Source organism: Phoxinus phoxinus (genome assembly GCF_949152265.1).
Source record: "Phoxinus phoxinus genome assembly, chromosome: 5".
Taxonomy (NCBI): domain Eukaryota; kingdom Metazoa; phylum Chordata; class Actinopteri; order Cypriniformes; family Leuciscidae; genus Phoxinus; species Phoxinus phoxinus.
Genome location: NC_136880.1, coordinates 27,638,870 through 27,857,440, shown reverse-complemented (window position 1 = coordinate 27,857,440; position 218,571 = coordinate 27,638,870). Strand labels below are relative to the sequence as shown.

The 218,571-nt window shown below is 37.0% G+C and overlaps 15 protein-coding genes across 43 annotated transcripts; 8 read left to right on the top strand and 7 right to left on the bottom strand.

Moving 5' to 3' along the window:
• The first annotated feature begins 330 nt into the window (after positions 1 to 330).
• Positions 331 to 19,848, top strand: jph1b (junctophilin 1b). Of its 3 annotated transcripts, none has more exons than XM_079614056.1 (6): positions 331 to 985; positions 4,086 to 4,848; positions 13,092 to 13,210; positions 16,281 to 16,942; positions 17,665 to 17,762; positions 19,678 to 19,848. In XM_079614056.1, exons 1-5 carry the CDS (start codon positions 607 to 609, stop codon positions 17,743 to 17,745), a joined length of 2,004 nt encoding a protein of 667 aa, XP_079470182.1. In that variant the 5' UTR covers positions 331 to 606; the 3' UTR covers positions 17,746 to 17,762; positions 19,678 to 19,848. The 3 variants fall into 3 exon arrangements, with proteins under 3 accessions (XP_079470182.1, XP_079470181.1, XP_079470180.1); XM_079614055.1 differs by having other exon boundaries at positions 19,527 to 19,848; XM_079614054.1 differs by having other exon boundaries at positions 17,935 to 19,848.
• A 1,745-nt stretch (positions 19,849 to 21,593) lies between these two features.
• On the bottom strand, positions 21,594 to 38,464 carry ly96 (lymphocyte antigen 96). Of its 6 annotated transcripts, XM_079613564.1 has the most exons (11): positions 38,204 to 38,464; positions 37,022 to 37,105; positions 36,753 to 36,875; positions 36,610 to 36,668; positions 36,271 to 36,361; positions 30,964 to 31,874; positions 30,699 to 30,752; positions 23,139 to 23,222; positions 22,885 to 23,007; positions 22,745 to 22,797; positions 21,594 to 22,564 (listed from the first exon to the last, which is right to left on the bottom strand). In XM_079613564.1, exons 1-6 carry the CDS (start codon positions 38,325 to 38,327, stop codon positions 31,867 to 31,869), a joined length of 489 nt encoding a protein of 162 aa, XP_079469690.1. In that variant the 5' UTR covers positions 38,328 to 38,464; the 3' UTR covers positions 21,594 to 22,564; positions 22,745 to 22,797; positions 22,885 to 23,007; positions 23,139 to 23,222; positions 30,699 to 30,752; positions 30,964 to 31,866. The 6 variants fall into 6 exon arrangements, 3 of the variants coding, with proteins under 3 accessions (XP_079469690.1, XP_079469691.1, XP_079469689.1); XR_013797723.1 differs by lacking the exons at positions 30,699 to 30,752; positions 30,964 to 31,874; positions 36,271 to 36,361; ... (2 more) ...; positions 37,022 to 37,105; positions 38,204 to 38,464 and adding exons at positions 23,836 to 24,415; positions 24,730 to 24,857; XR_013797724.1 differs by lacking the exons at positions 30,699 to 30,752; positions 30,964 to 31,874; positions 36,271 to 36,361; ... (2 more) ...; positions 37,022 to 37,105; positions 38,204 to 38,464 and adding exons at positions 23,836 to 24,415; positions 24,730 to 24,857 and having other exon boundaries at positions 23,139 to 23,177.
• On the top strand, positions 25,046 to 29,919 carry LOC306999100 (uncharacterized protein). 2 transcript variants are annotated; one of them, XM_079613566.1, is made up of 8 exons: positions 25,046 to 25,130; positions 25,273 to 25,395; positions 25,483 to 25,535; positions 25,697 to 25,839; positions 28,733 to 28,936; positions 29,196 to 29,279; positions 29,538 to 29,660; positions 29,759 to 29,919. In XM_079613566.1, the coding sequence occupies exons 5-8, from the start codon at positions 28,816 to 28,818 to the stop codon at positions 29,827 to 29,829; spliced, it is 399 nt and encodes a 132-aa protein (XP_079469692.1). In that variant the 5' UTR covers positions 25,046 to 25,130; positions 25,273 to 25,395; positions 25,483 to 25,535; positions 25,697 to 25,839; positions 28,733 to 28,815; the 3' UTR covers positions 29,830 to 29,919. The 2 variants fall into 2 exon arrangements, with proteins under 2 accessions (XP_079469692.1, XP_079469693.1); XM_079613567.1 differs by having other exon boundaries at positions 25,697 to 28,936; positions 29,586 to 29,660.
• Positions 38,465 to 38,576: 112 nt separating the features above from the next.
• tmem70 (transmembrane protein 70) lies at positions 38,577 to 40,450 on the bottom strand (the record flags this gene model as incomplete). The annotated part of the gene is made up of 3 exons (XM_079613557.1): positions 38,577 to 39,188; positions 39,341 to 39,440; positions 40,250 to 40,450. 3 exons carry the CDS (start codon positions 40,448 to 40,450, stop codon positions 38,743 to 38,745), a joined length of 747 nt encoding a protein of 248 aa, XP_079469683.1. The 3' UTR covers positions 38,577 to 38,742.
• Positions 40,340 to 42,143, top strand: elocb (elongin C paralog b). Of its 5 annotated transcripts, none has more exons than XM_079613562.1 (5): positions 40,340 to 40,593; positions 40,766 to 40,841; positions 41,211 to 41,241; positions 41,385 to 41,528; positions 41,734 to 42,143. In XM_079613562.1, exons 1-5 carry the CDS (start codon positions 40,427 to 40,429, stop codon positions 41,922 to 41,924), a joined length of 609 nt encoding a protein of 202 aa, XP_079469688.1. In that variant the 5' UTR covers positions 40,340 to 40,426; the 3' UTR covers positions 41,925 to 42,143. The 5 variants fall into 5 exon arrangements, with proteins under 5 accessions (XP_079469688.1, XP_079469684.1, XP_079469687.1 ...); XM_079613558.1 differs by having other exon boundaries at positions 40,342 to 40,593; positions 41,205 to 41,241; XM_079613561.1 differs by lacking the exon at positions 40,340 to 40,593 and having other exon boundaries at positions 40,734 to 40,841.
• Positions 42,144 to 42,856: 713 nt separating this feature from the next.
• On the top strand, positions 42,857 to 47,815 carry ube2wa (ubiquitin conjugating enzyme E2 Wa). Of its 2 annotated transcripts, XM_079613555.1 has the most exons (7): positions 42,857 to 42,867; positions 43,144 to 43,199; positions 43,747 to 43,838; positions 44,832 to 44,934; positions 45,043 to 45,198; positions 45,293 to 45,368; positions 45,498 to 47,815. In XM_079613555.1, the coding sequence occupies exons 2-7, from the start codon at positions 43,185 to 43,187 to the stop codon at positions 45,509 to 45,511; spliced, it is 456 nt and encodes a 151-aa protein (XP_079469681.1). In that variant the 5' UTR covers positions 42,857 to 42,867; positions 43,144 to 43,184; the 3' UTR covers positions 45,512 to 47,815. The 2 variants fall into 2 exon arrangements, with proteins under 2 accessions (XP_079469681.1, XP_079469682.1); XM_079613556.1 differs by lacking the exons at positions 42,857 to 42,867; positions 43,144 to 43,199 and adding an exon at positions 43,243 to 43,500.
• Positions 47,816 to 56,113: 8,298 nt separating this feature from the next.
• On the bottom strand, positions 56,114 to 59,291 carry rdh10b (retinol dehydrogenase 10b). Its single transcript, XM_079614496.1, has 6 exons — positions 58,549 to 59,291; positions 57,689 to 57,924; positions 57,484 to 57,582; positions 57,250 to 57,395; positions 57,030 to 57,161; positions 56,114 to 56,945 (listed from the first exon to the last, which is right to left on the bottom strand). Exons 1-6 carry the CDS (start codon positions 58,847 to 58,849, stop codon positions 56,822 to 56,824), a joined length of 1,038 nt encoding a protein of 345 aa, XP_079470622.1. The 5' UTR covers positions 58,850 to 59,291; the 3' UTR covers positions 56,114 to 56,821.
• On the top strand, positions 59,274 to 62,801 carry rpl7 (ribosomal protein L7). Its single transcript, XM_079614497.1, has 7 exons — positions 59,274 to 59,346; positions 59,918 to 60,020; positions 60,149 to 60,315; positions 60,510 to 60,647; positions 61,862 to 61,971; positions 62,062 to 62,279; positions 62,747 to 62,801. Exons 1-6 carry the CDS (start codon positions 59,333 to 59,335, stop codon positions 62,268 to 62,270), a joined length of 741 nt encoding a protein of 246 aa, XP_079470623.1. The 5' UTR covers positions 59,274 to 59,332; the 3' UTR covers positions 62,271 to 62,279; positions 62,747 to 62,801.
• A 1-nt stretch (position 62,802) lies between these two features.
• On the bottom strand, positions 62,803 to 82,432 carry kcnb2a (potassium voltage-gated channel subfamily B member 2a). The gene is made up of 3 exons (XM_079614495.1): positions 81,938 to 82,432; positions 79,201 to 79,867; positions 62,803 to 66,690 (listed from the first exon to the last, which is right to left on the bottom strand). The coding sequence occupies exons 2-3, from the start codon at positions 79,774 to 79,776 to the stop codon at positions 64,792 to 64,794; spliced, it is 2,475 nt and encodes an 824-aa protein (XP_079470621.1). The 5' UTR covers positions 79,777 to 79,867; positions 81,938 to 82,432; the 3' UTR covers positions 62,803 to 64,791.
• Positions 82,433 to 83,634: 1,202 nt separating this feature from the next.
• On the top strand, positions 83,635 to 97,043 carry trpa1a (transient receptor potential cation channel, subfamily A, member 1a). The gene is made up of 29 exons (XM_079611972.1): positions 83,635 to 83,692; positions 87,089 to 87,204; positions 88,204 to 88,354; positions 88,432 to 88,607; positions 88,729 to 88,836; positions 89,177 to 89,285; positions 89,370 to 89,515; positions 89,602 to 89,738; positions 89,821 to 89,869; positions 89,952 to 90,051; positions 91,031 to 91,131; positions 91,289 to 91,458; positions 91,631 to 91,706; positions 92,191 to 92,279; positions 92,415 to 92,529; positions 93,021 to 93,187; positions 93,266 to 93,356; positions 93,440 to 93,499; positions 93,569 to 93,667; positions 93,757 to 93,827; positions 93,905 to 94,058; positions 94,148 to 94,237; positions 95,334 to 95,503; positions 95,611 to 95,740; positions 95,836 to 96,018; positions 96,110 to 96,178; positions 96,255 to 96,359; positions 96,495 to 96,604; positions 96,697 to 97,043. The coding sequence occupies exons 2-29, from the start codon at positions 87,112 to 87,114 to the stop codon at positions 96,911 to 96,913; spliced, it is 3,336 nt and encodes a 1,111-aa protein (XP_079468098.1). The 5' UTR covers positions 83,635 to 83,692; positions 87,089 to 87,111; the 3' UTR covers positions 96,914 to 97,043.
• Positions 97,044 to 97,185: 142 nt separating this feature from the next.
• On the bottom strand, positions 97,186 to 166,460 carry LOC306998146 (dnaJ homolog subfamily B member 6-like). Of its 16 annotated transcripts, none has more exons than XM_079611985.1 (17): positions 166,246 to 166,460; positions 166,090 to 166,143; positions 165,717 to 165,765; positions 162,164 to 162,237; positions 161,623 to 161,803; positions 152,169 to 152,286; positions 151,288 to 151,550; positions 149,341 to 149,592; positions 148,146 to 148,742; positions 144,517 to 144,672; positions 139,950 to 139,984; positions 139,768 to 139,828; positions 138,043 to 138,092; positions 129,832 to 129,991; positions 118,385 to 118,489; positions 111,506 to 111,627; positions 107,480 to 107,695 (listed from the first exon to the last, which is right to left on the bottom strand). In XM_079611985.1, exons 2-14 carry the CDS (start codon positions 166,095 to 166,097, stop codon positions 129,874 to 129,876), a joined length of 1,962 nt encoding a protein of 653 aa, XP_079468111.1. In that variant the 5' UTR covers positions 166,098 to 166,143; positions 166,246 to 166,460; the 3' UTR covers positions 107,480 to 107,695; positions 111,506 to 111,627; positions 118,385 to 118,489; positions 129,832 to 129,873. The 16 variants fall into 16 exon arrangements, with proteins under 16 accessions (XP_079468105.1, XP_079468106.1, XP_079468111.1 ...); XM_079611982.1 differs by having other exon boundaries at positions 111,506 to 111,630; positions 151,288 to 151,556; positions 166,246 to 166,459; XM_079611973.1 differs by having other exon boundaries at positions 151,288 to 151,556; positions 166,246 to 166,459.
• On the top strand, positions 130,580 to 136,815 carry shhb (sonic hedgehog signaling molecule b). The gene is made up of 3 exons (XM_079611989.1): positions 130,580 to 131,905; positions 133,500 to 133,761; positions 134,563 to 136,815. Exons 1-3 carry the CDS (start codon positions 131,597 to 131,599, stop codon positions 135,240 to 135,242), a joined length of 1,251 nt encoding a protein of 416 aa, XP_079468115.1. The 5' UTR covers positions 130,580 to 131,596; the 3' UTR covers positions 135,243 to 136,815.
• Positions 166,461 to 168,052: 1,592 nt separating the features above from the next.
• On the top strand, positions 168,053 to 178,150 carry cnpy1 (canopy FGF signaling regulator 1). The gene is made up of 6 exons (XM_079611991.1): positions 168,053 to 168,317; positions 169,469 to 169,577; positions 171,944 to 172,059; positions 175,550 to 175,759; positions 176,394 to 176,490; positions 177,613 to 178,150. Exons 2-6 carry the CDS (start codon positions 169,478 to 169,480, stop codon positions 177,651 to 177,653), a joined length of 564 nt encoding a protein of 187 aa, XP_079468117.1. The 5' UTR covers positions 168,053 to 168,317; positions 169,469 to 169,477; the 3' UTR covers positions 177,654 to 178,150.
• Positions 178,151 to 182,724: 4,574 nt separating this feature from the next.
• en2b (engrailed homeobox 2b) lies at positions 182,725 to 186,222 on the bottom strand. Its single transcript, XM_079611990.1, has 2 exons — positions 185,382 to 186,222; positions 182,725 to 183,563 (listed from the first exon to the last, which is right to left on the bottom strand). The coding sequence occupies exons 1-2, from the start codon at positions 185,848 to 185,850 to the stop codon at positions 183,247 to 183,249; spliced, it is 786 nt and encodes a 261-aa protein (XP_079468116.1). The 5' UTR covers positions 185,851 to 186,222; the 3' UTR covers positions 182,725 to 183,246.
• Positions 186,223 to 205,698: 19,476 nt separating this feature from the next.
• On the bottom strand, positions 205,699 to 208,404 carry htr5aa (5-hydroxytryptamine (serotonin) receptor 5A-a). Its single transcript, XM_079613812.1, has 3 exons — positions 208,372 to 208,404; positions 207,377 to 208,149; positions 205,699 to 206,087 (listed from the first exon to the last, which is right to left on the bottom strand). Exons 2-3 carry the CDS (start codon positions 208,097 to 208,099, stop codon positions 205,752 to 205,754), a joined length of 1,059 nt encoding a protein of 352 aa, XP_079469938.1. The 5' UTR covers positions 208,100 to 208,149; positions 208,372 to 208,404; the 3' UTR covers positions 205,699 to 205,751.
• Positions 208,405 to 218,571: the final 10,167 nt, after the last annotated feature.

Here is a 218,571-nt window from a genome sequence, read left to right as displayed (position 1 = left end):
ATATATCATATACATATATATATATATTATTAATATATTAATAATAGGCTAATATATCTATTATTATTATATAGAATATATATTATATTATAGCCTATATATTAGGCTATATAAAATATATAAATAATGTAGATATTTACTAAATATGGTTAAACATTCGATTCTAAATCTGTCTTTCTCTCTATCTGGTCCTATTTCTGATCAAAAACTAAAACTTACAGACAGTTCACCCACCCATAATGTGAAACAATGTACAACGTGAGGGCGGGCTTGTAGTACTGACGTCATCAGCTGGGTGTCTCTCGCCCGACTTTGGGCTCCTGTCTCCTCGCTCTCTCCCTCCCTGTGATGCGAACAGGGGGGAGAGGATCATTAAAAAAAGCCAGGAACGGCGACAGTGACAGCGCCTCCGGCTCCGGCGCCTGTGCGCGATCCTCCAACACTCGCACCAATGCGCGCGCTCACCCATCTCCACCAGACACCACCGCATCACACCACTGCGCCCGCAGTCTGATATTTACCCCCCATTTTATTGTTGTTGAGCATCCGACATACAACCAACCAACCATCGAGACGCAAACACTTTCATTTCAACCCTTCATCTGAATGACGGGCGGACGGTTCGACTTCGACGATGGCGGCACTTTCTGCGGTGGATGGGATGACGGAAAAGCCCACGGACACGGCATCTGCACCGGCCCCAAGGGCCAGGGCGAATACTCCGGGTCCTGGTCCAACGGGTTTGAGGTAGTCGGGGTGTACACCTGGCCCAGTGGAAATACATACAAGGGCTACTGGGCTCAGGGGAAGCGGCACGGGCTCGGCGTGGAGTCCAAGGGGAGGTGGCTGTACCGCGGGGAGTGGAGTCACGGATTTAAGGGTCGGTATGGGGTTCGCCAGAGTCTCAATACACCTGCCAGGTATGAAGGCACATGGAGTAATGGACTGCAAGATGGATATGGGGTCGAGACATACGGGGACGGGGGTGAGTTCAGCTAAACATCACTTGACCTATTTAATGTTCTTTAAAGTCTTGCGTATAGCCTATATGATGATGATGATGATGATGATGATGCTGCTGCTACTGAGTGAAATCAGGTCTCTGTTTTGTAATATAGGCTATCATTATAAAACTAAGGCCTCTTATGTATAATATAAGGATTGTTTTTTTCTTTTTCTTCTTGTTTTGTGAAAGATCAAAGCAAGATTGTGCCTTGAGTTATTTCCAATGCCTGACTGTTAGATTTTGCCCATAAATCATGGTCTACAGATTTATGAAGCAGTTTGCCCATGCAGTTGAGTTGATGAATGGCGTATAACTGGACTGGTCAGCAGAAGTTGCTCACAGAGGTCATGGCTAATAATAGTTACATCTGCAACATGTCAAATGAAAGTTCTCCTGACTAGTAGACCAGCAGACAAACTCCTGTCTCAACTTATTTATTTTTTGCAAAACATATTGTAACATGAAAATTCTGTGCCCTCATTTCAGTCGCTGGAAGTTAAATATAGGGAAATGGGCTTTTATTTAAAAAGAAGTTTAAAGTGTGGAATTGTCCACCTGTTAATTTATTTCACTTGTTCGTACACTTAAAAATACAGTGACAATGTTTCACACATTACAAGTGGCATTTTGGTGGCTGTATATTTTACAGTTCATAAGCATAGGCTATACTGTATTGTTAACTATCATGTTAATCTACAAATGTACTTGAATGTGCTTTGTATCGTAAAATAAACAGACAGTGGTAAAATAGAAGGTCACACGATGAACTGACATTTATTAAATAACATTAACCAAGCAACATATGAATTATAAAACACAACAAAAACATAATTTTAGCATTAATTTGTGGTAAATATATGTGTATTGTAAAATATAATATTTTTTACACTGTATATTTTTCAACTTTTTATTCTCAGAATTTTACTCTATAATTATTGTCCTGTTAAATTGTATATATATATATATATATATATATATCCATTCTATATATATATATATATATATATATAGTTAACATGTTATAATTAATAACATTACTTACAGTGTATGTTACCTGAATAAAATTAATACCTGATATTGCAACATCTTTAAAATAACTAAATCAAAATGTATTTGCTTACGTTAAGAAATTGGTTTATTGATTATAACTAAGCTACAAAGTGCATAAACAACATTACTATTCAAATAACTTAAATAACATAGCACAGTACATTATTAAGTCTTTAAAAAATTAATTTGAGGTCATTTGATATTTAGACAAGACTTTGGCAAGAGTCATTAAGTTTTCTTGAAATGTGGTGGCGTCAGAGAGTTAGCCTACTGTCGAATTTATTAGGCAGGGTCGCACATTACACTTACTCATAACTCACTTTCATCTTCTGCAAAAAGTCCTGAAAGAACTGATAGCTCAGCTAGGCTGATGAGACAGAGTGCTGCTGTGCACTGTATATATAAGTCACTTCCATTCTGCCATTTTTACCTGTTATTTGAATATTAGCTTCTCAGCATTGCTTCTGTAGAGGCACTGACATACGCAGAATGGAAAAAGGAAGTGTGATGTCCACACTGAAAGTAACAGCTCCAAACAACTTTTTATTGAAAGTGCGACATTTCGACTATCAGGACTTCATCAGACACAATGACATTCTTGACAATGACATCCTGCTTTTTTTTCATTATTGTTATTTTGTTGTCCTGCAGGGTGGGTGGGCTGTGCACACCTTTGTATTTTTAATTCTTCAAAGACATACGCAGAATCATAAGGAATGAATGGATAAATAAGAGTTATGGTTGGCTGGAGCCACAAACTTCACAACAGCTCAGATTACCCCCATGTTTTAAAATAGTGTTGAAGCTGTTAGGTCTGACAGGCCGGCATATGAGATATAGGAGGGAGCTGTTCACTTCGTCAATTCGCCGTCATAACGTGGATAAGATTACACCTGTATATTACTTGCCTGGCGATAATTTATTCAGTTATAATCTCATGTTTTTTTTATTTAGCACTTTGCATGTTTGCTGAAGATAAAAACAAAAAACAAAACTCATTCCTAGACATGGTGGCAATAGAGAAAAATGGCTAATGTTTATATTGAATAGTGAGTACATGTATGAACTGTTCAAAAGTTTGCTTTGGGGTCAGCAAGGTTTTTCAAGGGCACATTAAATTGATTAAAAGTAACAGTTGAGATTTTTATAATACTTCAAAAGATTTATATTTCAAATAATTGCTGTTCCTGTGAACTTTCTTTTCACCAAAGAATCCTTAAAAAAAGTTAATTATTAAGCAGCACAACTGTTTTCAACTTTAATAATAATAAAATGTTCTTAGCACTTGTAAATTAGCATATAAGAATGATTTCTGAAAGATCATGTCACACTGAAAATGCTGAAAATGTAGCTTTGCCATAAGGAATAAAGTACCTATTAAAATATATAGAAAACAGACATTTTAAATTGTAATAATATTTGTAATAAAATAGATTACTGTTTTACTGTATTTTTTATCAAATAAATGCACCCTTGGTGAGCAAAAGAGCCTTCTTTCAAAAACATTCAAAAGTCTTACCGACCCCAAACTTTTAAACATTAGTAGTGTGTTTTAAAAGATTCTATTCATGGTTTCTTATGGCAAATTGTTCTTAAAACGATTTATTAATGAGTGGACGCTTCCCTCCAGCAAGCTGTCTTTATTCTTGAATTCAGTCTTTTAATAGATTTTTAAAAAAGATTTTAGGAAATAATAAAAGAAGGTCTATTATTAATACCTGCAGTTTATAACTCCTTAAAATAGGAAATGGAAATACCATTCACTAATACTGTTTTCAGTATTTATGGAATGCAAAAAAAAAAAAAAAAAAACTAGTTATTTAAATTATTGAAATGTATTTAATTCATTATTCAATCTAATTAGCTTGGAAATATTATTTATGATGCTCAATAAAAAAAATCTAAACATTCCTTAAAAACATCAATGCACCTAGACATGTTAGTTTCTCTAGTGTTTTCTTTTGTATGTAATCCCTGTATTATGTGTTATGCAATATATAGTCTAAAGTCTCTCTAATCCCTTTGCCAGGTACATACCAGGGCCAGTGGATGGGTGGCATGCGACACGGCTATGGCGTACGTCAGAGCGTGCCTTACGGCATGGCCACTGTCATCCGCTCCCCGCTGCGCACCTCACTGGCCTCCCTCCGCAGCGAGCAGAGCAACGGCTCTGTCCTGCACGACCACATGTCCGACAGCCCGGCTGGCACCCGCGGGGGCTTTGTCCTGAACTTCCACAGCGACAGCGAAGTTAGCTCCGGCAAAAAAAAGGGCCTCTTCAGACGGGGTTCGCTGTTCGGGAGCCTCAAGCAGCTTAGGAAGTCCGACTCCCGCTCCTCCATATCCAGCAAGCGCAGTTCGGCACGAAGTGACGCCACTATGAGCCGCATAAGCTCTAGCGACGCAAACTCCACCATTAGTTTTGGTGATGGAGAAGTGGCAGACGAGTACTTGCCGACTGAGGACAACGTGGATGCCACCACAACCGAGTCGTACATGGGCGAGTGGAAGAATGACAAGCGGAATGGTTTCGGTGTCAGCGAACGCTCCAATGGGATGAAATACGAAGGGGAGTGGATAAACAACAAGCGGCATGGCTATGGGTGCACACTGTTCCCTGATGGGACGAAAGAAGAGGGGAAGTACAAAAATAACGTTTTGGTGCGTGGTATCAAGAAGCAGCTTATTCCCCTCAAAAACACCAAGACGAAGCAGAAAGTGGACCGTGCCGTTGAGGGAGCCATTAGATCGTCTGCCATTTCCCGAACAAAAGTAGAAATCGCCACCTCAAGGTTAATACTTCCTCCAGATTAATCCTACACCCCACTTTCAATTGCATCTATTTACGAAAACATCTCGGCTCTTTATCTCACTCTCTTTCTGATTCTCTCTCTTTCCTTTATCTTGCACATTAGACACAAGTTTCTACATCTAACTAACAGTATTGCTCACAATAATTACATTCCTCCAACCAACATAGCACATGCATGCTCTATCCCAAACTGTAAAGGAGCTAAATGCTGCTCATTCGCCCTCATGTGAATGAGCGAAACGCAGCAGGGAAGTGACCAGGCAAACAGGCGGGCAGCTATTGTGCAGAAGAGCCCCAATGAATAGTCTGTTTGCATGAGTGCCATCACATGCCCCCCCGGCCATAGCTCTCATGCTGATCACATAATCAATGCAGAGCCAACAGGATGTACTGAGTGAAGTCACAGAGGAACCAGGGGTGCCAGTCGTAACATTTATAATCATTTAAAAAATGTTTAGAGGAGTAATTGCATGGTTCTGCTCATTACGCCGATTAAGCATATACGTTCCTAAGAGAAGTTAAGCACAGATGTATCAAGCTCAGAGGAGATACTTATGTAACTTCATGGTGGGATGTGTAAATCAAACTGCAAATGCGTTTTCAAAGGCGACGCTGCTTCATACCTCTGGGATTGAATTACCATCAGGTCTTTTTATATATATCATACATAACACGTAATTATCAATTAAGTCAAACATGGAATGATTAAGGGAATATCCATTATTGTTTTATAAATGCCATTTTCCCACTTTAGAAAACCAGTAAAGGTTCATTTTTTCTCTTGTAACTCATTGACAAAGCTTGCTAAAGGCACACATCGATTTTTGCAAGTTGAAGCAGGTTGTGAAGATCAGACTGTGTTAAACAGGAACTCAATAATGTTGTGTGAGCTGAGTGGTACCTCTCCTTTATGTTAGGACATGTGAGCCTTTGTGCTAGTGCTGGCATGGTGTTGATTCTGAAGTTTAGGAACAATTTGTCACTTGTGATCTCCTTTTAATTTGAGACACACATTTAGTCATTCATTTTTGTTATTTTCCTCTGACAGATTTTTCTCTCTCATGAAACGCACCAGAAAGTAGTAAGAAAGAATGACAACATTATGCTTGAAGTGATAACTCAAAGCTCATAACCAAAAATGGACCTTCTGGCATTATTTACTCACCCTCATGTTGTTAAAAACTTGTATTGTATTAGGAATAATTTTTTAAGAATATCCTGGGCTCTCTTTTTAATATGAGTGAATGAGGGCTGGGGCTGTCAAGCTCTAAAATGGTTAAAAAAACACCATAAATATCCTAAAAGTGATCCATATGACTTAAATGCTGGAAAACATGACTCACCCCACCTTTCCTTGCTGTGTTCAAAGGAGTTCAGTAGTGATGTCAGATTTGTGAATGAATTATTCTTTTGAGTCAGAGCTTTTCTGTGAATCAGTTGATTCAGTTCACAAAACAGTTTAATGAATCAGACCGATCTGGTTCTCGATTTCAGCTCACTTTCATTGATCTGGTCTTAGTGGTTAACAACTCACAGACAATTATCAGTGCATAACATAAATTTGAATCTGTTCATCAGACAAATTTTGTCTAACTCAATATGAATATTTTAATTTCATTATTTCTCCTTTTTTGATTCATGAAGGAAAGAAAGTAATGACACAATATTATTTTTTGTACTTCTTTAACAGTATTTAGTGTTACTCTATTGTATTTTTCGTTGTTTTCTAGCTTGAACGTTCTGCTTAGCTCTATTAATGCAGTTATTTACTTCTTTCTGTCATCACAAAAAACGTGTCCATGTCCTGCTCATTCATTACCATAGGCTTTTTTCTTATAGCTGAACGAGTATGAATTTTAATGAAATCTGCTGTAATGAGGCTTGCACAGTCCATGTAGCTAATGAAATAGTAATATGTCCCAGAGCTGCTGGATGAATAAAATATCTCAGTGCCTTTGAAGATTGTTAGGGAGAGAAGTGATAAGCACTGTGAGGGTTCAGGGAATGTGCGCAGAGTCTAAGGCTTCAGATTGCCTTGAAGGAGTCTAGAAAGAGAGAGAGAGAGAGAGAGAGAGAGAGAGAGAGGGTTCTCCGGCCTGTGCTCTCTCACACATGTGCACACTGTGTCAGCACTGAGCCTGACTAAATAAGGCAAGGCAGGAGTTGGCTTCTCAATCGCTGACAAGAATATAGTCTTGCAGCCGTCACTGATACAGTAGTCAGTCTGCGTCCTGTTATCATCTGTTAGAGCACTCAGGTTTAGAGCCGTGTGTGTGTGTGTGTGTGTTTATCCTGTCATCACGGACTTTCTTTTTAACCTGGAAATCATAATTCCTGAATCCTGCCAAAAATATAGTAGTTGTTTTTGTATACTGTATTATTTAGTTTCATTTCATTCAATACTTTTTGTTAATGACAGTGGTGAGTAGACTGTGTAAAACTATGATATTTTGGTGAAAACTATTAATTTAAAAAAAAATTTTAGGTGATTTTGTAAAAAAAAAAAGTTGATTTTATGAAAGATTTATGTTCCTGCATATTTGCAGATTTGGTCAAGGCTTTAACAGGCGGGATAACCTGAACAGATTAACCATCTTTCTTAATCTTCTGTTTGTCCTCCACAACAGCTTATGTAGATAAATGTTTTATTCTATGGTAATCTGCTTTATATGCTCCGTTTGTAGTGGTTTGTTGACTGCAAAATTAATTTTATGTTGTAAAGTGTCCATATAGGCACATTTACGCTTTTTTGATGTCTGTCCAAGGCAAACATTTTGCATATGCGATTAATTAAATATACTTCCATTCCAAAGTTTAAGGAAGGAATTTTTCAAATGTTTTTGAAAGAATTCTCCTATGCTCACCAAGGCCACATTTATTTAAACAAAAATACAGTAAAAAGAGTATATATAATATACTATATAATATAATAATATATGACATCACTTTTGACCAATACAAATTATATATATCCCCCATAGGGATATATATAATATATATGTATAATGTAATTCTTCTTCAGTTAACACATTCAGTTCATTATAATGAATAACTGATTGTGTTAACTGAAGAAGAATTATGAGATTAATCACAATAATTTTTTTTTTTGTGATTTGCAGCCCTCTAATGTGAAAATTACTTATCAATGTATTCCGGCACATCAATGGGAATATCATATAAACTAGCACTATAAGAATATGTACAGAAATGTACGTTTGCAAAGGCTAACTGGACAGATCAGAATCGAGACACGTGTTGAGTTGATGTGAGCTCAAGCTGGGAGGATGTGCTCCTTTTCACATCTTTATCTGAGCTCTTGTGTGTGATAGAGTGGGCGAATGTGAGGAGACACTGCCAAATTAAAACCCTCAGAATTTCTGCTAGTGCTCCATCTGTCGCCTAGGAGATGTTCTCTGGCTCAGACTCCAAAGAATATTACGTTAGGTCCATTAACGCCTAGAGAAGATACTGCTTATTACTTGGCTGACAAATAGAATGTAGATGCTCTCTTAATATTATATTAATATTATACATGTCTTGTGTGTTTAAAGGAGCCATGCTTGTTTATTTTAAATAGTTTGGAATTCAAATCAGTAGTAAGTAGCCTACTGGTAGTCATATTTAAAGGGACAGTTCAGTTTCACTCACCCTTATGTAATTTCAAACCCCTATGCTGTCATTCATTTTGGTGTATTCTCAAGTATTCCCAAGCCATATAATAGTATTATACGGAGTCCCTAAGGGACATAATGATGGAAAAATATGAAAGGGAAAAAGATATAAATGATTTTGCGTTCTCTCACAAATGTTTTGCTTTCCCCATAGAAACGTTACGTTGGCTTGCAAAAAGTTTGCGTTCCCCCAAGAAACTTTGCGTTTTTAGGCGAACTCGGTGGAACGCAAACATTTTGTAGAGAATGCAAAAACATTGGGCCTCATTCAACCGTTCTTACGAAGAAATGTGTTCATAAGCCCCACTTACGCACTTTTTATGAAGATTCTGACATTCAGTTTTCTTATCTTGGATATGTTCATAGCTAAGAACAAAATCTACACACACTCAAGAGCACTCTTACGCACATTTGAATGATGACAGTTTGCTCCAAATAATTGGTTACTCCATTTTATTTAATTCTACAGTAGTTTACACTGAAAGTATTTTACTGTAATGTATTTCTGATCATTTGTTGAAAAAAAAACTCGTAGCATGCAAAGAAACACTAACACTGCAATTTACGTGGGATTCATCAATCCTAAGAACACAAGTGCGAACAATTCTGTTGTTTAAGAACATGTCATGAATCTGACGTAGACTTTTCTTAGGAAGTTTATTAAGTACAAAGTTGAGACAATTCTTAGGAAGATATTGGTGAATGAGGCCCATTGACTTATTATTTTTCCTCCCATCTCATACTTTTTTCCACCCGCAGATCATTTTAGGGGCTCCGTAGCATTGTTATACCAAAAATTAAGTACATTTTCACTGATAATCTTTACCATTAAATGTTATTGATGTCTTTCCAAATGCATAAATGTAAATACTGCAACATAAGTAAATAATGACTTTTGAATATTTCATATTTTGGTAAACTATTCCTTTTACATGTTTCATTTCACAATATATACACTACTGTATAGAGTCTGTAAGATTTTGTTTTTGAAAGAAGTCTCTTGTGCTCACCAAAGATGCATTTATTTGATCAAAAACTGTAATATTGTGAAATATTACAATTTAAAATAACTGTTTTCTCTTTTAATATATTTTAAAATTGTATTTATTCTTGTGATGGCAAAGCTGAATTTTCAGCATCACTTTAGTCTTCAGGGTCACATGATTCTTCAGAAAATCATTCTAATATGATGATTTAGTGCTCGAGAAACATTTTTTATTATTATCAACATTGAAAGCTGTTTTGTGGCTTTAAAGTTTAAAGGAACACTCCACTTTTTTTGGAAATAGGCACATTTTCCAACTCAACTAGAGTTAAACAGTTGAGTTTTACCATTTTCAAATCCATTCAGCTGATCTCTGCGTCTGGCGGTAGCACTTTTAGCATAGCAAAAAAAAGTGGAGTGTTACTTTAACCGTAATACATTTTCCTCAGTATTCTTTGAATAATAGAAAGTTGAATAGAACATATTGGAATTAGTTTTTTCTTTACTGTTACTTTTGATCAATTTAATGCATCCTTGATTATTGTACATTTCTTTTTAAAAAAACTGACCCCAAACCTTTGAATGTTGTGTTCAGCAATGTTGTTCAAGCTAAGGCTGTCTCTCAAGACCCAGTAACAAGTTTTACTTTAGGCCTTAGGTTGTTACAGAAATACAAAGGCCCAGTGAGCTATTAGGATCTCCTCAGGAGCTGATCTGTGCTAGGAAGGTCCATAATAAAGCATTAATCTCGCTCTCACAGAGTATTAGAACTGCTTTTGCTCTATACAAGCGCCAGACCATCAGTATATTTGTTTTAGCGCTACCACACCATGACATGACTCTCTAAATCAAGCTTACATTATATCTTCCTCCTATTTAATGTTTCATTTATCACCATTATTGCAATTCTCAGCAGAGGACCAGTGTTATATGTCTCAATTATACTGTACCATGTATATACAGTGCAGACCTTATTACTCAAGCTTTGTTTTTTTTAGAAGGAAAAGAGAAGGCTGGCTAGTTTAATTCATTCAGCCAGAGCTTTAGATTCAATTTAATTTACTCGCACTGCACAGCTCTTCTTAGAATGTGTCCCGAAAGCTCCTCGCCACCGTTAAAGACTATGATCCCTTAAAAGCAAGCTTAGCATGACAGTTCAAAAGATACTTTGTCTGGAATGTTTCATGACAACTCAAGTAACACTTTATGACTTCATTCATATTAAGACTACATGGCCTGGTAAAATATTGGTGCAAAGAATACAAAAAACAATAATGGTTAATGCAATCTTTAACAATGAGAGAGAAGATGGTATAATATTAATATTTTACTCTGTGTGATGGGAATTTTTGAGTAGGACACTGCCAATAAGAAGAACAGACCAGTTTGACTGATATGACTAACCCTACAAAATGTGTTCACTCTAGATGAAATGTTTAAACCAACTAAAAATAGGTTTGATGTCATGAGGCCTTTCAGTGCTCATGGCACTGCATATACCGGTATGTATATATGAGGGCATTATACAGTAACATACATCTGTATACAAAACTGTCTTCACTGACTCACTCATGCATTTTTGGGCTGATACAACATATTAAGTTATATTTAAACGTCTTGTGGATTAAATATGGAGTAGTTTGCTGTATATTAAATATTGACAATATATTTACAATGGCTTTGGAGGCACCATAAAACTTTGTGCATATTACATTGATTTTAATGCTCTTATAGTGTCCTAAAAAGTTATTTTTTCCCTCTACAAGTCTTATGTACTAAAGGGGGGGGGGTAAAATACTTAGTTTCAGTCAATCTCATGTTAATCTTGAGTACCTATAGAGTAATAGTGCATCCTTAATATCTCCAAAAAGTCTTTAGTTTCATCATATTTATAAAATAAAAATACAGCTTTCCGATTCTAACCGGAAAAAGCCGAGGTCCTTGATTCTGGGCGTGGGCGGAGCTATAGAGTCAAGCGGGAGCGCGCGGGAAGGTTTGCTTATTATCGATCGTGGTGCGGTATGCCATATTACTGTCTATATATATATAGTATTTGGTTTGCAAATCCAGCGACGACCTGGGTCTTGTTAATAAAACATTCGTCACTGAAATGACCAGAACACAAAACCGCACTTGCCACACTCCTTTGCTGTCCCGGAAATACAAACTGCATCCACTGTTCCAGTAACACTGGGTTCTTTGGGAAGCTGAACAAGGTAAACTTTCCCTCACATCCCAAAACACACTTTTTTGGAGACATTCTTGACATCAACCATTCCTATTTAGCGCTGCTGATGATGATTTCCGGTAGTAGCGCGTCGATGCATAGATATTATATAGAGATATATGATGTCTATGCGTCGATGAGCGCGGTCTTTCTCTCCTCTGGTCGACGTGTGCGTGAACGCGCTTTTCCGAGAGCAATGCTCATATAAGGAGTTCCACTCTGGTCTACGTCATTAGATCTACGATAGAAAAAAACCAGCCGAAACGTGTTGCAATCCGGAAGTATGATTTTCAGCACAGAAATTCTCTGTTATTCGTTCAAAATAACTGTTCAAACTTTGGCCATTATTAGCATGAGAATCCATCTCTTTAACACTGTAAACAACTCTGAATACATGAAACACCATTGTACCCCCCCTTTAAGACAGAGACGGTTTGATCATTTATTTCAAAACCAGTGTTTAGAGTTGTTTGAGAGGTTAGAGAGTGTTCGATTCGTTAGATTGATGGACTCTTGATTTAAAAATATATTAAGATACAAAAGTTTGGGGTCAGTAAGATTTTTAATGTTTTTGACATCTTCTGTGATGGCAATATTCAGCATCATTTCAGTCTTCAGTGTCACTTCATCCATTAGAAATGATTATAATATGCTGCTTTAGTGCTCAATATTATTTTCAGTGTTGAAAACAGTTGTGCTGCTAAATATTTTTGTGGAAACGGTAATAACTTTTTTTCAGGATTCTTTGATGAATAGAAAGTTCAATAGCATTTATTTGGAATATAAATATTTTGTAACATCACATTATGTATGTACTGACACTTTTGATCAATTCAATGGTCCTTGAAATATATAAATATATATATATATATATATATATTTATTATTTTTCAATCTTATTGTTCCCAAACTTTTAAATGGTAATGTATGTTGAACACTGTCTAATAGTGTTTATCAAATATTATCAAAAGACTGAAAAAGCTTAAGATGTTTTAAAATAAATACTTATATATTGCTCAGCCCTAGATATTTGTATACTGACAGAGGACAGTCTTGTACTCTTTCCAAAGTTTAATGTCAACAATTAGCTCAATTTGTAGCATCATTCGCTTTTTATGAATAGGAAAATGAAAGCAGTACACATAGTAACTTGTTTCTTAGCTTGTTAGTGAATGCATCTTTGTGTGCTTGTTGTGAGCAGCTCTGTGGACTCTGGCCATGCAGCCACTACAGTGGTGGTGACTGACAGTGCCAGGGGCAGTGTTAAAATGATGCACTCTTCTCCCATATCTTATCTTCCAAGCTGTCTGACTCCAGCGCTGTGTCTTTGCTTTACCCAGAACCGCACACGCCAGGGCCAAAGCAGAGGCAGCTGACCAGGCCGGTCTGTCTGCCAGCCAGGACGCTGATATCGCCAGAGCAGTGGCCAGAGATCTGTCCCCCAACTTCCATCAACCAGGTATCCTACCATCCATGCACACATTCGCTTTCTCTCGTGCATACACACACGTTTTATGTGCCCTTTCACCCCTCCCTAATTACTCCCTTTGTGTCCTTGTCTTTGTGTCTGGGTCAAGTGTCTCTTTTTTATCTCCCTGTCAAGCAAAGAAAAAGAGAGCAGATGCAATTGCAAATGAGTTGTGAAGGGGAGGAATATCATTTGCATAATTATCTACTGCTTCTCTGAGCCCAGCTCCAACTGCTTTTAATGCCTGCAAATTATTGAAGAAAACATTAGGGTCAAGAGGTGTATGCGTGACATTGTCTGTATATTTAACATATTATATAACATGTCAATTTTATCCTAACCACTGGGTACGAAGTGGTGGACAACGTACACATCAAGTGCCTGAGTAAAAGTACAGATACCCTAATAAAATATTTTATAGTAAAAGTACACACTTTCAATTTCACTTGAGTAAAATGTAGAATTAAAAGTAAAAAGTACTGATCCATGAATGTTTATTATTTATTCTAGCCAGCACTAGTCAGAATAGTCATTAGTCAACAAAGATCTCCAGAGTATAAAATATGTATTGATTTGCAAATAAACATACTTTTTATCATTTTGCCCAAACCAAATACACTAGCAAAACATTAAACTTCAGTATACTAAATTAAGTTACTGATAATTTGAGTATGCAAGCAAGTGAAATAATGTACCATAGAGTAATTTAAAAACTAAATTTGTGTAACTGAACATGTGGCTACAAATACAATACAATGTACAGACGACACACGTGGCAAACTATGTTAACATTTAAAGATGAACACTATTGCAAACATACTAGTTTATATAATTTAAAACTTGTACAGCAGCGGGAAAGATGCTTGGACATACATTTTCGTTATTTGACCAAAAATCATCATACAGACGGTGACATACGTACATATTGAAGAATTTCAAAGGCTTCAAAAGCTTTTTTAGTAGATTTAGTTCACAGATAACTGACAGTCATGACCTTAATATGATTTCATTTATTGTAATCAATTTAAATTCGGCATTATAATTTACTTTTCACGCCATCAGTCGCGTGCATAGATTCAAGCTTTGAAGATATCCCGGTGCTTGGCTCATTTTGACTGGATCATTAAATCAGTGAGTTGTTGATTAAAGAACAGCTGCAAGCAGATCAGTCCGGTTCACAAAGGAATTGTTCTGTGTGATTTGTGAACCAATTCATCAGGTTCATTGGAAAGAAACGGCTTGGTTATGAATCGGGCATCGCTTTCATGTCTCAGAGGGGGTGTCAATTTTTTTCAGTTCGAAATGAGGAATATGTTTTTATGAAATATAGTAAAAAGCACAATAATATGCTTTAGTGTGAAGTAAAAGTTTTCTGAAAAAACTAGAGATACTAGAAAAATATACTTAAGTCCAGCAACACAGTAAAAATGCTTTTTTACTGTCCATTGTCCACCACTGTACGTTAGCATTTGACAAATGTAACATGGCCCATACATGTATGATTCATATCATTAATACAATAATCAACCTCAGTTCAGTGAGGCCAGAGTTTCTTCAACCACTTTCTGCTCATAAAGCCTTTTTAAAGCCAAAAAGCCTTTGGCATTTGTCCATACATTACCAAATGGTTTCGGGATAATTCCCAAATACTCCAAGTGGACTTCTTAAATCCCCACCCCCCAACTCAATTGCAGGTCTGCATGGCTGGCCAGTGACATCTTTCTTATGAAGTTAAATGTATTTTACATATTGTGGATCACTACGGCTTGTTCAAAACTATTCTTGCTTCCTGAAATACTTTGCATCTCTACTTCCAGGATTCAAAAATATTACAATTTTAATATTTAAAAAACAAATTAGCCGTTGCAGTCAAACATTGTTTATTACAGCAGTCAGTTATTTGCACAATAGCCAGTTTTGAAAAAACAATCGCAGTGGGATTGAATCTGCTGTTTAGGGGAAACAATTCTCTATGAAGAGTTTTCCCCCATCACCATGTCCCTTTATATGCTCCGTCATTTTCAGTCTAAATTCCAACTCATGAATTGAAATGGAGACGATTCTTCGAACTTGCGTTGCCTACACATGTTTTAGGTACATATTGTCCAGGTCTAGTCAGGCTCATTCATTTTTCTTCAATATAATCTTGCTGCAGAAATCACGTCTTTTTGGGAAAATTGGGATAAAAATGGCAAATATTTATATTAGTAAGACACACTCATTTTAGTTTACAATACATGTTTTATTTCACAATAGGCTGCTGCAAGTACATTTGAAAGTCACATTATGATATACAATCTTACAGACTTGATAAAAATCACCTTAATTCAATGCAGTGAGGCTGATGCATTCTCATGTGACCTGCAGGCTCTCCCAGAAATATTCAAATGAATTTTTTCCCCCTCATCACAGCATCAACATAATGTTCTCAGGGGAAAAACATGGACTGAAAGGGTCCTGAAATGTACTTACAGTTTTTTTTTGAGAGTGCTTGTTGTCAAGGCTCTCCGCAGATGAGCTGTTCCACACTTCAGCTTTGTAAAAAGGCTGATAAACAGTGTGATTTATTCACAGTCTTAGCCTGGCCTCGGACACGATCCAGTGCAAGTTCTAGAAAGCCCATCTGTGTCAGCTGTGAGGCCACTCTGGCCATACCCGTGGTCTAGAGAATCTGGAGAATGACTGGAAGCTCAGACTTGAATCATAAAAGCAAGTGGCAAAGTTCTTAATGTCCATCCCTGCATAAACACTAACAGACTGAGACTTTGAAAATGTGAAATTGCATCTGTGCTAGCAGTTTATTCTGAGCTTGATATTCACAAGCAGCACTCTTGAGTATTGAGCATTTGAGCCGCATTTAGATCTATCAAGGTCTTTTTGTCAGACAGTAATAATTTGATCTTATTACATTTGTTTTTTTTTAAGATTCAGATGTTGAGTCTATATAAAATGTAATAAAAATAAAACAAAATATGAAATACACACACTAAATAAAACATTTATATATATAAAATATAATAAAATATAAAACTAATTCTGACTTTCTTTCTACATTTTTAAGGCCCTGACTATATCAAGCAGAGGTTCTCGAGTGAGCCCATTGAGATTAAAGAAGCACCAGAAGAAAAGAAAGAGAAATCACCTTCAGGAAGTCCGCACTTTTATCGCAAAGGCACAACCCCAAACCAGTCCCCTTCCCAAAGCCCCGGTCCTACACCACCTCCCTCACCCCCTCTCAGCAAGAAAAAGCCCTTCTTTAACAGAAGTGCCCCTAAAGCCATCAAAGAAAACAAGCCCCCTGCTGCCGAAAACCTGGCAGCGGGCGTCACCAAGGCTGCTTCCAGGATATCAGAAAAACAGGAAGTAAAACAGGAGGTAGTACCTGTAGCCAAACCCTCCAAGCCACCGGCGCCGGTCGCCAATGCCTCCAGCCCTGGGAACGGTGAGCTGCACTCCCAGTATCATGGATACTTTGTGAAGGCTGAGGTGATGATTCCACCTGATGATCTGGAGGATGAAGAACACCATGTAATGCCGACTGCTCTTGCCAGGATGCCCCCACCTGCAAAGCAGTACCGTGCTCCGACACCCAAACCAGTAATGGCCAAAGAGAGCAAACCCGAGCCCAAACTGAAGAAACAAGAATCATTGAAGCCAAAGAGCCTAGCAGAAACTAAGAAAGCCAGCATGGAAATTACTACTGACATTGTTGAGGAGGAATCAGTAAGTAGCTGCAATATGCATGACATTTATTGCTTAAATGACCATTCTTGACTGCATACTGAATAACATAACTGTGCTCTTTGCGCAGTATGTTGAAAATGTTATTTTTCACAGATGCACGATATCTATATAATAAATATTAAAATGCTATATTATTTATTTTTAAAAAGTGAATTTAAGCATCACAAAATTATAATGTACAGTATGCAAATGGTTATTTATATTTGAGATTTCCTAAAGATTATATTTAGCTGTGTTATTAATGTTTTAAAGAGTTAGTGTTTCAAATTAGTTACATGACGGCAAGGGTATGAATAGTAATATAATACTGCAATTAAATATACAATATTGGCTAATACCAATACATTTGAAAATATCTAATATCGGCCAATAAATCAATATGGTACTGATATATCATTCATCCCTACACTATTTACACCTAAAGGGTGCATATTAGTAAAGTACAAAAGGGTACCTTTTGAAAGGGTAGCTCCCCAGTGACAGCTTTTGTACCTGTTTTTTTTTTCTGAGATTGTATATAAAATGATTTTAGTTGTTTGTATGTATTTTGCATTTATTTAAACACAATATAATTGAAATATTGGCCATTTATCGACCATAACTTGAAAATGATTATCGGCTTTTCGGTATTGGCCAGACTATTTTGAATTTCTCTACATTCGATTGCTAATCTACAGCTTTGTCTCTTGTTGGTTCTTCAGGGTCCCAACTCAATATTGGTCCTTCTAGTGATGCTGATAAATATTGGACTGGCAATTATTTTTGTCCATTTTCTCACTTGACGGAACATTAAACTCAGGTAAGACTCTCGCACTCAAATGGAGGATTTTGCAGGTTGCCATAGAACCTGATCTTTGCCCCATGTCAGTCACCAACTAATGTAGTCTACCTTACTCTTGCCATGTAATTGCAGCTGTGCCTGAATGTTATTCAACATAATTACTTACCCTCTAACTGTTTCGACCCTTCAGTGAGCTCATGAAAACTAGCGGCATAGGCCCCTAATTCTCCGCAGTTGCGTCAATGGCCTTTAAAACAAAATGACGCCAGTCAGACTCAGACACAGGCAAAGGACTGGACGACTGGAATTAGAGCAAATCACGGGAGAAAGACGAAACCCGGACCATTCGGCCTGAGCCAACCAACCCAGTTCCTCTGGCGATGATTTGTTACTCGCTTGGGCTCTGAAAGCTGAAGCAAGCAGTCGTTGGGAAAGAAAAAGAATCTGCTGATCCAAGCCGTACCCAGTCAAGTGCATGTCCACCCCCGCTGCTATGGGGAGGGGTGGAATGGGGGGACTTAACTGGATATGTTCGGAGATGCACTTTTAGTTGACAGAAGCAAACAGCTGCCTTACTATTTTACCAACTGACGTTTTAAAGGGGAGATGTGCAGTGGGTTGCCAGTGTGTTTGGGCAGCAGGAGTGTGTACCAGTGTCCGCTTTCCACTTGGTTCAAAGCACCATGCACATTTTGAAAGGGTCACTTGCCAGTCTTATTCCATTACCCATCTCTACAGCCTTGTCTAACATCTGCTCCTGTTTTAGGAGATTCATCCATGACATGCCTGTGCATGGTACTGGTTTAACGACTTTGTCTTGACGTTTTTCTTTCTGTCGTGTTCTTTTTTCTGCACCTGTAGCTGAAGATGATGAAAATATCTCTAGCCTGTTGTATTCTCATTCTCAGAAATCAAACTTGAAAATAACAGCACGTTACAGTTGTAACTTTAAGATGACCTTACTGAGAAAACAAAATCAAATATTATTTATTTAAATATTGGCTTTTGAGTACAGTGCGTGGTTTGATTAAAAAATATATTTATTTGAAGTATTATTGTAAAATTGTGTGTATTTTTCTTTAAAAAAAAAGAATGGTATGTTTGACATTGTACTTACTGTAGGGTAAAATGCATGGCTTTTATTTTTTGAGAAATGACTAAATGTTACATTTTGCACCTTTAATCTTCATGGCCTGATATACTGTGCCCTGTAACCCCCCAACCCACCCCTAAACCCACCCACCCCTAAACCCCCTCGCTCTACCCCTTAACTTGACATGTGCAGAGCGGTACCTGCCTCAATATTATGCCTGCAAAATTGTGTTGAATACATTCAGGTCGACCCACTGGTTATAAATGCGAATGTAGAGATGGCTGCCTTTAAAGAATTTATAACAGTGTTATAGTTTACCTCAGACAATATGTGATTTTTGAAATGCTGTCTTAATTAGGAATTTTGTGGAAATCTGCTGTTATTCTCCATTATTTTAGTCTGGTGGTGCATGAGGATGTGGTTGCAATTAATGTGCACATGGTGCGTTTGCACCAGTATTTAAATGACAAATGTATACATATAAATAGATATATTTTATATACAAAGTCAGAATATATTTAGTCAACAGTTGGACACTTAATGGCCTTGACTAAAATTACAGCACAGCATCTTTTGCTGATTGATTCGAACATCCTGCATGCGCGTTGTATTTGGTGGCCACGGATGTGAGGCTGTATGTGTCGTGTGAAGAATGAATTTCAGCAGTAACAGGCTGACTATTTTTACAGAGGTTTTGTCAGACTGCGAGAGTATGTGAGAGGGAAGGAGGAGGGAAGAGAAGAGCATCAGAATGGATGATGGCTTGTCATTTGACAAGAGAGATTAATCTTCAAATGTAGAACAGACTTATTTTTCAAGTTTTTTTTTTTTTTGTGGCAGGGGGAAACACCATTGATTTACACTCATCGGCTATGTACGTGGCTATTTTTAATTTGTTTTGTTTTCTATTTCTGTTTATATTCCATCCTGACCTGATGCATATTAGATGTAATTAAAAGTTCCCCATGAAATTTGGCATTTGTTAAACAAATAAAGATTTTTGTCATTTTGTTTCCAAGCATCTCTTTACCAAGCAAAGTTACAATTTCTGTATTTAAAACAAAAAACAGCAAGTATTTAAGATGTTTTGGTGTAAAACAGCATTTAACTCTTTTGTGCTGTGACGATTGAAGATCCAGCGTAGCTCTTATGGGTCAAATTGACCCTACAAATCTTCACAGCGCAAGAATCCAGGCTGCATTGAAGTTTTAGGCTAAAAAGTTGCAGGAAATCTGTGTTAAAGAATAAACCGGGTTAAAAAAAAAATTACCTGCAACAGCACGGAAGGGTTAAATACGGCATTTGAAATGGCTTTAATATGTAAATGTAATATCTTCACATTTTCAAACTCATTTGAATGTATTGTTCATTTTAAAGGTTGATGAAAGTTTTGATATGAACTGTCTACACACCTTAATGACACTGAAACGTATATATAAAGAAATGTTTATTTTGGGGGGATATTATTGATATAAATTATAATTAAAAAGGTCTTGACGCATGTCCTGACATTATTTTATCCCATTTCATTGACCAGCACCCAGTCCAAATCATATAATAACCTATTATAAGTCAAAGAAGAGTTTTAATATACAAATAAATACAGAAAATTATTAGAAAGAGTACAGCTCAGACAGGGGGCTCCCATTACTGCCTTTCTAAGCGCAGGTATGCTTTATTTTAGAGCGGTCCTTCCCCCTTGAGTGTGAAAATTGTTCCTTGTCTAGAGGATTGCTTTGGTGATCCTAAGACCAAAATAGTGCGAAGCAGCTGCTGTTGGCTGGTAGAGGGTCGTATTTGAGCACCATGAGAGTTGCGCCAGCCTATGTCGTCTCTCTCCTCCTCTGAGCTCACTGGAGCGAGTGGAAGGTCACCCACCAGCTGCTTTGTTCTTCTCTTTTAGTATATGAACATAACCCCATAGTGGACTACATTTAATATAGAAAGAGCCTGAAATAGAGACTCGACCAACAGACATAACACTCAAAAGTTCTGTTGCTCATCAGCCACAGCCATTAGCGCCTAATCTCACGTGACATTTTACCTCAAAAACCTCCTGCTGACGCACGAACAGGAAGAGGATCACGCAGAGGTACTGTATGCCACGTAGTCACATGACATCAGAGTCAGCCGTGCTGGTATTTCCAGTACGTCGTGTCGTTGTTTGCATCATTTCTTTTCAAAAGTTATCTCGCACAAATGGTTTAGACAAACTTAGAACCTGTGTAGTTTGAGAAATATTTTGGTGGGAATTGCCAAGGTTAAACATTTGTGGCATGTGAATGGGAGACAGTGAGAAACCTCAACCATCTCAAGCTACATACACCGGCTCATATTTCACAGGTCATCACTTCTAAAGAAAAGGCTTGCGGGAAAGAGCCATTTATGAATGGAGTGGATTTTTTTTCTTCTTCAGTTTTTCAGTGGTCTTCTAATTGTTTTAGATTTATATATGCTCCAACATGTCCGTCCCCCCACCACCCCCCAATTATTAAAGTAATTAACTTAAAGTCCTATCACAAACGCTCAAGGGCACAGACGATGATCATTCCTTAGTTCAAAATGACATGTAGTATGTGACAAATAAAACATTTTTTGCACCTCAACTTCCCTTTTGAAACACACAGTGGGCAAACTGGAGTTCCCTGATTAACCCTGTACTCTTAACCCTCCTTGCCCCCTCCCTGCCATTAGATCTAGATTGATAGGTCCCAAGGGTCAAAGCTGCGAGGTCAGCCCGTCCTGAGACACCTGCTCTCTCTTGTCAGGCCTGCAACACCCACACTCCCACTGTGAGTATGCCACCTCACACCCAACCCTCTTGACAAGAGTGTTTCCAGCACACATACTGTATATTACACTGACAAATACAGCATCTGTCTGCTATGTGGTGATTTCACTAGTATATGCTTTTATAATTATTAAAGTACTGTATTATTATGGAATGTTTGTTTTAGAATATTGGACAATCAATCAATACACATAAACACTTTCAAAAAGATGAACTAAAAAAGTATTCCCATTTACATTCATTAACATAACCATGACTTTTAACTCAATATATTGTGGTGACTCGTGTTTCTGTGATAAAGTACCATAAGGTAATGCCTCACATATTTAGAATAAATGAGTAAGAAGAGCAACTCTTGGTTGATGGCAGACACAGTGAATGAAGCTGCCCAGGGCTCTTATTTTAACCTCCTTTATTAACTTCAAATAGGACGGCGATTCTGAATGAATGATAATACTCAGCAGCTGATAATGCGCCATTCAGGAAGGAGAATCAAGTTCCTAATTGACAGACTGCTGGGCGGGCTGAAGGGGTGCAGTCTTTCCTATTTGGCGGAATCTAAATGTTATTTAGAATTCAAATGTTTACCTGGTATCAAAACAGTGAGCATGCCAAAATTTTTTATTGAATTAGAATGACAACACTTCTAAGAACTCCAGAGCAATCATCAGTGCATTAACCACTGACGATCACTTGATCTGCTCAGAAAACAAAGTCGGTAATGCAGAATAAATAATGACATTACCTCAAAAAAAAAAAAGAAGAAGCTGTATACTCCACGTATTTTGCCCTATAGTCCTCCCAGCTGTGGGACAAAATAATTCTTCATATTGACATCATTTTTTGCTTCTATAGAGGCATTGAATTGTAATGTCACTTTGTTTCCAAGGTCATCAACAATGTTTACAGTCAGATAGTTGAAATCTGATACTCTCCCTGGAAAGGAAAACAGGGCAATCTGTTTAACTATAGCTTTTAATCGTATTTATATTTTGTATTATTATTATTTATATATTAATATAGTGAATATTTTAATATACTTCATTTCTGAGGAATCAAATTAAAATAATACATCACATTTAAATTGGAGTGGATAAAGCTATATTGATTGCTCACCTCAGGGCCATTAAACTTTTTCATGTACAATGGAAAGGTTGCATGAAGTGTTTCTGAAACAAGGAAGCAATCTCATTGATATCCCATCTGCATCTCTACAGTATACAAGATAATGCAGTAAACATTCTAACATGTTGTACCTCCTTTGATGATGTAACATATTTTGACATCCTCACATGGAACATCTGGCTGCTCATGATCTAACCACAGCTGACCTTTGTAGTAAACACTGGCATGATAGCCAATACGGTGGATTGTGAACACTGAAACACAAAACCAGTCAAATGTCATCAGCTCACATCAAAGTTAGTTAAGCTCAATTTAATTAATTAAATTAAACAGGGGCTGTTCCATATTATGTAGTATAATCATCATAAATCTTTCATAAACTTACTTGGGATTACTGTATAAGTTATAGAGAACAAATTCACTCCTAGAGAGCAAGGAGAAGCAGTCAATGACAGGTAATACAACGGTCCTGGTGAAAGAGAGTTTTAATGAAGACACATCTCAAATACTGAATGTTGCAGAGTCAGACTATATATATATATATATATATTTGTGGATTAATAATATGTAGGTTTCCAATTATATTTTTTAACTATACTGTTCAAAACTTTGGGGTCAGTAATTTTTTTTTAATTGATTTATTTTATTCAGACAGGACACATTAAATTGACCATAGGTGACATTAAAGGCATTTCAAATGTTACAAAATATTTATATTTCTTTTTAACTTTCTATGCATCAAATAATACATCTATCATGGTTTCCACAAAAATATTAAGCACTGTTTTCAACACTGATAATAATAATAAAGCTTTCTTGAACACTAAATCAGCACATTAGAATGATTTCTGAAGGAACATGTAAAATGGAAGATTAAATGAAAATTCAGCTTTGTCATCACAGGAATACATTTCATATTAAAATATACTAAAAAAAGAAAACCGTTATTTTAAATAGCAATAATATGTCACAATATCGCTGTTTTTACTGTACTTGTGATAGGTGCATACTATATGTGCGTGTGTGTGTGTGTGTGAGAGAGAATGTGTGATTTAAAAAAAAATATTTGATATTCCACTTACCATCCAATGTGTACCAGATAGTAAGATGTTCTGAGGAACATAATCATCTTCTCTCTGCAATCACAGATGACACACAAGATAATGCAATAAAACAGAGAAAAGTTGAGGCCCAAAAGCACCACATCTGTTATCCTTCATGAACAACACCAGTGGCCAAAGCTCCCATGGTCAGAATGGTTATGTACAAGTTGAGAGGCTGGGATTTAAACAGAACAACTATTCTGTAAAAAAAAGTTCTTGCTTTTAACAATACACTGTAGTGTACTTTTGTAAAACACGTTTGGTTTGAAACCCACAGCAGGTGTTTTGTTAAGTGCCAGTGGTTGTTTTTTGTGTGAACAGGGAACTGTTGAAAAAAGGAAGTCTATTCATGAGATGAAATCACGAAACAATGTAGTGGGTACTGTATATGCATGACTTTATTCAGTTTTCTACTTCAGCATCACAAACATGTTGACATACAATTTCTGCAATATTGAATGTATTAGAATAGTCCACTGAAACAACAAATTGGTATTTCCTGTCTACTTGTTCACATGTGGAAGTGCATCACACTGCTGGACTAGTCAAAACTTCTCACCTATAGGAAAAAAAAAGTGTATTAATGCCATTAGGTTTATATCAAACACAAAGACATTAGAACCATTGACCGGTGTATAATGTGCTTTTACAAGTCTTATCAAAAGCCAGTGCTCAGGTCAATTTTACTGCCTTTAAAATGCCATTAAAACATTACCAATACTTTCAGATGGCTTTGCTTTAATGAGATATGAATATGAATGAACAACTGACAATCACTTGATCTTATCAGAAAACACATAGTGGAATATCTGCTCCAAAAAAAGAGAGAAAAAGAAACAGCATATCATATTTAGCTTGTCCTACATCACTCACATCTGTTGAAAACTTTTGCTCATAACATCATTATTTTTTCACCTGCCCAGTGATATTGAAATGGACTGTTTGCATGTTTTCAAGGTCATCAACAAATGTCATATTCCCATAAACCTGATATTCGCCCTAGAAGGCAAAACACATAAAATATATATTTTTAATCTTGACTTGATCATAAAGATATAGGCTAACGCATTGTTTATTTTTGAAAGAGTCAATGGTTGTAACCTCTAGCAGAAATTTTTTTTCCTGTAGTGAAAATAGGGTATAACATTCAGTATTCGAGATGTGTTTTCATTAAAACTCTCTTTCACCAGGACCGTTGTATTACCTGTCATTGACTGCTTCTCCCTGCTCTCTAGGAGTGAATTTGTTCTCTATAACTTATACAGTAATCCCAAGTAAGTTTATGAAAGATTTTTTTTTTTGATGATTATACTACATAATATGGAACAGCCCCTGTTTAATTTAATCTTTATAATTAAATTGATATAGCTTAACTTTGATGTGAGCTGATGACATTTGACTGGTTTTGTGTTTCAGTGTTCACAATCCACCGTATTGGCTATCATGCCAGTGTTTACTACAAAGGTCAGCTGTGGTTAGATCATGAGCAGCCAGATGTTCCTTGTGAGGATGTCAAAATATGTTACATCATCAAAGGAGGTACAACATGTTAGAATGTTTACTGCATTATCTTGTATACTGCAGTTATGCAGATGGGATACCAATGAGATTGCTTCCTTGTTTCAGAAACACTTCATGAAACCACTCCTTTTTACTTGAAAGAGTTTAATGGCCCTGAGGTGAGCAATCAATATAGCTTTATCCACTCCAATTTAAATGCAATGTATTTTAATATGATACGTAAGAAATTAAAAATATATACTATATATTATAATACACAAAAATTAGATTAAAAGCTGTAATCTTACTGTTAAATCGATTTTGCTATTTTACTTTCCAGGGAGAGTATCAGATTTATCTGACTGTAAACATTGTTGATGACCTTGGAAACAAAGTGACATTACAATTCAATGCCTATATAGAAGCAAAAAAATGATGTCAATAAGAAGAACAAATTTGACCCACAGCTTGGAGGACTACAGGGTAAAATAAATGTAGTATACAGCTTCTTCTTTTTAAAGGGAGATGTCATTACTCATTCCATATTTTTGGTTATTTTTTCTGGGCAGATCAAGTGATCGTCAATGTAATGATTGCTCAGTTCTTGTATTAGACATAGAAAATGACTTACTTACAGTAAGAGAAAACACAAGATAAACTTAGACAGCCATTCAAAATCTTGGGGTCAGTAAGATTTAAAAAAAAGAAATTAATACTTTTATTAAGAAAGGATGCACCATAAATCATTTATAAGGGTTTATATATCAAGGTTTCCACACAAAAAAAAATGCATCACAACTGTTTTCAAATTTGATAATGATTAGAAATGTGTCTTGAGCACCAAATCGAGCATATTAAAATGATTTATGAAGGATCATGTGACATTGAAGACCGGAATAATGGCTGCTGAAAATGCAGCTTTCCCATCACAGGAATAAATTACATAAATTAAATATATTCAAATAGAAAACAGTTATTTTTTATTTTTTAATAATAATATTATAAAAAAAAACAATTTTAATAAGTTCAAAAAATAAAATTCCCTTTCGATAACAGTTCACTTGACATTGTGTCATTAGCTGACGATATTAGGAAACTTCCATTCTCTGAAATGCTGAAGCCTGATTGAATTGCATCTGTGTAACTTCACAGAAAAATGGCGTCTTCTTCTTCTTAGTCAGTAAAGAGATGATCTTTGCACTGACAGAGAAGTATTTGAAAAACCCAGGACTTGGTAGCACTGAAGAAATGAACTCGGCAGAGCCGACGCCTCTCCCCTGCAGCTGTCCGGCGAGTTATCCAGCAAGGAAACTCGCGATTGAAAGATCAAATTTCAACAGCGTTTGTTGCAAAATGTCGCTCCAAGACTGTGGCACTTGCAGGGTACCCCCCAGATGAGCACTCAATCTGAGTGTGTTGCCTGCCTGGGTCGTTCGTGGTTCACTTTCTTTAGAGGAATCTCGCACTCCCCCGTTCTCATGGCACTCCTTCACAAGCCTAGGAGGTAGAAGTACCAGAGTCGGGGGGCTTAGCAAACGGGACAGAGTGAGCTTAAGGTGGCCAAGACCCCTTAAATCACTTACCCAACAGTGAGAGGATTCTACGGAGCTCTTCACCCGCGAAAGCCAGCTCCCCATGTCCCTGGCCACCTCAGATGCAGAAGAGTGGAGTGGTCGAACCCAGATGAGGATTCCGCCAACCAGCCACATAACAAGCCAGATGATTCCCGGCCCGGGCTTGACTCCCAGCTCAGTCAGGTCCTCTCCAAGACCGTAGTGGAGCTGGGTCTGAGTCCTCCCGCAGCTGCCTCGATGAGTGGTTCCTGCAGCCGGGGCGCTGCCAGTGAGCTCCCCACCAGAGGCCAGACCTGTTTTTTCCAGAGGTGCATGAAGAGCTGACTAAGTCGTCAAATCTGTTGATGATTCATCCCTCATCCCACATCAGCCCTGGCAGCTTGGGCTTACATAGCAGCCTGCCAAGCAGGATCCGCCCTCCATACGATCGCGGGCCAGCAGGTTTTACAGGCTAAACTCCTTCCAGTCTATGGACGAGTCAGGCCTGGATCCATCTGCCTTTAAGATGCTGTGGAGCGTGACCGACCTCAACCTGTGTGCCAAGATGATGGCCCAAGCAATTGGCCGCTCAATAAGCAGCCTGGTGATCCTTGAGCGCCACCTTTGGCTGAACTTGACAGAGATCAATGTTTCGCCGACAAGACAGCCCTCCTTGACTTCCTGGTCTCTCCAACGTGCCTTTTTCAGCTTGATAGTGGACGGCTTCGCCCCAGGTTGACCTAGCAGCCCGTCAGTCTGACGCCAGCATCTGCTCAAGCCCAGTAAAGCAGGGCCTGAAGTCAGGCACTTCCTTCCGGAGCGTTAAGCGATATCCATTCCTCAAATGTCAGGGCCCTCGCCCCCGGGTACTGTTGGACCCTGAGCAACAGCCCTAGCAGTCCTCCTCACTGTTAATGTCCTGGGAACAGAGCTTTATCCCTGGACCAGGCTTGCAGGACCTTTTCTCTGCCTTTTCTCTGACAGTCTGTGCGCTAAAAACACACTCAGCACTCAGCAACTGACACAATGTCGAGTGAACCATTATTGAAAGGATGTTTTGGTTACTAACGTAACCTCAGTTCCCTGAGATGAACGGGAATGAGACATTGCATTCTCTTGCCGTGTTATTATGCTTGCACTGTTAGCGGCCGCTTCTCTGCTTTCCTCAGTCAAAAAATTAAAATTAAAAAGGGCCTACCCATTTGGGTGCGCTAAAACGCCATTTGTCTGTGTTGTTTCACAGACGTGATTTAATCAGGCTTCAGTATTTTGGAGAAAGAGACTTTCCCCATAGCGTCAGCTACTGCCCAATGTCTCGTTCCTGTCTATCTCAGGGAACCAAGGTTATGTTAGTAACCAAAACGTTTTTACTGTATATTTGATCAAATACAGTAAATGCTGCTAAAAACATTTTAAAAAATGTACTGACCCCAAAATTTTGAGTGGTATTGAACAAGATTTATTAAGACAGTTAATGTGTTTTAAGCATACACCTTAATAAATATATTTTATTTTATTTATTATGTTATAACCTGTTCTGTGGTGTGTTTTTAATAATAAAGTAATTGTCTAAGTCTGGACTGTTGAGGAGAGTCATTAAATGGTTTTATGTTTGTGAAGCTGAAACTGTAAATAAATTAAATTAATTTTAAAGGACATACCCTCTGCATTCATACTTTCTGTTTACCAGCACTTCTTTGTTCACATAATTACAGGTTACAAGGAGAAAAAAAAAAAAAAACTGAAAAACAAAAATGCATTGTTCAATCCAAAAGAGAAGTTGTACAATAATGCAGTGCATTGTTATGTCCTGCTGTTATTAGATCATGATTTGAAGACTGATGCACAAACGAAACCATTAAGGAGAGGTTTTGCCACTGGTTTGTTTCATTAAAGGAGATCAGCAATGGTGCTTCTGTACCTTTTAGTTTTTCTTTGTCATATTGTGTCGTTGTCTTACACGTCCTCAGCAGTGACACAATTGATTTGCTCCTCAGAAAGTGTCAACATTTGGTCCAGCTACGATGGTAAGATCTTTTTCAATGATTTACTTATTTACTCAGTTTGACCTCTGATCCTTAGCTACCAGCAAAAGATAAGTAATACTTATTAAAAACTCAATAGATGTTTAAAAAAAAAGAGTAATTTTACGCATTTATTACTGTTTATTTTTTACAAATGATGTTTATGAATCATGAGTTCATGAATGACCTCTTGTGGGATTTGAGCCTCTTTTCATGATTCGGTTTGATGTCATTTAAAACAGTCAATGCTCTCTTCAATCAGGGCCACTGTATTACCTGTCAGTGACTGCATCCCCCTGCTCTACAGGAATGACCGCATACAATGTAACATATACAGTTATTCCAAGTAAGTTGAAAAGATGGAAAATGAATGCTTTATATTGGTTACATTATGCATACAGTAATAATGTTTACTTTATGGAACTACCCTTCACAATTCAAAACTTATCCTGTTTTATATTTATAACAATAAGTACATTTAATAATAATAATAAAGTTATTAACCATTATTATTATCAATAATTATATATATATATATATATATATATATAATATATATATATATTTTTTTTATCATTTTTTTGCTTTGTTTGTGTGCCTTCAGTGTTCACAACCACACGTATCGGGTTTCATGCTCTTGTTTACTACAAAGGTCAGCTGTGGATCGATCACATGCAGCCAGATGTTATTTGTGAAGATTTAAAAATATGTGACATCATCAAAGGAGGTACTGCATATTAGACTGTTTTATACATCCCTTACAGTCACTAGCGTTTCAGCAGTGCATTAATACATCTCACTAATGAGACCACATTCTTGTTTTAGAAACACTTCATGAAATAATTCCAATTTATGTGAGGACATTTTATCCCCCTGAGGTGAGCAATCAACAGTAATGCTTTATCTTTTCCAATACAAATTACTTTTATGATCCGGATGTATAAACATATACAGCAAAATTATATAATTATATATGTCATATAACAAATTTTGTGGCTTAGTTAAGTGGGTTTCCAAATATATTTTTTGTACACACACAATACCTTTCAAAAGTTTGGAGTCAGTAAGAGTTTTCTTTTTAAAGAAATAAACAAATTCAAGAACTCATTGAACTGATCAAAAGTTAGAGTAAAGACATTTATAAAGTTACAAAATATTTCCATTTCAAATACAGTAAATGCTGTTCTTTTACATTTTCTAGACCTCAAAGAATCCTGCAAAAAATCTATCACTGTTTTCACAAAGATATTTATTTTTTAATTAATTAATTAATTTATTTATTCGAAACACTGCACATTAATGAACAATCTAACATTTCTGTACAGACTGTAAATGAGCCAGGTTATAGCATAAATGATAATTTAATTATTAAAATAATTTTCACCTGTCGTCCCGAGGCAGGAAGACAACAATATTAGGCAGCACAACTTTTCAATATTGTTAATGATAAGAAATGTTCCTTGAGGATCAAATCAGCATAATGATATCTGAAGGATCATGTGACACTGACGACTGGAGTAATATTGCTGAAAATGCAGTCTTTCCATCACAGGAATAAATTACATTTGAAAATATAATACAACAGGAACAGATTTGTAATAATGTGTCACAATACTGTTTTTACTATATTTTTGATCAACGCAATGAAGTCTTGGTCACAAGAGGCTTTAAAAAACATAAAAAGTTTGTGTTAATATATAATATATATTTGTGTGTATGCGAGTGTTGTGTGTGATTAAAAAAAAAAAAATTATATTCCACTTACCATCAAATGTGTACCAGATAGTAAGATGTTCTGAGGAACATAATAATCTTCTCTCTGCAATCACAGATGACACACAAGATAATGCAATAAAACAGAGAAAACTTGACGGGCACAAAAGCACCATATCTGTTATCCTTCATGAACAACAAGATTGGTTATGGAAGTTGGGAAGCTGTGATTTAAACAGAACAACTATTCTGTAAAAACAGTTTTGCTTTTAGTAATTCACTGCACATTTGTAAAACACATTTGGTTTGAAACTCACCGCAGGCTTTTTGTTAAGTGCCAGTGGTTTTGTGAACAGGGAACTGTTGAAAAAAAGCAGAAATTACTGACTCTCTGCGTCTCACACAGGCTGCGTCCAAAATCACATGCTCTCTTGAGTAGGGTACTTATTTTGAAAAAGTTTTTACTTCAAAACAGCTAAAAAAGTATGTTCTATTTAGTATGAGTGTGTGTAGTATGAATGTAACCTGGACGTACTACATTCCATGTTGTCATTATCACGTGACCTACAACATCAGTTGCATCACTTCACTGCCATTCATAAATCCTTTCCCGTGGTCTCATGGGATAGTAAAGTGTCAAGTCAAGTTTATTTATATAGCCTATGCTTTTTACAATACAGATTGTTTCAAAGCAGCTTTACAGAGATAACAGAAAAATGCAACAAAGGTTTTTTTTTCAGTAGAATAGCGTCACAGTCCTGCTTAAGTAAGGTAAGTAATGTTTCATTTTGTTGTAAAAAAAAGTTATTATAATTTTTTTTTGCAAAGATCTAACCTTTCATTGAAGTAAAATAATTGAAAGTGGGGGGGAAATCACATTATGAAATAAATGTTTTTCTCCAAAACACGTTGGGAACAATTATTTGCCCCCTTTTATTAAATATGTTTGGAACCTCCTTTTCCCAAGATAACAGCTCTGAGTTTTCTCATATAATGCCTGATGAGTTTGGAGAACACCTGACAAGAAATCAGAGACCATTCCTCCATACAGAATCTCTCCACATCCTTCAGATTCCCAGATCCATGTTCGCGCTGCTTCTCTTCAGTTCAGTCCACTCATTTTCTATAGGGTTCAGGTCAGGGACTGGGATGGCCATTGCAGATCTTGGTTTTGTGCTCAGTGACCCATTTTTGTTTTGATTTTGATATTTGTTTTTGGATCACTGTCCTGTTGGAAGATCCAAACATGGCCGTTATGAGATTTCTAGCACAGTCTGTTACAGTAGGTTTCGATTTCTTATCTGTTGGTATTTTGATCCAATCCATGATTCCATGTATCTGAACAAGATCTGAACAAGAACCTCTGGCAGAAAATTAGGCCCACGAATTAAAGATACAGCAGAGTATTTCATTTTACACATGGGGTACTTTTTTATCGCTGTGTGCACCAAACCCATCTGCTGGATTTTCTGTCCAAAAGCTCTTTTTTGTTTTGTTTCATCTGTCCATAGAACGTTTGAAAACCTGACACTACTGGAATTTCAAACGGGACGGGTTCTATGGTCAGATGAAACAAAAACAAAAAAGCTTTTTTGGCAGCAAACACGTTAGATGGGTTTGGTGCACACAGGAATAAAAAAGTACCCCATGTGTAAAATGAAATACTCTGCTGTATCTTTAATGCTGTGGGCCTAATTTTCTGCCAGAGGTCCTGGACATCTTGTTCAGATGTAGAGGTCTGTAACTTTTATCATAGGTACAGTTCAACTGTGAGAGATGGAATCTAAAACAAAAATTCAGAATATCACATTGTATGATTTTTAAATAATTAATTTGCATTTTATTGCATGACATAAGTATTTGATCACCTACCAACCAGTAAGAATCCCGGCTCTCACAAACCTTAGGCCACATTTACACATAGCCGGGTATTTAGAGAAACGAATATTTCCCCCCCTCCGTTTTCAATAATAACATCGTGCACACAACCCGCATAAATACGCCGTTGAGCGCCTTTATAACTATGCCAAACCTATGGGCGGCAGTGTAGGGAGAAGGATAAAGCCATGCAAGCCAATCAGAATCCTCAGAATCGACAAGAGAGAACCTAAAACCCCGTTTCTCCCAGTTGACACGACAACACATAACCGGCGTTTTCAGAAATCTCCACTTTGGCCGGAGTTTTTAGAAATAATCGTTTTCTGGGATAAAAACGGCGTTTTCGTGTAAATGACAGGCCAAAACGCAGAGAAATATCTGCGTTTTCCCATCGTGTAAACGGGGCCTTAGTTAGTTTTTCTTTAAGAAGCCCTCCTGTTCTCCACTCATTACCTGTATTAACTGCACCTGTTTGAACTTGTTACCTGTATAAAAGACACCTGTCCACACACTCAATCAAACAGACTCCAACCTCTCCACAATGGCCAAGAGCTGTGTAAGGACATCAGTGATAAAATTGTAGACCTGCACAAGGCTGGGATGTGCTACAGGACAATAGGCAAGCAGCTTGGTGAGAAGGCAACCACTGTTGGCGCAATTATTAGAAAATGGAAGAAGTTCAAGATGATGATCAATCTCCCTCAGTCTGGGGCACCATGCAAGATCTCACCTCGTGGGGCATCAATGATCATGGGGAAGGTGAGGGATCAGCCCAGAACTACATGGCAGGACCTGGTCAATGACCTGAGCTGGGACCACAGTCTCAAAGAAAACCATTAGTAACACATTACGCCGTCATGGATTAAAATCCTGCAGCGCACGCAAGGTCCCCCTGCTCAAGCCAGCGCATGTCCAGGCCTGTCTGAAGTTTTCCAATGACCATCTGGATGATCCAGAGGAGGAATGGGAGAAGGTCATGTAGTCTGATGAGACAAAAATAGAGCTTTTTGGTCTAAACTCCACTCGCCGTGATTGGAGGAAGAATAAGGATGAGTACAACCCCAAGAAAACCATCCCAACCGTGAAGCATGGAGGTGGAAACATCATTCTTTGGGGATGCTTTTCTGCAAAGGGGACAGGACGACTGCACCGTATTGAGTGGAGGATGGATGGGGCCATGTATCGTAAGATCTTGGCCAACAACCTCCTTCCCTCAGTAAGAGCATTGTAGATGGGTCGTGGCTGGGTCTTCCAGCATGACAACGACCCCAAAACACACAGCCAGGGCAACTAACGAGTGGCTCCGTAAGAAGCATCTCAAGATCCTGGAGTGGCCCAGCTGAAAAGCTGTATTGCCCAGCGACAGCCCCGAAACCTGAAGGATCTGGAGAAGGTCTGTATGGACGAGTGGGCCAAAATCCCTGCTGCAGTGTGTGCAAACCTGGTCAAGAACTACGGGAAACGTATGATCTCTGTATTGCAAACAAAGGTTTCTGTACCAAATATTAAGTTCTGCTTTTATGATGTATCAAATATTATGTCATGTAATAAAATTTTCTAATTAATTAATCATACAATGTGATTTTCTGGATTTTTGTTTTAGATTCCATCACTCACAGTTGAAGAGTACCTATGATAAAAATTACAGACTTCTACATGCTTTGTAAGTGGGAAAACCTGCAAAATCGGCAGTGTATCAAATACTTGTTCTCCCCACTGTATATTGACATCATGACACCTCTCTGGAGATTTTTAGCATGGTAATGGATATGACAACATTAATGTATTTGGTCTTGGTGGAATAAATATGCTACACTGCTGCTGAATTGCTGCTGCTGATGATTATTGCTGCTGCAGAGCAAGTACAATAACTTAATACAGCCAAAAAAACACAGATATGCTGCTGTGAGTATACAAGACATACTGCTGCTGCACAAATAGCATTTATAAATTACCCATAGCAGATCTATACAGGTGGAGCTGGGGAAGGAGGATTTTAGAGAAACTCTGAAACCGTGCTGCAAACTGGTATAGTGAATGGTAACCAGCCATTTAAATGTTGAGCAGCAAGCTCATTAGCTGTAGATGCAACATGAACCATTTAGTAGTTAAAGCTGCAGTCCGTCGTTTTTCCTCTTTGTCGCCATCTCTGTTAGAAATCTGCAATTGCAGTTATTCGCGGAATTATTAACTGTGCGTGGGTAGTAAATTGGCATGAAACAGCGCGGATGAACACAATGTATTGAGGCTGCCGCGTCGCTGTGGATACTGTAACGTTACTGTCATCAGCAATCTCAGAGTATACTTTTTGAAAGTGTCAACATTAGAATTTTCATCGGAAAATGTCATCTGAACAAGTAAGTAACATTCACTTTTGTTCTGACCAAATTCGGGGGGTGGGGGGAAGCATTGCAGTAGGCTATCATGCTGATTAAATCTAACGATTGCTTATATCACGTCAAAACGTGAAAAAATATATATTTTTTAAGTCTTTGGGTTTTACAAGTGGTGAATCTCCAGTTGTCACTGGTGATTGTCGCTTTAAACTTTCGGGATCCGCCATACCAAGTGCTAAGCTAAATCTCCACCTCCATCATCCACACACGCTAGCCGGGGACTCCTTCTCTATGTGTACAGAAGTGACGTAATGACGCAAAGACATGCTCGAAATTCCCGCGGAAATCCACCAGTACCACTGGAATTAAAATCATTATTACAAGCTTACCGTTTTGAATCGAGGTAAGGCAAGCAGATCGTTTTGAACACTGGCTGGTTACGTTTTTTTTTTCAAAAATGTCTTTTTTGATATTTTTAAACCCAAAAAAGTGCCGGACTGCAGCTTTAACACTGTAAATATCATCAGCTTGCGTTAAGGACCCATCAGCCTGCGCCATCTAGAGTTTCATGACAGAACTGAGTTTAAGTATCCCTTGTCTTTTGCTGGTGTAAGGTTCTGACGTAACACATTAAACTGAATAAATAAGTAAATTGAAAAAAAAAAAAAATTTCTCATTTAATTAAAAAAGCCACAAAATTGTTCTGTCTTAAGGGTTTTGTATAAATGTATCAATCTTCTTCCTGAAAGCTGGGACATGAAAAATATCACAAAATTATAACATCAGGACACAACAATGCACTGCATTATTGTAAAACTTCTCTTTTATATTGAACCATGGATCAGTTTTTTTCTCTCTCTCATGTAAGTACCTGTAATTATGTGAACAAAGAAGTGCTGGTAAACAGAAAGTAGTGAATGCAGAGGGTATGTCATTTCAATGGCATTTATTTACAGTTTAATTTTCACAAACATACTAAAACCATTTCACGACTCTCCTCAACAGTCCAGACTAAGAAAGTAACTTGATATTATTAAAAAACAAATTGAATAGAAAATATAACATTTTTTCACACACACACACACACACACACACACACACACACACACATATATATATATATATATATATATATATATATATATATATATATATATATATATAATGAGGTTTCTATTTATACTGTCTTAACAAAATATGTTAACGTTGCTGTCAGTTACAATCATAATTTTTCTGAAATCTTTGTAATTTCTGAATAAAAGTTTTCCTTCCAAAGAAAAAGTTTTACTAACCCCAAACCTTTGAACGGTAGTAAATTGATCTTATCTTTGCTGTTATACTGCACGTTTAACAATTGGATGTTCTGGTTCTACAACCCTCCTCAAAAAAATCCATTCTTACTACCAATACCTTTTATTTCTATAGTGATGTTGAAATGTATTGTCAGCCTTCTTTCAACATCATCAACAATGTTGACATCCATGTAAATCTGATATTCTCCCTGGGAAGGAAAACAAAATAAATAAAACTTTTTCATAGCTTTCAAAAAATCATATTTTCAATTGTCATGTGCTTGCATCAAAAGCAACAGTGCATGTCATTTTTATATATATACATGTTCACTTAGAATCGAACACAAGACCTTGGTGTTGCCATGCTATACCAGTTCAGCTACAGGAACAACTTTTAAAATCTAATTTTATAACTCATTACAATAGAATGGGTACAACATTAGTCATGCAATCTCACCTGAGGAGTAAGTAATTTGCTTCTTTTAAAAAGAAATGGACATGTTTCCTGCAGTGTTTCTGAAACAAGGAAGCACTCAAATCAATATCCACAACTGCATTACTATGAAAGATAAAGTGCAGTGAACATATTTTAACATGTACCTCCTTTGATGATGTAACAGACTTTAACATCCTCACAAGGAATATCTGGTTGTGTGTACTCTAACATTAGCTGACCTTTGAAGTAAACTTGAGCATGATATCCAGCACGAGCAACTGTGAACACTGAATGACAATAAAGTTAATTTCAAATTTAAAAAGAAAAAAATTACAGCTTTAATAGCAAGCTTAAACATTATTCCAAGTTTAATTACACATAGATTTTATACATAATGTAATGATTCAGAAGCATAACATTTTAATAAACTTACTTGGGATTACTCTATAAGTTAAAATGTGCCAGGCCACTTTTGGAGAGCAGGGGGAAATGGTCAGTGACAGGTAATACAACGGCCCTGGTTAAAGAGAGACGGAGCATTGGCTAATGACAGAATAATGACATCTCAAAAATATTAATATAAAGAAAATACCTTCTATCTTTTTGCAAAAATTAGTACACATGGGTAGTGTTGCTAAAGGTTTGATATCTGAGCAGGTAACCAAAGTGATGCAGGTTTAAACTCCACAAGAGGTGATCCATGAACTTTAGCCATTGTGTCATTGAGCAAGATACTTCACCATGGGTTGCTCTAATATGGTGCCCCCACATTGTGATGGGGGAGAAATTAAACTTGAGAAAAAAATTATATAACAATGATTTTGCGTTTTCTCGCAGAATGTTTGCATTCCCCCAAGGAATTGCATTTGCTCGCAAAACTTTTGTGTTGTAAAAAAGGTTGGAGGAAAAACTCTCTCAATGTTATCCCACTTTATATTCAGTATCCTTAACTATTATGTTCTAACATTTGAATTAATTATTTGATTCATTAAGTAATGATTTAATACTCATCGTTTACATACATGTTTTACATTGTACTGATATATTTTTTAAATATCTGCATGGAATTACAGCTTAATTTCATACACTGTTTGACTCTTATCTTACCCCTTAAACCTACCCATATACCACCAAACCAGTCCCCTTACCCACATCACACCTCAATAGCAATACAACATTAACACAATAAGTACACTTTTGTGTGATGCAAGTACATAGTGGTTAAAGACACCTAATATAAAGTGGCCCAATGATTGTGAATGGACACAATGATTCATGGGAGAATGCAATTCTTTTGTGAGAGAATGCAAAACCATTGAAACTAAATATAATTTATCTTCCCATCTCATATATTTCCTATATTATTTCCATTTAGGTGCTCCATATTCCAATGATACATTTTCCATAAGCTAAATGACCAGATTAGTGGTTTAAAACTGTTCTTTATGTAAACATCTGTGGAAATGTTTCTGTCTTCTCTTTTTCTGATAATGATTTGAACCACGAGTCATTACGTTTAAAAAGTAATATATTAATACAGGCTTTGAACTGACCAAACAGAATCATTTAGCATCATATAACAGCACATTGTTTAAGAAAAAAATATTCAACTCACCTTCGTAGCTGTACCAAATGTTCCAATACTCTGAGGAGCAGAGTAATCTTCTTTCTGCAGAGGCAGAGGACACACAAGGCAAAGCTATAAAAAAAATAAAAACTGAAGCATACAAAAACACCATAACTGTTGTTTTCCTGAATAAAACTAGGCAGATATCTCTCCGTCTTAAATAGTAACAACGTTTTTTGTTTTAATTATTAAAATCATCATAGAGCGTCACACTCATAACTACTTCTGTAAAACATCCTCTTTCAATATAGGTCACTGGTTGTTCCCCCTATAAATGGCAATGGTTGTGAGAATAAGGAAGAATACACAAGTTGAGCCACAAGATAACATCATGATGCAGGAAGGGAATTGAGATAGGGTGTGCAGATGGTAAATATCCATTTATTTACACTTTTATACAAGTTTCTACATCACAAATAAACTGGATGACATATCATTCCTGCTAATATTTAATACACAACAACAGTCCATTGAAATATAGACATCTTGGTTTCCCAAGCTAAATCGATCCAATGTTGGTGGACAAGTTAACTTTTATCTGGTTTGTTCAAGTCATCTGTATCAAAGGAAAAGGGCCGGTCGTAACCCATGAGGTGGTTGTAGTCGTTGGGCAGAGCAAAAAGCATTGGGTTGACCAGCATCGAGTGTTTCTTGGCGTAAAAACTAGTGAACATCCTGCTCACAGCAGGGATATTGACATCACTCTGATGGAAAACAGTCCGTTTCTCCAATAGAAGGGCACTGTAAGAGATGGCTGTGTACATGTCGGTCTCCTTGTTGTGGTACAGGCGTACTACATAGCCTTTGGTGATCAAGTGGAGCAGAATAGGAGTCATAAATGTGAAGAAACCTATAAAGCCACAGAAAGCCACTTGCAGGACCAAGCTGTTCACACCAATGCCTGTTTTCATGAGGACATATGGCATCACACAGAGACTGAACATACTGCTGGAGTAGGAGAAAAACTTCACACCTACAACAAAAGAGCAGACTTAGATCATTAGGTTAGGTTTTAGAAGCTAATATAAATGGCATTGCAACAGCTGATAGCTATATCAGTTTGTAGTTCACATTGTGTTTTACAAGTGTAAATTATGTGTGTGCTATATATGGCAGGCATTTTACCGAGGACAGCTTTTCCCAGACTCCCTGTGTAGATTAATTCTCCATCTTCAGGCTGAACTGGTGAGGATGTATACCATCTAACAGCAAAGTATGGTTGAACCTAAAGTACAAACAAACAAAGCAATTAAAGGGTTAGTTCACCCCAAAAAAAAGTTCATAAAGAGATTGTAAAACGAATAGTCCAAATTTTCCGAAGAGACTCGATAGCTGTATATGATGAACAGATTAAATGTAGGCTTTTATTTAAACAACTTTTTGAAGCATCAAAGTGATAGTTATGCGGTGGAGGGACAGAAAGATCTCTGATTTCATTCAAATATCTCATATTTGCGTTTCCAAGATGAAGTAAAGCCTTGCGATTTTGGAACGGCATAAGGGTGAGCAAATGATGACCGGATTTTTATTTTGGGGTTAACTAACCCTTTAAGTGTAACACTGAAATACTGTAACCGCTTCTCAATTAAGTGTAGACATTCACATTTTTAGATTTAAGATTAAAATTAAACATTTTTTTTTTTACATTAAAATAAATGTATTTGTACTTTAATCATAGTTCTTTTAGATGTCGCAACACATGTTGTTCAGGAACACAACAGATGTTCAGGAACACATCATTATAATAAATTAATTTATGAAAAAAGCCCATGCTTTTCTTAAAAGCACATGCAGGAAAATTTCCGCATTTTCTGAAAAAATAGAAAATAAATAATTGCTCAAAACAAAATAAACAAATATTTAAATAAAACATTTTATGTTTATGCACAGGATCCATGTTCTTCTGTGCTAAGCCAAATTAATGATGAAAGCTGTCCAGGTATAAACAATAAACAATGTACAGAAACAATCGTACCATTTACAGAAAGGTAAACAGCAAGCAAATGGCATATTTAAACGCAATCTACTATGTACCTTTTTTGCATGGGCTTTTAGAAATGACCTTCGGTTCACATGCAGCAAATTATCCTGCCCCTTTAAAACTACAGCATGAGTGTGGCAAAAACTCCCACTGCTGTGTGATACCGGACGAACACCGACTTGGATTTTTCTGATGATCTGTTCTTGGTTTTTTGACAGACGCCGCAACCCATGCAAAATCCCAATCTGATACATTTTATCATGTGGAGTTTTCCCACTTCCTTAGATAGCAAAATGACAACGCACCGGAAGCAATTTGATGCGCGCGCGCACACACGTGCGAGTGAAAGATTCGTAATCGATGATGAACTGTACAAAAACCTCACAGATGTGAAGAAGTATAAATCTTACACATCACACTTTAATGTCAATTCAACCAAAGCATGCAATTCTGATGTGATATTAATTATTAAAGCATATTGAGGAGGACTCTAAGTTTGTAATATCTGTAACGGAAGTGCATGGATTCTCTGCCTGACAATTGTTTCCTGTTGTCCGCACTGACAACAGAAGAAGCAGTTGCCAGAAGCCCATCGGAGAAAAAAACCGAAAAAGAAACTGCTCTGACCAGCTCAATCTTAGCGAGGTGAGACAATGTATCTTGTATTTAATTATGATTATTTAATCTTGATTCGTGCGAATTCTGTCTCCTGAAATATTTTTGGGAAAAATACGATTTGTACATAGTGCTGCTTGAGCTAACTGGGAAGGAAACCCATTGCCTATGATTTACTGCTCTAACATTACATGCCTGACCCAGACTGCATCAGGACTCGTGGATCGGTTATATTCTTGTGCCAAATATCAATAAAAATATCCGATTTTTCAATATAAATCTGATAATATATTTGGTTCTTGTTTGGTCTCTGCAGCCCTTTTCATTAACATTATGTTCGTTGTTACTATCTACATTACGTGGTAACTGATCATTTCTCTCTTAATATTTCAGAGAGAGAGAGAGAGAGAAGAGAAGGCAGTAAAAATGGGTAAGGTTTTTTTTTTAAACCAATGAATTAACTCCTTCTAGACCTAGTAATGTTGTTTTATTGTGAGAATAAACATACATTACTTAGATTAAGGGATATCTGTATAATGTATTTCTGTGTATGATCAAATTAATACATTTTAGATGGAGAAGAAAAGACCTATGGTGGCTGTGAAGGGCCAGATGCCATGTATGTGAAATTAATCTCCTCTGATGGCCATGAGTTTATTGTGAAGAGAGAACATGCTCTGACATCTGGAACAATCAAAGCTATGCTTAGTGGTCCTGGTGAGTGTTAGTTACCAAATGAAATGAATAAAATTTGAATTGCATATAAGAATAGGATCTTCCTGAATTTTGTCCAACAGTAGTTATTCCACATACTCTTTAAATGTGTTTTCATGTTGTGTGTATTGTATTGGTTCTTTTATTTTTGTTTTATCTAATTTAAGCTTTAAGGTGATAGTAACATTGCGTTATCTCTGTTTTTCAGGCCAGTTTGCGGAGAATGAAACGAATGAAGTCAACTTTCGAGAGATCCCATCTCACGTTCTTTCTAAAGTGTGCATGTACTTTACATACAAAGTCCGCTATACTAATAGTTCAACAGAAATCCCAGAATTTCCAATTGCCCCAGAGATAGCGCTGGAGCTTCTGATGGCTGCCAACTTCTTAGATTGTTAAACATAAAAAAAGAAACACTCATATACACGTCTGGCTGCAGAATAAATATGAAAAGCAAATTATTATTGGTTTATTTTATTGCTTTTAAATACTTTTAAGTTTGCAAACAGAGGTATGCTGTGCTGAATAAGGGGTATAACAGTTTTGTTCACTTGTTCTATTTAACATGTAATTGCTTTAAAAAATAAAGTTATTTTACTTTATTGTTTTAAGCTTTGACCCAGTATTAACTTACATAATTTCTGTATTGCAAAATAAAGTTGGCCGGAGTGATGGATTCCTAAATGACTAGAGTCATGGAATTTATTTTACATGACTAGAGTCAGACAGACATGTAGTTTTACAATGTATATATTTGTGTTAACAAGTTCAAAATTCAGTTCTTTTGGTTTTATGGTGGGTTGCGAACCAACTTCAAAGGTGCATACCTAAAAGATAGATTTTGTAGATTTGTCATACATTTTCTGCATGTGGATTCATCAGACAAGTCTTGTAATTGTCCGCAGTATTCATTCATCAGTTGTTTAATGAATAAATTCAGTTGTTCTTGAAAATATTTTGTTCATTCATTTAATTCTAATTTGTGAAGATTATGTGCACTTCAACTTTTATATTTTTAAATAGTAATTATCCAAAATAAGGGTTTAAATTGAACATTGGTTTTCTGTTTTCTGTGGATGACTGCATTTACAAATATTTTTGAAGGTTAACAACACCAAGGGATAAGTCTAGATAGGTTTAACTATACTAGCAGTCATCAAACTTTAATAAAACATACAATTATAGGCCTATATTAAATATTATTTTGAACATTTTGCTTTTTTCTAGTTTACATTTAGCTAAAATGGCTAGCTGAACATGTTTAATGGCACCATGCTACTACCCCATATACACACCCTTTTTTTTCTTTTTTTTCCTGCGCTAATCTGAAGGAAGGTTCGAGGTATGTACATAATAAGAAACTGACATTCAAAAATAACCCCACCTGAGTAATTTTCGCTGGAGTAAAGTATAGCAACACGCTTCTTTCTCCCCATTTAAATGATGCATCCGTAGTTTGTATGTTAGAATACAATTGTTTTGTAGTTTCTTATTAAAAATAAGTATTTTATACTATTTTAGCCTGTAAAATAGGATTTTATTTTCACCAGTAGTGCCTCCCACTGTTACAAACAAACTGAATGTTGTTGCATTGCGGTTCCGTGAAAACCCTGATTAGACGTCATTCGGCCAATCGCCTCACTACAGGGGCTTTCCATCATGGCGTCTATGCAGGTGAATATCTCCCTACATACACAAGCAACTATTTTCAAATAACAATGTAAACCATTTTTCGCATTTAGCTGTGACACGTACCGGGTTTCGTCCTATGTCCCTGTCTGTGGCAATCTGAACATAGGACAGTCCGCTGTTTCATTCGTACGCACATTTGTTTACTTTGTAAGCTAACGTTGTATGACAGCCCAACAAACTATGCACTGTCACATCACAGTTGTAGCGGTGGAAGACGATACTTAAACGGGATGTGAAACGGGAATGATTATGTAGCAGAGTTCTTGCGGAGCTGTAAACAATTGTAATGTTGCTTAATCGCTAGTTTCTATAGCACTGCAAATCGTTTGTTTGACTAGCTCGTTGTGTTAGCGGTCTGCTTGCTAGTTGTATTTTTCAGACATTTCGAATTTAATTTAGGCGAATGGTTTAAAACCACGCACACTGAATTAAAATTATGTATTAATAGTTTAGAATGTTAATAGCGTAAGAAGGCTGTCATGTTTTTACTTTCAGTTGTGCCTTAACCCAAGTTATTTTCACTTCCCAGAAGCGATTACAAAAGGAGTTGATGGCATTACAAAGTGATCCACCACCTGGAATGACACTAAATGAGAGAAGTGTACAGAACACAATCACTGAGTAAGTTGTGAGATGTGTAAATGTGCTAGATCAAGCAGTTAGTTTAGTTGGATTATATTTTGACAGTTTGCAACCTTTCCCTAAAGTTGTTGACATGAAAATTAATCTATTTTCTAAATGCATGCTATAGATCTTATTGTGAACAATTAAACTGTGCATGTTTCTTTTTTAATTTGACCTTGTAATGTTTAATCCAAATGTCATAACTGGATCTTCCGGTGAAAACAACAGACTGGTGACGTTTATCAGCTTCTCCAATCATTTAGTCCACTTAAACCCCACCCCTGCAAACTCACTTTTATCTTCCTCCACTTGTTTTGAGCAATGGCCACTCTCAAAACCTATATAATTTTTTCAATTTTACGATGTACAAAAATATGTAATTAATAATCTGTCAATTCTTTTGTTTCATTTACGACTTTAACTTCTCACAAAAATGTAAATGCTGTAGTTTACTCACCCTCATGTTGTTCCAAACCCATAAGACACCATCATTTCGAAAAACAAATGAGAATATTTTTAATAAAGCCTGAAAGATTTCTGTCCCTCCTTTGAAAGTCTTTGTTACCAAATCTTTTCATAAAGAGGACATTTCTAAAGAGTAACGATTGCTTCATAAACATATTTAATTTAGGCTTTTATTCACTTATAAACATTGACCTGCATGCATACATTGAGCACATCAAATACTTGCATGACCAAACCTTATTTATTGTTGCTTGTGTTTTTATGATCTTTTTAAATAACCAAAGTTTTGGTGGAAAGGACTTTCAATAGAAGGACAGAAATCTCAAAGGTTTTATTAAAAAAATATATCTTAATTTGTGTTTTATTAGTTTGAAACAATGACATGAGGGTGAATAAATTATGACAGAATTTCCTTTCTGGGTGAACTAACCCTTTAACTGGTTTAATTTCTGTATTGAAAGGGTTCATTTATGTTTATTTCAGTCAAAGCAATGAATCAATGATTTTATTCTTGTATTTGTCCAGGTGGTTTATAGATATGGATGGTGCTCCAGGTACTCTTTATGAAGGAGAGAAGTTTCAACTCCTGTTCAAATTCAGTGGTCGATATCCTTTTGATTCACCTCAGGTAAATTGTGAATCTCCTTATATATGGTGGTGTTTTTGTTTAGTTTTTTTGTTTGGTCTTTTTGTATCAAAGCTGAATGCTTGTTGCTAATACATATTGTTTCTATAGGTAATGTTCACCGGAGAGAATATACCTATCCATCCGCACGTCTATAGCAACGGTCACATCTGTTTATCTATTTTAACGGAAGACTGGTCACCAGCTCTGTCTGTGCAATCTGTTTGTTTAAGCATTATTAGCATGCTGTCAAGCTGCAAAGAAAAGGTAAACTTAACCTTTTAGTTAACCAAATTGAGAAAGGTATAAGTGAAATTCATTATGGTTGTCTAATGAGCTGTTTTTGTTGTCGTTGTTTCAGCGACGTCCTCCAGATAACTCATTTTATGTAAAGACATGTAATAAGAATCCAAAGAAAACTAAGTGGTGGTATCATGGTGAGTGTATCCCATTATCTTCTCAATAACTCCTATTCATGTGAGTTTGTATTAAAACAGATATGATCAAATAGCTTAGTTTTCTTTGCTGTCTCTGTATACTTATTTCTTTTTTTGTTTGTTTTACAGATGACACATGCTAGTATCAACACCATTTTGATAAATAAACAAACTTTTCCAAGTGCATCAAGTACTTTATGACAGTCTTTGGGTTAAGACTGAACCAGCAGACCCTGGGATGGTGATTTATGTATGGATTAGGCATACACTTCTGCTGACTGCAAGAAGTGCATAAAACTGCAGGAATGTAACCCACCCGGCAAGTATATTTTGATGGAATCGAGATGTGGAGCTTTTTCTTTTCTTTTTCATTTTGGTTATTTGATTTACGTTGTAATGTTTTCTTTCATACGCTTCTAAGGGTTTTTACCGTTTTTGCAATAATATCTTCATGTGGGTTTGGAATTAAAGGGATCATGACATGAGAAATCAAATTTGCATTGATATTTTGACATAGAGGTTTTTGTACCATTAAAACATCTTTAAAAAGTTGTATAGCTTGAAATGTCCTCCATTATAAACAAATCAAGCTCAAAAAAATGGCTTGTTCTGATATTGGGTGACCTGTGATGTCAGGTGGTCAAATATATTTGCATATGACTGCCTACAAAGCAAGACATTGATGAATAGTTATACATCACAGCACCATAGGCCCCGCCTACTGGCATTCAGTCGCTTAACGGCTAACATTTGCTTACACTGGATGTGAGCGTCATGTCGCATCAAAGCAAATAGAACCCATTATAATAACTGATGCTGTCTACACTGGATACAGAACACAGATGCCCGTTCACTTTCTGACATGGGCCTACTCTACGCGCTTGTGCTGTTGACAACAGGACAAATGAAAGTGTGAAAGAAGGTTCGCTCTGAGGCGTCCAGTAAACAGCTCATTTGTGTCTCTGTACAGATTTCAGAAGGATCTCCGCATCAGACACAAGGGGGTGCTTTATTTTAATGGTGTCCTGGATCATGTCAGAGGGTTATATTTTTGTTTGGAACATTTTCTTTTGTAGACGAGGCACAGTGTAATGAATAATGTTTTCAAACCATTACAGTTTCCTATGCAATGACGTTAACCAATCAAAACAGTGACCATTTATTGACAAGTTTTAAAGGAGCCGCCCCTTAAAAACTTGTCATTTCAGAAGGAGTGTCAGAATGAAGGATGAAAATAATAGTTTTTCCACATTGTTCTTTTTTTTAGTTTTTTATTAACATTACAAGTGAACCTCAAGGAACATATTAAAATAATTGAAAAACATCCATGTCATGACCCCTTTAAAGGAAAACGACTGTAATGTAATGAATCAATAATCAAAAGCAGAGACAGATGTCTATCTTTTCCTTGCTTGGTTATGCACTGTGAAATTCGAACAGGGCAAATTTGTACATGAAGATTTTATCGGTATACTTAACTATAGTTTATTTTAAAACAAAACTATGCCCTGCACCTTTGGTCCTTGTCCCCTAATAAGCCATTTTAAGTTTAATTTTGTAGCTGGGTGTGGTGTATAGGACTATTCTGATAAATGTCATATTTACGAATATGTACAGATTATATGCAGTGTGTTTATCATATAACATGATCTTAAAGGTAATTTGGAATTACACAAAGAAATGCTTTATGGGTTAAGGTTTAAGCACTGGTTTTATAGATAGACCCACATTTTGTGTAGTTAAAACAAGAAATAACTTTAAACATAATCACTTTATCTTTTATGTGAAGCTCTATCTAGTTCTATTAAAATTGTATATTTGATTTATTGGTTGTATCCTGCTGTGCTGGGTAAGATTCTTTTAAAAAGACAACTTTTTCATGCAGTTAGCTTTAGAAAACGTAAAGTTTGTCTTCATTGTTTTGTTAACTTTATTTAACTTTATTTAAAAAAAATGTTCTTATTAAAGTAATATATTTTGAAATGCTGTCATGTATTTTAATTATACTACTTTGTAAATGTATATTGTTTGACTTCAGATATTGTTTGAATAATGAAGTTCTCTTCAAAATTGTCAACAGACTGTGTTTGGTATAAGAAAAGTATGTAAATGACACACTTTACCATTTATGGTAATGCTTGTTGAATGCTGATCTGTCCACTAGAGGGAAGTACAGTAATAGCATGTAAGCAGTTACATTGCATTCACAGTCATGTTTGTTGCTGACACTTTCTCAGCAAAGCAGTAATCTACACAGTTTGGGGTCAGTAAGATTATTTTAATACAAAGCTGCATTTATTTGATCAAAAATTAATAACATTTAAAAGAAATGTTTTCTATTTTAATATATATTTTAAAATGTATTCCTGTGATGACAAAACAAAATTCTCAACACCATTACAACCGTTTTTAGTGTCACATGATCCTTCATAAATTATTCAAATATGATTATTTGCTGCTCATGAATAATTTCTTAATGTTATCTGTGTTGAAAACAGTTGTGCTGCTTAATTATTATGATCAATATTTTCTGATAGATGAATAGAAAGTTTATATATATATATAATATATATATATATATATATATATATATATATACAGTAGTCAACATTTGAAGTGGATCAAAACCTTTTATCAAAGTTGAATCCCCTTTCATACATGAATTTTGAACAATACTTTTATTCATGAATTACCCGTTCTTGTCTTAGGACAACTTTGATGAACTTGAACTTGATCCACTTCAGATGTTGACTACTGTATATACAATATATAACATTATAAGTCTTCACTGACACTAATGGAGTCTTGCTTTAAAAAAAATCTTTAAAAATTGTAATGGTAGTGTATGCCTTGATACTAAGTCAAGTTCTGTAAGAACAATAATATGTAAAAATGGTATCAGAACAATTAACGTATTGAAGCACGTTAAACAGTAAGAGAATACAAATAGAATAGTAGTGCACTTTACTATGTATTTTTGTTTATTATATTGCTTTGACTGAGGCCAGCGAAGAGCAAAATGGAGCCTATAGAATGAAGTCACATGGAACCAACAGTATACCGTGTGATTAGTAGTTTACAAGTCATCAGGAATGATTCTTAGTATTTTTACTTATTTGGTTGTGTTTTCTGTTATTCTGTTCTTGATGTGCAATTTATTTTAGCGAATCATCGATTCAAACTGAATAATGATAGTGAGCCATTTCATTTAAAGTCTGGAATGTTTTTTTTCTGAACTGTTTATACAGATGTGATTCTAAAGTCCTCTGTCTGATGAACAATACAGTCATCGGATTTTCTCTTCCGTCAGACGGAACTGGTGTACGAATGCTTAGGATTTTCCTCATAGGATATCTGCTCTTTTGAAATATCTCTGTGACATCATCACATTGGCAATGTAATGGTATCATCCAAATGAGCATGGTGGGAGTGAGTGTCATTTCCTGGTAAAGGGAACGGGATTGATTGTGGATCTGGGATCTCTCATGCTTGTTCATTTTCAGGGGAGTTAACAGAGCAGGTCTGAGCCTATTATAGTCAGAGGGCCTACATTTGGGGGAGCCCCACAGGGAAGCGGTCTGCTTTTCGTGTGTCATTGTAATGAGTTGCCAAACCAACATTACTGAGATAACAGGGCACTGATGCAAATACTATGATATAAACTGGAATATTTTTTTCCATTTGATAAAAAAATCTGAGAAAAAAATAGGTCATCCAAAAATATTACATTGTTTTTTTATGATAACAAAACTTAGATTGTTCTTAAGGTTTTTGCTGCAAACCCCAAGAGCTAAATAAGGTAGAGATTGCTCAAAGCAATTCATAAAGAATCAAAATAATCGTCAGTGCATAATTAATAACTGATACAACAGATTCCAGTGAGAGCACATCACGAACACCTTACAATGAGCTGCTTCACATTGACCAATCAACCAATGCTGTCATCTCTAATTAGGGATATGCTGCATACTTTTTGAGTTTGTACAAGGGGCTCATTATTGCTTTGTGGTATTTAGGCTGAAAGTGGAGTTATCTAACAGACAAGCGTCACTTGTTGGCTTTTATTCACTGAACTGTCAGTGCATGTTCCAGGTTTTTGTTAGGCTGTGACAGTTTAGTTTAGTAACACTGGTATCTCTGTCTGAAGTACGATTACGTAAATGTCATTTTGATCATTTCATCACTTTCAGAAAATTAAAGTGAAAAAAACATCATGATCTTTTTGAACTATTTTGGTTACCACTATGTAGTCATGACATGATATTCTGATAATAAACATTAAAATGGATATCCATGGTCAAAAACACTTCCTACAGTAAATGTCCAAATGTATTTCTGCAACCGATGTGAAAAGACCTGAACTCATTCCTGATTTGACTATCACTGACAATTGAGAGAATCCCTTTTTCCCTCTGGCCAGGAACAAGTGAATCAGTCTGATGACATTTGAATGTGATTCCCTGCTTCTCTCATTCCATTGATAAGGATGTTTCTCTCTGATGGTCACTGGTATTTCCGCATGTGAGTGGGCAGGGAAATACTCATTTATCAGGCTTTTCATTATGCAGTTACATCCATACAGGGGTGTTGGTGATAGGACTGATAGGGTGGATGAGGATAATTTACTTGTACATATAATTAATGAGCTAAAATAAACTGTATTTTTTTTATAAATGTTAACAACGATTAATAAATACATAATACGCATGTTCTTGTTCATTGCAAGATTCAATTTCACATTTTTACTGACTTATATTAAACTCCTTTCAATTGCTTTTTTCACATCAATCTACACTCCATACACCATAATGACAAAGCAAAAAAAAAAAAAAAAAAACGGATTTTGATAATTTGCTAAATGTATTAATCTCTATACCTTTTTGGGAAAATACATTATTTCTTATAGGAAAAAATATTATTAGTCCAATAAAACAATGAATAAAAAAATGTCAATTCGCCCCTTTTGATTATTATCTTAATCACTCACAAATATAATACATTTTTCCTACATATCACACATCAGACATGTTAGTCCTTTCGGTTTCAAAACATATCTTCACCCTGCAGGAAGAAGAAATGCATTTTGCTGGGTTTTTTTCAAGACATCTCTGGTTGGTTCAGCAAGTTATAAAAATACAAAGAATAAAAAGTAAAATAAAATCCCACATTGTACACCATCTCGTAACACGGATGACTGCTGCTTGCAACACTCTTTACATATCATCGTCCTCAGAAAGACCACTGTCAAAATTATTGATTTCTTTGTCATGTGGTCCCTTATTAGGCATCCAAGGATATAAGTCTGGAAATGCGAAACTTTTAACATTTACAACAAAATATCTGAGTTACTTTTTCAAATAAGTAACGCAAGTTACTTTGTTCTCCCATTTATTGACTGACAGCTCTCCTGTCCTCATGTTGAGACAAATCAAAGTGCAGAGGCGTGTGTGTGTGTGTGTGTGTGTGTGTGTGTGTGTGTGTGTGTGTGTGTGTGTGTGTGTGTGTGTGTGTGTGTGTGTGTGTGTGTGTGTGTGTGTGTGTGTGTGTGTGTGAACATGATGTTTATTGTAGTTCTAGACTAAATATGAGCTTTTACTCATCTCACTTGCACAAAAAAATATTCAATATTCCTCAAAATGTATAAAATCAGTGAAATGCAGAATCAGAATACTATGCAAACCTCCAATAACTAAATATGTTAAATAAAACATGATTTTTTTATGCATTTAATTTAACTTTATTGACCAATGTACTTGCTTCTGACCTTCGATGATTCAGTTAAATAAGCAAAATGACTTTAGATAGATAGAAAGGTTTGCTTTCCTCTACTGTACACGTTTCCTTCAGCCTGAGGATTTTTTTTTTTTTTTTTTTTTTTTTTGCAAGTTAAAACATTGTAGCTTATACAAGGTAAAATATCAATGTCATATACACACATACAGAAGAGAGAGGAACATACAGAACACAAAAAATAAACAAATAAATAAATAGACAAAAAAGACAAAAAAAAAGAAAAGAAAACAACTAAATATAAACATCAATATAGTGATGTATGCAGGTACATTGGTAAGTTTAAGCAATGAGGTATTTTAGTGATATAGATAGAGACAATTTAAGAAAATCATAATTGTGATAGAGTTGTAGTAAAAGTAGTATTCATACTATTAATAAAAATAACTAGAACAAAAATAATAATAGTAGTAGCAATAGTAGTGGTAGTAGTGTAACACTAATATTCATGATGATAATAGTAGTGGTAGTAGTAGTGGCAGTACTGTAATTATAATACTAACACCATATTTTAGGACATTATTCTCTAGGCCTGGGGGCCACTCCACCACTGTCAGTGAGCACAACCAAAGACACCTCCCTCAGATTCACTGATCCAGCCTGAGGATTATTATTTCACTTTTGGTGTGAAAGGGTCTTTACATTTGCCCAAAAATATAACTTTTGTGTTATAAAAAAACAAGCCCAGCCCAGGTGGGAAAAAAAGTAATGCAAAAGTAACGTAACGCATTACTTTTCTAAAAAAGTAACTAAGTAATGCAATTAGTTACTTTTTAAGGGAGTAACGCAATATTGTAATAATGCATTACTTTTAAAAGTAACTTTCCCCAACACTGGCAAGAGTGTGTGACATAACCAGTAACCTTTTTTATCATTAATTGATAACTAATACAGCAAATGTAAGTTACTTCATCACATTTACTCTTCATCTCCAATTTTCATATAAATGATCACTCTTAAATTTGTGAAAGAAGAAATTCATTGGCTGTTTTTTTTAATAAACAAATAAATAAAATTAAACAAATTCACATCATCATTCAATCATTATTTCCACTAAATCTTAACAACTCTTTTGTTAAGCCTTATTTTCAACACGGAACCCTTTACAGTAATTATAGGCTAAATAAGGGGAAAAAACATAAATGAATATAAACCTGAACTTTGTAAAATGTTAAAATCTATTTAATCAAAATTACATCAAATCATACATATAAATTGGCTGCCACTGGCATCTGTGGTCTCTTCGATTCCTTTTCTCGCTCTTTGGGTGAAAACTGTCTACAGTGCCTGGTGTGGACCCAACCACCTCTTTGCTTTCCAGCTCTTTCTCCTTAGATCCCTCATCACCATGAAATCTCCCCTGAGCTGCTTTCACCTCCACACAAATGTTAGACAGGAGAGAAGACATTTCTTTACAACATGTCATGTTCACACAATTCGGTTGATGGAACTCGTTGTTAAGCCCCTTCCATTCCCATAAATGTGGATCTTCCAAACAATATTTCTGGGTCTCTTCCTCATTAATGCATGGTCCAACCTGTTCATCAATTTAGCATAATGGTGTTCGGGTAAACAAGGTTTGCCATCAACACTAAACCAAACGCTGTCTTGATACTACAGCCAGATTTCATCCAGACATCCTTCTCTGCCTCTAAAGCGAAATATTTCATTCTCTGTGGGGGAGTAAGAAGAGTCAAGGTTATTTTCAGATAACAGAGTACATACAACATCTTTTGTTTGCGTGGCAGCAGCTTTTGCTGCATTTGCTCTGGCATTTCTATAGAAAATGACTTTTTAGTGTGTTAGTGTGAGCTGTACACTTACACACAGAGATGCAATTAGGCAACAAAAATAGCATCCGGTAAATTTGACACTAATGCTGCATGAATGATAGGTCGACCATCTGACTTAAAAATATCAACATTTTCAATATGTGACCCTGGACCACAAATCCAGTCACATGGGTCAATTTATTGAAATGTATATTTGTATATCATATAAATGCTGAATAAAGAAACTTTCCATTGATGTATACGTTTTTTTAGGACAATATTTGGCCGAGATACAACTATTTGAAAATCTGGAATCTGAGGGTACAAAAAAATCTAAACATTGGAAAAATCGCCTTTAAAGTTCCCCATTTATGTTCGAACATGATCTTTACTTAATATCCTAATTATTTTTGGCATAAAAGAAAAATCAATCATTTTGACCCATAGAATGTATTGTTGGCTATTGCCACAAATATACCTGTGTGACTTGTGACTGGTTTTGTGATCCAGGGTCACATATTTCCACAGCGCCCCAAAATCATATACCCCAAAAGAATAACGGGAGTCTGTGTAAATTGTCACACATTTTTCCAGTCATCAGTTTACACACTTCAGTGAGGCCCACAAGCTCTAATGCTTGTGCCGAATAATTGGAGGGCAACGACCCTGAGGTTAACACTTCAAATTCAGTGGTTACAGCTTATCCTGCGTGATTCAGGCATCCTGTTTGGTGTCTGAAGCCATCTACAAACAACACATTCTCACAGTTATCGAGTGGTGTGTAGCAGGTCAGGTCGTGGTGTACAGACTTGGTCAAGGACAGTCAAACAACAGTGATGTTCCTCCCCAACCTCCTTCTTTCATAAAATGTGAGGGGCTCTCTGGATAATTTTTATGGTGACTTAGCCAATTTGTCACTTTGTCACTCTGCCGTCAAGTCTATTATTTTGACGTTTGCCATTATGATCACACATAGTTGACAGTGTTTAAATTTAGACCCTCGGTTGAATTTAGATAAGAGTCTAACCCATATTAAGCGGCAATCTTCAACTTCACAATTCCAATTTACATAAATATCCAGAGAGTAATTCAAATCAACAGAGATAAATGACAGAAGTAGTCATAATTACCAGTAGCAGACATAAAAATATAAAAACTTTTAAAAACTCAGGTTTTACCTTTTTACATGGTCTCTTTAAAATAATTTATGTTCATTATTCATCAAGGTGTCAAGGTTCAGAAATAGTTCCATAAGATCTACCAGAAATGTTATTTTCATAACATTAGTTTTTGCTGCTTTATAACTACTTGTTCAACATGTCTGCAGATGCAACACAATAATATCCGTATTGTCTCAGTCCCACTTATCTCTACTCACAGACAGCCTTATATGCTTGCTCCTTCAATCCTTATTATATAAATTCTCAAGACATCCAATGTCATGCATCCAAGATGAAAAAGTAAAATACCTTTTTTTTTCTACTTTCCTGCTGCATCAACTTTCTTTCACTACTTTCAGCCTGTAGTGACACTTAACGTTCATAAGTGTCCAATAGACGTATCCAATAGACCCTAAATTTCCCCCTAAAATCGGACAGGAGGAGTTGACTGACTCATTGGGTAACCTCGGGTTCACTTCCCCACCAGTCTGCACCCCAAAGATTAGTTCGGAGGCGAATGGAATCGATCCAGTCCGCACCCCACATGAACAGATTTGGTCCCCGACCTCAAGTTTAATTACACGTTAAACTACTACTCTACTACAGACTCAGTCATCAACATGGTTTAATATCTCAATTTCCCCAATTCATTTTTAGAATAATTTATGTTTGTCTCTTACCCAGTTCTCAGTGCCACTTGAGTTCTTTTTCCGATCCCAGTGGTGTTTCTCCTGGACTCTCAATCTATTCGGGGTAGGGCTGAATCTCTCGATTTCAGGATGATCAGTCACCATACGCTCTCGGATCCAAAAGGCACATTCAAGGAATCCCACTTCTGACACCCCGTTGTTGTGTCAAATAAACAATAAATAATTCAGAATAAGAGACAAATGTTCAATTAGTGATTATAGTGGTTTATTTCTTGCAAAAAAAGGCACAGTCACACAGTCCGTCAGCAGAATGTGAGAGTGCGCACGCGGATGGGAGGCTCCCTCTCTCTTTTATATCTCTACTCATAACAGATAACATAGGGCCATAGCCTCATAGCCAATTGAACCTTTCTCTATACCTTATTGGGGAAATACATTATTTCTTATAGAAAAATATCATTAATCTAATAAAACAATGAATAAAAAGAATTTGACAGTACCCTTAGTTTTTTGACTTCACAGCCTTAAGTCCACACGCCATCCTCCCCCATCAGATCCTCTCAAGCTCTGTCAGGTTGGATGGGGACCTTCGGTGGACAGCCATTTTCAGGTTTCTTAAGAGATGTTCGAATGGGTTCAAGTCTAGGCTCTGGCTGGGCCACTTAAGGACATTCACAGAGTTGTCCATATACAACACTCTTGCGTTGTCTTAGCTGTGTGCTTAGGGTCAATGTCCTGTTAGAAGGTGAACCTTCTGCCCAGTCTGAGGTTCTGCTCCAGACTTCATTAAGGCCATCTCTATATTTTGCTGCGTTAAGCTTTCCAAATATGATCATGGAGCTCAATAGAGGGACCATAAACTTCTTGGTCACTACTCTAACCAAGGCCCTTCTCCATCGATTGCTCAGTCTGGACAGAAGGCCAGCTAGTCCCTCCTGGTTGTTTCAAACTTCTTCCATGAAGGATTATAAAGTCTAGTCTTCTGCAGCAGCATTTTTTTTGTAGTCTTCCCCAGATTTGTGTCTTGACACACTCCTGTCTCTGAGCTCTGCAGGCAGTTCTTTTGACTTTGTGGCTTGATTTTTGCATTTTCAGCTGTTAGACCTTTTATTGAAAAGTGTGTGCCTTTCCAAATCATACCCATTCAATTGAATTTGCAGAGGTTAACTGCAAAAAAGTAATTTAAAGTGGTTTAACATTTAACAAAATGTGAAAAATGAAGGGGTACGAATACTTTCGCAAGGCACTGTATTGCAAAGTAAATGCAATATATAAAAACCTAATATATTATATATATATTGCCTCAAATACAGGGTACATTTTACCGATATTATAATTGTTAAAGGCTTTGAAATGTTTCCTGCAGTTAAATTCATTAAGAACTGAAAATATACCATTCAAAGTGGAGACGTAGATCACGGAAACAAGAAATGTACTCCTATGAAATGGGTTTCTTTTCCCCCCACATGGGTGGCCATTTTTTCCTTCCTTATTTTAATTTCTTATCAAACTTTGATAATCCATGACCGCATTTTAAGCACGGATTGAACCTCCTCAACTAATTTTTGGTTTGCTCACCAAAAAAAACTAAGTACCTTTATCACTTAGACCCTAAATACTTTAATCAGGAAAAAAGGCCAATGTACATGATAATAGGAAAACGGTTTATTTAACAATAAGCACTTATGGCATTCTCTGATAATCTTTTGTCATAATCATTGGTGTTATCCAAATCAAAACCACAACAAGAAGAAATACTTTCAAAACATGTAGTGCATTTTGTAGAGTTATTAGGAGGATAAAACCTCTAAAGTGACAAAGTCATGGAATGTTGAGAAAAACAACCGTACACAACAAATAAAGTGTGAATACATATAAATAGGTGACAGGCCTTCTTATGCAATCTTACAGTAACACAGCATTTAATAATTAAGGCTAATCGCTAAATGTGTTATACATTTGTAATTCTTGCATTCTCAAATTTGACAGCAAAATGTCATCAGAAAAAACTTGTAATGTACAGCTTTCATCGTTCCAGAGGAACTACACAGATTTTAGCAGCACTGCTCAGTCAGAACCAGTTAGATTCCAGTCTTTGATTCATTGTTGTTCGTGGACTCCTTCCGTTGAGCCAGAAAGGGGTACATGCACTTATCAGCACCAATAAATCTGTACATGCACACAATGGCATCAAACGGCAAAATGCTGCAAGATATGAGAGATTATAGACCATTATACGTGCACAGATTAAATAAAACAAGAATATTATGACATATTACACTAACTTACGTTTTCATGAAGGAGACCATGTACATGATTCGTGGTGTGCAGATCATTGCTTGGTCTGTTAGTATGGCTCTCATGGCCTGTTTTACACAGTACTCTGGCTTTAGCGGTGGGAAAAGTGGAGCCATTTCTTTCCTGTTTAAAAAGATTGTAAGGGAACAATTATAATTAGAACATGTCTTGTCATCAGAAGTAAATTAAAGATATTTAGTAAAACACAAACCTAATTTTGCAGCCTTTGAACATGCCAGTGTCAACTAAAAAAGGACAGACAAGCGTCATCTTTATTCCATCCTTATCAGCTGCTTTCAGTTCATGACTCAAAGACTCATGGAAGCCTATGGCTCCAAACTTGCTTGCACAATAGTCCTACAACAAAGAGGAGAAACGAGTGGGTCACTGAACCTCAAAAGCATCTTTGCAACACAGAACATTACACTACATATATTTTTTTTACCTCCACACCAGCAGTAGAGAACAAGCCCAATGAACTAGCAACAGTTACTATATGTCCGTGATTCCGCTCCAGCATCTTGGGAAGAAAAGCTTTCGTAGTCTGTGAATATAAACATACAGAATCAAAAGATGAACACAAATTATCAAGTGTGAACAAAGACTGCAAAACTTGACATTAATGGTACTGATCAAAGCCTCATACTGACCCAGAAGTGAGCATGGCAGTTGACCATCATAGTCCTTTCGATAAGCTCATCTGGACACTCGAGAAGATGACGTCCTGAGACAACTCCAGCATTATTGATCAACAGGTCGATGTTACCCACCTCTTTGCGCACCTTCTCTGCAGTCGAATACACACTCTCGCGTTTACTAACGTCACAAAAATATGTGTAAACTTTCAGCTGGAACAGAGGCAACTCTTGAACACTATCCGAAGACCCTATAAATAAATAAAAATAGAGAATAGATTTGATAACAGAACCGTATTGCAAACATTTAACCCCTTTAAATTATCCCATTTAACCCCACCAGTAACAATTAACATTTTAGTCTAAAAGTCTGTTGTTGCATTCACCATAAGTGTACATTTTACAAAATGACTCTTTATATTGGGTATTAACCACTTGACTAACTGAGCAAAACGCTGTAAATTCCCATCAGCTAACTTACTAGTAATAAAACACACTTTAATAAAGTCTAAAACTTTTTAGAAAAGTAATTTGGTTTGTTTTAGTTGGTTATACTTTTCCTGGGAATAAAGTTGTTAAGAAAAAAAAAAACTGGCATAACATGAACTAACACTTCTAAAGCACTTATTCAGCTTTATTAATTATTTTCAAATACATTATTAAAATCAAAAGTTCTATCGGTTAATTAATGAACTTGAGCTAACACAAACTAATACAAAACTAGCTAACATCATCTAATACTTATAAACACGGTAACAAATGTATCGCATTAACTAATGTCAACTATAATATGAATGGATTGTACCGTATTACAATAAAGATTCTAGTGAAAGACTAAAAAAAATTGGGAAGAAAGGGTCGTTTACTAAACTCACCAGCGGAGGCGTTCATTTCTCGGTAAATTTCACGCACTATCTCAGCGGTCTCTTCGTTAGCCTGTCGATTAATGTCCCACAAAACAAGGATCGCTCGTCTCCGGGCAAACTCCAATGCAAAGAACCGCCCGAGACCGCTTCCCGCACCGGTAATAACACACACCTGGCCCTCCACACTCTTCTCCCGTGGACGAATAAACCATTTACCACCGGCCAGCACAAACGACCAGATTATTTTAAAAGTGACCACGAATAATTCAGTGACTATATTCATGATGTGCGCGTGCCGCTGAGCTTCCATTCGCCGAACTAAACTAACAAATTACAGAGACATTCAGTTCCAACAGCAAAGATAGAAATCAAACTGCAGATGTGCTCAAAGAAAAACCCCGTCGAGCAGTAAACAAAATCCGGACCCCTCAGCTTCCACGACGGGATGAAATCTGCCCATACCAGTATGTTTTCGTGGCTCTTTATATATGATCGAACTCACTTGACTTCATAACTTTCCACGCGTGTGTCCGCCTGCTATGCAAAGTAGTCATAACTTTTGCGTCATATCTATATGCATTGTTACCAGCCTATCTACCTCTCAACATAATTAATTTGAAGAATAAAATAACAATTCAACCAGAACGTCTCTTCAACGTAAAATAAATAGGGTATTATTTGTTTTAAATGCAGGCAGTATATCTAGAGACCTAGTACTTAACCGGAAGTATGAAGGACCAATGTTATAAGACCTCACCGCGCATGCGTAGAAGCCTCTTTTACTGTGGGGATAATGGCGGGTGAAGCGTAAGTTGGAAACCGTGCTATTTGAATCTTTTTCCATCGGTTTAAATATAGCTCATACGATATTGTTCGGGGTCGAAATGAGCAATATGTGTAGGTTTAAATGCTATGAAGGGGAAATTGGGAGTATCGGGGATGATGAATCAATAAAATTTCATATGAATGTCGTGTAGTCTGCCGGGTGGAATCGGTTGAGCAACGTGTGAAAAAGCAGTTAATATAGTAACGTTAAAACGTGCCCGAATACGTATTTCTTTACGTAAATGTCCAAATGTGCTCTGGAGTTATGGAATAGTCTTCTTTGATCTAATATTAATTTATTGTCATTAACGTTAGCTGCTAACTTGAGGTAACGACATGATGCTAAGTTACTCTACTAAGTTAACGTTAGTATTTTTATGAATACAAGTTTTAGTCTAAGGTTATGATTTCATATATGATGTGTATAACGTTATATACATAAATATTTATTGATTGATTTAACGTAAATTAACTGTCATGATAACCTGGTCTGCAGGCCTAATGTTGTTACCAGGGTAAATAACGTTACCAATGTGCTACCATTTCTCATCAGAAAGAAAAAGGTTCCCTCCGTCCCCGAAAGCCTCTTGAAGAGGCGACAGCGATTTGCTGCCATCAGGGCCGTGCGTCTGAAGAAGGCGATGGCTGACAAGAAGGTTGGTTGGTTGTTTAGACTACCTGTTTAGCTAGCTTTGTTGTTTATAAACGGTGGTCAAGATAATCTGATGATAAAGCATCAACATAGAGCCCAAATTGAGAATGTGTTTCTTCTCTCACCTATTAGGCACACAAAGTCACCAGGAAGCTCATCTTCAAGAGAGCTGAAGCTTACCACAAGGAATACAGGGAGATGTACAGGCGTGAAATCCGTATGAGTAGGATGGCTCGCAAGGCAGGCAACTACTATGTGCCAGCTGAGCCCAAACTGGCTTTTGTGGTCCGAATCAGAGGGTAAATTTTCCACTTTCAAATGATCAGACTTCACAGATTGTGGTTAATGATGTTGCTCTTTTTTCCCCGTCTTATCGACTATGGTGATTCCTCTTGAAAATAAGCCAAATCTTCTGAAACCACCACTACATAGTATTACTTTTAGTGAAACTGTCTTTTGAAAGATGTTGATGAGATACCTTGTGTACCCTCAGTATCAATGGTGTCAGCCCCAAAGTCCGCAAGGTGCTTCAGCTGCTCCGTCTCCGCCAGATCTTCAACGGTGTCTTTGTCAAACTGAACAAGGCCTCCATCAACATGCTCCGAATTGCAGAGCCCTACATTGCCTGGGGGTACGTAAAACTGTTTTTTGGGTCAAACCTAAAAATTGTGAATGTCCACGGTGTATTTATAGCCGTCTTATAGTTCAAGGTACAATACTATTTGAAAGCTTAGGGTCAGTAAATTAGTTTGCTTTGTTTGATGTCTTGGTGAGCATAAAAGTCTTCTAAAAACAATCTTACCGACCCCAACATTTTGAACATTAGTGTATACTTGGCTCAAAAATTTAAGTTTCTCATGTTGTTCCAAACCAATAGGACTTTTTTATTTTTATATATAATCCATAGAACAGAAAATGAGAATAGTTGTAGAATGTACTGGCTTCCCTTTTATATAATTAAAGTGAATGGGGGGGGCTTCCAGACTCTAAATATTAGAGCTTTGATTTGTCTTTACATCATTACAGTTGGCTTTGACATCAGATGTAACATTGACCCGTTAAAGGTGTCATAATTTGAATGCATTTTCTGTTTCTTGCTCAAAGCTATTGTTGGCTTCAGATGATTTTAAATATAGTGCATATGAAAATCAATCATATGGGCAACTTTTTTGGTGGTGCTTTGTTCCTGTCATTCCCCATTTACTTTAATTATATGGAAAAGTTATCTCAATACTTTTTGTTTTGTGTTCAGTGGAAGACAACAGTTAAACTAAACATAAAAAAATTCCCCTTGATGTCCTTCCAAACCCATAAGAAATTTGTTAGTCTTTGGAACATAAATTAAAATATTTTTTTATGTTTATATATAAATATAAGCCCCGTTTAATCCAAGTCTTCTGCAGAGAGGATCGTCATTAAACAATCATGTGTCTTCAGAGGACTTGGATTTAAACCACTTGATTCGTATAGTTTTATTTTATGATCTCTTTATAAACATTTGAAGTGTCAAGTGTTCTGGGTGAATGGACTATTAATGGAAGGACAGAAAAAAATATCTTCATTTTGTGTTTTGAAGAAGAACGAAAGTCTTATACGTTTGGAATATGTAATTGACCGTTTTAACTTTTGGCTGAACTATCCTTAAAGGTTTTGGCAAATCCTATGTGAAATGTAATGTGTGCCACGATACAATAGCTGAATTTGGAACCGCTTATCACTCTCACTCTTACCATTTTTGTCATAGAAAGATATTGTGAAATTAAAAGAGTGGTTCTGAATACAGCAACGGTCTCAAATGTATTATGAACTTTACCTGCTTGCTGAAGTCCCATATTGCCTTTTCAGCTACCCCAACCTTAAATCTGTGCGTGAGCTCATCTACAAGCGTGGATTCGGCAAGATCAAAAAGCAGCGCATTGGACTGACAGACAACTCTCTTATCGAGAAGACCCTTGGTAAGACCAGGCACTGCACACCCTGATTGAACACTAGGTATTGTAGTAGTGGCGTTTTAGGATTCGGTAACATGGTTTGCATATATCCAGGTCAGTGTGGAATCATCTGTGTTGAGGACCTCATTCATGAGATCTACACTGTTGGAAAGAACTTCAAGGCTGCAAACAACTTCCTCTGGCCGTTCAAACTGTCCTCTCCTCGTGGTGGCATGAACAAGAAGACCACCCACTTTGTCGAGGGAGGTGATGCAGGAAATAGGGAGGACCAGATCAACAGACTCATCAGGAGAATGAACTAAGAACATAAGGTGAGCACCTGACTGAAACACATGTCCAGTTCTTTTTAAGTTTGACAATTATTTATCTGCATTTAACTTGTCTTTGCATATCATACCAACAATGTGTGTTATTCAGGTTATTAGTAGATAGAAGAAAAAAGTGTTAGTGATGTTTGTGTTATGGAATAGCTGTTACATTCGGTATAATGCATCAACCAACCTCATGGTAGTGTTGGTAGTACTTCGTTTGTTGTTAATTTGTGTACTATGTGGGCTGTTTATTGTATTTATTAATCTCAAAAACATGTCCTTTGGGCATTATTTTCTTGATACTGATGCTATTTGTAATTGTACTGGTTAACCTGATAGTAGGGTACAGGTTAGAATATATCCTCTAAAGGCCTGTTGGGAATGAGACCCATTTAAAGTAATGTCAGGGGGGACTAACTGCCTTTCAAGTCAAATTTCTAATCTTAAAACTTTATTTGTCTCTACAGGTCGTTGGAACATTTCTGCTGTTGGTCTGTGTGAAAATAAAATCATTTACACAAACACTGATTTAGAGATTTATTTCTTGGCATCCCTTTATTGTGACACTTAAGTCTGCTCATGATATACTGTAAAAGCATGTATCTCTGAGTTCTCAATTGCATCAAAAAGATGCTACAGCTGTGTCCTTTCATCACATCTAAAGAAGCGTCTCGCTATTAAACCACTTAAAGATGAGGTTGAAGGTCTACTGATGTTTTAACTTAAAGAACACGCTCATAAGTGTCCTTAACAAACATTTATTTGTTTAATGGTCGTTCTAGGTATCTGGGACAATGCAGTCACTATTTAAAAGAAAAGATGTACAACTATAAACATCACATTGATATACAAACTAGGATCCAAACTTAATGAGAAAAAAAAAAGTTTGATATATGCAGAAATGAAAGTGTTTTGGAATGTACATACAATAGTCAAGTTGTATTAAAGATAAATTGCTCAAATCTTGTGCAAGTAGATGATCATGCAGCTTATTGTTCCTTTTGATTTGACATCGGCAAAAACATTTTTCACATACAGAAACATTAGGGCTTTCAAGATTACATTAAAAAAAACCTGAGAACTTAATTGTATTGCATATTTTACTCTATAAAAAGTAGGACTTTCTGTACAGACTTGTCTGAACCAAACCATAGATCTTAACACCTTCTCATAAATGACTGTTTATGAAAAGGCACCGATTTGAATACTTAAAGCAGGATTTGTTCCTGCCTAGTTTGTTTTAAAAATGACTTGAGTACGATTAACATGACACAACTTGTACCTGTGTTTCTACACTAAATGGATGTAGCAGATCATTTCTTGAATGTACAGTTAATATACAAATCATACACATTTGAGATTCTACTTTAAACTGTTGACATCCATTGACCTCTTTGTTCCCTGTGCAACTGTATTGCACCTCAGGGAGAGGAATGTTAAAATAATCTTTAAATGTACAATATTCCCATCCAGTCAAACTGGCATCATACAGAAATAAAGTGCCATTTCCTTCATCCAGCAGAGGGCATTGTTGATTTACTATATCATAGGTTTCCCTCAACTGATTCTGAATTGAAGGCAACTTGACCATCTTTCTATACAGTTTCACTGATGTGGAGAGTTTCCCACAGCAGTAAACATCCTGAACTATTTAATCTAATAATTAATGTATTTCTAGGTTGGCTATGGCTCAACTATAGAGTGATGCAAATGGAAACACTTGAACTTGTGTTTCACTGAAACAGACATGCTCATATAGATATCAGAATATTTAGTACTGATATTTTATTTTTGTTAAAAGTAATGTAGGTTTTCCTCATGTATTACTTGTTTGAATGGATAGTTGGGGGGGGGGGGGGGGGGGGGGAAGGGAATTTGATTTGATCCACATTTGCAGTGAGAACTGAAAACTTTGTTGCTTCACATATGACCACTGAGGAATGATTTCACTCAGCAAGAAAACATCAAATGAAGGCATATTTTGGTCAAAAATATTATTTCAAGTCAAATGCTGACTGCCAATTTACACTGGTAGCACTTTGGTCAGAACTATTAAACAAACCCAGCACAAATGTTACAGTGGTTAGTCTTTTTAAAAAATGTGTATGCTTACAACATCTGCTCAGGGCTGTTAATCTACAATGAAGAATTTGTGGTATCTTATCACAGTTGCCTGAATCAGTCTCTGATCCAAAAGATATATGATTCAACTAACTAATCCTTCACATGGAGGGTCAAACTGTTTCAAAATAATAATGCTAGAATAGTAATAGTATGATTTGTTCTTTAATGTCCTCCCTCTGAATGAATATCACTAAGCTCCTGAATTGAGAGCAGACCTTGTCTCTCAGGGTCTTTAAGTCAATCTCTGCGGCTATGCAGTCCAATAGTGTCGAAGAAAGACAAAAGAAAGTCCCCTTCACTACATCAGTTACTCTTTCTGTCCACATGCTCAGATGCATTCATTCTGTGAACATGTTGCACAGATAACATGTTAATGCATCTCGGCACATCACATGCTAGTTTCACATGGTGGTGAGCGACCTCCCTCCCCTGAAGACTTCAGAATATCAGGGGAAAGGAGGTGGTTGTCCACCTTCTGTCCACTTTGAATGCCGTCTTCCACTCCAACGACACCAACCGTTGCAGAAGCACAGTTTTGTGCACTTTTAGGGGACGTGGGAGTAACAGCGGCTCTATCGACGTGGTTTCTCCCTCTTTGGCTTTCAGAAGACGACAGGCTGAACCCTGGAGAGCTTGTGGCTCCATCTGCTTCGAAGCCTTTCCCCGGGGACCTGGGACTCTGCCGAGGAGAACCCACCAGCAGTAATGGGTCAGATACCGGTAGCTTCGGTGTCAGTTTGGCCGCGTCATCCGCCACCACTAAGTGCAAGTTGGAAGCCCCTTCGTCTGCAGATTCGGTGAAGTTCACTTTGAGTCCCTTGACTTTGACTTGGTTTCCTTGTGGAGGGCTCCTCACGTTTTCACCGCTCGGATCGAAGCTTTGGTTCTCCTCGCCCTGTGACGTGGTGCAGCTGTCTGACTTGCACTGGACAAACTCGTAGAGGCCTTCTTTAATGATTGTGGCCTGCTTTGCTCTCTCAGGTGCTCGTTTCTCCAGGGAGGTGATCTGGCTTAGGTCGAGTGGCGGAGGAGCGCGTGGGTGTCTGGGCAGTAGCGCGCTTCTTTCGACCTCACTGATGTCTGTGGCACAGCTGGCGAAACTGTCCACGCTGGACACGCTTCGGATCTCAGTGATGGGTCTCTCTTTGATCCGTGGTTCACACTGCACAACCTTCATCTCCATCTCTTCTTCTTTAACAACAGTGCTCGCTTTTGAAGGAGAAGGTCCACTGCTGCTCATGGATGAGGCGGCCGTCATCTGGTTGTACATTTGCTCAAGGGATTTTGCGTTTAGCCTCTGAGGGCTTGAATTAGGTTTGAATAACCGATCTGGGGAAGCCAACTGTCCTACTTCTTGATATTTTGCGACACAGCCTTTGGAACTCAAGTCTGGGCTCTTCTGATAGTTCCAGCGACTGGGTGAAAGATGATTGTCTGAGCCCTTATCCTCATTCTTTTCGATCACAACGTCCAGTAGTTCCATATTGCGAGTGAAGGCATCTTTCAGGTTCATCGACACGATGCTCCCGTTTCTCTTGGCCCTCTCAAGTGCTTCTCTTCGTTTGATGGCCTTCTCTTGTCGCTTCTGTTCTTTGTAGAACTCAGAGAAGTTGTTCACAATAATAGGAATGGGCAGAGCAATTACTAACACACCAGCGATACAACAGAGGCCACCCACTATTTTGCCCAGGAGGGTTTGGGGATAGATATCCCCATAACCCACAGTTGTCATGGTAATTGTTGCCCACCAGAATGAAGCGGGAATACTGGTGAATTTCGTAGCATCTTCATCTTTTTCAGCAAAGAACACCAGACTGGAGAAGATCATGATGCCCATGGCTAAAAACAATATCAACAGCCCGAGTTCATTATAACTTCTTCTCAGAGTGAACCCAAGAGACTGAAGACCAGTCGAGTGTCTCGCGAGTTTCAGAATTCTCAGGATTCTCATGATCCGGAAGATCTGAACTACCCTGCGCACATTCTGGAACTGGAGGACACTCTTGTTGGATTCTGTGAGAAATATTGTGACATAATAAGGGAGGATAGCCAACAGATCAATGACATTCAGAGGCCCTTTGAAGAACTTCCACTTGTTTGGAGAAGATAAAAAGCGGAGAATGTACTCCATAGTGAACCAGGCGATGCAAATGGCTTCAACATGGGCCAGGTTTGGGTTGTCGTTGGACCCTCCGAATTCATCAATCACTTGTAATTCAGGCAGGGTGTTCAGTGACAGTGCAATGGTTGAGAGTATGATGAACAGAATTGATATTATGGCCAGAACCTGCAAAAAGAAAAAAGAAAAAAAGCGGTTTAGTGATGTGACATTAAAAGTATATAAATATATATATAGATATATATCGATATATATATAAAAGCTCTTGGATTTTAAGTTAATAAGTTAGGTCAATAATAAAATGTCAATAATAAATAGTTTAAAAAAAAGTTCATGTTTTTTCAGATGTTGGGTAATGGTCACATGACAGGTAAACAAATATTTTTTTAATATCTTTTAGAAAATGTAAAATTTCCAAGACTGTCCAAATAATTGGGACCACTTTGTGCTCACAAAGAATATATAAAACACAGCATATCAAAATTTACAATACTTAAGCTTACATTTGAAGAGTTGCAGATATTCAAAACATTAAGCTAAGGATGAGTGACATTTCTTGGAATTAATGCAAATGCTAATGGCACTGAGTGGGAACAGAAATGAAAGTGAAAAAGAGATTGTTCCCTCATCCTTATCAGGATAAAGTGATCTGCATCGCCTGTTCTCTCATTCTCCTACTGCACATCAGTTCACAAATGGCTTTGACAAGCACTTATTCATCAGCTGTTTTGTTAGAATATGGAGGTTGTCCAGTGAGGTTATCTAAATCATCTTGCAAAGTAATCAAATAATCCTGATCAGACTAAGTTACTTGTCTGGTGGCTATTATATTGCATTTCATTAGATCAATGTCCCTGTTTGCTGCATTACAGATGGAGAAAACCTCACATTCTTTAAAAAACATATCTATGACAATGTCAGTCTGTGAACATTGTCAGGAGACATTATTGCAGGTTTTCGTAATATTTTGAGTTTGCATTTCACTGTTTTTATTCATTTTGAAGAATACTGATTCTGTTTTGTGCAAGTGAGATGAGTAAATGCATGCTCACTTTTAGTCTAGAATTACAACAACATAAAGTTCACAGCGCACTCAACGCCTCTGCACCTCATGATGTCTCACAACAAGGGGAAAGGTGTCAGTCAATAAATAAGAAAACAAAGTAACTTGTTTGAAAAAGTAACTCAGAAATGTTGTTATAAATTTAAAAGTAATGCGTTACTTTAGTTACTTTGAAAAGTAATCTGATTACGTAACTCGCATTACTTATAATCCATTACCCCAACCCGATCTCATTAAATGCGTCTCTATAGCACGCATTGTGTTTATCGTGCAATTTATACGTGAACATTTGTTTTTACGTACATATGATATGCACTGTAAACCCCTTTGGTAGGATTAGGGTACGTGTGTATTATACGTTTGCGTAGGATCAGTGGTGTGGGGTACGTGGATATTACACGCAATAAAGTGCGTATCAAAACCCAACATTGTACTTGAGTTCCCAAATTAAAACTGAAAAATAGTCATTGATCATGAGATGTTTGTTAATTGAGCCAATTGAAAGTTTTTCCAAAAAGGCATTTACTTGAAGAGCTGTTTTTATTTTACAGATGTCTGTAGCCTCTTTACACTGTCTTCAGGCATTCATTTTTATATAGCTTGTAAAAGAAAAAAAATTGCTGCATCAATTTTAGGCCTCTTCAAACGCCTTAAATGATACAATATGGATTTTGTTATTATGATGGCATCAGCCTCAGGCTACTTACTTTTACTTACTATTTTGAGTTTAAACTAAGATTTTTTTGGGGAAAACTTTAGATTATTGCACTGACATTATGTCTGTATAAATTACAATCTCATCCACAAAGATATAACAAACTATGATGTACTACAAAAGACACTGAGCACTCCTTCACTGGAACTGCATTAAGAGGGGATTAATAATGATCCAGGGAGGAGAATAAAACAGCTGACCTTGACAGTGTCCTGTCATTGTGGATGGCGCACATACCGTTATGAAAGAGATGTCATAACACTCTTTTACACAATCAGCACATTTTATCAACTTTTTCACGATATTACACCAGAATTGTTTGACAAATATGAAGTCGTATTAAGTCATTAGAATTGTTCAAATCTCTTAAAATGATATGATCCACAGAGGAATGGATGATTTAGCTAATTTCACACGATCAGCACTATGACGCAATTTGCCAGCCCACTGTCCTTTACTAGAGTGCTTAATATTACAATGTTTAAGGAAGACTAAAGAGATTACAGGTTGATTCTTCCCTTGTGGGGGGGGAGGGGTGGGGGAAAGACTGAGTAACTGCTCCTAACCTTTCCATATCCTTACTATAGATAGAAACTCAATCCTATTACAATTATCCTGAAATGTCCTCTCACACAGACGACAATGTGAACACCTTTCGCAAGGTTCATACAGTTCTCAAACAAGAGTGAAAAATGTCACCATGTTCCGATTACAACAATACCATTACATTACAATGGATGCTCTTTAAGTATGAGTTTTTAGACAAGGTTAATTCAAAAGTCTTGTTGAGGGCTTGAATAATGCAGTGTGTGGAACTATTTCTACACTTGCTACACCAATGTCATTTGTATAACCGAGTGCTTAGTTGTCATTGATTACCCAAGTATTGAGTGTTGCTAGAGCGTGTTAAACAACTGGTGAGGCAGGCTAAACAAATGTCGGGGTCAACGGGTAGGCACAAATAAAAGCACATGCTTGCTGATAGAGGAGGTTGACATTGTGTAATGAAGTCGAAGTATAAGGATACTGAATAGCCCCCAGGGAGGCTGCAATTGCCATGGCTTGACGCAGGGATTGTCCCTGCCAGGTAGGGTTGAGTAGTGTCTGGCTGTGACCAAGAGACCCAAAGTCCAGTCAGAGGTTGGCGCACCCACGAAGATGAGAGTAAAAAAAGAGCTGATTTTAATCCCTAGGGAGAGGGTCACTGAGGTAACTCTACAGGACACGCTATATTCCATCCACTGAGATCCAATTCAGTTCACGTGATTTTTTAGTTCTTCTTTTTTTTACATTCCAAACTCATTCGGAAAATAAAAAACGAACACGACAATACTTCTAAATGCCACCCAATCAGAGAACGCACTTCGTCGCTAAGGAACAAACGTAAACAAAAGTTTTGTGACATCAGCAAGGTAGTGCCCTTTCTCTAAGACCGAGTTAAATTAGGGTTAGGTGACTTGAAGGATCTCTTGGTGCTTCCTGTGCTTCCCTATACGCATAAGCCCTGGCCTAATGCCAGAAATCTCCCTGTGTTGAGATCATTGCCCATGTAATCACGTTTATACAGATCCACAGATGAGGACAGTTAACTAATCCTCCTGCCTTTCTCCTTCAGTGCTTATCGCTCCTGTCTCTCTTGTGTTGAGAACAAATACATGTGTCAGCAGAGGCATTACACTGAGGCCTGTATGACGTACCGATATAAATGTTTTTTTTCCCAGAACCTCAAACTGATTAATGAGCTGACCACGGCAACACATTGGGCTGGGAATTCATGTCCTTCAAACTTAAAGGCACCATGCATAAAGTCAGAACATTGCTTGGATTTTAGTGCCGTTACACTATCCTGACACAGCTGATGATAGCAGGGGGATTGGGATGTTTTCAGATAATTTAAAAGTAGCTCTTTTTGACGGCTGTATGTAGGCTACATTGTAAAAATGTAAGTAATTTTAATAGAAAAAGAATGTAAAAAAAATATATATATATATATATATATATATATATATATACAATTATGATAGATTCATTTGAATATTTATTTGGTTAATTGTAAGTTACTTTAATATTTATGGGGGACTAAAATTATAACTTAAAAGACACGTTGTAGGCTACTGTAAAAAGTATAGGCCTACTTATGACATTAATGATACATTAATGATATCATACAATGATAAATTACATTGTATTGTCTTCTAAATTACAATTTTAGTCCCCCATAAACATTGAAGAAATTTACAATTAACCAAATAAATAATAAAATTAACCTATGTTATATATTTTTTTAACATTCGTTTTCTATTAAAATTACTTATGTAATTTTATGAAATACCTCTTGTTGTGGCACTAAGTTAAAAGAAAAAAATTAAGTATTGCCAAAATCTTTGTATTTTTAAATCTCGCCTTAAGACCCATCTTTTTAGGCAAGCTTTCATGTGAGTACTTTTATACTTGTATGTATCCAGGCTGTAATAATGAGTATTTGTTTAATGTTGATTGTTTTATAGTGTTTGTAAGGTGTCAGTGTCATGTATGGCGCCTATAAATAAAATGTATAATAATAATAATAGTTGGTAAATTGGCAGTTGAAACCAACATTATTGCAAAATATACCAAATGCATACTTGCCAAATAAATAAATATGTGGACATGAAATATTGATGTTATTATTTCACAGTCTTACCTGTAGCCTATTATTATTGAACTACGCTAAGAAAGAAAATCAATCCATTACTATGTACAAAATAACAAGAAGAAACCTGCAACAATATTATGGTAGCTAATGTTAATACTAAAGTAATTTTTTGACAATCGCAAACTGAGATGCAAGACGGTGTTGCATTTGCATGAAAGAAGAGAGCGTATGTGCGAGGGCATGACATGGACAACGGCTAATATAATGAAACATCTGACCACTAGATGGCGCTATTAAACAGATTCGAAAATTCCAGAAAAGTGTAAAAACGAAAATACATAAAATACACAAAATTAGTAATTTTACGTCATATTTAAACTTCCTTTTATGGAGCTGCACTGCAGCATCCCACCGTTGAATATATACAATTTCAAAAGACCGCTAAACCAGAACCCCAATGTAGCTACATGAGCAGAGTGTTTTTAAAACACTTTGTTTTTTAAGGTTTTTAAATCTTATGTAAACAGAGGGCAAAATGGGTCAAGTGAAATGTGTTGTAAGGCTGGTTTAGGTTTCTACTAGCGCTGCTTTGGTCCTTGAAACATCTGGCCCTTATGATGAGCTTGTACAAAAATATCTGGACGATTTTTCTCATTCAAATACACTGCCCACGGAATTATTGTCTCGGCACTGAACTGAGGATCTGAAAATAATCACAAATAATACATATGGGGGAAAACTGAAGGCAATCTGGCCGAACATGAGGATTTGCCTTTTAATCTGCCTGGTGAGGTGGATTTACCTGTAGGCCTATTGCAAAAAGTCTAAGGTTCACATGTGAGTCAAAGTCCAGGAAAACAGAAAAATTAAGAATTTTTCAACTGAAAATTTGGTAAAGCTGATTCATTTTTTCAGCACCAGCACCATGGACAGCTCCTTCACCGTACGAACCACTTATCCAGCAAACGCCCAGTGCTTCAGGAATTAGAGTGTTAAATCCATCTTCTTTCATCTGCAAACCTGGCTGGAATGCTCCAATGGCTCAGTAATGTGTTCTCTCACAAACAATTACAACAGACCAAGCTTTCAGCTCTTCTTTCACAAGCATCATGCACAAACAATATTGACATCTTGACAGACCCTTGTTCCTGTTTTCTATCTGCTGAACTAGTCGAGAAACACCTTTCTGATGTAAGTGAGCAAACTTATAAAAAAAACACCCTATTCTTTTATCAAACAAATTGAGGATTGAGAAGTGCATTTTGATACTGTCAATTAAACTGTTATGCGGTGTAAAACTCTAAATGAAGCGTCCTATACAGCTCCTCAGAAGACACTTCTCTTCCTGCTGAGACGAATTGAAGGTTAAATTATTTCTGGAGAACATTGTTTTTATTACAGCCATGAGAGGAAGAAGAAACTCTGTCTGGAAACCCAAGAATGTCTTGATCGATACTGAAGGGTTATTTATAAAGGAGTGTCATGGGATCTGTTTGATTGTGTTTTTTTATAGTACAGGTTAATTTGGAGCTCTCCCACATTTCGTCAAGCAGCTTTTGCTGAGTAAGAGACACACTATATGATATCCAGTTCGTCTATAATGCGCAGTGTTGTGTCCAACACGCATGAAAGCAGCTGAGCTGAGCTACAAGATGACTACTCTGTTTTTGACAGTGTCTTTTGCGTGCGCGGGGGTGGGAGGAAGCAGGGGGTCGTGATTATAGTGATTAGTCAATAATATGACCCTGATGATTGCTTGTGGTTTACAGGCTAGCCCTCGGCCTACCACTTACTCGCATGCAAAATCTTCAGCCTCACAAGTGGGGTAGGCAGGCAACCTCTACTTAAGCACAGTGTAAAGCCTGCTATTCAGTCTGTCTAACTGTCACTGTCTATTTTTAACACATCTGCCCTCATACCATGATCCACGAGAATTTGCCAGACATTCGTCCCCCAAAACGGAAATCACAACTGGGTTCAAGGTGAGGTAGAGCTTCAGAGGATAAAACTCTAAGTCTTATCCTTTCAAGACTGGCAGTACTCCTGCCCGTGGCAGGGTTTTAGCTCTTGTGGGTTGGGAAGGTGAAGCTAATAGCATGTATTTTGTTGTCAAAATATTGGAAATAGTCAAGTCACATTTATTTATATAGCGCTTTTTACAATACAGATTGTTTCAAAGCAGCTTTACAGCGTTAACAGGAAAATAATGCAAAAAAGTTTGTTTCCAGAAGAAAATAGTGTCACAGTCCTGCTTAAGTCAGTAGAGTGATGTTTCATTTTTGTTTTTTTAAAAGTTATTAATTTAGTTCATTTATATATATATATATAGCCGCTCTGGAGTAAACCGTGATGTCATCGTCCTGCTCAGTTCTCAAATAATAGTGTCGATGCAGGCAGATCAATAATATTGTTGAATATTAAATTAAATTTTAAATCGAATGTCCCCAACTAAGCAAGTCAAGCCAATGGCAACAAAGGTGGAAAAAAGCAACAGTGGCAAGGAACCAAAACTCTATCAGGTGACAGAATGGAGAAAAAAAAACCTTGGGAGAACTCAGGGTCAGTCGGAGGGGCAGTTCTCCTCTGGCCAATGAACGAACATATCATATGATTATGATTCAGGCATTACAGGTCAGAAATCAGAACAATCTGAATATTATCCAGTTCCCGGTTGAAGATCGGAGCACAAATATGGCCTAAGAATGAGCATCAATAATACAAGAGAATGGGATCTATTTTTACACACAAAAAAACTGTGCCTTTCTACTTTCAGTTCTATAAATGTATGTACAGTATATGTATACACTGACACAAGAGTCACATAACAATGAAAAGGAATCCAATTGCATTATCAGTGACCCAGTCCAGTCTCAGAAGAGAAAGAAGAAATCACCCATGCATGACATTTATCACTGTATTTTTTTTTATCAGATTAGAACATTTAGTATTTTAAATAAATCATGCAACGTGATTTACCATGGTATTTACTGCATTTGCGCCATTATTTAATGTGGGGAAAAAGCATGTCTTATCCCATTTTGCTTTTGAAATGGCTTTGTCTGTATTCTTTAATTTGCACATTGTCAGTTAGGTCACCCTCATAACTTTCCACTTTCCATTGCGGTCTCACGGTAATGAGTAAATCTGGCCTGTAGTCTTCATATTCCCATTGACTGTTATTAATGCATATTCTCTATATTGATCTACGACATGTCATGTGATGCATCATTTTAGTAAGGATTCTTTCACCGCTCAAAACTGAGTCTGACTGGCAGGTTCATTGTCCCCTTGTACACCTCTGAGTTTGGCTTTACATGTTGCCAAATACCACAAAGGGAGTTTTGTTTCACCACAGCAGATAAGAAAAAAAGTTGTCTAAAAAAGTTTTCCAAGCGCTTGTGTGTAGCACAAAGCTACACTTTTTGCCTTGTTCATAATTGTATCTGCATTTGAACATCCCTCGGTATGCAATGTCTTTTGTCTCAAAATGAATTGCTTTTTCGGAAGTTTAACCTCCAGGTTATGAAATATCCTGAATATGAAAATGTGACAAGGTCATACATGCTAAAAGAATACTAGACACACTACTGTTGGACTCAATTCTTATTGATTGTAGGTCACGCTACATTAATAATTGGCTTTAGCCCTCAATGAGGCTTCAATTACAGGATCAGATCTTGTATATAACTTCCACATCCACTAAGTGGGATTTTATCCATCAGAGTGGAATGAAAGGTGGAACTGTAGCTATTTTGTTTGTTCATTACTCAGATTAAAGATAAATCCCTTTAGGTTTCCCAGGCTTAACTACATAATTGTGTGACATTATGGGGGATGGAAACTCTGAGTCGGCAGAGAGGCTAAAGGACTTGTTCCACCGTTCAACGCCCACGTTGGGTCTATGTACGGTTTGCTCCCTCTGGGTCACAAGCTCAGCACTTCCTTTTTGAAAGCACTGGATTACATAACATGACAATTACTTTCAATGTCTATACCCATCTGAGGATACATCAACTTTGAATTTCATAGTTTTAACCTTAGTCTGAACCCTCCATGGATTTGATAACTGAACTGGAAAAACACTTTGCTATTTCTTTCTTGATTAGTTTTTTCTCTAAATCTGTGCAGTGATAAACATATAGACAGTAAGTTCTGAAAAAACTCACACTTTTAATGGTCTTTTTTAAGATGAAATGCACCATTGATTACAACAAATCAGTTGTAATTGTTTTCAACACCATTTACTCATGTTTGAAATATAATTCAATTGAGCTGAAAGTATAAATGCCACATTAAACAATCACCTGTCACCTTACAGCACATTATTCTCATAAACATAGCTCTGCTCAGTCCATTGTAAGATGAGATCAATTTACCAACCTCACTGTAAAAGTACATTGAGACATAACATCTTTTCTTAAGTGGACAAGGGGTGAATTGTTTTGAAATGATTAATGCAATCTCACTGTAGTTAAAAAAGCACTGGATGGAACCTTTACTCATCTTCACATTCACTTTGTCTGTTGACCTCCATGGCTCTTGGAGTGATGGCTGAGAGGGGAATTCACCAGGTATCTCCTTGCACCCAGAGTCCCAGCCAAAACCCAAACCTCTTTATTTAGTAACAGAACCTCCACTGACAAAGAGCTTTTCTTTCTTTTTCCTTTTCTCCCCCACCCCCCTTTCCCATCCCTGGGCTTTATGCAGAGGATTTCTGCTCTGTCCACAGAGCTGAGAGCATAGAGTATCATGTCATGATCAATTACAGTAAATACACATAAATTATTCACACCACCGACATTTCAGAGGAACAGTGATCTCATCAAAACAATCTGCAGTGAACACCTCTTTATAGATTATGTATCTGATTAGATGTCTCTCATTGTCAAGTATGAATCCTGCAGTTGTTTGACATTCATAAAAATGCAATAAAATGCAATAAAAACAAAAAAACAAAATATTCAATATTTTGTATTGCATTTGAAATAAATCTACAATATAAATTGCTGTGTGTGTGTGTGTGTGTGTGTGTGTGTGCGTGCGTGCGTGCGTGCGTGCGTGCGTGCGTGCGTGCGTGCGTGCGTGTGTGTGTGTGTGTGTGTGTGTGTGTGTGTGTGTGTGTGTGTGTGTGTGTGTGTGTGTGTGTGTGTGTGTGTGCGTGCGTGTGTGTGCGTGTGTGTGTGTGTCAAAATATCCCGTTCAAAAGAGATACTCTACATGATGATTCACTAATGATGTGGGCCACATGGAGAGGAACATACATTAATATTTCCAATTGTAAGGCACTTCAGTTTGTATGAATTTCATTTTGAATGAATTTCACTTCATTTAATTTTCATTTCATCACTTCATTAGCAGAAATGGAATGGTTTGACTATAAGAAGATATGTTAACAGCAAATTCAACCTCCTGAAATATTACACCTTCATGTATTGTTACACTGTATTTTATGTTTCTTTGCGTTTCTTACTGAAAGCTCAGGATGTTTATGCATGCAACACAAATCAAGGTGATGTGACTGAGCTCTTTAAATTAGCTCGGCCTGACCATACGATGACCTTTTGAGAGGACACACACAACGCAAGTCCTCTGAGATAAGAAGAGAAACAAGATGGTTAAACAGGAAGGAAAACCCCAGATACACCAGATACCTCACTCCTCCTCATTAAACTATGGATGTCACAAAGTTTTTGATCTAAGACAAGAAAATAGCTGGTTTTAATGGATAAATCATCTTCCCAGGCCATTCACAATGTTCGCCTTGGCATTCTGAAACAGCGGAAACAATGTAGAAAAGTGCTAATGCTCCTAATAACTTCCGCACGGTGGAAAACTGCCTTCACTAATTGATTAACTGCTAAACACGTGACCACATTACACACTGTAGCCATAAGCCAGACAGAATGCCAGCGGTCTATTTGTAGGAGCAGACTAGGTAAATCACCAAAGGAGATTAAGTGTCCATTGCCTCCCAGAGAGCAGTGCTGACCACTGAACTAGCTACTGTTAGCTTTAGCTTTACTACCTATTATCTTTTGTATATAAAAAAAACAATAAAATGTAGGCTAACAGCTTATTTATAACAGCTTATTTAGGCTCTGCAAAGCACGGTCCTGCTGAGAATTCCTGCTGCATTTCAACCCATAAAGCAAAAATATATATTTTCAGATGTTAAATATATATATTTTTTTAAAGAACAGGAATGTACTGAAACTGACATTGCAACAAAGTAACGTATTATTGGCGATATTCTGCCTGCAATATGCTATCAACATGCATTGGGGAAATACCTCCTCAGTAACACACCAGTCATTATTACCTGCTCAAAATCCAGTGTCCAATAACAAAACCCACTGAAGCCACAGAAGTGAAGGTCGAGGTCAAGGTTAGGAACCACTTGCCATTAATCTTATAGCTCACATGCAATTAATTATGACTGGACCCCTGTAATGTAAACGGGTTCACTCTGTTTTCCCCAAAACCCAGATCCAAGAATGCAGAAACTCGGAGTTGCATTTATTATCAGACAGTAAAGTGGGGTTTATTGAAGGGAACTGCTTTGTAATTTAATATACTGCTATACATTGTGAGCACAAGTCTGCCATAGCATCTAAATGGGGTTGTTGCAATCCTGAGAGTTGTTTCCCATCTTCCAGTGATCACAGTAGTGATATGATAAGCTGAACTAAGCTGAAGGTGATTTCGGTCAATACAAAGCTGCTTTTTGCCTGTCAGAGCAGACATTATAGCCGATTGGTGTAGGCTGAATAGATGCTGACTCACTCAAACGATTGACTGGCTACAAATCATAGAGGCAGTGACTCAACCTTCATCTTCCTCTCTAAGAGCAGACCGTGCAACTCCAGCCCAGTCCCGATCCCGCATATAATGCTAAAGTAAATCTGTCAAACACAATGAATCAGAGCGAGATGATAGCTTTTCCTTTCTGGTCAGGTAACAGTTGTTGACAATATGCTCAAGCGAACACATGGATGCAGTTTAAATTGAAACTTAGAGTTTACTGAGCTGGCTAGTGGGAATGTTTATAAGGATTACCATTTGTCCTTTCTCTCCTCACTTGTCCCCCCCAATTTTTTCCCTTTGTTTCTTTCCACTGTGTTTTTAGACCTATTGCATCAGCCTTCACTTTCAGTTACACTGAGTTCAGTAACAGTTCTGAACCAAATGTTTAACATTAAATGTTTAAAATACAGATCTAACATCTAGTTTTGTGTGGCATAAAAAAACACAAAAGGTAGTTAAAATAAAATCTAAAATGAATTTACGATGAATTTAATGAGAATGTTAGTTGTCATGATTGCAATGCTAACGTCTTTACTATTAAGATGATAGCTATTACGGTGCAAAATGCCCTTTTTCATTTATTTAAAATGCTTTTTTTATTCACTCCTTGGAAAGACACTTTTCTTAAGAGCCAAAGGGTAAGAAAAAAAAATCCTGTACATTAAAGCATTTCACTAATGGCTCATCTGACTGCTTTCCCTGTCTGTATTCTGGGAAGTAGATGATCTGTGTATTGGGACTGGGCAGTGAGTGGAGACAAAGCATCTGAACAGCTGTGAAAAAGCCTTTCAATACTCTCAGCAACCTTCTACGGGGACAATCTACTAATGCGTGAGAAAATATAATTAGTCAAAATGTACTTGAAATTATATTTAAAGCCCCATTTTTTTTTATTTAACGGCCTTGTTGTTTTAATGATTGATTCGTAATCATTCTTATTTAAGATGTGTGCATATTACTCATCCATGCAGCATCTCCCCACATCAGCAACAGCAACAATCTCGGATGGAAAATGCTGCCAAAAAGTTTCACATACTGACATGCCGTTCCATAAATCTTCCCTCTAGCAAGCTATATACCACAAAAATATGCCTCTACTTTTGTGGCATAAAAGCCTGGGCTAATATGTCAATCATGACAGCTGGGAAATGCATATGGGATGTGTGTATTTATAAATTCATCTTTGGGTTTCATATTTCATCATATCACTGCTAGCATCAGTCTCAGAGTTTTGCAGCCCAAACTTTACCCTTGAATTTGCCCCCAAGTCATTGTAAGGCAAATTAATAATTCATTTCAAATTGAATATTTGGATTATTATTCTTCAGTGTTTTTTTTAAGTGCTAGTTTGTTGATGCTCAAAAAGAACGTCCTAAGTGGAAATGTCAGAATGTGATCAATTTATGTGGCTGTACTCTGATATTTGGTACTGTGCGTGTGTGGTCCGTGTGCTTGCCCTACCTTGGCCGCCAAAGAAGAGCTCGGTTTCTCCAGCAAATCCCAGAGCTTCTGCCTTTTGTCTGGACAGCAGCCCGTTTCCACCTGATCTCCATCCTTCTCCCTGAGAGTTTCAGCCTCTCTTCTTAGCTCTTCATTCATCTGCTCCTTCTTCTGATGGTACCGTGCCTGGCAGCACGACTCCAGATAGATCTCATCGATGCCCCAATAGTCAAGCTCCTGGCCAAAAGACAGAGCGCACATCTCTTCCATCATGTGTAGCTTGCCAGTCCGGTAAAAGTTTAAAATGGAGGAAAAGGCACCGGGGTGCCTGTCGAAGAAATACTCATTGTCATTTAGACTGTAGTCATCGCAGATCTCCATTAAGGTTTCATGGGTGTTGCAGTCTCTGAGTTTCCCCAGACGCGTTCGCGGCAGTCGGTCCAGGGTTCTCCATAGCACCTCATGGACCAGCCCACCCACATTGATCCGGACTCTTCTGGATCTGGCTTTCGTCCGGATAATGTCGATGGGTTCTGGCGGGAGTGAGCCTTGTGGCCGTGAGACCCTCTGAGCCCCAAAGTTTGCCCTTTCAGCCATGACTGCTGCTACTCAAATGTTATGCTAATTCGGATGTCAATTAGGAGTACTATGATGAATCCACCTCAGACAAGGCCCTCCATGGTTGCACCTGAAAATAAAAGACATTTCAGGAAGACTCATCATGGAACAGAAGAATTACTCAAATTACTGAATATTTTTTTTAATAATTCACAGGAATATGAATAGGCAAAGTAAAAGTGGACAATATATAAATAAAATATATTATAAATAATATGATATAAAAAAAAAAAATATATATATATATAATCATTCATAGATGAATAATACATAAGACCATTAAAAATATAATTTTATGGAATTTCAGTGCTCAGAACTCCAACACTATTATGACCTTATTTTATGCTCCAAAAAAAATAATGAACCAATAAACTTTGCCGGCTAAAACCATTCTCCAAAAGCACACAGTTTTTAGAAAGGAGATGATTATAAAAGGAGGAATCTTAACAAGGGCCCTGCACTTCATTAGTTTGCAATGGGGTCAACATATGTATATAACTGTATATATATATTTTTTTTTTTTTGTCTAGATTTTTTAAAGTAATAAAAAATTTTATTCATACAGAATATGACTTAAATACTGCTCTGATATGACTTCTGAATAAAAAGTTTGACAATAATTGTGGGGCTTAAAGAGAGAAAAAAACGTTTAGGTGCTGTGAATAAAGAGTGTGTATGAAGTACTAAAACAACAATTAAATGTTTGAAAGTTTTATCCACTAAATCAAAGTTTTTGGAGCATTACCAACATGTAGGAGGCCATCTTGTTGTCATGTGACAAGAAAACCTGTGCGTGTCAAGGTCATTAAGATTTTTGTTTGTTTGTTTATTGCATATTCTGGCATTTTTATGTATAGGCATGTTTTGGAGTAGCCTAACATTAAGAAAACTTGATATTCAAAAAATGTGCAATAATAATATTTGTTAAAAATCATTATCTTAAAAACATGCTTAAAAATTATTTTGATGCAACCTAACATGATTATTACACATTTTGACATTCCCAGAGATACGAAATAATTTCCCTCCTAAATATATAGGCTAAACGTTCGAAAAATTGTTCCAACCAAAATGGACACAAATAATTAGCTACTTTTCTAAGAACTTAGAACACAATTTGTGTGTGTGTGTTGTTGTTGTTTTAAATCATCTCGAACATGCAAATTCAACATAATGACAATTGCCATGTTCTCCTATAGCATTTGGATGTCAAGTAAGCTATACTTTTGGCTCTGAGGACAGACGCTAATGCGATTGAGTATTTAAGAATGTCTTGATGATAAATCCCGGTAGGACTATTTAGCGGGCTTCTATTTCCTGCCCCTAAAAGACGTCGAAACAGCCGGCTATTTAAAACTCCCTTCCAGAGTGCAAACTATATAGGCCAGCATTTCATAATGCTGCAGCTCTGGGATGCATCAAAAACTATAATGTCCCGTTGTGTTATTTGCATTGCGTTAACACCCTCCCACATAATATCCGCAGCTTTACGCTTTATCCCCACAAGGTTAAGTTGGTGTGTGCCCTAATATTACCGATATCACTCTGTAAACTCCGGAAAAATCAACTCAACGGTGCACAAGATCCACGGTCAGGAGAGAAACAAAAATACTATCGCGAGACACAGTTAAAAATAAAGATAATTCTCTTAAATTAAATAGGCATACTTATACAGTATAGCCTAATAGCCAACATGCTTTTACATGCATTTCCCCCTTATCAACTTTGCATTTCAAGCTGTAAAGTACAATCATTACAGACTAATCCTTAATCAGGGAGGTCGAGTCTGTACTTTCCAGTGCACCTGTTTCAGGACAGCTGACAAACACTCGTTCACACAATTCCTTCGGTTCTTATCAAGAACCACTTGTGCTGTATAAAAAGCTCTTGAGTTGAGACTAAGTTCATGTAAAACCAATTGCATCAAGTTGCAAAGCCCTTTCCCGTTGCTGTCAGGGACCTTTATTTGCGAGAGTGAACACTAATAGCTGGGATACGCTGAGAGCAGCAGAACTGTAGTGTTCTGGCATCCCTGTCCGCGGAGTTTATGTGCCCAATGAAAACAGTGCTATACGCACAACGTAGCCTATCCAAACGACCTCCGGTTCTTTTAAAGCGGATAAAAGCAACGAAATCTTACCTTCCCGCTGTTCACCTATTCTTCCTTTAACTCTACAACCAAAACGAGTCAATTAGCCTCTTAATTCCCCCTCCATCTGCTCAAGGGATAGAGGTATCAGTGGTACCCCTGCTGAAAGGGCAGTCGTTCCTCTTCATTCTGTGTGGACTCAATCTCACAAGTAACTCGTGCAAATTAAGCAGAAAGACAAAGGTGGGGCAGGGAAACCCCGAAACTGTTGATTATTCTCGCCACGAAGCCATGCCCTATGTTTAAAGTGAAAAGCAGCGCGTATAAGGACTGTCACACTTAGCGCTCAGTGGAGCTTCGACTGAGCAGGAGCGCGCGCTGCATCACAGCCCGGAGGTGAAGCCTAATTGGATTGAGCTGTACATCACCAAGGATAGCAGCAGCATCAGATCCCTCCGTCCCATACAGGAGTCAGTGTCACTGATCTCTAGCTCTCTGTCATAGCAAGTTCAAACGAGGTGGGGACATGACACAATGGAACACGATGATCCACATTTGGGAAAGGCGGAATATATAGCATGACAAGGAACTTGATTTAGTTTACGTGATGTATAAGATGATATTCAAGATTCTCTTATAGAACTTAATCAGGGATCACACAACTGAAAAGATTAAAAGATTTAGATCGTGAGAGACTTATTGTCTTAGATATAACATACATTCTTTGTGTATTGTATAGGCTATATAGTCTTAGCTTGAAGTCCCAAAGAGATTATAGATAGATAGATAGATAGATAGATAGATAGATAGATAGATAGATAGATAGATAGATAGATAGATAGATAGATAGATAGATAGATAGATAGATAGATAGATAGATAGATAGATAGATAGATAGATAGATAGATAGATAGATAGATAGATAGACAGATAGATAGATAGATCGATAGATAGATCGATATATATTTTTTAAGTGGTTAAACACAATACTATTATGGCCATTAGTTGTAATAAGACAGATTGGGGCAAAGTGCTGTATTTCAATTGGCCACTGGATGGAGATATGATCCTTCTCTCTCTCTCTCTCTCTCTCTCTCTCTCTCTCTCTCTCTCTCTCTCTCTCTCTCTCTCTCTCTCTCTCTCTCTCTCTCTCTCTCTCTCTCTCTCTCTCTCTCTCTCTCTCTCTCTCTCTCTCTCTCTCACCCCTTCACCCTCCCTCCACTACAATATACTCAATACTTCCTGTCAGCATTCTTCTTGACAACTTTAACTGAGTGGGACAATAGTTCCTTTGGGATCCATGTCAACAGAGAAACTGGCTCTTTCTACCCCTCCTTATTGTGCTTTCTGATCATGAACCAGCTCAGATGCAAATTCATAAAAAATACAGAGGATAAAACCCAACCTGTTCTCGCGTAAATGCGTCTCTATAGCACGCAGTGTGTTTATCGTAAACACTAGCTTGCATTTGATACGCACTTCTTTGCGTGTAATACACACGCACCCCACAATTCTACCCAAACGTATAATACAAACGCACCCCACACTACTAAACCTACCCTAACCAACCCATATGCGGGCAATAGAGACGCATTAACACTCCCAGCTAAATGAAGGTCACGTGCACACTTTTGAGAAGTCATACTCAGAGAGAAGCAGAGAGTCAAATAACATAATTCAAAGTGTGAAATGTTTCTCTCAAGTTAATAACTTTCTTGTAGATCTGTACATTTTACAGAATAATGTGAGTGGCGACTGGCGAGCAGGACGCGGTCAAGGGACGTGTGAGAGAACGGCGCGAGACCGGTGCGTGATTAAGGATGAACTGACATCACATAGATTTAGTTAGACGCCCCATCGAACGCGTCATTCACATCGTCATTTTACTGTAAAATGCAGTATAAACATGATTTTTGGAAGTAAAAAATAATGAATTACCGTATGATGTAGCCTACCTACATTGTAAAATGTACACTGTAAAATGCAGTGTACATGATTTTGGAAGTAAAAAATAATGAATTACCGTATGATGTACATTTCGAATTAGGCTAGCCTACTTTTACTGTAATTATTGTTAAAATTATGTCTTTAAAGTACTGTAAATGACACCTTATAATTTACAATGAAATACAGCAATATAATATTTCTATAGCAGCCCCCGAGTGATTATATTTTAGATAAATGGTTTTGTTTCTTATTTTTGTTATAGGCCTAATATATGTAGGCCCACATTAGGGTGTGTCACAATTCATGGTTAAATTTAACAAAACACTTTTTACAGTGATATGAGATTGTTGACCATCTGTTTTATTTATTTTTTCCTGTAAAAAAAAATTGGTCATTCTTGTGTGTGTCTCAAACTACCAAGCTAGACGAGAAAGAGTTTAAAGCTTTCTACATTGTGCCATTAATGCCATTGGAACACAACCGTGAGGCAGATGGTCACCGTCTGTCTGGTCTGAGAGGTCTCAGTCACTCCCACTCTCAAACTGTATACATCACTGGTGCACCAATGGAATAAAAAAAGATGCAAGGACACCGCGATGTCTTGGGTGTTGATTTTGACAAAATAGAAAGACAAACCTATTGTACCTGTAAAAATAGAACCAACTGAGGAGGTAAAGGTTCACCCAAATCTCTCACAACGCAGAGATTATGGAGAGTAGCTTAACTCATGTGGTAGAATTTTCCCTAAACCTAACCGTCTCCAATCGACGTCCCCTAACATATTCCGTCGACATATAGTCTATACTCCAGCGAGTCTACAGTCGACTTCAGCTGAGTTCCCTAACTCTAACTTATTCCATAACTTGCTTCCCTAAACTAGCCTGCTGCGCAGTAATAAGACGGACCTCAGCAAATGTCCTCCAAATGCTTTAATCACGGCCGGGAGATCTTTCCGAGCAGTTCTCAGAGGATCTCAGACAAATTCCATTGAGAATCCCACCGAAAAACACAACAGTTTTATAGAATAAGGAGGTATGGCAAAATTACATGAGTTTGATTGGCTCTTCATATGCAAACCCTTTTGTTATTAGGTAAAGCAAACATTGTTTTAATGATTACTTAATTGTTAATCATGAGGTTCTAACATAGTCATCTGTCTAGTTTCATTTCCCATATGTTATTTACACACACACACACACACACACACACACACACACACACACACACACACACACACACACACACACACACACACACACACACACACACACACACACACACACACACACACACACACACACACACACACACACAAGCAATATGAGATGGCATGAAACACATGATGTAAATATAAATAAATAACTACAAAGTATATAAATACATTTAAATATGAATAATACGTTATAAATGATTATGTCAGGGTATTAGCTTCAGGTTATGACTTGGGACTTCTGATGCTTGCATGTAAAGTCCTGGTGTGCCAGAAGCGCACGCTGTTCCTGTCTGCATGATGCATCCTGCTATTAGGTGCTGGATTGTCTCAAGAGGACCGGCCCTATTGATTTAGGGCTGAGTGCTCGTTCTTGTCCTGCTATGATTAGAGCCTCTGTGCTTTCCATCGGTCCTGCTATTTTAAACCAATTTCCCAAAGTCAGCCATACCAGCTACAGTATCTGGCAATGGTATATCCCAATGAGAGGTTTGTCTTCCGATGGCGCTTCCTAAATTATTCTGAAAATCTCCCTTAGATTTGAGTTAGTCCCTTGGACCTGTGGGCCATGTGTTCTCTGTTTCAATCAGGATGCTTAAATATAACAAATATGCCTTTCATTCTTGTCAACTGAATATATTTTTGAAGGAAATTGAATGGCTGTGAATCAAAAGCATAGTTCACGATATTTTTCAGACAATGAATAGGTAAATGTGATAAACAATATGATGAAGTTCAGAATCCTATTGCTTGTCCTAAGTGTGATGATAATAGACAAATGTCTGTTTTATTCTTTTTAGTTTTTATGGATCACAGGTATTTTACCTTTAGATCAGTAGATCAAAACAAGTCTATTCCATTTCTTATCACACATCTGCAAATGTGTAATAAAGATAAGATTCAATCATAAAACTGCCAATTCTCAAGTTATAGCTATTGAAAAGTTTTACAATAATTTTAAACCTTGAGTAGCTATAGTAAAAGAACTGGACTATTGTGCAATCATGATTAGGAAATTCTGCAATCCAAAACTGTTTCTTAAGTAAATATGCAATGTTTATTATGTTTAAAATGTATTCAAATCATTATAGATATTAGAAACCTCCAATATTGGTTTTAAAATTCAAAAACATTTTATGTCTCTGTTAAAGCAAACATCTACATGTTACTATTTACTATTACTCAATTCATTTGTTAGTTCTGCTCGAAATGAAATGTTTGAAATGATGAAAACAAGATTTTGTCATATTTTATATGGAGACAGAGACACTACAATAGTGTATAGCTGGAGATGCTTTAGTTTTACTGCTCACAAATGATGCTTTTGATGAGGTCATGAGCAATAATGGCCCATGAACACAATCAGGGGGTTTATGCCTCTGCAGTCCACAGGAAATGATCTTAGACCACTCTGATGCTAATATGTAACCCTTTAACTCCGAAATCCTTGATTGATATTTACAAATCTCACAAGTAATGCTTCAGTTATTGAATTAGGTGAAAAAAAGAAGGTTGATGTAAATAAAATATAATTATAACATGTATTATACAGAATCACAATTATATCATCTCATACATAAACCTTCATAATTTAATGTATCTAGTGGAACTTGATTCTCAGCCTCCACGAGCGTACATTTTTGCTCTTTTCTAAGTGCCCGCAAGTCTCATTAGGAGCCGGCTGGTTGCATCAGAAAAATAGTAAAGGCTCTATCCCTCTCTCTCGCTCAGTGAAACGGTGTAATCTGATAACCAGGACACATCTAACCACACTATAAAAACCCTCTCGCTAATAGCAAAGAAGCCACATACAAGCCAATATAGAGGAGAATCCAAATGGGTAAGAATGGGCCTCATCAAAAGCCTCTTTTTCATCTCGTGTTGTTTATGTCTGATGTTATGATCTGTTTCATGTAATTACTCTTTTGTTTGTGTTTGAAAGGAAACCAGGCAATGTTTTGTTTTCTTCTTAGAAAGGCAAAAATCATAAGAAATAATAATAATAAAGGGCAAACTTTCTCTTGTTTTTCATGGTCCACTTACAGGATGACTACAAAAAGGGGCAGAAATGACATACATCTCCAAAACATCTAGACAGCAGTCATTTGACAGTGTCATGGATGGGGACGAGAGCAACCAGATATCTTCAAATGTTTTTGAGGTACTCTGCTTATCTAAATTCACTCATTTATTCAGAAAGTTTGGAGTCAGCAAGATTTTGCAAAGTATATAAATGAAGTCTAATTTTGCTCAACATGGCTGAAATTATTTGATACTATCTAGGCTATATAGTCTTCTATTTTAAAATACACTGACCGGCCACAAAAAAAGTCGCTGTTTGGATTTAAATAGGCAAATGCTTAAGAGTCTATGATTGGATAATAATTGCAGTGATTATTTCTATTTGTTTGGCAACAGTTCTTCTAACCCTAACCCTGGAGTGTGTAGCTTTTCATTTCTTAAACCACCATGTAGGAAGACACATCATGGCCACATTCCAGGATGACAATGTCTAACACAGTCTCACCCCAAAACGTCACATACTGACGGGTCTTGACCATACGGCAACATACAACGAAAAGGGTACCCTTTAACGTCCATGTGTGACGATTCGGGTATAGTTGGGTTTAGGTATGCGTTAGGGTACCGCTAGGAAGCGCTGCTGGTGCGCTTATGTCTGCGTCTCATATTGACGTTATAGGGGTACCCTTTTCGTCGTATGTTGACGTATGGTCAAGACCCGTCAGTATATGACGTTTTGGGGTTCATCAGGCTCAAATTGTGAAAGAAGGGTTGGGATGGAGTTGCAATTCATGTTTCACACATGAATTGGCACTTCTGAGCCGAGACCTTAAATTTATATGGGGATGTGCTGAAGTAGACTTTACAGAGTGCTTGAATCTTTCATTGTCAATACAAGATCTTGACCAAACATGTATGCACCTCTTGATGAAAATAAAAGTTGTGATGTAATTTCTATCATGAGGCACATAAGTATTTGGTCGAGATCTTCAGCAAGTCTACTTCCGCACATCCCAAAGATTCTGTGCCATTCATTTGAGGTGTGTTTAGCTTCCCCTGTCTGATAGTATTGTGAGGACAGCTTGTGCAGGTGGTCTAATGTTCCTCATGACTGAATTTTAAACTCGGTTGGTTTCAGTGGGCAAAGCAAGGAAACGCAGTGGCTCTGGAGAAGCACCCCAAGTACTTGGACATACGCGACCACATCGGTGCCAGCCCACTGCACTACGCCTCATCCAAGGGACACTTTCGCATCATCAGACTTATTGTGCAGGTCATTGGACAACAAGGTAATAGACTTGAATTCATGACAAAATATCTGTTGCTGTAAATAAACTAAAACAATAAGTCATTGTTGACACTGCAGAGCTCAATGCCAGGGATGAGGAGGGGAACACACCTCTTCACTGGGCCGTGCAGAAGGACCAGCCAGGGGTCTGCTCTGTGCTGCTGACTCTGGGAGCAGATCCTAACATCCTAAATAACAGCCAGCAGTCTCCGCTACATACGGCTGTCAGCCTGGGCAAAAATCTGGTGGTAGAGGTGGGTCGTTCTGCTCATAAGCTCTTCAAACACTAAAGCTCATGTGTTTCATTGGAAGAAACATACTCTAGCTATTTCATATTCATGTAGCTAACATGATTATTCTTTTGGGTTTACTTAGCAACTTGTCTCACATAAACAAACTGATGTGAACCTGGAAGGGGACATGGGAAACACCCCTGTCATTTTAGCTGCTTCTTTGGATAACCATGAGGCTCTGGTTATATTGGTAAGTTGATTTTGATTTTAAATCAGTGGTGGGTGAATGTTTAAGTTCTATTAATTGAATTGAATAGTTGAATAGAAACATTCATTATATTCAAGTATGTATACATCTTGCATGCATCCAATCCATGTTCACCCACCATTGTTTTAAATTTAATTTAATAATAATATAAATAATCATATAATCTTATTGTACCACGCACACACGCACGCACGCACGCACGCACGCACGCACACACACACACACACACACACACACACACACACACACACACACACACACACACACACACACACACACACAAACGCACGCACACAATATCATTGTAACCTCTCTCCTCCAGTACAAACATGGTGCAAAGTTCTGTCGTCAGAACAAACTTGGACATTTTCCAATTCATGCTGCTGCTTTTTCTGGAGCTAAGAAATCCATGGAGGTCATTCTTCTGAAAGGTGAGATGTTGTATCACTGAACCTGAAACATTATATTACATAGTACCTTAAAATCCAGTGTCTTGTATTCCTCATTTTTCACAGGAGAAGAAGTTGGTCTGTCCATTGACAGTCATATAAACTATGTGGATAAATCTTGCAGCAGTCCTCTCCACCTGGCCGTGCGTGGAGGGAATCTGGACATCATTAAACTCTGCATTGCATATGGAGCAAAAATTGATCAGCAGCAGGTAAAAGAGGATCTTGTCATGAGAATGAATACCAAGAAAGAATCAATTCTATTCTATTTTCATTTGTAATACTTTTCTCTTTACAGTGTGATAAATCCACTGCTCTCCACTTTGCATGTAGTCAAGGTGCCATTGAGGTTGTTAAAGTCATGCTCTCGTCTTACCATAAAGTGTGTGACCTTATCAACATCACTGATGGGGCCAACCAGACACCTCTACATAAGTACTTCAGCTTTACACACTAAACAAGACTAAACAAGGCTAAACAAAATAACATAACTAACATATTTATTTTCCATTGGCAGAGCAGCGATTTTTGATCACTTTGAACTCTCTGAGTACCTTATATCACAGGTATGGCAAGTGCAGTTGTTGAATGAATAAACTATATTTGATAAACTGACAGTTTCTGTAAACCCGGACATTATTGTTCCAGGGTGCTGACATTGACTTTGTCGACTGCAAAGGCCATTCTCCACTCCTTCTGGCAACAAGTTGTGGAGCATGGAAAACTGTTAGTCTACTCCTCTCCCATGGTAGGTAACCTTAATAAATTATTATTATTATCATTTATTTTAATAATAATAATAATAATAATGGCTGGGTATTGACACACGTTTCACAATTCAATTAAATTTCTCAGGGAGAAAATATCCCTCAACTAATGCTGTAAACTCCACAGGAACCCCAGTTGGTACATTATAATGTGAAAGGTTATTATAGGCATTTAAATGACACATAAGGACATTTGTATAATAACAATGTAACAGTAAGAACTTTTTAATGACATAATTGCGTTTCTACTTGTTTTTTGTAATATAAACATTTAACTGGGGGCTGTCATAAAAATATTACAGATTTATCATACATACGTTAAGAACAGGTTAAGTAAAAATACATTCCTTCTGATGTTTATTTTGTGCTGTAACTTGTAGTAAAGCGGAAGAGATGATCAGTTCAGGTGCCGCTTGAGGCAACAGCGATCTGTCACTCAACATTAAAGAGCGCCAAACAGTATTAACAAAAGTAACAAAGCAGAAGGGAGGCGTGCTACAAAGTTTTGTTCATTCATCATCTGAAAACAGCATAGAATAAAATATCGATTCTTGGGATTTAAGATTCGATATCGGTTCATAAAAATGAGAATTGATTAAAATGTAGAAATCTGTCTTTTTTTAACCCAGCCCTAAAAAGTTATTATTTGTATTATTTCTTATCTCATAACAGTGGTTCTCACCTTTCCCTTTTTGACTCCATGTAGGAAAAAAATAAATTTTAAGGCCCTGCTCTTTTTATTTATTTACATTTGTTTCAGCTTATTTTAAAAGCTTGTTTTGTCTTATTTTAAAACATTGTAAAAAAAATTTTTTTTAATTTTAGGCACCATTGGATGTTTGCTGAGATCCCCTATGGGACCCGGCTTCTGGTTTAGAACCACTGTCTTACAATATTATTTATTATAATAATCTAAATAAGAATAACACTTACAAGCTGATAAATCTGTTTGGTTTATAGGAGCTGATCTGAAGAAAAAAGACACATCTGGATGCAACTTCCTGCATCTGGCCATCCTGCAGCCCAGGGGTCTGAAAAACCTGCCAACAGAGGTACTGCAGGTAAAACGTACAGGGCTTTAAGAGACTGTGCCCATCTTTCACGTAGTTCTCATTCCCACAGGGATCCCAAAGGAAAAGTCACTGCTGCCCTCTACTGTTAGTGTCATGTAGAATACTGTGCGAAGTTCACCGTGAGGCTCTTTTGGTTTATCCACAGCACAAGAGTGTGAGAGAGCTCCTCAATGATGAGGATATTGAGGGCTGTACTCCTCTCCATTACGCCTGTAGACTGGGAATACCAGAGTCTGTGAAGAACATGCTGGGATTAGAGGTCTCGCTGGACCAAAAGTGCAAACAGAAGAAATCTGCACTTCATTTTGCGGCCGAGTAAGTCTGTTGTCATTGTGAAGATTCAGAAATGGCAATAAGAAAACAGTAAAGAGCATTTGTATTTGCCCGGAAATTTATGGAAAGCTACAGTTATATAGACAGCTACAGACAGTAGGCCTAGCTAATAGCCTACCTGTAGTTATGAGCATCATTTTCTGTGTCTGTTGAGATTTGGGAGGATCAACACATGCCACAGGATTCTGGAGATGGTGACAGACACCAGACTGCTGAATGAGGGGGATGAGCAGTGTTGCCAGATTGGAAATATCCAAGTATCGTACCAGAAGCTCAAAATTATCGTATTTGGAAGAAAATGATCGTACATGATGAAAACATGCGCAGAATTCTCCATTTCTGGGGGGGGGGGGGGGGGGGGGGTGTTGCTGAATAATTTGCTTGGTTGGGTCCTTACCATAGACTGTAAAAAAAAAAAATAGGTCCTTACATGCGCTTCGTGAGGCACACACGCACACTAGCCATAGACAGTATATGACACTAGCACACACACGCAAGGTCTCTCGCACCCTTTCTCTGCTGTGCACGCGCTACACATGCGCGCTCTTGCTTGCTCGATCTAGATTCCGGGAGATTTTTTAACTAATTTGCGGGCAATTCTGAAATTATCGTACATTATGGGATTTTTTTCATTATTGATCGTACATCGTACAGAGGTCAAAATTATCGTACAAATACGATAATTATCGTACGTCTGGCAACACTGGGGATGAGAAAGGACTGACCCCTTTGCATCTGGCGTCGCGTGAAGGTCACGTTAAAGTAGTTGAGCTTCTCCTACGCAAGGGGGCGCTGTTTCACAGGTACGAGTGCTTGTACAATTCACTTTTTGTCAGGAGTAAAAGAAACAACACTGCTTTACACAGTTTAAACATGATCCCAATGAGCAACGTAAAACTCCTAAAATCTTTTTATTTTTTAAATATATTTTTGTTTAGTGACTATAGAGGATGGTCATGCCTGCATCATGCTGCATCTGAAGGATACACACAGACCATGGACACTTTGCTGACGTCTAACATCAAACTTCTAAACAAAACCGATGGAGAAGGAGTAGTCTGTCTAATTTGCTAAAACACTTATGACACAACTTGGTCATAGCTACTGATTTACATTGGGGTCCAAACGTCTGAGACCAGCTTTAATTTAGCATTTTTAAAATCGAATTGAATATTTTTCTTGATTTTTTTTTTTTTTTTTTTTTTAGTAGCAGTGAATGAGGATGAATAAAACTTTTTTAAAATGAATTTCAGAATATTGTAGTACCATGTGACACTGAAGACTAAAGTAAAAATGTTGAAAATTCAGCTTGGTCATCACAGGAATAAATTACATTTTAAAATATAAAACTTATTTTAAATTGTAATAATATTTCACAATATTAGGCCTACTGTTTTTCTGATTTTTTTTTTTTTTTTTCACAATGGGGAGCAAAAGTGACTTCAAAAACATTTTGAACTTACGGACCCTAAACATGATTATTTTGGGAACACTTGCATTGAGCGTGTTACTGATGATGTTGCTCTGAATACTGTCTCTTATAGAACACAGCACTGCATCTGGCTGCTAGAGCAGGTCATGTGGCAGCAGTGCGACTTCTGTTATACAGAGGGGCCAAGATCGTCCTCAATAAGAATGATGCCTCTTTCTTGCACGAGGCTGTACAAAATGGCAGGAAGGAGCTCACTAACACTGTGATTGAGAGTGACAGGTCAGTAGCCATTATTTGTAAAAATGTTAAAAATGTATTTTCCAGTTTCTTCATTCATCTTATCTTTGATGAATACAGATGTGAAGAGGCGATGACGACATACAAACCAAACTCAGCAAAACGCTGCATTGTCATGGACATGATTGAGTTTCTTCCGGAGTCTTTTAAAGTGAGTTTTAACTGTTGCTTATGCCCGGCCCTTAAATTGAAGGTTTAACACTCTAACCAGCAAAAGCAATGCAATTTCCCCAGCATCTTCTAGACACTTGCATAAAGGAATCAGATGAAGATGTGAACAGCTCCAATTACTATGTAAGTTTCCTTTCGTATTGAATGTTTAAAGTAACAGCCTCTTCAACTAACACCTTGTACGTTCACCAGATTGAGTACAACTTCCGGTGGCTTCAACATCCACTGCAGAATCTTAAAAAAGCAGGCATGAAAAAAGACACCACCTACAAACCTCTTAGTGCATTAAATGTAGGTATATGTAGGCTATAATAATAATAATATATACTGTATATAATTTCATTGTGAATGGGCATGTTGAGATAAAGTCTCCCCTACAGGCTATGGTGAAATTTAATCATGTCAGCTTGCTGACCCATCCAGTCTGCAAGAAATATTTGGAGATGAAATGGTGAGTATTTGCCATTGTGTTTGCCATTTTTGATGATGTCTCAACATCCTGAGTTTTTGGAACCTATTTTTCTACAGGAATGCCTATGGGGTCAAAGCACATCTGCTCAATATGACCGTCTATGCGCTGGGGGTGTTTCCTTTAACTTATCTCATTGTGAACCTGAAGCCCACCTTGGTCATGGCAAGAAATGTCACATCAGTCAACATGGTCTGCACTTCCATGTACAAGGTACAATAGTACTAAGGAAATTCATGAAAAAAAGACGTTGTGACACCGTATACATACAAACTGATGCAAATTCTCTTTAATTTACACAGCAAACCTATATAATAACAACATGCATGCTCTTGGTTCTTGTTATGAACATGTATGCCGTTGGGAAAGAGATCCTGCAAATTTTTCAACAGGTTTGTATACGCTGCACTCACTATTGTCAGTCTTACAATTTTGACACAAAAAAAGCCTGTGAGGGAATCAGTCAGAGAGGCTCATATAAATACTGATCAAACCAATAAATGCTTGCAACCAACTTGATTTATGTATAGCTATTTATGATAATTATTATCCTGTGCACAGGTGATCTTGATAATTAATAACGTGTTACAGCCTCATATACTGTATACAGACACTTGGCATTAATACGCATTTAAACATGATATGAGTGGAGAGCTCTATTCCATCTAACATTTACTCACCATTGTTGTGTAGATTAGAAGAACTCCATCCTCCTTATCATTATGGTAAATTAATATATAGCTCTCAAGTTTAGTCATGTGTTTACTCAACTTTAACATGTCATTTTATTTTTTTGGCAAGATGTGAAAGTTTCTTTTCACCTGCTGTCGCAATAAAGTGATACTTAAAGCGGATATGCTTGAATGGTTCAAGAATGTTTGGTTATATTATGCGAAAAGAGGAACATTTCATTTAGCTCCCTTTCCGCCCCTATTTTGGACAGAAGCATTATGATACTGCATCATTTGAATATTAATTCTAATTGGTCAGTGGCTTAGTTACACTCAAAAAAAAGATGTAATCCTTAATTCAAGATTTACATTTCAAAATTCCATCAAATTGAATATATGAATAAATTGTAAGGATTACATTTTTTAAATAAAGAGTAAAGAAGAAGAAGAGCTTAAAACATTTTGTGTAAATGGTAATGGAACAAGGGAATGGACCTTTAAGTTTGTGATTTGTATTTATAAAAAAAATAAAAATAATAATGTTTGAATTTAAGTTTAAGACTTATACCAAATATTAATTGAAATGCTTAAATCTTGAAAAAAAACGTACACTTCTTTTTTTGTGTAATAAGAAGCAGGACTCGACTACATCGTTAAAAATAAATAAAACAAAAATATCATATACCACTGTGAGGCGGCTCATCTTCCCTAGACTCCTCTGACAACTTAAATCTCTCCATTTGATCAGTTTGAAAACATTTGCATCCTGAAAGTTCAAGTATGCGCAATCATTTTGACCATGGCTTGTTTTTGGAAGCGGTTGAATTATTTGCGAGATCCGTCAAACTACATGGACTGGTCCGCTGCGATCTGTGCTCTGGTGTTCGTGGTGCCGTTGCTGATGAACGCGAAGAGTTCCTGGCACTGGCAGGCAGGAGCACTGGCAGCTCTGGCCTCCTGGATAAATCTCCTCCTCTATCTCCAGCGGTATTGGACTAGATGACAGTTAATACACCCACAGAACAGAATTATGTAACAGAAGCATTGCATAACATTTGTAAGGACTTACCATCTGTATTCTCTCATGGCTGTAGGTTTGAACGGATTGGTATATATGTGGTCATGTTTCGGGAGATCTCACGGACACTGCTGAGCATTATATTGTTGTTCTTCTACTTGATATTGGGATTTGCTTTGTCCTTCTATGCCTTGATGATCGAACAGGTGAGCATATGAGTTTTCATAAATCATCGTTAAACGTAAAAACGATTAGCTTTAATGCTTTAAACCCCAATTTAAAATGTGAATTTACTTTACAGCAACATTTTGGAAGGGTGTTCCTGTCACTGCTGCAGACCTTTGTCATGATGGTTGGAGAAATCAACTACCAGGACAATTTCCTGAAACCCTACCTGCAAGGAGACCTTCCTTTCCCAAACTTGACATTGGCCATCTTTATTTGGTTTGTGTTACTCGTGCCTATTCTTCTCATGAACCTTCTGGTAAGTCCAAAAGAAAACACTGTCTGAATTGAATATAAAACAACAGTCCAGTGTGTCTTTTAACAGTCAAACTCGTGTATTTTGAGTTTAGATTGGTTTGGCTGTTGGTGACATAGCAGAGGTTCAGACAAACGCATGTTTGAAGAGGATTGCAATGCAGGTGATTCCACTCAAACTCTCTAATATTGTGTCATTTCTCCTTAAAAACAATGGTTTACTGTCAATCTACTCCACAGATTGATCTTCACACTAATCTGGAGGAGAGGCTTCCCTATTGGTTTATGAAGCGGGTGGACCAGGTCTCCATCAGAGAATTCCCAAATGGATCCTTCAGAGGAAAGGTCTGACAACACGATAATGATAAGAATATGTTGATGTTTCAAAAGGCAATCCAACTGATAATTGTGCAGTAAGTTCACCTTGGTGAATGCGATTTCCACCAGCTATTAAAGCTGATTTAATGTGCCTGTGCACAGAAAAGATGGTTTTTCAGTGGGAACGAGGTGAGGAAGTCCAGGACCCGTCTCAGTCCTACCAGCCACCAGTTATCTCCACTGGAACGGGAGCTAACCAAACAGAAATATAGGTAACACCAATCTGAACCAAGTCATTCAATTCAAGTCCTAAATTAAACCCAATAGCCCTTCATGTCAGACCATGTGCTGTGCAATTTCTCAGGCTGAAGGAGATATCAGAGACCATGGAAAAGCAACACAACCTGCTAAAGCTCATAGTGCAGAAGATGGAGATCAGCTCAGAGGCCGACGAACACGACGGACCCCCGGTCTTTCAGGAGCTGAAAGAGAAACTCCTCAGCAAGAGCAAATGGGGTCCGTTGCTCAGGGCAGTGACCGCCAGAAAGAAGGGAGTCTGCAGTTTCATAAAAACGTCATGAACACAACATCGTTTCAACGGAATTGTTGTATTTACTCATAAACTGTGATGACATGGCTAATTTCTCAGTATGACCTAACGTGTGTACAACAATCAAGGCTAAAACCAAATACCAAGCATTTAGCATTTATTGTGTCTACATTGGGTTATTATTACTATTAATTCAACCAAAGGTAAAACTGGTTTTGTTACTGGAAAAGCAATGTAAACTGGTTGTTCATTCATTAATAAATTGTGTGAATCATGCGAATAAGAAATGCTCGCTTGCACAGATTTTCATTAAAACTATTCATCCTTTTTTTTTATTTGGGTATCAGTCACAGTTCTTCAGAGCAGTGATCATTAACTGTTTGTAATACTTATTGATTAATAGCGGCAGAAATGAAATTTAAAAAAACAAAATTATAAATTGTAACTTTGCATCCAAAAAACAACAAATAAAAAAACAAACAAGAAAACGCTAGAGTGTTTTTCCGACCTCAACACAGAATATCCACAGCTACAGTATGTCAGACTATCAGTACTACGAGTTCAGGAGATGCAGCAACAAATTTAGGACTCTTTGGCCTTTTTGGTCTCTCCCTTCACCGTCATTCTCTTCCTCTTGACTCCAGTTTGCTCTGTTGGGATACAGAACTTTTAAGTATCACAAGCATCATGCTTGAGCTCCAGGAATCTGACACGATATATGAAATGGGCTTCTGACCTTTGCCTGCAGTTTTATTTTGCTCCTCTCTCTGAGCTGACTGCCTTGCAGAGTGTGAGGAGGAGGAGGAGGAAGAGGAGTCAGGGAGCTCCTTCCTCTGTCTGTGACCCTCCAGCATGCCCATCTCCTGGGCTCTTCCTAGAGAGAGGGGTGCGGTTTAGTTTAGAAACTAATTAAATAAGTGTAATAATATCTGCCTTTAATTTAACCTATTACACTATCTATTACCAGTCAGTTTCCCCCAAACTGTTTTGACGGTGATATTAATTCTGCACTATGCATACTATACCTCTGACATCCAGAGGTAGAGATGCATTTAGAGAGCATAAAACAAAATCACAAAACTTGTTAGTTTTGTTAGCCATGCATTCTGGTAGCACTGCAGCCAGCTTCATTTGGCAGGCGAACGGCATCGATGAAAGGCAGTATAAACGGCTAAGAACTGTTGTTCCACGTAATCGAGAATTCAAGACAACTTTAACTGATAATAATCCCTAATTTGACTAAATAGTTTGAGACATTATCAAAATTATAATCATTATTTAATAAAAGTTATCTATACACTCTTTACAACACTAAGAAATTACACTTCTACTGATCACTTTTAATTTCTTTGATTAATAATATTAAGAGTGTTGCATTATAGCACAGTGTATTAATGTACATTCAAATAGTTAGAAAGTTGATTTCGGAATGTACATTACGTAACTCTGTACCATCACTTGATATTTGTTAATGGCTTAAGAAAGTTACTATTTAAGGAAGATAAATTGCCCCCTGTCCGCATTGTTTCTTGTTGGAATATACTTGATCGATTATGATCTGCTTGAAGTATTAATGATCATAAATTTAAGTCTCATAACAATATCACTCACTCTAAACTCCAGACAACGCAGAAGAATCGAATCATATTGTGTTATAAAGAGTGTTAGTTTAAGCAAACAAGCTGCAACACACTCCCTTAATGATTGGTTTTGGAAGAAAATCAAAGATCACTCTCAGTTAAAGCAAAACTACATAGACTGCAGAGCTGCCACATCCCCAAAAAGGATGAAACTCATTTATTTAGGTTCAAATTATTTTACAAAGTACACAAAGTTCCTTGAATAGTCATAAATCAGTTATATTATTAACTCCGGTTCTCATCAGGTTATTTAGTAATAACATTACAACTATAAACAACATTTGTTGTCTTACATGCAAACAATGAGGGAAAAAAAAACATTTTCATTAATTAAAAATAATAAAAATTGCATATCAGTACAATGGATCTAGCACTCTACCAGCATTTACAAATGTTAAACAAACGAATCAGACAAGTTGCCATAAGGTTTGAACAGCAAGTTACACACTCCAAATCCACACTCAGTTGGTAAAGTCATGCACAAAGCACAATTCTCTTTTCCTTTTAGCCCAAAGCACTATTCAAAATGTGGCAATGTGCAATCATGAGGACACAGCAACACAAAGTGCTAGCGGAAAGAAAACTCACATTATGGTCCCAAATAAAAGTAAAATTACACGCATCCTGCGCAAAATACTGACAGTCCTCATTTATAAATATATAAACCAAAAAACTGTTCAGAAACAACAGTCTAAAAATGAAAAAAAAGGAGAGGGGGGAAAACAACAAACAAGCAACAACCAAAAGAAAACGCAATGTACAGACATCTGAACGACAGTACTAACATTGTTTGAGCTCAAGTTTGTGCTGAAAGGGCTCCATTATCTTACTTGTGTTCCAATCGCAGGAGCTGTTCCTTACCATTTATGGTTAGAGATTTTAACTGTCCATCTTCTTCCACTTCTACCCGTTCCTGTCCATTCTCGACGATTCTACAGAAACAAATTAATACCACATCTATGAATAACAAAAAAGTTTACTAGATTAATCCTAGTGCTGGGCGGTATGAACAAAAATCCATATCACGGTATTTTCCAAAATTATACCGGTTTCACGGTGGGATTTAATTTTTTCAAGCATGACTGGGTGTTAACCACATTTTCAAAGTGTTTACAAAGAGGTGCCAGCAGGAGGCGCTGTAGGAGAGTTAGAAACAGCGGTTTCCCCGGTAATGGCTGTACACAAAGCAGCGCTGCGCTCATAAATGCTGCTTTATCAGGAAAGATTAAATGAAAATAACTTCGAAACTTTTCTAAAGACAGTCAGTTCCCTTCAAAGATACATTCATATAAAAACACCCACGACACGTTTTGACTTTGAAACTTGCAGTACTCATGTTTATTCAACGATGTCAATGAAAACCACAAACCAGGCGTACTAGTAACACATACAGCTGTGCCCTGCAGCAGTGAAAAAAGACCCTCTGAAATAGTGTCGCGCCACAGAAGCGACATACACCGGTATTACGGTATATTAAAAAGTTATATCATAACAAAAATAAAAATGACAAAAGTCATTCAGTCAAGATTAGTGAGTGATTTTTTCTCTTTTTCTTTGATTTAACATTAATGACACCTATGGCAGCAGTATTTTGCCAGATAGGGTTGTAGGCTAGTTTCAGGCTGTGTCGTTGGTATAATGTTTTTTTTTTTTACATCTTAAAAGTATAAAAACAATTGGGTGTGTACCTTTTTGTAGTTATTTTCCTCCCATTGATGAATTTAGTGGAGGTTGAAACAGAGCGGAAGCTGCCCATGCCTCCGCCTCCACCTCCACCTCCGCCTCCGCCTCCGCCTCCGCCTCCCCCTCCACCAAATGAAGTTGAAGAAAATGAAGAGAAGCCACCTCCTCCTCCTCCCATATGCCCAAAAGGCGTGAAACCTACAGTTAAAATAAAATAATATATATATATATTAGGGGTGTAACGATACACGTATTCGTATTGAACCGTTCAGTACGAGGCTTTCGGTTTTCGGTACGTATTTTCAAACTGAACCATTGTTGGACCATTTTTCCTGCTGACCAAAATTTTGTTATTTCAAATGTAGGCGCGTTGCGCATGGCAAGCGCCCTCATAATGTAAGAGACGCTGGCGCGACTACAACATTGCACAACATCAAATGGCTAATGTAAGTGGAACGAAACTGAGCTACTCGTTATTGTGTGGTTGACAGACCGTTTATCAGTTTGGACCAATGCAGCGCGAGCCGATCTTGATCAAGCAGCACTGTTACTACACAGCGAGATCCAGTAAAGAAAGCATTTGAATTTGCCACTGAAGTAATAACATCGCTGCGAGATCTAGTGAGAAACATTCACATTTCTCCATTTATTAATGGATCAAACAGCGCTGACGTGGAAAACACTAGGGCTGCAACTAACGATTATTTTAATAATCGATTAATCTGTCGATTATTTTTTCAATTAATCGGATAAAATAATAATAAAAAAGGCATTCATTCCCAACCCTTTATTCAAAAACAGAACTGACAGTGCAAATTCACAGTGCAAAAAAATATTCCGAAAGTGCACAAACAGGTCGCTCCTTGATAGGGATGCACCGATACCATTTTTCAGAACCGATCCGATCCGATACCAAAAATTCTGAGTATCGACCGATACCAATCCGATACCAGGGCAGTTTTTTTTTTTAAATCAAGTAGAATTTCTATAACTATGTGTGTTGAACTGATAATCACTATTTTGTGTGTTAAACACAATCTACTTAATACAGACAACTTCATAAAAAATAAAAATAAAAAAAAGACCATAAATGCTATTATAAACTAGAAAAGTGGATAATTAAGCATACAATTTAGTCTAGAAAAATCACAAGTGCACAATAATTGTATTAAATCTGAACATGAAAAAACATTTAGTGAGGAACAAATATTAGAATAAGTGTAACACTAAATTTGGTAAAACGTTACACATTGCTCTTTGTATTGTTGCAAAATACATTCATGAAAAACAAGATAACAAAAATCAAAAAGATTAATTATTTTATAGCCTACTATAAAATTGAGACATGTTTTAAATGTATAGCACATCGGTTTAATGAGGCAGCAACATGATGGATAGTACAGAACTAAAGGCTATTAATAATCGTTCATTGCGTCGCTGTATTATGATATGAAAGGCCCCAGTACAGTGCGGCTAACACAGTCTCACCCCAAAACGTCACATACTGACGGGTCTTGACCATACGGCAACATACGACGAAAAGGGTACCCTTTAACGTCCATGTGTGACGATTCGGGTATGGTTGGGTTTAGGTATGCGTTAGGGTACCGCTAGGAGGCGCTGCTGGTGCGCTTATGTCTGCGTCTCATATTGACGTTATAGGGGTACCCTTTTCGTCGTATGTGTGCGGCACACAGCGCTTATGCGCATCCCGAGCGCAGAATGATGCGCTTGAAGCAACACGAGTCACAGCGCGCGGTGCTTCGAGTCCGGATTGAAAAGTTCAAATCACAAAGGAAAGACATATTGATGCGTAGTGTATTATACAGTATCTATCTATTTATGCAATAGTTTATTGAGCATTTTCTTTTAACAGTTTTAAATGTCAGTTACTGTGCGCGTGAAGAACAGTTAGTGCTCTGACTCTACTCCAGTGTTGAGAGAAACACGGTAGAAAGTAACACGATGCAGCAATAAAGTCCAGCAAGATAAAGTTGTTTAATGCAAAACCATAGACCTTTATCTACAGATCAAGTATAATTATAGTAACATTGAATCATCTTGGAGAGAGTTTTTCATCGTGTTGACTCGTAACCGAACGCGACGCGCTGTTTGATGCTGAATGGAGAATGACTGACTGCCGCAGCGGAGGGAAAAGTGAACGTGATCTTGAATTTTGACTTCAATATTAATTTCTATCTCACATTATACTATATAATGGCTTCCGAACACTTATAATATAGTGCAGGACAACTTTATGGTGCTTTATAATGATTTTGTCCCTTTTGTGGGGCTTAACAATAGCACAGAATATAGCCTACGCACAATTATTTTTCTCCGTGTCGCGCGACACAACGAATCGATAATGAAATTCGTTGCCAACTATTTTAATAATCGATTTTTATCGATTTTATCGATTCGTTGTTGCAGCCCTAGAAAACACAAAAATACAATTTCAGTTTCAATTGTTGTACAGTTGTCTTGAACAACTAGTCTTGAAGCCTGTGAAAGATATCATAAACCCTGATGTTTGACTTAGTACAAGTTTCCGGATTTTTAGACAGGATTTGGCTTTCATTTTCAGCAGTTTTACGTTTGCCCTTTTGCATCAATTGAAAAGATTTTGAAATGAAAAAGTGGACACATTTGCAACATCTGACCTGCATCAAAAGATGAAAACCCTGCCCCAAAAGGTGGGAATCCTCCAAAGCCTCCAAAGAAGGACCCTCCTGTCCGGCTCCTGCTCATGCCCCGCTGGTGGGGGTGCCGCCGACCACCACCAAAAAAGTCATTGCCAAATGGATCTCCACCTAAAAGATAAAAAAAACACAACAACAACAGATTTGCATTACATTTAAAGAACTGCCTAAAAAAAACTGCTTCAAACTGCCATTGAATGCTCACAAAAAACAGCGAGGTAAATACAAACTCACCAAAGAAGTCTGCAAATGGATCTTGTCCACCAAAGAATTCCCTGAAGACATCCTCTGGATTGCGGAATGTGAATCCAAAGTGGTCGCCATTATAGTGCCCTCTTCCTCCTCCTCCTCCTCCTGTCCAGATGATAAAGTTACATGTTTAAACATGGTACACTGACATCATATTGGCATATTATTTATAAACATTTATTTAATCCAAAATAAGAATTTGACCAAACCACATATTAAAAAAATATAGAAAAGTATTACCTCCACCTGGTGTTAAGCCTTCTTTTCCAAACCGATCGTATAAGTTCCTCTTGTTTGCTGAAGGAGAGTAAAGCAAGAGTTAAGCAACTACGTTTTATTCACCAACAAAATAATACCAACATAAAATGTGAGAGACCAAACAGATTTATTGCACAGCAGTTGTCCATAATCTAGTAATTATATTACTCAAGCACCAGACCTGAATCACACCTGTAAAGCACCAGGCACACAAAGTGGGACACACCTCACAGTGGGTGCAATATCATGACTCATCGCTCATTTTTTGGAATTTGAGGAAAATCTGCCATTAAGAGTGGCAGCGCTAACCTCTGAACACAACCCCTCCTTCTGAAGGAGTGTCTCGAAAGTGCAGAGTCTGTGCAAGGCTGATAAGGCTGGGAGGTCCATAATTGCGCAGGGAATGTTATACATGTTTGTTTAGCATACGATTTTCTACTATTTGTGTAATCAGCTGTCAATGTTTGGCATCAGAAAACCACTGCTAGCACAAAGAGTAGGGGTGATCAATTTATACCGGACGTGAGGAAAAATGAAAAAAAATGCAGCTATTTTAAAGCTAAATATTTGAAATAAAATGCCATATCCAAAGCATACTTATTGTTATTACAGTTTTCATTTTATTACATTCTCTTTTGCAAATTTGTTTCAAATATATATTAAATTAAGATATCTTTTTGTAATATATATATATATATATATATATATATTTTACAATTTATAGCAGGGCTCTTCAACCTCTTGCAGGACCAGTTTTCTGCAGACTTTAGTACCAATCCCAATTTAACCCACCAGTCTGTAATTTGCTGAACACCTTAATTGGCTTGTTCGGGTGAGTTTGGTTAGGGTTAGAGCTAAACGCAGCTGGACACTGGATTTGAAGAGTGTTATATTATACAGTTTTAACATGGCACCCTAAAGGATAATTTAAAAACATGTCATTTATACAGAAAACAAGATGCTGAGTTTCACGAGAACAGCAAAGTATACAGGGTTGTACACACAGGATGCATTCCTGTGTTATTTTTGGGCCTGTTTACACCTGGTAACCATGCGTTTTTAGTGATCGGATAGCTATTTGATCTTTAAAAATTTTTCCATTTACACTCGACCACATAAGTGCGTCTCCGCAAAACGGATATAAATTCGATCTTGAATTCCCGTGCTATACGCAAATTTAGTTAACTTCAACAGAACCAACAGATATGAGGCATTTTATCATCTAATTTCAAGATCAAAGACCACAAAAGGAGAGAGAGCACTGGTAAGATCATTAAGTCGCACTACTTTTAATGAAGATTATGCAGTGTTGAGAGTCTGCACCTGTGGCAGTTTGCGCATTGGCTTGCTCAGCTACTATTGGCTTGCTCAGCAGTAGCACTGTCATATCGGATTATGGCGTTCACGCTCTGACACATTTATATTTTAAACGTTTTGGGAGGAGTAAAATGTACACATGTGGCTTCAACAACCAGATGCATTTACACTTGTCCGGTTTTGTGGTTTGAGTGAGGGCGTTTCGGAGGGCCTTTACACCTGGTCCATTCACGATCCAATAGCTATGAGTAGATGCGTCAGTTATGGCCGTCGACTGACCTGGACCTCTCACATGCCCTGGGCCACCCTTATTGTTGAACCCTATTTTAGTCTGGTGATTGTTAAGACTTACCATCAGACAGGACTTCATACGCCTCTGAAAGCTCCTTAAACTTCTTCTCTGCATCATCCTTATTATCTGGGTTCTTATCTGGATGCCACCTCAGAGCTAGTTTCCTGTAACTGTAAGGGAAATACAGCATGACAAATGAGCCTAGACAGGCAAATGATCATATTTAACACCACTGCTACTATTTTCTACAGCTTTATTACTGTTTAATTCTGAATAACAAGCATTGTTGAGGACGTAAAGAGAACTAAATTAAACCAAAGATGAAGCTTACGCTTTTTTGATGTCATCTGGAGATGCATTTTTCTGCACTCCTAGAACCTGGTAATAGTCATCATCCATGGCCACAAACTACAATGGCTGGGAAACAAATGGGGGATAAATAACAACAACAAAATAACAATTAGCACATACCAGCAGGCACTTTAACCACTGTATCATATCAGATGCATTTCTACAGCCCCTAAATTATCTACAAGATTAAATCTTTACTGAAATCCTGACGTACACATTCTTCCACATGCCCTTTGCCCTCTGATTGACAGCTCAGTTTTAGTATGAACTATCAATTTGAGTACTTTGCCATTTGCCATTAAAAATGTCCACCTTCAGGGTATGGTACATGTGACTTTGCTGTAAAATCTTTAATGAATCGTATAAAGTAAATATAAGAATAACTTTTATATTGTTATTAATGTTTCAAGAGGAACATTTACTACAATTAAAGCACTGTACTGTATTGCATGGCGTTGTATTGAATTGCATTATACGTTTTGCCCCCTCCCCCATGAATATATAAATGCCTCATTCATTCATTAATTCATTCATTCATTGCCTGATGTATCATCATGATACAGAACAAAACACATATCATATGCAAACCTTTTTTTTAAGTATTTGATCTAAAGGTTCGATCAACTTTAAAAAATTATTTCACAGACTATTATTTCTTGTCAGCATTTACAGCTTAAGACATTTTCCACGTCCTACGTGGAAGAGCTAAACATTAAGGCTCAAGAAGAACAAAGAAATAATTAATAAAATGAATACACAAATCACAGGACAACAAATGTAATCAAGTTGTCTAAAACCTTAATTAATTTAAAATAAGGAATGAATAAAAAAGATTTTTTTAAAAAGCACAAAGAAGCTTAAAAAAATAGCCCACGGCTGACTGTAGAGCCCAAAACAGGTGTTTTCAGAATATCAACCAGGGTTAGCCTACTCGCCTCATTACGATTTAAATTTACACATAACATGATGACATAAGGAAAATCAATGTTAACTACAATTTGACAACCTGCCTGTTACAGGAAATACAACAAATTTATTTCAAGTTGTATCTCTTAGTAATATATGAAAAATATTAATCAATAATTTAATATATGTTTGGTGAAAAAAAATCTGGTGTTTGCATGGGTCCATGCAAATAATAAAGTAGTTCTCGATCTGATTTTGATGTGCACCAAACTGAAATCACCCTGTGAGCAGGTCACATTTCCCCACAGCACTGCTACTACCAGGCTGTTTTCATTTCAAATCCATGATAGCAGTATGTGATGACCCAGAATCAAGCTCAGATCTCATTCATGCATGACAAATATCTTGGGGCATTAACTGGATGTTAGATGGGTTTGTTTTCTCACAGCTAAACCATCAGGGAAACTGTGTTGAGTGTTGTTAAGGATGTAAGTGCAAAGTAAGAGACAGTGAGCTGGTAACAAACTAATAAAACATACATTTATGAAAATAAGCAATGTATTTTGGTGCAGTACAAATAGACAGCCACTACAATATACTGAATAAATGTAGTGATTGGATAGTTCACATTAAAAAATAAATAGTAAATCAAATGTATTGGCTTTAATGTTGTTCCAAACCTGCACTTTCTAAAGTGGAACACAAAAGGTGACCATTCACTTCCATTGCATGGACAAAAGATGCAATGCAAGTGAACAATGACTGAGGCTGTCATTATGAAAAGCATCATTTTGCGTTTCACAGAAGATAGAACATCAATGTCATCAACCAGATTCGGAACAAAATAAGGTGAGAAAATGAACAAAGACTGTTCATGTTTGGGTGAACTATCTCTTTAAATCTACGCTATGTCAACAAGCTAGCCAACCACGGACAATACTATTAACACGTCCCATTAATGTTCTATTTATGAATAATTAAAACCGTTATTTTTTTTTACCCACAGCAGACCAAAACATCAAAACAACGACATGCCTTGCTTTTATTCATGTTTCCACCTGGAAACCTTGTCATCTTTTAGATGAGCTAATCAGCTAGCAACAATGCTATGATCTGGCGAGCAGGAATTATTCATATTTATCTCATAAAGAAAAGCTCTCACGTAAGCCTGGAAAACATACTGAACGCTTAACATACCTTGTGTTTTAACTGCCAGAGGCAGCTGCTCTGTTTTTGGTCGACTAACCTCAGCCTGTGGGACGCTGTATTGAGCTGATGTGACAAGCAACGAAGCGTCCGGAAACAACACGAATCCTCTGGTTTTTGCGAGGATTTGACGTCACGTCCTGTTTGAGGTATTCAAAGCATTGGCACCTTTGGCTCCAGCTATTCGGACGGTGCTTTTTCGTTTTCGACTGCTGTATGAAAAATACTGGCGATTATTGTCGCTGTAGAGTTATTCTGCAATAATCTCTCTCTCTCTCTCTCTCTCTCTCTCTCTCTCTCTCTCTCTCTCTCTCACACACACACACACACACACACACACACACACACACACACACACACACACACAATGAAAATGTATAACAGCAAATAATAATTACTATGTCTGAAACCTCTATAACAGAAAAAGTGAATTAAGTAAATTAAATAAGCATTTATTCTACTTAAACAACAAACCAGTTTATTTTCCGAGAGTCCACAGAGCTGTTGCAGCTTGCAACAGACCCATGCACGATAAATTACTTGAACTCATAGAGAGCGATATAAAATTATTTTGATGACAAAACTCGATCACATAATTCTTTATTTATTAATTTTTCCAGCGATCCTTGGCGAGAGGCGTAGCATACTGGGTCCCTCTGCTGGCTTGTTTTTGCATTGAGCTCCGCAGGTGCACAGAGTTCAATTAGGATAATAGACATATAAAATAATAAATATTCCTTCATATCCACCCCAATAATTATTGTTAAAGTTTAAGGCTGGTCTCAGCGGTCTAAGACAGGCAATGCTCTCGTCAGTGTCGCAATGATCGAGATGACCAATCAAATCAAAGAAGGCACTATAGGACCAACTGTTCACAGAAGAGAGAAGATGAGTGCAAAAAATTCCAAAGCAATGCTTTATTTTTAACAGCGAACGAGGGCATGGTAAGATGTAAGTAGCTAAACAAACATTTAATATTGAACAACTTTTTTTTTACATATATAAATGTTCAACAACCGACAGTAATATCCAGTGAGTGATGCAAACTACTCAACTTAGAAATGTCTATTTTGAATTGCTATCACCTATTTTTTACAGTCTGGTATAAACCCATACATGGGTTGATGGGACCCATGATGGGACATTTTGCGGTCTCGGCTTATATATAGGAATAAGAGTGAATGTGTGCATGTAAAAAAAAGTATTATATATATATATATTACATTGATTAGCCTACTTCATAACTAAGCCCATAGACCTATAATGTTTCCCCCTATTTTAATCCCTTAAATTATTAATTATTTTACATAAAATTAGGCGTACAATTGACCATTAGTCTCCCCCAATGTTACAGCCTTGGAAGCAGGTGCTGGTCTTAAGCCTGGTCACTGACATTCACCTGTTTCTTATTAAGCTAAGCCTGTTAGTAGTTCAACAGCAAGTGCCCTGTCCAGACCCATCAACAGAGTCCAGATGCAGCTATAGCGTCAGTGGCAAATGATGAAGTTCCTCTTGGCATTGATCCCATGCCAGAGAGATAGGCCTATTAGGATACTATCAGAAAATACTTTGGCAGTTAAATCATCCCATTCCGTGTTTCAATATAATGGATTGCCATTTTGCATTGATGGCTTAAAGGAAAACAAACTGGCTAGGTGACAATGCAGTTGTTATTTTGGCATTGAGAATTGATTTTATAGTCTACTTTTATGCTGATGCAGCAAGCTTAACTCATTTTTTATGTCCGTCTGTTTTTCTTGTAGCTGTTTCTGCAATGAGGGGGTGAAATAAAGGAAGTGCTGCTTCATGTTAGCTACACATTCAGGCATGGGGTAAATGATGGTGCCCTGCTGTGCACTTTAAGTTTGTGAAGTTCAGCCTGTTGAGACAACCCAAGAAACCATGACCTGCTAAATCACAGCCATACATTCTACCATCTCTCTCTCTCTCCCCCACCCTACCCTTCTCTTTCTGTCCCATTTGTCCCTTCAGGATTGTGATGTCTAATTTTATCCATGGTTATTGAATAACAGTTCATGAGAAGGCAGAATCAGAGTCAGGTTGAATAATCGATCGTGCCACTCTGGACGCTATAAATAGCAGTGGGCTAAGTGCTTCATCAGAGGGATGGAGAGGCCTGTGAAAAGACTTCACTGTGAACAAGGCTCAATGCCTTCAAGAGCAGAATCAGGAGATAAGGGTCAGAAGTCAAATTTGTTGATTGATGAGTGATATAGTGGCACTAAAGATTATTTGGAGGAATATCATCACACATAGATTCAATGGCTCTAAAGCAGCGAAGTCTATTTCATCTTAAGTGTTTATTGCACGACGGAGGTGAGGTGAGTTTCACTGGCTTTAAAGTCATTTGCAACTTAACACCTGAACTACCTCACCTCACCACTTGAGGGCTTCACAACACCTCAGACATAGTCTGGCAGACAACCATGGTTATAAATCACTGCACACCCAAGCTTGGCTGCTCTTTTTCCAGCACATTCTGATGTACAATACTACCAGAGAGGACTATGCATCTGTGGATTCATCACTAATTGTTACAAGTTTTATTAAAGTAAAATGTTTTTTATTTATTTACTATGATCAATGACAACATATGTTTTTAGGTTGCTTTAACTCATCAAAATACCCTTGTAAAAGTACAAATGCCCCTGAAAATCAATTACAAATGGCAATCTGAACAAATTAAATGGATGAAGATCGGCATCTTCGATTGTCAGTAATCTCTAATCTTGTTTCTCTAATGTGTGTTTAAAGAGGTATCAAAGGTTGCATTTATTTGAACAGGAATACAGTAAAAACAGTAATACTGTGAAATATTATTAGAATTTAAAATAACTGTTTTCTATTTTAATATATTCTAAAATGTTATTTATTGCTGTGAAGCCAAAGCTGAATTTTCAGCATCATTACTCCAGTCTTCGGTGTCACATGACCCTTCAGAATCATTTAAAATGCTGATTTTCCTTAAGAAACATTTCCGAAAACAGCCGTGCTGCTTAATATTTTTGTGCAAACATAAGAATTCTTTGATGAATAGAAAGTTAAAATAGCTGCATTTATTTAGAGTAAAAACATTTTGATCAATTTAATGCATCCCTGCCGAACAAAAAAGTATTAATTTCCTTCAAAATAATTTTTTACTGACCCTGAACTTCTGAACGATTGTTATTTTTCAAGTTCATGACATTTTTTTTTATTTTCATTTGAAGTGTTGACAATCCAATTTTATGCTAAGGCTGTATTATCATGAACTTGCTTTATGAATGATTCTCTTAGTCCTTATTCATGATGTTGTGCTCATTCACTCAGGCTGAAGCAGTCGAGCTGAAGGAGGAAATGATAAGAGAAGTCCTGCTGTTAATAGACAGCCTCAGATACATGCATTAAATTAACTGTAGTCACGTTCAAATCCAGCTCTGCTCTGCGAAGGACTAATGGGGAATGGTTGCTTTTATTCCAGAGAGGAAATGGAAGGAACTGGATTCAATTTAAACAATACCTCAAAACATATCTTTACTTTTCAGGTTTACACAAAGAAGCTGAGGACTAATTCCTGTTTTGTGACCCGACACAACATTTTACCAAGTAGGACAAGGATAATACAGTGTATGTGCATAAACCATGTGTATTTTATCAGTTAATCACACAGCACCCATACATCAACATACTAATGCGTGAACTTTGAGCACAGAATGAGATCGAATTCATGAAAAGGCTGCAGCTGGGACTGAATGAAATGGATTAATCAACTATACACAAGATCTTGTGGTGTTCCACAGGAATCCCCTTTTATCTTCACTTGACAAGTCACTACAAGCATGTTCCTTGCAGAGAGCTTACAAGACTCCGCTCACAGTTTTCCATTAGTCATTTAGAGTCAAGAATCAAGTAATCTATGTGATTTCAATGTGAATCTGTAAAAAGGTTTAGTGTAAACCTGTAAGCAGAGGGACAGTTAAAATATACCTTGCCTGTAAAATCATCAAAGAGTGCAAAGTTACCTGGATCATGTACACAATAGGGATCTCCAAACTTTGACAATCTTCTCTCTGGACTTTGGTGCCGCTCACTGTAGGCCTCCTCTTTTGGAGGTGCATTATTGATGGCTCGCTCGGTGTTGCTGCTGCTTAGAGAGGGATACAGAGGCACTTAGGAAATTGAACTAGATGCAAACTTCATTGCACCAAACCTTTTAGTGATGTCATTAATTAAACTGCATTGTGAATATAGAGTGTGTTTGGCAGGAGAGCGTGACAGCCATCGGCTGCTGGACTGACTGACTTCAACTGAAGCACTTAGACAAACACGCAGAGTGATGTCATCCAAGCAACGCACTGCTGAGAGTTTTGGGAAAAGTAGTTTTTAGTCGGCCATGAATTTACTATTGATTTGAAGCCAAAAATTAAATGATCCTACATTTAAAATGAAAGTTAAACCAAAAGCTACAGATAGATAAATAGATTAAGATATCTGATTTAATATTAGATAAATTAATAATTTAATAATTATTAAAACCAAAAATATTGAGAACATATATAATCAAAATGTATAGATGTATATAGATGTAAATATGACGCAAAATAGAAAGAAAGGGGCAGGCATGCATACATAACCTACATACATACAGACAGATAGACAGACAGACAGATAGACAGACAGACAGACAGACAGACAGACAGATAGACAGACAGACAGACAGACAGACAGATAGACAGACAGATAGACAGACAGATAGACAGATAGATAGATAGATAGATAGATAGATAGATAGATAGATAGATAGATAGATAGATAGATAGATAGATAGATAGATAGATAGATAGATAGATAGATAGATAGATAGATAGATAGAAATTCTTGTTTTGCCATAATTTTGACTTTTGTCATGACTTTTTAAATCATTGCAAGATTGGAAATAATCCAAGATATGACTTTTTAAATCATAATTTAGACTAGACTATATATCTCAAAATTATCTTGATTTAGACTATTTTATCTCATAATACTGATTTACCAAATTTTACCATGATTTTTATTTTATTATTTTTCCCCAAATTTGAATTTTAAATTTTAGTTAATTGTATATAGCCATAATAACCAGAAGGAAATGTTCTGAACATTTAATGCTTGTTTGAAGAACTTTCGGTTATCTGAAGGGCTTTTATTGGCTTCTCTTTGAAGAAACTCTCTGTTTGTCATAAAAAGCTTTCCAGTATCCCTGCCACTCGTGGTTTCATGGGAAAGGTGATTTCGCTGCGGCCTCGGCTCTCACTAAAGGTGTTGGTTAGTTTATAGTCACATTGCAGGTACCTGTGGAAGGTGTGCTGTCCTCCGCCCTCACATTGACTTGTTTCTCTACATCGTCAGTCTGACAACAGAACTGACACCCTCATAAAAGCCCTGAGCTTGTGAATTGGCACTGCTAGAGCTCCATTCTGTACCTCCTTCAATCCCTCCTCTATCTCTCCCTCCCCTTTCTCTCCGACCTTTCTTCAGGCTCTGAATGCCTCATTTGATCTGACCGATGTTTGTTTATGGTCTGCGCAAATACAAATTGAGTCCCCCCCCCCCCCCCCCCCCCACCACCCCACCTTTTCACCAAAGATGTGAAAGAGCAGGAAAAGGATGTGCTCTGTTTGGTTTGCATGGTGCCCCATTCATTTGTAAATGGCTGTGGATTGGAGAGGCTTGTCCAGGAGCTGTGACAGTTCAGTGAAAGGACTTATCCACAAAGAAGAGATCCAACTAATAAGCAACTTCAGAAGGACTAATTGCATAAGGAATGCATTCGGCCAGATGAGGTGTGAGGAGGTACGTGTGTGCGCTCCATCCATCAAAAAGAGGGGGGGGGGGAAGCTATTCTCTGTGGGGAATTGCAGTCTTTCAACGTTATAATTTTCAAATGTGCACATCTGAAACATTGGTGTAAAAACACTACACCTTTTTCTTAAAGAATAGCTTAGGGCAAGTGATTTTCAGTGGAATAATGCTGAATGAAGATCACCTACACCAGCTCATACGGACCATCTCTGAAAGCTGGAGAACCACAATCAACTCAGTACCAAGCCTCCGCCCAAAAAACTGTCTAGACGTCTGTTCTATGAACAATTTTTGGTTGGTTTGTCAAGAGCTTTCCGAACAAGGAGGAAAAGCGCAGGATGGCAGGACGACAATGGGCCTGATAAAAGTGTGGAGTGGAGATGCAGCTGTTCAAATAACAAGCATGTTGCATCTAGGCTACGATGAGTCATATAAGCCCCTTATGGGATATCAACAGGTTCTGCCTCCCAGGATTTGCCTGCTGCAGTTGAATAGATGAAAAAAGGGCAAATACCTTAAACAGTTTCCTAAAGCCTCTGTGAAAAGCCTACTTGAGAGAGGAGAGGGTGGTCGGCTGCGTTTTAAGTGTGATGGGAAAGATCCACAAGCCTTTACCGCTGGTCCACATGCATGTGAATTAACTTGTCAAAGGATAAACAGAGAGATATAATTGGTGACAGACAAGCCACCAAGGAAGGAATTCTAGGTAAATGAGCAGAGTGTTTTTGACAGGGCTGAATCAGACAAAATGTTCGATAACAACACAAACAGTCCTTTCACATGCCTTATTTGTCCAGATTTGAGCTTAAACGACATACATATTTCAACAAACACTACGCTGAAAACAATTAGGAAACAATGTTCAGTAACACTTTAGTTTAGGGTCCAATTCTCACTATATACAAGTTGTTTATTAGCATGCATTTTACTAGGATATTGGCGGTTTATTAGTACTTAATAAAGCACATATTAAAGCCTTATTCTGCGTGACGATATTCTACATCCCTTAATCCTACCAAATTCCTACCTTACTAACTATTAATAAGCAGTTATTAGGAGTACATTGAGGCAAAAGTCGTAGTTAATACTGAGAATTGGACCCTAATCTAAAGTGTGACCCAATTTTCATTCAGAAATTGCAAATACATTTCACAAATACTTACAAAGAAACTGCAAGTAGTACATTGAATTAAAATTGGCATTTAGAAAGACTGAAATAGTATTTTCTTGTAAAACGTGCTCTAATAATCTGTTTGATTTACAACTACAAACAATTTAAAATAAAAAAGCAAGATCAATGTATTTATGACTAAGCAAATTATGTTCTTAATCTGAATAACACAATGCTTTGTTAGACTGTTAAAACAGGGATCTTTCTTTAAAAAGAAAGAAAGAAAGTTACAAATTAGTTAATTCTGTAATAGTACATACTCTAAAAGCCCAACCACAATGGAAAAAGCTTATCCATCACGGTCAAATCAAATCCCCCAGTGACTCCAATAAACATCTTTGGCTGGTAAAACAATTCAATCAACATCAACTGAAACATTTGTAACTCATTAGAAGAGAAGGTTTCCATGGTGCCTGATTGAACTTTTGACTGAATAGGAGAGCTAGACGAGTTTGTTTGAATCCGGCTGGGTGACCCTCTGTTTGCTGTGCAGCTTTACATTCCCACAATCCTTCCCATGCGCCATCCTCCACTTTGATACAGCGGCATAGCAACCGTGAAGACTGGCATTTTAGTGACAGAGACACAAGAGAGGCAAACACAAGATACAAGAATCTGCTACAGACAATTCTCAGTTCTCTTGCTCCCTCTTTCTCTCTTATACCAGGGTCATTTTTGTTTCTTACGACGTTAACTTTCCAAATCTTAATTTTTTTTAAAAACGGCATTACAACCTTTTTCACATTTGAGTCAGTAATCACTCAGGCAAGTCTGAACCACAATAATCCATCTCTGAAAGTGCTGTTAATAGTTGCACAAGCTTATTTCATTGAAGATCTATTGATTTTTGCTCTGTGCATAAAATACTGTGGCCATAAATGTTTTATTTGCTATTAATAGTTGTTTCAAAATCTATTAACACTCATTCCTGAGAGGTTAACTTGTCGTAAAAGCCAGATCAATGCTTTCTTGTCTTGCGTGAGGCCGAGGAACCATTAAAACAGGACTGACTGTTACTTTGTCATAAATCATCTTTACTACGGCTTGTGACCTGGTTTCTTCTGCTTCATCGATGACAAATAGTTATTGGCATGACAGAGAGAAAAAAACATATTGTCAAATATTTATGAATCTGTCATGCTCAATGCTATGCTAGCATTGGTGGGAATTTGGATGAATTTAGACGTCCAAACGCAGGCCGCATTGTGACACCTGCTATTTGCTTAGATGTTTCTGTTGGCTAATAGATATTCCAAAAAACGCAAAGTAATGAAAATGACCTCGTTAACACAGCAAAAGGTTCATTTAAAAAGCGGTACAAGCTTAAATATACATGCTCTCCTCTCTGCTCTGAAAACAGCCCGGGGAGACTGATTCATAAAGACGTTAACCTGGCGATGACAGATAGCAGATCTAAGAGAGAGACACCTAATCCTTACATTCTTTTTTCTGTCTGTTCACATTACCAAGTATATCAAAGAAACACTATGAAGATCAAATTTAGAGCAACACGTGCAATTAAAATCACATAATTTAAAGGTTAATACTGACTAAATGAACAGGTTTACACTGCCATTCAAAAGTTTGGGGTCAGTAAGATTGTTCATATGTTTTTGAAAGAAAACTCGTGCTCACCAAGGTTGCATTTATTTGATAAAAAATACAGTAAAAAAAGTAATATTGTGAAATATTATAAAAATTTAAAATAACTAATATATTTGAATATATAATTTATTCTTGTGATGGCAAAGCTGAATTTTCAGCAACATTCCTCCAGTCTTCAGTGTCACATGATCCTCCAGAAATCATTCTAATACGCTGATTTGCTGCTCAAAAAAAAACTCTTATCGGTGTTGCTGCTTAATTTTTTTTATTCTTTATTTGATGAATAGAAAGTTTGAAAGACAACCATTTATTTGAAGTAGAACTTGGTTCTACTTCAAGTTCTTATAATGTCCTTGGTAACATTATAAACATTATAAAAGTATTTACTGTTCATTTTGATCAATTTGATGCATTCTGGCTGAATGAAAGTATTAATTTCTCTCTTTCTTTCAATAAACATAAACAAACAAAACATCATACCGACCCCAAACCTTTGAACAGTAGTGTATCACAACTTACACTGCTTTTGAAGGTAACACCACCCTTGCTATAAAACTCTTATCCTTCATAGGCTGTTATTTTTTATTACATGTACTGATCCAAATTGATTCCCATCCACAAGGTGACCCTAAAAAAAAGCCTGACACCTGAATGGCCCTGTGATACGGGTGTAGATGAACTACGAGCGAGTGTTATTATGAGACACTTCAAATGACTGATGGATCAAGTCAAGTGACAGAGACTGGAGCAGGATATTGTGGGTAATTATCAAGATCCATAAAAAGTTAAATCGTACATCTGTCTAGAGATATTAATCAGGTTCAGTGACTTTCTTTTACTTGAGGACAAAATAGAGTAAAATAAAATCAACACTGATGTATCAATCTCTTGTGAAATACTACAATAACAGGTAAGACGAATAAAATCACAGATTATGCTTAAAATAAACTAAAAACGGGTCCAAATTCTAAGACATATATACTGTATTTAATATTGATAAAATATTAGCATCAGTACTATTGTGATATTCATAAGCTATATAATGGACAGCGAGACCAGGCTCTGTGCCAAAGTTAAGCCTCCATTTCTGTTCCATATGATATGGCATATGACACTAATGGACAGAAAATGACATAAATGCATTCACAGTTTGTTTCATGATGACAGGACCGAGAGTGAAACACACCGCAAGTGAATAAAACATGCGCAATCAGATAGATGCCAGCGACCGAACGGAGGTAAGCAGACCAGGTTGAAAGAGTTCAAATGAACAGACGTGATGCGACTTCTGTGGATTAAATACAAATCATAAATTTTAATAGTAGACTTTGGTTTTACTTCATTTACTAAGTGCAGCATTACCTCATGCTCTCGTCCTCACAATGGATTTTCGATAAATCTCGGCACGCTCTAAATGATGGAGGGCTCTACATATCACAAAAATATGACAGCACTTATTAGCCTTTGAGAAGTTATTGATCGGACAGTTTTGATTAATATTTTACGGCCTTCTGTAGCTTTGGTGCCCAGAGACAGTGGTGAGGATTGGGCAAAGTTGCCAGTCCTTAAGCACAGATGGTCCACAGCTTTTAAAACTACTTTTCTGAAACAATAAATAATACACCCCTCTTAAACTCACTCAAGATGACAACTTCTTCAGACAGTACTTTTGATAATACACTTTCAGTAACTTATGAATAGAGAATTATTGATTTTGATTTCTCCCTAAAAGAATCAACACAGACCTGAAGAACAAAGCTGATGTTGTCTTAGCAAAGTAGTGTACTTTAAAAGTAAGTACATTAAATGAAAATAGTTGTATTTTTAAATATCCACAACTGATCAAAAGTAAAATTTGTAAAGAAAATAATAATTTTATCCAGCATTGATTAATTAAATTGATCAAAAGTGACAGAGGACTTTTATGTTACAAAAGATTTGTAATAAAGATTTGATTTTTTATTTGTCAAATAATCCTTGAAAAAAACCTGTATCACAATTTCCACAAAAATATTAAGCAGCACAACTGTTTTCAATATGGATAATAATAAGAAATGTGTCTTGAGCATCAAATCAGCATATTAAAATGATTTCTGAAAAATCATGCGACACATGTGGAGTAATGATGCTGAAAATTCAGCTTTGCCATCACAGGAATAAATGACATTTTAAAATATATTGAAATAAAAAAACAGTTATTCTAAAAGGGAATAATATATCACAATATTAATGTTTTTTGCTGTATTTATCAAATAAATGCAGTCTTGCGAGACTAGTAGTGTACCTGATGTTCTTCAGCTGTTAGTGCTTAACATCCATTCTTCTGTGGAGGTGAGAGGTCATCCAGTTTAGAGTATTTTGTCCTGCACTCTGATCCATGGGAATATGGCTAGAAAAAAGATTATGAAATAGAAACAAATCTTATTAGTGATCAGTAAGCAAGAATTAGGACTAATTCTTGTACACATTTCCCCTAAAATCCTCTTTTGTCAGTCGTTTTGTTCATGGGCTTCGCGCTGCTCCTTTTCACAAGTTCTTTTAATGACTTCAAATTCCTGCTGATGTCAGAGCGCGTATTTTAACGTTGTGCCTCACTGAGCCGTTCACACGGTCAAAACCACAAGGATCAAAATGAGTAGCCATAATGCATTATATATTTCTGATAACAAGATCAAAAAGTCACATCAAGATCATAAAGTCCAGCTGAAAATTAAGCTAATTAGCCCTAGTGTGCTCAAAACACAATGTTTTTAAAGCACGCTACTCAGCACAGCTATTGTGAGCATGTTGCAATTATAACTGCGTCTGTGAATGAGGCCGCCTTGTCTAATCACGTTTTAAGTAGCTTTGTGCAAAATGTGATCCCAACTAAGCAATTCCCTTTAACAATTCGCCATTGTAACATATTTTAATGTCATGCATAGTCCCTTTTCTAACAGGCTGAGACAAATCATGCAAATATTACAAAACATTAAGGAGGTTCTATCCAAATCATGTTGCTCGGATTGCTTTATCACTTCTCTTTGGCATCCTTTTTAAGACGTGCATTCAAACAATAAATAGGGGGCATGGTCGTGATTCTGACTAATTCAGCAATCATTTTGGAGGCAGGCTCATTTATGTAGCTAAGAAGACAGAAGCTTTTAACTGCATTCTTTATCGTTTATTACATTTGTATTTTGTAGCCCTGAGGTCACGTCTGAAAACCGCAACCATCGATCCCCTGAGATTCCCTCTTGAACATTGAAAACATCCTTTCTGTAACACATTTTGTTCAGCAGTCTAAACATTAGACACCCTTTAGGAACTATATTGTTTGATCCTAAATGATTTTTCACCATTGTTCCATATTATTACCATTATTACTAGACCACAATACAATATATCAAGGAAATGTTTCACACTGTGAAGATGGTTATCGGGAGTGTTTGGGAATGAATCATCCCTGACAGATCTTTAAACATGCACACTCAGTTTTTCCTTATGAACCCATAAAATAATTATATTAACTGCAAATTTTGCTTTGCTGTTGTTTTTGTTGGCTTGACTCTGCAAAACAGTAGCTCACTACCACATGAAATTATTCCAAGGAAAAGTGATCTCGAGGCAGACATCTCACCATGCAAATATTATACCTTACATAACCTAAGTCAGATTCTCAACCTTCTTGACCCAAAGATCACCCATTGTCCGACACAAGCAACCCAAATTATAGGATATAAAAGATACTTTCACTATTTCTGTTACATTGGAGTTCTCTTTCATAGGTTCACTCAACGCTGCGTAGCGATGACGCCATGGGAAACGCATTTGGGGCGGTGCTGATTGTCTGAACCGTATAGAATCACCAATTTATTGGCTGAGGACGCATGCGCCACCTCAGCAGCACTACGTCACTCAGTCTTGATATAGTGAACGCGCCATCTGCTCCCCAGATTTTCTTCTTTAGAAGCGGTTTAGCTGGCCGGTGCTAGTTAAGCGATTTAGTTTGGGATATTCTCTCTTTGAGCTTCGGCGACCGCATATAGTGTACAAACCTTCTGTCTGCAGGTTTGGTGAGGCACTTCATGAAATCGAGGCTTGGGATCGGATGTTGAGCACGAGGCTATGAACAGTGAGCACCACCTCCGATCTCTTGGTCTCAGGCTGAATGCACAGAAGAATGTTTTAACACCTTCTCAGCAGACCGTTTTCTTTGGTGTCCTGGTCGATTCTCTCTCAATGCAGGCCTGCTTGGCCCCTGCTCGAGTTTCCGTCTGCTGAGAGTGTCGCACAGTTGTCTTCGTGCTCTCTGGAGGGGGAAAGACCCTTTCTTTTTGCTTCAAGAAGTCAAGATGGGCGCGGTCTGCCGCCGTCAGGTTATCACGACAGACACCTCCCTGACTGGTTTGGGTGCTGTCTTCGAGGGCAGACCGGCTTAAAACGGTGTTTGGACGGGCGAGCTTCTCTCGTGCACACAAACTGCCTAGAGTTGTGAGCCATCTCTCTGGCTCTGGATCACTTCCTTCCCTGCCGGGCTGTCATTTTATTGTCAGGATGGACAACATGACAGTGGTGTCCCACATAAATCAACAGAGGTTCGCGGTCGTGTACCCTGAACAAGCATGCACACCGCCTCCTCCTTGGGGCTCAAGACAGGTTCCTTTCGTTGACAGCAGTTCACGTTCCAGGAGCCTTAAACCTTACAGGAGAACTTCCTGTCGAGACGAGTGGATGCTGCAGATTTGGAGCCTTTTCGGCAAGGCGGTAGGTGGACCTCTTTGTGTTGCAAGACTCGACTCCGCGCCCCCTGTGGTTCTCCCTGTCTCATCCAGTGCCTCTGGGTATAGATGCCTTTACTCATCCATGGCCAGATTTTTAATGTTTGGGAGACCATTGATAACGCTCATGCACCTAATATTAGATGGCTGTTTTTTCTAAGTGATCGTCTATGGTGATAGTGATAAGTCTTTGAGTCTTGGTGTACGGCTCGTGCAGTGGATCCAGTCAGCTGCCCAGTTGGTTCAGTGCTGGAATTCCTGCGTGATAAGTTTGCAGCCAGAGCAGCTGCGATAGGGTTTACTGCGTGGCTATCGCTGCATGTCGGAAGTCAGACAAGGTCCCCTTAGGTAGACTCCGTCTGGTCTCTTCGTTTATGCGTGGAGTTAGACGATTGAAGCCTGCGCGTCCTGCTAGTTCCCCCACCTGGAATTTGTCAGTTGTTTTGGAGGGGTTATGTTATTGGAACGTCCTTTGAACCTTTGAAGTCAGTTCCTAACTGGATTCTCACAGTCAAGTTGGCGCTTTGGTTAGCATTAGCTTCTCTCAAGCGTGTGGGGGATCTGCAGGCTTTTTCTGTGAGTGGGACTTGCATGGAGTTTGCCCCGGGTCTTGTGAAGGTGTTTCTGCGACCCTGGCCTGGTTATGCCCCCAAAGTTTTGTTCACGTCATTTAGCCATTTGCTTTGCCCTGTTTGGGCTTTAAAGGACAAGTTTGGTATTTTACACTTAAAGCCCTGTTTACAGATCGTATCTGATGAAATAGAACGGTTAAGATTAAAATTTGGACACATGCTGCTGTCGCGAGAATTTTAGGTTTATTTAGCTTTTGTGGACCTATTTTGCCAAACGTGTCACACCCGTGATTCTTCCGTTGAGAGCTTGAATAATAGACACTCCAGCGGCGGAATAATACCGCACCTCACACAGCACATTCAATACAAGTCATGGAGTTGGACAAAAACTACGATAAAACCTGTTGGAATGCATCTTTTTCAGCGATTTTTTTTGGAACCGTATCAGTGAACACCCCTGACCACTCGGTGAGTTTCACGTCTTTGTAAACGAAAGTTTAATGTGTTTTAGGAAGGAATCTTCCAGTGCACATAGACAACCATTGTGGGGGTGAGGGGGGAAAGCGATATAAACCTAAAATTCTCGCGACAGCAGCATCTGTCCAAAGTTTAATCTTAACCGTTCTATTTCATCAGATACGATCTGTAAACAGGGCTTTAAGTGTAAAATACCGAACTTGTCCTTTAAAGGATTAGTTCACTTTTAAAATGAAAATTATACTCACCCTTAAGTTGTTTCAAACCTGTATGAATTTCTTTCCTCTGCTGAACACAAAGGAAGATATTTAGAAGAATGTCAGTAACCAAACAGTTTTTGGTTCCCATTGACTTCCATAGTAGGAAAAAAATATACTATGGAAGTCAATGGGAACCAAAAACTGTCTGGTTACTGACATTCTTCTAAATATCTTCCTTTGTGTTCAGCAGAGGAAAGAAATTCATACAGGTTTGAAACAACTTAAGGGTGAGTATATGATGACAGAATTTTCATTTTAAAAGTGAACTAATCCTTTAAGGTGTATGTGGACCGCTTTGGCCAGTGGCGCAAGTCCTCTCAGTTGTTTGTATGCTTATTCACATTTAAACATTGATCAGCAAACATAATCAGAAGCCTAACCGAACCTGCTTGACGCAAGAGAACAAATCTCATTGGTTCTTGTGGAAGCTCAAACGTGCTGGGTAACACATGAGAATGAACCTCATTGGTCCTCGTGGAAGCTCAAACATGCGGCATAAACATTAACCTAATTAACCTAATTGGCTCTCGCAAATTTAAGCGAACATGCTTGAGCTTCCATTTACCACAACTGATGTGTGAGTTGATGGATGTTTATAAGTGAATCAAAGCCTTAATTCAATAATTTAATCATACAAAGCGAGCGTGTCCCTTCAGAAGATTTGGACTAAACTGCTTAATTTATATGGATTAGTTTTTTTTATCTCTTTTCGAACTGATCGAACTTTTTGAAGATTCAAATTGACAGTTGCATAGCTGTCTCTGGACAGTACAGAAAGCTCTCAGACTTCATCAAAAAGATCTTCATTTGTGTTCCGAAGATGAACGAAAGTCTTACGGGTTTAGAAGGAAATGATGGTGAGTAATTAATGACAGGTAATATTTAATGATCTTTGGATGATCTATCCTTTTAAGGATAATCAAAGGACAAAAGAAGAAAAAAGCTTCATAAAAAGATGCCATTAAACAAATATTTAAAATATAGGCTACTGTCTTAATGTTCTTTCTACATTAATCCGGAGATTAAATGTGAAATTATTACAATATAAAAATATTAAAAACCTAATGTTAGGTGCGATTAATTACAGAAAATGTGAGATTAATTAGTAAAAAAAAATTAATCGACTGACAGCACTAGTTAATTTATTTACAGTATTAGCATGTGGTGAAAACCTAAACTGTAGGTTTGTGATATATAGTAACCATACAAGTAGGCAGGCACTGTTCAATCAAACTGCACAGGACTAAAATGCATGACATCTTTGGTACCAAACCTCTACTGAATTCACTATTGGTGTAAAAAAGCAAAAGCATCACACCGCAAAGGCTTAACGCATTGGTTTAACCTCAAACGGGAGAATTTCTAGCATTCCTCCTCCAGTTGTAATCTTCTTTCATAGTTGCTTGTAATTAGACTGAAAACACAGTATTAATCTGGAGAGGTCAGGAGATCTGTAGCTAATTTTCTTTGCCAGAAGTAAAAGCATACACCGAAAAAAAAAAAAAAAGTGTTTCAACCCAAAACATATACATTAGGGATTAATCAATACCAACTCACAACACACTTTGTATTAGGGCCTCAATTTCAAATACTGTTCTTTTAACTTTCTATTCATCAAATAATTGTGAACAGAATGCATCACGGAATGTATCACATCTGTTTTCAACAATGATAATAATGTTTCTTAAGCATCAAATCAACCATTTAGAATTATTTCTGAAGGATCATCAATATCAGAATATACATACTTAAATGTTTTTAAAAAACAACAACATTAGATAATTTGCGTTTATTTGTCTGTCACAATTTGAAGCAGCTACCCTAAGAGAGACAGGATTCAGGGCTGGCAGGATTGAGCATTCACACTCATTATCTTGGGCCTTATCGATCCTGTCTGTCTTTGCCACCTCACAGGATCCTTCCCCTCACCTTGTGGAATTACCCATCACTTTGTGCCAGTTGCCATAGCGACAGACCATTGATCCACTCCACACCCGAGGTACTGATTGATAAAAATGGCAGCTAATGGAAAGTCTACTCTTTTATAAACGAAACCGACCACCGTATTTTGCTCATCCATCCTTCTGCTCTGTGAATTATTAGAATACCATGGAAGTTTAGGTAAAAAAAAGAAAAGAAAAAAACACACAAAATTAACAAGATTGTCAAATTTAATGGAGGTAAAGGAACAAGAGCAAGTGTCAATTCAATTAAACTTCTCTGTGCCTTGACCACAGACCGAATCTACACTGTAAAAAATGATATGATCAGTAAGGTACAACATGTTTTTCACATTGCTTTAAATAAATCAAAATAAGTTTGTCAACTGTTTTTATGGTATAGAAGATTCAGCCCATTTTTAAGTCAGTTTAATGTAATTTAATTTGAATCGAGCTCACCTCTGTCTCCATTTAATTTAGCAAAGGAAGGTCTGAAAGCAAGTGCTGTACAATACGCACTGAATGTGAAGGACACTGTGGTCAAGTTTATTTATCAAAAGGTCCTTTTAATTATTGCAGGAAGGGAGCGACAGAATATCCAGTGGAACAAAACCTCTGTTCATTGTTGAGCGTAAAAAAAAGACAAAATTTGCGGCAAAGAGGCCTACTGTTTCTTGAGGTTTTCATTCGGTTCACATTCTAAGTATAGATTGCCCGTTGTCTCACCAACTAATTAGGGAGTATTGGACACATTTGTCTAAAAGTCCACTATGGGCTGCCAAGCAGTGTTCTCAATTACTGAGACATGTGAATATGGTAACTGCTTTCCTGTACAAACCTCAACTCCAGGAACCTCATGCCTGAGAGGAAATTCTCAGATAGCACCTCAATAGTATTTGATTGTATTCTTCATTTAATAAACCATGAAAGGATGGAAACGGGAGGCGGCGTAGAATATATATTTTTTTCTTCAAGAAGGAACATTTCTTTATGTAAAAATCCTGACATAGATAAAGACAGCCTCATAATTTTGTTTTGTATCGTCAATCGTATATGATCACATACCAACATGTAACTCGTATTTCACCATTATTCTTGTGTTCTTATGAAAACATGCAAATAAAGTGACAAAGCAAATCTAATTTAGGACTAAGAAAATGGTAGGATAATGCAGTAGTTCCGGGTCATCTCTGCCCATAATTTATGTTACTGAGTCACCCGAGCGATCCTGGTAGGAAGATGAGTGAATTAGAGGGCTTTATTGGCATTAGAGCATTCATTATTGGTAAGATCCGCTTTGGCAGAGAGAACAGTGAGTCTGTGTGCCAGGTGAATAAATTAATTGATATTATGTTGATTCACCAACAGAAATTCAGTTTCAGTGCTTCCATTTCACAAACATACTGCAACTCTAGAGGAAATCACTTATTAGGAACTCATTAGTTAATGGTTTTTAATGCTAGTTAGGTCAGTATTTCAGATTTTTACATACCGTGCCAATTTTTTCACTGGCTTCATGACAAAATATAGTTGTAATCAAAATTATTCAACCCCCATTGCAATTTATTGGCAAAATATACAGACTTTCAGTTTTCCCCAAATTCAACTAAATGCAACTTTTGATGTCTTCTGGAGTCTGAAAATTATTCAACCCCTTCATGGCAAGCATATTCAGTACTTAGTAGAACACCCTTTTGCTGTTATGACCTGTTGCAAACGAGATGTATAACCAGCATTTCTGAGGAATTTGAGCCTATTCCTCATAAGCAATGGCCTCCAGCTCAGTAATATTCTTGGGTTTGCGTGCTGCAACCTCCTTCTTCAAATCCCACCAAAGATTTTCTATGGGGTTCAAGTCAGGACTGTGATACTACTGTAGAATCTTCCAGGACTTCTTCTGAAACCAAGCCTTGGTGGAATTTGAGGCATGCTTGGGATCATTGTCCTGTTGGAAGGTCCAATGATGCCCAAGCTTCAGCTTCCTCACTGATGGCCTGACAATTTATCCTAGGATTTGCTGATACTTCAATGAATCCATCTTGCCTTCCACACGCTGCATATCATTATCACTGGCATGAGTTTACGCACCTTACTGTGCAAGCTGAAACCTCAGTGCCTGTTTCCACCAAGTCTTGCTGCAGGTCTTCTGCCGTCACTCGAGGGTTTTTCTGAACATGCCTTCTCAGAAATCTGGTTGCAGCCTTTAATGGCTTCCTTTTTCTACCTTGGCCAGGTAGTGTAACCACTGTTCCTTTAACTTTGAACTTGTGAACAATGCTTCCAACGGTGTCTCTAGGAACATTTTGTACCTTCACTATCTTTTTGTATCTTTTGTTTGTGAAGGGTGATAATATCTTCTTTTTGGACCATACTTTTGACCATATTTCTAACATGCAGTCAATCATGACACTCAACAAACCTAGCCAGTTCAAATATTTAATGTGTTCTGGTGCAACTAATGAAGCCCTTGATTAGTTGCATCAGGTGTTTGAGACAACACCTTTTTTGCAGATTTGTGCTGTTGTGAGGGATTCTATTCAGAGGGTTGAATAATTTTGAGACTGCAGAAGTCTTTAAAAGTTGCATTTTCAGTTACATTTGGGGAAACCACTTGAAACATTTGTTGTGTTGTTGAGCTATTTCAATCACTTTGATTTGTTCATTACAAACAGCTGAAAGTCTGTAAATTTGGCAAATAAACCAGATTTGCAATGGGGGTTGTCTGTCTGAAATAAATTTATATTTTCCATTAAAATTACTTTAATTTATTTATTTATACACCTAACAGCTGAAAATGATACTGCTTTGTAACTTCTAGAAATTCATACACATTTTTTGCTGGAATACAATGCTATACAATGCAAACCATTACTGAATGTTTATACAATTTCAAACTTATTATGATGATTCCAATACAAAACCTTCTCTATGTTAACCGATAATGGGACTATAATGGGATAATATACTGTAGACTAAATTGATCCAATAGTAAAGCATTTAAACTAAAACAAATAATTTTAAATGCTAAACGTAAATAGGCAACACTTAGGCAAATAGGCAACTATTTAACCAAATTAATATACAATTTTATTGCACAGTATATGGATATTCACTTTAAGATTTGCTAAAGATTACATTTAATAGTCTTATTACATTATTAGTCTTTTTAAAATATTAACTTTAAGTGTGTGTTAGATGACAGCAAAGGTAATCTAAAAGCAGAACTAGCTGTAATGAGCATGCACAAATAAATATCCAAAATGTATCAGTCACTCTGTCAGTCAACACTGGCCAATAATTGATATGGTACAGATATATGCCTACTGTTAACTGTCCCAAAACTCTTTCACAGTGGCCCCTCCTTATCCATACCTAACACAGATAGAGGACTGTTCATTAAAATGTGGTTGGTACTGAATGTTTGTAGATGATGGAATAAAAAGAAAGCAACTCAAAACTTCATATAGTTAAGAAAGAAATCATCCATGGGTTCAAGTCACGCAACCTTGCAAAATGAGGATGAAAATCTCAGAGCATTACTATGAGAATGACATTGCTTTGTCGCTTTGCTCTGCAACATTCAAGAGATCCCAGTATAACTCTGTAACCATTGTCAGAAACCACTACAAGTCTCACAACCAGATATTGGAAGGCCATAACATTTACAAGGGTCCGTCAAAACTTAAAAAGGAGGCCTCCCATTAGTAAAGCCAGGTATTTCCTGTGGATGTGAATGGCCTTTTGGCCGACAAGAATAAACCATACCTATCTGAAACAGCTTAACTGGTCCAGTGACCCATCTGTCCACAGGTATTTTAAAGGACTAAAAAGACTGGTTCAAGTATGTCTTTCAGACCTGACCAGATGGATGGTCGGCACTGAGAATTTACAAAAAAACATGAAACAACTAAAACTGAGGCACGGCTAAAAAATCCAGTATTTTCAAAGGCTATAAGGTTGAATACTCCACTTACTGATTTCAACAGTTATTATAGCAAACTTCCAATCCTTGTTCGTGTTTAAGCATTATGTGATGCAGAAAAATGTAAATACTATACAGCGCAATGCAATTTGGTTTCAGAAACAGGTAACAACATAGCATATATATCCAGTATAGTCAACATTTGAAGTGGATCAAAACCTTTAATCAAAGTTGTACATGAATTTTGAACAACACCCATTCTTGTCTAAGGACAACTTTGATTAACTTTTTTTGATCCACTTCAATTGTTGACTACTGTATATACACATTATTTGCAGAAAATAAGAGGGATCATAAAAAGTGCATGTTATTTATTATTTCGTACTGTCCTGAATAAGCTGTTTAACATAACAGATGTTGACATATAGTCCACATAACAAAAAAATCACTGAATTTACACAAATTAATAATTCAAAAGTTGGCATACCCTTGAATCTTAATACTCTGAATTGTTAACTGGATGATCAACGACTTTATGTTTTGTTTTGTGGTTGTTCATGAGTTCATTGTTTGACCTGAACAGTTAAACTGGCAAATGTTCTTCAGAAAAATCCTCCATGCAGGTACCGCAAATTTTTCAGTTTTCCAGCATCTTTTGCATATTTGAACCCTTTCCAGCAGTGAATGTAATGACTTTGAGATACATTTTTCCCACTGACGACAACTGAGGGACTATATACAAATTACAATATACTACTAAAAAGGGTGAAAACATTCACTGATGCTCCAGAAGGAAACACGTTGCATTTAGAACCAGGGTGTAAAAAACATTTTGAATTTGAAGATCAGGGTAAATTGTACTTTTTTTTGTCTTTTGGGAAACATGTATCTTCTGTAGCTTATGAAGGGCAGTACTAAATGAAACAAAAAAAATATCTTTAAACAAAATAAGAAAATTGTACACATCTTCATCCTGTTCAAAAGTTTTCACCCCCAGCTCTTAATGCATCATGTTTCCTTCTGGAGCATCAGTGATCGCTTTCACCTTCAGTAATAGTCATGTATGAGTCCCTCAGTTGTCCTCAGTATGAAAATATGGATCTCAAAATCATAGTCACTGCTGGAAAGGGTGAACCACCATCAAAAAAAAAAAAGTGGTGGAACATCCAGTTAACGAGACAGTATCAAGAATCAAATGTAAACTTTGGAATGGGGTAATTTTTATAAAAGCAACTTTTATTTTGTATTGTGGACTATATGTAAATGTATTCTATGTAAAATATCTTATTCAGGACAATACTAAATAAAATATTACATGCATCTTATATTATCCCTCTTATATTGTTACAATAGTTCACATTTTGGAGATTCTGCAAGGTGTATGTAAACGTTTGGCCATACAGTATATATATATATATGTATATACACACATATATTATACACACACAGGTCTGTTCATAGGTTTGCATATATATTAAATTAAATGAATTTACTCCAGTATTTATTCCATTCTGACACAAGGGACTAAGGATGTACTCACACTAGGCGATCTGAACCGTGCCCGAGCACGTTTGACCCCAAAAGTCTGTTTCGTTTGACTAGTGTGATCTCGCCATCCCATGCCCTGCTTGAAGAGGTAGGCTCGGGTGCAGTACGCATGTACTGGCAACAATGCCTAGTGTGAGTACGCCCTAACTAACAGAACTGATTGGCCAAACAGGCAACATGTAACAAAATATTGTCTGATTTAATGGACTGGCCTACTTAGCCTCACTTGTTAATGTGAATGTCTGTACTGACTGCAATGTGTTGTCTTTATCAGAGGGAGCTGAGAATTTAGTCCTAACATTGAAGAGTCTGTTCATTAAAGCGTGTCTCACTGAGAGCTTTCAGGATTGACAGCGCTTGTTGCCAGAACAGCCAAATGATGCAAGGACGTCCTGTTCCACCATCATCCCATCTAAATCAAAAACAAGAATGGTTTCATCTCACAAATTGAACTTTTTTTGAGTTAAGGTCACCTCAGCCTTTTAAGAGTGATTGCAGGACTATATATTTTGTGCAAAGAGGTCACTGAAGAGTATAAATGTGTCTGGCTGTGTATGATTCTAAACAAATATGTTGGTTTATCTTAAGCTTTACATCTAAACCTCATAAAATATAAAAAAATATTTATTAGTATATATATTTACATATTTCTGATTGAAGAGATGAAATGGCCACATTACTATCATGGGACACCTGTTGCAGAACGGATCTCATAGTCTGAGATATACTGTTAACAAATCTTTATTTTGTATACAAAATTGTGTAGCTATATTCATGTCACATAAATAAATTTGTTTTAGCAAATGAAGGTTTAGCTTTTTCAAGTGTAGCTGAGTCATCTGTGGGTCAAACCACACAGAGTGGCAAGAGGGTGAGTTTTTGCTCACTCATATGCCAATTTTCAGAAGCTCTTGAAAGGCCAACCCAGGTAGGTGTTATAAATTCAGAGATGCACCATCATATTCATCTTGCCTATACAGAGAAAACAAACCCCCTCCACAAAACAAAACCCCTTCAATAAGAGTCACAAAAATATAAGATGCTGATATTTTTACTAAAGCAGCACAAACGCATATTAACAATCAAACTCAACACACAAGAAACTTTTCAGCAGTCAAAAGTGCTTTATGATCATCTTGATGATGGCAACTTTTACTTTATTACAAGATGTTCTATTAGCATTATGAGGCAGACATAGTTTATAAAGGCAAAATAGTAAATGGGAGTGGGTAATTTACTTTAGGACAGGAATGAATGATTAGACTGATTATTCCTACCAAAGACAAAAAGAAAACGGATGAATGAGTGAATAGAAGTAATTTAATATTTTAAATATTTACTAAAAAATTCTTCTTTAAATCATGACCATGTCAAAGTATGTCAACTTTTGTACATAGCAATCAAACAATAATAATAATCTGTTAAGAAGCAGGATGCTGTGACCTTGATTTATGACACATTGTTTTGAAAAGAGGGGTAAAGGGAATTTTAAAGGGTTGGTTTAAAATAATGCAATTCTGATTATATATATATTTTTTAAATGTCCTTTTTATTACCATTTGTTATTTCTGCTGATTTGAAGCCGCTTCTAATAACATAATTTTATTGACATTAAACCTAGAGTTTACCATGGCAACGTGAGAATACGTTTGTGTCATTTCTGCAGAAATGAGGGAGGTATGGAGACAGTCTTTGCTCGGATGGCATCATAGTTGGACGGCACTCCGTCAAGTCAATAGACTCCCTCCCCCTGCCATAGATTTGCTCTGTAATTCATATGGGTAGACTGCCTCTCATAAGCGTCTGACCCTACCTCCCGTCAAACTAAGTCGCTCTTTCGTCTCCCACTTAGCAGTGACAGCCAACCTCCAATGCGCTCAGTCAGTGGCTATCGCGAGCGGTCGTTATTGCACCTGCTTCGGTAGTGGTCGTTGGGTAGCATCCATCCGGCACGCGCGAGGAGACCCTGCAGTGTGAGTGACTAAACTTTAGAGATCCGAAGAGATCATTTAACGTCATGGACGTAAGGCTGCATCTGAAGCAAATTGCTTGTCTGTGTTTTATCAGCCTGCTTCTGACGCCTTGCGGATTAGCCTGTGGTCCTGGTAGAGGGTATGGAAACCGAAGACACCCCAAGAAATTAACCCCGTTGGCTTACAAGCAATTCATTCCCAACGTCGCCGAGAAAACGCTTGGGGCCAGCGGCAAATACGAAGGCAAAATCACAAAGGATTCAGAGAGATTTAATGAGCTGATTCCGAATTATAATCCCGATATCATCTTTAAAGACGAGGAAAACACAAACGCTGACAGACTGATGACCAAGGTATGGACTCATGCGTGCGTAATTACCCAGACGCACACTCTCATAAATAATGGATCTCAATTTTTGGCTGTTCATTTTTTCTTAAATTTCCGATATGGCTTTTTGGAGATTGTTTTAAAAAATCATTGATGTTGCATTATGGGTTCTGTAGATCAGTAAATTAGTTTTTGTGTTCTTTAACGCACCAGAACAGAGCAGTGATGTTTTATTGCATAACTAGAATAAAAAGTTATTGGTGTACCTTCTTATATTGCAACAGGCTGTACAAATTTGTAACAGAACCTTTATTTAGGTTTCCAGACACTTTGACAGCGCGCGGTAAAACTACAACTTTAACTGTTGACAATCCGACACAGCAGTGTAGGCAATAACATTTTCACCCGGCAGCTGGGCTTAAGTGTTTTTCTCAATATGGAATATTTACATGGAACGCGTGAGCTTTATGTTTTGTTTATTTTTTTTTGTATTTTGACTTAAATATCCATATTAAATTAAATTTAAATCAAAATGACTTTTCGTTGCCCTGGAAATAAGCACGAGTCTATCGTTGACATTAGTGCAAAATAAGCACCATTAGGATAATTTAGTGTTAGTGGTCAAAAGCATTTGCTGAGCACAAGTTTTTTCTCACCAAGCAAGGCTTCTGACAGTTAATAGGCTAACAATTAAATGCACGAAACACCCCGCCTCCACACATCGTAAGCATTGCGTAATATTTTTTTTTCCTCTGGTCTGCCCGATCAATTAATTCGTTCCCTCAAGATCACTTCTGCGTGTCTGTTTATGAATAAATCCCATGACCTGCTTTTATTGTCTACTTAATAGAAAATGTGGGTCAGACGTGATCTTTAATGTTGCGCGTATTGGATAATACCGGCTCCCGTGGCGAGTGCGTTTTGTTGCATTCTACTCAACTGCTCGACTGCTTTGTGTGATTAAAATGTTTTAGGATAATTACTTGAAGCCAATTACAAAACGTTTTCTCTCACAATCTCCAGCATCAAAGTAAGCAACTTGCCCCAGTACAAAAGTGCACATGTCCACAGTGCCATAGAAGATACTAGCATTTCATTAAAGCAACATCAGCAGTTAAGCGATTCATTGGTGGCAACGTCTCTGTAATTGATTACTGCTGCACATGCTGAGAGAAAGAACTTGAATTTTCAGCTCTATTTACTCCTCTCGGTTATCGATCGGTCGGTCTGGAGTCTGCGCTCTTGACCTATGGCAATAAACGATCTCTCCATCGCACAAACTGATGTTAACTGCGGCTGACTGGCGGTTATTTAAAATCAACCTAATTCTGAAATGATTACCTACATCAATTGACCAGTACTTGCTTTTTAGATGTATATGTAGCATTTTGCATGAACATTTGTTTTAAACACACAGAAACTACATAAAGGTCACTGTATAGTCGACTCGTAGGCTATGCATAGCGAACAAACATTTTTGTTGTACAATTGCAGTGATGATTTGGAGAGGACCACCCCATTAATTTATATTTTTACCTCTAAACATTCAGTAAATCTTCTGACACTTTAAAAGGGTATGTATTGTGAGTATTGACAACCTTCCTCTCTCACTCATTCAGCGCTGTAAGGACAAGTTAAATTCGTTGGCGATATCCGTTATGAACCAGTGGCCGGGTGTGAAACTGCGCGTCACTGAAGGCTGGGATGAGGATGGTCACCATTCCGAAGAATCTTTGCACTACGAGGGACGCGCAGTGGACATTACTACCTCAGACAGGGATAAAAGCAAGTATGGGATGCTATCTAGGCTTGCAGTGGAGGCAGGATTCGACTGGGTCTATTACGAATCTAAAGCCCACATACACTGCTCCGTCAAAGCAGGTGAGAGCAATGTCAATATAGGCCTAGCTTACATAATACATGCAGCTTATGCTATATAGATGCATCATTTAAAAATCTCAGATGAGTTGTTGAGAAACATTTCCAAGAACGTCAGCAAATAGCCTGAAAAGATAGAGGCATCATTTGGGGTTCTTCAGATTGCCACATTGGAGAACCTCTTGCGGTAACAGCGTGCCAAGAGGTTCTCCAATGTGGCAATCTGAAGAACCCCAAATGATTCTTCAAACAGCCTATAGGCTACTCAAGCAAATTAATATTTGCAAGATATTTTGAGATCTTATATAAAAAATTCCAAATGGTGCCTCATCTTGTCATTTTAAAGGGTAATAATTTGTGAATATGGAAAAAAAAATCCTATATATGAAAATAATTATCGTTAATACATCAATAAATGTATTGTTTTCTAACCAAAAGCAGATGAAATAACATGACAAACCCTTACAATAAGTGTTAAATGCTGCTAATTGTAATTGCACTGTTTACAGCGCGAATTGGCACGTTGGGATTTCTGCACCTGTGCAAACAGATATGCAAAACTAAAGGGATCAAGGAAAAGCAAAGTCTGTAGGCTCAATTTAAATGACAATGTCTGATCACTTTTGTGTTAATTCAGGAGCCAGAATCACCAGACAAGCGTTTTAACCCCAGCTTCTTTAGTCTACACGAGTTTGGATTTGTTTCCATATCACCACCATGTCAAAACCGTTGTCAATGCTTTTTTTTTTTTTTACAAGCTTTACAAATACATTCCTAAATTGTCTGTTTTTACTTTTATCGCAGAAAATTCGGTCGCTGCTAAATCAGGGGGATGCTTTCCTGGATCGGGTACAGTGACACTTGCAGACGGGAGGAGGAAACATATGAGAGATCTTAAAGTGGGCGACCGGGTTTTAGCATCCGACGAGAGAGGAAATGTCTTATTTAGCGACTTCATTATGTTCATGGACCACGATCCGAAAACGAGAAGGCAATTCGTCGTCATCGAGACGTCAGAGCCTTTTACAAAGCTCACCCTCACAGCCGCGCACCTAGTCTTCATCGGGAACGCTTCAGCTAGTTTGGGTGTAACAGCGACATTTGCCAGCAACGTGAAGCCTGGAGATAAGGTTTTGGTCTCGGATGGCACACGTAAGACCCTCAAGAGCGTTACCGTGAAGAGGATTTACAATGAAGAGCACGAGGGCTCTTACGCGCCAGTCACAGCTCACGGAACTATAATAGTGGACCAGGTGCTGGCTTCGTGCTACGCGGTTATTGAGAACCACACATGGGCACACTGGGCTTTTGTACCGGTCAGGTTAAGTCACAAGCTGATGACGTGGCTTTTTCCGGCTCGTGATTCAAACGTCACTTTTCAGGAGGACGGCATCCACTGGTACTCAAATATGCTGTTTCACATCGGATCTTGGCTGCTGGACAGAGACTCTTTCCATCCACTCGGGATTTCACATTTAAGTTGAGACTGCAGCTATACAGTGTATCACTATGTGGACATCAGACTCAAATGTAGTCTATCTGTATTTTCTGTAAGAAAAGCCTTAAAGTGTTCACTCAATAATTTATTTGTATTATCGGTTTCTGAAAACGTGGGCTACACGCCGATTCAAGCATGTGATCGTTTTTGTGCATTTTGTGAAACATACAAGAGATTATAGGAAATAAGAGAAAGCATTGAAATTACAGGACTGTACAGTGAGTGTGCAACCGACTGTTCTGTTATATTGGATAGGCTAAGCATAGGATGGCTCTCAAAAATTATATTTTTATACACAGATTTGTATATTATTAGATTTTTTGACGGATCTAAAAGTATTTACAGAATCATATTTCGTTATTTGAAATAGTGCAAAGTAAGTTACGGAAGCGTGGTAAATTTATTTAAACAGTTGCGATGTATCAACGAACTGTTCATGTCATTATGTCACGTGTCATTGTTTTGACCACTGTTTCAACGTGTAGCCTATTCACTACACTAACAGTTTTTTTTTTTTTTTTTTTTTTTTTTTTGCTTTTGTTTGTTTAAATGTAAATTTCTTGACAAAAGTACTCAAAATAAATTCATGGTACGAAGTGTAAATTATTCAATGACCTTCAGGGTTCGACTTTTAATTTGGGTTTTAAAATGTATTTTTGCGCAAAAGTTAGCTTCAAATATTTGAAAGATATTATAACCAACTAAAACTAAAAATGCTAATGTTTGTGTTATTTTCTTGAAATACTAGATTTCACAAAGTGATAACGGAAACCGCTCGAGCAGCCTTCTGTTGCTATGGTTACCCCTGGGGGGAGCGCGAGTTCGCTGCCGAATACTTCGTGCACTCTGCTCTGACTAACTTGTAATCTAACTTTACTAAATCGCTTGAAAACGCTGTTTACTTGTATGTAAAAATCAGGTAAAAATAGGTCCCCTCCCTCCACCAACCTCCATAATTCGCTCCCGCGCAAACAGTGGTAACATAAAGGTATTTTTCACTTTTAAATGTTTTAGGGATTGAAAAGACAATTCAGAATTTGGATTAGACGTAACGTTATGTTTTCATTTTCCACTGACTAATCTGTGTTTTATGTTTGTTTGAGGGGTTCAATAAACAAGCGCATTAAGTTCGGGTTGGGCTCATATTTTTGGAAAAGCAAAATCTCGAATAGGCCAGGACTGCAAACCCGTAAATGCTGCAGTATAGGCCTATGCCTACTATTTTCACAAATAGCCTTTTGGTTATCATGAGCATCTGGCCTCGACCCTTAAATCACCAATGTTTCAGCAAGACTTTCGACAACATTTAGAAGTAGCCTATTATGTCTAATGTCTTAAGGTAAAAAACAGATCAACCATTTCAAAGCGTTATAATTAGTGTAGTCAACATTCTGATAACCAATTATTTCTGTTGCACCATGACAGAAATTTGATATAGGCTACCTACAAAATATGCATTTTGCACATGATGCTTGTAATATCCACATTAAGAGTATGGCGTGTAAGGCGTAGTGCGACATCTACTGGGCCTTTACGGCTCTGACACACTGTGCTCCAGGTTTCCCTATGACGACAGGCAACATCAGCGCATCTTTTCTCGAACAACAGAGGAAGTTTATCCTTAGGTCTGAAATGTTTTGAGACATTGTATTTGAAGCTTTTTTTCTTTTCTTTTCTTTTTTAATGTTTAAAGTCAGCACCCAACATGAAGTGGGCCTTCACTTCACTGTATACACACATAGGCTACTATTAGCCTACACTTTTAAAAAGAAAGGTTCCAAAAGGGATTTTGGATGCCACAGAATAACCATTTTTGGTTTCCCAGAGAACCTTACAGTGAACAGTTCTTAAAATAATTAGTTTTCCTTTGTTTAAAACATTTTAATAATCTAAAGAACCTCCACTATAAAGACCCTTTTGTGGAAAAGTTCAGTGGATGTGCCAATAAATAACCATTATTTTTAAGACTCCTTTGGGTTGGTCAAGTTTGCATATTGAATGAAAAAGCCAACAGGATAGATACATTATGCAGATCTGTAGCTAAAAAAAAAAGAAAAAAGAAAAGAACACCTTGTGCATTACAAGAATAAAGCAGTTAATTGAAATGTTAATCCCTAACCTTTGACATGATTGTTAGTGCATTTCCATGGCAGTTAGCCTGACAGATGTTAGGGCAGCACCAAATATATGCCTTAAAAAAAAAAAATCAATAACTTTGAAGGCTCCCTGACCAAGACATATTCCTAAAAAGTCCTGATGAGTCTTGGAAGAAATGTGAGGAAGACTGAGACTGTTTTAGACTAGAAAATAAGCACAAAAGGCTTAGTAAAAAAAAAAAAAAAAACTGTTTCAACTGCACATATTGGTACATTTCTGATAACATGCAAGGCATTATGTAGACGGGAATGGAGATGATTCAAAGGCCATTCAACTCATCATACAAGAGCTTATGTAGAGATGTGGAAAGGCTCATTCACGTAAAGCTCTAAAATAATTGAAAGCAATGAAGCTTAACTTTGGCACAAGTTCAAGCAGTGACTAGCTCAATAACACTGCCCACCTGAGTCAGTTAATCCATCAGACTTCAATCAGACACCAGGCACAAAACCTGTGATGAATGATGCAGACAGGCTGGGAGATACACTGGTATGCTGATCTTTTTCCCCTCAACATTTTAGTCAAACACAACATCGGTGGTAGTGGTGGGGAGGGGGACTCAAATTGCTTAATGAGAAAAGTAAGTAACATTTAAAGAGTGTTGCGACAAGGATTGAAATTCCACTCACATTCTGCTTTTGAGGAGGGAGCGGTGTTGACTCTGTGTGGTTGAGACTTGCTGGAAGACACAAAAGGAGCTGCGTGGAGACAGAGGGATGACCTTGGGCCCGGCCCAGGTACAAAAGCACTGCTAAAGGAACATTCCAGGGGACCAGGAAAACAAACTAGCCCCTAATCCTCCTTCTATCCCACAGTCTGCCGGATTAGAGCAGGGCCACTCTCTGCAAATGTTGACATTCCCTAAGACAAGACGTTAGAGTCTTGGAAAATATTTCAGAATGCAACATCTGTTGCAAGCAAAAGACGGAGCACAATAGATGAGGCGGTCTTGTTGTATCTAAGAAGCAGTGAACCACGTATTCTTTCAGTGGTCTGTGTGATTTCAGATGGAAGGTATTCGTTCGTTCGTTCGTTAAGTTAAATCAACAGCTCCATCAGTGTTTGAAAACATGAAACAGAATTTACTAAAAACTGAATTCTCAAATTGTCTAAGGAATAGGATTAAACAAGAATTTAGCCTTCAATTTTTCAAACCACAATCGCCTAAGAAATAATATATTGATACACAGAGCATGAAGCTCATCAAACATAACCATTTAAAAAATCTAAACTAGCCTGCTTGAATATATTTAGAGAAGTTATAACAAGATTTCAACTTTAATATCACATTTTAAACTGCTTAAAATATCTTCAAATTCTCTAAAAATGTAATAATTAAAGCACAATTGATTAATAGACTGAAAAAATATCAATCAATTTGGCCACTAGATGGTGCTAGACAGCTGCATGAGTCAAACCATGTGGCATAGGCAGGCTTTTATCAGAAAGATAAAAAACATATGATATTCAATTGTTGGGTCCTGATCGTACAGAACTATAGTTTTTCTAATTGGGGGCTGACATTATCTCACCCCCATTGACACATTTATTCAATCATTCCTTAACCACCAAGGAAATTCCACAGATCTGGAAGTCTGCATTCGTGGTTCCTTTGTTGAAAAGGGGCGACTCTACTTTATTAGACAAATACAGACCTAAATACAGACAAATACAGAAGATTTCAAACTTTTCAGCTTTGTATTCTGTCAAAACTTTTAGAAACTTTCAGTAGAGAACAACTGACACAGTATCTACATAAACTTACATGTTCATAAACTTTTGTCTATCAACCAAAAACAAAACAAAAAAACAGCACCATTACAGCTGTTCTAAAAGTTTTATCTTGTGGGGTCCCTAGATGAAAAACACAACTGTCTCAAATACAGTGCTTTAGCTAATATTGGGGGGAAATAGAAAACAGGTGTTTTGTCATTACTGGCATTTTTCAACAGGCAACTCTCTCTATCATGATGCGCCTTTGTTTTTATAGGTCATTTTTATCTGCAATTTCCACAGACACACAGCTTCACTAAATTTTAAACCATTTATGAGGAATAATGCATAAGTAAGAGTGACTGCACAAAAGTTACTCAATATAACTTTCTTACATCTTACATTTTCTGCTAAATTAGATTAACAGCCGCCCAGGACCATGCAAGTAGTGTTTGTTTTTAATGAAAACCAAGGAGCAAAATGTAAACAAGTGCCGAACCACTGTCTTCAACAATCACAAAACAGGCACATAACACATCCTAACAAAAACGTTGCCAAAACTGGGAGAACACTGAAAACATTCTACTCAGCATGTTGTTGGGTAGGGTTGGTCTCCGAGAGATTCAGTGGTTCAGTCTTACTATGAAGTTGACACAGGTTTGAGCAGTAACAGGCTCTGTTTTCACACCGGAACTTGAGGGTCTATAATATCCGAGACAAATGGAGAAAAAAAAGAGCATCATGGTATATGGTACCCAATACCACATAAACAAATATGATTGAAACGAGAACATGCTGGGAAACTAATATGGAGTCTACTTACATGAAAGCGCTGCGTTCGTTTCCCTTGACAGCCACCTGTGTCAAAAGAAGGTTATAAAGGTCAGATCAAAGGTATGACCCCTGTGGGACACTCATTAAAAAGTAATGATGTCGGGCTGGCGCCCATTATCCCCTTCCAGTAGTGTACTCGGTCCATTTTTATAGGGTGACAGTGGGCCTGCTGCTTGTCAGGGTCAGTGGTGTTGTTGTAATGCTCGTGACATCATAAAACCGCCAGCTCATTAGAAGCCACTGAGAATCAATGTTGCATGTAATAGCCGCTCGCTTTAACATTCCATGTAGCTGTTTGGTCACTGCAGGACGCTGTGGGTGGTATAGATCTTAACATCTAGCAAATACTTGAAAACGACTTTTGTGTAGATCCCATCCTGTCACCACGGATGTTGCTAAATGAATCACGCACAGATTGTTTCATTGATCACATCTACAATGGTTTCAAACAAGTGAATGCTAAATACATAGGCTACTCTAAAACTACATTTTTTACTTTAACTATTTTTCAAAAGAAATGAATACTTTCATTTTAGAAAGGATGGATTAAATTGATTAAAAGAGACAGCAGAGACTTTGATAATGTTAAGAAAGATTTCTATTTCAAATAAATGCTGTTCTTTGAATTTTCGATTTATCAAAGATTGAAAATATATATAATATATATAAATATATTATATTACATATTATATATATAACTGTTTTCAACATTGATAATAATAAGAAATTATTCTTGAGCACCAAATAAGCATATTAGAAATGTATACAAATAGGAAAAAAATTAACTATCATTTCACAGTATTGCTGTTTTTACTGTATTTTCAATCAAATAAATGCAGTGCAGCTGAAAGGTTTTTTTAAAAGTGCCATTCTGAAATTTTCAGTCACTTGCTTTATTATAGTTTGTAAGAAATATTTTTTAATTAATTTAATCTCTGAAAAGTTTTACAAGAAACAAACAACTTAAAATAATTGTTTTAAAGTAACTCATCAAATATCCACACCCATAAAATATCGGAAGTATAACTAATAGCATAGCAAATTGTCCCTCTTTTGTCCCTCTTGACCTTTCTGTATTCACCCTTACCTAGACCTCAACAAGTCGACTAAGACTGCCCTCTAGCGGAGCTTTATGAAATTATAAAATTAACTAGGATACGCAGCACCGGGAACTGCAACATGCCTATATCTTACGATATGATTGATATGACTAAGATTCTTACCAAGACTATTCCAATCACAAAATGTTAAGATAAGTGAAAAAGAACATTATGAACACTAATCCTAGTAATGATAGGATTACCATTTTATGTAATAACACCATGATAAGTGATAGCGTAATTTCTACTTTCATTCAAAACTAATTTCTTAATCCTCATTTTATAATTAGATTTTAATTTAATTAAATGAACTGCCAAGTAGTTTATCAGCTAACCCAATATAATGCATAGTGACAGCCACAGGAAAAAAAGGTTTAATCTGGAAGAAAGAATACACACCTACTCACATACAAAACACATATGAAAGCTGTGATTCAGATGACTGCCGTGCAAGCATTGCTCAAGGCAGTGCTATGATGCCTCTGTGTCAGCGAGTGAACAATCACCTCTCACTCTCTGTGCAGTAATGCACGACATGACAGCCGAACGCCTCTCAACCCCGTCAAGCCTTTAGATCCGCGTACACCAGGGATAGAGTCATACTGTGCTGACAGGCACATCAACAGACCAGGCAACAGCAGGTGATTGGCTGCAGTAAAGGATGGGGAACACTTCATCCTCAGAGCTTCCTACTTCCTGCTCAGTCATCTGAGGGGCTTGTGCATTACCAATAATTACATAGCAAAGCCAAACATTTATTCTGTTCTCTCAAAACAGATAAAGCAGATGTCAGATCCATAGAAGATGCCACATACTGTTAGGTCAAACGAGAGACTTTATCAGACAGTCTCCACAACTTCCTTTCTAAAAATGTATTATTGTTTCTTTCTGATTGTGACATTGTTTCTGTCTCTGCTTCTTTTGAGTTAAATCTCACGTGTGGCCACATCGTACCTGTCTTTCCTTACTTGTCTTTCTTACCTTATTGCTTCATTTAGGTTTCTTGCATGATAATTTAAGTTAATTATTAATTTAATAGGCCATAATAGTTCATAAAAGTTCATAGTGATGGATGTAAATTAAGGCATGGATAAAAAGCACTTAACAGTAACATATTAAGGTTAAATTTAATAACATTAGCTAATACATTTGCTATCATGAAATAACAATTAACAATGATAACAGCATTTAAATAATAAAGGGTGATTTTAATTTATAAATATACACTACCATTCAAAAAATTGCCATCACAGGATTAAAATATATTAAAATAGAAAGCAGCTATTTTAAATGGTAATAATATTTCACAATTATATTTTTTCTGTATTTGTTGCATTAGACTTAAAAAAAATGTATATATATATATATATGTGTGTATATATATATATATATATGTATATATATATATATATATATATTATATATAAAACTTACTGACCCTAAACTTTTGAATGAGTGTACTATTGGTCATTGCTAATTCATGGTTGTTGATCATACAATAACTAATATATTAGTATGCAGAGATCAACAATAACCATGATTACTAAATGCTGTAAAAGTATTGTTCATGGTTAGTGCATGATACATAACGTTTAACCTAAAGTTTTAACAAAATACTTAAATTAAGGTAGAGATAAAAGAGCATTTATATCCAGCAGACACATTTTCAGAAAAATTGGAAAAAATTTAGAAGACACTTCAAATTATGAGAAATTGAAGATGTTTCCAAGGAGACAAACACCAAGGGCAGAAGAATGCAGAGCCAATCTTATGACACTGTACTGACAGCGTGTCATTAACCGCCCCAACTTTCACAAAGGGGTTAAGCTGTTTCACAGTAAATTGCACTGATCGTATCAGCTTTCCAGGGTGAGTAGACGGGCCTGACAGTGAGTGGTGGAGTTGGGAGGGGAGCGGGGATTTGACCTACCTGAATGAGTCTTACTGACATCAGCAGGTTTTTCAGATGGACCCCAGCGGTTGATGAAGAAAGCCCTTCAACTGACACCAGGTCTGCAGCCTTGCCCATCCTCTCCCCCCTCTACCGCTTGTCTGTTTGCCAGGCACCAAGTGGGCACTGCCCATCTGGCCCTCTTCGACTATACCTCGCCCCTGAACAACAACCTGCAGCGAGCGCCAGGCGCACGCCGGGACGACCAATTTAGTTTGCCCTTCTGGCGTCTGTTGATGTTTCAATACGAATGAGATGCCTCAATGTTTTTTACTCTATTGACTAACGAAAGAATAGACCTTTGTGAGGTTAGATGCCATAAGTTTTACACTAATGTAAATGAGGCTGTAAGGAACGGACATACAGTGTGGTCAATGGATCTTAAAGACCTTAGTCAGGAGGTAGGCGCCATATACATTTTTTTGAGGAGTAAAACGAGGCTGTGTTTTTACAATGGCATTTACTGCAGTAACAGGATTCATACACATTTTTACCACTAAATTTCCATGACTTTCCCGGCAAACATTCATGAACTAATGTTCCATGAGTCTATGAATGTAAAATACTATAAATGTAAAATAATAAAAATCCATGTTCAAATATATAACTAAAATGAATAACTATTAATGCTATTTGTTTGCTTGCTATTTGTTTTAATCATAAGTACAAGCTGCGACTGTGCCAGATGTTACTCCACGCAAACGTCACGTGACTGAATGGCCGAATGCTAAGTATTGTAATTTGTTTAACCAATATTATCAACTAAACATATTCTATTTTACAGATATTTGTGAACAAATTTCCATGAGTTTTCCAAAACTTTCTGGGTTTATTTATTTTTCCAAAACGTTTCCAGACCTCCAAAAAGGTCGCATGTAATTCTCAAAACTCACAACTTCCAAAACGTTTTTGTTTACTGAGAGGTTTTTTTTTGTAAGATGTTTCATTAGACATTAAGCATGTTGATGAAAAACAGTATCCACTGCACATGCTGTACTTCTTTCCCTCACAGCCATGCTTTCATCCTGTCAAAACTATTACATATTTTTATGCATTGTCAAACACACAATCCAAAAGACCTTCCACTGACATCTAATTAAATATGGCATCTACCCTGATTAAAGGTGCTGCCAGCAAAATCCAGTTATTTCAATAGGAATCCACACAAAAACGTGAAGAAATTGTGTTCAGCAAGTGTTCAGTTTGGTCATGCAAATTTGCCGCATTGACCAAGAGAAAACTGTTTGGTTTGAGTGTGACTTCTGGGCTTCATGCATCAATAAACTATCGAAAACGGACAATTGACCTCTTTGGCCTGCAAAATATTGCCAAAATTTAGCGAATGTGGCTGCACCTTAAGGTTAAAATTCCTCTTAAAACACGAGATTAAGTTCCATAGGCATAGGCCTACTTAACAGAAATAAGGAAGATTAGCCAAAAGGACTAATAATAAAGTGCAGCATTCGCCCACGTTTACAACAGGATAAGGGCAGAGACACATTTACCTTGTCATGGGGCCGGTTAGGGCCAGATCCACTCTTCTCATTGGGATGGTTTAGCTTAAGCCCGTATTGCAGAAATGGTGGAGGAGATGAATCAGGCATACTGAAGTTGACAATTCTGGCCTTTGTATCAGTCGCCGCTTTAGTCTCTTCACTCATCTGTGAAGAGAGATCAGAACTTGTACTCCCATTTATAGTTATACAACAACAACAAAAGAATAGGAATGTTAAAAAAGGATAGGATCGCATGCATCAAATACATCTGTACCTACATAATATTCTTAAAATAGTGTCTTAAACCTGTAATTTTCATTTTGTTTTGTGTGAAATGTTAAAGATAATTTATGGAAATATGATTATGCCTGTCCCATTCTTTTCTTATCCAAAGTTTTATTCTGATAGAAAAAGCTACAAAAACAGACCAAACTACGTAATGTGCACTGAATATTCCACTTGATTAAAACTATATAAAAACGCATTTAAGAGGAAAGTCAACATTTCTGAAATAAACAATTACATAAATGCACTTAATATTAATCTCTTTCTCTCCTATTAACCTCTTTGTCATCACTAATGGTGGAATGCAGGCCTAAGGCTGGACTTGAACTCTCAGTGTATTTTTAGTCCACTTCCACGTGTCTTCCTGACCTTCCCATGCTGCATCCACCTTCCTGTCATCCTGCCGAGTGTCCCACCTCCCACCTCAGAGCTTAATGAGCATAAACAAATCAGGATTCCCGGCGACTCTCTCTGCTTCAAGTTCCGCACCTCTCTCGGCTGGCTGGGCCTCAATGTCACACCTGACCACTACACTGCTGTGAAAGCAGTGGGCATCCCCAGGCCTACAGTCAAAACAACTGGCCTACAGTGATGTACAACAATGGAACTCCCACAGACTATGTTATGATGTTAGACAGAGCATCACAACATTTCCTGCAGGACAACAGACCTGGACATAATTGATTTTTCCCACATGGTCTATGAGACTATGAGTCTGTGGTATTATCAGACAATGAATTAGGGTTGTCAGTATATACACAAAAACAGAATAAAGATACCAAAAAAAGAATATAAGAGCAAATTATTTGATTAGAGCAATTCAGGTTTTAAACACCTTCAAATTCTTCTTCAGCTACTACAACTGCCAAACAACACCTACTGAGAGCAGCCGATACAGAATGTGTAAACATCCGCCTACACAAGACCCATTTAACAACAGTTCGATGAAGCACAACAGAATGGCACAAAATGCAAGGTTCTCGTAATTAATTGTGAACTATTAACTTTACTGCCACTATAATGTAATGTCTTTGAATTAGTTTAATTTGGGGGGCAAATCTTTTTTTTCCTAAGCAAATATTGATATCCGATATATTAATTTAATTAATTTCCATATCATACTGTACAATTAATTTGATTACAAAAATTTGAAATCATTCTAATATGCTGATTTGGTGCTTAAGAAACATTTCTTATTATTATCATCTTACTGACCCCTGAGTCCTGAACTGTAGTTTATTGATGCAATAGAAACTGTATAATGCAAAACAGTTTAAGTATGTTAGCACCACCAAAATTGTGAACTAAAGGAAAAAAAACTTGTTGCCATATGAATTTCTGTCCCCAGTGTTAATACAAACACAAAGCTTCTTTAAAAATCTTTGCTTTATATTCTTTTAGCTGATTTGGGCGGGATAAATTAACCAATGAAAACACTTTTGAGCCAAGGAGTTCAGCAGTTTTCCAAGTTGGAAGTTTAAGGGACCAGTTTGAGTTGAATGACCAATAGAGGAGAGCAGAGTGGCACATCACTGAGAAATGCAAATGGTTAGAAGTTCAACTGTACAGAGGTTTTCATCCAAAATAATTATAATTCCGAATGTATGAGAACCAGTGAAATTAGACACTATTGGCCAGTAAATTCGCTGATACTTAGTTAAAGGGGTTACTGCTCTGGATACCCCGGTTTTAAGACTTTAGACCATATTATGCTATAAACATGTCCCAAGGACATCCCGAATCAAAGAAGCACAACCTGACGCAGTGAAACAGCGCTATCTGTATTCCGCTGCTCTCAGCACAGTGTAAAGTGATTAATCCCCCTCCATAGAAATCACAGCCCTCCATTACACCAATCACAGACTAAGCAGTATTATCCCGGGGTGACAACACTTGACAAATTCCCCACTCGCCTTCACTCCTGCTTTGTGTTCCCTGTTGGCACGCCTGCTATTATTCCTGATGAAAAATTAATTTCCCTTATCTGTGGCTAAGCTCTTCAATCCAAATCCGCCATACTAGCAACTCTCTATTTACAGGTATTAAGAGAACGTGCCCACACACACACACATTGAATGCCAGCAAACACACACCAAAGATTAATTGAACGTCTTCAGGGGGTGACATCCAATTCTGAACACCTGAAAGATACTTGATACTGGAGAGAGGGAGAGAGATAACATTGTCAGCGCGGATGAGACTGACAGCGGAACAATGTCCCTGGGTAGCATCTTGCTGATCTGTCTTTCAGCAGGCCCGCACCACTCTGTCAAACGCAACCTCATCGATTCGGCTGTCCGCAGATATTTCTCCGCAAAGAACACCCCCCCTCACCACCACAACCTCTATTAAGACTGACACCCTGTTATCTTCATCGGCCTCTAAAGCTCGCGTGCCTCTCGTCTCAGGACAGGTTATGGAAAGGAAAGAAGGAAAGACAGAGATGAAAAGATAACGTTGTGTGATGTTGCATGGGGAAGATTTAATTCATATATGGGGGGTGAATTAAGGAGATTGTTTTGGAAGGAGGAATTTTTTACCTCTATATTCATGTGCATATTTCCATACAATAATATATGGACATAGCCTACAATTCATACTGTGGAAACGGCACCAAAATGTATTAACATGCTAAAAAGTTAAGATCAAACTGGAAGAGGAGGAGAGCGATTATTTCAATACTTTATATAATTTATTACATTCATTTAATTTTATTTCTTAATTCAGTTTGGAAATTATTTATTTAATTTAATTCACTGAACATGTAAACATGTTTAATATTTGAATGTGTTGTTGGCAAAAAATTACTTTACATAAAATCCATTTATGCTTTTGTTACAGAAATGCTTGACAGTACAGCATGGTAAGCTAAATGAATAGACTACAGCAATAAAAACATATGCATTATCAATATTTTAATAATAATTATAATAACAACAATAATTATAGTAATAATATCATCAATAATAATAATAATAATAACAATGATAATTATAATAATAATCACATTAAAATATGAACATATGCATTGTAAATTATTGTTGTTAACAACAACAACAACAAAAAAAAAACTATCATCATCAAAACATTCACAATGCATATGTTTTGTGGTTTAATGTTTATTTAGTTATTATTGTGTCACTGGTGCATAAATAAAACAATATTTAAAAATCTGAGAATAATCAGTAATCAGACACTTCAAAATAAACTGTATTGTAACAGCCTATAATAAAGCTAATATCGGTAAAACTCGAATCATGTCACAGCACTTGTGAGAGTTATTTGAGATTTTGACAAATTAATTCCCAAGTAGCAGTTATATGAGGTAATTTATGTGGAAGTACAGTACTTACACCTGGGCTGAAGTGTTTGACCACTGTAATTTTGGTGGGAACAGGCCCCTCAGAAGTTCTCTGCTCCAATATCCTCTTGCCTCCTCGCCGAACTACCTGCGCATCTGCTGCATGGGCCTCGTCATTACTGTGCAGTTGGTTCATCTGATTTGGGATTTGCTCCATCCCCTGTAACATCACCCTGTCTGTGCCCCGCTGATGAGGCTGATTATGCTGCATCTCTGATGGATTCCCTCGAGCCGGTGGAGCTCGTTGCCATGGCGGCTGAAGTGCGGGTGCTAAAAGCGGGTACTGGTGCTGCTGTGGAGGCAGGGACTGGAATTCCGGTTGGCGCTCCGGAACGAGACAGCGAGGGGGATTATGGAAGGGCTGCTGGTGCGAAACCTTTCGAGGGCAATAATTCAGGATGCACGGCTGTTTCTGTTGATTTTGGTTGTTGTTCCAGTGTCCAGTGGAACTATCAGTTTGGAAGCGCTCCAGAAGCAGATGCTTCTTGTTTATGGCCCGCATAGATCGCCTCCATTCCTTATGTTTGATAACCTGCTCCCTCAATCGCATCTGCTTCAGCAGCCTCTGCCTGTAGAACACCTCATCATGCTGAGGATAACAAAACAGACCAGTTAAGCAAATAAACAACTCAATGCTATAATCACAACAAGCTTAAACATTTATTAACAAATTTTTCATAATGAACACTTAATTAAAAAGAAAATCATTATAAGGCGTGACTGCTCTTGTGTTCTGTTATTGCTTTAGGCACAGAAATTCTGCTAAATATAATTAAAGCATTTTTTCAAACAAAAATCCTTGCTGATATTGGCAAATGTCTGCTGTCTGAACATGACTGAAGGAGGAGAATGCAGATAGAAGCTGGACTGATTGATTTTCAGAGCAAGGTTTTGAAACAGCCCTGACAGTGGCTATTGATTTCCTCCTGACTGCATTGTTAGAGGTAATAATTGGTCTAATGAACAGCTTTCACACAGACTGCCTGACCTTGAGCATGGGGGTGAAAGGCTCTATTACCACACACATTTATATCAAAGTCCAGAGAAAATGATAGAGAGACTCCTAGCCTTCAAACACATTGATTCAAAAACTGCGAAATGATGCTAAACAGTACAACACAGCTAATGTCTTATTCAACAAGGTTTTCATTTAATAAAGTTGTGACTGTCACAAACATCACACTGACCTCTTTGTTGTTTGTCATGTTTAGCGGCTTTGCGGGACGTTTTTGAGTAGCTGGAGGAGTTTGGGGCTTCACCTTGACCTTCTGACCCACATTTCTTCCCACCATCCCTGGTGCTGCTGGTGGAGTTTTGGCAGATATCTTAGACTTGGCACTTGCTGGCTGCTTTGCAGCAATGGGCATCCCCCTGGCAACAGCCATTGGCTTGGCACTCTGCACCATCCTGGCAACAGCTCTTACCAGCACAGCAGGTTTCTGAGTAGGATGGAGGCTGCTATTAGAGATGGATATGTGCTGCAGTTGGTAATAAGAGCTCAGCCAGTGAGGCTAGCTGGATTAGTAAAGTTACATTTTACACATAAAGAAACGATGAGTGAAGAAATGGGAAGAGGACCTTTACCAAAACTTGTGTCAATTTTAAAATCTGGCAAAATAATTCTAAGATATACATCTTAGTAGCACACTACAATTCAAAATTTTGGGGTCAGAATGCATTCAAATGATCAAAAGTGTAATTAAAGACATTTACAATGTGAGAAAAGATTTCCATCTTAAATAAATGTTGTTCATTGGAATGTTCTATTCATCAAAGAATCCTGAATACAATGTATCAGTTTCCACAAAGACAATATTCAGTACAAATGTTTTTAACATGGATAATAATAAGAAATGTTTTTAGAACATTTATCAGCATGAGAATGATTTGTGAAGGGTCATGTGACTGAAGACTGAAATAATTGATGTGCTTTGCCATCACATGAACAGCTTATCTTGTGAAAATAAATAGTAAAATATTAAAATATATATACTTACTGATACTGTTTTTTACTGTATTTTTTTACCAAATACCAAACTTTTTAACAGTAGTGTCAAAAAAGATCAATACTATATTTCTTTCTTTCTAAGAATCTCTTCCTAACTATCTTATCTTAGTCAAGTGCAGCATTAAAAAAATCAAATTTGTAGTAATTTAATGCTTTATACACCTAACTAAAATTTTTACTAAATGAGTTTCAGCTTTTAACAACAAAATGCCCTGGCACTACTGATGAAGGCAGATTGACACTGTGATTTGCTTTGTGATTGGCCACACTGAGGCTTTTTTTCTTTTCTTTGATTGACAGGCAGAGGTAGAGTTTAAGACAAAGGGCATAGTACTTCCAATCTAAGAGCTGTTGTTTGATGACATTTCAATTGAATTACAGCATACTTTGACAAAGAAACGTGATGATTAAAATGGAAATAAAATCTGTAAAATTAGCTACAAGACTATGTGAGAATCAACACATAGAAATAAAATATAATTTAAACATGGCTAGCTCCACAACTCAATGGTGTACAAATAAATAAAGATTCAAGGATGACAAATAATACTGGGGTCATCTTAAAAGTGTGTGTATAGATACGTTAAAGAAAAAGGCCAACAGAAAGCAAAATGTAATGACCTTGATGTAGAAATGATCCAGCTCAGCCTAAGCCTAATGAAGCCAAACTGGAAACAGAGTAATTGCCCAAAACTGCCTATAAACACTAGAGGGCAGCGTAGCCTATGGGTCCATTTGTCCATGAGAACAAATAGGCTTACCCTTATGCATCCAAATGTATACAATGAAGACGTCCATTCATGTATTTAGAGTAGACATTAAACATTTTATGTAGATGATATTAGCAGTTTTTTTCTTTTTTTTTGCCTTTTTTGACAAACAAAATTCAAACTCATGGTGCATGTATAAGCACCACAGTGAACTAACCTGGGCAAATACACACTTGGTATTTAATTATGGGAAGTATACTACACCTAGAGATAAACTAAAGGATCTAAAGAGTATTTATGGGGCATCACAACAGGTTAAATAGCCTCTATAAGGCGTACATTAATCGGTCAAATCACAATTGCCAGAGTTGTCTCATAGATTGGAGTGGTCATTATGCTACATCCTTTAATATTACCTGTGCTTGTGGTACAGAGGAAGCAGAAAAGGGACAGCCAGACAGAGGTGATGGATTTTTCGGGAGATAGTAGTGGCCACGGTGGGGAGACCCAGGCTTTGACAGATCCGTGGGACCTTGCAAAGCTGGACTGGGCCTCCAGGGGTCACTCTCATATCCTGGAGGATGAATGGAGCCCATGGGAGCAGGTCCAGCGAGGAGCGGATTAGTGTCCAAGACTGAAGCAGAGTGTTGTTGATCAAACATATGCTGTCCTGGGAACACTGGCTCTTTGAAGGAGGGGTGAAACAAAGACAAAAAAAGAGGGGAAGTGAACATGCGGGTGCCATATTGCCATATTTCCGCTGATCTAATGTGACATCTCTACTTCTGTTTCCACCTTGGGTGTCTGACTGCATACAGCAGGTGTTGAGGATCGAGCAAAGGTCAAAGAGGCAAATAGGCATTTCTGTGTAATTTAAAACATATATCATGCATATATCTAATTCACATTCTGTGCTGTTTAGTATTTTTGTGGAAACCATGATACTTTTTATAAGATTCTTTGATGAATAGTACATTTAAAAGAATAACATTAATTTGAAATAGAAATCTTTTGTAATATTATAAATGTCTGATACGTTTCATTAATTGCATTCAATGCCCTTGCTAAATTAAAAAATTGTTTTGTTTTTTTAATCATACTGACCCCAAACTTTTAAACATTAGTGTATACATTTAGGTTACAGGGTTCTAAAGTGTCCCAACTGTAAGAGCAGCACGGTAACAGATGGTTCGGTTAGAAAAAAAAAAAAAAGTGTGCACATCTTCCACCTTCCGAGACCGGATGTGTTTGCTCAACCGTCTGGAGCACTGTATGCAGTTGGGATATGTGGTCTCACCAGGACTGCGACAGGGTCTGGTGAGTGTCTCCTCTGGGGCAGGCTGTCCCTTGCAGGAGTGTTTAAGATGACGCCCAGAGGGTTGAGGAGAGACACCCTCTCGCAAGTCAGATCCAACCTAATACAGACAAACACCAACAACTGAGCACCAAAAACACATATTCTGACATTTTATTCAAATAAACAATCCATGTAGACCACAGTGCATGAAACAATAAATGACAGTAGTACATCAACATCTATAAATCTCTGGCATTTACGTTTAAGACACTATGAAGAAAATAAAACAAAATTATTCTGCAGGTTTCTTTGTCATTTTATCAACTCTAAAGCAAATTAAGGAAGAGAAAAATAAAGTAAGAAAATAAGAATTTATAATTAAAATAATATATATATTTTTTAAATATTATAAATAAATAGAGAAAATGTTGAAAGTAAAAGTATATTTTCAATAAACATTGTTATTTTTTAACCATTTAAAAGTTTGAGAACAGGATCTTTTTTTTTTTATGATTCATTCTTTTATTTTAACAGGATGCATAAAGTCGTTGAAAAGTGACAGTTCATACTGTATACAGTTTAAAAAATTAATTTTATAATGCTACAAAATATTTATATTTGCAAAAAAAATTCTGTCTTTTTGAACTTTCTATTTATCAAAGAATAAAAAAAAAAGTTTCATAATGATAAGAAATGTTTTTTTTAGCACCAAATCAGCATTTAGACTGATTCCTAGAGATCATGTGATGGGCCTACTGAAGACTGAAATAATGGTAAACGTCCTTTTATGTTTATTTTTATTAATTAATAATTTTTTCGGCAAGACAACATATACAATGATTGTCTTTAGTATGCTCGCATTTAAGGAGAGATTTTAAATGTTAGAGGAAACTTTGCTGGCACCCTTGCCATTATGATTATGCACATCTGACATAATTGCACCGAGCTTTTCAGGGGCATGATAACAATCATATTTCCTCAATATAAATCATATAAATCAAATTAATCCTTTCAAATAAAGGCTAACCACCCTGATTTCACCTTTATCCTCTTAAATATCCACCTCGCTTCTCAAATAAGCCTCTTTCACTGTACTTCACATACAAAAATGCCACCCTTACCCGTGTTAATTACCTGATGCTATCGTTCTTAATCTACATTCTAAACCAGAATTGATTACTCCTTTTTTTTCTCTCCTCTCCTTGGCCTGTGTGTGAATGAGATTCAAGCCAAGTCATCCTAAACAGAAAGTTAATCAGTAGCTCTATGCAACAGACTGTGGTTCAGAAATAACTGGCCATTGTGCACTTAATCAGTTCTCCACTCAAAAGGTCAGTTCCAGCCCCCCAGTAGGATTTAATTAAAAGCACTACACAAAAGCAAAAGCCGTTTGTATGAATTTGATAACCAAGCATGCTCTTTCAATGGCTAATCCTGCATTTACAGAGAGAGAGAGAGAGAGAAAGAGAGAGCAACGGAGCAGGAGGGAGAGGGAGAGATAGAGGCGGCCGAATCTCTCCAGGGTTGGAGCCAGGTGTGGATTGCACTGCATTCAATAACGGAGATGATTTAGAGGACAATGGGAGGATGTTTCATTAGAATTATGCTCTGCCTGTTGTCTTCCACTCTCAGTATTAGAATTGCCATTGAAACGGCACCGATCGAGGGGGAAGACGGTCATGCCGCTGGGCCTCTTTCCTGAAGGAGAGGTGATGTTGTGGAATCAGAGAGTCATAAGAGGGATGTTTATATTCAGTGCACTCTAAATTAAAAAGTGCTGTAGGGCTACTGCTGAAGAAGGTCAAATGAGGGCAAAATTATTCACTTAAAAATAATTTCAGAGTTTTCTGCATAATTTATTGCAGGATAGGTAACTATTTAATAATCTAAATATTATAATATGCAAAATATATTTATATAGGCTATATATTCAGATTTAGTGTGTCATTTTCTAAACTGAACTTCTATGACCTGGATTATTTGTGATGCGTTTTAACAAGACAGCGGTCTGATATTTTCCTTTTCACAAACAGCCATTTAAGTGACTTCTGACATCACTGAATTAAAAACTTGCGGGCAATCCACTGATCCATAGCAAAGAGCCTTTATCTGCCTCACTCACTATCAGAGCTGTCATTCAGCCAGTGCAAACAAACAGCAGCCAACCCATTCTCTGCTGCAATTAATGGAATTAATGAGATCTTTCACTGGAGGCAATTCATCCATTTCAATTCAATGGAATACTCAATGCAGTTGTAAAATGAAGTTTAAAATGATAGACAGGATTAATATTTAAGCATCTTTCTACACAGAAAATATTCCATACACACACACGCACACACCACAGATGGGACCCTGCATGTACGATTAGGGTGTGATTGTATGATAATGGTATGATAATCGTGATTAATCAGATGCCCACTGGCAAATGGAAGTTTCCGGGGGGCATTTTGTCACCTGCATTCTAAACGGCATCATACCAAGCCTTGGCCCGACGACACTGCTGATTGGTTTAGGCTGATTTGGTCTCTGAAGTGCAGCACTCGATTGAGATTCACATTTGTGAGTGGAAAAATACACACCACCACATCATGGGCACCCAGAGCACATGAACGTAACCGGCTTGGAAAACTATTTTAGAAGAACAGACAAGTGTGCTTAGTCAAACACCCAGACCTTGCAGCTAGAAACGGACGATCATTTTCTCCTCCTTTTCAAAAAAAAAAAAAAGCAGCCTGTGCAATCATATCAAATGTGCACATTTAAGAAGCCCTTTTTAAGGAGGCAACGACCAATGATTTTGGACTTCATGGAAAGTAGCAAGTTGATTGATTAAAAGAAAACAGGATTACAGGTTCAGGTTAGGTACAGGTATTGATACAAATTCATTTCTTGACATATAATGTGCAGAGCAGAACTAATTTGAGGAGAAGATATTTATGAATGATATTTTGACATATTATAATGAATAAGACTTCAACTGAATAGAAATGTTGATGCTGGGGCATATGTACTAAGCCCGTGACCTCACATCCTATTGAGCATTAAGTCCCCCTCCTCCCTAGAAATGAAATAAACATGTGCCTAAAGCCCATATCAAACCTTTCCAGTTGCACAAGGACGCCTATCAATGTTTACAGATTCAACTCAAACAGTGTTTAGCCAGGGCACTCATGATTAATAGCAGTAGAAAACATATACACAGCACCGTCTGTGAGCACACACACACACACACACACACACACAGAGTGAGCAGCTGCTACTCCCTTGGATGCTCAAGGGAACCACAGCAGGCCGGGCCAGGCTTTGTATAGACATCAAGGGCACTGCAATAGAAAAGGATAATGCCTATTTGACACTTACTTTGGTACAGACACCTTAACTTCCAGTAAAGACAGGAAATGGACTTACAAGCTATTAAAGAACATTCCAATGAATAAGGAGCTTTGCAGTTAAATAAAAAAGGAATCATATTTACTGTAATGACTAGAATATTTAAGAATATATTAATATTATTATTAAATATATATAATGTGATCTGGAATTGTATTATTATTGACAATAATAAAAAGAATACATATTTTTACATTATTATTATTATTATTAATGTATTTAGGAATTTGTATTATTAACAAAAACAACAATAATAATGATTTATATTTATTATAATAATAATGAATTATTATATCTATTATTATTAAAGTATGATGTATTCTGGAATATTATTGCTGATAAACCACAACAATAATAAATCATTAAAATATTTAAAAATAGCATTATTATTATTATTATCAATAATAACACAATAATATAAACATACATATTGTATTAATAATAATAATAGTCAATAAATTTATTAAACTGCATTATTAATATTAACCCCTAATTTAGAAAAAGTCTATAAATGTTGAGACGAAATGGCAAACCAAAAATCTAAACCCACAGTAATATTTATCAGCTCATTATTCCATTCACAGCAATAACAGCTTGATGAAATGAAAGTAAATTTGCGAAGCCCTCAGGCAGAAAGCGGCTGCAGGCCTGAGACTGACCTTGCCGAAAGAGGGCTCTTCTGGTCCTGGGGAAGGTGCCGATTAGCTCGAAGTGTTGTGGGGGCTCAGAAAGAGAGAGAGCTAGGGTGTGACTCAGGACTCTGAAGGGTTTGGTCTGTGGGTGGAACGTACTTGCCCGAGGGGTGCGAGGCGAGCGGGAGCAAAAAGACCACGTTTGATCACATCTTCTAAAAGCAGTGTTTAATGATACTGTATACCTGTTACAATAGGGTCAGAGCTATATGATGTTCTTCTTTGAGAGATGACTTTATCAAATGTGATATCATTTGAATAAAGCCGGGCAATTCAGGACTCTACACCAACGACGCCAGCAGACAATAGGACTGCCACTCGTGCTGCAGAGAGAGGAAGGAGGGGCTGTGATACCTCGCCTCCGCCTGTCTGTGTCTATTAATGCCATGATCACAGATTACCGTGACTTCAGGATAGAAAGAGCAGGGGCTGAGAGGAACATGGAAAGAGAGACAGAAAGGTAAAGAAAGGGAAAGACAAAGAGAGGGCCTTAATCTTAAAACCTCTGGTGTGCGCAACCACCTGAAACATTTTTACGGACAAATACAAATGTGTCAGAGGGGAACTGCTCAAAGAGCAACAGCCAGTAAAATGAACAGAGCATGATTCGAAAAATTGATTAATTTGTACTAATTATACACTTTGTATTTATATTATTTTATCATTCAAATGATATTTCATAACTTTCTGTGACTTAACTTTTTCTAAATAAAATAAAAACAAATGCAAATTACTAAAAACTAATGTCTATTTGGAGATATTGTATTACTACATCTTATGTCCATTTAATAAGCATGATGTGAATATAGCAATATTTATAAGGCAATCTCAAAAGGCAACCTTGTAAGATATAAAATCAGCATCAGGTGTGCCGAGACACTATAGAGGAGTTTACATTAGAGCGAATGAAGACATCTGCAACTCCAGTCAGCTTTTTGCAGATGACATAATGCTAATGTGGAGCTATGCATAATTTACACTCACTCTACTCACTCCTGACATGTTAAATGAGCAGTTGCAGCCGATCCGACACCAGCAACGCTTCATTCAGCATTCGTCATGGAGTCGAGAGGAAGAGGGAGAGGGTTCTCTTCATCATCAATTAAACAATTAGAGGGACATGTTTAGAACAATACCGCAGCGCTATCACAATGTGCAACCACTGTCTTTTGCATTAATTAAATATTATATAGGGCTTTACAGTCATCGTCTAATGCAAAAGATGTTTTTACCACATGAGAGATGCTAAATCCAAAGCAAAACACAAAGCTAATTTTGCATGATTGACTCAAAGTGGAAAACTGCCAAGTTATTTTGCATAATCCAAATATCAACAACAGTAAGAGGAGCAACAACCCTTGATGACTGAAATAATTTCGTAAAGCAAACTCACCAAGCTCACATACTCACATGACAAAAAGACCAAAACATTTTTTAATTCTAAACATACACGCGCTCATTCTTGCAGTTGCCAATGAAAATGCACAATGTACTAAAGTTAATACATGCAAATAGTTTGGCAGGATAAGCATTTTATGTTTAATAAATTCATAAATTCCCATTGAGTGCTGGTCTGCTGGGACTGGGGGTGTGTTGATTATGTTAGTATGGAGTGTGTATCAATCCCCCATACTCTTGTCTGTCTATTAACCCCAAGGTCTTTCATTCCAAAGCAGAAGATCCCTGTTTACCAAAGCAGCCCTGCTTCAAGTCGATCGGTTCCACTCTGCACTGTTCTCAAACAACCACAAAACATGAAGAAAAAGAACCTATATATAAACCATCCTGATGTGATGTAGATTGCTCACAGATCACCGCTGCCATAAAGTGAACGGTGACAAAACTGTACATAAACTGCTGAAGAACTTGACCAGTACTGAGCCATTGCCAGACTAACGGTCAGCAATGGCGGTTGTGAAATCTATACAACAAGCATCATATCGAACCCTCCATTTTAACCTGTCTTCCTCTCAACAGGCAATCAGCAATTATTTCCTTCACACTATGTGTCACAATCAATTTCACTGCTCTGCGTAACAGAATGGTTTCGGGTGACATCTCCAATCAGTAGGTAGGGAGCACATCCTTTTAATGGAAATAGGGTGCTGCACAGGGTCATAACTTCTGACAAAATGCAAATTACATTTGTAACATAAACTGAAATGTCAATTGAGCTTTGCTAGAGCTGCCCCTAAGGTTTTTATACTTGGAAATGTACAGTGCATGGTGTGCACTAGATCAAGAGTCGAATGGTGCGAGTGAAATGGTTGTATTAAAACCATTTATTCATTTTCTGTTTCCTACATCTGAAAGTTGTAACGGTTAGGTTCTCTTTATCACTTCCAAAATGACAACACTGAGTTTTTTACAGTTTTGGCCAACAAAGCAGTCAAACAGAAAAAACTAACAAAAAAGCAAATTAAACCCTGAACATTTTATTTTACAAAATATTAACACAATTAACAGGAAACAACATGATTTTCCATTGGATTACCTTATTCTGTAAAGCTAGAATAGCGCATGACCAAGAGTTAAAGAAAACTGCTGAATAGGCTCCAGAGCTAAAATTATGTCAGCTTGCATATCAAAACTGAGAAGTGACCAGAGTGCCGATGGGAATCCCAGCCCCCACAAGCACAACCCTTTCTTAACTTAAAAAAAAAAGCCCCCCGGTCCCTTTTGTGTCTCTACTCCTGACACAAACAATGCAGCTCAGAGCCACAATTGGAGGCTAACACTCTGTGCTCAGAGACTGTAAACCTAACAGCAGACACCATCTGTACTGCAGGTGTATGTTTATGTTTACAGTCTAGGTTAACAGCCTCTTGCTATTACATAGAGCGGTAGGTCAAAGGTGACAGACGGATCCCATTAGCTGAAGATTTAAGATATCAGCATCTATTTAGCAAACTAAATGGTTAGGCTGGCAGATGAAAAGATGGATACCAAGTTTCTGTATCCTACAAGGAAACTGTAAGCATTCCAAAAATTAATTTTTGGTTCCTTACAACAGTGGACTTGGACTTTATACTGGCAAAAGCGCAAAAGTTTTTGGTTGTCAATATCATAACAGAAATACCTTATTTACCCACAGGTGTACTTGAGACCCATTACTAATGAAAGTGTCAGCTATGAGGTTACAAAGATAAAGTTAGCAGTATTTGCCCACCACAAGGTGGGTCATTTCATTAGGTTTAAACTTTATTAAGTGGAGAAATTACTTTGCACCTTTAACATGCCGATCTCAAGTGTGAAATACAATAATTTGCACACACAAAAAACAACAACAACACTACCATTCAAAAGTTTGGGGTCAGTAACGTTTTTTTATGTTTTTTAAAGAAGCCTCTAGCAAGGGTCATCAAGGCTGCACTCATTTGAACAAAAATACAGTAAAAATAGTAATATTGTTAAATTTAATATAATTTAAAATTTAATGTATCCGTAAGGTGATGACAAAACTGATTTTTCAGCATCATCACTCCAGGTTTCAGTGTCACATGATCCTTCACGAATCAATCTAATATGCTGATTTGGTGCTCAAAAAACTTTTCTTTTTCTCAATGAATTCTCAATGTTGAAAACAGTTGTGCTGCTTAATATTTTTGTGGAAAATAATGCATTTTTTCACGATTCTTTGATGAATACAGTTCAAAACAGCATTTACCGATATTTTAAATAGAAATCTTTTGTAACAATGTAAAAGTCTTTGTGACTTCTGATACATCTAATGCATGCTTGTTGAATACAACTTCTTTCAACAACAACAACAACAAAGATTTACTGACCAGACCACAAACTTTGGATCCATCTTTTTTTTTTTTCAGGCAAATTATCAATTTTGTAATTAGTAGGCCTGCCACCTGTGTACTTTAAATTTACCTTCTCTTTTGAAATACCAAAACATAAAATAACTATCTTTACTCCTGCACGAACAGGGCTCGACAATCTGTCCTTGCCTGATCGGACCAGTGCTGCAGCGTCCCAAAGGTTTATCACGTTTTTAAGCCTTGCCAGTATAAATATTTAAGTGCAAGAAGACACTAAAGAGAAGTAAATATGGTGTTCGCACGGTGTGTGAGACTTTAGACCTACCTGAGAAGCACTATTTAACTTAATTTGTATGTTTGTTCTATTGTATTTATTTGTGTTATTGCTATTATTATTTCTTATTTTATTAAAAAAAACTGTTTGCTTTTCTTTATTAATTTATGAAATGTACATATGTTAGGCAAATAGTTTTTGCTGTGATATCAAAATTGGAATTGAGAATTGTAAAATTTCACTGGTATCTGAAATTTGGTGTCATAACATTATTTATTGAGGTTTCATGGGTCAAACACAATGAAAACAATAACTATTTTAACTTCATTAATTTATTTAAAAAAAATTGCGGTGGGTTCAGTGAAAATTTTGGCAGGGCAAGTAAAAATCTGAACCACTTGTCCTTTGGACCAGTAAAAAAAAATCCTTAGCGTTGAGCCCTAATGTGTAAACTGGATAAAACCATCCATGTTTATGTTGGCCTGCTGATGTCACCTCACTGTAGTCACCAACTTCCTGCTAAGAACATATAACAGTGTTTCATCACATGCAGGCTTTATGTTTTATTGATCAATCATCTAAACATCTAATCAGCTGACATTTGGATAGAGCTGTCCCTGTATCTGATGAACATATTCAATAGCATTACCATTGAATTACTCACTCTGGGTTATCCAGTGACAGCTTATTTGACCTTATTTTGTATTGCTCTCAATCACTTATGAAAAGATTGTATCTCCTCCTACAATGAAAGGCAAGCCTTTATTCAGCAATGTCTTAGACGTCCTTGAAATAATGATACATTGACTTCACAACACGTATCACACCATTATTAGGGATAATCTCTTTCTCTGGTGGACAGGAAAACAAGAGAAGAGTATCAGTTATATCCTCCATATTTAAGTCACACAGATATCTTTTAAAGGGTCAATAATCTTTTCACCTACACAGGACGTTATCAGATTTGGTTTACGGCTTGATAGAAGCCTATGCATTATCTGAGGCTGATAATTGGCGGGGAGTCTCTCCTACAACACAAAGAGTTCTTTTCCGCAGGGATGCGGGCCTCAAGGTCAGAGCTCAGTTCTGCCATGGAGACAACAGGGGGGCATTACCTTCCACCAAACAAGCTGTCAGCACTAACTTTGTCAGGGCACAGACAAATAAACTGCTAGAGAGTGATAATAGATCTAATTTCACCTCCCTGTCACTCCCTCCCTCCCTCAAGGGAGACGATTCCAAAGCACCGAAAGAGCTTAAGGAGGGGAAGGAAAAAAATAAAACGACAAACCAATGCTATCTAAAGAGATAAAGGGGTAACTCACTTGAAATTCATCTCCAGAAGGAGCATTGATTTCGATGTCTAAAACTTCAGCAGGGTCCACCTCTGTCTGCTCTTGTTTAGGACATATGGTTTGGTCTTCTGCAAGGTGTGGAGTTTCGCACACAAGGTAAGGCTTTGCAATCGCCTGCACTTTTGGTTTAGAAACACTTCCATCGTGACATCTGAAAAGAAAACACAACCTGTCAAATGTACCACAATGCAATTATAACCGTGTTGGAAAAAAAATATTGATACATGTCCATTTCAATGAAGTATTAAGATTATTGGCCATGTCAGGAAATCAGTATTCTCCAAGTGCAGCATCGTAATTCTTGTTTGGAAATTTGCCAGATGAAAAAAAAAAGAAAAAGATAAGGGCATTCTGAAACAACATTCCCATTATGTGCAATGTGCTTCGCCAGTGTTTGCTCTGAGCAGAGCTTAGTCGAAACAAAGGCTCTGGGGCGCATCAAAAATCAACCTTTATCCAACAGTTCACCTATAGACCAGGTTGCTACAGGAAAAGGAAAAGTTCACCCTACCTCATAGTTTCGTTCTCATCATCGCTACGCAAAAGGTCATCGTTCAGCTCTTCATCTGATGTATCCAAGAGACCCTGAGAAATACACCCTCAATTTAAGCATGTTCCAACCAACACTTAATGAGTCATTCATTTGAAAATGGAAGCTGTTGAACTAACGAGAACTTATCCAACTTCTGTAAAGTAGACATTTCTTATTATGTTGGTTTACTACCAATCTATTTTGTGGTAATATTTCACATCTACCAGTACTGTGTAAAAGTCAATGCGACATTAGTATTTTCACACAAAAAAATGGTTTTAAAGGTGCAGTAAGCAATTTCTGGTAAAACGCTGTTGATGTTTGAAATCACCACAACAAGCACGCTCCTACCCAAAAGGATTACACCCCTATGTTGATGCCTCCACCCCCACATTCACGAACATGCTATGCAACACAGGAGGCAACGACTATGGCTGGATCTGCTTACTAGAGTGTGGATCGGGACAAATTTTTCTGTCCGAGCCCGGCCCGCGTCCGACAGAGCAGTAACCGAACCCGACCCGAGCCTGACAGGCATTAAAATATTTATGTCCGAGCCTGACCCGAGCCCGACAGTTAAAATCCCATTTTTTTCTCATACTAATGACGCGTTTGGTAGTGTGGAAAGCCCGCTTTTATTAAGCAACTGTAGGAAGGCATTCGAAATGTCAACAGGATGAGCGCATCAGCGCGCACGGAGCAACAAGCGCACTTAAAACAGGCGTGCATGCACGTGTTTCGTTGTCACGGCTACATAAACAAACTTTCGCACACAGAAAGACGGATGTTATGGTAATATTTTACATGTATTTTAATCACAAAAACGAACGTTTGAATCAAGTGAAAATCAGGCACATTGGCTATACATAATAAGCTGTTTTAAATTAAAAATGTTTAATGCCTTATCGCGCTGATGTGACCGAGACCGACCCGAACCCAAACATCATTCCCGCTCGGGTCGGGTAGCCATCCTACTGCTTACCTGCCGCCCGAGGGTATGATGTCATTAATAAGTGAAAACAATGTGTTACTATGTTCATCCCTTCCATCCCCAAAAAACAAACACCGTTTTCATGAACAGCTCCCTACATAACACGATAGTCCAAGTAGGAGGAGGAGGTTTAAACATTCCAGGCTTATAAAAATAATGCAAATGAACAAACAAGCAAAGATGACACACGAGTATATATTTAAGCAAAAGACAGCATATCTTAGTTCTGTGAAACACAGCAAAACCAACGTTACTCACGTATAAAGCCACATCGACGTCCGTTTTCAGGCCTTCTCGAACCTTAGGCTCAAGCTTCTCCGATATTAACGCGGGTCCAACCTCTTGCCTGATCATAACCCTTCTTTTTAAAGTTGTATTCCCCTGGCCATTTCCTATTTAGAATTTTCTCTGCTATCTCTCTCTTGCTGTAGTCGTTCTGCTAATGTCTGTCTTGTGCACTTAGCGCTCTCTCCTCCCCCATCATGAGTGTATGCGCACCCTTACTGCTGATTGGCTACAAGTGTGTTTTGGTGCTCGGTCCGATCCACTTTTCAACAGCATTTTTCAAGAATCGCTTACTGCAACTTTAAGCCAGTTATATATTTTGCTGTAGTGTGTCAGTAGGAAATATTAGTTTACATTTCCAAACATCCCTTTTGCCATTAATTGTAATAATCCAGTGAAATTGGGAAAGAGTCTGACAACCAAAACAAGCCTATATGATCCACAAGGAGCTCTGGGATCCGTTCTTCGTACCTCGCTTAAATACATCGATATGAGATGATTCGACAGATGCCAGAGCTTCTAATCATGATCACTGATCTCTGGCTAATTTGGTTCTTTTAACGAATTTGCGAATTTTAAAATATCTGGATTAATTTGTGTGAGGTTACTGCGCGACGCGTGCAGTGATTGGCTGGTGGCAAGACAGCTACGTAATGACATCATGTGGCCTATTTTAAAAAAGACACCTGACGAAAAACAGTATTAAAATATAACACATTTTTGGACATAAGCACAAAAAATATATTAAAGTTATAATAGATAAATTAGATGTGCACTGTTTTTTCATGATTCTCATTTTCTAGTATTTGTTTTGAAATAAGCCTGTTCCCAAGCAGGTTTAAGCTTACGGACCCGTTGCTATGACAGCAAGTCCAGGATGAGCATCGAAGAACCAAACAATCCAAGATCATGCCAAATCGTCAACAATCAAATCCAGCTAACGGTGTTAGCGACGTACGAAGAATTGGACCCCTGATCTCACCATCATTGAATACATCTGGGATTACATGAAGAAACAGAAAAAACGAAGAGACTAAATCCAGAAGAACTGCGGCAACGTCTCCAAGACGTTTAAAGAAACCTACCTTCACAGCTACAGTTCTGTGAAAAGTTAAGCACTTGTGTAAAAATGGTGTAAAGTGAGGATGCTTTCAAAAATAATGTCATAAATAGATTATATTAGTTAACTTCTATTAACTAAATCAAATCAATATTTGATGTGACCACCCTTTGCGTTTTAAACAGCTTTTGTCCAGATAGTTTGCACATAGTTTTTCAGGTAGCTTTGTAGGTAGTTTTCTTAAAGTGTCAAGAGACATTGCCGCAGTTCTTCTGGATTTAGTTTGTCTCCGTTTTCCTACTTCTTCATGTAACCACAGACAGACTCGATGATGGTGAGAACAAATCTCTGCGTGGAGTGTGAATACTTATTGTCATTTTTAAATAAATCTCACATCTGTGGAATACAGCATGCTCAGAAGAACGTTAACAATCTATAGCAGGGGTAGGCAACGTCGGTCCTGGAGTGCTGCTGCCCTGCAGATTTTAGCTCCAGCCCTAATCAAACACACCTGAACAAGCTAATCAATGTCTTCAGGATTACGCCTACAGGCAGGTGAGTTTTTTTTTATAGCTTGGTTAGAGGTGATCAACTCTACAGGACAGCCTGCACTCCAGGACCGATGTTGCCCATCCCTGATCTAAAGTATTGTTAAGCCCAATACGGAAGATAAATACCAAAGAATAGATTCAGTTCTCAATATGTACAAGAAAATGATTGATGCACTTAAAAAAATACATTGGCTACTTTCTATTCAGCTAGTCTTCTCAGTTATTAAAGCGATGTGAAGACTCTGCAGTTCCATTCACTTAAGATCTGGTCAATCCTCAAGAGACCTCAAACCTGTCACAGTTAAGGCTATTTCTAGTAGTAAGGTTCCTTTATCCGCAGAACACCTTGTATTTGTGCCGTAGGACACATTTAGCAGATAATATACCATTAGCTGCAAAAAATAGGACAGCTGGCCCTGTGAAGAAACCACCTGTCACAATCCTGAGGCAGAATGTGACACCATCACCTAAGACCTGGCATCTTCACAGATATTTACTGCTGTTTATCAGCATGTCATACTGTGCTATGAGAATGCAATCACTTCACATGATCTTCAAGACAAGATTCAGAGATCTAAGTGTAAGACAGCAGACTTAAATCTATTCAAATATAAGCAGTGTTCTGGATGTACGGTAAGCACTCACTTGTTTGGATGTCAGCCAGTCATCCACAAGAACGCCTTCTTCTGAATCACTTTGAAAGTAAAGATACAGCAAGACCAAAGAGCCATTTAGAAACATACTGATCTTGCTGTCAACAATTCAGCCATATTTAGAAATAAACGAGCTTTACCTAAAAAGCACAATTAAACACTTTGAAATGTATACAATTTATGTGTACATGCTCTACCATGTTTATGTCTAGCCTATATAGCAATTGAATTTAAATAGTCTTGTAAATAATACTAGACATTTTTATTTCTAGATAACGTTAATGTTAATCATTACAGATTGGATAACACAGTCCATTAGGGAAGGCCCGTTTAACACAAAATTAGTTCATAGCAGCATTGCCTACCTGTTCATATCTGGAACTTGATACTTCCCCCTGAAGGACCTCTGTCATTTTTCTTTGTGAAGAGAATAAATCAGTTTGTTTGTGTTTGAATTCAAATTAGCCTAAGGTGCGTGCCGTGGCACACTAAGAGTTGTTTTAATACAAGAAAAAATGTACCAGAGAACGTGCAATTCAGGAATTGGCCTACTAATTATGTCTTTCTGCACACATAATACTGTCTATTTCAGAAATATATAAGCCCTAAGTGTTTAAAAAAACATAAACGTGCAATATTTTGGCAGTAAAATGATACACGCGGTACACATACATTTTTGGTTGCGCATGCGCACTTGCGCAGTACTCGTTTGGAGAGAAGCGTAATTTATTTAAATCCCGTTTTCGTGCCAGTTAATGTTTTGAGCGTTGCGCTTTATTTATTTATTGTTTGTTTGTCAGTTGAAAGTGTTAAGAAAAAAATATTTTTTTTTAAACAAAATTTAATTTTTTTTGTGCGTATGCGCACTTGCGCAGTACTCGTTTGGAGAGAAGCGTATTTTTTTTAATCCCGTTTTCGTTCCAGTTAATGTTTTGAGCGTTACGCTTTATTTATTGTTTGTTTGTTTGTCAGTTGAAAGTGTAAAAAAAAAAAAACACGGAAGAGCAATGTTCAGCAATTACGAACGACTCGAGCACCGTGAACCACCTACGAAACCTTGTACGGTAATAAAAACTTTATTTTACAGTCTATGAATAAAAATATAGTGTGATTTTAGACGAGGAACCAAATGACAATTTGCCTACATTGAATATTTTCCATAATATATGATACACAGCCTGCCTGACCTGATGTCAACTTAAGGTTTAAAATGTGAAAAAAATATGAAAAAGGGTGAAATGCAAGGGATTGTGGGTAAAACAAATGATATAAATTGGAAACAGTTGTGCTGCTTCTTTTTTTTGGGAGCCTGTGGTACTTTTTTTGTTTCAATGATGAATAAAAAGTAAAAAAGAACAGCATTTATTTGAAATATAAATATTTTCTTACAATATAAATATTTACTACCACTTTTTATCAATTTAACACATCCTGAATAAAAGTATTACAAAAAAAAAAAAATCTGACCCCAAACTTTTGAATGGTATAAGCTATATTGTTAAAAAGATTTATATTTTAAATAAATTATGTTCTTTTTCTTTCTTTTTTTCTTTAATTAATCCTGAAAATCACAGCTGTTTCTAACAGTGATAATAAATCAGCATAATATTTGTTTTCTATTTTTGATCAAAGAAATGCATGCTTGATGAGCATAAAATACTTCTTTCAAAAACATTAAAAATAGTAATGTTTCTAAACTTTTGAGCTGTACTGTAGTAGGCTATATATATATATATATATATATATATATATATATATATATATATATAGGCCACATATATATTTACTCATGTATTTTAAATATTCTGTAACTTTGTTCATCTTTGTCATTGCCATGCAAATTTACATAAAACATACTTTTTATAGTAGTTTCCACAAAATAGAACCTATAAGTTACAACAATATTTAGATTTAATTTATTAATTTATTGAAATATGTTACCTTATTTACGAACTCCCATAGAGCTTAACCATGATCTTGTCTCTGTTTACCCAATAGAAAACAATATTTAACTAATCATTAAGTTAATTAACTGCAACAAATGAAGTATTTTAGGTAGAGTAGTGTAGTTTTTACAAAAATAAAGTAGGCTACCTTAGGTATTTATTTATTTGTTTTACTGAAAACTGAATATTAGTTTCTTTCATGGAATTATTCACACAACTGCAGGTACTAAAAACAGATGATCCCTACAAATGCTTGATTGACACTTGTCTTGACTTGATATCATCTGGTCGAGTGGCGTCTGGGAACTTTCTCATCCGGGTATTTTATGTCTAGGCATTCTTTGCTCTCATTGGATAAAAGTCAGAATTCTGTGATTTCATTGGATGCCGTGGCTGTCAATTCTCATTGTGACCAGCAAGGTAGCTGGTCGTGGCAGCACGACAGACCGGCACGTAGATAGTCTTAGCTTTTTGTACAGGAAGAGCATTTGTAATTCATTTTCAGACGGATTGTTGAGCTTTTGTGTACGCTACCTCGTATCTAACTTGTACCCTAGTTCGCATCAGTTTTGTTTTTGTAGCAACGAAAACTTTTACCATTAACAGTTAAGTTACCTCACTCACCTCTTGTTGTTCTCACGTCTCAGGTAAGACACGAAACACTTAATCCACTGTTCATGATGTCTTGATTTTTATGAATGTAAAATGACAGGTTGGCCACTACCCTATCCAGTCCTAAATTTGTAAGCCATTTTAGTTCTTTATTTTACATTTTTTTGGAGGAGCTGCTAATTTACTCACACACACATGAAACAGGTGCAGCTGTCACAACACAGAAACAGTTTTTGTAGTTTTACTCGGAGTATTGTATTCAGAGCGCACTATTAAGGAGACTCTCATTAGACTAGTATCCTAACTATTTTAAATGGCAAATGATATTGTGATGAGTCACTGTTTTGGTTAGCAGCACATTAGTTTTAAAAAAGGAAATTACGTTGATGGACGAAAAATAGTAGTGTTGATCAATTGGGGGCGCCAGTTCATTCAGAAATATATTTTTTGAAAGACAGTAAAGTCAACTGATTGTAGAACTTCAAGACCAATATGCATACACCTTAGAAACAATGTAAAAAAAAAAAAAAAAATGTTTAAGGCTATAGCTTGAAACCTTGACATTTTAAATAATACAGTGAGGTGGAGGTGTGTTATATAGCCTATACGTTTTCTGGGTGTTCACTCACTATTCCAACCATTACTAAAAAGGCTTATATTCTCTCTTGAGCGAGATGCCACATACTTTTTCAGACCAGTGTTATTCCCGTTCAAAGAATTTTGTAATGTTGACGACACTCATTGTTGTCAGAGAGACTTGTTTGTTTAAAAAGATATGCCAAATGTGTAGGCTACTCAATGTAAATAATTGTGGCATTTCATAGATTTGCTATCCTTAGTAGACCACTGATGTTTTACGCCATGTAATATATCATAATTGGACTCATAATTTTGTCCAAACGGGCCCCTGAACACCAGACACTATTTTTAATATATGCAAAGCTGATAGACAAACCGTTAGCTATCTTGTGTGTGCCAATTTGGATATATTTGTATAATAGCTAAGTGTTTGCTTAAAAGTTAGATATTTTACACAATTATACAGTTGTTCATCCAAACTGGGATTTTTTTCTTTTCTTCTGTTGGTTATAGTAAGATTGTGACTTACTTTCAGTACAATTGCTGAGAATGTGAGTGTTAAAATGAAATAATGCAATTTCCATTAATCCATGTTTTCCTAATTCAGGAGACCAGTATGTCACCATGGATTAAACAGGTTTGCCTTGTTCTTGTGGCAGTGTTCATGTTGCCCAGTTCAACAGAGTCAAAGAAAGATGAAGCATTGTACTGTTCAGGTGAGTTAATGTTATGTGGCCTTTCCACACACACACACACACACACACACAGAGAGAGACACACACACACACACACACAGAGATATACACACACACACACAAACACACACAGATGACTTGTAATGCTATAATAGGTGATGAATGAGCTGGTCACTACAACACACTTACCCAGTTTTTTATTTTTTCCTATTAGACGTATATTACATTTACATTTAATTCATTTAAACTGTCATCACCATGTTTTTAAGCAGATAAATAGGAGCATGTGCAATAAATGCTAATTTATTCAGAATCTTGAATTAGTTTGATCAAGCATTAATGGTTAGGCTAGCCGTACATCCATCTATTTTCTTAGTGTCTTTTCCCATAATTACTTAATTCCCATAATTATATGCAGCAATATTGTTTATAAATGGTTCTGTTTTGTCCAACCCTCCCATTATTCTTATTGAGCAATTCTTCACTTAATTTATCAATGAAACCTTTGACCTTTTGGAAAGACAAACAATGGTTTGCTAATACCAAATTTACTAAATCTCTACTTTACTAAGTTCAAAGTGAGGCCATAAACTGAACAGGGTGAAACTTATTTGCATTTCTCTTCTAGTGCAACATGTACAACAATGTTGTTTCATTCAGGTTTAAAATTTTCCACTGATTAAATGCCCTGTAAACCATTCAAATCCTCCCCTATGTTTTATTTATTTTTAATATTTTACTGCAAACAACCACATGCTCAATGCCAACTGATTATGCTTGTTTAAAAAGGATGTCTGCAAAAAATAGCCTCCATTTTGAGATGAACTGTAGTTAAGCCTGCTGAGTTAAACTTTCAGTAAGTAGAGCAGTTTTTATTCATGTGTGACCTACGTTACACCACTAGTTTTAACGCTTATAATATCTGCTGCATGAAGTTAAATGTATTGCTATAATTAGGATTACTGATGATTTCCTTTATCTCGTCTTGGAAATATTAGTTTAAAATTGTATAATGATTTTAGTGTTTGACAGCTTACCTTTGATATAATAAAAGTACTTAAAGTGAGCTCTAAATAATAAATTAATATTTTTATATTGTTTTAAATTGGAGTAGATCAAGTTATTTTTTTTTAAATAGTCCGTACTTTGGTATCTTCCATAATGTGTTAATTACAAAATGTATGTATGTTTTATCACAACTTGCAGCATTATCTACTTTATTAGCTGTGTTTTGGTTTCATAAATTACTATTTAGGGGCTAAATTGCATTACCGTTTTGTGTAAGTTTCAGCTGTTTGTTCCAAGCTGATTTAGATTATAGTTGTAATTACTTGACAGTATGAATATTATCTTCAGACTACAAGTCTTTAGTCGGTGGATGTTCTTTTACTGTAATTTCCAGATATTAACTTGAAACCTGTATTTGGTAATTTCACTTTTTTTACTTGCCTCCAATTATAAATGTGTCTTCCAACCTAAACCGTTGTTCTAAATTTAGTCAAGCAAATATGTCTAATTGGTTAAATTTGTTGACAAATTTTTCAGATTAATCATAAATATAAATGTCATGTAGAAATCTTGAAAGGCCAACATGAAACCAACACTGAAACAATCTATTTCTACTGTCTTGTATGTGAATAGATTTCATTTCTTACTTTCAGAGGATTCCGAAGTTAATTTGTTTGTAAATGTACAATTTAGATGTGTATTCCATTCTGGTCACATGGAAAGACTAAGATTCTTTCAAAGAAGCCCTGCTGGTTTATAATATAAAATATTACTTGCATTGCGAAATAATAAAACTTGTGCTAGAACCAAGCTTTTTTTGGAAAGTCAAGGGGTGCAAAGCTTGGCTCAGATAAAGCCTACTTTAAGCTCCGCCCAGGTTTGACAGTTGCCATGGAAATATAGCAAGCATGACTAAGCACCACCAAACTCAAGATTTTACCAGAAGCATAGCTAGTGCATTTTTTTTTTCATTGCTATTTTTTCTATTTAAAAAAAGTGCACGCAGGTAAACTATTTTATTCATTGATACAAAATTGATTCTAGTTCAGATTATTTAAATATGAGCCATGATTAAAAACCTAAGTTCATTTGTACAAGTAGGCATCAAACTTAAAATAAAAAAAGCATAGTAATGTTGTTGTATTTACTGCTTTAAAATTGTGATTTAGACATGTATTCCAGTGCGTATGCAAAGTTTCTGTTATACAAAGTTAAGGTTCATTCCTGCTGGAAATGTTTTTACTTGAAGTATTTTTCCAAGATGCAAGATATTGTGTTCATTTTGTTAGTTAAAAAAAAAGCCTTTTTTTTGTCTACCATTGAGGTTTAAATTATTATATAATGATTGTAATGATTTGTTCTTTCCTTTTCTTTTCTAGCCTGTGTGGCGATTGCTGAGGAGCTAAACTATTCAATCAGTCAAACTGATCCAAAAAAGATGATTCATGTTGGTGGATTCAGACTTAAACCCGACGGAAGTCTTAAAGACAAAAAGGTGTGATTCAGTGTTAATTGCTCACAACCAATGCTGCATCCAGTTTCGAAGCGAACTAGTTTTTCTGATAGAAATTTCAGTGCTTGCAAGGCAACGAGAATGGTGTCAAAGTTGTTGAAACATTTATGGTTTTACACTTGGGTTCTGTGTTGTGCTCTGCACATAAGAATCGATCACTGTGCCGGATGAAGGCACAAATGAAAGAGAAAAGGCCAATCGTTATTCAGCATGCAAATAGATTTAAGAAGAACAATCATCTTGTCTGTATGTAAATATTACCATGCCGGAGACATTTTAAAATCAGTAAGACATTTTCTTAACAAGTATAAAGTTTAGAAAATCCAAAATAAATTCAAAAATGGTTACAATTATCAACAAAACAACTTTTAATAGTGTCTGAATCAGTTGCAAAAGAGTAATGCTTAGGTTTTTTTTTTTTTTTTAAACCCCAACATTTGCTCTTCGTTCAGGTTAATGCAGACAGGCAATCTGGGGTTTGTCTCGCTCAAGAGCACAACATTGATGATGATAAATTGTGAAAAGTTTTAACTGTCCCTGGGATAGAGCTTGTATCCTTCCTGTTAGTGCCCCAGTTTTGCAGTCTTCACCACCACTACATTTATTATGATCTTTTTTTATTAAAAACACTGACGAATAAATATTTGAAAATATTCTACGATTATACTTAAAGTTTTCCTTAAGTACCTAATTGTATTTATCTTCGAAATTTGTGTGTTTATTTAGTGCTTAGTTGCCTTTCTTAGCTCTTTAATATTTCCTGGTGTTTGAAAGCTTGTTCTGTTTACTTGAGTAAAGGGAGCCATTTTCACTGTTTCCTTCTCAACAGTGGTGTCAATATGTAAAGGTCAGACCCAATGAACTCTAAGCCCTGACCCCTGGTATCCAGGGACTGTCATTAGGTCCCTGACTCCACTATTGATTAGGGGTTAATCCCTTTTTGATTGTAACTGCTGCCTAATAACAAGTGCTTGTTCAGTTCTGACTTTTCCCCTCACCTCTCAGGCTATTTCAACTGTGAGTAAAATGTTTGTCAGCCTGTATGATGCGAAACGTTAACGCAAGTAATGCTCATGCCCCAAATGATGATAGAACTTCATCAAGCCTGAATTTTAATATGGATTTATGTACACTGTCTAGGTAAAAACAAAAACTAACATACAGGTATTGTTAGGGATTAGAAAGAAAACCTGTTAAATATTGTGTCTTGCTTCAGTGCAGTTGAAACAGTTGATTAATGAGGTACTTAATTTTTTGTTTCATGCATCTGTCTTTTTTCTTAATTTGTCATTTATCAGCTCATTGAGGTGAAGTCAGGAATTTGGGTTTTAATTGCATATTATGCTTTAAATTGCTGCTCAGGGAGCTGTAACATCATGATTTTGGTCAATATCAAGTTTTTATCTTTCATTCCAGATCAAGTGGAAAGCTAAGGGTGAGATTCTAGAACCGTGTAGCCATATGTAACGAGTCCAAAGAAAGCCTTAACCGACAGTAGAGCTGCCGCTGTAAGCAAGTGATAAATGTAAAGCGTGAAACAGTTTTGCACTCTACATGTCCAAACCGAGTTAAACGTCAAGCATGTTTACTTATCGCACATAACCACCATGAGGTGTCGGAAAATGAACCACGATCCTTGTCGACTTCTTCCATCTGACTGCTTTTGGTCTTTGGTTCCTGCGTATCCCATCTCTCTTCAATAATAAGGAAGCAAAGCAGAAGCAGTGTAGCAGAACTCGCTCACTGTTCCCTGAGAGTGGCTTCACTTAAAAATAAATGCTAATTAAAGCTCCTCAAATCCCTCCCTGTTTCTCTTTTCATACTTGGCTTGGTTCACTTGCCCAGAAGCTGTAGGTGAACCCCTGCAATGCGCCCCCATATTTTTAGCGGATTCACCAAAGATAACCTTCGACGGCTTTTGCTAAAAGGTCAATTTATGTATAAATAATTACGAAAACTTTTGATTGGGTCCTATATCTAATCTATATGCTTTGTTTGTGTGTGTGTGCATGTTCAGACTTAAAAAGAAAAAAATTAGGGAATTAAGGCAACAAAAATGCCCTGTGTCCCAATACTACAATGATGCCTGGCTCTCCAATGGGAATTCAGTGAAGGATGGCATCCCTGAGAAGCCTTTTCTCTGCCTGGGCCGCCTAGCCCCCCCTCTCTTTATTCCTACAGAAATTCTTTATTGACAGCTTCTATTCAAACCCTTCAGACTGTTACGGGGAGGAATTTAATTCCCCACCATTTTCAGGATTGCATGATAAGGACTCGGCAGAGGAAGCGGCACACAAGCCATCCTCTGCTAGATCCAAAGGCGAGATTTTTATTGCTTTTGGACTTTTGTGCATGAAAGAATCGCTCTCATTGTTCTCTGATGGTTAGCCTAAAGTGTCCTAAAGTTTAATGAGTTGAATTTAAAAGTGTAATTGGTGTAGATCTCAAATATGATAATCCATTTTTATGCTGAGGATGACATTACACCCAGATTGTTTAATAATGCTCGGGTTAAAAGTCCTGGTGAACAATATTTAATTTTTTCATGATCCTGCATCGATAGTCAAGCGATCGGCTCCTTCGTTCAAAGATTTTTGCACCCATAGTTGTTCATAAATTGTCTTATCTTGGGGTCCATCCATCCATCCGCATTCAGCTTTTTAATTAAAAAAGATGGGGGATGTGTGGATAGGTTGCTGTCCTTCCATGGGACCTTTTATCTTATTTGTGACCAGATGGCAGCGAGCCACGGAAGCCTCTTTATGTCACCGAGCCTCACAAGAGTGGAGGGGGTAGAGACGCCCTCATAATGTAATCAGTGAGACCGGAAGGGTCCATACTGTGTCTGAAAGGGGACAATGGGGTCAGGGATATATCTACATCGCAAGAAAATCCAGCTCATCTGCAACCTGTCCTCTTTCCAATAACCCCCTCGCCCCCAACCCCGCCAGCCTTTGACTTGCCTGACAAGGAAGACTTCCTGCTTTGATCATTGGAGGGTGGAAGAGATGAGCTGCCCAAGAGAACCAAAGGATGGGACTCCACTGTTTACCCTGCACTTGGCTGCTGTTGACAACTCCCCTCCCCACTGCTTACCCCCCGCTCTCCAGCCCTTTCACTTTCTCCGCCCCCCGTCACCCTTTCCCCTTTCTCCTTCCGGGGGAGGCCAAAGGGGCGGGAGCAGGGTGCACCTTGACCTGTCTAGACACCACAGTGTGTTTTTGTTCTGTTGCCAAGGCAAGGGGATCTACTTTTGCAACTTTGGAGATGCAGGTTAAAAGTCAGCGTCGTGGCACAGGGGATGTGTTTAAATAGGAACGGAAGGAAAAGGTCATCTAAGTGACCTCGGCGCCCTGTAATTTTTTTTTGTCAAGATTTTTTTTATTGTTGTTTAAAAAGAAAGAAGAAGGGGGCGATTTGATAACTTAGTCAACTTTTTCTACATTTCTATTCTGAAATCTTTTCCCGATAGGTTCCTCTTGCTAGGTCCGAAACTCACTTAACTGAACTGCTGGAGGAAGTTTGCAATAGCATGAGCGATTATGCTCTCTATGAGGACCCGGACACCAAAAAGAAGAGCTACAAGAGATTTGCACCCAGAGGAAATGATGCCGGGAATTTTCCGGATTTCAAAAATTTTAAGTTTGATGGTCCAGATAGTTCCAGTGCCTTGAAGTTTGCTGTGAGTATCAATTTTATATATTTTTCATTGTGTAGATTTGTATTTATTTTGAAATAACAAAAAAAAGTGTGTTTCCCAGTTCATCACCCAATTTCCATGTAAATTACATTTAATATTCATTGTTTTATCCCATAACAGTTACAAATCATTTTATTAAACTGTTTTTTTTTTTCTTCTTGAAAACCCTTTGAAAACTTTACGTATTGCATGAATCATTGATACCTGTCTTTTTCCTAAACAAAATGACATGGCTCTACAATAAAGAATTTTTGTTTCTTTATTTAATTTATTGTTTGTTTTTTATTTACTTTTTGTTATATTTGCTGTTAATTTTTTTTTATTAAATACAAATGATCAAGGTCTATAGGACATGCGTACTGTAAGCTTTCATTTTGGAATAGTTTAATTTTGTTTTATTTTTTATATACAAGATGACTGAAATGATAGACCAGAGTAAAATGACTTCATGTTACCTCGTGAACCATCCAAGATGGCAGACTTGCTAACACTATAGCACTAAAGATGGCTGCCCATTACTGTGTTCATGTATTTTTACTGTTGTGAATGATTTCTGCTTATTTTCTGTCCACATGCTCATAGAATGCTAACTATATTTTTGAAATATATATTGCAGTGTGAAAGCATTGTGGAAGAGTTGGAAGATGATATCATCTCTCTCTTCGCCAGTGAGGCAGACCGTGTGGCTAAGACATTGTGCAGTGAAGTATCAGGTATTTATGTATGATGTGATATACCTTCTTTCGTTCAATATTAGCATGTTAATGCTGAAAACCTGAACCATAGTGTTGACTTGCTTTGCATTGTGCATTTTTTTCCAGATTTTGCTTTACAGTTTTAGTACTTTTCTGCATGCAAATATTAATGCAGTGTAAAGTGTGTTTTTTTTCCTCTGTGTGCTTGACATTGAACATGGCTTGTTTTTTTATTGTATGTTTAAACGATTATTTCACAATTGTTTTTTGTATTTATTTTAAATTATATTTTGAAATTATATTGCAGACTTTTAACCCTATGAGCTGTATTATCTAAATGTAGCCTTTTCCACATTATGCCTCAGACAATATTCACTGATTTCCTGTAAAATCTGCAATTCACAAACTTAGAGCATTGCATTTTACTTTCATAAAAAATAAATTCTGTAAGTACTGAGAGTCTAAGTGGAATAGTGTAAAAATAAATTTTGCTAGAATTAAACTAATTGTAGAAGGCAATTTTATGTAGCTATATGAAATATCACTATTATTATTGTTAGCTAAAAAATGGGAAACTGTACAGAAATTCATGTTACATTTATATGCACTACGCTGAAATTTCGTTTTCTTAGTTAGGCTATGTATCTAATTGTAATTTCTTCCTTCAATGCATTTAGTAAATTTAAATGTAATGCATAATTTTTAGATGCTGTTATAAAAAAAATTAAACCTTGCACCTGCCAGATTTAAATCTTGGAGTAATGTTGATCTGGTAATGCAAGTAGTTTTATAAGAATAAGAAGTCACTCTGAAATAGTATTTCAGAACTATGTCTATATTTTTGGGACATTTATACCCAGAAATGACCAATACCTCCCTTTAGGGACGTCCTCATTTGTAAATCTGGTATGAAGTAATTACAGGGTTTTTTTAATGCAGAAAGTTTTGTGTGATGGGTAGGTTTAGTGTAAAGGGATAGAATGTACAATTTGTATAGTATAAAAACCATAACACCTGGAATATCCCCATTTAGATAGCTAAGTAAACGTGTGTGTGTGTGTGTGTGTGTGTGTGTGTGTGTGTGTGTGTGTGTAATTGCTTCAGTAATTGAATACCTTGTTGTTTTCTTTGCATATCCAGGTCACTGCAAGAGCTCTGTTTTTCAGCACAGTGAACTTTAGTTTCACATCAGTGTCCACTGAAGAACACTCAAAAACACGGACCAAAAAATGGAGACATCAAATATTTTCCTTAAGTATGCTATTGTTTTTTTTTTGTTTTTTTTACTACAAATTTTGATGATATAAATTGTTTTATATTAGTATTGTAAATGAATACTGGAATTAAAAAGGTATTACAAATGAATGAGTTTTCACTGCTGAGTAGTGGATACACTCTTCCACTTTAATTTTTACTTGGAAATTACCTGTATTTATATTTGAAATTACCTTTTTATACATGCATATACATACACACACATATATATAATATGTGTGTGAACTAAATTGATGTTAAACTGTTTGCCGTCTAATGGCATGTAATTTAATTCCATTATCAAATCTTTTTTAACCTCTATATAGCTTCAGTGGACTTGACATAGCAGTCACTATGGTGTTCTGGTGTAATTTATGATGGGTTCGTTCTTGATAAAAGGAAATAAAAAAATTCAAATACAGTGAAATGAGTCATTTGTTTTTATACTTGGCACACTTTTCCTAATTCAGAATAATTTGTCTGAAGAACTGTTAACTGGCAAGTTAGGTGTGACGGCAAACCCATAGGCTTTATCATCCCAAATCATTTCACAGCACAGTCTGCTTGTTTGGTTCTGATGTCCCATGTCTGTCCAAGTCGGGCTTTTGAACATGGCCGCTGGGTAAGCATGATGGCATGCCTTTCGCACCCTTCCCTCACAGCTCCCTCCATGCAGAACTACGCATGCGCCGCTGTGGCAGCAGCACAGGGGCAGGTCCTGTTTTGGGAGAGTAAAGGAGCAAGAGACGCCATGATTGCTTAGCTCTGTGAGTTAGTCTGGATATGGGTGTCAGCCAAATCACTGAGGGGGAAAATGACAATACTCCCTGCTTTCTCTGATAATGTTGCATTGTTTAACACAAGTCTGCTCACTGCGCACAGTCGGAAAATGATAGAAATAACAAGGAAATGTTCTGGAATCTACAATGATTCCGGTTTCTTTTGGGAATTATAATACTTGGGTGTTTTATATTTGATCAGTTTATGTAAATTAATAATGTAATTATGGTACTGTTTTCTACCATTTACAAACTAATCTGTAATTCTGCTTGCTTTTTTGTTTTTAAGCAAAATCAGTCAGCCTAGATTTAATAATCTTAAGAAAAGAACTTTGAAAACCAACGAATATAATTTATAAAATCATTTTTATTTAATGCCTGTTTATTAATTTAATGTATATTTTGTTCTTTTATTTTTATCTTGCTAGTAACCTTGAGATTAAATGGCTAAAAAGCTCTTTTTTTTAAGTATTTGGTCCCAAAAATGCTAGATCAGCTGAAATCTGTAAAACGCCATCAAACGACAAGTTCAAAGTTATCTGGTGGTTGAAGACCATCAGATGAATTTTGCTGTACTTGGAAGATTAAACTTTTTCGGATCATATGTTTTTCTTTCTCTTTTTTTCATGCTAAACTTAAATTTGATGTGTATAACTGGCCCCCTTCAGGAAGCTGCTTGCTGTTTAAAAAGTTGGTTGTGACCTTACAAAGTAGCTTATTTCAATTGTGTTTATCCAGTGCTGTGTATGTGCTTTGAGCTTAAGTTTGACAGATCAAGTGTTACTAAGGTGCAGTGGGCTATGACTCCAAACAAAGGGAACTGGACAAACATCAATTTCCCATGCAATCAAAATGCTTTGCTAGCTTGAATGACTTGCCTGCCCTAGACTGGAGATGTCCTCACTGAACGCAATGCTTTTTTTGCTGATCACATCAACTGGATGATTAACCATTTTGTAAAATTACCCCCAAGTCAGTCAGAATGGACCAGAAGTTCTACACATTGAAAAAAAATGTAAGTGAAATTTGATCTCTCCCTTAAATTCGCTATAAAGTTCAACCGCTGAGCTGTGGCGTTAACTTGTATTCTAACAAGATTAAAATATATTTGTCCTGGAGATTAGCATACTTAAATCCTTTTTTGCTTTTTCTGAACTGGTAGTGTGCTTTGATCTGTGTTGCGTGGCAAGAGCCTGGCTTTGGCTTGGCCATCCGAGTGCCAAGTGTGAAATTGGCCTGATGTCATCCCCATTCTTCACCCTCTACATCTTTCACTGCCTTAATTATATTTCCGCCACAAAGCCCCAGCTCTTCATTGCATATTCAAGTTTGAATAGGATGCATTCAAAAACTATAGATATATGACTCCTTTGGAATGGGGACAAGATAGGACTTTCTGTGATACGCAGACAAGGGAGATCAGCACTGGTGTGTTTTTTGTTTTGTTTGTTAGTTTGTTTGTTAGTTTGTTTTTAGTGACTTTGTGTGTGTGTGTGTGTGTGTGTGTGTGTGTGTGTGTGTGTGTGTGTGTGTGTGTGTGTGTGTGTGTGTGTGTGTGTGTGTGTGTGTGTGTGTGTGTGTGTGTGTGTGTGTGTGTGTGTGTGTGTGTGTGTGTGTGTGTGTGTGTGTGTGTGTGTGTGTGTGTGTGTGTGTGTGTGTGTGTGTGTGTGTGTGTGTGTGTGTGTGTGTGTGTGTGTGTGTGTGTGTGTGTGTGTGTGTGTGTGTGTGTGTGTGTGTGTGTGTGTGATCAAAGACAAATTTTGAGGAATTAATATCCAAAGCAGGGCCTTTGAGGTACTGCGTGCTATCTATTGGGAACTGGGATGGACATCAAACTTTTTAAGCCGGCCTTTTGCGCTTCATATTCTATCTGTCCAGCCAAGCAGCCAAAAGTTGGTGGTAGTTACATTTTTCTGATAAAACCGCTTGAGGAAGGGTGAGATCCTTTTTCCTGGATAGATGCTGAGCTGGATGTGAGATCTTCTAATCTCCTCACACCATTTCATCTCAACTTGAGTTGCAGAAACGTTCTGTTGGTGTTTGAAATGAAACCAATTAATGCGATGCCTTTAAGAAAATTTCGTGCAGAATTCAGAGGTGATGAAATGTAGGCGAAGTGAAACGAGCCACCTGCAGCTGTGACAGGAGGCTTTGACCTTCAACGGGGTCTCCCGGCCACAGACTTTATTCAGGAGCCTCGCTGCGCGTCTGAGCGGCAACTGCCTTTTTCTTCAGCTCATCAAGTCAGTGGCCGTTGGGCGTTACTTCCACATACAAGCTTGGCAAGAATAGAAATGCAGATGAGATTCTCTGGCATTGATGAACAGGTCAATGCTGGGAATGGTTCTCAGAGATAGCTCGCCTTTTGTGTAGGACCTTTTCACTAATACGACTTTTTCTTGAAATGTTTTCGTGACATCAGGTAGCCTAACACTGAATTATGTGTGTAAAGTTTCTTGTAAGGTTTACTAACGCAACCATACCAACGAAACCCCGTGCGTTATTTGCAGAGTTTAACTCAATAGGCTACTGATAGCATTTCAAATTAAGTTAACGTATAGGCCTATTTGCACAAAATGATGCATAGATTAACTTTTTACTTTTTGGACGCTTTGGGTAACTTTGTCATTTAAGAGGTGATAATTTAATTCTTGAACGTTGTTGAACCAACACGTGTCACACTTTTTAAAGTCTGTGTTATACTATTATAGGCCCATACGAGTTCTCTGCGAAGTTTTTTTTTCCTGTCTGAATAGTTAGGCTTTAAAAAAGTGTGTTATGAGTGAAGTTAAATGCAGCATTGGAACTCCCCCAAGTGTCGACATTTAGACTAAAGTTGGCTTTGACAGTAGCCTATATTTTAGATATTTTGTTGCAGTTAAACAAGATGGGGCAAAACCAGATGTGTAGGCTATCATGTCCCATAATAATCCATATCAAAACACGTTTTGCGGCTCATGTCTTGCTTGAAGTCATACACAAACTTTAGGCTATACCATCATACGAACGTTTAATTATTTGTTTGGTTGTAGCCTACATAATTTTGCAAACTTTTAATAGGCTAATTGCTAAAAGTTTTCATCGTTTACTTTTCTAAAATGTTGTAGCTACCGATAGCATCATCGTGTATACACGCTGTTAAGTTGTGCCAACGTGAATTGTATTCGTGCTAGAGTGATTCAAACAAATGATTGGGAAATCAAGTATACCTTTTAGTTATAATCATTGTTGTGTCCCACTGTAGGCCCCATGTCTATTTTACCTTAACATTTTTAGATGGGTAAAGAACCTCGTGCTCTATATGCCCCACCTACTTTTAGCATCTGAATTTGATTTAGTGAAAAGTAGCACAACTCACCGTTTAAAGTTAAGTTTGCTTTTGGTCATTAATGCAATGTAGTCTTCTTTTCAGATATTTCATTCCATTTGAAAAAATTTACAAGTTTCTACAATAAATCGTAGTGCCTTCAGTTCTCTTTTGAAACTCTTACACTAAACGCTGTACAAATGATCTACCTAATGCTACACTAAATATTGAAAATGAAAAAGTGAGTGAGTGGGTGGGTGGGGGAATGGTATAAAATGGTATGTTTACTTGCACATATAGGGCCTACTGCAGATTATTTATCTTTTAGAGATATGGTTGTTTAAAATTTTTATTACACTAGTGGTTTGCTAAAGTTCAGATCTTTTTTTTTTCTAAATGAGTGTTTAATTTACAAAACGTTATTGAAACGTATTGTGGAGGCTGACAATGCTGCTGAAGCTCCTTCGTTTTCACAATATGTAAATTAGCCTTTTTTTAAGTAAAAGAACGAAAAACGAAAAAAAACGACAGTTGCAGACTTTCTTAATATATTCACCGCTGTCAACATTTTAAATGGTAGCCTAATATTCAACTTATTTTACTTAGGAGTGTATTTTTATTCTTCAGACAAGTAGCTAATGATTATAATTTCATTCGAAGCTTAAAATAAAAATGAAAGTCAGGGATGCTCCATCAAACGAAAAACTTGCCGGATATCCATTTGGAAAAAGAATATGAGAGAACTTTTATTGAACATTCCCAGCTAAATGAACAGACAGCAAATTAAGTCAAGTACTTGGATTAGAAGTAGTTTTGAGGTTTGCTGACTCATATGCATTCAGACTTCTGATCTATTTCCTGAAAATGTGAGGACATTTGAAGTGTACCATCCTTGACGGATATATTTTAGACCATATATCTTTTAAATACAATATACTGAATTATTTTAAGCATGATATGATGTTATGCAATGTTGTCTTATGTCATAACAACTCTAGTCAAAGTAAAACATTCATCCAGGACTAATAAAATTATACATGGAAACAAACATCTAGATCAGATAAAACATTTTTTTTTTTTTTTTTTTTACCATTTATTTTAAATCACAGTTGCCTGAATGCAGCAGGAAAAATCTTTGGACTTCAGCATGGATTAAACACGTTCACATGTGGCTCAACGTCAAGTGTCAATCAAATCGCTCCCCTTTTTTAAATAAAGAAGCGTCCTTTTCCTTGCGCACTTTCTGAAGTTTCAGTCAGTGTACAGTAGTGATCTTGATAAGGTTTTACACCACCGTACACATAAAGTATATATACATATAATATTGCAGAATCATATGATCTCATACATATAGTTTTCATTCGTTTAATGCTGGTATTTTGTACACTGGCCCTTGTTTAGAATTATTGCATTTTAGATGTCCTGTCCTTCACGTTAATCGCTGTCTGATTTGTCGTCCTTTGCATTTGTGGCGTGATTGTATAGTCCCTGTGCCATCAGGTGTAATGCAAGTGAGTTTTTGCTCCCCGTAGCTTTTTTAATCTTCGCTCTTTTGTTCTGAAACCAGATTTTGATTTGAGACTCGTTGAGGCCGAGTTCCTGGGCCAAAGCTTGCCTCCTTTGCTCCGTCAGGTAACGGTTATTCTGGAATTCATTCTTGAGTCTCTGGAGTTGCTCCGCTGTGAAGGCTGTTCTTGGACGCTTGTCTTCCTTGGTTGGATTTTTCTTCTTTGGTTTGCGGGATCTTGGTCCTGCATTTCAGAATATAATGAAAGAGATTACGTTTTGATCGTGCCGTAAAATGCACATATATTAATGTTGTATTAGCCTAGTATCAGTATTTGCCTAATAGCCTAAAAAAATAGGCTGCAATAATAAATAATGTTGTCTTGAAGTGTTGTTTAAAGTTACCTAATGGGAGCAAGTATAGCTCATTCTTTCAGATCGAATGTTTCAAGGAGTCTGCTCTAGTTTTACTATGGGAGCATGGTGTAGTGGTGAGAGTGGGGGTGACTGCCAGAAAAGGAGGGGTGAAAGAGGCTTTTCCCTCTCTCTGTTGCCATAGGAACTACGTTTATAAGATAACGTTTTTTATAAACTTGCTCTAAGAGTAGCACATTTCGTTTAATGCTAGTAGCTTTCCCACTCCATATATTCCATTTTTAGTTAATTATTGGATAAGCTACTCCAATACACCCGCGTTCCGCGTGGCATGAATGCTGACAATAGATTGATCTGCAGCCTATGAGAGGAGCCCTTGCTCGCACCCTATTATTATTTTTTTGCACCTTTTATTTAGCTTAAGATGATTTCTATAGCGTATATTTCGACTGCCATGATACAATATAAATCTGTTCACATCGTATGATCGAAAATCAATTTAAGCCTTCGCATTAAACGTAGGCTATAGACTATTCTCAACATGACAAGAGGGTTATAGGCTACCAAGTTAGTGTGACCTGTCCAAATATTCACCAAGTAGGCTATGTGTAGTCGGTTTCGTTGTCTAAAAACTTTAGTCAAATTGTGTTTCCGGATTGCATTTTTGAAAAGCTTTAAGATTATTCGCGCCAGATTATTGTAGAACATAGGCCTATTAATCAGAGAAGTTTTACCGTGACAACTTACGTTGCTACTTTTTCGGAAGGCCGTTTTGTGCGCCATTTGAACTTCATTTAAAATTAGTTGATCAAAAATCAAAAACAAATTTCATTAATATTGTCTAAAATCATACGAAATTTATTGTGCCGGTTAGTGCTGTAATAATACCTATAGGCTATATTTATTTCAGGGGCTAGTTTTGAAGAGATCTGATTTAGCATTTAGCTTCCCTGGTGCGTCCAACTCCATTGTCAAAAATATGCTAATTAAATATCAACAAAGACATCGAAGTAACAATGGCGCAAAACTACCCTTTACATTTAAAAAAATGAAAAAATAAAGGTAAAAATTTACCATAACTACCAATCTTAATATTGTATTATTTTATTAGGCCTATTTCTCCCTTTTATTTAACAACTCATAAATGTCAAGTCAAACATAAACGAATTGCCATGAAACGAACATTGTTGTTTTTAAGGTTTTCAACTGATTACATAAAACTACGCCTCTAAAATAATAAATAATAATAATAATACAAATTCGGATGATAATTACGGTAAAAAAAATAGCCTACTATAATAGTAGGCCTAGTAGGCTAATACAATAAAATAGTTGTACACACATAGCCTACTGCAGCAAATATTTTTGTGTCTATTTAAAATGTTTGTAATTATTAGATTTTAAATTATAATAAAAAATTTAGTTATTCCTGTTGATTTAAAAGAGAATAGATTCCAAAAAACAGAACTCCCTGACTCTTGGCGGGCCGTTTCGCATAGGCTACATAAAGAACATTTGCTCTTCGTTTAAGTGCCCCATTTTAATCAACAAAATGTATTTAATAGTTTACAAACATAACTTTTTTATTGTTATTAGTTCACTTTCAAGCCAAAACAGGTGCGCACTTTGAGTAGGCTACATTAAAAAATAACTTTGAACAAAAAATAAATAATAAAATAAATTCTTACCTGATGAAGGTCTGTCTGAATATCTTGTGCAATATACCCAAGCAGGCCAAAGCATTGGTTTGTTCGTCTGCCCAGCGTTACTTTGGGAGCAATCCGAATCTGAGCTTAAACATTGATCTCCAGTCTCTGCACGGGCTTTCAGAGATGCGTCTGCAGTAATATCAGTTTTTTTAGACGCGCTTACTGGGTGAGGGCTCGAGGTTCCTTCCCCGGACACTGGAGCTCCTACCTGTCCTGATCCGGGAGCCGATGGACAACGGTTCTCTCTTTCAACTATATTAATTTCGTCGCGTCTGGTTCCTTCTTTCCTGCGACCAAAGTCTGGTCTTAAAATGTTGTCGATGTAAAAGTTGGTGATTCTGTGAGGGAGTAGGTTTCCAGGAGCCTGCAACAGGGGTAGATTAGCCCTATACTCATCGCCCGAATCCTGACGCTCCACATCTCTGTTGCTATGATCATTTTCTTCCATAGTGAAACTCTCCAAATGTTCTTTTTAACCCCTTTCTCTCTCTCTCGCGCGCGCACACACACACACACGGGTTGTGTTCCAGTTTTTGTTGTAGCCTATATGTTCCTTATTTTGTTGTCTCACTGCAAAGAGAAACAGACAGGAAAAAAGGACAAATCCTTTTTTCAGATTCTTTTGTCGGTTAAATACGACGAAACCGCCTTGAGTCCGTAGAAAGAAAAAACATAGTTTTAAAAATTAATCCCACAGTGTGCCCCTTGCAGTTGTATTTATATCTACTTTATAAAACATACAGGCCAATTTAATCTATGCAGTATCAAAGCAGTAGACCTGCTCTAGTAAACAAGGAAACGCAAACTGGCTCTGGAATACTTTCACTACGGATTTTTGTTCTTATTTTTAATACGAGTCCCCCGGGTGACGTCGCAGTCCGGTATCCTAGACACGTGCCTTTGGCCAATAAATGGAGCGAAATTTTATCACATGACCCAGTGACTCTCGAGTAAATGACAGCATCCAACCTCGCCTTATTCTCAATACTTAAAGCGATAGTAGCTACTTTATTGCTCAGACGTGTTTGTTCGGCATTCCAATATTTTGCATTTTCAAATCACTAACTCCACTCCCGAACAACGAATTATTTGACAAACACGTTAATATGCCTGTGTGTGGAATCGCTATCTTTTTGAGCAGTCTCTTGAAACTATCGTTTAGATCGCACTGGGGGAGGGGCGTGTTCAGTTTTACACGTAAATCGGTGGTAGTAGGCTAGGTCACTCTGTCCAATTTCATAATTTCGTAGCCACGTATTCTACAATATGATTTGCTATCGAATAACGGTGAACTCAGAAGCCTATGCCTAGCCTATAAGTATCTGATTGTGTATTTAAGTCCACGTAATGAATAATTAATTACGCACATGGCACATCCATCATCACTCAAAACAAATATTTTGATTTACCGTCCGTTTATTTGGTCAGAATTAAAGTTTAAGGTCTACATTAGGCTTTACATTTCTCGTCAATATACCCTAAAACAAACCGCCATCATTTTAAATGTTAGTATGTCCCTATTGGTCTGGCGTATTGTGTGCTATGTTCTTGTATCTTTTAAACTGGGTAGGCTATTCGTGTCCAAAATATTTCGTTAAATCAATCGCTTTATTTAATCTATTTCGTGGACCTTAATGACGAAAAAGCAATTCACTCCAGTAGTTTTAAATAGGAGCAAATAGCGTGGCGCTTTAAAAGAAACCAGCGAAGCAAACCAACAGTGATCTTTGGAGCGTGCGTGGCGTCCTGGAGCGTCAAAATGAAACCAGCAACCACTTTGGAAGTGAGCTTATTATTGGGAAGTTCCAGGACAGGTTTTTAGACTTGTTGAAAATCAAATTGACTAAGAAAAAGTGGACGCATGGCCCATATTGTGGTATTTAGCTAAGATAGCCTTCAGAGTATTAGTGAAGCTAACGTAGCCTCACTCTCGTGCTCACCTTTTCCTTTCGTCCCTGGAAAATTGTGGACTAGCTTTTCGTTTTAATTTTTGACTTTACTGAGGGACCCTCGGCTTTATTTCATCACAGTAAGTTTAGATAAATCTATGTCAAATCTATCTAGGCCTACACACTGTTTAATGTTGACTACTAGACAGTTTACATGCACAATCATTCATGTGATATAGCCTAACAGACACATTTATGAAAACATGAATGCAACACGCAGTCTTTGAATGGAAAACTGACAGAATACTTGTTTAGAATCGTGTGTACATCAGAAGAAGTTGCTGACTTGGTGTGACGTCTGAATGTTAGGTGTTCGATCACGGTGAGCATTATCTGTGAAGTCATCATTGGCCACAAAAGAGCAGGCGTTAGAATAAAAGTGACTTTTATATAGCCTAAGTTGATGCATAACACTTAAAGATCAAAAGTGTTAATATCTGGGTACTTTGTGTAGGCTACATTGGATGAATGAATGGATATTGCGCTCATTTTGGCTTAGCCCATGTGGCTATGCTATACTGATCTTCAGTTAGCATCATTTCAAGTATTTTAATAATCTTATTAAACTTTTTAAACCTATTTTATGTTATGCAGCTAGAGACCTGTTAGGGCACTACTTGCAAAAACTTGTATTTGCTGTAGTGTGTTTTGTAGGCTATGTTTTGTTTAAATTATTTATTTGTACACAGACTCTATATAGGCTATAACCTATAAGGCACGTTTGGAAAAAATATATATATATATATATATATATATATATTAAAAATTCCAGTTATGATGATAATACATGTTATGCGTGTTATAAGTAACTTATCGCACTCTCTCCAATTTATGAACACAAGTAGGCTAGTGAAATACTTTGTCAAGAATAAGTCAGTAATGTAAAACCATTATGAAAAATAATAAGGTATGTAATAATAATACCTGTTAAGGTATGTGTTAGGTTGTAGGCTGTACATTCAAATGTAGTTTTCGTTTACTGCCAATAGGCTGTACGAGTTAAATATAATGTTTAAAAGCTATTAAAAATATGTTTGTTTTGTAAAGACACGCTGATAAATGAAGAGTGTTTACTTCTAAATTGAGGTTATAAGTCATTTTTGAAAGTAAAATGGTAAGCCTAAAATGTGATCATTGTCACTTTCCCAGGCCAGTCATAACAAAGATTGTTACAGAAACACAAAACTTTTAAAAGCTGTCATATTGCGGCTCTGCGTAATTTGATGCACCTTTTTTTATCCTAGAGAAAGCCTTGAGGATTAACACTCTTGAATCGCGTTAGGCTAGCCTATCCAGCCAGCTAAAAAATCAACCATTTAACAGAAAACAAAAGATTGTGCGTAGACTATTAAATGCAGCATCTCCAGTTCAGGATCAGGGTTCAGTCTTTGAGACTTTAACATGAACATATAGGCCTACTTTAAATCTTCATGTCTTCAGTGTAGCCTAATCTAATTTAATAATGCCTGTCTCGACCTATTAAAAGTCGAACGAATATATTTAGTATACTTGAATAATAAGTAGAGATAGTACGCTTTAGTTTAAATGTCGCTTTGATAAGCTTTATCTTTAGAATGCGGTCCATTTTGGGGTTTCCGAAACATTTACGAAAGTCTAGTTTCTGTTTTTCCCCATTACAAAAGGTCGCGCGCAGAAGCAAAGAGGGATTTGTGAATGCGTGCAATGGCTTTTGCCAGCTCACCGATCATAGAGCTCAGATCAGCACAGATGTGACCCAGTCAATGGATGTGATATCGGGTCTAGAACAATGCTGGGGTCACACGGGATCCCCCAGCTTCCTGTTGGCCTTTTGAAAACAAACTGAAGAAATAGGGGGAAAACCTTGAGGGACTCAGAGGATGAAGATAAAGGTTACTGACCATTTCCTGTTTCCAGACTATGAACTTCTGATACATATTCATATAATTTTATTATTTTCCAGTATTTCCGCTGGTTTTAATGTTTGTGTTGAGCTTTAAATCTGTTCATCATGTCCTCCTGAGACCCAGCAATGGAGTTTGTTTCTCTGTAGAGGACATTATAATTTCTCTGACAACATACAAGTCACGGTTTTAAGTCATTGATGTCCTGTAAAGAGCACATTCAGGGCTTTGCAGAGATACCAAATGTGTGGAGGTGTAACCATGACTACTCCCTCTCCTTGGTCTATAAAAATAACCGAATGGTCAAATTTAGCACACTTATGGAAATGTGAGCTTTTTTTTTTTACAATTATCATTTAAATCGGACTTATTTTCAAATTGTTTGTCTGAAATCAACATCTCAGGAAAACGTTATGGGGTTTTAAATCAGAATATTACTTTTTTGTTAGGTTATACGAAACAGGGCATTCTTTCATATGACCTCAGAACACCATTGTTTATTTAAGGCATTTTGGGTGACACAAGAAAATAAATATCAATATTCTTATGAAATATGAGATGTATGAAAATATTCCAAATTACTCCAATTATTACACGTATTTTTTTCATTATTGCCCCAAGAGAAAATTATGCAAATTAGATACAGTGTGCATTGCATAGAATGGTAATGGCATTTATGGCCATGTTTACACGCATATTGCATAAAGTAAAATTGCAGCCTATATCAAATCATTGTTATATCTTTTATAACAGCTTAGAATAATCTTTATTTACAGTTTAGATTTTTTTTTTAAACTTAAAAATTGATTGATTGAAACAAACATTGTTTTTGCCTATTCATGTCTTTTCATGTTTCATGTATTTTAATTTTCTTAATGAATGGGTCCTGGTGTCCTTAGAAATACAATATATATTAAAATAAAATATATATATTTTTTCAAAAATGTCTTCAGTTTGTTTCGTATATGCTCCAAACAATGTAATGACCTTATAATATATATATGTGTGTATATTATATAGTGTATGTATTTGTGTATAGGTCTAAATATATATATGTGTGTGTGTGTGTGTGTGTGTGTGTGAGTTGGGTAAAGACGGTCTAAAATCCCCAATTCAACACAAAAAAGGTGGCTCATCAAATTAACAAGTTTAAGTGAGTTGTTATTTTCATGTGAATAATTTAGTGTTTTGAAATATTACCGAATCGATTGTAATTGATGATTAATAGCACATCGAATATCGGATGTCCCATAGGCTATATGTGACGTAAGCTATAAGTGACTTAGTTGGCCCGCATCATATAGATCAAACTGTATCATTTAGCCTACTTAACAAATTAATTAACTAATAACTTGTTTTCACATGTCCCGGGCTCTTGGCATGAGTTTGCATTTACGAAAAAGCGATTACATAGTAAACAAATAACTTATAAAGCACTTTATAGGCAACTCACATTAAATAACAAATCCCAAATGAAGCCACAGTCGATTCTCAGTTAGCTGGCCAACTTCAGATGTTTTAAGCCTCACGGGATGACGTGGAAGGGGACAGCTGTTCGAGCCCCTCAGATATAAGCGACTTGTGCAACAGGTGTACATCGGATGCTGTTCATTCAGTTCTCCAAATCTCACATCACCAATGTCGAAAACGTTCACTTTGCGCACAGTTCTCAATGCTGTTTTGGTTTAGGCTATTTATTTTTTACCTAATAATCTCAGTTTATATGATATGCTTACATCGCATACAATATTTATTCCTCATCCTCAAATGACCAAATGAACATTTGCATGCCTTAAAGATCCACAAATATCTTGAGATTTTATATTTAGAATCTCAATTTCAGGCTAGCCGAAATTATGAGACCATTTGCAATAGACATTAAAACGAACTAAAAGCTCTTCAATATGATGTTTGTTGCAGCACACTTGCACTTGCCTGAGCCGCCAATCACAGATGAAATTCAAAGACACTGTGTTTTGCTAATTGTTCGTCAGACCAGTTTAAGAGGTCAGTTAAAACAAGCTGAGAATGATTTACAATGATTTTTTTTTTTTTTTAAGAAATAATTTCATATTGGGGTTTGACATATATGCACGTCAAGAAAATTGGGCTGAATAAAAAATAAATATAATTTAAAAATTAACTTTGTCTAATTTATGTTGCATGGTTTCGTTTAATCAACTGCATCCATAAATTCTAATCATTTGTCAAAAGTAGTTTCCTCCGGTAGGTTACAATGTTTTAGGCATGTGCTTTGTATAGAAAAATGGTATGGCTACACAGTGTATAATGTGTATAATTTTTTTTTTTTAAATAAGATAATTATCATAATAAACTCAATAGGCTATGTGAAAATATATATAGCCTATATAGTTATATTATTTTCACATAGCTTTTTAGTTTATTATGATATCTTATTCTTAATTGTTGTCATAGCCTACATATATATATTTTTTTCTAAAAGTTTAAAGTCTTGCGCGCACCTTTGAATTTATGAAAAAAAATCGTCGAATTTAAATAATAACGAAACATAACAAACGTAAAATAATATGTATAGTTTTTGAAACTGAAATATTTTTTCACTTCACCATTATCCGTGCAAGTATTGCCCTTTGTTTTCCCTCAGAATCTTTTCGATTTTTATTTTTATTTTATTTTTTTCCCTCGTGTGCATGTAGCCTTGGAGAAATAAAGAGCACGATGGAGAGAAAGGGCAGCGTGAAAAGACCTCAAGAGTAAAACTGGGCGCCCCGAAATCCTTTCTCGTTATTGTTTTGTAAAAGTTTGTCATTGTGAATCTGAGGTCAGGCATAACCGACTGCTGCACAATAGCGGTAACGCTTTGTGAGCACATAAAATAGAAAGTTCCAGCCAGTCAAAAGCTGTGTTTTTGTTACGTTCTCTATTACCCAAGTTTAAAGTCATAAAAATATGTGAAATTTATATGAAGCTCTATTATTACAGACGTTTTTGGATTTCCACTAACGCCTTGACAGTCATTTGATCTTGAAGCGTGATACGAATGCATCTTATGCTATAGAACTTGAACATCTATATTAATGTATTTCAGATCAATATTCAGAAAAGCTCACAAGGAGAGGAAATGCTCTGTCTCCTTCACCCCCTCGTTCGTTTTGTTCTGTATAGACTACAATAATGACTGACCCAGATGCTAATAATATCGGTGAAAGGACTCAACGAGTCTCAATGGGGAGGAAATGACATGGTCATGTCATTCATACAACATCACACCAGTGTCATTCTATGACACGAAGCCTCTGACAAACATTTCGATTTCATCTGTGACCACCAGAACAAACCGACTGAGTAGCTTCAAAAGTTCGTAAGTTTTTATTTTATTTTTGTCATGTTTTTTTTTTTTACTTGGTTGTTACATCAACAAAAAAGTTGTAAAAGTGTTTATAGCTTATAACCCATATAAAAAGGATTTTTTTTCTTATTTGTAAACTAAATTGGCAAATAATTAACGTTCATTATGTTCAATATCACTACGTTCATTATGCAAGAGAAACTTAGAGAATAGAGAGGTCATTTCGTTGGGGTCAGTTGGCTACTTGAACTGTAGATTACATTATTCATGATGTCCTCTCATGTTTGACGTAATAATACTTCGCCTGAAATAAAAAAAAATGTGGCATAATATCGTGTGGCTATTCTGTTAAACTCTTGAAGCAAGTTTAGTTGTTCTGCTTTTTGATAATGGTTAATATGCAGCTCTTTTGCTCGTCGTTAACGTTGCTGACAGAACCCACATAATCATTATACCGAGCAAAATAATGTGTTGAAATATAGAGGCCTATAATTGTTTTATGCCGTATATAAAAAAAATGGTAAAATAACCACATTTCACCTAATTTACCTGTGTATGATGCCATGCAAGGTTTGGCACTGTCAGAATGTCATTGGGGACGAGCTTTAATTGGATGTTGCACTGTGACATCACAAACCACCATTAAAGTAATCCCAGTAGTCTAACATGTCTCCGTAAAACTCTGCTGCATGGCTGGAAGAGCTCTATTCAGCCGTTTTAGTCTGAAATTTTCAAACTTTGACAGATAAACTGCTGTACTGTAAAATACCCTTGTGCTACGATCTGAAGTAATAGCCAAAAGGCTGAGCTGAGGCTGAGAACAAACCAGCAAACACACATACTGTAAGTAGTCAGGATAGAACTGTATCATGAGGATACCTAAATAGGAAATGCTATTTAGTTGTAATTTTGCATTATGACAACTTGTCTTCAGTTATGTCTTTTTGTGTCTGTTTGATTTTTAAGTTTTAATAAAAAAATGATCTATTGTGAAGGATTCTTGAAACAACAACAGGCAAAACAAAGAGCGACAACAGACCAATACTTGTTTTCCTTGTAATATTTGTGACATTTTTTTGGGGGGGGGGGTGAGTTTAATAATTAGGCTACTTCAGATTTGTTTTATTTATAATTCCTCAAATATATGAAGTCGTTTGATCAGGCCTACTGTCGTCAAAGTGCCAACATTTGCCTGAAATACATTTTCATCTCATTCACGATTAATCTTTATTTAAACTTTTATCAAATTTTCCGAGATCACCAAACCTCATTACACCTAATGTTTAAAGTGTATGCAAAACGGTGTCACTTCTTGTAATACCATATGCATTTAAATTGGATATTAAGCTTGCGAATGAAATTAAACTTATCACTCAGATGTAAAATAACCCTGTAAAACAATGTTGATGACAGGTTTTGTAGCAAAAGTTCCACATCGCTGATTTATTCATCCAAAAGGTGACAGCTAGATTCTGCTATGTTTGTTTTTATGCTGGGAATTCATAAGAGAATGATCTACTTGTGGAACAGACTTTGTCTTTTTTTAGTGAACTGTTAAATCGTCTCCTTAAATCAACAAAACTTTATTTTTTTTAATGTAAAGTTATTCAGTGTTTTCCCCTCCTGCTCTTTGTGTTCAAGGAATCTTCAGCAAGAACTAATTTTTGAGTTCGTGATTTTCCTGGTTCTTTATGTCCTTGCTTAATGTTTCTTGCGATCAACTTTGTATGGAACTCTTATATGGACTATTATATGGAAATCGACTGCTATTTAAAAATTTCACATCAACTTTTTTTTCATATGGCTATATAAAAATGGTCTCATATGGAACCAGACTTTTAAACTTTTTTTTTTTTGTCGTTTTAGTTCGAAACTTAATTGTTATTTTTTTTAACTCTATAGGTTAAATAAAAATCTTCAATAAATCCACATAATCTCTTCCCTAAATGATATGTATTAGCCCATTTCAGCAGCTAAATACTCCACATTTTAAATAATTTAATTGAATGTTGATAATTTTTCACTTTTGATGTAAAGTTCCATTTAGTTTTAAAAGAGGACAAATGTTAAAGTTTGCTTTTCAGCCTAATTAGCGTGATTACACAGCGTAACTTCGGTGACTTCAGTAAGCATGATATTTGCCAGCTGCAGGGAAACGCATCAGCGGTGCATCAGCGGTGCGTCGGCTTCATTTTCCTTTGTTGTAAAATGACATTATGCATTTAGGGATGTAGCCATGTTCATTGGTGGTTCAAGACCATATGTGTCGATGTTCTCATCTGTAAACCCCAAATCTCAAATTACACCGTGTTCTGAATCTGAGCTCGTGCATGGCTGTTTTTGCCGTCCGGGAGAAAGAAAAAAAAGAAACTTGTGAGAGAGCGCTAATAGGCAATTAATGTAAATTCTCTGCCTGTAATCCTCGTGAAATTATAAAGACAGACCCATTTCTATTAATTTCACCTGTTAGATTAACATGATATCAAAACATGTCAAACTTGGGTAAATTGCTAGTTCCATTGTGTAGGCTAATGTTGAAGGGTTTGAAAATTTGAACGAATTAAAATGTAAACGTATCCTAAACGGTTGAATATAATCCCGTCTTTATCGCATGAGATCAGTGACCTCAGTTGTGTGAACAGCAACTACATTTACTTTGTTTTATGCATTTTGGAAAGACACTGAACTGACCAAAAATGCATCTGTGTACAAAGAAAAGGAGACCTTTTCACCCTACTTTCATAGTGCCATCCGCTGAAGTCCTGACTGAAAAGTGAGCTAAAGAGAGGTGCACAGAGGGACAGGGATGTGTCTCACTTATTAAAGGCTCAGCGGAGCTGAACGCGCCTCTTTAGACTGCTCTCTTATGAGATTCAAGACCCTTAAGCTCCTTAAGAACCCTCTCAATTGAGGATTTGGGTAATGGCCCTCTGCAAATGTTTTAGTGACAAAAAGTTGCCCGCTGTTCAAATGATTTTAGTGTAGAAAGTGTTGTTATTGGTAGCCTATAGTGTGTGTGTGTGTGTGTGTGTGTGTGTGTGTGTGTGTGTGTGTGTGTGTGTGTGTGTGTGTGTGTGTGTGTTAATCAATCTCAACACTTTAGGGCCTTTTACCATTCCTCCTCATTTTTCTTTTAATTGTTCAATGATCCTTCATGGCAAATGGATTTTTACAAGTAGCCTCTCAATTAATATTAACTAATTAAAGCTTACATGCATAATAATTAGCAAAATGCTGTTTAAAATAGTTTTAGATTGATTAAATGGCTTTTGATTGTAATTGTGTGTCGAATTAGGACAACTTGCTCTATGTTCTTCCAAATCATTCTAATTTTGACACTCAGCAGGACATGATGATTCTCGACCTTGACCTTATATTGAGTCATTTTTGTAGGTCAAAACCAGCATAATACCTTGCAATCTGGGTATGATAATCTCACTCATCAACTTGAAGTATGTTGTTCTTAGGGATGACTGCCCTAATTAAAAACGTTGTCCCGTTTTTTCATTTAACTCTACTTATTAGCTCCCAATGTAAGTACTACTGTAAATCAACCCAAGGGGCATTTTTTGTAAGAGGCACTGCTGATAAAAAAGTGTGTTCTAGCAGGTCACTCTTTGGTTTTCAATTAATGTCATATTATTAAAGTATAATAGTCGTAATGATATGATCTCAATTTCTTTGGGGAGCAAGCCCTTAATTTAATTTTCAAAAACTGTTGAACCTAAAGACCCTGTATAATTTTGCCTTGTATGATGTTTGATAAATCCTTTTTCATTTTATACAAAGGGAGAATGTTTTCATATCCAATCAGACAGTTTTTTATATATTTATGTGCAGGAAAGGGATTCATTAAAAATGCCATCACATTTTTATAAGCTCTTTGTTGTGGCAAATGTAAATTTACGTTACAGATATATAAAAATTATCTCAAATGGTTTATGAACAATGTACTTAATGGTTTACTATTATTAGGGCAGACTGAGAATTCCAGTGCTAAACTGACCTAATGGCTCATAATTGCTATGGATAGTAATCTCTGTAATATTATTTTAATTAATTAGTTTGTAGCTCATGCTGTGTATTTTTTCCCAGCTGTGTTGTGAGAAAGTTAAGACAACTCTGCAAGCATTGGTAATTAGTACAGATTCATTATCCTGTGTTTTGAAGAGCCTTTCAGCTAACAATAACACAATTTTAGAATTGTACAATGGTAAGACCAAACTATTCTCAGTATAGTATAGTATAGTATAGTATAGTATAGTATAGTATAGTATAGTATAGTATAGTATAGTATAGTATAGTATAGTATAGTATAGTATATAGTGGAACCCGAATTTCATTCGGCTCCATGAATTAGAGACACAATCCTAAATCTGCACACAAGCATGGTCACACCTCCACACTCCTGGCATGTCAAAAAGCAGCCTGGTATCCTGGTGGGGTGTCTGTCTCTGGCTCTCTGTGATCTCCTACACACCCTGCAGTGACTTAAGCTCCCCTACCATCCAGGCATCGCCCCTGCTGGCTCTCACCCCACTTAATTACCAGATTGGACGAGAGACACCCATACTGTACCCCAGATTCCCTGTGTCAAACACTATTGTTCACTAAATCTTTGGGTTCACAATAGATCTCTCAAGACTTGGAGAGGATCAAAAGTTCAGAGATGTCTTATGATGTATGCCATATATGACAGGATATTCATTTGTGTCCATTGACATTCTAATGCTATTGTACTGATTCTGTAGGAGAAAAGAGATGAGCACTTTTATTTTTTCATTACCTCAATATCATGTGCAATGTTCAGTCTTGTTTCATGCAACTGTATAATTTGCCAATGACGGCAACTATGATGACCTCAAATATTGAAAATCTTGCGTGGGGTATTTAGAAGTTTAAAGAACAACAAGACGCTGCACATGGAGAGGTCATGAGCTTTGTTCACTCCACCAGAGGTTTGTAACAGGCTCAGGTATAATCTAATGTAGCAGAGGTAGTACAGCTCGGGATGTGGGATCTGTTAAGTTTGCAGCTTTTTCTTAAAAAGCTATTCAGGGTGGGAAAATCTGGCAGAGCTCCCAGAAATCTCTGAGCGAAAGGTTAACTGTCAGTATCCCAGCAGGCAGGAATGGCCGCCTCTCAGGAGGGACTTGCCCAGAAGGAGAAGGAGAGGGCCACTTGCTTTTGAGACTGACAGTGTGCAAATAGATAGAACAGTGTCTGGCCTGTGAGGGACGGGACAGGGAAAATGGGAGGGATGTGGGCGATGGTGTTTCACAGCCATGACAATCAGGCACACATGTCATTTCCATAGCACCACAGTTCCTGAATAAAATATTATTCAAATTTATTGACAAGCATGATGTTTGCGCACTGAAATGCACAGATGTAAACGTTCTACAAAACATTAGGTCAGCACTACAGAAAAATATAAAAATGGATAAATAAATACTGAGCTTTTTAAAAAAATGTTTGGCATTTGAATGTGCAATTCTTCTTTAGGTATAAGATAGCTTTCACTTCTGTTCAAGGCAAATCAACACACACACACACACGCACAAGCACACGCGCACACACGCGCACACACACACACACACACACACACACACACACACACACACACACACACACACACTGAATTATGAGGACACATGAAATGTCCTCATAAACCACGTTTAAGCTGAAATACCAGTGTAATACACATGTCATTATACAAATTACAAATTTGTGTCCTCATAAATCACATAAACAAGAGCGCACACACCACACCACACCACAACACACACACGTGTACACACACACACACACACACGCGCACACACACTGAATTATGAGGACACATGAAATGTCCTCATAAACCACGTTTAAGCTGTAATACCAGTGTAATACACATGTCATTATACAAATTTGTGTCCTCATAAATCACATAAACAAGAGCACACACACACCACAACACACACACACACACACACACACATTTGAACCAGAGGATGTTCATCACATGATATTTTCATCAGTTTTTAATTAAAGTCAATTTGACGTAATTGTTGTTTGTCAAATCCCCTGATATGCCACTTGTTTTTATTGCTTTGTGTCTAGTTATTCATAGCAATATCACATGAATGCCAAGAAATGAATATTTTATGCATAAATGCTTTAGGGATGAAAGTGGTTTCATTCCAAGTCCAATTTTGCTGCATTCCTTTCTGATTTAAATGATGTCAGAATATCATAAATCTCTCTTCTGTTTAGCAGTTGGTGATGCCAAAAGCAAAGTAATTAAGTAATACAGGATGATGGTAACGATTCCAAAATGTTAATGATTTAAGCTGATTTTTTTCCCCTTTAGATCAAAATGTAGGCAACTTCATGCACTTATTTTACTGTATTAATAAATAGGATATATTTTTTAATTATCATAAATATTAATACCATGTCCAGCTTGTCACACTTTCATAAAGCAGATGGCAGGATATCAAGAGTTTAAATCAACATTTAGTGATCTGGTTGCCCAAGATAATATTCGATAATAGGCAGAATGCTGAATGCTGGCCTCCTGGTCTGAATGTGCCAACTTGCTCATCCTCTGGCTCTGATATTGAAATGAAGAGACTCATTCCTCAGAGGGTGCAATGCCTCATTTCTTCCCCCTGCTTTTTGTTTTCGCTCATAATTGGTTGGTGGTGGGTGGAGGCACAGATGCAAGGGATGGTGGGAGTTCCCATGATGCCGGAGAATGGGAACCTCTGTATTCTATCAGCAAACAGAAGCACGGAGTCCGGCCAATGACACCGGAATACATTTCCTTGAAGGTTACTGCGCTCATCCCAGCGGCAGTCTGGGCACACTAAGAGAGCTGGATGTATGCCAGCATCCCTGTATGTGCTCTAACAAGATAGAGAAAAGAAGGGAGGGAGAAAAATAGAGGGGAAGAGAGACCAATGACAATATATCTGTATTGATTACATACTTTCTGGCAGGAGGAATCTACAGTAATTTGATGAGGTAGCCTAAGCCTGTAAAGAAGTATAGCCTAAGTGAGAAGGTGAAATGCAGTCAAGGGCTAGTTGGTCATCATATGTGAAACTGTAGACAATACTTTGATTTTGTTTTGTATTGGAATATTTGTACATTACTTTGAAGAAACATCTCTGAGATAACTTTATTTTTTGCCAAATAAATAGTAAAGTTGTGAATTTGTGATTGTTTTTTTTTTTTACATTTATGGTTTCTTAATAATTCCCTTTCTTCTTGTGATAGGACTAGGAGAGACATAAAAGTAGCGCCTATAGTCTATACGCCGTCGCTTTGACGACCATGCATATTAGGAAATGTCAGAATGTGGGATTGCGCGATTGACCAATCAGAAACGAGTATTCCATAGAGAGGTGGTCTGCGAAGTTTAGCTAGCTTATCTAGTAATTTCAAAAGGAATTCACGTATTCAAGAGTTTTGCGTGAGGACGAAAAAGTTCTCCATGAAGATCTCGCTCATGTTTAAATGGGTTCCGCGAGAATTTGGGTTGAAAGTGACTTCTATGCGCAGTGTTTTATAGGCTACATCATCACTAGCCTACTACACCATTGGGCCTATGTGCCCGCGAAATTTCGCTGAAATATCACCAATGTGACCGCACCTTAAGGCTATAATTATGAAACATATAGGCCTATTTCAATACCAAAGCAGCTGAACCGAGCAAGGATATGCTTCCAAATTCTGTCATCTGAATGTCTTCATTGAAATCAAAAGATATTGAATTAACAACTTTGCTTCACTAATCCAAAACAGATCAACTCTGTCATGGAAAGTGTGAGCAAATGGCTTTGGGCAGTATAATGATTTCATCATATAGGCCAAATTCTGCTTGAAATGTCAGCATAGGCTATTATTGGCCGTCAGAGGTAGGCTATAGCATAACACCTCTCAATGAGATGCCAAATCTGAATCAGAATTAATTCATCATGTCATAGTGTGTTATATTCTGCTGTGTTGCCAAGTGATTTGATCTGTCCTTCGTTAGATGTTAACCTTTAATCATGACTAATTTGTGCTGATGGAGGCTCTGGAGCTAGATTCGATTTCCCAAGGATGCTGTTTTAGTGGAATATGACATCAACTGCCCGTTTCATGATATAAAATGAAAGATTCCGAATCTTTCTCAGGATGTTTGCCTATAAATTAATGAAAACCTTCACACCAATTGTAAAATGTGGCCTGTATTCCAGAAATCAAAGCTTGTTCACAGATGTGATGGCTACACCTGAAAAGCAAGTGGCAAAATGTGACCACATGGGTAAAATTGGTCTTAATCAGTCTGTCACGCTGTGTCAGACAGTCAGGTAAAGGGATGTCAAAACCTAATTCTCTCAGGTCACAAGGTCCCATCCCTGCACTGAATCTAGCTGTCAATTAAATGATCTAATTATGCTTCCGATTGGATGCGTTTCAGAGTTTGTCAAGGTCTGTTAATGTTGATGTATTTGATCATGTGACAACTATTCGTATATACCCCGTGAGATCATTATATGGACTCGTTGATATAAAAATATAGGAAATATACCTCTAGCAAACAACGGTAAATAGGCTAGGCTATGCCATGTAAGTGGACTTATAGTATTAACGTAAGCAGTTGATCAAGTTTGTGATATGCTTATTGTTTCATGTAGGCTGGAGGGAGTGTGTTGTTTTGCTGTCTGGTGTGCCCTCACCTGGACAAAACGGAGACAACAGGTGATAATTACACAACAGCTTTGAGGCATCAGGCTGATTAACATTTACATAACATGCTGGTATATTCCACCTCCAGTAGGCCTATATGAAGCTCAACATGCTCAGGGTTATATGTCTCTATTCAAAGTCTAGAATAGTTTCCACAGAAAGAAATTCTACCGTATGTGACCAGGGCTGATTGTCCTATGGTCACAAGGCTTATATCTCAGTAATTTTGAGTTTGTTTGTTGGTTTTAAACACCTAGCTAGATATATATTTTACAATTTCTCGTCTACGCATGATCCTTTTTGTGGAAAACATGATAGGCCTACCATTCAATCCAGAAATTAATATATTTTTTTATTCGAGACATCATGTTACAAAAGATTTAGATTTAAAATAAATGGTGTTCTTTTGATCTTTCTATATCAAGGAATCCTGAAAAAAATATAGGCTATAACAAAAATATGAAGCAGCAAAATCGATTTTCAACATCATACATATGTATGCTTTTCTTTATATAATAATATGTATTGAACTGCACATAACCACTTTGCTGGCTGTGCTGTATTCTTGACGAATTGAATAGAGAATGTATCATCAGGCAATGTGTTTCCCATGTATGTACACCAGGGGGCAGGTTTGCATAACACAGCAGCCAAACAAAGTTGTAATAAAAGCCTTGCAAATAAAAACAATCAAAGATACATAAATTAATAGTCAGAATGTGCCCATTGCACATTTACAGTCATGTTCCAGTCAAAGTTATTGATAGAGAGTCTATGAATGTTGTATATGGGTACATTCCCGGGGAATCAATTTTGTGATTGTCACACAATTATACATCATTTACTTATTAAAGTTCTGCAGAGTAGTTAAAAATTCAATCAAGGGGCAGTTGGGCAATAGATGGGACTAAAAAAATTATCAATTACATTGTTCTTGTTTGAATCTACAACCTGGACAATCATTCTCATTAATCAAGCTATATAATATCAAAAGTTATTGTGAAAGAATGCTTTGATAATAATTGAAAAATTAATTGCTTAATATCTGCAGGGAAATAATACTTTGGAATATATTAATGACATTGCAGTTAGATTGAGAACAAAAAAAATGTCTGCATTGCTTCATTCCTTATGACTGAAATGCTGTTTTGAAGTAATCTATTTTATGATAGTTTCTTACTGATATTTTCCATCTAATACATGTAATTGAGAAAATGATAACATCTGGCAGTATGTCTCGCTTTGCAATTATTTTTGCACCAATCTGATCTTTTAATGCCATTTTAAATAATACACCAACACTGCCAAATCAGAATAGAATTGAACAGCAATTCAAGTGCAGAAATTTCACAACAAACACATTCATCTGATGCAACTGTAACTACTGGGAACAATATTTTCAAACCAGACCCAGATTAATAACCCTCATACAACACAATATAATATGAGTTTTGTGTCAGAAACAAAATTATATTATGAGTTCATTCCTTCTATTAACTCTCAACATACTATTGCAAAAAAAAAAAAAAGTATGCACTACTTTTTACACTTCTACTTCCAGTTCTGCTCTTTATGATTCCTGTGATATTTTTATTGAGCATTGTGTAAAATATGCCTTGCTGGACAATACAAATCAAATGTTTATGCATGAGTCATGACTAAGCTTTTGTATTGAATGTCTTAACAATAAACCATTCAGTTGTGGTCTGTTTCAAGATTTTTATGCAGTCAGATTATTTTGTATAAAAAAATCAATGCAAAACACAGAAAATATGTGCAATGCCTGAATTTATTGACTTTCACTTAAAGGGATAGTTCACTCTAAAAGGACAATTCTGCCATCATTTAAACACCCTCAAGTTGTTCCAAACCTGTATGAATAACTCACTCAAGGGTGAGTAAATGATGGCAGCATTTTCATTTTTGGGTGAACTATCCTTTTAATAAAGGTTATAGATCCCATTTAAAAAAAAAAACTTTAGCCATCGACGTCACAGGAAAAAGTGGCGACCCATAATCTGCAGTGAAGAAATGTCAGGTGTGATATTTCAAAGAATGGATCTGAGCTATTTTCTCATCATTCAATAAAATATGCGTTATATTTGTTGGCGAAGATATCGTTTCCCAGGTTACCATCGACAATGGCATTTTCTTCCATCTCTTTGTGTTGTCTCTTTATTTCTAAAGGCTGAAGAATATGAACATTATTAAAAAAAGTTCATTTCTGAATTCCACGAGTCCCAGCTCACTGATCTGAAATCAGACAGATCTCTCTGAAAAGCAAAAAAAAAAAAAAATTGTGTGTTCTGTCATCCACTATAAAGACAAATGTTTTAGATGCATCTGTCCTTAGATTTTGCCAATAGGCTACATATTATCCCACTTTCCCATTTCACTTTGATCTGCCTGTTTTGTCCCTCCTCAGGTCGAAAATAATGAGGGCGTTTGAATATTTGAGCCACACACTGATAAAATAATTATTTTACATATGATCTCTTGTGTTTGGCCATTAGTATAATTTATTAAATCATGAAGGTTGTGAGAATACCTGCAAAAAAAAGGATCATGTATCTGTTTATTTCCTCAGTGAGTCAGATGTTTTACCATCCTTCCATCTTTGCTAAAGGGGAAGGTGCCATTTAGGCAGGTGTCACATCCATTATTCATGTCTCCCACGCCACCTACAATTTTCTTACCTGACACTTCACTTCAATTAGCCCTAAAAACGTCTCTTTTTTTGTCGCAGTGTGTTGCAAACTCAAAAGCACTCCACAAAGCTCCATTTGCAGCCATCTGAGCCTTTGGTCTGTCAATCTCTTGTCTCGTGGATTTCAAAACACATTCTCTAATGTGTAAGTGCAGCAAGATAGAACGAACAGCTAAATAAGGTACAGTTGATTCCCATGCACAGATATCTTAATATGAATACTCCCAGCATCTTCATTGAAGGTTAATGAGAGCATACAGCTGATCCTTTCAATGGCTGAATTATTTTCTTTAAGGCCCAAATATTAGAGAATATATCTCCAGCACTTCATCTGTTCTTTAGGGTTTTGATCAAGATTGCTTCTATTTATATAGCTATTTCCGCTCGTAATGATGAGCACTTCATGTAAGTGAGCTTCAGACACGGATGGGACTGAATGAAAATCCAGGCTCTTTACAGATGTCAAGTGGCCCCATATAATTTGTACGGACATTATAGGGGAAATAAGTGCTGTTGATCCACCATTTTAAAATTCTAAAAGCAGAGATGACTTCAGTCAAAGTCTAAATTACATGTAACTAATCACATCACAGTTGGAAAGGTTCTGGCTTGGTCATCAGCTAAAATTGATGAGAACATGAGAATCAAACTAAACAGAGACAGTGTGTCAAACTTATTTTATTAATTTTAACAAGCTATGTCTTTCGGATTAACACACAACGGTAACAAAAACCATATAGCACTAATTTGTGTCTAAATATGGCTGCATTGTAATCAGGAACAGTAATAATCAATGAATAACATAACAGGTTAATGTGTCCAAAATGATAGCCTAAACAAAAGGTACAATGTGTTTGTAAATAAAAATGTAACCAAATCCTAAAACAGATCTTAGTTAAAATCAAAGTAAGCGTACCCCAAAATAAATAAATAAATAAATACAAGTTAATATAAAAAACATAAATATAGTTATCGCTCACTGTCTTGCCTATATGTCTATTTTAACAGTATACGGTTCAAAAGTTTGCGGTCTCAAATGTTTTAATGTTTTTAGTGCAAGGGGGCATTTATTTGATGTAATAATACAGTAAAACCAGTAATATTTTGAAATATTATTAAAAAAAAATAATACATTTTCTATTTTATTATATATTTTAAAATGTAATTTGTTCCTGTGATGGCAAAGCTGAATTTTCAGCATCATTACTCCAGGCTTCAGTTTCACATGACCCTTCAGAAATCACTCTATGCGGATTTGCTGCTCAAGAATCATTTCTTGATTATTAATGTTGAAAACAGTTGCGCAGCTTAATATTTAAGCTATAAAATATTTTGTATAATTAAATGCCTTTACTGTCACTTTTGATTTAAAGGACCCTTGCTGAATAAAAGTATAAATGACTCAAAAAAGAAGTGTTATGAAGATACTCAATTAATACTTATTCTACTGAAGCCACATAATGTTTTACAATTTGTTCAGTTGAAACTAATGAATGTAATGTCATACTGTAATTGCAAACTGACTATCAAAAGCCAGAAGAAGTCTATATTCATTTAATGCAAGGGACAGACTGACATTTCTGCTGAATGTTCTTCACTGTTAGACACTGGGTCAATTGGTCACTTTTCCTGGCATTAAAATCCCAGACATCATTCCGTTTATAAATCTGTGCTTTTTGAAGAGCTCAGATAACCACACTTCCCCAAATGGGTGGTTTAAACTGGCATTTGTGGCGAGGCCAAGCCTTCTGCTATCTCTCAGCGCTGGCGGGAGAAGAGATTCCTGAAAGCGTTATTATAGTTCTTGTTGAAGGCTGTGTAAATGAGCGGGTTGAAGAAGGAGTTGGAGTAGCCCAGCCAGAGGAAGACACTCTTCCATATCGGTGGAATGTGACAGGAGCACAGCGGAGTGATGAGCTCGGTGAGGAAGAAAGGGATCCAGCACAGGACGAACACTCCGATGAGGATGCCCACCATCAGAGCCGCTCGCTTCTCCTTCTGTTCTCGCCACGTCTCACTGTCAGTCTGAAATGTCACAGTGGCATGGCGGACCGTGAACACCATCTGAGGCTGTTGCCTGGAGGCCTCTTTTACCTGAGGGAACACATGTGTCTTGAGTGGATCAGTCAGGAGCATATATGATCAAATAAACCACAGTACGTAGATTTCAACCTAGATTTATTTTATTTAAAAAATCATTAAATTCCTCAATATTCCATGTGTCCTCATACAGGTGAATTGAATTGAATATGAACGTAATTTACATATTACGTTTTAAATCTGTTCAATGTTGAAAATGTTCAAAAGTTTGTGGTATGCAGAAGATATGCAGTAATATTGTGAAATATTATTACAATTTAAAATGTTTGTTTTCTATTTTAATATATTAAAATGCAATTTATGTGATGGCAAATGTTCAGTCTTTAGTGTTACATGATCCTTCTAATCATTCTAATATGCTGATTTAATGATCAAGAAACATTTCTTATTATCAATGTTGAAAGTTGTGCAGCTTAATATTTTTGTGAAAAGCATGACACGTTTTTTTTGGCGATTATTTGATGAATAGAACGATCAAAAGAACAGCATTTAATAGAAATTAGAGAAATTAATAGAGTTTTTGTAACAAAGCGAATGTTATACTGTCACTTTTGATCAATTTAATATGTCCTTGCTGAATAAATGCATTACCTGAACTGATCCCAGATTGTTCAATAGTGTTCAATTCTTAAATTATTTAATTACAGTGAGTATATAGATAAAAAACAGTCTTCAAAGAAAACCAATCCAATGAATTCAATGCATGACATGCTGACCTCATTCATGCATTCATGTAGGTTTTTTGTGCCATCTCTTCTAAGGTCTAGATAACATAATGTGAAATTGCATAGGACTTCTGCAGTATTAGAATGGCCATGAAGCCATTTAAGCATAAGCTTTTAAACCCTTCAAGTTTCTGTGTCAAACCTTTGACGATCACTCCTAAACCCAATGAAGTAGAACAGGATGGTAATAGAATGGAAAATAATGTGGAACTTATCTAAGGAAGGTGTCAGGATTACTATTCGCCACAGTGTTGTGACATGCTCAGAGATTATACCATGCCTTTCAAGGTAATAGAGCAAGCTAATGGGACATTCAGGTTCAATTGCCTATTGAATTGCTGTCTAGTGACGTTCTGTAGAATAATGAAAAGAGGAATATGAACAGTCTGATCTGAATCAATAGAATATGTTCTGGAATTTTTAAATATTGAGAAAGAAGTTCTCTGTGCAGTACAGTCTGTACAAAAGTAAAACATTGGTGTGTGCAGATAAAGGTCCTAAAATGTTGCTGCACTAAGAAAAAGCATTTCACAACATACAGTAGGCTATCATTTATACCTCTCCAGCCTCTGCAACTGGAGTGATGGTGTTGGTCCTCTTTGATCCAATACGGAACTTAGCAGCTTTGTATATCTTCCAGTAGACAAACAGCACAACACAGAGAGGCAGATAGAAGGCCCCGAATGTGGAAAAGATGGTGTAAGACGGCTCCTGGCTCACCTGGCACTCCATGTCCATCTCTGAATAGGTCTCACCCCAGCCAAACAGAGGAGAGAGGGAAATAACAGACGAGAGCAGCCAGGTCAAGCCAATCATCCCATTAGAGATCTTCTTTCGGGTCTTCAGCGTGTACTCCAGGTGGCGCGTTATGGACCAGTAACGGTCAAGGGCTATTGCGGTCACGTTCCAAATGCTGGCCGTACAGCACAGGACGTCGAAAGATATCCAGACTTGGCAGAGAGCTCGGCCCAACTTCCATCTCCGACCGTTGAGCTCATGGACCAGACTGAGAGGCATCACCAAAGCAGCCACCATAACATCAGATATGGCCATGGATGCCACCAGGTTGTGGGGCACACGGTGGAATGTTCTGACTCTGAGAATTGTGACTAGGACAAGCATGTTCCAGAAAAATGTAGCCACCACAAGCATTGCCAGCAGTGTGAACGTCAAGACGCTGAACACTGTCTGTGCACAGTAGACATTTCCATATTCTGAGCTTTGATTAAAGGAGCGGTTATGGCTGACATCAGCCATGTTATTGAGTGCGCTTTTGTCCATTTTACACCAGTTACAAAATAGCGAGAAAGAACTTCACTGGACTGCAACAGCTGTAAAAGGTAAGAAAAAAAAATCAGCTTCTACACATATTCTGTGTTGTGAAAAAAAATAGTGATGCTGATAAAGCAATATTTTTTTTATATATATTTGACCTTTTTATGAATTAAAGTTATTAATATTAAAGCTTAAAGTCAGCATGAAACGGAAGTTGCAACAGTCTTTTCCATATTGTGACGTAAAACATTTTTTTAGAGCGGGACTTGAATCTGTACCTCTGGAATTGATTGGATAGTTGTCATTTGTTATTTCTGTGATGTCAAGTGAGTGACAGGTTGTCCTGCACCAGTAAACACGTCATCAGAGAAGAGATGTCGCTGCAAGAGGAAAGTTATTTTTATTAAGGGCACATGAATTTGTAAAAAAATAAAAATAATGATGTGAAATCATTTATAATAAATACTGCAATATTCCATAAAAAAATAGCAATTGTCAATTTTGATTTCTTGGTGACTTTAAACTTTGCACAAGATTGCACCAGCCAGAACAGGTACTGTTCATAAAACGTAGGCTACAATTGTCACGCTGGGAGAACTCAGAAATAAGGTAGAGCTGGATCCATGTGCAGTATGCAAGTTTTACTAATAAAAAGTTAAAAAAAATTGGAAACTGTGAACGGAACGGAGATAATCCACAGGGAACAGAACAGAGACAACCACCAACAAGAAGCCATAAAAGGACAACACCTGACAAAGAACACAGGAAACATAGTGGTATAAATACTTGGCTAACAATATAACAAGACACACCTGGGAAAAATCAAGACTAGTGAACAGGGGGAATCAATCAGCAAAAGGACTACAAAAGAATTACAAAACCTAACACAGGAACTGAACATAGGCAGTGAATCACTCGCTAACTTCCTTCCGTCTCGTGGACTCGTATGCAAGTCATTTCCTATGTTGCACGAGTGCCCACTCCTGGTGGAAATCGTGCTTAAGGTTTAAATGGACCTCACTAAGCTCTTGATCACTTCACTATGGAGCAGATTTATTATTTAAACCCCTTTTTACTTATGAATTGGTTTTATGCACCATTCTATATGCATATAAGTTGTTGGAGAATGAGCAAGAGGGTGGCTGGCCGCACACTGGATTCAGTACAGACTACAGAAGCTAGCATGACATATTTTTGAACAATGCAATCCATAAAAAATATTTTTTCTAGTTTTTATAATTTGTTGGAGAAAATATATAAATCCTATAGGTATATTGATATAAAAATAAATGTACACAAACAGAAAAAAAAATCAATAGTATAATCTTTGACTGTGAACATAAGGTAGCTACAAGTATTATAATTATTATATAATTCTTTAATAAAACAGAAAATCTAAATAACAAGACACTCAGGATACTAACAGAACAACCCAACGATATCTAGACAGACAAAGAATGAACTGAGGAAAACATAGAGCTTAAATACTCAGACCAAACCAATCAATGCAGTGAAGGTGTGAACACTAATCAAACAATGAGTGACCAAGTAGACTAACCAGAAGTGGGAACAAGAAACAAAGGAAGCAGAAAACAGAGGTCTTATATGAAGCCGGTTTGGGTGGATAGCCAGGTATGTTTCAGTTCAGTTTGAGCCGAAGCTGTTTTTTAGACACCATGAAAATGGCTCGGCTTTTAGCAGTGTTCATCACCATAGTAACTTAAGTTCCACGGCTAACCTGCTCCGGGGCAGGTTATGTAGGTAAGAAATCTCAAACCGAAATTGGACTAATCAGCTGTGAGCAAAGTGACACATCTCTGATGAAAAAAAGTCACTCCCCCAGTTTCTCTTGCTCCAGATTAAAGGTCACTACAGTAAAAGATACAAAATTGAAAAGATGAAAAAAGATGATTATTTATTATAATTACTTTATATGAATTATATGCTATTTAGTTTTAACTTATACGTCCTTCGGATGAGACGTAAAAAACGAGGTCTTGACTCTCTGTGGTCATTTCAAAATCGCATGGCACTTCTCGTAAAGAGTAGGGGTGTAACCCATTCCCTCAAATGGCCCATGTCAATCATGGCCTCCTAATAATCCACCGTTGTGGCTGCCGTCGCATCATCCAAGTGGATGCTGCACACTGGTGGTGATTGAGGAGAGACCCCGACATGACTGTAAAGCGCTTTGGGTGTACAGTAGTAGGCTACATATGAAAAGCGCTATATAAATGCCTCATTCATTAACAACTATGCTATTATTAAACATGTAGCTAGTTTATATCATAGACTGTAAAAAAAAAGGTTTATATGAACATAAGTGGAAACTAGAAAAATTAGAATATTGTGTAAAAGTAAATTTATTTCAGTAATTCAACATAAAAGGTGAAACTAATATATTACCGTATGTAAGATTAACTGATTAACATGGAAAAGATACATTTTATCGCGTGTCGCGGCGCGTGTAGTTAGGACACAGGTGTTAGCAGCGGTCTGTTATCAAGAAATAACAGACCGCATTCTACATTAGAATTCAACCAAGCCATGTAATAAAATCACTTATTACATGGCTTGGTTAAATTCGAATGTAGAATGCGGTCTGTTATTTCTTGATAACAGACCGCTGCTAAGTATAACACACGTTACCATAAAAAACAGTGCGTTGCCATGGACACGGTGTTCTTTAACGGAAGCAATACAATTGTTTTTAAATCAATAAACTGCTTTATAAATTAATATTTCGTGTCAAATTATTGATTTATTTGGTAGGCCATGTAATAAGCAGGATAATGTATAGCGAGGCGGTTGTTATAGCGAATACAACCCCTTTAGGCTGATTCAGGACCATGAAGTCATAATCAGCCTGCAGGGTTGTATTCGCTATAACAACCGCCTCGCTATACATTATCCCTTACATAATCAAGGTATAATCAATATTTTTCCTTCTAAATATCAAATGAGTTGAATGACTTCTCTAAGCGTATGAGATTTTTCTTTGTTGTAAAAGTTACCAGTGTGAAATGTTCTTTTCATGTAATCTCTAATGTCTGTATTTGATATCTGAATACAGTAACAATGCTTGATTATTTAGCCCGGCTTCCAGAAATAAAATATAGACTCGTTTTGTTTGAGAAAGGTCTTCAACATCTGTCAATACATACATCAGTTTTTCTGGTACCCTGACAACTATAGGTCACAAGGGTTATTGGAACCAATAGTTTGAGTGACCATTTCTCAGCTAAAAGCTGTACTTTACTGCATTAGATTAAAGTGTCCTCTCCTTGAGAGAAAGAACGTATTATCCTAATGTTGTGAGAAGACTCTCCTGTTTATAGTTAGAGCCTGGCCAAATCCAACCTTGAAGAAGTTGTGTGTCGGTGTGTGTGTTAGTCTTTTTGGTTACAGGGTAAAGAATTGACTGACTTGTTTTTACCCAGCAACCCAAATCTGCGGCCTGGAAGGTCATGACGTGCCTTACTTCTGGGTCCGAGTGTCAGCTGCAAAATCGATGGAGATATGCTTCAGTATATATCTGTTTATGTGTGGAAAATGACTGTTTATCTATTTCTTATCCAATGAGAATCATTCAACCTGAAGCAAGGACGTAGCTTAGACCTTGATGAAGGGTATACCTGCTGTGATCTTTGTAACAGTAAGCGGGGCGGCCTGACTTCTGCTGATGAAACTGAAAACAATCTTCAGTAAAACTTTTCTTCAATTTATTATAATTCTGACTATGGGTCTTCATTCATCATATCTGGTTCTGGGTCTTTGACTGTAAATCCCATTACAATTGTAAATAGCCTACAAGTTTTCTAGTTAAAAATTGCACATGAACCCCCTCTCAAGTCGTATTTACCACTGGAAAGCTCAGAGATAATTTTGATACCCAAGTTCCAGAATTGGGTGGGCCGTAAACATTAAACATGGCGGAGGAAAGAACGATTGCTGCTGTGACTGGTATTCTTTACTAGATTTTTCCCCAACAGTTACATCGCCTTGTCGTGTCTTTAAAGTAGTGCATATTTACATATATGAAAAATCATTTGAAGCATATTATATGTTTTATACACAGCAAAAATAGCCTGTATTTGACAAAAAAAATCCAGAGTTGCCAGCAAGCTGACTATATAGATCAGGGATGCAACTTCAGTGTTGGAGGGCCATTGTCAGAGTTTAGCTCCTCCAACCCAAAACAAAAACACATGAACAGTATCTTCAGGATTGCTAAAAAGCTACAGGCAGGTGATTTTGTGACAGGGTTGGAGCTGAACTCTGCAGGACAATGGCCCGGGCCCTCCAGGATCGAAGTCGCTCATTACTGATCTAGATAGCACAGTGAATGTTCATACGGTCATCAATGAATAAGAAGCTAAATATCATTTTGGCTTTAATGAGATTTTCCCAATAAATATGCAAGAATAAACTTGGTGTCCTCCATGATTCCTGTTCTTTGCGACAACAAAGCGCTTGAGTGCAATGAGCTCGTAGTCACAATTTCAGAAGTGGGAAGTAGGACATTTCGATAGCACGTGAAGACAGCATAATTACCGTAATTTTGAGATTACAACAGGTGACATTCTATTCTGAGCTGAAAATATGTATTTCTATGGCAACACTATCAACGCCTAAATTAATCTGCAGTGGTCATGTGGTACAAATAGGAGCTCTCCGAAAATTCCTATCTTACAAGCTGTATTTACAAACTCTACAAGGACATGAACGCTTTTTACAGGTTGAAATAACATAATTACGGCAATTACAACATTGTGCGAACGCACCTTTAAAACAGTAGTCTACATCTTCGCACTACAGGCTGCAAGGAGGACATCTTGAATCTGACCGTGATTGTCCAATCAGAATATTCCAGAGAGCTGTGTAAATAATTTTCTAGATGACCTAGACAAATAAATTTACCACAGTTTCGTGTCAGTTGACATTGTATAATAAATATCTGAAAACATGTCAAAGTTGCTGACAAGCAAATTCTGTGTAACACCTTGGTAAAAACATTATAGCCCAAATGGCAGTATAAGAAGTGTCAAATACTCTTGAGTCTGAAGCTTCAGAAACATACTATTTTGTGCAACCATTTGCGCAGATAATTCGATGTAAAATATAGCACTGCTTGTAACACTTCTCCCTCACAAATTGGATTCTGGGTGGATTGTGGACTCTTAACGGATCCTTACTTCAACTGCTCTGTTTTAATGATCAAAGTATTTGCATTTTGATATCTTGCTGGGAGCAAAATCTAATGAAGTCTTTGATAATTTATTCATATTTAATGTGAGCGAAAAGCTTAAATCCATATTTTACTACAGGTGCTTACATCAATATTTTAAAACAAGTATTCCTTCATGACACTAGTTTAATCATGCTTTGTGACTCCATAATGAATCTGCCACTGGAATCTGTTCAAGTAGCGATTCTTCGAAAACGTAATTGAGTTTTTTAACAATGTCTGTGTGAACGCTGGCCAAGCTGATTAGGCATTCATGTATGGCTTGGGGAAATTCATACGCAGAAATAAACATTTCAGAAAAGGTGAAATACAAGCAGATTGGTGACCAAAATAGCTTCAGTCTTCCCATGCCTTAAGGGTAAGTATGGATAATATAGTCTATGCTTGATGTATGTGAAACATTAAAATATTCAGAACACCTCAAGCTCGAACGTGTCCGTACAAAATATATATATTTTTTGGTCAGTGGCCTAAATCAAACATCAGCTCAAGGCTAATTCACACTGCACTGACAGGCGCCGACAGTACGTCAATTACCAATAGCCAATTACAGTACGTCACTTCTCTGACATTCAAAGACCTGAAAAATGTTCAATTGCTGAAAACGAGAGCTGACCAACCGCGACAGGGGTAACACACTGATCAGACAAAACCCGTTGAAGGGTCTGTTGCCGTCTGTCGGTGCGGTGTGAATTGGCCTTTAGTGTCACACTGCTCTATTAGACATCTTTTAGAAATGATATGCATGCGTGGGAAGTTAGGACTTTCATAAAGCACATAATTTCCTTTAATCAAATATGAGACATCCAACAGATATGTCATCCGCTCTCACTCACTAGCTAATGTCCTCTTCTTTTAATCATTACTTTAATGGCAGTTAAAACAGAGCAGCGTCGGAGGGCTCATCCTAATCACAGTGGCACTTCTCTTCACAAACTGGCACCTATCTCTTCAAATAGGTGACAAGGGTTCATTTAACTGCTTTTATAGACTTACACTGTTTTTGTTATGAGGTGGAAGGATGAACCCAATCGCAGACAGTATGAACTCAAACAAGGTTTATTTACAACAGAAAAACAGGGGAAAACAAAAACCCACGAGGGGGTAAAACTAGGGATGGCTGACGCGAAACAGTCGTTCCGAAGCTTTGCGAGATCCCGAAGCGCAGATGTTTCGAAACACTGATCCGAAGCGTGATTCAAAACACCCATGTCACGTGACTATGGCCAAACGAAGCCTCGAAGTGTTTCGCTAAGTGTTTCATCAGGTGTGATCCGCCGAATCAGCGTTTGATTGACACGGTCGGAAACAGACCACACGATCGCACATCTGTATAAAAGTGAAATCAACGCATATTGACCTCGTGGGTTTTTGTGAGAGGAGTTTGATATTGAGATAGCGGATTTTTGGTGATATAGTGACATTTATTGTGCGATTTGTTTAGTTATATTTAGGCTTACATTTAAATTTACACAACTCATTGAATGATAGGCTAGAGACACAGAGTATACATAGTGACACATTAATAGATACATAGATATAAATATATATAGACAGCTAGATTAATAGATAGATAGATAGATAGATACATAGATAGATTAAAGATAGGGATAGAAATGTCAACATCAGACCCATCAACATCAACACCAGAAACACATGACAGTTTATGGGAACTTTTTGATACTCGTATCCATCAAATGCTACAGCTGATGCCACAGTGGAAGTGAAAAAATACATCAACGATGCGTATTTGCCCAGAACTCATGATCCACTAACTTACTGGAAAGAGAGAGCAGTAATCTTTCCTCATTTGTATGTCATGGCTAAAAAATACCTTTGCATTCCAGCATTTGTCCCTTGTGAGAGGATTTTTTCAAAGGCTGGAGAAATTATCTGTAAAAAAAGAAGTAGGCTAAGTTCTTCCACAGCAGAGAAATTAATATTTTTGAATAAAAATATCTAAAAAAGTGAGACATTGTGGCTTGATTTATTTTATTAATATTCATTTTGCAGGACCAAAATAACATTATGCACAGTGAGGAGCCTATAGGTTACAAGATTCACATATTAGAAAAATACAATAATAAAAAAACAAAAACATTTTTTAATGGCTCGTCAATGTTGTTCAGATCAACACCTGCAAGTGACCACTAGGTGTCACCGTGGAGACGGGTGTCGGATTGATTCGAAGCCTCGAAACAATATGGACCATTTGGTTCAACTGTTTCATTGCTTCACGAAGCCTCGATCTGCCCATCACTAGGTAAAACGAGGGCAAGACTGACAAGGGACGACTAAACTTGAAACACTAGACACACTTGACAATAAACCAACAACAGGAACAGGATAAGGCACTTACTAGACAAGACTCTCATAAGGTATTCAACGGTAACATCAAACAATGAACCGGCACAGGACAGCAGACACATTATTATATAAGGATTATATAAGGAACACTAATGACAAGGACAGGTGAAACTGACTAGGCAATAATCACAAGACGAGGATAACAAGGGGGCGGGGTTACATAACGAGACAACACAAGCACATGGCCCAAACAATTGGCCATGCACTTGTACACAAAACATGATTCTGTCATGATCCTGCCCTACAACCAGGGAAAATCAAGGACACTAAGGCAGAATCATGACAGTTTTGGCAAGTAAACCACACAGAAATCACACTTTGTTGTGTGCAAATGTAACATGCCAAACCTACTGCACTTCCTTATAGTTCTCACTTTTTAAGGTGCACTCAGTAAGTTTTAAAGGAGTGGTTGATTATGATTTCACTTTTCTAACTTTAGTTAGTGTGTAATGTTGCTGTTTGAGCATAAACAACATCTGCAAAGTTACAACGCTCAAAGTTCAAAGCAAAGGGAGATATTTTCTTTGAAAGAAATGGCTTTTTAAGGACTACAACAAACGGCTGGTAGGGAATACAGGACATTCCTCCCGGGTTAGTGACATCACCAACCCTAAAATTGCTAATCAAAGACTAGAAGATAGACACATAAGCTACATAAATTAATCAACTAACCATTCAGAAATGTCCTGGTGCATTCTACATATTGTCACTTCTTCTTGAGTCTCTCCATCATTTTCTGACTCCGGTTTGAACATAAAAGGCTAAAAGTTTTGGAACTTTTTGAAATGTCAGTGTGAGGAAGTAATCGAATCTCCGCCCTCTGTGAAGGGAGCAGCAGCTCATTTGCATTTAAGGGACAGACACAAAAACTGTGCGTTTTTGCTCACCCTCAAAAAGGGACACTTTTAACATGCTACTGTAAATAAAAATGGGGTATTTTGAGCTAAAACTTCATATACACACTCTGGGGACATCATAGACGTATTTTACATCTTGTGAAAAGGTAGCCTGGGAAAACCCAGACCACTTCCGGCAAATTTAGATTTGCTCTGCAAGTGGGTCTGGCAAAGAGCCCATTGAAACCCATTTCCAATCCGTCGAAATCGTTAGAAACGTTGGGGCGGGCTTTACACGCAGATTTTGTACATTACAAAGATGGATGCCGCCGTGGAACATCACAACATCAATCGTTCGAATCAGCTATCGCGTCTGTTTCAAGCGATTTAAAATGGTAATTTTCATTAACACAAACAGAGAATTGCTGAGAGTCTCGAGATGTTTCTCCGTCGCTCTGCATACGTCATGTCATTCATCGCTCTGATTGGTTTTAGATCTATCCGACGTCCGTTGGTGACGCCCCTGTGGAAATGAATTGTCTATGGAGCTTTGCCAGACCCTAACTCAGTTACAACTGAGAGTGTTCTGGGTTTTCCCAGGCTAGTGAAAAGGCATTATACCACCCCTTTAACTTTTGACACTATTGCTGTTGATGCATTAAGTTTGTTTTGCCACTTCATGTTTTTTTTCTGTCTCGCGCTACACACATTTTTATGACAGACATTAATGGATTCAATCCCAATTAGTTTGTGTGCGTTGTTGGTGGTTCGTGAGGTCTGGCTGCTGCACTGCACTGTGATCGGAAGGCCATGAGTTCTTCCCTGTGGTCGCTGTGTGTTGAATTAATTTTTTTCCTTGATCTGTGGCATGGGAGCTGCGGGTCGTCACAGTTTGTTTAATCACTCCAGCAGGGACTGCTTGTTTGGACTTTTTGTATTTCCACATGTACTCCTGCCTGGACTGTCTGGTGGATTGTGCACATGTTGTCATGAGTTCAGTTCAGTTCTTGCGTAGTATGTATATTATATTTGTTATTGTTTGATGTGCTGTTTTGTTTACATGTACTTTTATGTCTAATATTCCTAAACCATCAGCCATGAGCACTGGGTGAAAGCACTAGATAAAACAATATTGCTGATATTATTATTATTATTTTTAAAGCCTGACATCACTTGCCGTGATCTCAATATGGCAGCGACCATGAAAAGATGAACTACTCTATGTAGAATGAAACAGCTTTTTCTGAGTGTACACTCCTAAAAATAAAGGTTCCAATAAAGGTAGCAATGCAATAGAAGAACAATTTTTGGTTTCCCAAACAACCTTCCAGTGAACAGTTCTGAAAAAACAACATGGTTTTCTTAGTGTGAATAACATAAAAAAAAAAAATGTAAAGAACCTTTTCCCACTATAAATAACCTTTTGCGGAATGGAAATGTTCCAAGGAAAGGTTCTTCATGGACTATCAATGCCAATAAAGAACCATTATTTTTAAGAGTGTATAGCCTACTGTTCATTTGAAAAACGTTTTAATTTGCAATATGAGTGCATGATCATACACTTTAAATCCGTGATCTAGCCAAAGTAGCTGCATCAAAAGGTACAGTAACAGCACTGAACTGCTCGGTGAAGGTAGGCTACTTTTGTGCATTGATTTGATTTACATTTGCTGCTTAGCATCAATGTTACTTGTCAAGCAGCCCAGCAATTAACATATGCAGACACGAGGTAAGTAGCCTACATGCGCATGCAAACATTTCTGAATTCTCATCGCAAGACTCACAGAAGCATTTATAACAATATTTCATGTCATTCACAAAAATGGTTCGTGCAAAGAAATTAGATCATGAAATATGACCTGGCACTAAACATAGAAATAGGTTATTAAAATATAGGCTATATTTTTTACTTGACCTCTGGCGCTGTCTTTTCATTGGTAGAAGCTTTAATTATTTTTAAGACATTTAAGATTACAATTTTAGTTCCACAAAGTGTTTAAATAAAGTCGTAAATGGTTCGCAGTCGC

Bases quoted from the DNA above. Each gene is read 5' to 3' on its own strand.
- jph1b (XM_079614056.1), top strand. From the start codon at position 607: ATGACGGGCGGACGGTTCGACTTCGACGATGGCGGCACTTTCTGCGGT. The intron at 986-4,085 runs GTGAGTTCAGCT...TCCCTTTGCCAG, and splicing joins CGAGACATACGGGGACGGGG to GTACATACCAGGGCCAGTGG. The intron at 4,849-13,091 runs GTTAATACTTCC...TGCTTTACCCAG, and splicing joins GTAGAAATCGCCACCTCAAG to AACCGCACACGCCAGGGCCA.
- LOC306999100 (XM_079613566.1), top strand. From the start codon at position 28,816: ATGGTGCTTCTGTACCTTTTAGTTTTTCTTTGTCATATTGTGTCGTTG. The intron at 29,280-29,537 runs GTAAGTTGAAAA...GTGTGCCTTCAG, and splicing joins AACATATACAGTTATTCCAA to TGTTCACAACCACACGTATC. The intron at 29,661-29,758 runs GTACTGCATATT...TTCTTGTTTTAG, and splicing joins ATGTGACATCATCAAAGGAG to AAACACTTCATGAAATAATT.
- ly96 (XM_079613563.1), bottom strand. From the start codon at position 38,327: ATGGTGTTTTTGTATGCTTCAGTTTTTATTTTTTTTATAGCTTTGCCT. The intron at 36,876-37,021 runs GTAAGTTTATTA...ATTGTCATTCAG, and splicing joins AACTTATAGAGTAATCCCAA to TGTTCACAGTTGCTCGTGCT. The intron at 36,362-36,609 runs GTGAGATTGCAT...TTTCCTTCCCAG, and splicing joins GCAAATTACTTACTCCTCAG to GGAGAATATCAGATTTACAT.
- elocb (XM_079613558.1), top strand. From the start codon at position 40,427: ATGCAAAATCCCAATCTGATACATTTTATCATGTGGAGTTTTCCCACT. The intron at 40,842-41,204 runs GTGAGACAATGT...TTAATATTTCAG, and splicing joins ACCAGCTCAATCTTAGCGAG to AGAGAGAGAGAGAGAGAAGA. The intron at 41,529-41,733 runs GTGAGTGTTAGT...TCTGTTTTTCAG, and splicing joins AGCTATGCTTAGTGGTCCTG to GCCAGTTTGCGGAGAATGAA.
- ube2wa (XM_079613555.1), top strand. The intron at 44,935-45,042 runs GTAAATTGTGAA...TTGTTTCTATAG, and splicing joins ATCCTTTTGATTCACCTCAG to GTAATGTTCACCGGAGAGAA. The intron at 45,199-45,292 runs GTAAACTTAACC...TCGTTGTTTCAG, and splicing joins TGTCAAGCTGCAAAGAAAAG to CGACGTCCTCCAGATAACTC.
- rdh10b (XM_079614496.1), bottom strand. From the start codon at position 58,849: ATGGAAGCTCAGCGGCACGCGCACATCATGAATATAGTCACTGAATTA. The intron at 57,583-57,688 runs GTCAGTATGAGG...TTATATTCACAG, and splicing joins ACTGCCATGCTCACTTCTGG to ACTACGAAAGCTTTTCTTCC. The intron at 56,946-57,029 runs GTAAGTTAGTGT...CATATCTTGCAG, and splicing joins ATGGTCTCCTTCATGAAAAC to CATTTTGCCGTTTGATGCCA.
- rpl7 (XM_079614497.1), top strand. The intron at 60,316-60,509 runs GTAAATTTTCCA...GTGTACCCTCAG, and splicing joins TTTGTGGTCCGAATCAGAGG to TATCAATGGTGTCAGCCCCA. The intron at 61,972-62,061 runs GTAAGACCAGGC...GCATATATCCAG, and splicing joins TCTTATCGAGAAGACCCTTG to GTCAGTGTGGAATCATCTGT.
- kcnb2a (XM_079614495.1), bottom strand. From the start codon at position 79,776: ATGGCTGAAAGGGCAAACTTTGGGGCTCAGAGGGTCTCACGGCCACAA. The intron at 66,691-79,200 runs GTAGGGCAAGCA...TTCTTTTTGCAG, and splicing joins GCTCTTCTTTGGCGGCCAAG to GTTCTGGCCATAATATCAAT.
- trpa1a (XM_079611972.1), top strand. From the start codon at position 87,112: ATGACATACATCTCCAAAACATCTAGACAGCAGTCATTTGACAGTGTC. The intron at 91,132-91,288 runs GTAAAACGTACA...GTTTATCCACAG, and splicing joins TGCCAACAGAGGTACTGCAG to CACAAGAGTGTGAGAGAGCT. The intron at 94,059-94,147 runs GTACAATAGTAC...TAATTTACACAG, and splicing joins TCTGCACTTCCATGTACAAG to CAAACCTATATAATAACAAC.
- shhb (XM_079611989.1), top strand. From the start codon at position 131,597: ATGGACGTAAGGCTGCATCTGAAGCAAATTGCTTGTCTGTGTTTTATC. The intron at 131,906-133,499 runs GTATGGACTCAT...TCACTCATTCAG, and splicing joins CTGACAGACTGATGACCAAG to CGCTGTAAGGACAAGTTAAA. The intron at 133,762-134,562 runs GTGAGAGCAATG...CTTTTATCGCAG, and splicing joins ACACTGCTCCGTCAAAGCAG to AAAATTCGGTCGCTGCTAAA.
- LOC306998146 (XM_079611982.1), bottom strand. The intron at 148,743-149,340 runs GTCAGTGTGATG...TGTTATCCTCAG, and splicing joins ACATGACAAACAACAAAGAG to CATGATGAGGTGTTCTACAG. The intron at 129,992-138,042 runs GTGAGTGGAATT...TTTTTGATTTAG, and splicing joins TCCCTCCTCAAAAGCAGAAT to ATGGGATGATGGTGGAACAG.
- cnpy1 (XM_079611991.1), top strand. From the start codon at position 169,478: ATGTCACCATGGATTAAACAGGTTTGCCTTGTTCTTGTGGCAGTGTTC. The intron at 175,760-176,393 runs GTGAGTATCAAT...TATATATTGCAG, and splicing joins CCAGTGCCTTGAAGTTTGCT to TGTGAAAGCATTGTGGAAGA. The intron at 176,491-177,612 runs GTATTTATGTAT...TTGCATATCCAG, and splicing joins ATTGTGCAGTGAAGTATCAG to GTCACTGCAAGAGCTCTGTT.
- en2b (XM_079611990.1), bottom strand. From the start codon at position 185,850: ATGGAAGAAAATGATCATAGCAACAGAGATGTGGAGCGTCAGGATTCG. The intron at 183,564-185,381 runs GTAAGAATTTAT...TCTGAAATGCAG, and splicing joins TTCAGACAGACCTTCATCAG to GACCAAGATCCCGCAAACCA.
- htr5aa (XM_079613812.1), bottom strand. From the start codon at position 208,099: ATGGACAAAAGCGCACTCAATAACATGGCTGATGTCAGCCATAACCGC. The intron at 206,088-207,376 runs GTATAAATGATA...GTGTTCCCTCAG, and splicing joins CAGTTGCAGAGGCTGGAGAG to GTAAAAGAGGCCTCCAGGCA.